This window comes from Aquarana catesbeiana, linkage group LG12 (assembly GCF_042186555.1).
Source record: "Aquarana catesbeiana isolate 2022-GZ linkage group LG12, ASM4218655v1, whole genome shotgun sequence".
Classification (NCBI taxonomy): domain Eukaryota; kingdom Metazoa; phylum Chordata; class Amphibia; order Anura; family Ranidae; genus Aquarana; species Aquarana catesbeiana.
In genome coordinates this window covers 107,793,746-108,052,532 of record NC_133335.1, presented here as the reverse complement: position 1 = coordinate 108,052,532, position 258,787 = coordinate 107,793,746, and the positions used below count along the sequence as shown (strand labels likewise).

The 258,787-nt window shown below is 43.8% G+C and overlaps 1 protein-coding gene across 3 annotated transcripts; it reads right to left on the bottom strand.

Annotated features, from left to right (window-relative positions):
- Positions 1-15,510: 15,510 nt before the first annotated feature.
- MRPL45 (mitochondrial ribosomal protein L45) lies at positions 15,511-232,276 on the bottom strand. 3 transcript variants are annotated; one of them, XM_073608270.1, is made up of 10 exons: positions 232,160-232,268; positions 214,426-214,635; positions 213,724-213,855; positions 198,797-198,998; positions 193,677-193,794; positions 145,512-145,610; positions 123,136-123,184; positions 60,933-61,082; positions 58,072-58,242; positions 15,511-16,201 (listed from the first exon to the last, which is right to left on the bottom strand). In XM_073608270.1, exons 3-10 carry the CDS (start codon positions 213,769-213,771, stop codon positions 16,103-16,105), a joined length of 936 nt encoding a protein of 311 aa, XP_073464371.1. In that variant the 5' UTR covers positions 213,772-213,855; positions 214,426-214,635; positions 232,160-232,268; the 3' UTR covers positions 15,511-16,102. The 3 variants fall into 3 exon arrangements, with proteins under 3 accessions (XP_073464371.1, XP_073464370.1, XP_073464372.1); XM_073608269.1 differs by lacking the exon at positions 214,426-214,635 and having other exon boundaries at positions 232,160-232,263; XM_073608271.1 differs by lacking the exons at positions 213,724-213,855; positions 214,426-214,635 and having other exon boundaries at positions 232,160-232,276.
- Positions 232,277-258,787: the final 26,511 nt, after the last annotated feature.

The following is a 258,787-nucleotide window of genomic DNA, read 5'->3' as shown; positions in this document are numbered from 1 at the left end:
TGCAACTACTCCAGCAATCCTTTTCCTCTCTCTGACCACCACCTTATTAGTTTCTCTCTCTCCCTGTCTTCCACCACCCTTCCCTCCAATCGCCTAACCATCACACGTAGAAACCTTTGCTGCTTCAACCCATCTCTCCTCTATTCTGCTACTGACCACCTCTATGACATAATCTCCCCCCTGTCCTGCCCCAACCAAGCCACTTCCTTTTACAATACATCCCTGTCCTCCACCCTGGACAAGCTCGCTCCCCTCAATACACACAGAATCAGGCCTTGACCCCTACAACCCTGGCAAACAGATGACACCAGAATGCTCAAACTTAGTCATGCTCTTGAGTGTCTGTGGCACAAGTCTAAGTCTCTCAAAGACTTCAACCAACACAAATCTGCCCTCCAACAATACTATTCTTTCCTCCACACTGCCAAGCAGACCTATTTTACCACTCTTATTAACACCTTTTCATCCAGTCCCCATCAACTCTTCTCTAATTTCAACTCTTTACTTCGTCCTGCACCACCTCCACCCACTAACTGCCCAGGAGATTGCTAATCACTTCAAAAACAAAATTGATACAATTTGTGATGAAATCTTCACTCTACAGATATCTCCCCCCAGTTAAGACCCCATGTCAACAGATACAATCGACACTCCCCTTATTCAAACCTGCCACTATAAACGAAGTTGCAAAACTCCTTTCTAATGCCCACCTAACCACCTGTCCCCTATTCCCTCTCAAATACTACGGTCACCCTCTGACCTCTGACTCTATCCTACACTCTCTAACCCACATCTTCAATCTCTCCCTCTCTTCTGGCATCTTCCCGAATGCTCTAAAACATGCATTGGTCACAATATTTAAAAAGCCCTCCTAGGACCCTACCAATCTAAACAATCTACACCCTATCTCACTGCTCCCCTTTTCCTCTAAACTCCTTGAACGTCTGGTTTACAACCAACTGAGAGACCACCTCACTAAAAATAACCTTCTTGATGTCCTTCAATCTGGATTTCGCCTTCAACACTCCACAGAAACTGATCTTTTAAAACTCACAAAAACCAAAACTAACCGCAAAAACCAACAGACTCTATACTCCTACTTCTGAACCTTTCAGCTGCCTTTGATAGATTTGACCACCCCCTCCTCAAAAAAAAAAAAAAAACCTTTACTCCCTCGGTCTCCGTGACTGTGCTCATCAGTAGCTCTCATCCTACCTATCCCAACGCACCTTCAGTGTCACTTACAATTCTACTTCCTCCTCTCCTCTTCTCTGTCGAGGTCCCCCAAGGTTCTGTTCTTGGACCTCTCCTATTCTCAATCTACACCTCTGGGTCAGTTAATTGCCTCCCACAGATTTCAATATAATTTCTATGCTGATGACACACAAATCTATCTCTCCACCCCTCAACTCACTCCATCAGTCTCCTCACGCATCACTAACTTACTAACAGACATATCTGTAACACCACTTCCTCAAACTCAACTTGTCCAAAACCGAGCTCATATTTCCTCCCCCACGTGCCTCTTCCCCTGACTTCTCTGTCAAGAGCAATGGCACAACCATCCACCCATCCCCACATGTCAAGGTGCTGTTATCCTGGATTCTGAACTCTCCTTTTGGCCCCACATCTAATCACTCTCCAAAGCTTGCCGGCTCAACCTCCATAACATCTCTAATCCAAGTCCTTTTCTAACCAATGAAACCGCAAAGCTCCCGATTCACTCCCTGGTTATCTCTCAGCTACTGCAAATCCCTCCTCATTGGCTTACCTTTAAAATAGACTATGCCCCCCTTCAGTCCACCATGAATGCTGCTGCCAGACTCTTCCACCTTACAAACCGCTCAGTGACTGCTACCCCTCTCTGTCAATCCCTTCATTGGCTGACACGCGCCCAACAAGATAGATTCAAAATAGTAATAAGTTACAAAGACATCCACAACTCTGCCCCCAGCTACATTATTGCCTAGTCTCAAAATACCAACCTAGTCACCCACTTCGTTCCTCCCAAGACCTCCTGCTCTCTAGCTCCCTCATCACCTCCTCCCATATTCACCTCCAGGACTTCTCCTGAACCTCTCCCATCCTCTGGATTGCCCTACCCCAATCTATCAGACTGTCTCCAAATCTATCCACTTTTAGGCGATCCCTGAAAACTTCTCTTCAGAGAAGCCTACACTCCCTCCACCTAACAACTGCACTTCTATTTTCTTCATCAGCTCATCCCCCAGAGCTATTACCCTTTTTCTATCACTTGACCCTCCCTCCTAGATTGTAAGCTCTAATCCTCCTGTATTGAATTGTATTGTAATCGTACTGTCTGCCCTAATGTTGTAAAGCGCTGCGCAAACTGTCGGCACTATATAAATCCTGAACAACAACTTCAACTGGCTATAACTTTTTACATTCAGTTTTCACTTAAGATAAAGTATCTGGGGACATTTTTTTTATTGGCAAATAGTAAGACAATTTATAAGCATATTTTCCTCAAATGTTTTGGCAGTGTGGTATGTGTTTATATACCTTTTCACGTGACAACACTGAAGAAATGGCACTTTGCTACAATGTAAAGTAGTGAGTATACAGCTTGTATAAACAGTGTAAATTTGCGGTCCCCTCAAAATAACTCAACACACAGCCATTAATGTCTAAACCGCTGGCAACAAGTGAAAATGTCCAAATTGGGACCAATTAGACATTTTCCCTCCCTGGTGTCATGTGACTCGTTAGTGTTACAAGGTCTGGGGAGCAGGTGTGTTAAATTTGGCGTTATCGCTCTCACTCTCTCATACTGGTCACTGGAAGTTCAACATGGCACCTCATGGCAAAGAACTCAGAGGATTTGAAAAAAAGAAAATTGTTGCTCTACATAAAGATGACATAGCCTATAAAAAGATTGCCAAGACCCCGAACCTGAGCTGCAGCACAGTGGCTAAGACCAAGCAGTGGTTTAACAGGACAAGTTCCGCTCAGAACAGGCCTTGCGATGGTAAGCATCATATCCAAAGCTTGTCTTTCAGAAATAGACGTATGAGTGCTGCCAGCATTGCTGCAGAGGTTGAAGGAGTCGGGGGAGATAGTCAGCCTGTCAGTGCTCATACCATAGGTCGCAGACTGCATCAAATTGGTCTGCGTGGCTGTCGTCCCAGAAGGAAGCCACTTCTAAAGATGATGCACAAGGAAGCCCACAAACAGTTTCTTGAAGACAAGCAGACTAAGGACATGTATTACTAGAACCATGTCCTATGGTCTGATGAGACCAAGATAAAAACGTATTTGGTTCAGATGGTGTCAAGCTTGTGTGGTGGCAACCAGGTGAGGAGTACAAAGACAAGTGTGTCCTGCCTACAGTCAATCATGGTGATGGGAGTGTCATGGTCTGGGGCTGCATGAGTGCTGCCAGCACCTGGGAGCTACAGTTCATTGAGGGAACCATGAATGCCAACATGTACTGTGACATACTGAACCCGAGCATGATCCCCTCCCTTTGGAGACTGGGCCGCAGGGCAGCATTCCAACATAACAACCCTAAACACACCTCCAAGACAACCACTGCCTTGCTAAACAAGCTGAGGGTAAAGGTGATGGACTGGCCAAGCATGTCTCCTTACCTAAACCCTATTGAACATCTGTGTGGCATCCTCAAATGGAAAGTGGCCGAGCGCAAGATCTCTAACATCCACCAGCTCCGTGATGTCGTCATGGAGGAGTGGAAGAGGACTCCAGTGGCAACCTGTGAAGCTCTGGAGAACTCCATGCCCAATAGGGTTAAAGGCAGTGCTGGAAAATAATGGTGGCCACACAATTTTGACACTTTGGACCCAATTTGGACATTTTCACTTAGGGGTGTACTCACTTTTGTTGCCAGCGGTTTAGACATTAATGGCTGTGTGTGGAGTTATTTTGAGGGGACATAAAATTTACATGGTTATACAAGCTGTCTTGTTTAGGGGAGCCACCAGCTTTAGACATATGCTGGCACCTAATGTTCCAGATCCTCCTGTGCGTTTGAGCTTTTTTGGGGATCTTAAAGGATTTTCCCCATGTAGAAGGTGTAAAGTATGTAGGGTTAACACATTGAATGATAGGAGATTGACTGAATTCACCTCAGTTAACACGGGCCAAACATACCCCATTAAATCGCTCATCACATGTACCACCAAATGTGTAGTATACCTTCTAAGGTGCCCTTGCGGGCTTGAATATGTGGGACGCACTACCAGTATGCTGCACGTGAGGTTGGGTGAACACATCACCATCAGGCAAGGCTTTGATAAGCATAGTGTTTCTAAACACTATGATCTTGTTCATAGCCGGGACCCGACAGGTACTACCTTCATTGGCATAGAGAAATATGTCCCCCATTGGCGTGGCAGCAATGGCAAGAGGACTATTTCTAGGTCCGAGACCAATTGGATCTATAAATTAGGCTCTCATGCCCCCAATGGTTTGAATATAGAATGGGACATCAACAGTTGATGTCCCATCGGCAGTATTTTGCTTTTCCTCAGTGAGGAAATTGTTCCCCTAACTGGTTTTTCACCATCTATTGCTTTTTCATTTTTGGTGTCTAAGATTATGCCTATTTAGGACCTCCATTAAATATTATAAGTTTATCAAAAATTATATGAATGAGGGTGTCCCTGTGATAACCCCCCCCCTTTTTTCTATTATGAGGGATGGATACCCTTTATGATGTCCACCCCCATTGGGATGTCATTTTGTGTTAATTAATACACATTTTGGGGTAAAATACACTTTCCCCTTTTCATATATAAATAATTTTTTTTTTATATATATTTTATTATTTTTTTAGATTTTCTAATTTTTGTTTGGTTATTAATGTGCATAGCATTCATTATGGCATGTACTGGGGGGCCATGCCATTGTTCACAAGCCCGCTAGCAATTTTTAAATGATTGTCCTTTTTTTCTTTTGTATTTTTATGTGATTTTGTAAATGTCCACTAGATGGCACTGAGTTGGTTAGTGTGTCTCTATTTTTACATATATTCAGCAAGGGTCCCAGCTGTTTATTATTGGTGCTTAGATTGTTCCCATAATGTCCCCAGATTGGGATTTGCCAATAAACCAACCACGATACTCAGCTCGGACCCAACCAGCCAATGGCGCTGTTCCCTGCAGCGCGGCTTGGCTACTTAATGCGCATGCGTGATCACGTACCCCTGATGATGTCAGTTGTGACGAAACGGCCGTAGGGTCACAACGTGAACTTGCATTGCGCATGCGCGCTTTTAAACTAAACGGCGGTAGTGTCATTTTGCTGTCTAGTGACGGATTTTTATTGCTATTGCTTATTTGCACCTCATATGCGACCTATGCAGTGCTTTTGGATGCATTAGGATTTTTTAAAATAAAACTTTTTTTGGTCCTCTACACTATTGGAGTCCCCTTTTCTTTATGGTTTATTCCTGCTGGAGCACTGGCCATTGGAGTTTTTCCCGGAATCAAGGATTTGCCCCAGAGTGTCTTTTGCTATTGTTGGGAGGCTGACATCGGAGGTGACCAGAGGGACATCAGTTGCGGCTCTATAGGATCTCTTCATTGATCTGCTATGCCCGTTTAGACCCCCCTGAGTAAGGGCGGTCGCAGGCTTTCCGGTAAGCCTTCATTCTCTCCGGTGGTGGGCAGCACTATTGAGTGGTCTACAGGATTTTTTTGCACTTCATATTTTGGACTATTTTTTTCATGTTTTTAATTTTTTATATTTTGTCATTATTGCTTGGACTTTTTATAAGTTTTTGAGCACATAATTTTTTGACGAAAGTTTATTCACTGGTGATATATTGATTGTTTACAATAATTTTTAGTTGTTAATTTTATTATCACTACTGTCAGTTCATTCACTCAGATTCATGTCCAGCGCTACACTGATTTATTTATACTATTGTTGCCTTATATCGGGGTTATAGTGTTTAGCAGAAGGACTCACATCATGTTTTTCACTAATGATTTTTGTATTTCTTCATTGTTTACTTACCTAGCGCAGTTCTTTATTTTTAAGCTGTACACATTACTTTACATTGTAGCAAAGTGTAATTTCTTCATTGTTGTCACATGAAAAGATATAATAAAATAGTTACAAAAATGTGAAGGGTGTGCTCACTTTTGTGAGATACTGTATATACTTTATTTCTGGAAATCATTTCATACCAGCCCAACCACATGTCGTCATTATTCTCTTGTTCATAAAAGGAAAAAAACATGCATTTTAAAGCACATTTGAAGAGTATTATACTCACCACCATCAGCGCAGCCTCAACACTGTCCATCAGCATAGCCTGTTCTGTGCCTATCAGCTCAGCCTTACCTGTGGTCATCAATGCAGTCTGACCAGTGCATAGCAATTAGAGGATTATACAGAGCAGGGATCTCCTGTTAACCTGGCAAAGCCACTGCCCTCAGACAAAGTATTGCCTCTAATGATAGATGTCACCAGTGTGCTGTCCATTATAGGAGCCGGCCCAGGAAGTGGGACTTTGACAGCTGGGTAAGCCAGAGATCCCTGCTCTGTATACTGTGGCGGCCCCCTATCCGAGGGACGCCCTAATAAGCTCAGCAGGACCGGTTCTGGGTGCCCCCCTCTTCTCCAGCTTGCGGTGCACTTGCCCAGAATCAGCCCTGCAAAGCGGGGACAAAGCCTTCAATCCAGGAACTGCCCCAGTAACTGGGAACGGCTGGTCACCCTAACTTAAGTTAACCTCTTTTTATGCCCATGTTCATCATATGCAGAGTTTTTGTATCTTCATGTTCTGTGACACATTTTATTCCATGTAAATAATCTTAGCCAATATGAGGAATGTGTTGAAAAATTCAAGTTAGACCTACCGGTAACTTGTTTTCCAATAGTCTTTCAGGACAGCAACTGAGAGATCATGGCTCCTCCTCCAACAGGAAACACCTCATCATTCCAAGGAGGCCTCCACGCAGCTTCCTTTAGTTGTTTGTAGAGAACCTCCAGCCCTGGCTGCAACACATAAGTGACAGTTATAGTATTACAGCAACAAAAAAAAGGTGGGTTATTGCTGTCCTGAAAGTCGATTGGAAAACAAGCTACAGATAAGTCTAACTTGAATTTTCCTCAAAACGTCTTTCAGGACAGCACCGGAGAGGATAAACTAGACTTAACCCATTTAGGGTGGGACAACAGCCTGCAAGACTTTCCTTCCGAAAGCCTGGTCCCCAGCCATCAGGTCTAACCTATAATGACGGGCAAAGATGGTCAGACTCATCCATGTCCACGTCCATGTACAGATCTGTTTGGGGGTGGCACCAGCTCTTTCTGCCCAATTCTCCACCAAAGCTCTTGTAAAATGGGCCTTAATACCAACTGGACTCTCCTGGCTTGAAACTGAATAGGTCTCTGTAATAGCCATTTTCAACCATCTGGCAATGGTTCCTCTGGTAGCTTGTCTTCCTTTTTTACTACCAGCATATGAAACAAATAATGCATCTGAACGCCTAAAGTCCTTAGTGGCTTCCAGGTAATTTAAGACTACTCTCTTAACATCCAAGGTATGGAATTCTTCTTCCTTTTCCGATGGATTAGAGCAAAAACGTAGGAAGCATCATCTTCTGAGCTCGATTTTGGACCGTAGTGACCTTCGGTAAAAAATTAGGATCCGTCTTCAGAACAATTCGGTCTGAAAAGATAGAAAAAAAATGGCTCCCTGATTGACAAGGCTTGAAGCTGTTATAGCAACTAAAAAAACAAAAACAAAAAAACAAAAACAGTTTTCAAAGTAATCAGTCCCAGGGAGGCTAAATGAATAGGTTCAAATGGTTCCCTGGTCAGGGCCTATAGAACAACCGATAAGTCCCACTTTGGACAGCTTCTGTTCACTACCAGTCTGGACCGGGTGAGGGCCTTGAAGAAACTGATCACTAGGGGTTCTGGCGAGATAGATTTTTCCAAAAAATACCCCCAGTGCAACAACTTGAACTTTGAGGTTACTTACCAAAATAGAAGAAATCGCTTTTAAGGATCTGCCGAATGCAGTGCAACAGGAGCTGAAAACTTTCCAGACTTTGGAATACATTGCTCTGGTAACATTCTTTCTGCTAGATAGGAGGGTAGCAACTAATATATCTGAAAACCCCTTCTTTTTTTAGGAGCTGCTCTTCAGAAACCAAGCTGGTCTTGTCTCAACGGAAGGTGCTAATACGGTTCGAGTTGCATCTCGAGAAGGGATCAAAACCAAGCTCTCTTGGGCCAAAAGGGAGTAATGAGGATTACTGTTATATCCTCCTTTTGTATTTTCCATATGACCTGCAGGGTAAGCTCAAAAAGGGGGAAAGGCGTAACAGGTGAAAAATCCAGCTGTGCGCCAGAGCATCTAACCCCAGGGATGGCTCGGTTCTGTTCAGGAAGAAGAAGAGAGACACCTGTGCATTTTCCTGAGTCACGAAGAGATCCACTTTTGGCTGCCTCCATTTCTTCACGATCATATGGAAGAATTCCTGGGTTCAATCGCCACTGACTCGTATACCTGGTTTCTGCTGAGGAAGTCCGCTACCCTGTTTCGAGTCCCTTTGAGATGGACCACAGACAAGGATAGAATATGGAGCTCTGCCCATCTTCGAACACTTCCTGCCAGGCATTGAAAAGCTCTGCTTCTGGTGCCCCCCCTGTCTATGTAGGCCACTGCTGTGGAATCTGACAGGACCTGTATATGAAGTCCCCGCACTTCTCTGGCAAACTTCAGCAAACCAATGTCTATTGCTTTTAGTTCCCTCCATATTCGAGGATCTTATTGCTTCTCTCGTGGACCACGAGCCATGAGCCCATTGAGCGCTCATATGAGCCCCCCAACCCCAGACCTGATGAAAACCTTGTCTTGTTCTTCTGCCACCCACGACTTCTTTTCACTATAGTGGGGGCCCTCATTAGCGAATCTTGCAGGTGATCCCAGACTTAAGAAACCTTGCAGGGGTCTGAAGTTAAAGTCTTGTCCACTGAATTGCAGGTATGGAAGAGGTCAGGGTTCCCAATGCTGACATGAGTTGACTGGACTGCAACAGAGACACTACTTCCCCTAGCTTCTTCTCCTTTTCTTCTGGAAGAAAGATCTTCTGCTCCAGTGAGTTGATCCAGTACCCCAAATATAACACCTCCTGCGAGGGAATCAGATTCGACTTAAGGTTTAAGATCCATCCTATGGGCTCTAGGTGGGCAGGAACTCTGACCAAGTTTTGCTGAAGATTTTCTCTGGTTGGAGCAAAAAAACAGGTTGTCTAGATAAGGAATCACTGAGATTCCTTATAGACACATAAGGTACCAATGCTTTGGCCATTACCTTTGTGAACACTCTTGGGGACAATGACAGGCCAAATGGGATTGCTCTGAACTGCAGGTGTACCTCCTTTTTCCCTACTTTCAGTGCCAACCTCATATTTTTGGGACCTAGGCAGCGATAGGTATGTGGAGGTAGGCACCCTGTAAGTCTATTGATGCCATGTAGCACCCTTGGTTCAGGAGGTTTTTGACTGAGAAAATGGAATCCATCCGAAATCTTCTGTACGCTACCGATCGATTTAGCATCTTGAGATTTAGGATGAGATGGAACTTTCCTGAGGGTATCTGAACGAGGAATACGTGCGAGTAGAACCCCTTAGGAACTCTTGTAGGGACCGGAACAATGACTCTCTGGGATCTCAGTTCCTGGATTGAGGACTTCATGGAGAGAGCCTTGGCTGGATCTCTTGGGGTGTTTGTCACCAAGAATCTTTTTGGAGGTTCTTCCATGAAAGCGATCACATATCCCTGGGAGAGCATGTTTAGAATAAATTGGTTTGGTGTAATGCTCTCCATGGCGGAAGAAACTCCTAGAGCCTTCCTCCGACCAGGAGGAAGGAGTCACAGTGACTTTCCATAGTCGCAGGAGGATTGAAGAGCACTCCACACCTATTTTTGGGATTCTGGAAAGACCATGGCTTCCTTTTTCCCTACGTTTTACCTTCCAGCTGTCCTGAGGCCGAAAAAAATGCTCACGGGCAGTGGTGGCCCATCCATAGGGGGCACGTGGGCGCCGCCCCCCCTCCAGGCAGTCACAAATAAAACCCAAAAAAACTGGCCCTTTAACCACTTCAATACCGCACACCGCCATATGACGTCCTTGACTTTGTGCGGCGATATCTGAATGATGCCTGCAGCTACAGGCATCATTCAGATATCATTTGTAGGCGGCGATTCTGTGCACGATAAGAATGATCATAGCGGCAGTTCCGCCACTTGTACATTCTTATAGGCGACGGGAGGGGACGCCCCCTCTCCTGCCACCATCCGGTGCTTCTCCGGGCTCTCCCATGCCATCGGGGGCCTGGAGAAAGAATCGGACGCAGCTGGATGACGACCATAGAGATTTCCGGTGACCACCTGGTCACCAGCCATCTCTATGACCATCAGATAGCTATCACGATAGATTCCTATTACAAGGGATGTTTACATTCCTTGTAATAGGAATAAAAGTGATCAATAAAATTAAATGTAAAAAAAGTGTAAAAAAAAAAAATAAAAAAAATAAAGTAAAATAAATAATAGAAAAAAAAAATTTAAAAAAACGCCCGTCCCCGGTAGCGAACACACACGTTAGTCCCGCCCACATATGTAAACGCCGTTCAAATCACACGTGAGGTATCGCCGCGTGCGTTAGAGCGAGAGCAACAATTCTAGTACTAGACCTCCTCTATAAATCTAAACTGGTAAACTGTAAAAAAATTTCAAGCGTCACCTATGGAGATCTTTAAGTACCGAAGTTCGGCGCCATTCCATGAGCGTTCGCAATTTTAAAGCATGACATGTTGGGCATCTATTTACTCGGCATAACATTATCTTTCACAATATACTAAAAAATTGGGCTAACTGTACTCTTATTTTTTAATTCATTAAACTTATTGCGCAAATACCGTGTGAGATAAAAAGTTGCAATGACCGCCATTTTATTCTCTAGGGCAGGGGTCTCAAACTTGTGGCCCTCCAGCTGTTGCGGAACTACAAGTCCCATCATGCCTCTGCCTGAGGGAGTCATGCTTGTAACTGTCAGCCTTGCAATGCCTCATGGGACTTGTAGTTTTGCAACAGCTGGAGGGCAGCCCGTTTGAGACCCCTGGACTGTGTTCGGACGCCGGACGCCAGTGCACTACGGGAAGCGCCACGTCCATGCAATCACGAGATTGCAGATGCAGCGCTTCATTTGTGGGCTTTTGTCCCTCCTTGCGGCGCATTCCGAAGTGCTGAGTAGCTTCTGTCCGGCGCCTGTAGTATCTATTACTACAGCCAGGTGGTTTGCTTGACATCCAAGTTAGATGTCACTTCCGGTTTTCTGTCTCCCATTGCGCCCGCGAAAGAAAACCGGAAGTATGAGGAGCGGACTCCTCCACCGCCGCTGTCAGTGCCCACTGAAGGAGACACTGCAGGAGAGAACACCACAGCAAGGTAAGTGCCGGTCCGGGCCTCCCGCAGAGAAGGGGGGAGGCTGCATTTGATGGGACACAGGGCTGCATTTGATGGGACAGTAAGGCTGCATTCGATGGGACAGTGAGGCTGCATTTTGCATTTGATGGGACACAGCGAGGCTGCATTTGATGGGGCACAGCGAGGCTGCATTTGATGGGGCACAGCGAGGCTGCATTTGATGGGGCACAGCGAGGCTGCATTTGATGGGACACAGCGAGGCTGCATTTGATGGGACACAGGGGCTGCATTTGATGGGACAGTGAGGCTGCTTTTTGCATTTGATGGGACACAGTGAGGCTGCATTTGATGGGACACAGTGAGGCTGCATTTGATGGGACAGTGAGGCTGCATTTTGCATTTGATGGGACAGTGAGGCTGCATTTGGTAGGACAGTGAGGCTGCATTTTGCATTTGATGGGACACAGTGAGGCTGCATTTGATGGGACAGTAAGGCTGCATTTTGCATTTGATGGGACACAGTGAAGCTGCATTTGATGGGACACAGTGAGGCTGCATTTGATGGGACACAGTGAGGCTGCATTTTGCATTTGATGGGATAGTGAGGCCGCATTTGGTGGGACAGTGAGGCTGCATTTTGCATTTGATGGGGCACAGTGAGGCTGCATTTGATGGGGCACAGTGAGGCTGCATTTGATGGGGCACAGTGAGGTTGCATTTGATGGGGCACAGTGAGGCTGCATTTGATGGGACACAGTGAGGCTGCATTTTGCATTTGATGGGGTAGTGAGGCCGCATTTGGTGGGACAGTGAGGCTGCATTTTGCATTTGATGGGGCACAGTGAGGCTGCATTTGATGGGACACAGCGAGGCTGCATTTGATGGGACACAGCGAGGCTGCATTTGATGGGACACAGCGAGGCTGCATTTGATGGGACACAGCGAGGCTGCATTTGATGGGACACAGCGAGGCTGCATTTGATGGGACACAGCGAGGCTGCTTTTTGCAATTGATGGGACACAGTGAGGCTGCATTTGATGGGACACAGTGAGGCTGCATTTTGCATTTGATGGGACAGTGAGGCTGCATTTGGTGGGACAGTGAGGCTGCATTTTGCATTTGATGGGACACAGTGAGGCTGCATTTGATGGGACAGTAAGGCTGCATTTTGCATTTGATGGGACACAGTGAGGCTGCATTTGATGGGACACAGTGAGGCTGCATTTTGCATTTGATGGGATAGTGAGGCCGCATTTGGTGGGACAGTGAGGCTGCATTTTGCATTTGATGGGGCACAGTGAGGCTGCATTTGATGGGGCACAGTGAGGCTGCATTTGATGGGGCACAGTGGCTGCGATTGATGGGTTTTTTTTCAGAACTTGTTTGCGCCCCCCAAAAAATTTTTAGCCCCAGCGCCACTGCTTACGGGTCTGCACCTGCTTCTTCTTGGCCGGAAACCATTTCTTTTTATCTGCCGTTCGGCAAAGAATGGATTCTAGTTCTGAACCAAACAGCAAATCCCCTGCAAAGGGATTGCGAAAACAGCCTGTTTTTTGATGCTGCGTTCCTGGGCCAGGTTTTTAGCCATAAGGCCCTCCTAGCAGAATTTGTTAATACTGTGGACCTAGCCAACATGCGCATGGACTCTGCCGGTGCAGCTGCAATATATGACACTGCTGCAGATAAGGTTGTAAAGGAGTCCAAAATCTCCTGTTTCGGGGAATCCGCAGTAACATGGGCCTTCATCTGGTTAATCCAGTGCTCTAAATTCCTGGCAACACATATTGTTGCCATTGCTGGCTTCAGACTGTTCATAACAGATTGCCAGGCTCTTTTAAGAAGTAGGTCCATCTTTTTATCCATGAGCTCCTTTAGCCTGCCCATATCTTTAAAGGCAAAGTCAGTTGACTTCAAGACCTGCGAGAAAGCGGAATCCAGTTTTGGAACCTTGTTCCGGATAGAGTCAGGATTTTCCTCAAATGGGAATCTTCTCTTGTGGGCCTGAGAAAAAAATGGTTTCTTCTCTGGTTCCAGACATTCTTTTTTTTAATCATGTCTGTGATTATCGAATGGACCAACAAAGTATAGCCTTTTGAGTTTCCCAAACCTGCATACATGCGGTCGTGCAGGGAGAGCTCCTTTTCCTCCTCCATCTATGGATTACTTTCAAGAGTCCACCTACCTCTTCTAGTGACATCTTGTACTTAGAGGCAGCATCTGCTTCATTTTTCTCCTCTTCTAAATCTGTTCCATCTGGAGCGGGGGAAGCAGGTTCTTGGGAAGTATCCTGGGAGACCAGACTATCAGAGAAACCCCTTGGGATTCTGAAGATGGCTGCGGAGCCCTAGGCTCTCCTGAGGGACCTGGCTCTTCTCTCAGGTTTGACCTGAAAGCTTGAAAGGTGGCTCAGAGCTCATCCTTAATGGTTGAAACCAGATCGCCACAAATGGATGGAGACTCCTCCCTGACTAAATCTGCAATACAATCTGCACAAAGATTTTGTCCAAGCTTCGCTTAATTTTTCTTTGCAGACAGGGCACCTTCTCTTGAATGGTTGAACAGAGCTTTTGGCCTGGACAAACAGAAGATAAAAACAAAAAAGGACCACACTAAAATGCTGTCATACAGCACAAGTAAAAAACAATCACCCAAGTGCATTAGGGGAGTTAACACACATAGGAGAAAACAGCCCACAGTAAAGAAGGAACACAATCTCTTACCTTGCTGGTGACTTGGCTTGCCCTCTTGTCTGCTGCATTCTCCATTGCAGAGCGCACTGCATTCGTGTGGCTAAAAGAAAGCCGGTTCTGAGATTCAAAATCGCTGCACTGGCGGAAGTTTAAGAGCACCAGGTGACCCTGCCCTTGCCCCTTGCAGCCAAAAAGGACGCTGCGAGCCCGACCCGGAAGTGCTGCCTCTTCCTGTACACTGCACAGGACGTGGCCGAGGACTCTCCTCAGCCACCAGAACAATGACGGCTGCACAGCTTTGCCCTGCCACTGTCCCGCGATGCAGGCGGCCAGCGGGTGACCACCACAAAAACCCATCTGGTGGAAAAAATGGGCAGCACTCCCAGGCAGTACAGGCTCTCCCCGAGCCCTCCTAAAAAACAAAAAACAAAACCACTAACAGGTGAGAACCTTTTGTCTCCCAGGTAAGCCGAGAGGTCATGGATCCCACCAGAGGTGTTCCTCTGGCTGGAGGAAACAAAAAAAACTGAAGGAAGCTGCGTGGAGGCTTCCTGTTAAAGCTTGGAATGATGAGGAGTTTCCTGTTGGAGGGGGAGCCATGATCTCTTGGGTGCTGTCCTGAGAGACGTTTGGGGAAATCATGTATTTGCAAATAGAGTGTAATTAAATACCGTATTTATCTGCGTAGAACACACGCCGGCGTATAACACGCACCCCAAGTTTAGGAGGGATTTTTAAGGAAAAAAACTTTTGGGAGGGAAGTTTAAGAAAAAAAACTTACATTTAAATGCCCATCAATGCAGCCTCATCAGTGTCCATCTGTAGCCTTGTCCATCATTGCAGCCTTGTCAGTGTCCCTCATTGCAGCCTTGTCCCCCATTGCAGCCTTGTCAGTGTCCATCTGTAGTCCTTCATTGCAGCTGTGTCCCTCATTACAGCCTTGTCAGTGTCCATCTGCCTTGCACTGTGTTTGCAATGCCGTTTAAAAATGGCGCCGCCGTTCTCGGCCGCTTTCGGCCATTCTCGGCGGCTCTCGGCCGTTCTCTGCGGCTTTCGGACGCACTCGGCTTTCGGCGGCTCACGCGGGACTGCGAGAGCCGATGAGAATGGCCGAAAGCTGCCGAGAATGGCCGAGAGCAGCCGAGAATGGCCGAGAGCTGCCAAAAGGCTCACAATCGGCGGGGGGATCGGCGTATAACACGCACCCATGATTTTAAGGGGAAAACAAGTTATACGCCGATAAATACGGTACCTACATCTATATTTGCTCATTACATTTGTAAGCTGTGCTATTGCAAAATGGTTGTGCTTTAGCATCTATCTTTAGAATGCATGTTTATGAGTCAGGTCTAGCTGAAAGAAAATACACACACACACACACACACACACACTCTAGTAGAGACTTTATTCCAGCAAATAATTTCAGGAGGCTTAATGGTTGTAGTAAAATACAAATGACCATTAGAGGAAAAACCTACAGATCAGTGTATATAATACAATACTTGAATATATAGTACAGTACACATGTAAGGGTTGTAAAAGTAAAAAAAACTAAAAAAATGAAATGAAACAAACAAATGAAAGTAGTTGTTCAAATTAACCAAAATTAGTGCTCACTGAAAACACTGTGTATATGCTATTAATTAAATGTTCCAATGGCCTTAGAAACATTATGCACTACAGGGTCATGCTGGCCACTTATGCTGTTGTATAACTTTTTTAAGTTGTCACTTTGCAAGTGGCATGTTTTTAATATGTTTAAAAATTCAATTAAAACAAAAAAAACCAAACAAAAAAACACATGTATTAACCATATAACATTTAAAGTATTTTACAGAAAGGTCTTCTGTCGTGCCTTCCTTAGCCATTTATGTGATTGTTCATCATTTTGTATATTTGATTTTGGTATGGCAACAAAGGACAAGTCCCAAGATTTATAATGAAGTGTCACCAAGTCAGACAATTGGAAAAGTACTTGTTATTTGTACCACTGTACTGATGCAGGCTCTTTCTTCTCTAAATCTAAATCTTCCAGCTCCTGCCACGGTTTTAATTCAGTTCCTGGTAATACCACTGTCTGCAAAAGAACAAATAACCACATCAGTCGAGTTAATCAATAATGCTGGCTGAAATTCATGTATAATGCATACAATACTTAAACTGTCATTAAACCAAGACTAAGAAAAAACCCTCATTACATGCTACTGTATATAACAGTGTCCATATTGACAAAGCCACTAAAGCATTTGTTATGTATAGTGACATATACCTAATTGTTCCAGCCTTCAGCTGTCCCTCCCACCTTCCCTGTCCCCAGTGCAGCCTGAGATTGTGTAAGTCAGCTGTTGTCATCTACTGAGCATGCTCCTACGGTAGTTTGTTTCCTTCTAAGCTCCTAATTTTCTCCATTTTCTTATCTGTGCAGACCACATGACTATAGAGTCACACATGTGGGTGTACAGACAGTGGTAAATGACATTCCTCCTCCATATCCTCCTATTGCTATGGGGGAGGGACATAGTATGCCGATTGATTACTTTCACTAAAATGCACAAAATCTTAGTCTTAATATAAATCAGTATTAAATATATCAAATGTGGTATTATAGATGAGGAGCAGTGGCCGAGATGCATTAGAATTAGGTTAAAAGAAACAATATTCCTAGCTCGCAAGACTATAGCACTTAAATGGATCCAACCCTCACCTCCTTCAGTCTGTAAATGGATGCAATTGGTAAATCAGCTGTTGCCTTATGAAAAACTTGTGTTTGAGCACAGGGGATCACCCACAAAAATATAACAAGGTTTGGAATGTGTGGTGTTTTTACCCTCACTATCAGCAGCTGCAGGCATCATTCAGATATTTTTTTTTTCAGCAGGCGATTCCCTGCAAAGTAAAAGCCATCATGTGCAAGTTTTTTTTCCCCACAAATAGAGCTTTCTTTTGGTGGTATATGATCACCTCTATGGGTTTTATTTTTTGCGCTATAAAACAAAACAAAAAAAAAAAAAAAAAAAATTTTTTTACTTTTTGCTATAATATCCCAAAGTAAAAGAAAAAAAAATCTTTATCAGTTTAGGCCAATATGTATTCTACATTTTTTTTTCAAAAAATATTGCAATACGCGTATATTGATTGGTTTGCGCAAAAGTTACAGCATCTACAAAATAGGGAATAGATTTATGGCATTTTTATTATTATTTTTTTTTTTTACTAGTAATGTTGGTGATCAGCGATTTTCTAGCGGGACATTGCGACGGACAGATCGGACACTTTTTTTTTAGGACCACTGACATTTATACAGCGATCAGTGCTATAAAAATGCACTGATTACTGTATGAATGTCACTGGCAGGGAAGGGATAACACTAGGGGGCGATCAAGGGGTTAAATGTGGGAGGTGTTTCTAACTCTGAGGGGAGGGGACTGACTTGGAGTACAGCGAGTTCGCTGTTTCTAATCATAAGGAACAGAACGGGGATCTGTTTGTTTACATTGTCAGATCTCCATTCTGGCTCTGTGGAGACATCGCTGGGTTTGCGCAACGGCTCCCCAGCCACGCTGCTGTAGCTGTTAAAGGGACTGCCGTACAGCTACGGCGATTTGTGGGAACGAGCCGACCTCCCACCTTATACGGTGGCTGATAAGCAAGTGGTTAAAAAGAGAACCAGTCATGCCCTAGTCCTATTACAAGGGATGTTTACATTCCTTGTAATAGGAATAAGAGTAAACCATTTTTTTTTTTTTTAAAGTGCCTGTGTCCTTGTGCTTGCACGAAAACACATACGTAGGTCTCACCTGCATTCATACCACACATGTGGTATCGCTGTGAATGTTAGAGTGAGAGCAATAATTCTAGCACAAGACCTCCTCTGTAACTCTAAACTGATAACCTTTAAAAAAAATTAAAGCATAACCTATGGAGATGTTTAAGTACTGAAGTTTGCCGCCATTCCACGAGTGTGCGCAATTTTAAAGTGTGACATGCTAGGTATCCATTTACTTTGCGTAACATCATCTTTCACATTATACAAAAAATATTAAGCTAACTTGAGTGGTTTGTTTTAACTCATAAAAATTTTTTTTTTTTTTTTCCCCAAAACAAAATCGTGTCTATATATATATATATATATATATATATATATATATATATATATATATATCTATCTATATCTATATATATCTATATATATCCATATATATCTATCTATATCTATACACACACACACACATATATATATATATATATATATATATATATATATATATATATATATATATATATATATATATATATATATATACATATACACACACACACACACACACATATATACACATACATACACACACACACACACACAGTATCTCACAAAAGTGAGTACACCCCTCACATTTTTGTAAATATTTTATTATATCTTTTCATGTGACAACACTGAAGAAATGGCACTTTGCTACAATGTAAAGTAGTGAGTGTCCAGCTTGTATAACAGTGTCAATTTGCTGTTCCCTCAAAATAACTCAACACACAGCCATTAATGTCTAAACTGCTGGCAACAAAAGTGAGTAAACCCCTAAGTGAAAATGGGCCCAATTAGCCATTTTCCCTCCCCGGTGTCATGTGACTCATTAGGGTTAAAATGTCTCAGGTGTGAATGGGGAGCAGGTGCGTTAAATTTGGTGTTATCGCTCTCACTCTCATACTGGTCACTCGAAGTTCAACATGGCACCTCATGGCAAAGAACTGTCTGAGGATCTGTTGCTCTACATAAAGCCTAGGCTATAAGCAAGAAAGAAAGGGGGGTTCCTCAAAAGGAAACCCCAAGTCGGAGTTTGAAGGCACAGCAAACCAAGGGGATATCAAAAAATATAAACTTTAATTGAAATACAAAAATATACATATACACAATACACAAAAGGACACGCTGTGCCTTAAAAGTCCAACTTGGGGTTTCCTTTTGAGGAACCCCCTTTCTTTCTTTTGTAATTGCTATATGACCTACGGATGAGGCAATCGGAGTGTTCTTTTTTCCTTATGTAGGCTATAAGAAGATTGCCAAGACCCTGAAACTGAGCCGCAGCACGGTGGCAAAGACCATACAGCATTTTAACAGGACAAGTTACACTCAGAACAGGCCTTGTCATGGTTGACCAAAGAAGTTGAGTGCAAGTGCTCAGCATCATATCCAGAGGTTGTCTTTGGAAAATAGACATATGAGTGCTGCCAGCATTGCTGCAGAGGTTGAAGGGGTGGGGGGGTCAGCCTGTCAGTGCTCAGACCATACGCCACACACTGCATCAAATTGGTCTGCATGGCTGTCGTCACAGAAGGAAGCTTCTTCTAAAGACAATACACAAGAAAGCCCGAAAACAGTTTGCTAAAGACAAGCAGATTAAGGACATGGAGGATTTGGATTTTGTGGGAATTTCAGAGACCTGGTTCAACAGCTCTCATGATTGGCTGGCAAACATTCAAGGGTATACCCTATACCGCAAAGATAGAGAGGGTAAAAAAGGGGGAGGGGTATGCCTATATATCAAGAATAAGGTACAAGTGAATGTGAGAGATGACATCACTGAGGGGGCTAGGGAGGAGGTGGAATCTTTATGGGTAGAGCTCCAAAGGGATGAAGCTAAGGGGAAAATAATACTGGGAGTATGCTATAGGCCCCCTAACCTGAGGGAGGAAGTGGAGACGGATATTCTATCATAAATTGGATTAGCAGCAAGGATGGAAAGTGTTATCATAATGGGGGATTTTAATTATCCAGACATAGACTGGGCGGAGGGAACCGCGCATTCATTTAAGGCTCGCCAGTTCCTTAACCACTTGACCACTGGGCACTTAAACCCCCTTCCTAACCAGACCAATTTTCAGCTTTCGGTGCTCTCACACTTTGAATGACAATTACTCAGTCATACAACACTTTACCCATATGAAATTTTTATCCTTTTTTTCACACAAATAGAGCTTTCTTTTGGTGGTATTTAATCACCGTTGGGTTTTTTATTTTTTGCGCTATAAAAGAAAAAAGACTGAAAATTTGGTAAAAAAATGAATTTTTCTTTGTTTCTGTTATAAAATTTAGCAAATTAGTAATTTTTCTTCGTAAATTTTGGCCAAAATTTATACCGCTACATATCTTTGGTAAAAATAAGTACAACTTGGTGTATATTATTTGGTCTTTGTGAATGTTAGAGAGTCCAAAAGCTACGGTGCCAATATCTGAAAATTGATCACACCTGAATTACTGACGGCCTATCTCATTTCTTGAGACCCTAACATGCCAGAAAAGTACAAATACCCCTCAAATGACCCCTTTTTGGAAAGAAGACATTCCAAGGTATTTAGAAAGATGCATGGTGAGTTTTTTTGAAATTGTCATCTTTTCCCACAATTCTTTGCAAAATCAAGATTTTTTTTTTCTTTTTTTTTTTTTTTCACAAAATTGTCATATTAGAAGGGTATTTCTCACACACAGCATATGCATACCACAAATTACACCCCAAAACACATTCTGCTATTACTCCCGAGTATGGCGATACCACATGTGTGAGACTTTTACACAGCATGGCCACATACAGAGGCCCAACATGCAGGGGAGCACCTCCAGGCGTTCTGGAGCGCCCAGGCCAATTCTGACATTTCTCTCCTACATGTAAAAATCATAATTTATTTGCTAGAAAATTACATAGAACCCCAAAACATTATATATATTTTTTTTTAGCAAAGACCCTAGAGAATACAATGGCGGTTGTTGCAACTTTTTATCTCGCACGGTATTTGTGCAGCAATTTTTCGAACGCGTTTTTTTTGGGGAAAGAAACAGTTTTGTGCTTTAAAAAAAAACAAAACAGTAAAGTTAGCCCAATGTTTTTGCATAATATGAAAGATGAAGTTACGCCGAGTAAATAGATACCCAACATGTCACCCTTCAAAATTGCACACTCTCGTGGAATGGTGCCAAACGTCGCTACTTAAAAATCTCCATAGGTGACGCTTTAAAATTTTTTCCTGGTTACATGTTTTGAGTTACAGAGGAGGTCTAGGGCCAAAATTATTGCTCTCGCTCTACCGATCGCAGCGATACCTCACATGTGTGGTTTGAACACCGTTTTCATATGTGGGCGGGACTTACGTATGTGTTTGCTTCTGCATGCGAGCACACGGACATGGGCGCTTTAAATTTTTTTTTTTTTTTTTTTTATTGTTTATTTTACTTTATTTATTTTAGTTTGACACTTTTTCCCCCCCAAAAAATTTTTTGATCACTTTTATTTCTATTACAAGGAATGTAAACATCCTTGTAATAGGAATATGGCATGACAGGTCCTCTTTACAGTGAGATATGGGGTCAATAAGACCCCACATCTCACCTCTAGGCTGGGAAGCCTGAAATAATAATAAAAAAAAAACGATCTTGGCTTCGATCGTAGCGGTGAGTCGGTAGAAGCACCGGAGGGTGGCGGGAAGGGGGGGGGGCGTCCCCTCTCGCCTCCCATAAGAATGATCAAGCAGTGGAACAGCAGCTATGATCATTCCTATGGTGTAGGAAATCGCTGGCTGAAAAAGCTGATATCTGAATGATGCCTGTAGCTGCACCCATCATTCAGATATACCCGCTCAAAGTCAGGGATGTCATATGACCGTGGGCGGGAACTGGTTAAAAATTGCGGAGTATTGCGGGCTATTGCAGAGTATTGCGGGGTATATTGCAGAGTAGTGCCCGCGTATATTGCAGAGTAGTGCCCGCGTATATTGCAGAGTAGTGCCCGCGTATATTGCAGAGTAGTGCCCGCGTATATTGCAGAGTAGTGCCCGCGTATATTGCAGAGTAGTGCCCGCGTATATTGCAGAGTAGTGCCCGCGTATATTGCAGAGTAGTGCCCGCGTATATTGCAGAGTAGTGCCCGCGTATATTGCAGAGTAGTGCCCGCGTATATTGCAGAGTAGTGCCCGCGTATATTGCAGAGTAGTGCCCGGGTACATTGCAGAGTAGTGCCCGGGTACATTGCAGAGTAGTGCCCGGGTACATTGCAGAGTAGTGCCGGGTATAATGCAGAGTAGTGCCGGGTATTATGCAGAGTATTGCAGGGTGTTATGCAGAGTATTGCAGGGTGTTATGCAGAGTATTGCAGGGTGTTATGCAGAGTATTGCAGGGTGTTATGCAGAGTATTGCAGGGTGTTATGCAGAGTATTGCAGGGTGTTATGCAGAGTATTGCAGGGTGTTATGCAGAGTATTGCAGGGTGTTATGCAGAGTATTGCAGGGTGTTATGCAGAGTATTGCAGGGTGTTATGCAGAGTATTGCAGGGTTGGCTGAGCATTGAGGGATGGATGGATGTGACTACAATTGTCACTGAGCACCGCTGTGGGTACTACACATCCAGCCCACAGCGGTGCTGCCATCCGATCCCTCCCCCTCTCCCCTCGCACTGTACCGATCGGTACAGAGAGGGGCGGGAGGAACCGGCGTCATGAGATGACGCCGGTCTGTTGACATGTGATCGCTCCGTCATTTGACGGAGCGATCACATGGTAAACGGCCGCGATCAGCGGCCGTTTACCGTGATCCGTGATGCGCCGGGTCCTCTGGACCCGGCGGTCACGGAAGTTCTCGGGTGCGCGCCCCAGGGGGCGCGTGAGAGCAGTATTCTGGGAGGACGTCCATGGACGTCCACCCAGAACTAGCCGACCGCGCTGTTGCCGTCTTTCGGCTATGGCCCGGTCGGCAAGTGGTTAATGTCTTGCAGGAAAATTTTATGGGTCAGATGGTAGACGCACCAACTAGAAATAAAACATTACTAGATCTACTGATTACCAATACAGACCTGATCACAGATGTGGAAATACGGGGCAATTTAGGTAACAGCGATCACAAAGAACACAAAAGTCAATTAGTTTCAGTATAAATCACACAAATAGGAAACATGAAGGGAACACAAAGACACTGAATTTCAAAAGAGCCAACTTCCCTAAACTACAAACCTTGCTAAAAGGCATAAATTGGGATAAAATATTAGGAACAAAGAATACGGAGGAGAGATGGGTTTGCTTTAAGAGCATATTAAATAAGGGCATTAGCCAATGTATCCCATTGGGTAATAAATTTAAAAGAGCGAACAAACATCCTGGATGGCTTAACTCCAATGTAAAAATGCATATAAAAGCAAAGGAGAAGGCCTTCAAAAAAATACAAGGTTGAGGGATCATCCTCAGCATTCAGAATTTATAAAGAATGCAATAAGAAATGTAAGGGTGCAATTAGGACGGCTAAGATAGAACATGAAAGACACATAGCGGAGGAGAGCAAAAAAAAATCCCAAGAAATTCTTTAAGTATGTAAACAGTAAAAAAGGGAGGACAGACCATATTGGCCCCATAAAGAATGAGGAAGGACATCTGGTTACAAAGGATGGGGAGATGGCAAAGGTATTGAATTTATTCTTCTCCTCAGTCTTCACGAGTGAATCGGGGGACTTCAGTAACCAAAACTGCAGTGTTTATCCTCATGACACAACACAGGAAGCACCTACATGGTTAACAGAGGACGGAATTAAAATTAGACTTGAGAAACTTAACGTTAATAAATCACCGGGACCAGATGGCTTGCATCCGAGGGTACTTGGGGAACTCAGTCAGGTGATTGCCAGACCGTTGTTCCTAATTTTTACAGACAGTCTATTGACTGGAATGGTACCAGCTGATTGGAGAAAAGCCAATGTAGCACCAATATTTAAAAAGGGCCCAAAAAACATCCCTGGGAATTACAGACCAGTTAGCCTAACATCAATAGCATGTAAACTCTTGGATGGGATGATAAGGGACTATATACAAGATTTTAGTAATAAGAATGATATCATTAGCAGTAATCAGCATGGATTCATGAAGAATCGTTCTTGCCAAACCAATCTATTAACCTTCTATGAGGAGGTGAGTTGCCATCTAGATAAAGGAAGGCCCGTAGACGTGGTGTATCTGGATTTTGCAAAAGCATTTGACACCGTTCCCCATAAACGTTTACTGTACAAAATAAGGTGCGTTGGCATGGACCATAGGGTGAGTACATGGATTGAAAACTGGCTACAAGGGCGTGTTCAGAGGGTGGTGATAAATGGGGAGTACTCAGAATGGTCAGGGGTGGGTAGTGGGGTTCCCCAGGGTTCTGTGCTGGGACCAATCCTATTTAATTTGTTCATAAACGACCTGGAGGATGGGATAAACAGTTCAATCTCTGTATTTGCAGACGATACTAAGCTAAGCTGGGCAATAACTTCTCCGCAGGATGTGGAAATCTTGCAAAAAGACCTGAACAAATTAATGGGGTGGGCGACTACATGGCAAATGAGGTTCAATGTAGAAAAATGTAAAATAATGCATTTGGGTGGCAAAAATATGAATGCAATCTATACACTGGGGGGAGAACCTCTGGGGGAATCTAGGATGGAAAAGGACCTGGGGGTCCTAGTAGATGATAGGCTCAGCAATGGCATGCAATGCCAAGCTGCTGCTAATAAAGCAAACAGAATATTGGCATGCATTAAAAGGGGGATCAACTCCAGAGATAAAACGATAATTCTCCCGCTCTACAAGACTCTGGTCCGGCTGCACCTGGAGTATGCTGTCCAGTTCTGGGCACCAGTCCTCAGGGAGGGACGTACTGGAAATGGAGCGAGTACAAAGAAGGGCAACAAAACTAATAAAGGGTGTGGAGGATCTTAGTTATGAGGAAAGGTTGCGAGCACTGAACTTATTCTCTCTGGATGAGAGACGCTTGAGAGGGGATATGATTTCAATTTACAAATACTGTACTGGTGACCCCACAATAGGGATAAAACTTTTTCGCAGAAGAGAGTTTAATAAGACTCGTGGCCACTCATTACAATTAGAAGAAAAGAGGTTTAACCTTAAACTACGTAGAGGGTTCTTTACTGTAAGAGCGGCAAGGATGTGGAATTCCCTTCCACAGGCGGTAGTCTCAGCGGGGAGCATTGATAGCTTCAAGAAACTATTAGATAATCACCTGAATGTAATACTGACACATAATCACACACATAGGTTGGACTTGATGGACTTGTGTCTTTTTTCAACCTCACCTACTATGTAACTATGATTACAGGAACCATGTCCTGTGGTCTGATGAGAACAAAATAAACTTATTTGGTTCAGACGGTGTCAAACATGTGTGGCGGGAAACCAGGTGAGGAGTACAAAGGCAAGTGTTTCTTGCCAACAGTCAAGCATGGTGGTGGGAGTGTCATGGTCTGGGGCTGCATGAGTGCTGCTGACACTGGGGAGCTACAGTTCATTGAGGGAACCATGAATGCCAACATGTACTGTGACATACTGAAGCAGAGCATGATCCCCTTCCTTCTGAGACTGGGCCGCAGGGCTGTATTCCAACATAACGACCCCAAACACACCTCCAAGACAACCACTGCCTTGCTAAAGAAGCTGAGGGTAAAGGTGATGGACTGGCCAAGCATGTCTGCAGACCTAAACCCTATTGAGCATCTGTGGGGCATCCTCAAAGGGAACATGGAGGACCGCAAGGTCTCGAACATCCACCAGCTTCGTGATGTCATCATGGAGGAGTGGAAGAGGACTCCAGTGGCAACCTGTGAAGCTCTGGTGAACTCCATGCCCAAAAGTGTTAAGGCAGTGCTGGAAAATAATGGTGGTCACACAAAATATTGACACTTTGGGCCCAATTTGGACATTTTCACTTAGGGGTGTACTCACTTTTGTTGCCAGTAGTTTAGACAATATTGGCTGTGTGTTGAGTTATTTTGAGGGGACACTGTTATACAAGCTGTACACTCACTACTTTACAATGTAGCAAAGTGTCATTTCTTCAGTGTTGTCACATGAAAAGGTATAATAAAATATTTACAAAAATGTGAGGGATATATATATATAGATATATATAGATATATATATATATATATATATATATATATATATATATATATATATATATATATATATATATATATATATATACATACACACACACACACATATAAATATATACATACACATATATACAGTATCTCACAAAAGTAAGTACACCCCTCACATTTTTGTAAATATTTTATTATACCTTTTCATGTGACAACACTGAAGAAATGACACTTTGCTTCATTGTAAAGTAGTGAGTGTACAGCTTGTATAACAGTGTAAATTTGCTGTCCCCTCAAAATAACTAAAGAAAAATTCCTCAAGTGGGATTTTAATGGACCAGAAACAGTAATGTCACAAAAGTACAAAATTTATGAAGACAGGTAAATACAATATATGATTGAAGAAAAATTAATCACTAAAAACAAACACATGGTATAACAGACAGCATGGATTCAAACCAATGGAATAACCTAGAGATCAACTGTTAAGGATATGACAGAAGAAACCCAACGCGTTTCAACATAAGAGGTGAAATAGTCTTCTCCAGGGACAGTAGGTTATACAATTCCATTTTTTTTTGAAAAATCAATTATAAAATACACATGATTATAAACATGAACAAAAACCTGAAACAAAATTCAATGATGTCTATACAATAATCATATGCAAAAACAAAACGTTATACATAAAGTTAACCATACTGACCCCATGTGTTATTGAATCATCCAATGGAGATCATAGCTCAAAGAACAGAAGAGGATGGACCACCGAGATTGCGGCAGGCAGGCACAGAGGGAGAAAAACACCAAACAAGACCCCCGTGCCAGACCGTGAGCTCCCAACAGGGGCCGGAGCGCCAGAAGACCGATGCATCTAATACTGTGACATCAAAGATCTAGATGGAGTACAGGTATTTGGGCAGATATTTAATAAAGACATGTGTGTTAAAATTAATAAAAAGGAGAGTTGATTTAGGATAGTCCTGAGCATACCTATATTCTATAGAATGTGAGGAATCACTAAGAGATGATGGAATAGCATTTGTCCAAGTGGCAATAATGATTTGAAGTAGTCAGAAAGTTATATCCACATCCATGTAACGCCCATGAAAACAGGAAAGCCCTGATGTATCGATTGGATGCAGGTCTATTGCAATTAAATAGTATGTTCAAACGTATCTATGAAGATAACAGCAGACGTTGGTATTACATAAATGGGGATTACATCCCATCGGTATAAAAAATATATACTGAATACACGTGGGCACTAACAACGCAGTAGTGGAATGGTTCATAATGGCTGTATTTCTGCCATGCTGCTTGACAAGGTATGTCTCCCAAGTGTGGCAGGGAAATGAGCTAGGACTGACAATTTATGTTTGTTCCCAGTTAATCACAGGATGGTCATCAAATGCTCGATGGCTGGTCCCCTAAGCCGATGGCACACTGCACCGTAGAAACAAGGGAGGCCTGTCTCCATCGTCCTGGGAGCCCGGACACCGGGGAGTGGTCACCCAAAGCGCCGGGCAGCCCGCACACATGACGCTGCGAATGTGTCACTCGCCCACAAACGCACGTTGGGTCCCATGGCAACCAGGATCTCCTGTGACGCCAGACCCTGTAGAAGCCGGCGTCGCCGCCCCTAGAGGGGGGTGGTGAGCACGGCCTACATGTGTCGGATGGAAGAGAACAGCCATGCGGGGGGGAAAAGAAAAAAAAAAAAAAATCACGGCAGAAAAGCTCTTCATCAAACAAGCATGCGCAATCAAAGAATGGTGTCACTCATCTGAATCAGACCTTGGAGGACAATATACCAAAAGATTGCCAAAAGTCAAAAAATGTAGGTAATATGGGACCCCTAAAGAGAATCTCCCAGTGGATCAAAACTGAAATCCTTCTGGTTGCCATGGGACCCAACGTGTGTCGGTGGGCGGGTGATGTATTGCGGTGAGTCATGACGTGTTCTGGCTGCCAGACACTCTGGATGACGTCACTCCCAGGTGTCCGGGCTCCTGGGATGATGGAGACAAGCCTTCCTTGTTTGTGATGCCGTGCCATCAGCTCAGGGTGCCGTCCTGTGATGCCACCTCAGCCACGCCCTTTGATTAACTGGAGACAAACATAAAATGTCAGTCCTAGCTCACTTCCCTGCCACACTTGGGAGACATAGCTGTATTTCTGCCATGCTGCTCGACAATGTATTATGAACCATTCCACTACTGCGTTGTTAGTGCCCACGTGTATTCAGTCCTAGCTTCCCTTCCACTTTACTTAGCGATTCCTCGCATTCTACATAATATAGGTATGCTGAGGACTATCCTAAATCAGCTCTCCTTTTCATTAATTTTAAGACATATCTTTATTAAATATCTGACCAAATACCTGAACTCGTCTATATCTTTGATGTCACAGTATTAGATGCATCTGTCTTCTGGCGCTCCGGCCCCTGTTGGGAGCTCACGGTCTGGCACAGTACTCTTTTGCATTTTTCTCCCTCCATGCCTGCCCAGTGCAATTTCAGCGGTCCATCCTCCTCTGTTCTTTGAGCTATAATCCCCATTGGGTGATTCATTAACACATGGGGTCAGTATGGTTAACTTTATGTAGAATTGTTTTTGCATATGATTATCGTAAAGACATCATTGAATTTTGTGCATGTTTATTATCATGTGTATTTTATAATTATAGATAGATTTTTCAAAAAAACTGGAATTGTATAACCTACTGTCCCTGAAGACTTCACCTCTTATGTTGAAGCGCATTGGATTTCTTCTTTTATATTCTTGACAGTTGATCTCTAGGTTATTCCACTGGTTTGACTCCATGCTGTCTATTATACCATGTGTTTGTTTTGATTGATCAATTTTTCTTTGATCATATATTGTATTTACCGGTCTTAAATGTTGTACTTTTACGACATTACTGTTTCTGGTCCATTAAAATCTCACTTCTTGAGGAATTTTCTTTTTCCTGTACGTATCAGGGATGTGGACCTAAAACAGTTATCCAGATAGTTGGCAAAAAATCTTCTACAAATAACTCAACACAACGCCATTAAAGTGATTGTAAAGGTAAAGAGAAAGAGAAAACATATCATACCTCCACTGTGCAGCTCGTTTTGCACAGAGTGGCCCCCGAACCTGCTCTTCTGGGGTCCCCAGGACTGATAACCCCCTCAGTGAAGCGCTTCCCTCCAGCATTTGGCGTCCATAGAGGCCGAATGCGGGACTTGGCCCCACCCCTCGCGTCATTGGATTTGATTGACACAAGCGGGAGCCAATGGCTGTGTTGCTATCAAATCTATCCAATCAAGAGCCGAGAACCCCGGACAGGGAGCCAGCGCATCCCCGCCGGGTCAAGTTTGAGGGCTCAGGTGAGTAAAACAGCGGGGTCTGGGGGGGCGGTCACTGACAGGTGTTTTTTCACCTTAATGCATAGAATGCATTAAGGCGAAAAAACACGAAGGTTTACAACCCCTTTAATGTCTAAACCGCTGACAACAAAATTGAGTACACCCCTAAGTGAAAATGTCCAAATTGGGCCCAGTAAGCCATTTTCCCTCCACAATGTCATGTAACTCATTAGTGTTACAAGGTCTCAGGTGTGAATGGGGAGCGGGTGTGTTAAATTCGGTGTTATCGCTCTCACTCCCTCATACTGGTCACTGGAAGTTCAACATGGCACCTCATGGCAAAGAACTGAGGATCTGAAAAAAAAAAAAATTGTTGCTCTACATAAAGATGGCCTAGGCTATAAGAGGATTGGAACGACCCTGAAACTGAGCTGCAGCACTGTGGCCAAGACCATATAGTAGTTTAACAGGACAGGTTCCACTCAGAACAGGCCTAGACATGGCCGACCAAAAAAGTTGAGTGCACGTGCTCAGCGTCATAGCCAGAGGTTGTCTTTGGAAAATAGACGTATGAGTGCTACCAGCATTGCTGCAAACATTGAAGGGGTGGGGGGTCAGCCTGTCAGTGCTCAAAATATGCACCGCATCAAATTGGTCTGCATGGCTGTCATCCCAGAAGGAAGCCTCTTCTAAACACGATGTACAAGAAAGCCCGCAGTTTGCTGAAGACAAGGAGACTAAGGACAGGGATTACTGGAACCATGTTCTGTGGTCTGACAAGACCAAAATAAACTTAATTTGGTTCAGATGGTGGCTTGCTTACAGTCAAGCATTGTGGTGGGAGTGTCATGGTCTGGGGCTGCATGAGTGCTGCCGGCACTGGGGAGCTACAGTTCATTGAGGGAACCATGAATGCCAACATGTACTGTGACATACTGAAGCAGAGCACGATTCCCCTCCCTTTGGAGACTGGGCCGCAGGGAAGTATTCCAACCATGATAACGATCCCAAACACACCTCTCCAAGACGACCACAGCCTTGCTAAAGAAGCTGAGGGTAAAGGTTATGGACTGGCCAAGCATGTCTCCAGACCTAAACCCTATTGAAAATCTGTGGAGCATCCTCAAAACAGAAGGTGGAGGAGCGCAAGGTCTCTAACATCCACCAGCTCCATGATGTCCTCATGGAGGAGTGGAAAAGGACTCCAGTGGCAACCTGTAAAGCTCTGGTAAACTCCATACCTAAGAGGGTTAAGGCAGTGCTGGAAAATAATGGTGGCCACACAAAATATTGACACTATGGGCCCAATCTGGACTTTTTCACTTAAGGGTGTACTCACTTTTGTTGCCAGCGGAGACATTAATGGCTGTATGTTGAGATATTTTGAGGGGACAGCAAATTTATACTGTTATACAAGCTGTACACACTATTTTACATTGTAGCAAAGTGTCATTTCTTCAGTGTTGTCACATGAAAAGATATAATAAAATATTTACAAAAATGTGAGGTGTGTACTCACTTTTGTATTTGTGTATATATATATATATATATATATATTATATATATATATATACACATACACACACACACACACACACACAGTGGGCAAAAAAGTATATTTAGTCAGCCACCAAATGTGCAAGTTCTCCCACATAAAAAGATTAGAGAGGTCTGTAATTGTCATCATAGGTATACCTCAACTATGAGAGACAAAATGTGGAAACAAATCCAGACAATCACATTGTCTGATTTTTGAAAGAATTTATTTGCAAATTATGGTGGAAAATAAGTATTCGGTCACCTACAAACAAGCAAGATTTCTAGCTCTCACAAACCTGTACCTTCTTTAAGAGGCTCCTCTGTCCTCCACTCATTACCTGTATTAATGGCACCTGTTTGAACTTGTTATCAGTATAAAAGACACCTGTCCACAACCTCTAAGGCTCGGTTCACACATGGGCGGCACGACTTGCAGGTCGCCTCAGCGAGGCGACCTGCAAACGACTGCCGGGGCGACTTGCGAGACGACTTCTGCATAGAAGTCTATGCAAGTCGCCCCAAGTCGCCCCCAAAGTAATACAGGAACCTTTTTCTAAGTCGGAGCGACTTGCGTCGCTCCGATTAGAACGGTTCCATAGCACAGAACGGGAGGCGACTTGTCAGGCGACTAGGTCGCCTGACAAGTCGCCCCAGTGTGAACCGAGCCAAACAGTCACACTCCAAACTTCACTATTGTGAAGACCAAAGAGCTGTCGAAGGACACCAGAAACAAAATTGTAGACCTGCACCAGGCTGGGAAGACTGAATCTGCAATAGGCAAGCAGCTTGGTGTGAAGAAATCAACTGTGGGAGCAATAATTAGAATAAGATCACTGATAATCTCCCTCGATCTGGGGCTCCATGCAAGATCTCACCCCTTGGGGTCAAAATGATCACAAGAACGGTGAGCAAAAATCCCAGAACCACACAGGGGGACCTAGTGAATGACCCGCAGAGAGCTGGGACCAACGTAACAAAGGCTACCATCAGTAACACACTACGCCGCCAGGGACTCAGATCCTGCAGTGCCCCTGCTTAAGCCAGTACATGTCCGGGCCCATCTGAGGTTTGCTAGAGAGCATTTGGATGATCCAGAAGAGGCTTGGGAGAATCTCATATGGTCAGATGAAACCAAAGTAGAACCGTTTGGTAGAAACACAACTTGTGTTTGGAGGAGAAAGAATGCTTGAGTTGCAACCAAAGAACAACATACCTACTGTGAAGCATGGGGGTGGCAACATCATGCTTTGGGGCTGTTTCTCTGCAAAGGGAACAGGACGACTAATCTGTGTACATGAAAGAATGAATGGGCCCATGTATCGTGAGATTTTGAGTGCAAACGTCCTCCCATCAGCAAGGGCATTGAAGATGAAACGTGGCTGGGTCTTTCAGCATGACAATGATCCCAAACACACCGCCCGGGCAACGAAGCAGTGGCTTCGTAAGAAGCATTTCAAGGTCCTGGAGTGGCCTAGCCAGTCTCCAGATCTCAACCCCATAGAAAACCTTTGGAGGGAGTTGAAAGTCCATGTTGCCCAGCAACAGCCCCAAAACATTGCTGCTCTAGAGGAGATCTGCATGGAGGAATGGGCCAACATACCAGCAAGAGCGTGAAGACTTACAGAAAACGTTTGACCTCTGTCATTGCCAACAAAGGATATATAACAAAGTATTGAGATGAACTTTTGATATTGACCAGATTATATATATATATATACACACACACACACACACACACACACACACACACACACATATACACACACATATATATACACATACATACACACACATATTAGGGATGAGCTTTGAGTTCGAGTCGAACCCATGTTCGATTGTTCTTCGAATTGCGAATGTTATGGGCCATTCGCGCCAAATTCGAGGGGCGCGTCACAGCCCATAATTCACTGCGGCATCGCAGTGCATTGCTGGCTGATGATTGGCCAAGCATGCACTATGACCTGCATGCTTGGCCAATCACAGCACCGTCTGTACAGAGAGCCATAATTGGCCAAAGCCAGGGTGGCTTTGGCCAATTATGGCTCAGGGGGTTTAGTACACTCCCCACACTATATAAGGCCCCCTGCGTGGCGGCCTTGTGTAGTGTGTTGCGGCGGAGAGAGATAGACAGAGAGAAAGTGTCATTTGGTTTAAGTTAGATAGAGTAGGCAGGCGAGTCAGTTAGCTGCACTTACAGTGTATTGTGTGTGTATATGTGTATATATATATATATATATATATATATACACACACACACACACACACATACATATATATACATATATATATATATATATATATATATATATATATATATATATATATATATATATATATATATATATATATATATATACACACACACACACATACATATACACATACATACACACATATATATACACACACTGTATTCAGTTTAGCTAGATCCGTTCCTGTTATTCTCTTCCTAATATACTGACAGGCAGGCGTTTTTACAGTATTTACAGTTAGTGTACTGTGTCCTTTGCACAGTGTGTACCTAAAGCTACCTGAAGACAATTGCTGGTGTTCTTCTGATCCTATTAGTACCACAGGCAGGCAGCTGCAGTATTTACAGTTAGCGTACTGTGTCCTCTGCACAGTGTGCACCTAAAGCTACCTGAAGACAATTGCTGGTGTTCTGATCCTATTAATACCACAGGCAGCAGCAATATTTACAGTTAGTGTACCGTGTCCTCTGCACAGTGTGTGTAATTATATATATATATATATATATATATATATATATATATATATATATATATATATATATATATATATATATATATATATATATATATATATATATAGAGAGAGAGAGAGAGTCACTACAACAAAAAATAAATTAAAAATAAAATGAATTAAATGAAAGTGGTATTCCCTGTTCCCTAGACAACGTCAGTTACTAGAAGAAACGGACGTCGGGAAGGTGACGCTCTGACGTCATCGCCTCACAATAGGACGGGCGCTCGCCAGCTGGCCGGCAATTTTTGCTCTCTGTTCACTACTAAATTGTAAGTGTTTTATTTACGTTTTTGATAAATCTTTTTACAGAGTCACACTATGGATACCTCTCTTTCATTCCTATGGTGGTAATTCGGGGATTGGTATTTTCCTAAATCCGCCCGCGGCCACGCCGCTAGAGGGACGTCTTAATGCTAGCTGGGTATCCAGGTCTCCATTCCAGCCAGTCCACCTGCTGTTTGGTACAACACACAGAGTGACGCTGCAGATCCATGTCCATCCGACCTCCGGTTCATTTAATCAAGCTCATTCAGCTTGCTATTTGGTAAGCGTGCATTTCAGGTGGTGGTGGATCACTTTGATGGGTGTTTTCCTACTCTCTCCCTCCACACATCGATCCCTATGAACGGCGATCAGGGGCTTCTTCCCACTACCTAGTGGACTATCGGTTTATTTGATTTATGGACTTGTAATTTTTATTTTTAATTTATTTTTTGTGGTAGTGACTATATGCATTCAGTTTTATACCAGTGTGTTTTTTCACTATTGCACTCAGGCACAGAGTTCATATCATTTGTCACATATATTCACATATATCCTTTTAAGGTATAGCGCAGTTCTTTTCTTTATATTTTTGTGGATATCGCACATGTGAACTGCAGCTTAGTAGTATTTACACTTTTGAGCGCGGTGTCTTTTCCTTTTATACATATATATATATATATATATATATATATATATATATATATATATATATATATATATATATATTAGGGGTGCTGAAATTAATCATTGCATCGCGATTCGGGTGTCCCCGATGCGGCATCGATGCATAAAAACCGGAAAATCAATGTCCGGTGACGTCATTAGTAGCCCCGCCCCTCCCGGGAAAGCGCTCGAGCATGTTTTTAAAATGTCTTTATTTTAAAAAATGTGTTACAATTGATGCTGCGCCCCCGCTGTATGTGCTTTTTAAAAAACAATGTCACTTCATACCGAACTTCGCCGGTATACGATCATGTGACTCCCGGCCCGCCCCGCCCCTCTTCGCTTTCCGCTTCCGTCTCCTGACGACAGCAGGGATTTTTCAGTCCCGCCCGCCTCCCTTCTGATACGATAACTATAGTCAGCGGGCGGGACTGAGAATTCCCCACTGACGTCAGGACTCAGGAGACACGTGAGTGAAGCGGGAAGAGGAGAGCGGAGAGGGGCGGGACGGCCGGGAGTCACATGATCGTATACCGGCGAAATTTGGTATGAAGTGACATCGTTTTTTAAAAGCACATACAGCGGGGGCACAGCATCAATTGTAATATATTTATTAAAAGAAAGTAATTGTGGGGGGTCAGTGATGGCTGCATTTAATGGGCACAGGTGGCTGCATTTGGGCACAGGTGGCTGAGTTTGGCGGGCACAGGTGGCTGAGTTTGGCGGGCACAAGTGGCTGAGTTTGGGCACAGGTGGCTGCGTTTGACGGGCACAGGTGGCTGCGTTTGACGGGCACAGGTGGCTGCGTTTGACGGGCACAGGTGGCTGCGTTTGACGGGCACAGGTGGCTGCGTTTGACGGGCACAGGTGGCTGCGTTTGATGGGGGAGGTGCAGTATTTTTCAGTTTGTTTGCGCCCCCCAAAAAAATTTTGAGCGCCAGCCGCCACTGGTCAGCACAGAGACAGTACAGGGAACTTCACAGGGCTGTTTGTCATCTGTGGATTCTACCCTTTTGACCTCCCAGCAGCCGTGTGTGAATCTCTATACCTTGTAGTGCACCAGATTACTGCACTTTTTAGGGAGTGAGGTTATTTTTAATTCAAAGCGGAGTTCCAGTCTCTCCCCCGTCTGTCCACAGCGCTGGCAATACTACTGTAGGCATCCGGCTGTGACAGCTTGCAGCTTCACAGCCGGGTGCGCATGTCTCGCTGCGCTGTCCTGCATAGCCGGGCAATCTTTTGGGAACTGTGATGTGTCCCAGAAGATTGCAGGGTGGAAGGGCCACCTAGGCGGCCCAAGCGGAAGTGGGAGCTCGTTGGTAATTGTGATGCATCGCGGAATCTAATCGAATCGTTGAACAGATAATCGTAAGCGAATCGAATGACCAGTGAAGATGTGCAGCCCTAATATACACATATATATACACACATATATATACACACATTATATATATATATATATATATATATATATATATATATATATATATATATATATATATATATTTTGTTCCCGTCCACTATGATCAATACAACATTCCTCTTCATATAGACCGCCTTCTCCTTGACGCCACGCAAGCTTAAGCCAGGAATGGTGGTTTGCGACAATGGCACCAACCTCCTCTCCACCCTCTGACAGAGACAACTGACCCATGTGCCCCGTTTGGCTCACGTCCTTAACCTGGTGGTGCAGCGGTTCTTGGGCAGGTAGGAGGGTCAGGAGAGCTTGTTTTTTTCCCCCCACGCCAGTGGGCTATGATCAGGGATGCATGCACTGTCCTGTCACCATTTGAGGAGGCCACGAGGATGGTGAGCAGTGACAGTGCATGCATCAGTGACACTGTCCCCCTTGTCCACCTGTTGGAGCACACGCTGCGTGGATTAATGGACAGGGCACTTGAGGCAGAACAGAGGGAGGAAGAGGAGGACTTCCTTACCTCTCAAGGCCCCCTTTATCCAGACAGTGTTCCTGCGTGCCCGCCGATCACACAGGAAGATGAGGAGGAGGAGGATTGTGTCAGTATGGAGGTGGAGCCTGGCACTCAGCATCAGCCTTCAAGGGTTCATTTACAGTCTGAAGAAACCCATGGACTTGTACGTGGCTGGGAGGAGGTGGCTGTGGATCATGTCGTCCTTAGTGACCCAGAGGACTCTGGACCGAATGCCTCAGCAAACCTACGCTGCATGGCCTCCCTGATCCTGCAAAGCCTGCGGAAGGATCCTCGTATTCGTGGTATCAAGGGGAGGGATCATTACTGGTGGCAACCCTCCTTGATCCACGTTACAAGGGTAAGGTTGCGGACCTTATCTTGCCATCGCAGAGGATGAAACATCTTCGGAAAGGCCTTGCAGAAAGGTTTGTGCAATGTGTTTCCAGAGCCTGGGCGGTTACAATTTCCTGGTCCTCATGGACAACGTGTTGCTGAGGCTTCGGTCAGTCACAGAAGGAGCGGTGGAGAAGGTGGCCGTCTGACCGATGCGTTCAGACAATTTTTTAGTCCGCAGCCCCAAGGTATGATCGGTTCCAGCAACCATCGCCAGCGTCTGATTCACATGGTGCAGGAATACCTAGGGGCAAGATCAGACTTGGACACCTTTCCCCCCGAAAATCCTCTGGGTTACTGGGTCTTGAGGATGGATCAGTGGCCAGCGCTTGCACAGTATGCAATTGAGCTACTGGCCTGTCCTGCATCCAGCATTCTTTCGGAACGCACATTCAGTGCTGCTGGAGGCTTTGTAACCGATTACAGGGTGCGCCTATCCACCGAATCGGTCGATCAGCTGACCTTCATAAAAATGAATCAGTCTTGGATCACCAGCTACCAAGCACCTTCAAGACTGCCTATGCTGATGCTAACTGACTATCCTGTTATGTTGAGTGACAATCCTCTTCCTCCTCAATTTTCATGCTGATAGTTTGTAACAACATTTTTGGTTCTGGGCACCGCCACCAGTGGCTAAGGCTCAATTTTTCTGCCTCTGCGCTCCAACTAGAGTATCTGTGAGGGGTTGCAGTGTTGTGGCACCAGCACCAGCGCCCAAGGCCCAATTTTTCAGCCCGTGTAACAGGGGCGTATAATTACAATTTTTGATGCAATACTTTGCAGCAGGGCTCATTCCTGCGCTCCAACTATAGCATCTGTGAGGGGTTGCAGTGTTGTGGCACCAATGCCTAAGGCCCAATTTTTCTGCCCCTGTTCAACAGGTGCATTTAATTACAATTCTTGATATAATATTTCACAGCAGGCCCGTTCCTACGCCCACCAAGAGTAACTGTGAGGGCTTACAGTGTTGTGGCAACACAAACACCTAAGGCCCCAATTTCTGCAGAGTATATAGGGCAGGCCCCTACTTTCAAACATCCAACTTACAAACGACTCCTACTTGTAAACAGAAGAAGACAACAGGAAGTGAGATGAAATCTACCCCTAGGAAGGGAAATTCCCTCCTGTAAGAGTTAATATGGGAAAAACGTGTCTCCTCTACACTGATGCTTTATCACCAATCCTTGTTTCACTAAAACCCCCAAATTTAAAAAAAAAATTTGTCATTGGGACAGAAAGTGAGGAGAAATCTTCTGAAGAGGTGCACAGACAGCAAAACAAATGTTACAGGGGTGATAACCCTTCCCTGTGTTTTCCAAAAAGCTTAAAATAGATTTTTTTGGCTGGAGCTACACTTTAAAAATGTACCAGTTCAAAATTACAAACAGATTTTAGTTAACAACAAACCTACAGTCCCTGTCTTGTTTGCACCACCTGTATACTGCTGTTCAGAGTATATAGGGCCTGGGGGCCCTATGCCTTTCCTTTTTTTAATTTGGGTGCGGGGTTCCCCTTAATATCCATACAAGACCCAAAGGGCCTGGTAATGGACTGGGGGGGGTACCCATGCCGTTTGTCTCACTGATTTCCATCCATATTGCCGGGACCCGACATTACAATAAAGCCGCAAGCAGTTTTAAATGACTTTTATTCATTTACAAATGTCATTTAGTGCAGGGACTGTTCTAAGCAAGGGAACCACACGCCACTTTACAGGCATACTATAGACACCCCCCAGGTACGATATTTAAAGGAATATTTCACTTTTTTTTGCATATTAGCCTTTAAAATTAGCACTTTTGATTTTGAACGTTCGAGTCCCATAGACTTTAATGGGGTTCTAAAGTTTGCGCAAACTTTCGGTCCGTTCGCAGGTTCTGGTGCGAACCTAACCGGGGGGTGTTCGGGTCATCCCTAATACACACACACACATTGCCTTGAAAAAAAGTATTCAAACCTCTTAATTTGTCATGTTACAACAAAATACGTAAAAATGTATTTTATTGGAATTGTATGTGATAGACCAACACAAATTGGCACAGAACTGTGAAGTGGAAGGAAATGAGAAATGATTTTCAAAAAAAAATCTGAAAAATGTGGGGTGCATTTGTATTAAGCCCCCCTGAGTCAATACTTTGTAGAACCACCTTTTCGCTGCAATTATAGCTGAAAGTTTTTTTGGGTATGCCTCTACCAGTTTTGCACATATAGATAGTGAAATTATTGCCCATTCTTCTTTACAAAATAGCTCAAGCTCTGTTAGATTGGGTGGAGAGCACCTGAACAGCACTTTGCAAGTCTTGCCACAGATTTCCAATTTGATTTAGGTCTTTGACTGGGCCATCCTAACACATGAATATACCTTTATCTAAACCATTCCATTGTAGCTCTGCCTGTACGTTTAGGGTCATTGTCCTGCTGGAAGGTGAACCTCTGCCTCAGTCTTTTGCAGACTTTAACAGGTTTTCTTCTAAGATTACCCTGTATTTGGCTCCATCCATCTTCCCATCAACTCTCACCAGCTTCCCTGTCCCTGCTGAAGAAAAGCATCCCCACAACATGATGTTGCTGACACCATGTTTCATGGTGGGGATGGTGTGTTCAGGGTGATGTGCAGTGTTTATTTTTCTGCCACACATAGCGTTTTGCTTTTAGGCCAAAAGTTCAATTTTGGTCTCATCTGACCATAGCACGTGTGCTGTGTTCCCCCACATGGCTCCTCGCAAACTGCAAATGGGACTTCTTATGGCTTTCTTTTTGCCACTCTTCCATAAAGGCCAGATTTGTGGAGTGCATGACTAATAGTTGACCTGTGGACAGATTCTCCCACCTGAGCTGTGGATCTCTGCAGCTCCCCCAGAGTTACCATGGGCCTCTTTGGCTGCTTCTCTGATAAATGCTACCCTTGCCCGGCCTGTCAGTTTAGGTGGATGGCCATGTCTTGGTAGGTTTGCAATTGTGCCAGACTCTATTTTCGGATGATGAATTGAACAGTGCTCCGTGAGATGTTCAAAGCTTGGGATATTTTTGCTTTAAACTTCTTCACAACTTTATCCCTTGGCCTTCATGATGCTGTTTGTTCACTAAGGTTACCTAACAAACCTCACAGCTTCACAGAACAGCTGTATTTATACTCAGAGTAAATTACACACAGGTGGGCTATATTTACTAATTAGACTATTAGATAACTAATTGATTTCTAAAGGCAACTGGTTCCACTAGATTTTAGTTAGGGGTATCAGAGTAAAGGGGGCTGAGTACAAATGCACGCCACACTTTACAGATATTTATTTTTTTTTTAAAATTGAAAGCCAGTTATTTGCTTTCCACTTCACAATTATGTGCCACTTTATGTTAGTCTATCACATAATACAAAATACATTTACATTTTTAGTTGTAACATGACAAAATGTGGAAAATTTCAAGAGATACGAATACTTTTTCAAGTTTGTGTGTGTATAATATATATATATATATATATATATATATATGGAAGTGGTTAATATGTATAATGTAATTTGAATTTCCCCTCGGAAACTTTTTTTTTTTTTTTTTAGTCATGCGACTGACAACACCAATCAATTGTTCGGGATGCAAAGAAAAACCCACAAAAAACTTCAGGTGAAATACAGGACTCTGAAAACATGTGGTGTGGCCGTTTCAAGATGCACAATAAGGAGGCACTTGAAGAAAGATGGGTTGCAAGGTTCAGGCGCCAGAAGAAAGCCATTACGATGCAAATGCCACAAAGTATCCCGCTTACAATATGCCAAACAGCACAGAGACAAGCCTCAAACCTTCTGTCACAAAGTCATTTGGAGTGATGAGACCAAAACTGATATTTTTGGCCACAACCATAAACGCTTCATTTGGAGAGGAGTCAACAAGGGCCTATGATTAAAGGTACACCATTCCTACTGTGAAACACGTAGGTGGATCGCTGATGTTTTGGGAATGTGAGCTACAAAGGCACAGGAAATTTGGTCAAAAATGATGGCAAGGTGAATGCAATATGTAATCAAACAATACTGGAGGAACATTTGCATTCATCAACCAAGAAGCTGCGCATGGGACGTACTTGGACATTCCAACATGACAACGATCCGAAACACAAGGCCAAGACGACCTGTCATTGGCTACAGCAGAATAAAGTGAAGGTTCTGGAGTGGCTATCTCAGTCTCCTGACCTCAATATCATTGAGCCACTCTGGGGAGATCTCAAAAACGTGCAGTTCATGCAAGACAGCCCAAGAATTTACAGGAATTGGAGGCTTTTTGCTAAGAGGAATGGGCAGGGTTTACCATCTGAGAAGATAAAGAGCCTCAATTCACAAATACAACAAGCGGTCATTGATGTTAAAGGGGGCATTACATGGTATTAAGAACTGGGGAATGTAAACTTGATCAGGGTCATTTGGGTAGTTTCGGTTGTCATTATGATTTAAAAGCAGTAAACAACTGATTAAGTGTTTGGGGTTCCGAGTAATTTTCTAGCAAAAAAATTATGATTTTTAAATGTAGAAGAGGAATGTCAGAACTGGCCCGGCATGAAAGTGATTAATATTTATAATTTAATTTGAATTTCTCTTCTGAAACTTTTAAGTCATGCGACTGACAACACCAATCAGGGCTGTACAGACTCATACTATAGTAACAGAAACCCACCCTCCGCAAAAAAGGAGATCTTCCTCTGCAGATGCCAAAGAACGGGGAAATATCATGTGACTACACCACATCTCTGCAGGAAAAAGGTACTTAAGCCTGGTACACACTGACAGCTTTTTTTTCTTCCATTCAACTCAGGGGGCTGAATAAAAAATAAAGGAGGAGTTTGCTGTACTAACTATGCAATGTTAGTATCACTTTAAAAGTGATACTATACATTGTATATGTCTATGGGGACTTTAAAGTCCCCATAGACGATTTGAAATGATGGCTGATTCCTGCTGAAATGGGCAATATCCAAATTCAAGCCATGGGTGGCCCTATAGGAACCAAGGATGAAAAATTAACAACTGAGCAGTAACTGCATCCTTAGCAGCGGGTGCCTTAATACAATAGCTGGCAATAGGAAACTCCTCCCCATCCATGCTATCATGTAGGCTGAATGGCCTAAATTTCAGCGGTCTATGACCCATTACACAAACATGGTACAGTTTCAGTATCTATGATAAAAATATCAGCTCTCAGACCAGAACCATTGGATCACCCATTTGGTCAGCATTCAGACCTAAGCACATGCACTGTCATCTACACTTGAAAACACCAGTCTAATCTACTTCAATAGGTGAATTGCCTGACCTCAAATATTGTCTGCAATGGCAGTATAGGAAGTCATGTACAGTAGTTCACAAAAATGACAAAACAAAACTGCCACTCAGAATAAGGGTCCCCATCTCAGGCACTGCTGGAAAAACCACACACTATGCCTGCATTTTACACTGTACTTATACAGTAAGAAATGCAGAGAGCAGTGTAGAAACACCAATGTCTGCTTAGTCTGTAGGGAACACTAATTATATGGGGCTTTGCTTCCCAAACTGAAGGCTACAAGGACATGCTCTTATATAACCCCGTACACTCTCAGCTTGGCTTCAACTTTGTAGCAAGCAAGGAGATCAGAAGAACAACAGGATGGAGGGTCCCGTTTCCTGTACAAAACAGATTTTATCGGCAAGTCAAAAGCCCTATTTTCCTGATCGTACAGTACACGACACAAGCTTCTCTAGTCTAAATCATTACGGCTGGGACATCCAAAAGCACTCTTAAGCCTCATACACACGCTTAGATTTTCAGACGACCGAACGTTCTTACGACAGAATACGTCAGAAGTGACGTAATAAGTTGAATAGTTTTGAATGTATTGTTTCGTTTGAGCATGCGCAGTCTTGCTTTTACAATTTTTTTCATACGAAAACCATTCATAATGAAACAAAAATTGGACGTTGACTTCACATCCGACAAAAAATTTATAGTCTGCACATCCAGCTTTTATCTAACGAAAAAGCGAAATCGGCTGTCGAAAGCACCGTACTAAACGATCCGAAAATCGGCAGACAGCTTGTCGTACAAGTTTTTCCATCAGATTTTCCTATCGTGTGTACGAGCCTTTAGGGGTTGTCAACAAAGCAAACAATGCCAACAGGCCCACGTAACAAACAGGTCAAAAAGAACTTGACAGACTGAGAACAGCTTGTAGCACCTTACACCTGAAACCGACATCAGAGGAGGCAAATCTGAGAAAAGGAAGCCTGATGCTGAAAAGCCCAAGAAGAACAAACAGATCTGGCAGAGTGTGCTTTAACAGGAAGGAACACTATCCTTCGAACTATAGGTCTTAATGATACTAGTCTGCTCAATCTAGCAACGGTAGGGCGAAAGGCAGAAAGACCCTTGTGGGAATCATGAACAAAACAACAAAGAGGGAATACATTTTCCTAAAAGTGGTGATAGCCGACAGGTAAACGCTCACAGTGCACCATGTTCACACAGTGGAGATAAATTTCCCTAGGGTGTTTTAGAGTTAGACATAAGGAAGAACAATATCCTGGATTAAAGTGGAAGGCAGATACTAGCTCCAGGGGGAAGGAGGCCTTGGGCCTACTTCTGGTGCAACACTACCAGTATGGTACTGGTGCAACACTAAGAAAAGCTCCTTCCATGGACAGAGACTCTCCTGGCAGAGGTAATAGCCTCCAGAAAGGCTATCTTACGGTTAAGGTCAGGCAAGAATCACAAAATGGCATTGCTGATTACCAAATGCAAAATGCAGATAGCGTTGATGATGCGTAAATAATAATAAACTTTATTTAATATAGTGCCTTTTAAAAGGTGGCTTCTCAAAGCGCTTTACAAGGAAAACACAAGAAATTTACAGGATAAAAAAAAAGAAAAAAAGGAACAATTAGATGAAAGCTTGTCTAAAGAAAAACGTTTTTAGATTCGATTTAACTGAGTTTAGAGAAGATGACTCTCTGCTGTTTTTAGGAAGTGAATTCCAGAGTTTTGGAGTATAGCAGGAAAAGGCTTGGTCTCCCATTGAATGTAGGTAAGTAGTGGAGACACATGGCAAACCAAAATTTGAGGAGTGGAGGTTACAAGGGGGGAGCAAGTTGATAAAAGTTCAGAGAGATAATGGGGTACCAAGCCATGAAGGGCCTTATAGGTGAGCAATAGGATATTAAAAGTCTATGCGAAACCTGACAGGTAGACCATGCAAGGACTCCAGAATTGGGGTAATAGGATCACTTGTACCAGACCTTGTCAGGATACTGGCTGCAGAATTTTGAACATACTGAAGTCGATTAGTAGTGGAAGATGGAAATGTGCAGTTCTGACCATATGTAGGGATGGATCTGGAATTACAGGCCATACACTTGGTCCAGGCAGCAATGGTCTGAGATACTGATATAGACACAACTTTGGGCTCCCAAAGCCAAAATTGCCTTAAAGGATAAGTCCACCTTTGTACATATTATACCCATATTTAGGGTGTAGCATATAGGTTGTTATAGTACAGCACCTGCCTGCACTTCCCTTGCACCCCCCCTGACAGCGGACCTTCATCCTGCACACACTGTCACAATATAAAAACAGTGCAACTATGTGGGGTTCTGACCACATGGTGGCATCATTCATGCAGTTTTAGGTTTATACACTGCTCAAAAAAAAAAAAAAAAAAAAAATTAAAGGAGCACTTTGAAAACACATGAGATCTCAATGGGGAAAAATATCATGCTGGATATCTATGCTGATATGGACTGTGTAATGTGTTAGGAACAAAAGGATGCCACATTGATGGGAATGAAAATTACTAACCTACAGTGTGCTGAACTCAAACACACCCCTAAAAACAACGTGAAAAAAGGATGCAGCAAGCTAGTCCATTTTGCTGAACTTTCATTGCAGAAAATTAAAATAGTACTCAGTTTGTATGGCCCCCTACGTGCTTGTATGCATGCCTGAAACGTCGGGGCATGCTCATAATGAGACGGATGGTGTCCTGGGGTATTTCATCCCAGATCTGGATCAGGGCAGCAATGAACAGAACATCCTGAACAGACTTATGTGCAACCTGGTGGCATCGGATGGACCGAAACATAATGTCCCAGAGGGGTTCTATTAGATTTAGGTCAGGCGAGCATGGGGGGCCATTCAATGGTATCAAATCCTTCATCCTCCAGGAACTGGCTGCATACTCTTGCAACATGAGGGTGGGCATTGTCATGCACCAGGAGGAAACCAGGACCCACTGCACCAGCGTAGGGTCTGACAATGGGTCCAAGGATTTAATCCCAATATCTAGTGGCAGTCAGGATGCCATTGTCTAGCCTGTAGAGGTCTGTGCCTCCCCACATCATCACTGATCCGCCACCAAACTGGTCATGCTGAACGATATTATATAGGATAACATTCTCCATGGCTTCTCCAGGCCCTTTCACGTCTGTCACATGTGCTCAGGGTGAACTTGCTCTCACCTGTGGAAAAAGGACCTGCCAATTCTGCTTAATGGCAAATTAATGCCAACCGAGCTCCACGGTGCCGGGCACTGAGCAAAGGGTCCACAGGTCACCCTCATGAAGTCTGATTGTTTGGTCAGAGACATTCACACCAGAGGCCTGCTGGAGGTCAGTTTGTAGGGCTCTGGCAGTACTCATCTTGTTCCTCCTCACACAAAGGAGCAGATACTGGTCCTGCTGATGGGTTAAGGACCTTCCACGGCCCTGTCCAGCTCTCCTAGAATAACTGCCTGTATCCTGGAATCTCCTCCATGCTCTTGAGACTGTTCTGGGAGACGCATCAAATCTACTAATGAAATATGAGTGGTGTATCCGCGCAACGGAACAGAAAATTAAAAAATTGGAGAAAATGGAAAAAAATGGAAACAATGGAAGAAATCGCATAAAGGACTGCTGCCTCCACAGATGTGATTTCCACCTAGGTGGAAAAAACAGAAGGTAAGTGAAGGGTTAGTGTGTGGGTGTGGCGCTGTCCTAATTTATAGAAATACTTGGTAAAATTGTGTGTAGCCAAATCCCATATGTAAAGTCGCATAAATCAAAATTGCAAATAAAAAATTCAACGAAAATAAAACCAAACATAAAACAGCAAAGTGACCCCCTTTGGAGTGTGTAGGTGTAACGTTGTCCTAGTGGAGAAAAAGGAAAAAAATGGAAACAATGGAAGAAATCGCATAAAGGACTGCTGCCTCCACAAATGTGATTTCCACCAAGGTGGAAAAAACAGAAGGTAAGTGAAGGGTTAGTGTGTGGGTGTGGCGCAGTCCTAATTCATAGAAATACTTGGTAAATCGTGTGTAGCCAAATCCCATATGTAAAGTCGCATATAAAGTATAAACCAAAATTGCAAATAAAAAATTCAACGAAAATAAAACCAAACATAAAACAGCAAAGTGACCCCCTTTGGAGTGTGTAGGTGTAACGTTGTCCTAGTTTAAAAATACTTTGTAAATCGTGTGTGTGGCCAAATCCCACATGTAAAATCGCATGTAAATTATAAACAAAATATAAACAAAATCGCATATAGCAAATTTAACGGCTAGGTTGGCCCCCTTTGAATTGGGGGAGGGGGAAGAGGGGATGAAATAAAAAAATGACTTTAGCCAAAGCTATTCCATCCGCATAAAAACCCCATATAGTGATTGACAAACATAACATTGCTGAATAATTACATAGGTTAAATCGTGACTAGTGCTCAGTGCAATTTAAGTGAAAAACAGGACATCTTTGTAAAACAAGGCAGGTATTTGTATTAATCTTGGAGACCAGGTGCTCGTGTCTTGTGATCATGCGGACACTCACCAGCTTCTTTAACCCCTGCAGGGGTAATGCGCAGTCACAGTGTATGCCACTGTGCGGCAATCCACAGGCTGTTTCTGGGTCATGGTGACGTTTTAGGCATAAGAGAAGAAAGAGGAGATTCCATAGCGTAAAACCATAAAACACTCTTTATTGAACGCAGATGACAGAATGGTACTCACATTTAAGCAGTTTATAATAGGCAACCAAATGTCATCAAAACAGGAGAGCGTCAGATTTAAGTTGGTGATCCTCTGGGAGATGATGCAAAAGCGTCAGAATAGGCCACGCTCAAATCTACTGGCAATGGCACTTATTGATGTGCTATCCTGGTGGAGTTGGACTGCCTGTGCAACCTCTATAGGGTCCAGGTATCGCCTCATGCTACCAGTAAGGACACTGACCCTAGCCAAATGCAAAACTTGTGAAAAAGTCAGAAAAGATGATGAGTAGGGAAAACAAACGTCAGTGGCCTCTATCTTTAAAACCATTCCTGTTTTGGAGGTTGTCTCATTGTTGCTCATCTAGGGCACCTGATAATTTCATTAACACCAAAGCAGCTGAAACCGATTAACAACCCCCTCTGCCACTTAACTGACCAGATCAATATCCCAGGAGTTTAATTGACTTGAGGCTATACTCTGTGTTGCTATGGCCATTTGTATAGTGACTTTATTGCAATAATATAGTTAGGTTTAGTAGCAGCATATGTTTACAGAGGCCCTCCCCCCTCCATTGATATGTAAATAACTGAGACAGGATGTTCTTTGCAGGAAGTTGGTGTATGTAGGAAATGGGTGGGAGGGGCTTGGGGAGAGGTGGAAGAAGAAACGTGTTTGGGAGGACAAAGAGGGAGACATGGATGCGAGGAGACGCTTTTGTGAGTTGGACTCTGAGCAAGGAACTATGAAGGACACCTTGACCCCTAAGTTGAGTAACTGTTTAGTTTACTTAATGTGTACATATTGTACATGCTTATATTTGTAGGCATATTTTGTAAGCTAGAAGTTGTGTTGTGCATCCTACAGTTTGTATGTGCAGATTTTTCCCTGTTTAGTAAAGCATTGATACACTTCAGAAGTCTAAGCTTCCTTGGTTTTACCACAAGAACTTAATAGATAGACGGAAAGCATTACATACTCTGGTTAAAAAGTGTGTGTATGTATATATATATATATATATATATATATATATATATATATATATATATATATATATATATATATATATATATATATATATACACACACACACACACACACACACACACATCGTTTATACTCGAGTATGAGCCGAGTTTTTCAGCTTTTTTTGTGCTGAAAAAGTTCCCTTGGCTTATACTCCAGTCACTGTGCCCATCTGCAGCCTCATGCACCTGATCTCCCGGCGCTGTGACATGCAGTCTAGTCGGCGGCCGTCCAGTGTAACAAAGCCTGGCATTCTCCTCCTCCTCCATGATAGGCAGAACACTGACTCACTGCTGGGAAACTGAATTAGTGTTCCGTCACGGACGAGGACAAGGCGGAGCTTTGTTACACAGGACGGCCGCCGACTAGACTGACTGCATGTCACAGCGCCCGAGATCAGGTACATGAGGCTGCAGATGGACACAGTAGAGGCATGCAGATGGACACTTTTGACCCTCTTTTCCACTTACAGTAGCTGCTGCAGTTCTCACCCTAGGCTTATACTCGAGTCAGTACGTTTTCCCAGTTTTTTGTGGTAAAATTAGGTGCCTCGGCTTATATTCGGGTCGGCCTATACTCGAATATATATTTTACAGTGGGGATGGAAAGTATTCAGACCCTCTTAAATTTTAGATATACAGACACACACACGTATGTATTATGTATGAAGTCTACACACCCCTGTTAAAATGTCAGGTTTCTGCGATGTAAAAAAAAAATGAGACAAAGATAAATAATTTCAGCACTTTTTCCACCTTTAATGTGACCTATAAACTCTTCAACTCAATTGGAAAACAAATCTTTTTTTTTTTGGGGGGGGGGTGGGGTTCAAAATAAAAAACGAAAATAGTGTGGTTGCAAAAGTGTGCACACCCTCTTAGAACTGGGGATGCCATCAGCTTAACTCGCACAATTTCATACCCGCATGTCAGTCCGACTTCAGGGGAGATTTTAGAGACATCTGTGCAGATTCCTGCACAGATGTCGATACAAATCTCTCCCAGTCACCAAAAGTAGTACAGAAACTACTCTTGGGAATCGGACGGTGCCACTGCCGGCAACAGGCGCCGATTTGACATGTCAAATCGCATCAGTGAGAACATAGGTTTTAAAGTGCCTCTGATTAACCCCAAATAAAGTTCAGCTGTTCTAGTAGGTCTTTCCTGATATTTTCTTAGTTGCATCCTACAGCAAAAGCCATTGTCCACAGAGAGCTTCCAAAGCATCAGAGGGAACTCACTGTTAAAAAGTATCAGTCAGGAGAAGGATACAAAAGAATTTCCAAGGCATTAGATATACCGTGGAACAGAGTGAAGATAGTCATCATCAAGTGGAGAAAATATGGCACAACAGTGACATTACCAAGAACTGGATGTCCCTCCAAAATTTATGAAAAGACGAGACGAAAACTGGGCAGGGAGGCTGCCAAGAGGCCTACAGCAACAATAACCACTTCAGCCCCGGAAAAATTTACCCTCTTCCTGACCAAGCCATTTTTTTTTTAAACAGCACTGCGTCGCTTAAACTGACAATTACATGGTCGTGCGACGTTGTACCCAAACAAAATGTATGTACTTTTTTCCCACAAATGGCTTTCTGCGATTTTTATTTTTTGCGCTATAAACAAAAGAAGAGTGACAATTTCGAAAAAAAAACACACATTTTTGTAACTTTTTGCTATAATAAATATCACTAATTTAAAAAACAAGTTTCTTCATCAGTTTAGGCTGTATGTATGTATGTATGTATATATATATATATATATATATATATATATATATATATATATATATATATATATATATATATATATATATATATATATATATATATATATATATATATATATATATAGTTCTACATATTTTTGGTAAAAAAACAGACAAAAAATTGCAATAAGCGTATATTGATTGGTTTGCACAAAAGTTATAGCGTCTACAACATAGGGGATAGATTTAAAGCAGACATATCGGACACTTGACACTTTTCGGGACCACTGGCATTTATACTGCGATTGGTGCTATAAAAATGCACTGATTACTGTATAAATATCACTGGCAGGGAAGAGGTTAACACTAGGGCTGATCAAGGGGTTAAATGTGTTCCCTCACTGTGTGTTCTAACTGTGGGGGGAAGGGACTGACTTGGGGAGACCAATCGTTGTTCCTATATACTAGGAACACACAGTTTCCTCTACCCTGACAGGACATGGATTTGTGTGTTTACACACACAAATCCCCATCCTTGCTCTGTCAGGAGCAGTCGCGGGTGCCCGGCGGACATCGCGGCCGCCGGCGCTCGAGCATCGGCTCCTTAGGTAAAATGATATATGAGTAAATCCGCGCAATGAAAAAAACAAAAAAGATAAAAAAGGGAACTGCTGCCTCTACAAGCGCACCTCAACCTGCGTGGAGTGCAACAAGATGATAATGAGGGAGAATGTAGGTGTGGCGCTGTTCCGTTGATTTAAATGTTTTTATGATGGAAAAAAACAGACAGATAAATTATCTTTTAGTATTCACGTCTAAAAATTACAAAAAAGGGGGAGTGTGTATTCCAGTGGTACCGTTCTTATAATAATACTGAATCCTCTGTATAAAAACCGTATTTAGGGGGTATAGCTAATGCAAAGTAAAATAGATAAAATAAATTGAATTCTGTCTAAATGTGTTATACCCCCTGGCAGTCGGTTGCCGATGCAATCTCAACAACCAAAAAGGGTGATCCAGCTTACCCAACTTACTCCTATATTTAATTGTCAAAATTAGGTTTGAGTGATTGGGGTGAAGTGTCCAAACTGTGTTGCACCCCCTGGGTGTCTTATCAGTAAAAAATATATATGCAAACGGAGACCTTTACTATTCAGCAACAATATGATACAAAGGTCAATATGTTCAAATTGATTAATGATGCGTTCTACACAATCTGTGCAACAATTGAAAGTGAAATGGATAAAATAAATTAAGTTGTGTTATACCCTCTGGCAGCCGGTTGCCAATTTGATCTCAACAATCAAAAAGGGTGGTCCAGCTTACCCAACTTATGCCTCTATTTAATTGAAAGTATGGGTGAATGATTGCTGTCAGAAAGCTGTTTTCGTCTAGCCGGAGGTGTTGCAAGACGTTCGTGACCCCGTCTTACGTCACCTCCGGCTAGACGAAAACAGCTTTCCGATGGCAATCATTCACCCATACTTTCATGCTTATACAATTTATCTTAAATGTGAGTACAACTTTTTAATCAATAAAATAAAGTTTTAATAAACGGTTTTACACTATGGGCATCCCTTCTCTTCTACATGGTGAACATTCAAAACGCTGCTAACAACACTTAAAGCACAGACCAGGACCATCAGGGATTGCTACACATTGGTAGATACTGTGGCTACGCAGTACCCCTGTGGGGGTGAGGCTATTTGGTGAGTGCATGCACAGTAGAAGCACCATCACTAGCAAGCACCTAAACAAAAAGTTTTTTCTACAATATTGTCTTTCAGCAAGCAACAAATATTGCTTTTATTTCAGAGCACTTGTCACTTTGCTAAATAGCTTATTTGTCATCACTGGACACTTTTTAAGCACTTAGCACTTTTTATATGCACTTTTATTAAGACTGTTTAAAGTTAATCGCACAGATTGTGTAGAACGCATTATTAATCAATTTGATCATATTGACATCTATATTTTATTGTTGGTGAATAGGAAAGGTCTCAGTTTGCAGATACATTTTTTACTGATAAGATACCCAGGGGGTGCAACACAGGTTGGACATTTCACCCCAATCACTCAAACCTAATTTTGACAATTAAATAGAGGAGTAAGTTGGGTAAGCTGGATCACCATTTTTGGTTGTTGAGATTGCATCGGCAACCGACTGCCAGAGGGTATAACACATTTAGACAGAATTCAATTTATTTTATCTATTTTACTTTGCATTAGCTATACCCCTAAATACAGTTTTTATACAGAGGATTTTTTATTATTATAAGAAAGGTACCACTGGAATACACACTCCCCCTTTTTTGTAATTCTAGACGTGAATACTATAAGATAATTTATCTGTCTGTTTTTTCCATCATAAAAACATTTCAATCAACGGAACACCGCCACACCTACATTCTCCCTCATTATCATCGGCTCCTTAGGGACACGGCGCATCCCCATTACTCCTTAAAGCGCCCACCGTACAGTTACGGCGATTTGCGCAGGAGTGCCATTCTGCCGCTGTGAATTGACTGTGGGCAGTCGGCAAGTGGTTAAAGGAGCTGCAGAAATATCTGGCAAGTACTGGCTTTGTGGTAAATATGACAACAATCTCCCATATTCTTCATATGTCTGTGCTATGGGGTAGAGTGGCAAGATAGCAGCCTTTTCTTACGAAGAAAAACATCCAAGCCCGGCTAAATTTTGCAAAAACACATCTGAAGTCTGCCAAAAGCATGTGGCCAAATGTGTTATGGTCTGATGAAATCATGTTGAACTTTTTGGCCATAATTCCAAAAGATATGTTTGGCAAAAAAACACTGCACATCACCAAAAGAACACCATACCCATAGTGAAGCATGGTGGTGGTAGCATCATGCTTTGGGGCTCTTTTTCTCCAACTGAAACAGGGGCCTTTGTCAAGGTAGCTGGAATTATGAACAGCGATCAGTGCTTTAAAAAATGCACTGATTACTGTGTAAATGTCACTGGCAGGGAAGGGGTTAACACTAGGGGGCGATCAAGAGGTTAACTGTGTTCCCTATGTGTGTTTCTAACTGTGGGGGGATGGTACTGTCTAGGAGGAGAGAGAGATATCGGTGTTCATACATAGTATGAACACACGATCTGTCTCCTCTCCCCTGAAAGAACCGGGATCTGACATCACACAGATCCCGGTTCTCGCTCTGTCACAAGCGATCGCAGGAGCTGGGCAGTCATCGCGCCCACCAGGTACTCGCATCGGCGCCGGGCACACGCTGCAGGTGCATTCCCCTAGTGGCCAAAAGGCGAAGCGACGTAAGGCAACGCCGTTTCACCAAGCCGTGCCATTCTGCCGCAGTAAAACTGCAGCGGCTGGTCGGCAAGCGGTTAATGGACAAAAACACAATATATTGCCCAATTTATTTGGTAAAATATAAAAGATGATCTCATGCCAAGTACATAGATACCAAACAAGACATGCTTTAAAATTGCGCACACCCGTGCAGCGGCAACAAACTATGTACAGGTTACCACTTTAGATTTAGAGGTGGTCTACTGCTAGAATTACTGCACTCAATCTGATGTTCGCAGTGATACCTCACATGCATAGTGCAATTGCTGTTTACATACAACATGAGACGCTGGCATTCGCCTTTGCGTGTGAGCACCGGGGGACAGGGGGTGCTTTAATTATATATTATTTGCCTTTTATTTTATTTTTAAACTGTCCCTTTCATTTTTATTTTTTTTTCACTTATTATGACAGCAAAAAGGTAGTAATAGGTACTCTTTTTTTTGAAAAATGTGGGGTCTTTTAGACTCTAGATCTCTCTTCTGCCCTTAAAGCATCTGACCACACCAAGATCGGTTCTCAATTTAAATATGGCACTGTTTATATTTGGTGATGAAATGCTCTTAGCTTCCGATTTCTTAGGCCATAGAGATGATTGGAGCGGCTTTGGTTTCCGATCAGCTCTATGGTCAGCTAGAGGAACCACCGGCTACATTCTCGGGCTTCCCGGTCGGACAGGAGAGCCCGAGTAAACCATGGAAGGCGGCGGGAGGGGGACGTCCCGTCCCATTGCTTGTAAAAGCAGTCTAGCTACTAATTAGTCGCTAGGATTTCTTGTACATGAAAGCCGACCGCTGGCTGAAAAAACATTACCAAGATGATGCCTAAACCTGCAGGCAACATCCAGGTAGACCCACTCAAAATGCAGTGACGTACCTCTACGTTGCAGGTCCTTGTTGGGTATATTTTGGAATGTTCTTTTTTTTCATGCAGCCTGTGGGCTGAACGAAAAAAAAAAAAAAAAAAAAAAGATTCCTCCATTCATTCGATCGATATTAGATTTAGATACATTAGAATATACCGCCCTGCATCCACCCACTTCTAATGATGGGCTGAACGAAAAAAAAAAGGAACCTAATGCCGCGTACACACGAGCGGACTTTGACCGGACTGGTCCGACGGACAATCCGACCATGTGTGGACTCCATCGGACCTGCAGCGGACTTTTTCGGTCGAAAGTCTGACGGACTCTAGATTTGGAACATGTTTCAAATATGTCCGACAGACTCGAGACCGGTCGAAAAATCTGTTAGTCTGTATGCTAGTCTGATGGACGAAAACCGACCCTAGGGCAGCTATTGGCTACTGGCTATCAACTTCCTTATTTTAGTCCGGTCGTACGTCATCACGTATGACTCTGTCGGACTTTGGTGTGATCGTGTGTAGGCAAGTCCGTTCTTTAGAAAGTCCGTCGGGAGTCCGTCAAAAGTCTGTCGGAAAGACTGTCGGACCTTTGTTGCCCAAAAGTCTGCCCGTGTGTACAGGGCATAACCGATTCCTCCATTCACATCGATGTGGATGAAGAAATCTCTGCCAAGAAAAATGAAAAAAAAATATGCCGAAACATACGGGCAATCTTTTTTTTTTTTTTTCTTTTTAATTGCTGTGGTGAAATCGACTCCTACAGCAATTTAGTCACTGATTTACTTATGCTGAAAGCAAACCCGGTTGCTGTCAGAACAGATCAGTGCTGCAGCTGAATGGCGTACCTGCAAACAATGGTTAACAATAAAACACAGTGACAAAACATTACAATATAGCAGTACAGTGTAAAGTACAGTAAAACAGTAAGAACAGAATAACTCAATAGAAACAACTATTTTTGGCTTTTTACATTTTTTATGTTTTATTTTTTGTAACTAAAAACTTTAAACGTTCCAGGTTAGGGTCTCCTAGGGTATACTAAAAATCCATTAGTGTGTGGTAGCGACGGAAACAGTCCTGGATGCAGAGACCAGGTTGGCCAGGACAGGAGGGACAAAAATAGCGGGCATCACGAAAATATCCGCTTTTCTACAGTCACATCTTTTTTGGGGTGCTCTTTGGGTAGGGATACCAAGGGAGGACATCTGGAAAATGCCTCTCATGCAGCTGGCTCACTCCATCTGGTTTGGGAAATTGGGCCACAGCACCTTCTGGATACAAAAGGGCAGTTGATGATCGATTCCTGGAATTTTAGGAAGGATCCAAGTCTTCCTGACATTTTGTACAGTACATAAGTGTTGAACAAAGCCATTTGGAATATATATCTTGCCTTATGGGTAACTAAGTATGGCCCCCTCTGGTCATTGAAGTCCACCCCTCCCATTTTAAGGTTGTACTCGTGGACACAGAGGGCCTCCTCAACAACACCATTCACCGTTGTAGTTTGGACTTCCGTAGCTGCGTGAATGGAAGACAGAACAAAAATGTTCTGTTAGTCCTTCCACCTCACTGCAAGCAATTCATTACTTCTCAAGAAGGCTCTCTCCCCCCCCTATTTAATTCTGGAATTTACAAGCTATTTTGCCTCACGGTGCCACATGCGCCAATTCTAAATTCAAAAAGGTGTCTAAAAAGTGGCACGCTTGTGTAATAAATGTCCTCAGACAAGTGGTACCCCTTTCCGAATAAGGATGACACCAATTCCCAAACAATCCTGCCGCTGCTCCCTATGTAGTCTGGGCAGTCACGGGGCTCCATGCTGCTATCTTTTCCCTCAAACTAGGAAACTCCATGTATAGCCTGTTGTCCTGTCACAGAGCTTATACATTTTGACCCTGAATCTGGCATGCTTGCTAGGGAGAAACTGTTTGAAAACAAGGCGGCCAGAAAACGTAATCAGGGATGCTTCTATGCAGACAGCTTGTTGGGGCATATACAAAGCTGCAAATTTTTGGTCCAAGTGGTTTACACAGGGGGGCCAAATTTTGTGGAGCCAATCATACAGATCTTCCACGAAAAACAGCTCAAACAAAACCGAGGGGAGGTAAATCTGCTGTTTCCACCTGAATTCCAGGTTGGCTAGTAAATATGGGGGGGGGGGGATTTGCAAGCGCATCAGTAAGGGCACTATGGGCCTGTGTTGGAATTCTTGGTGGTTGCGGGACACTACTTGCTAGTCACCACATCAGCTTGAATTGCACTTCTAGGACTCGCCATGCCAGCAAGTGTTACTGCAGTGCTGGTTTGTCTGCGGCCAGAATGTACAATGCCACTGGGGCTCACTAGAAGGTAGAGCGGAACTGGTACGGGTCACTCTGCTGCATACGAGAATCATGCGATTTTAGCACCCTTAGCAACCTGGGAACAGGGTCGGTTAACACCTGACCTTAGCAGGAAACTCTACTTCGTCATTAGAGCTATCTGTCAGGGTGCTGCTGCTCTCTACAGGTTAGAATAAAGAGCCCGATTCTGACAGTGAGGTCTCCCCATCGATCTCATCTGTCATGCTCAGTTATCCTGTAGGCCTCTTCACTAGTGTACCTTTCATTTGACATTTTGGACAATAAATTTAAAAGGTACCTAGTGCAACTTACCAGGTAAAAAAGGACCTGGTTGTCGAGGACCGTTTAAACAAAAATATTTAACTGCTAGCGCTAGCAGAGATCAGGCCTGACTCTGCCAATGTGGCAGTTTTGTGTGCTGTGTATCGGAAGTGACAGTGATCTACTGACACTGCACTTGTTTGGGGGGGTTAATCGCAGGTGCTGGGGGTCATTCTGCTAACGCTGCATTTTTGGGAGCACTATACTATTGGGGACGCTAGTATAGTTCTGATCAAAGATATTGATCAGTTCAGACTATACTAGTAACGGAGGTGTATAGTGTGTGTGAGTGTTAGTGTTACTGGCAATTAAAGGCTTAAAATGTATTCGTGAATATTTGGCGGCCAATCTGACGCTGTCTGGGATTGGTGCTAACGCTAACTGGCATCCCTCGTAACATTAATACAGTGATCAGAAAAAATATCTGTACACTGTACTAATGACACTGGGACAGGGCAGTAAAAAGAGTTAACTGGGGAGATCAAGGGGTTAAATAAACTTTATTAAGGACTATATGGCGGGTACCCTGACCCTATCTGGGACTGACGCTAATGCTATCTAGCTTCACCAGTGACACCAATACAGTGATAAGTAAAAAATCTTTACACTGTACCTAGTGACACTGACAGAGGTAAAGAGTTAACGGGGGGGGGGGGGGCTATCAAGGGGTTAAATGTGCCTGTGTGTTCTGGTGTCAGTGTAGTGCTTTTACAGTAGATGCTCTCTGCTCTCACGCTCGAACCAAAAAGGAATCCAGGAGAAAAGATTGCATCATCATGTAAACACAGGCACAGGACGTTTTGCCATTCGTCAAAACCGATCAGCAGACCCAGGCCATAAAGCATCGGTTCTGAATCTAAGCCGATCACCACAGGGTCGGTGGGCTCGAATCATGCACAAGTAAGTGATTTCACGCAGAGAGGCCGCCCTACTGCAGTAAATGTACCTGGGACGGTCCGGAAGAGGTTAAAGAATAAACCTCCAAACCAAATTAAAACGTATTAATGCTTTGTACATGCTTGTTGAAGCGGATGGTCTTAAGAATTGTAAAATATTTGCTAGTCTAATGTGTTTGGAGCCTCAATCAAAAGGACAAAGATGCACAGTGCTTTATAAACAGCAACTATATAGAAATTTAGATTTTATTTTTGGCTGAGCCTGGGTTCACCACTTCCTGTGCAAATGCAAAGTCTGTGCGGTGCAATTTCAGCCATACATTTTGTATGGCTTAAACAAAATCACATCAAAGTGGCGCAGGACCATTTTTCCCTGCAACTGAATCGCATTGCATGGGTGTACGCACCCATGCAATGCGATTCTGGCAATCGCACTGCGTTTTGCGATATGTTTCGGTGTGTCGTTAAGATAACACTGACACCCGCAGCCGTGCGATTGCAATGCAATGTGCGAAATGCAGCAAATCCTGTGTTTCCCACATCGCATAGGTGTGAACCAGAGCTCAGTCATGGTAAACTGAAATCTGTTATTGCACTGCCAGATTGAACTAGCTCAAGAACCATACACTAAACATTACATGGTAGTCTTTTTTACGTTACCTGTACTTACCTTAACAATGGGATCCTTAGGTGGTGCCCAGGCAGGAACTATTTTTCCATGCATTCTCCATGCTCCATATGGGTTTACCAAGTGACGTTCAAAAACAACATACTCCAACACATCCCGTGGCTTATCCTTTCCACATTCAACTCGGCCAAATCGATCATAGATTATTAGGGTCTGTAATCACAGTTAACAGCAGAATGCAAGCAAAGAAGAATGAGTGAAGTAAAACGGATACTTTTTTTCTATTGACTATAATATGTTATAGGCTTTTTAAAGAGAGCAGCTAATTATTTGGCCCCGAATACTTTAAACACAAAAATACATACAATTTGATGGTTGCTTGAAACATGACAGTCCAACAGCCTTTGGGCCTACTCATACTATAGAGGGCCAAACAAAAAAAACATAACCAGATTCCTCTATCTACACTAAACAGCGCAGATGGATGGCTATTCTGCTGGCTCTTGCATTCTGACAGCCAGGACCTGTCAAAAAACCGACGACTAGCTGCAGTTACTCTCTGACCACCCACAGAGAAATTTGATACGTGTATGGCCAGCTTGGCCTCAGAATACCTTACCGTACATTCCTCCCTGCTCATCTTTTCACATCTAGTCTCACCACATGCACCTTTCATTTAATTCATATCCCAGCCTTCTATCCTGATTTATCTGACCCAACCTGTACTAAAGCACTAAAGCCCTGACATCTTTCTTGTGAATTAGCTCATGCCATTCTTAAGGCTGGTTGACACCAAAACAGAGTGCAGGAACGGTGTGTTCCATGTGCATTTTTCAAACCACAGGCGAACGCCCTTGTGATCTGCATCCAGGTGCCAATGAATTGTTAATGGCACCACAAACGCAGATTGCAAATGCAGTCGTACCTGAAGCCACCAAATTGCATGCTACTGCAGTGCTTGCACTACTTTTTCCATGATTCGGTGCAATTTGCAGCCCATTCAAATGAATGGGTAGTCAAAACAGACCTCACAAGAATGGTTGCGTTTCAGTGTGAACTAGTCCTTAAAGCATATTTCCATTTTGCAGTCAAATTTGACAAAACCCACTATATGTTTATTATGTGTTCCCATTAACAAACTTGCCAAAAAAAAAAAAAATTCTACCTCAGGAGGTGGTGTCATGGCTTATTGAAAGGTTTTTAGATAGAGCCTGTCCTAAGTCTGTTCTCATTAAACATACTCTGCATTGAAGTCTCTACACCTTTAACAATTTGTTAGGGCAGACAAGTGTTCAAATCTAGTTACAATTAATAATGAAGATATCTGAGGGGGTAATTATGGCAAAAACAGCTGCCAAGGCTGGAAGGTCCAAAACTGAGCATCTAAAAAAGGCAAGTTGCAAATTGTGTTATTTTTTTTTTCAAGTTATGTTAGGTGAATGGGGATATGTAACAAATATAAAGAAGGTTTTATCCCAATTTGGCTGCAAAAGTGGAAATACAATAGGTTCTAACACCATCTTATGCTCCAGAGTCTCAATTAACCCTTATTGCATTACCCATCATTGTCCAAGGTCCGTTTATCTTCTTTTATATATTTATGTGATATACTGCATATAGATTTTCCCTTTACTGAATGTTAAGTACTAAATAGATTTTTTGAACAGAATAATTCCATATTTTTAAAATATAGGCAAAATATCCATGCTAGAACACACAAAATAATAAATCAGCAGTCAGTACAAATGCGTTGATTCCAAATTATATTGTACGCTAAGATAACATGCAGCGCTAATTAATGCAAAATATAATAAAAGCATGCATACAATGTAGTTGCTGAAAGATGGAAATTGCCGCACCAACTTCAGTGTAATAGACAGATACACTGCACCACTGTGATAAGGCAAATCTCCTTACCAGAGGAAATGGACCCTCAAATTATAGAGAGGTCAATCGCATATTGTTTTTAACAGACACCTCTCCAAGGAGCTATACCGCACAACACATGCAAGATTCTCAATAAGCCTTAAAAGGATAGTTCACCATTACAAAAAAACTGCCTATGCAGGTAAGATAGGTTTGTAGGATTAAAACAAACTGTGCAGCTCTGACTAAAGACAAATATTACCCTTTCTATAGGCACAGGCCATATACATACCTTATGAAACCTGAGTGGAATACTCCCAGGACGTTGCTAAGTACTCTCCCCTGATGCAGTAGCTCTGAGCTCAGCATTTGAGAACTCACCTCTGTGATAGTGGAAGATGACTAGGCCTCACTTAGAAACATCCTGGGAGTATTCCAGTCAGGCTTCATAACGTATATAAATGGGCCTATAGCAAGGGCTTTGATCAACTTTAGTCAGAACTGTACAGTTTGTTTTCTACAGATGCCCCTTATCTGCATAGGTAGTTTTGTGGTAAAGGGTGAACTATCCCTTTAAGAAGCAGAGTGCCTAATGGACAGCCATAGACATCAGTGACCTGCACCTTAGAAGTAATCTTCATCTACTGGTGATCAGATTAACCTCGCAAAGGCCTCTAATTCCAGTGATCAGAGCTGCAAATCTAGAACTGGAATTTTTTTTCTGCTTTGCCCAATAAAGCTAAAAGTCACAATTCCATTGCGCTAGTCTGTCTCTGGGCATCTTTGTTCTGTTTGTTCTGATTCCTCTCATTTAGCTGTACAAAGCAGGTTTCTGTGTCTATTTTTCAATTTTTTTTTTTTTTTTTACATGCATGTTATTGAAGCCCAGAATTGGCTGCTTACCTCTACCATAAATTAAGCTCTGGCAAAGAATATGCATTTTATCTTTGATGCGTTTGATTTAACCTCCACCCACTACAGTTCTTCGCTATCACAAATATACCAGATACCCTACACAAAGGAAGTTTGTCAATCACCTGCTTGCTGTGCATTCGAACAGTCACTTGACCGTAAAGATTTCCCTTCGATACCATTTCAGGGCATCGGACCTGCACGATTCTGGAAGGCTCAAGAGACGCCACAAATGACCAGTGTATTGTGCGATATCTATTGCCGCGCACCATTTCCTAAAAGATGAGAAATAGAAAATAATCTGGAAGATAAGGAGCTGTCAAGTAACAAAATTTATAGGTTAACATTACATGCTGCATTGTTTCGTTTTTTTTCACAATAAAAACTTGTACTTTATAAAAGGAGAAGTTGGTTTTTGTCATTTCAAAAATCAACAAATAATTTTTTAGTACACATCTGCTTGAGCATGCATGGTTCCCTTCCCCGCATGTAACAGTTACATGGGATTATATGCATCTTTGTAGCCTTTGCTGTATCAGGTAGGTTGTGTTAGGTCTGGTCTCTTCAACCAACTCTCCCACGGTTTCATACATCTTTGTGAACGCCTATATAATTGGTAAGCCAGTTTTTTTCTACCAATTATTTCCATAATCGGAATGCTGGTGGGGCAAGCAATATCCCAAACATTTTGGTGTCTTAAATTTTCTTACAAGACAAATAGTGTGGGGCAATTCTGCACCATATGTATTATGGTGCCTGGCTCCATTTCACATCTATCCCATCTATTGGCGTTTCCTTATGCCCCCAAAAGTATAATTTTTGCGGGGTTCAGTATTTTCAATGCAGAATGTAGAGAAGGGCAAGCTTTTGCATAAGAGAAATGGAAACTTTAGTTACTATGGTTTGAACGTCTGATCATTCAGTATCTGTCAATGGTTCTAAGTAGTCTTCATCGCCTCTTCTACAGAGTAGTGTGTAAACAGTTAAAAAGGTATATTGAATTACCTGTAAATTCTTCATTGAGTAAAGCATAGTACATAGGACTTCACAGAATATGGGTTATATGCTCCTACCCTCAGGTGATTGACCACTGGCAAAAACCTTTGCTAGGCCACCCCCAGAGCGTACCCACATAATACCGCCCACTCAGTGAGGCTCCAGTTTTTTGGTAAGCAATTAGAACTCATCATCAAGATCTGGTGGGGGCTTCTCCAAGATAGAAAACTGACAGCAAAAAAAAACTTGTTATCATAATTGTACGTTACAGGACTTTTATTCATAGTCCAATGGAAGTACCCAACAATAATGAGTTTGCAACATCATAACAAAGAACTGCCAATTGGCCCACAAGAAACACAAGGGTTAAATCCTTTCCTGCCTATACTCATATGCGGATGGGTTTTCTTCTGTAACACAAATGTGTGTACCAGTGTTTGTGCTGGGAAAAAGGCCGCACAGTGCGCTCCCAGCAGACTGGGCTTTCACAGATAGCCCTGGGTCTTGTAGTAATGATAGGAAACCAGGACTCCTGGTTCCCGATCACCTGATCGATGTGATAGCCTCTGTGTTAACAGAGGGCCAGATAATGGCCTGGCAAATCTGGAATAAATATGCTTGATGCTGACAAGACCAGGACACATCAACAGCCCTGGTAGAATGGGCTTTGATGGGAAAACTAGGAACCTATTCCTTAACCGCTTCAGCCCCGGAAGATTTTACCCCCTTCCTGACCAGAGCACTTTTTGCAATTCGGCACTGCGTCGCTTTAACTGACAATTACGCGGTCGTGCGACGTTCCCACAAATAGAGCTTTCTTTTGGTGGTATTTGGTCACCTCTGTGGTTTTTATCTTTTGCGCTATAAACAAAAAAAGAGCAACAATTTTGAAAAAAAAAAAACGCAATTTTTTTTTACGTTTTGCTATAATAAATATCCCCCAAAAATATATATATAAAAAAAAAAGTTTTTTTTCCCTCAGTTTAGGCCGATATGTATTCTACATATTTTTATAAATTCACAGCCAAATGCAGAAAGCATTGGTGGGATGGGAAAATGAGAAAATGGGAGATTCTGTATGTCTACTATTTCAAGAAATTCCTCTCATCTGAGGGAAGCAGATCTAGTAGACGCTTTTGGAATTTTGCTGGATGAAGAAATCGGTTTACAGATTTTAAGTCTAGTATGGGCGGATGCCCCACTTTGGTTTTGGGTCTGTAAATAGAACAGAAATCTTGAAACTTTTTTTTTTCTTTTTTTTTTTTTAACCACTTCAATACAGGGCACTTATACACCTTCCTGCCCAGACCAATTTTTAGCTTTCAGCGCTGTCGAAGTTTGAATGACAATTGCGCGGTCATCCATCACTGTACCCAAACTAAAATGTTATCATTTTCCAACAAATAGAGCTTTCATTTGGTGGTATTTGATCACCTCTGCAGTTTTTATTTTTTGCTAAACAAATAAAAAAAAAGGAAAAGTTTTGCTTTTTGTTTCGGTTATAAAATTTTGTAAATAAGTAAGTTTTCTCTTTCACTGATGGGCACTGATAAGGCGGCACCGATGAGGTGGCACCAATGAGCGGGCACTGACATGCAGCACTGATGGGCATTCATGGGTGGCACTGGGAGGCACTGATAGGTGACACTGATGGGCACTGAAAGGCTGCAAAGATGGGTTCTTATGGGTGGCACTGATGGGCAGCACTGCTGGGCACTGATACGTGGCACTAATGGGCACTGATATGAGGCACTGATAGGCATCCCTGGTGGTCCTGGGCGGGATCCAAGGGGGGGCTGTGCTGATAAACAATCAGCACAGACCCCCCCTGTCAGGAGAGCAGCCGATTGGCTCTCCTCTAGTCGCGTCTGCCAGACGCGATTGTGGAAATGCCGATCACCGGCTCTTCCTATTTACATCGTGATCAGCCGTGATTGGACATGGCTGATCACGTGTTAAAGAGTCTCCGTCAGAGACTCTTTACCTAGATCGGAGTTACGGTGTGTCAGACTGACACACCGCAACAACGATTGCCACGATGCGTGCCCCCGGGGGGCACAGCGGCTTAATATCCTGATCACGTCATATAATGTCCTGTCAGAATACTGAAACCATTTTGCCGCTGTCATTCTGCTATATGGCGGGTGGCAAGTGGTTAAACAAAATCTTTATTTTTGGCAACAGTCAGGATGTCCAAAGAACATATACAATAGGCCAAGCAATGAAAAACCTGACTTCTTAAACTTTTATAGATGCTTTTATAGGTGCAGTTACACAACAGCCCTAATCTGTTTTAGTTGACTATATCGTAGAGATGCCGGACGACAATAGAAACAAACAGTACAGTTCTTAGGTGGAGGCCGGGTAGGCTTCCTTGAATAAGTGAGTTTTCAGGGATCGTGTAAAGGAGGACAGGGTGGGAGCTGAACAGACATATTGCGGCAGGGAGTTCTAGAGGATGGGAGAGGCTCTGGAAAAGTCCTGGAGGCGAGCATGGGAGGAGGTAACAAGGGAACTAAAGAGCAGAAGGTCTTGGGAGGAGCGGAGAAGATGATATATATAATTTTCTTTATACAGTTACAGTTGTGCTCATAAGTTTACATACCCCAGCAGAATTTATGATTTCTTGGCCATTTTTCAGAGAATATGAACACAAAAACTTTTTCACTCATGGTTAGTGTTTGGCTGAAGCCATTTATCATCAACTGTGTTTACTCTTTTTAAATCATAATCACAGCAGGAATTACCCAAATGACCCTGATCAAAAGTTTACAAACCCCAGTTCTTAACCACTTGCTGCCCGCCCACCGTCATATGACAGCGGGACGGTACAGCTATTGTTCTGGGCGGACGTCACATGACGTGATCGCCTTCCAGGTCCCCTAGGGGGCGCGCGCGCCAGCCGTGTCACTGGGGACCCGATGCGCGTGTCCAGCGGCCGCAATGTCCGTCGGGCACCCGCGATTGCTCGGTAACAGAGCAGGACTGTGGATCTGTGTATGTAAACACACAGATCCACGTCCTGTCAGAGGAGAGGAGACCGATGGTGTGTTCCTTGTACAGAGGAACACTGATCGGTCCCCTCCCCCTACAGTTAGAATCACTCCCTAGGAACATAATTAACCCTACAGCGCCCCCTCCTGGTTAACCCCTTCATTGCCAGTCACATTTATATAGTAATCAATGCATTTTTATAGCATGGATTGCTGTATAAATGTGAATAGTCCCAAAAATGTGTCAAAAGTGTCCGATATGTCCACCGCAATATCGCAGTCACGATAAAAATCGCAGATCGCCGCCAATACTAGTAAAAAAATAAATAAATAAAAAATGCTATAAATCTATCCCCTATTTTGTAGACGCTATAACTTTTGCGCAAACCATTCAATATACGCTTATTGCGATTTTTTTTTTTTACCAAAAATATGTAGAAGAATACGTATCAGCCTAAACTGAGGAAAAATTTTGTTTAAAAAAAAAACAAATTTGAATATTTATAGCAAAAAGTAAAAAATAGTGTTTTTTTTTTCAAACTTGTCACTTCTTTTGTTTATAGCGCAAGAAATAAAAACCGCAGAGGTGATCAAATACCACCAAAAGAAAGCTCTATTTGTGGGAAAAAAAGGACGTCAATTTTGTTTGGGTACAAGGTCACATGACTGCGCAATTGTCAGCTAAAGCGACGCAGTGCCGAATCGCAAAAGATGCTCTGGTCAGGAAGGGGGTAAAATCTTCCGGGGGTGAAGTGGTTAAAGGACCCAGTGTGCATATTCTCCCAAGTTATAAATCTTGAGAAGTCTTAGTCAAATAAACAAGATAAGGGAACCATGAACTTAGACATATTTTTTTCTTTCTCAGGACTGAGAAACAAAAATAGGGCTTATTCAAAAAGTTGCCTTATAGACCAACCTTACAAATCATAACATGTAACTGTATTAGCGATAATTCTTATTATTATATTGGAGTAATTATATGCATAATTGAACAATGTTACCTATTTTGGTTTATATATTTTTCGAAAATATATTCGTATTTTATATGGATATATTCATAAAAATATATTAGTACATTGTTTTTTCATATAGACATAGCATGTTTGTAATATTATGAAAAAACAAAATGTATGAAGTTTGAGTGTAAGAATTCTCGTGAAATAATACATGAGGTTTTTAGTGCAGTGTTACCTAACTCCCGAAGATATGTGAGAATTAGGTAATTGTGTGGGGTATATTTTCTCAAACACATATCATATGGAGAGCCAGTAAGTCTAGAAAGTTTGACAAATGCCATTAGAGAGACATCCTTATCAAATTGATGTTCTTCTGTTAAACTCAAAAGGTTATGCGGAAATTAAATTTGGTATGTTAAGCGATACAACACACCCCCTATTGGCCACTGTGAATAAAGGTTCGATATTGCCCCTATAAGTTTTGGGCAGGAAATGACATGTGTTTGACGTCACTCATGACGTGAAAGGCATTTCCACACCCACTCCTGGGGGAATATAGAGTGATACACATGGCAGGAGGGGGGATTGAAACGGAAGGAGAAAGCAGGAGGAAAAGATAACGGAAAAATGTAGTAATGGTATCCTTTGAGGATGCTTAGCTGATAGCTCTCAAACAAAAGTTTCTTAGATCTCCGGTAAAGTATTAATTTTCTATTTTATCTTTTGGTATTGAATTAATTAGCATATACATGGCTAAACCATTTAACCTTTGTGACATAGCATTGTAATTGTGTTATTTCTAACTGCAGCATGACATAATTATATTCCAATTATAAGAGAAATACACATCTTTGTATATCTCTTAAAAAGCTAATTCCAAAGTCTGTATCAATGGTTTTGTTATGATATATATGTTTAAACATAAAATTTTGTTAGAGAATTATCTTTACCGTAACTAAGTCTTGATTAAATTATCAAGCTCTGTGCACAGTATAACATTTTGTCCATGCATTTTTAAAGTGTAAGCTTGAAGGTCTATTTGTTTGAGAAGAAATCACACGTGTTGAAGCAACACCTAGTTTGTTTTCATAGTCTGTAAAAACCACAAAAAGCCATTTACAAAGCTGTCACAAAATGTTGATGCTTGATATTTCTTGTGGTAATGTTCTCGGCATCTGTATCACCAACATATTTGATATTTGAGTGCATGTGCTTGGATATTTAGAACTGCATCTATTTTACAATAATCAATTTCCATTTTGCGCTTTTTTCCTGTCTTTGTATTTGATTGGATAATTTGTAATGACGTTCAGGGGGCTGTACTTTCTCACAATACCCCCTTTATATTCACAGAGACAGAATAAACTTTTAGATTTTGCTCAGAGAGACCTTGTCATTTTTTTTTTCATCATTGTCTCAAGGGATTGTAAGGTACACCTTATGCAGAGGTATCGAGGGTCTAAAAATACCCCTAGACAATCCACATTCCTAACAGTTGAGTGCTCGTCCGCGATCGATCATAATAAGTCCGGTGAGTTAGAGTTATATCTATTTTTCTCTTGCCGTGATTTTAATTTAGAGATCGATTCCTTTAAAAGGGACCTGTAATTAATTTTTAGACCTCGATAAGTAACTGCTCTGAGAAGCAGTAATGAAGGCTGTTCTGAGTTAACAGCAAGATAAGCCCTGGGAGGGCTTCAAAGACTGCTCTGAGTAAGCAGCAATTGTTTTGGGTAAACCGTGAGATAAGCTCTGGGAGAGCTTTATGATTTATACAGTACTGCAATTATAAAAAGTCTGATAAGGTGTGTCGGACAAAACCAAAACTCTTTGCTTATCTTCCCTGTAGCGTATAAGTTAAGATAATTTGTAAACTGTCTGTGTGGAATTTGTCAGCGTTGTAAGGTAAGACGACGCCTTCCACTGCACTGTATTATAACGGGACTTAAAGAAAAGGCGACAGACGTGTCTTGCGGTGAACTCCCGGCTCCTTTTTGTGACTGATGTAAGTCCCCCAATCGAAACGTAGAGTGATGCTACAATATCCAGTGATGTATTGATGTTTAATGATTTACATATGAATGCTTTGACTCTAAAGTATAAGCTATAACCTGTATCGTATTGTAGTCGGCAGGATACTCTGAGGCTAACTTTTGATCAAAACATGCTATTTGAATAATTCTTTTTGCTACTGACATTTCTTGCACAGGGGAAGACCGGTGCAAAATTTGGATATTTGGCTTTTTGCCAGCAGGGTTCAAGTGATAATATCTCACTGACTGTAATAGATAGTGGGGAATCATTTGCGCCATTAGTACTACCGCAATTGAAAGTACTGTTTGAACCTGTTGGCACTCTGCCAAAAAATTTGAAATATAAATAAAAATTGTTTGGTTATAAAAATAAGAAAAGTAATAACGTGCAAAGCTTGCTTATGATCAGGGGAACCACTGGCCATGAGTGCTTACTGGCATTTTGCCAAGAAAAAAAAAAAAGACTCAGTATTTACAAGAATCTAGAATGTTTAGAAAGAAAAATAAAGATGAAAATAAAAATGCATGCTGTGGAGATCCCCGGCTGGACCGAGGCTCCCTATAGCATCCTAGCCCAAACATTGTCCACGATGGGTTTAGCAGAGTCATGGGATGGTAAATTTAAGGGTTAAATCAACCTTCTCTATGCCTATACCAAGTGCCCCGCCTCCTCCCCCTTACATTCCACAACCAGATAAGGACCTCATCACATGAGGACATGCAGCAACAAATCTTCCCTACCAGCTTGCAAACAAAAGCCAGCAGAATCTGTTAATTTTGGAAAAGATTTCTAGAAGTTTGGACACAAGAGGCAGGACTTCGTGTTCAGGATAACATGCACAGTCTCTTTTAAAACACCACCCCTTTCAATCATTGACAAGACTGGAACGGGATCACTGTTTCAGAATAATACCTGGCTGTCCGGTGAATCTCTTGGGCAGAGATTTACTAGGAAAACTGGGAATTACAATGAAAGTCACAAAAAAAGGAGGGTTATATGTGGAATCTGATAGGATAAACATCCTCACCCTTTTTCCATCCATTTCCTTGACAGAAGATGTGATTGAGGGAGGAATAGAGGAGGCAGTTTGGGCAGAAAATTCACTGGATGTGGGATTTATCCCTTGTACACCTTACAAAGCCACCTTAAAACCAGGGGCCCAACCTGTATGCCACAGGCAATACCCCATAGCTAGAGACAGAGAGGATGGCTTACAGCCAAATAGTCAAGGATTTCTTCAGGAAAGGAATCCTAAGGGAAATTGTCTCGCCCTACAATACTCCCATTAACCCGGTAAAGAAGGCAAATGGTGACTATAGGTTTGTACAAGACCTAAGGGCCATCAATAGCCTAGTGGTACCGATTGCCTCAATAGTGCCTGATGTGCCATCAATATTTATCGCCATACCATACGATGCAGAGTATTTTACTGTGATTGATTTAAGGAATTTTTTTTTCTCCGTCCTTGTAGACAAGGAGACACGGCCACTGTTTAATTTTACAGTGTCGATTGACCAACGCAATCGCCAGTTTACCTGGTGTAGAATGCCCCAGGGTTACATAGACTCACCTGTGGTCTATTCTATAGTACTCCAAGCCACCCTCAGGCTTTGAACTGCCCCTCATGGTTCTGTACTGTTGCAATATGTTGATGATCTTTTGATTTGTAGTTCTTCAGAGGAGGACTGCCGAGCTGATAGCCTCTCCTTATTGAAATGGTTACATGTATGTGGTCACAAAGTGTCTAAGAAAAAGTTACAATGGTGTAAACAGGAGGTTGAGTACCTAGGGTTTGTGCTGTCTCGGAGTTAAGAAAGTCAGTCATAAAAGAGCTGCTGCTCTAGTGGGTCTGCCCCGCCCACTTACTAAGACATGCTCATCTTTTTTGGAATGATTGGTTACTGCCGCCAATGGATACCTGACTGTTCTTTATATGACAATATACTGAGACAAGCAACCCTCTCTGAAATGTCTGATATTGTAAAATGGTCTGATGAAATGTAAAATGCTTTTTCCATGTTGAAATGTGCAATGGTTACCAGCCCAAGCCTCGGCCTCCCTGAATATGGCAAAATGTTTCACTTGTTTGCCAGGGAAAATTGTAGAACCATGGTGGGAGTACTGGCCCAGGAACATGGTGGGAGACAGCGCCCTGTAGCTTTTTCCTCAAAGGTGGTTCCAGTACAGGTGCAAGGCATGCTTGCACATCTCAGAGCTCTAGCATCATGTGCGATGCTGGTTGAGATGGCCACTTCTTTCACTCTGGGGCACGACACCACACTTCACACCACCCACAATGTGTCAATCCTGTTGAAAAATGTACATACATAGCACATGTCTGCTCAGAGGTTGAGCGGCTATGAGGTGATCTTGCTGTCCAATTCAGAATTGCACATCAAATATGCTTCTCCCACTGCAGGCCCAGCGCCAATCTTAAACGACCTTTTAGGATTAAAAGGAGAGAAGGATGAGGTTGTGTCACAACATGACTGCATAAACCTCATTCACCAAGACACATCACCCAGGTCTGATTTATCTTCCACAGCACGGTCAGATACATAGAATGTTTTTGTAGATGGTTCTTGCTCTAGGCCAAATGATCACACATACCATGCAGGGTATGCAGTTGTGCAGCTTCCAGATGTTATACTTGAGGCCAAGCCTATCCCATATCAATCAGCACAGGCTGATGAATTAATTGCACTCACTAGAGCATGCTAGCTCTTTGAAGGTCAGGATGTAAACAGTTACACTGACTCGAAGTATGGGTACGGCGTGGTACATGACTTTGGTGTGATATGGAGCAGGCATGGCTTCGTGGCAGCAGATGGAAAGAACATATCACATTCTTCTTTGGTAATGTCACTGCTAAAAGCTATCCAGCTACCTAAAACACTGGCTATAGTACACTGCAGAGCACATACAGGCCAACAGACAGCCAGGGGAAATGCTCTGGCTGACCTTGCTGCTAAACAAGCTGCTATCTCACAGACAGCAGATAACCAAATGGCTATGCCGATACCTGACCTATCCCCATTTGAACAATCACTTGCAGATCTTCAGGATTATGCATCATTAAGGGATTGGGATAAAAAGGGTGTGCAGAAAGATCCAAAAACTAGACTTCTCTGCAAAGAGGGGAAACCATGTTTACCAGCAGCAAGTGCATCACTCTTCATCTCACAGTACCACGGAATAGGTCACGCAGGTATACAAGTCACAGCTGATCTTCTGAGTAGAGATTTTTATATCACAGCATGCATTTTGCTGGTAAAGGATTATGTATCAAGATGCATAGAATAGAAATTTCACATTCACTATCTTGAGAGTTTTTACCAGGTCCTGTCAGACCCTGGCCATAAATGCTGGACCATTATATGAGTTTATATGAAGTGGGCATCTCCATCAAGGAATGATTTCCTGAGTGAGGGTCCTCACTACTGTTTGTGCATCTTCTTTTGTAGGAACAATCCAAACATCATCAGGGCCATCAAGGCCAAACATGAACACCTGATATATCCAACATCTCCTTTTACACATTTGCAGATTGAATTCACACACATGCCCAAACTAGGCAAAAGACAGAAATATCTTTTGGTAATTGTGGACATATTCTCAAGATGGGTTGAACTTTTTGTAACTACAAAAGAAGATGCACAAACAGTAGTGAGGACCCTCACTCAGGAAATCATTCCTTGATGGAGATGCCCACTTCATATAAACTCAGATAATGGTCCAGCTTTCATGGCCAGGGTCTGACAAGACCTGGTAAAAACTCTCAAGATAGGGAATGTGAAATTTCCATTCTATCACTCTCAGAGCTCAGGGATAGTAGAAAGAATAAACAGAACAATAAAAGACAAGATAAGAAAGGCTACACGAGGAACCTTTGCCAACTGTAAAAAGGATCTCTCTCAAAAAATCCTGGCAGAAATAAGAATGACCCCTTCCAAAACAACAGGGTATACACCTTTTGAAGTTTTGATGGGTAGACCTTTCCCCATCCCAAGGGCCAGAGCACCTTTAATGATAGAAAAGGGAAATTTAGATTTAATACAGGAAGAATATGTAAGAAAACTGGTTGAAACATTGGATACAGTCGAAACACCTCTCCTTTTTCTTCACAGGAAGCTACTCACCACTTCAAGGTGGGAGACACCGAGGTGGTCCAACAACTGAACAGAAATAAAAAGAAAGAGTATCCCTTTGGACCTCCTACTACAGTGGTTGCAGTGACCAGAACAGCCATCCTAGTGGAAAATTGCCAGTCCTGGATCCATGCCAGCCGAGTGAAAAAGGTTGCCTAAAGCCCCAGGAGCAGGAAGAAGATCTTGGATACAGGAGGCCCTCAAGCAGAAGTCCAAGCAGATGAAGGAGGAGTTCCTGGGAAAGCAGGTCCGGCCAGAGACTATGACCTCGCTTATTTCACCACAGACTTCTGGCAAGGCATTTTGCTTCCTGATCTCTCTGATAGTGTTCCTGCCCACCTGGATCATCACTAACTGTATATACCACCCTGAAGAACTGGGTGCAATTAAAAGTATCTGTGGGAACACACACACACACGAGAACACTACAGTGACACAAGCTAGAACAAAGAGAAATTGGAGTTAGTTTTACTGATAAGATGCTTTTGCTAAAATTTAAGTATGCTTATGCTCAAAAATAAGGGTATGAAGAATGTTGGATATGTAGCAAATTACATCCTAGCACTGCCCGAATTCCCCTTTTGGCTGTACCTTTAAATATTTCCTCCTTCCTCAACGAGACTCCTCCTGTCTTCTTAACTAACATATCCACTCTGTACATAAACAACACTGTTACCTTTCCAATAGCAGGTAAAAGTCATTCCCCTGATTGGCGTTTTAATTTAGGGAATGAGACACAAACTAACCACTCCACTTGCAGCAGGTCAATATTTAACTTCTCCATGTGCAAATCCAGAGGCTCTGCTCCTGCCTGCTCACTGTTTTAAGTATCTGACACAAAGCTAAACTGTACTTTGCATAACTTTTCCTCCTTCTCTGATAATGTAGGTGATATATTCCACCAATTTATAATCGCAACACAGGACAAGTACACTCACGATATTGTTGCTAAGAAGCCATTTGCATTAGGACAAAGTATCTATGTATGTTGTGGGAAAGTGTGTTATCCCTGGGTGCCCCTCCATGTTAAGGGATGGTGTTATCTTGCACCCTTGGTATCTGTCATGAGAGTGGTAGGGGATGATAAAGGGGACATCCCCTAGAGGCCAGTATACACCCCAGATACCCCCTCAAACACCGTTACAAAAGGGAATTGTTCTATAAACAAGATATGGCCTGGGCATGGTTTACTTCTTGGACAGGATGGGGTATAGACATGATGAAAAGGTTGAACAATTATTCAAGTATATTGGATGAGATAATGGAGAGGAATTCAAATGACATTGCCATGTTAAACATAGAAACTAGAGCAATTAGAAAACAGCTAGAATTACATAAGTTAGCTATAGAAAGCATGAGTGCAGCTCTCACAGGTTTATGTGAAATGACTGAGGACTACAAATGCTGTACTTGGTTCTCTAACACAAGTGCCACGTTGCCTGACTACTATATTATTGCACAACACCAAAAAGAAGTAGGCCAGCTCCAGCAGAAAGCTAGGGACATTGCTAAAACATGGAGCCCATTTGACAATGCAGGATTTGGGTTTGGAGGTGTATTTTCATGGTTAAAAAACATTGTCCTTGTCATTGTTATATTTATCCTTGTTCTGATTCTTTACCTCTGTTTTAAGTGTTGTACCTGCATAATTGCACACCTTCAATCTCCTGATAAGGTTCTGTCCTACATGACACACATGAAGAAACATCAGGCAATCTATGCCACAATCCCAAAGAAGTACTAGAACACTGGATAGAATGTAGAGATCATTTTATATGATCCAAGAGGGGATTGAAGGGATATTTAGATTAAGATTAACTGCATCTATTTTACAATAATCAGTTTCCATTTTGTGCTTTTTCCCGTTTTACATTTCACAAACAGCTGTGTGCACGTACTGTTCATTGTTCCTGTTATCTTTCTTTCTAGATTTGTTTCTCATATGGTACTTTCCAATTTCTTGTAAAGCAAGTGATTTCCCAGAAATTACGCTGTATGATTATTTTTGTTGAGTTTAGTTTTTCTCATAAAATGTCTTTGTATTTGATTGGATAATTTATAATGACAATCAGGGGGGTGTAGTTTCTCACAATACCCCCTTTATATTGACAGAGACAGAATAAACTTTTAGATTTTGCTCGGAGAGACCCTGTCATTGTTTTTTTATCATTGTCTCAATGGGCTAATCTCACAGGCCTGTGGGGATTGTAAGGTACACCTTACGCAGAGGTATCGACGGTCTAAAAATATCCCTAGACAATCTACATTCCTAACAGCATGGACAAACAAATTTGAATTATTTGGTTGACTTGTGGAAAGTAAGGATGCACCGAAATTTCGGCCGGCAAAACATATCGGCCGAAAATGGCCTTTTCGGCAAAATGGCAAAAGAATTCTTGCCGATAATGGCGCCAAAAATCATGCATGCGCAGTAGCGGTGGGCGGCGTGCACGTTCCTCGCAGTTAAGACGCCGCACTCGTAAGCACGTTCCCTGCTGAGACGCTGGCACCTTCCCCAGGAACGCTTCTCGTGCTTGAGAGACGCTGCTGGGACCCAAGAGACGCTGCTGGGACCCGAGAGACGGCTTCATAGAGGGCTACACATAGCATACTCAAGTACAAGAGTGGGCACTGTCCCTCCTGCATGGCTACCATTACTACTATTCGCCGGTGAGCATTTTGCCTTATTTAAACTGACAGAAACAAACCAACTAGTAGTATTATTTTATTATAGTACTGAAACTGAAATGATGATCTGTCTATAGCAGTCAAAACAACATGTATTACTTACTACTTGGCCTTTGTTAAACAAAAAGCCAGCACTCTTGCCATGCAATACTAGTATTTAAAATGTCTGTCTGCACTGCAATAGATCTGCCTTGTAGCAAAAAGATTTTATATAATTGAACTGATTAAATATGATTTGATTTGAAATGGAATGAAATGGATTCCAATTGCATGCTATTTATTTTTTGAGCTATTCTGTATCTATAAAATGTATGCGCTTGTTGTCATTGAGTATAGTTATACTACACATGACAGCAAGCGCATGAATTTTTTAAACATGACATGACAGTTTGCAATAAATATAATATAGTTATTTAGTATAACTTATAATACTAGTATACTACGCTGACAAAGTGTCAAATTCAATAACAACAAGCACAAGTTTATAGTATACTACAGAATAGCTCAAAAAAATAAAATAGCATGCAATTGCAAACTGCAAGCGATCCATTCCATTTCAAATCAAATTTAATCAGTTCAATTATCTTTTTGGTACAAGTCAGATGTACTGCAGTGCAGACATAACTACCTTGCATGGCAAGAGCTGCACCATAAAAAAAATAAAAAAATAAAAAAGGATTGGTTAGGTTTTTATTTTTTAAAGCTGCATTCTGGGGTTTAGCTTTTAAATTGATTTTCCTTGTCAAAAGAAGTTTATTGAGTATACAATGTTATAAAGATACATAAAGTAAGTTTACAAGGATCTATAAAGTAAGCTTATTGTTTTACAGTAGGGTTTATATAGGTAAATATCATGAAATTTCAAATATTAAACATTGGGTTCACGTAAACCTAAATTAAAGATATATATCATTTCCTTAGTTACTTTTGTAGGTATTTAAATGATTTATACCTACCCTGTTTCCCCGAAAATAAGACCTAGTGTGATTGTCAGTGATGGCTGCAATATAAGCCCTACCCCCCAAATAATCCCTACCCTGTTTCCCCGAAAATAATCCCTACCCTGAAAATAAGACCTACAAGGACTTTAACTAGGGCTTATTTGGGGGGTAGGGCTTATATTGCAGCCATCACCGACAATCACACTAGGTCTTATTTTCGGGGAAACAGGTTACTATACATATTGTTTACAAGTAGAGTGTATATAGGTCAAATAAATTCTGATAATGAGCTTTAATCGCAAGGTGGAGAAAAGGAAAGCGAAAGAAGAAAAAGGGATGAAAGGTAGAGGTATGGTCCACAAGGTTGTCCCGCTCGTCAGTTTATTATTCTTTTTAGTTCTCTTTGAAGCCTTAGAATGGGTGTCTCTGTAAGTCATTTAATCTGTTACCATGGCAACAGGACAGAGTCATTGAAGTTTGACAGGAACTGTTGTTTTATCCAAGGATGCCAAAGTTTTTCAAATTTTGGAATTTGATTTTGATCGATGGCTACCATCTTAGCATGGGACATTGTATTATTCATTCTGTGAATTGTTCCTGCTAGTACCAATGTAGGAGATTTCCATGCCTTGGCCAATGTTTGTTTTGCAGCCGTTATTAGTTGGATCATAAGTTTGAATTGAGAGAGTGTTAACTATTCCTGTTTTAGATTAAGTAAAGTTAAATATGGATCTGGTTGTATTATTTTTTTAAATATTTTAGATGCAATCACGAAGACTTCCTTCCAGAAGGTTTGGATTACTGGGCACGTCCACCATATGTGTAAATATGTGCCTATTTCTGGGCATCCTCGAAAACAAAGAGCTGAGGTATTAGGTGAATATTTTGCCACTCTAGCGGGTACATGGTACCAGCGAGTTAGGACTTTATAATTTGTCTCCAGTGCTAAGATGTTGGGTGAAGATGACTTAGATGTGAGCCATATGTTAGACCAGTCCGTGTCTTCTAAAGTTCGTCCCAGGTCCTCCTCCCACCTCTGAACGTAAGAGGGTCTATTAAGATTTGCTACTCCATATAATTGATTATAAAGTGATGAAATTGTACCTTTAGCAAATGGATCTTTTGTACAGATTGATTCAAAAATGGATAATTGGGATAATGGTGTATCCCCCTTTAGGAATGGTGTATAGAAATTTTTGATTTGGAGATATCTAAATATCTCAGAGTTTGGTAGATCATATTTTTCTCTAAGCGATGGGAATGAAAGGAATGATTTAGATGCTATGAAATCATTTAGTGTCTGAATGCCTGATGTTGTCCAAGCTTTAAAAGAATTTGGGTAGATCCATGCCGGATAAAAGGCCGGATTTCTGATAAAAGAAAGGAGAGGATTGTGTGGAGATTGTAACTGATATTTGGTTTTTAGTTTATCCCAGAGAGATAAGAAGTGTTTAGTTATGGGATTATGAATTTTAAAGCGGTCTTTAGGATCAAGCCATAATAAATTTGATATTAATAGAGGGTCATTTTCTGAAGCCTATATAAATACCCATAATGGGATTTCCTGTTTTGCATGGTATTTGGACAGACTGGCCAAATGTGCTGCTCTGTAGTAGTTAGTAAAATTAGGGTATCCCAGACCTCCTTTATTTTTGGGAAGATGTAGTGTGTGTATAGGTATACATGGTTTAGAAGAGCCCCATATAAACGAAGTTGCTCTTTTTTGTACTATTCTCAAAAAATAGGGAGGAATTGGAATAGGGAGGACTCTGAATAGATAAAGCAATTTGGGTAGAATAGTCATTTTGATTGCATTAATCTTCCCTATCCAGGATAAAGGAAGTTGCGACCATTGTTTTATTAGATTTGTGATCTGTCTTAATACAGGAGGATAATTGGTTGAGAATAAGTCAGAATGAGATGCTGTTAAATGAATTCCAAGATATGGGATTGATTTTTCTGCCCATGTGAATGGGAGTGCAGCCCTAGCTGGGATCAATTCCATGTTTGTGAGTGAAATATTAAGCACTAGGCATTTCTTAGGATTAATCATAAGGCCGGATAGGGCTGCAAATCCATCAAGAGCTGGTATTAAGTTAGGACCAGAGACCTGTGGTGATGATAGAAAAAGTAATATATCGTCTGCAAATATACATAATTTGTGTGTAATACCTCCTACTTCAATGCCAGTTATAGTTTGGTTTGTTCTGATGTATTGGGCCATGGGTTCGAGTATAAGGGCAAATAAGGGAGATAATGGGCAACCCTGTCGGGTACCTCTTTCGATATTAAAGGCTTCAGATTTGTATCCAGCATATTTTATATAGGCTTTGGGTTTATTATATAATGCTTTGATCCATGTTAAAAAGTGGGGTCCAAAACCCCATTTTTGTAATGAATATTGCATATATTGCCAGGATACTGTGTCAAATGCCCTCTTAATATCGAGAGATAGAAAACATAAAAGAGATTTTCCGTTTTTTAGCAATATGTGCCAATAACACTGCCCTGCGTATATTATCGCCTGCCTGTCTATTTGGCATGAAGCCTACTTGATCTCTATGTATTAATTTTCCTATAATGCTATTGAGGCGTTTTGCTATTATTTTTGCTAATAATTTAATATCAAGGTTTAACAGTGAGATAGGCCGATAATTCACACAGGAAGTATCATCAGAAAGGGGTTTTGGGATCATACAAACAATTGCCATTAGTGTTTCTTGCCGAAAAGAATGTCCATCTAGAAGTTTGTTAAAAGTTTCAGTGAGAATGGGAGAGAGTATTTCTGAGAATGTTTTATAGTATAAAGCCGAGTAGCCGTCTGGGCCTGGTCTTTTGTTAAGTTTTAGGTCTTTTATGGCGTTAGCAACTTCATCTATAGTTATAGGCTCATCCAAACTGCTTTTTTGATTCTGAGATAACTCAGGTAAGGTTATTTTTGAGAAGAAGGATTCAGCCTCTGTAGGATTAAATTCATTGTTTGTCTTGTATAAAGTTGCGAGATGTGAGTGAAATTTATGGACTATTTTAACTGCATTACAAGTGTAAACATTTTTTGATAATTTCAAACGTATTGGTTTGAAAGATTTGTTAGTTGAATTTAATGCCCGAGCCAAATATGTACCTGGTTTGTTTGTATTCATGTAGAAATTGTGTTTGGAGCGTTTGAGGGATTTATCAACTGACTCAGTGAGAAATAGATCGTATTCCAATCTAGATTTTTCCAGATGAGATTTTGTACTCTGAGATGGATTATCTTGAAATGATATGTAGGCTGCATTAAAATTGAGTTCTAGTTTTTTTGCTAGATTTTTGCGTTCCCGTTTAAATAGTGCCATTTGTCTTTGTATTGTACCATGCAAGACAGGCTTATGAGCTTCCCACAGTGTTATTGGGGAGATGTCTGTTGTATTATTAATTGATATGTATTCCTTTAAAGCTTGTTCAATGGCCATCTGATGTAGTGGGTGTTTGAGCATTATGTCCGGTAAGTACCACGTTGGGTCATGCGCTTTTGGTATGGCTGAGGCTATAGTAGTGTATACTGCATTATGGTCAGACCACGGAATCGGAATTATATCTGATGCAATAATTTCTGGTATCATTCCTATTGTTAGAAAAATATGATCTATTCTGGTGAAGGTTTGATGAGGGTGCGAGAAATAAGTGAATTTCTTTTTCATTGGGTTACTTTCTCTCCACGAATCTACCAGATTGTATTTGGAAAGAAGTTGAGAAAAAAGGTAATCTAGAGGTTATTTTGGATGGTGTAAAAGGTGATTTATCTAGAAATGGGAGGAGGACCTGGTTCGAATCCCCACACATTATCACTGTTCCTATTTTGTGTGTATTAATCACTTGTAATATATGTGAGAGGAATGGTGTAGGTTGTTTGTTAGGAGCGTAGTAGGAAATCACAGTGATTGCTGTATCCATTATATAACCCATGAGTATCAGGTATCTACCTTCTGGGTCTTTAATTTCTGATAAGGTGAATGGTGTGGATCGGTGAAATGCAATTAGAGTTCCCCTTTTCTTGGTACAGGCAGAAGCCGTGTAAATTTGTTGATAAAAAGGAGAAATATATTTTGGAGTAGAATCTTTGGTGAAGTGTGTTTCTTGGAGGCATATTATGTGAGCCTTCTTGTTATGGAAAGTACGGAAGGCTTTGGTCCTTTTTTTGAGGGACATTCATTCCCTGAACATTCAGGGAAAGTATATTCAGTGGTGCCATGGCAATAGATCAAATAGTTTTGACTTACTTTTTGTTATGCAGAGCTGACTGCGCAGATCAACCTGTGTGGACTGAAGAGATGAATAGATAGAAAAGAAACCAGTGAATTCTGGAGTAAAGAGTAAACAAAAAACATATGAGAATAGATGATACATTGTATAAATTATTTTTTGCAAGTAATCACAATTTACCCGTGAAAGAGAATAAATATCTCTCTCAGGGGAATAAGTGCCTTCGTCACACTCCCACATAATATGGTTGGGAGAATGAGGAGGGCTAATGGGGGTACACGGATCTTCCGCTTACAGGAGAGAAGTGCTATGTCAAAAGACATCAAAATGATGTTTCATTAATTGGAGTGCAGAATATAGTTTTTGTTGAAATTATTTATTCCAGGGTGGTTGTATATGGTTAGTCTTGCCCTAGGCTAAATAATTCAGTTAGAAAGGTACTGTTAATAACATTGGTATTGATGAAGATAGTTTGAATTATTTTGGGATTTTAACCCTTTTAGAGTAAACAATTATATATTTTATTCATATGTAACTGTTTAGATATGTTAACTCATAAAATTGAGGTTGTATTGCTTCAGATTAGAATAAACAAAAACATAATTCTAGGAACTAGTTAGGTAATAATATATTTGTTTTAAGAAAAGAAAGAAAAAGCTTCCATTACTTCTGGATTATTGAACATATTTGTCCTAAAAAGTAATAAATCTATTGTTATTACCTGATAATATATAACTGAACAAGAATTTCCTTATTTCATTTATATATTCTAAGGCTATATGAATCAGAAGTAATAAGAAATATAACTGGAATGTAACATGATCCCACACAGTGTGTGACTATCAGAATGCAGTTACATTCAGTTATAAATATAGTTTTTTTTATAGAGAACCATCTCTTAGTATAATAAATGAAGAGATATCAGGAATTAGGATGTCAGTCCATTGAATCTTCTTGGTCCATGGATGATGTGGCATAACGGCCTCTTTTGTGAGAATGATGATTCCCATTTTGTTCTGAAATTTTCTGGGTGCTGCCTGAAGGTGAAGATGATGCCATTCTTCTGCGTGTGGGAGTGTTGCTGCTTGTGGGTTCTGTCAGATTTAATTTTAAAAGGGCTTGTTGTAGTTCATCTGCTGATCTGCTTCTGTAAATTGTACCTTGGTATTTAAATCTGACTGAAAAGGGGAAGCCCCATTGATACATAATGTTGTGGCGTTGCAGTTCCATTAGTTGGGGTTTCATGGATCGTCTTTTAGTAATAGTAAGTTGGGATAGGTCAGCAAAAATGTGATAATTGTGTCCTTGAAAATTAAGTTCCTTTTTTTCTCTTGCAGCAATTAGTATTTGTTCTTTCGTTCTGTAATAATGAAATTTTGTGATTATATCACGTGGGGGTCCATCTTTCTTTTTGGCTGTGAGGGCTCTGTGTACTCTGTCCAGTTCTAAACGTTCAATAGGGATATCTGGCTTTAGTTCTTGTAATAGAGCAGTAATAGTAGATTGCAGGTCTGTCACAGTTTCAGGTATTCCCCTTATGCGCAAGTTTGAACGTCTGGCTCTATTTTCGTAATCTTCGAGCTTAGTTTGAAGTATTAAATTCTCTTTTTTTAATTGTTCCAATTCTGTTATATTTTCTTGGGTTGTAATTTCAATTTCATCCATTTTTATTTCTAAGGCTGCGGTGCGGTTTCCCAGCTCTCTTATTTCTTTGGTTAGGCTTTTTGTTATTTGGTCTGAGGTTTGTTTTAAAGCCTTATGAAGCATCTTTTCAAATTGTAATAATATTACTGGGGATACTGGGGAGGCTTGTGGAGAAGTTTGTGAGAGGATTTGTTCTGTATCTGACTCAAATGGAGAGTCTTGCTGTGACATTTTCTGTCTGTGAGAGCGCCCTGATGCTGTATCTTGTGAGGTGACTGGAGCTGCTTCAGCTGCAGTGAGTGCCTGTGAGCTCTTTGTGAGGTGATTTTTATTTCTGCCACGGTTTCCTCCCAGTACCATATTTCCTGCCCAAACTTTCACAGTTTGTTCCCTGGGGCAAAAAGGTTCAAATGGATACCTTTTGAGCCTGCAGGCTCCGCTTTGTCCTTCTCTTCTCTCCTCAGCGGTGTGGAGCTCTAACAATGCATGTCTGCTCCGCTAGGCTCCGCCTCCTGCCTCTTAAATTGATTTTGTCCGTTTTTTCCCCCCTCAGATTTCACTCCCACTATAAGAAATCATTCTATGCTATTATTCTGCAGTACCAGCAAAGGTGAACCATGTCTGCAGTGTAGAAATATTTTAAAGTTTCTGATAAAGACCCTAAATTTGCAATCTGTAGTCTTTGCTCAGCAGAAATTTCAAGAGGGGGTACAGTGCCAAGGCATTTTTCAACAACAGGTTTAAAACACCACCTGAAAACACGTCATCCAGTTCAGCATGCAGATAAGAAAACAGCGCCACTTTCAAAAAGTGCCTCAGGCTTAACACCATCTGTGGCAACAGTCTTTGAAAAAGGTTAAAAAATGTACAAGTGACAGTCCAAAAGCTCGTGCCATTACAGATAAAATTATGGAATTTATTGCATTAGACGACCAGCCATTCTCTGTTGTGGAGGACGTAGGATTCCGTAGGCTCATGCAACATACTGAACCGCGTTACTCACTACCAAGCAGACGCTACTTTGCAGATACCTGTCTACCTGAATTGTTTTGCAGTGTTAGAAAACACGTTCATGAGCTCATGACTACCGACATTTGGAGTTCAGATGTCAGTCCAACGAGCATGCTTAGTCTGACAGCGCAGTGGATAGATGACAAATTTCGATTGAAAAACATACTACTTAACGCACGTGAGTTTGTTAGATCATATACAAGTGAAGAGGAACACACTCCCTCCATATCTGATATGTTTGAAGAAATTTTACACAAATGCACCCCAATCCATAGCGGTGCCACAACAAGTGCAACTACCCAACAGCTTTATTTAGCTGAACAGTCTATTGCCAGAAGCGACAATCCCCTTGAGTACTGGCGCATCAACAAAGAACGTTTTCCCTTGCTTGCACAGATTGCACACAGATATTTATCTGCCCCAGGCACCAGTACAGAGAGTAAGACTATTCAGTCTAGCATCTCATATTCTTGATGAGAAGAGAAACCGTCTCTCCTGTGAGAAAGCTTAACAGCTTTTGTTCTTAAAAGTGCAATCTGCCACTTTTACTGAAATAGATTTAAAAATCCGTAGCATAGACCAATTCATTTACCATGTTGAACATAGTAAATGAATTGTATTGGACTGTGCTATTGGACAATTGGAACATACAACATAGTATGATTGACTACCTAGTATGTTCCAATTGTCTAGTTGTGCCATTTGTTGGTTGTTAATTGTAGTTCTTCTACAGTTTTTTGCACTTCAATTTAAGAGAGAACTCCAGCTTTTTAACTACTGTACCATAGTTTGTTGCAGTTGGGCTAAACTATGTCTCTCCCTAAGCTGTCAGCCTGCTGCATGTGCAAATCTGTATGTTCTGTATCCGTGGCTGTCTACATACTACAGTACTATACCGCACTGTGTTCTGGGTATGGGCGGTGACTTCCATAAACACAGACTAGACTAGTCTACATTGCTTGCTGTGATTGGCTGAGCACCGCTGCTGTAAACTAGTCTGTGTTCCACTTCCAGGATGTCTCCACCCATACCCAGTGGCGGAACACAGTGTGGTCTACTGTATGACTAGTATGTATCTAACCTGCAGCTACATACATACACTTTTTTATATGGTATCGGTTTTCGGGATCAAGGAACATTTTTTTTTCAGTATCGGTTTCGGCACAAAAAAAAAAAAACCCATTCGGTGCATCCCTAGTGGAAAGACGTGAAAATCTCCTAAACCATAGATTTTTGCATATTTCCATAAATATAATACTGTTAATATTTCAGTATAAACATCTGACAATAACGTGTATTGCCCCCCTTAACATCAATGACAGCTTGAAGTCTTTTGTTGTATTTGTGGATGAGGCTCTTTATCTTCTCAGATGGTAAAGCTGCCCATTCCTCTTGGCAAAGGCCTCCAGTTCCTGTAAATTCTTGGGCTGTCTTGCATGAACTGCACGTTTGAGATCTCCCCAGAGTGGCTCAATGATACTGAGGTCAGGAGGCTGAGATAGCCACTTCAGAACCGTCACTTTATTCTGCTGTAGACAATGACAGGTCAAATTGGCCTTGTGGTTTGGATCATTGTCATGTTGGAATGTCCAAGATCGTCCCATGCGCAGCTTCCTGGCTGCTGAATGCAAATGTTCCTCCGGTATTTGATAAACATACTACATTTATCTTGCCATCAATTTTGACCAAATTTCCTGTGCCTTTGCAGCTCACATCTCCAAAACATCAGCAATCCACCTCCGTGTCTCACAGTAGGAATGGTGTACCTTTCATCGTAGGCCTTGTTGATTCCTCTCTAAATAAAGAGTTTATGGTTGTGGCCAAAAAGCTCAATTTTGGTCTCATCACTCCAAATTACTTTGTGCCAGAAGGTTGGAGGCTTGTTTCTGTGCTGTTTGCCGTATTGTAAGAGGGATACTTTGCGTCATTTGTGTAGTAATGGCTTTCTTCTGGCGACTCAACCGTGCAGCCCATCTTTCTTCAAGTGCCTCCTTATTGTACATCTTGAAACAGCCACACTACATGGTTTCAGAGTCTCCTGTATTTCACCTGAAGTTATTTGTAGACTTTTCTTTGCATCCCAAACAATTTTCCTGGCAGTTGTGACTGAAATTTTCGTTGGTCTACCTGACCGTGGTTTGGTTTAAACAGAACCCCTCATTTTCCACTTCTTGAGTTTGAACACTGCTAATTGGCATTCTCAGTTCCTTGGATAGCTCTTTATATCCCTTTCCTGTTTTATACGTTCAACTACATTTTCCCGCAGATCCTTTGACAATTCTTTTGCTTTCCCCATGACTCAGAATCCAGAAACATCAGTGCAGCACTGGATGAAAGATGCAAGGGTCTGTCAGCAGTCCAGAAACTCATTGACCTTTTATACACACACACTAATTACAAGCAAACCGACCACAGGTGAGGATGGTTACCTTTAATAGCCATTCAAACCCCTTTGTGTCAACTTGTGTGCATGTTATCAGGCCCAAATCACCAGGGTATGTAAACTTTTGATCAGGGTCATTTGGGCAGTTTATGTTATGATTTAAAGAGTAAACACAGTTGATTGATAATAAATGGCTTCAGCCAAACACTAACCATGAGTGAAAAAAGTTTTTGTGTCATTCATATTCTCTAAAAAAAAAAAAAAAAAAAAAAAAAGGAATCCAATTCTGCCAGGGTATGTATACTTATGAGCACAACTCTATACATACACAAACATACAGTATCTCAAGAGTGAGTACACCCCTCACATTTTTGTAAATATTTTATCATATCTTTTCATGTGACAATGCTGAAGAAATGACACTGCTACAAATAAAAGTATAAATTTGCTGTCCCCTTAGAACAACTCGCCACACAGCCATTAATGTCTAAACCGCTGGCAACAAAAGTGAGTACACCCTTAAGCGAAAATGTCCAAATTGGGCCCAATTAGCCATTTTCCCTTCCCGGTGGCATATGACTCGATGTTACAAGGTCTCAGGCGTGAATGGGGAGCAGGTGTGTTAAGTTTGGTGTTATCGCTCACTCTCTCATACTGGTCACTGGAATTTTTCTACATTTTTCTTTTGTTTCTTAGATGGTTCTTTACTCGTCAAGCGTCTCTTCTCCAGAAAGAATAAGTTCAGTGCTCACAAACTTTCTTCATAACCAATATCCACCAGAGCCTTTATTAGCTTTGTTGCCCTTCTTTGTACTCGCTTTATTTCCAGTACATCCTTCCTGAGGACTGGTGCCCAGAACTGGAGAGCATACTCCAGGTGAGGCCGGAACAAAATCTTGAAGAGTGGGAGAATTATCGCTTTTATCCCTGGAGTTAATCCCCTTTTTAATGCATGTCAATATTCTGTTTGCTTTGTTAGCAACAGCTTGGCATTGCATCCTATTACTGAGCCTATCTACTAGGACCCCCAGGTCCTTTTCCATCCTAGATTCCCCCAGAGGTGCACCCCCTAGTGAGTAGATTGCATTCATATTTTTGCCACCCAAATGCATTATTTTACATTTTTCTACATCAAACCTCATTTGCCATGTAGTTGCCCACCCCATTAATTTGTTCAGATCTTCTTGCAAGGTTTCCACATCCTGCGGAAAAGTTATTGCCCTGCTTAGCTTAGTGTCATCCGCAAATACAGAGATTGAGCAGTTTACCCCATCCTCCAGGTCGTTTATGAACAAATTAAACAGGATTGGTCCCAGAACAGATCCCTGGGGGACCCCACACCCCACTTCCCACCCCTGACCATTCTGAGTACTCCCCATTTATCACCACCCTCTGAACTCGCCCTTGTAGGCAGCATGCTGATTACTGCTAACGATACCGTTTTCATTACTAAAATCTTGTATATATTCCCTCATCAACCTCTCCAAGTGCTTGCATAATATTGATGTTAGGTTAACTGGTCTGTAATTCCCAGGGATTTATTTTGGCCTTTTTTTAAATATTGGTGCTACAATGACTTTTCTCCATCAGCTGGTACCATTCCAGTCAGTAGATTGTCAGTAAAAATTAGGAACAATGGTCTGGCAATTACTTGACTCAGTTCCCCAAGTACCCTCGGGTGCAACCCATCTGGTCCCGGTGATTTATTCATGTTAAGATTCCAAAGTCCATTTCTAATTCTGTCCTCTGTTAGCCATGAGGGTGCTTCCTGTGATGTGTCATGAGGACAAACACTGCAGTTTTGGTCACTGAAGCCCCCCCGATTCCCTAGTGAAGACTGAGAAGAATTTAAATATCTTTGCCATCTCCCCATCCTTTGTAACCAGATTTCCTTCCTCATTCCTTATGGGGCCAATATGGTCTGTCCTCCCTTTATTACTGTTTATACTGTGTATCGCATGTGTGTTTGTGATCAGGAAGAACGATCTGTTCTCAGAGCGCACAGCTCTGCCCCAGGGAGATGTGACGACGCCCTGTCCTCCAATGACACCGACGCATAACACATGGCCTACTGGCGAAGGGCAGAACACAATGGTCCGACCTCACCAATGCCGTGTAAAAGGGGGAGCCCACGCTGAAACAGTTCATCCTTGGATGAGTGAACCCCAACAACAGAGGTGGAGATTGGAACAGAGTACTGCTCCAGCATGAGACTTTTAGAGTGGGAGAATTATTTTATCTCTAGAGTTGATCCCCTTTTTAATGCATTCCAATATTCTGTTTGGTTTGTTAGCAGCAGTTTTGTATTGCATGCCAGTGCTGAGCCTGTCATCTACTAAGACCCCCAGGTCCTTTCCCATCCTAGATTCCCCCAGAGGTTCTCCTCCCAGTGTATAGATTGCATTCATATTTTTGCCAACCAAATGCATTATTTTACATTTTTCCACATTAAGCCTCATTTGCCATGTAGTTGCCCCACCCCATTAATTTGTACGGATCTTTTTGCAAGTTGCATGTTTCCACATCCTACAGAGAAGTTATTGCCCTGCTTAGCTTAGTATCGTCCACAAATACAGAGATTGAACTGTTTACCCCATCCTCCAGGTGGAACAAAATAAATAGGATTGGTCCCAAAACAGAACCCTGGGGGACCCCACTACCCACCACTGACTATTCCGAGTACTCCCCATTTATCACCACCCTCTGAACTCGCCACCCTTGTAGCCAGTTTTCAATCCATGTATCCATTCAATCCATGTACCCACCCTATGGTCCATGCCAACAGACCTTATTACGTTTATGGGGAACTCTGTCAAATGCTTTTGAAAAATCCAGATACACCACGTCTACGGGCCATCCTTTATCAGTTGGTACCATTCCAGTCAGTAGACTGTCAGTAAAAATTAGGAACAATGGTCTGGCAATTACTTGACTGAGTTCCCTAAGTATCCTTGGGTGCAAGCCATCAGGTCCCGGTGATTTATTAATGTTAAGTTTCCCAAGTCTAATTTTAATTCTGTCCTCTGTTAACCATGGAGATGCTTCCTGTGATGTGTCAGAAGGATAAACTGAGGAGAAGAATACATTCAATACCCTTGCCATCTCCTCATCCTTTGTAACCAGATGTCCTTCCTCATTTTTTAAGGGGCCAATATGGTCTGCCCTCCCTTTTTTACTGTTTACATACTTAAAGAATTTCTTGGGATTTTTTTTGCTCTCCTCCACTATGTGTCTTTTGTGCTCTATATTAGACGCCCTAATTGCACCCTTACATTTCTTGTTGCATTCTTTATAAAGTTTGAATGCTGATGATGATCCCTCAACCTTGTATTTTTTGAAGGCCTTCTCCTTTGCTTTTTTTTCTTCAAATATTTTATTTAAATCTCAACAGGCGATTCCAGGTTATCACATTAACAGTTAGTAGTCCGCAACACAACAGATACATTGAGATGTCAGATCATGCATATCGTATCCAGTATAAAATCTGTGTGAACATAATGCCTGTAGTGTGGCAAACTAAAGGGTAACCTCGTAAAGACTTCTCTGGACCGCCTATTTCAATTTCCATTTTCTCAATTTCAAAGATGAGCATATGGAAAAAGGGGGAGGGGGATATGCTACGAACATGGGTGTCAGATCCCTGCCCTCCTCGCTAACTCACAACGAAGGACCGGCCAACCTCACACCATGCTGTCATTTACGTAACAATGCCACTTTCAGCTGCGCCCAGCACAAAGATTTTCCAGCTTGCGGGACCACAATCTATGTGCCAGCAGCCTGAGAGCTATTGTCACTGGGCTAATTACGCAATTAACCCTTTAACTGCCACCACTGACGTTTGTTTAGGAAGGGTCAGGACTTCCATCAATTTAGCAATACCAATTATAATTTCAGAATAAGCGTCTGCAACACACATACTGCCACCACAGACCAGTCTGTTCAGAGGCCTTACTCTAAAACAGCATTAGGAGCTTTAGAGACAAGGTTAACACTTTTTAACATAAGGGTTTAATAATGAAAAGGTCAAAGTTGATGCAAATAAAATATTTACAGAAAAAGATGTTTCAAAGAGATAAAGACAATATACAGCCCCCAAGAAATAAGGTAGAATCGGGGAAGAATACTTGCAATTAATAACTGAGGGTTGATCAGAGTTCGATCGATGAGCTGGGTAATCGGTTCTCAAACTTGGGAGATGTTCCTGCTTGGATGGTAAAAGGGGAACTGACCATTGTCTTGGCATCCCCTCTTTTCTGTCAGATCGGGTGTTGACAGCGACCAGTGACCAATCGTCTGGTCATCTTGTTTAGGGGTTGGTTGCTGGGAGGTGTCTACACTCATAAATATGTATCACAGAGTGTACCTGGGACATGGTAATATCTCTGCATCTCTACTGTTTACAGACTGTGAATATCCATATTATTGTTCAGCGTGACATTTGCTTCAAAACAAATACACACATGCCAGATCTTCAAAGCCCAGTTTACCTAGGAGGAATAAGGGGTACCAGGGGTTTCCCATATGACCTGACAGAGTCGTCTAGACTTGAAAGGTTACAAATCATCTGCGGAAACTAAATAATATGTCCATATTATGGCTGTGCTATTATTACTTTGGAAGTTATGAAACATGCTGAAATTTCATACTTATTGCACTGTTTAAGCTTTATGTGCACTAAGGTATTTACGACCGGTATGTGCCGGTTCTCTGAATTGAGAGGGTGACAGTTTTACGATAGGCCTGGACATCATGCCAGGCCAACATTAGCTGTTTTTACAGACCTAGCCTGGTTCTGCTTTGTCTATGTTGAGATAACAGCTCTTTTGAAGTATAAACCTATGAATTCCTGGAAAAAAGGGGAGGAGGGAGGGAGTTCTACTGCCATGTTAAACTGTTAACCAAGCTGTCATGGCTGCCCTAAAGCTCTCAAACATGGCCACTAGCTACAGCTTTTCGTGTGTCCATACATGATCTTGTTACGGGGGGTACCTTGGGAGGGATGAGGGAGCCCAGTCTGTGAGCAGCTAGGCTGGATACATCTGCTCAATGATTATGTCCTAAGTAGGTTTAGGCCTTCAACAGAGAGGATAAATATATTCCGTAATCTCCACAATTCGAAGTATTTATCATGCTTATTTTGTGCTGAAAGTGTGAGAGCTTCCAATTTGTTGATCTCTTCCACTTTATGGAGCCAATAGTCAACTGTTGGTGGCGAAGCGTTTTTCCACTTAAGGGGGATACATGCCTTAGCGGCATTTATCAAATGTCATAGCAGTGATTTCTTATATTTTTTAGCTGGAATAGTCAAAATGTGCAGTAAGAATAAGGCCGGGTCATCGGGTATCTTATAGTCAGTGAATTTTTGCATAATGTTTCGTACTTCCCGCCAGTATGTCGTTATCTTCGGAGAAGACCAAAAAATGTGTAGCATCGAACCTCCCTCCTCCTGGCACCTCGGGATAAAATTTATGTAGCATCTGCGGGGTGTGGTACCATCTTGTCAGTATTTTGTAAATGGTTTCTTGGATTTTGGTGCAGATGGATGACTTCAATGAGAACCTAATCATATTTTGTCTTTGATAGTTTTTAGGAGAAGGGTGTGGCGCTGTTCCTCTAAACCCTGTGAGTGTATTATATTCAATACACTTACTAAAACGTGAGGTGGGGGAGTCAAAATTATATTCAGTATGTGGCTATTTAAATCATGAATACCATAGTGTTAATCCTATGTAAAATAACTTCACCCTTGCAGTATCAAAAAGAGGGAAATGAGGGGAGTGGGTGGGGTGGGTGGAGTGGGGTGGTGGGGAGGAAAAGTGAGGGGGGGGGGAGAGGGGGAGAGGAAGGGGTGGTGGAATGCAAAGGTATTTGATCAACCACAATTGCAGATTTCTTCAGTTAAAATGCACACGTGCAACCCAGTGCAAAAATATATAGAAAAACTTATTTCACAAACAGATGCAAAAATATATAAAAGTCCTTATTTTCACATAACAAATAATTTTGTGTGATATTCGTGCTCTTGAATCTTTAGTGGTTAAATCCCGTGCTCTAAATGTGCAGCCACTCACCAGCTAACGTCACCCCTGCTGGGGTATCAGGCAGTCACAGTGTGTGCCACTGTGCAGCAATTCCTGGCAGTCTCAGGCTCGTGGTGTATCATATAAAAAGAGAAGGGGTGCCCATAGTGTAAGATCGTTTTTAAAAGTTTATTTAAACAAGCAGAGCGGTACTCACAATTTAAAACCATGTAATAGGCGAAAAAAAACAAAGTATTCGGTTAACCATCAGCTGTTCAGATGTTGTTTGAGAAGCACAGAATAGGCCACGCCCTACGCGTTTCATCATTGAATGCAGACCGAAGCCTGTTTACCCACAGCATATTCCGCATTCGGTCCGCAGAATCACAGGCAAAATGGATGCCGGTTGTGCAGGTGATGAGGGGACACCTGGATAAACAGGCTCCGGTCTGCATTTTCTTAGAGAAAATTGCAGCGGTCTGTAGGAATACAATACATCAGGGGAAACACAGGGAAAATGGCCACCGACAGCCTTAATGACATCGACATACATATTGTGGGGAAATAGGCTTCGGTCTGCATTATCTCAGCCAAAATGGCCGCGGACAGTCTTCGGTCCGCAGACTCACAGGCAAAATGGATGCCAATTATGCAGGTGATGAGGGGACACCGCACACTATATAAAGATGGGAGGCACAGAAGGGGTCACACCCCCGTAGACGTCCAATGACGAAACGCGTAGGGCATGGCCTATTCTGTGCTTCTCAAACAACATCTGAACAGCTGATGGTTAACCGAATACTTTGTTTTTTTTCGCCTATTACATGGTTTTAAATTGTGAGTACCGCTCTGCTTGTTTAAATAAACTTTTAAAAACGATCTTACACTATGGGCACCCCTTCTCTTTTTATATGATACACCACGAGCCTGAGACTGCCAGGAATTGCTGCACAGTGGCACAGACTGTGACTGCCCGATACCCCAGCAGGGGTGAAGTTAGCTGGTGAGTGGCTGCACATTTAGAGCACGGGATTTAACCACTAAAGATTCAAGAGCACGAATATCACACGAAATTATTTGTTATGTGAAAATAAGGACGTTTATATATTTTTGCATCTGTTTGTGAAAAAAGTTTTTCTATATATTTTTGCACTTGGTTGCACATGTGCATTTTAACTGAAGGAATCTGCAATTGTGGTTGATCAAATACCTTTGCATTCCACCACCCCTTCCTCTCCCCCTCTCCCCCCCCCCCCCCCTCACTTTTCCTCCCTCTCCCCCCCCCACCCCCCCTCATTTCCCTCTTTTTGATACTGCAAGGGTGAAGTTATTTTACATAGGATTAACACTATGGTATTCATGATTTAAATAGCCACATACTGAATATAATTTTGACTCCCCCACCTCACGTTTTAGTAAGTGTATTGAATATAGCACACTCACAGGATATCACAGGGTTTAGAGGAACAGCGCCACACCCTTCTCCTAAAAACTATCTAATTTAGCTGTCTCCATTTTATATGGCGACTGCATGTTGGGAGGCAGCAGTTCCAAACTTGTCTTTTAAACTTTTCACCATACCCATTTCCACTGCGCGGGTTTACTACTACATTTTCCATTCTCTGCTGTTTGTGCTCTTAGAGCTAAACAGAAACCTGCAGCAATTGATATTTTTAAATATCTAAATAGGAATATTAATCTCACAGAAGTTTTCAACCAGGAACAAGTAGTCAACCGTCAAGACATTGATAGCCTCTTCAAACATCTTAAACACAGCATCGAGAAACAAATAAGAGTCTGGTGGGATATAGCAACAATAGAGATGTATATTACAGAGAAAATTACTCCAAGACGTATTAGGTGGGATATCTCACCAAATGATGCGGTTAATGACAAGGGGCTGATGGAGGATTGGTACCGGTTTTTTAATGAAAGTGAAACTGCACTACTAGGAAAAATAGTGGTGCGAAGGCGACACAAACTAAAAAACATAGAATCAGAAATCTTACAAATAAGAGACCAACTAATACCTTTCCTGGAATCAAGGGAATATAAAGATAAGGAGCCTACAGGAAGCTATGACGAAATATGATAAGGAAATACAGCAGAAAAAAAAAAAAAAAAAAAAAGTTCAAAAGAGACGTACTGGACTACAAGAACCAGCAAGTTTACAAGTGGCAAGTAGATGAAAACTATACAGAGGACAACCATAATTTCCATGATAGATGAGTCTAGAGAAAGCTCATTAGTAGAAGAAGCAACAACATGGCAAGAAGCAAGACCGACAGGAATCACAAAGCCACGAGTAAGACCTGAAGAAATACCATCGCCAGTAACCAGAAGGGAGGGGTACAGCCCGGAACGCAGGTACTATAGACAACAACCAAGAGATGAGAGTAGAATACAACAACGTCCCAAACACAGCGAGGACACCAAGATATAGGAATAGGTATGCCCCTTTAAGAAATGAACACCAATACACCCCCTATGAAGAACCACAACATAGATGAAGTTTTTTTCCCAGGGAATACAGGGGAAGGCCCCCAGCTTTCAGGGGCAGACGGTCCCCATACAGGGGAAATCACGGTCCCCAAAGAATACAAAGAGGATGGCAACCCTTCAGGTTCCCCATCAGGAACCGAGGCAACGGAGACCCCCGACGAAGCTGGAATCCAAGAGCCACCAGGGACATATATGGGACCGGGGAACAGAACACAGGAGGAAACTCAATGGGAAGAAAGAACAGATCACACTTACAGACCACAGAGATGGGAAAGAGGAGACGAGCAAGAGGGAAGAGAGGAGGAATCAAAAGAAGAAGAGAATATTAAGGAACACCTTTAATGAGGAAGAAATGAGAGTGCTGGACTTAGGATTGAAATACGCTCCTGATAAAAATCTTGACCCCTTTGAAGCATATATAGATCTCCAAAAATTTGTAAGGAAATTGAACATAAAAAATTTTTTTATAATGAAAGGAAATAACAGTACCCAAACAGAAAGAGACCCCCCGATGTATCAACACTCAGGATTAAGAAATAATTCCGCATTTAACCCTAATGTACAACAAAACGAGAGCCTTGTGGTTTTCAAAAAGATGGTGGAACAGGACCTAAGAAAACTGAAGCCGAAGAAAATAAAAACAAATATATGGAACACCATCAAGGAAATAGAGGGGAAGAAAAATATAGTTATTCGGCCGGCCGACAAAGGGGGAGGCCTGGTCATATTAAATAAAAAAGGATTATGAATTGGAGATTAGGGATGAGCCGAACACCCCCCTGTTCGGTTCGCACCAGAACATGCGAACAGGAAAAAAGTTTGTTCGAACACGCGAACACCGTTAAAGTCTATGGGACACGAACATGAATAATCAAAAGTGCTAATTTTAAAGGCTTATATGCAAGTTATTGTCATAAAAAGTGTTTGGGGACCTGGGTCCTGCCCCAGGGGACATGGATCAATGCAAAAAAAAGTTTTAAAAACGGCCGTTTTTTCAGGAGCAGTGATTTTAATAATGCTTAAAGTCAAACAATAAAAGTGTAATATCCCTTTAAATTTCGTAGCTGGGGGGTGTCTATAGTATGCCTGTAAAGGGGCGCATGTTTCCCGTGTTTAGAACAGTCTGATAGCAAAATGACATTTCGAAGGAAAAAAACCCATTTAAAACTACTCGCGGCTATTGCATTGCCGACAATACACATAGAAGTTCACTGATAAAAACGGCATGGGAATTCCCCACAGGGGAACCCCGAACCAAAATTAAAAAAAAAAAAAATGATGTGGGAGTCCCCCTAAATTCCATACCAGGCCCTTCAGGTCTGGTATGGATTTTAAGGGGAACCCCGCGCAAAAAAAAAAAAAAAAAAAAAAAAAAACGGCGTGGGGTCCCCCCAAAAATCCATACCAGACCCTTATCCGAGCATGCAACCTGGCAGGCCGTAGGAAAAGAGGGGGGGGACGAGAGTGCGCCCCCCCCCTTCTGAACCATACCAGGCCACATGCCCTCAACATTGGGAGGGTGCTTTGGGGTAGCCCCCCAAAACACCTTGTCCCCATGTTGATGAGGACAAGGGCCTCATCCCCACAACCCTGGCCGGTGGTTGTGGGGGTCTGCGGGCGGGGGGGCTTATCGGAATCTGGAAGCCCCCTTTAACAAGGGGACCCCCAGATTCCGCCCCCCCGTGTGAAATGGTAAGGGGGTACTTACCCCTACCATTTCACTAAAAAACTGTAAAAAATGTAAAAAATGACAAGAGACAGTTTTTGACAAATCCTTTATTTAAATGCTTCTTCTTTCTTCTATCTTCCTTCATCTTCTTCTTCTGGTTCTTCTGGCTCTTCTGGTTCTTCCTCCGGCGTTCCCGTCCAGCATCTCCTCCGCGGCGTCTTCTATCTCCTTCTCCTCGGGCCGCTCCGCACCCAAGAACCAGAAGATGAAGGAAGATAGAAGAAAGAAGAAGCATTTAAATAAAGGAATTGTCAAAAACTGTCTCTTGTCATTTTTAACATTTTTGACAGTTTTTTAGTGAAATGGTAGGGGTAAGTACCCCCTTACCATTTCACACAGGGGGGGGGCCGGGATCTGGGGGTCCCCTTGTTAAAGGGGGCTTCCAGATTCCGATAAGCCCCCCACAACCACCGGCCAGGGTTGTGGGGATGAGGCCCTTGTCCTCATCAACATGGGGACAAGGTGTTTTGGGGGGCTACCCCAAAGCACCCTCCCAATGTTGAGGGCATGTGGCCTGGTACGGTTCAGGAGGGGGGGGCCGCACTCTCGTCCCCCCCTCTTTTCCTGCGGCCTGCCAGGTTGCGTGCTCGGATAAGGGTCTGGTATGGATTTTTGGGGGGACCCCACGCCGTGTTTTTTTTGGCGCGGGGTTCCCCTTAAAATCCATACTTTCAGGTCTGGTATGGAATTTAGGGGGAACCCCACATCATTTTTTTTTTTTAATTTTGGCCGGGGTTCCCCTTAATATCCATACCAGACCTGAAGGGCCTGGTATGGAATTTAGGGGGACTCCCACGTCATTTTTTTTAAATTTTGGTTCGGGGTTCCCCTGTGGGGAATTCCCATGCCGTTTTTATCAATGAACTTCTATGTGTATTGTCGGCAATGCAATAGCCGCGGGTAGTTTTAAATGGGTTTTTTCCTTCGAAATGTCATTTTGCTGTCAGACTGTTCTAAACACGGGAAACATGCGCCCCTTTACAGGCATACTATAGACACCCCCCAGCTACGAAATTTAAATGGATATTACACTTTTATTGTTTCACTTTAAGCATTATTAAAATCACTGCTCCTGAAAAAACGGCCGTTTTTAAAACTTTTTTTTGCATTGATCCATGTCCCCTGGGGCAGGACCCGGGTCCCTAAACACTTTTTATGACAATAACTTGCATATAAGCCTTTAAAATTAGCACTTTTGATTTCTCCCATAGACTTGTAAAGGGTGTTCCGCAGCATTCGAATTTGCCGCGAACACCCCAAATTGTTCGCTGTTCGGCGAACTTGCGAACAGCTAATGTTCGAGTCGAACATGAGTTCGACTGGAACTCAAAGCTCATCCCTATTGGAGATGAACAAGTTGTTGAAAACACCAAACACATATAAAAAATTGAAGGGTAACCCAAAAGCCGAGTATGGAAAGAAACTGAAAGCCTATGTCAAGAAAGGAGAAAAAATAGGGATCCTAACTAAAAAAAGAAGCCCAATACCTAACCCTGGAGACAGCAAAAACCCCAATTATCTACTATGTACCCAAGATTCATAAAGACCAACAGAATCCCCCCGGGAGACACATAATCAGTGGCATCGATTCACTGTTCTCTAGGTTGGGAGCATACCTAGATGGCTACCTACAACCTCTGGTAGGGCAGGGGAAGTCCTATTTGAAGGACAGTAAACAACTGATTGGGGAATTAAATAATTTCAAGATAAATGAAAACGATATCTTGGTAACTATAGACATAAACTCCCTGTATACGAACATCTTACAGGAAGATGGCCTAAGGGGGGGTCGAATGGGCCCTACATACGTCAACGAGCTTGAAAGAAATACAAATCAAATACATACTGGAAGGGTTAGAATTGGCCATAAGCCACAATTATTTTTGGCATAAGGGAGACTTCTATTCCCAGACTAAAGGAGTAGCCATGGAGGCTAAATATGCCCCCAGTGTGGCAAATCTGTTCCTTAATAAATGGGAGGAGGAACAGATTTATAGTATTGAAAGAAGAAACCTTAAGCTATATCGGAGGTATATAGATGACATTGTCATAGTGTGGGGCGGCACCGAAGAACTACAGAATTTCTTTGATGAAATTAGTGGTAATGTCTACGGACTCACGTTTTCGGGAAAGTGGAATAAGGAAAGTATTGACTATCTCGACTTGCAAATATATAAAAACAACGGTTATTTGAACACAAGGACATACTTCAAGACCACGGACAGGAATGGGTATATTCCAACCAGCAGTTGCCACCATCCACAATGGATAGGGAATATCCCTAAGGGACAATCCATGCGACTATACAGGAATTGTACCAACAAGCAGGAATATGAAAAACAGACGGATATCCTGATCAACAGGTTCGTGGAAAAAGGATATAAAAGGAAAGATTTACTGGTATTAAAATGGAAAGTCGGAAACATGGACAGGAATATGCTTATAGAAGGAACAAGAAACCAACAAAGGCTAGCAACAAACAAAAAAAATGGATATAGCCTTCCTAACAGGGTATAACAGACAATACAGAAATGTGGAAACCATAATAAAAAAAACACTGGCCTATTTTACAATCGGACAAAGTTTCTTCGGTAATATAGAATTCAGAACTTATCTTCGTCTACAAAAAGGCCCCAACCCTTAGGAATAAGTTGGTACATAACGCACTAGACCCTCCAAGACAGATAAAAATAGGGAACAACCTAAAAGGGTTTTACAAGTGTGGTAATTGCCTACCATGTAAAACCAGTAAAAAAACCAACAGGAAGATAACCAACTTTAGGTCGGCATCCAATGGAAGGGAATTTACCATTAGAGAACTCATCACTTGCAACAACACCCATGTCACTAATGTAGAGTGCCCATGTCGTAAACAGTATGTGGGAAGAACAACCAGGCAGTTACATGTTAGAATTAGGGAGCATATTACAAATATCAAAAATGGGTTCAACAAACACAGTGTCTCTAGGCACTTCAGTTCATCTCAATAGAGACCCAACATGTATGACATTCTAAGCCATTGACAAAATCAAGGGCCACCGGAGGGGTGAAAATAAAAAAATCAAAGTTTCACAAAACGAAACCAAGTGGATATTTCAGTTAGACACCCTCCAACCTATGGGAATGAATATAGACCTCGACCTAAATTGCTTCCTAACCAACTTCTGAGATTGCAAGACAGTACCATCAGGGAATCACAGAAGGATAGGGAGGAGATAACGAGGGGGTCTATTTCAATAATACAGTTGACCCAAAGCGATAACCGTGGCCAATGTAGCACTCTAACATGATATGCAACAATAAGTACATATGCAAGAATGAGATATTCATCATCTCAGGGTATCTCTCTATTCCCTTTCAACAACAAAGCATCTCCGATACAACAAACTTGAGTATGTCACTATAGCAAAATAACCTTAAATATATACCACCACAAATGCACTTCCAATTTGTCGGTTTTTATCTCGGCAGTTCAGGCTTTTTATTAGTACCTTAAATATATACCACCACAAATGTACTTTCAATTTGTTGATTTTTATTTCGGTAGTTCCAGCTTTTTTAGTACCCCTGACAACACATCTAGACACATTAGAATGTATAATACTGAGAACATGAATCTTCATCCCACCAAAATATTTACAGTTAAAAAGGTCTCTCTAAATACATTCGAGACAGGTAGGGAAAAGAAGATACAGGCTTGATTATTTGGACATATATACCCCCCATTTAGACACAGAGATAGATACATATCCCCATGTAGGGGAGCTGCACTTTATTCATAGAAGAAAATAGGCTTTTGACATCTCCCTTTGAAAAAACACAAACGGATTAATCAGCACCAAGTGAATAGTGAATACATGAACAAATAGAGATCGATATAGCATAGACATTAGTCGCATATACATATGATCACGATCTCTAGAGCATAAGAAATGTTGTGGTTAAACATAACGGTATTACAATCACAAATACAAGTAACTACAAATATCTAGGATATGTCGGCAATACAGGGTCCCATGAATCAGCAAGGAGACTCTTTGATAATTCCTGGTCCCTATACCATATACAGTTTTTTTCCATTTAATTCCTCCTTTCCCATATATGTATATATTTTTACATATTTTATACATTTTTTTTATATGTTCTCATAATTTTGGATGCGTATGTCCAATATTTTATTTTATTTGTATACATGTATTGGTATAGTGCTGATTTTTTCATTTTAGAATTTTTTAAAGTTCGCATATATTTTGGATACGTATATCCAATATTTTATCTGTATACATGTATTGGTGTAGTGCTGATCTTCTTTCTAGAAATTTTTTAAAAGTTCACATATACCTTATGCATACAGTTTTTAAGTTTTAAGATTTCTATGAGCGCTCATAATTGTATGTTATGTTTCAATTGTTTAGACTAAGGGGCAGAATACCTGGGTATGGTGTGCAGGATCTCTGACTAGAAGGCACCCAATTAAAATGAAAAAACAACAAAACCTAGACACCAAACGGTGGTGACACTGAAGTGAGAAGTGTTAATACAGGGAAGGTGTCACCCTGAGCAATGGACTACTAGGCATACAGCATTGTATATCCCTATGTCCGTAGAAACACAGGCAAAATGGCCACCAGCGCACCTAGGTCTATTTACAGAAAGCAAAATATGCTGTGGGTAAACAGGCTTCGGTCTGCATTATCTTAGACAAAATGGCCGCGGTCCGTAGGAATACAATATGTCACTAGAAACACAGGGAAAATGGCCGCCGACAGCCTTAATGACATCGACATACATATTGTGGGGGAAATAGGCTTCGGTCTGCATTATCTCAGACAAAATGGCCACGGACGGTCTTCGGTCCGCAGAATCACAGGCAAAATGGATGCTAATTATGCAGGTGATGAGGGGACACCGCACACTATATAAAGGCGATAGGCACAGCAGGGGTCACGCTCCTGTAGACGTCCAATGACGAAACGCGTAGGGCATGGCCTATTCTGTGCTTCTCAAACAACATCTGAACAGCTGATGGTTAACCGAATACTTTGTTTTTTTTTTGCCTATTACATGGTTTTAAATTGTGAGTACCGCTCTGCTTGTTTAAATAAACTTTTAAAAACGATCTTACACTATGGGCACCCCTTCTCTTTTTATATGATACACCACGAGCCTGAGACTGCCAGGAATTGCCCGATACCCCAGCAGGGGTGAAGTTAGCTGGTGAGTGGCTGCACATTTAGAGCACGGGATTTAACCACTAAAGATTCAAGAGCACGAATATCACACGAAATTATTTGTTATGTGAAAATAAGGACTTTTATATATTTTTGCATCTGTTTGTGAAAAAAGTTTTTCTATATATTTTTGCACTTGGTTGCACGTGTGCATTTTAACTGAAGGAATCTGCAATTGTGGTTGATCAAATACCTTTGCATTCCACCACCCCTTCCTCTCCCCCTCTCTCCCCCCCTCACTCCCCCCCCCCCACCCCACTCCCCTCATTTCCCTCTTTTTGATACTGCAAGGGTGAAGTTATTTTAAATAGGATTAATACTATGGTATTCATGATTTAAATAGCCACATACTGAATATAATTTTGACTCCCCCACCTCACGTTTTAGCAAGTGTATTGAATATAGCACACTCACAGAATATCACAGGGTTTAGAGGAACAGCGCCACACCCTAATTTAGCTATCTCCATTTTATATGGTGACTGCATGTTGGGAGGCAGCAGTTCCAAACTTGTCTTTTAAACTTTTCACCGTACCCATTTCCACTGCGCAGGTTTACTACATTTTCCATATTTTGTCTTTGACTTATCGTAAATTTATGGTTCACCTCTTTCTCCCATTTCTCTATCCATGGTAGGTGCAGTTGTTCAGGGGGGGCTATCAGTAAACCATACATTTTCGAGAGTACTTGCGTCAGAGACCCGTTGTCTGAGCAGTACTCTTCAAATGTGGAGATGCCTACCATATCTTCCTGGGGTCTTTAGAGAGTGAAGGAAGTGGTGAAGCTGTAGGGCATTCCAAAATGGCAGACGAAAAGGAGCCTGAGGGTTCCATTAACCCTGAGATAGAAGGCCAGTTTTCTGACCGTACAAAGTGTGATGCTCTAAAACCGTTATTCTGTCACAGGGTTGAGAATTGACTGTCTCTCAGGCCTGAGGGAAATTGCGGATTCCCGAGAATGGGCGTCAGGGGAGAGTCTGGTCGAGAGAGATGTGTTTCCAACTACTTGTGCGCAAATTTTTACTGTAGGGCCTATCAGGGGTGTTCTTTTAAATTAGAGGGAAGATGATCGTAGCACCACGGTGCTCCCGTCAATAAAAGATTTGTTTGGGCCTGTTCAATTTGAATCCAGAGTTTACTGGGGGAGTGATAATTCCAATCTATGAGTCATCCTAGATATACTGCTTGGTAGTATTTGAAGGCATCAGGGAGGGCTATACCTCCACAATGTTTAGGCAAGGACAGACGGAGTGGAGGAGTCCGTGGTCTCTTGTGTGCCCATATAAAATTTGATAAAGAGTGGGTTTGTTTAAAGTACTGAGCAGGTATTTTTATCGGAAGTGTTTGAAAGAGGTATAAGTACTTGGGTAGGATGCACATCTTTAAAACATTGCATCTACCAAACCAGGAATTCAGTCCCCGATTCCGAGACTCTAGGAGGGCGCGTGTTTTGGCCAGAAGAGGAGGGAAGTTTAGTTCGTATATCCAAGATAGAGCAGAGGGGATATATGTTCCCAGATATTTCAGGGCCGTATCTGTCCATTTAAATTTGTAGCTTTGCTACAGAGTTCGAAGTATCTCTGGGGAAGTGCTTATTGCCATAGCTTCTGATTTGTTGAAGTTAATCCATAAGTTGAATAGTCAGCCATATCTTTCAAATTCATGAATGAGGTTGGGAAGCGACACAGCTTGGTTAGCAAGGGAGAAAAGTAGATCAGCATAAGCTGAGATTTTATGGTGACCATCCCCTATTCTAACCCCAGTAATGTCCGGGTTTAGCCGAATAGTGCATAGGAAAGGTTCCAGGGAAAGAGTAAAAAGTAGTGGAGACAGTGGGCAGCCCTGTCTCGTCCCATTTGTGATGGGGAAGGGGCCTGATAAGATCCCATTGGCTTTAATTTGGGCTGTTGGGTAGGAGTATATCTTGGTGATCCAGTGTAGCATATGCTCCCCCAGGCCTATATGGCGTAAGACCACAAACATGAAACGCCAGTTCACTCGGTCAAACGCCCTTTCAGCATCTGTTCGTAGTATGATGCAAGGGGTTTGCGTCACCCGTGCAGCGTGGATAAGGTTCAGTACTTTAAGGATGTCGTCAAGGGCTTCTCTTGTAGGGATAAATCCCACTTGATCGAGATGAATCAGCGTCTGCAGATGTTGTGCGATATGGGTGGCAATGATCTTTGTAAATAGTTTGAGGTCACAGTTCAGGAAGGAGATAGGTCTGTAGCTACCACAGCAAATTGGGTCTTTACCCTCTTTAGAAATTACTGTGACATGAGCTTTTAGGGTATCTCTATGAAAGAGTGTTTCTGAACCCACTTTATTAAACAGTTCCACCAAATGGAGACTTAGTAGTGGGAGGAATTGCCTATAGTACAGAAGAGAGAAACCGTCTGGGCCCGGGGGCTTTACCTGTCTTTGAGATATTGAAAGTGTCTTGAAGTGCTTCTAACTCTTCTCTTATCTCAGGAGATAGTTGAGGTAGTTGAGAGGAGCCAATGTAGTTTGATTTGCGTCTGTCGGGGATTGTTACGATAGGTTGTATAGGGAAGAGTCTTTAAGAGTAAGTCTCTAAAGCCCTGAGCGATCTGTTTAGGTAGCACCGCCTTTTGCCCGTGCTTTAATGGATTAATTTGATGGATGTAAGAGGCCAGCCACTGTTCCGTAATTGAGCGGGCTAGTATTTTTCCACATTTATCTCCCGACTCGTAACTGAGTATTCAGCCCCTTTGTATGGCTGCCTTGGCTTGATATCTTAACAAGTCTGTGACCTGTTTGTGGAGGGAAAAAAGGTCCCGTTCCAGTGTCAGAGTAGGGGCATGTTTATGTTGGGCCTCTAGTTTTTGGATGTCTTGGAGGAGGGATGAAAGCTTCTCCGTACATTTGCGTTTGAGCCGCGAACCATGTTAAACGAAAACACCTCTGATAACTGCTTTGTGGGCCTCCCATAGGATCCCACATCACAGTCGGGCTGTTTGTTGATCTGAAAGTATTGACTCAGTTCCCTTTGGATATCTTCTACCACCTCGGGAGTCTGTAAGAGACTTTCATTCAATTTCCAGAATATGGATCTTGAAGAGGCGAGTTCCGATATTTTGTACGACAATTCGATCGGCGCGTGGTCCGAATATGTGATGATACCAATCACCGAGCTTTGCACCGCCTGCAGGTGTGCGTGTGGAATCAAGAAATAGTCTAAGCGTGTGTAGATTTTGTGAGGGAAGGAGTAAAAGCTGTAGTCTTTCTCCCCTGAGTGTTGTAATCGCCAGATATCGACGAGCTGGGCCTTGTGTAGGGATTGTGCCACACGTTTGTGTATTCCAGGAGTAACGGAAGACGAGCCGGAGGCGGTATCAACGTTGGGAAGTAACGGAACATTGAAGTCTCCACCTAAGATCAATTGACCCGCGGAGAATTCCATAAGCAGGTCTAATGTGCGGGTGAGAAAAAGGTCTTGGCGGTTGTTAGGGGCATAAATAGTGGCAAATATCATTTTAACTCCCCCCAGCAACCCTTTGACAAACAAAGCGTCCTTCTGGGTCCGCCGGGTTGTCTTGGAAAGTCCAGGGAAGACTGTCGGATAGTAGTATGGATACGCCTTTAGATTTGGCCTGAGAATTAGTAGAATGGTAGGTAATTGGGTAGAACTTATTTTTTTAAGATAGGAAGGTTATCGTCACTGAAGTGTGTTTCTTGTATAAATGCCACATCTGCATGCGTGCGTGTCAGATCTTGCAAGAGCATGCGTCTCTTTTCGGGGATGTTTAGGCCCTTGGCATTGAGCAAGATAATCTTAATCATGTCCATCCTAGGGTAGGGAAGCAACCTGGGGAGAGGTAGGGACATAAAAGATAGGGAGCAGGAGATGGGGTTTCAGAAACGAAACCGGCTCAAGCAGAGCAGATGTATAGAGGTGTTCAGAGGCGGAAGAGAAAGAAAGGAATCTAGTGACCAGAATAGTAAATAGGTTCAGAGGGTCCCACAAACCAGCATTCGGCCCTTGAAGCTATTGCAAAGTATTGCCAGCAGTCCACTGCAGCACAAACTAACGCTGGGGAAGTGCACTAACCTAGGTGGGGGAGACAGAAGCTGAATAGGAGTGGCCTCCTTCCAACCCACCTATCCCGGCATTAGGCAACATTAAACAGTGTGTAATATACATATATGCATTGACAAAGCTGAATAATGAGAAGAAAAAAAAAAAAAAAAACTTACCGCATAACAAAATAAACATATCCCCACCCTGACCTCAGTATAGGGGAGTCACCTCAGCTGGCTCAGTGTAGTTTCCTGACCTGCTCCCTGAATATGGGGAGCTTCTCTAGTTCCAGGTAAGTTAGGTATAACTTTTCATGCAGCGAAGTCGCGTGTGGACCCAGGGGGCGGGAAGGGTATGGCACAGACAACTCATGGGATATTGAGTGAAGGGTCCCCTTCCCCCAGGATATCGCATCATGACCACTGCCATTTGTGTCCCCCCCGTGTCCCCGGTGGGGTCCCAGCCAGTCCCCCCCTTCTGTCTTTGGGATTGCATGCCCCCCGGAGGGAAGAAAACCCAGAAGTACATCCCCTGCTAGCCACCACACACCATCAATATTATTACCATTTTTTTTTTTTTTTTGCATCTTAGAGTAGTCCTCACCATTTCCTATTGCAACTATTGCAAGTGTTGTAGATGCATTGTATGTGGATTTAACTTGGTAAATGTATGTCACATATGTATGGATCCAATAGTCGGGTGTTGCACAGTGTCTGCATTTATTCTGGGACATGGTGCATTTTTATGGATCCTATAATGGAGGCAGCTTCCTTTGATGTATATATGCATGCTTATATATGTGGATACACATGCATTTCGTTGTGGATTTTTCATTGGTCCAGTATGGATTAGCAAATGATTTTATATGCATGTCCCTTGTGTACATGTGTGAGGGCACATGGATATGTGCGCCTGCACATGCATACACGTTTATATGGGATGATTGGTTTATTGTAATATACGTGCATGTGTGTAGATCATTGTTTTTCATTAAGTCGATCGTTTTTCACGTTTTATGTATGTATATATTTTTTTTCCTTTTTCAAATGTTTTTCTTGGTTTATAGTATTATCTATAAATGTTTACATACGACTGTTGGTCCATGTTCCTATGTGTATGCAGGATTCTTTGGTGTGCATGGGCACATGGACCTTCAGTTTGAGCTTTTACCCAAGTCTCTAGCTGCATGCATTTTGTGGCTGAGGTTTGGTGGTTGATCGAGCTGTGTTCTCATCACTGATTATCACCGCCCCCGGAACACCTGTAGCTATTGGGGCAGTTTATTTAAGATCTATCAGTTGTCTCAGTCATTGTAATGATTAAGCACAAGATGTACAGTATGTGTGAAACGCATCTACGTGACCACAGTTTTGTGTCCTTTGTGACACAAAATAAAAGGCAATTGGAAGTTCTGGATGTGCAGCCATTTCTTTCTTTCTTTCCAAGTTTCCCACGGAGGGGGGCTGGGGCTAGCACTCTGCAAGATACTCCAATCAGCCTCATCTTTATACACCTGGAGCAGCGGTTCTTTTTCTTGTATACTAGCCACCACCCTCGCATCCTCCTGTCCCCACTCCATATTCCCGCCTCAAGGACTAACTGCAGCATATGTAAGACCACTGCCATTAACCACTTGCCGCCCTCCATATAGCAAAAATTAAAGCGGCAAAGTGGTTTCAATAACCTGACCGGACGTCATATGACGTCTTCAGGATATTAGGCCGCTGCACTCCCCCGGGGGCGCACATTGCGGCGATCGTTGCTGCAGTGTGTCAGACTAGGTAATCACAGGTCAATTGGCTCCGATCTAGGTAAAGAGTCTCTAATGGAGACTCTTTACCACATGATCAGCCGTATCCAATCACAGCTGATCACGATGTAAACAGGAAGAGCCAGTGATCGGCTTTTCCCTCACTCGCGTCTGTCAGACCCGAGTAGAGAAGAGCCGATCCGCTGTTCCTCTGACGGGGGGGTCTGTGCTGATCGATTACCAGCACAGCCCCCCCGAGGATGCCCACACCAGACCACCAGGTATGCCACCCTAGACCACCAGGGATGATAATCAGTGCCCACAATGGATGCCAGTGCCCACAATGGGCAACACTGATTGGCAGGCATTGTTTGGCACTGATTGGCATCCATCAGTATCATATATTACAGTACATCAGTGCCACCTATCAGTGCCCATCCATGCCGCCTATCAGTGCCCATCAGTACCACCTTATCAGTGCCCATCAGGGACGGAGAAAACTTACTTATTTACAAAGTTTTGTAACTGAAATAAAAAAAAAAAAAAAAAACTTTCTTCAAACTTTTTGTGTTTTTTTTTTGTTTGTTTAGCAGAGAATAAAAATCCCAGAGGTGATCAAATACCACCAAAAGAAAGCTCTATTTGTGGGAACAAAATGATAAAAATTTAGTTTGGATACAGTGTAGCATGACCATGCATTTGTCATTCAAAATGCGACAGCACTGAAAGCTGAAAATTGGTCTGGGCAGGAAGGTGTATAAGTGCCTTATATTGAAGTGGTTAACGCTAGTTGTCAGAAAAAAAAATTATGTTACTCTTGTAACATCATATCTGGAGAAATTAGGCAGGAGTAGCAGTATGAGCACCCCTAAGTCAGTGTACAGGAAAACCTAGGCAGGGGACAGCAGGGGGTCTCAGTATGCGTAGACGGTGGGTGCAACGTGTTTCATAAATGAGACCCATCACTGTAGGAGTGGGTAAATCCGAATCTTGTGGGGATGCATCATTCGTTGGAGACATTGGCAAGGGTTCTTTGCAGGGGCGGCCGTGTCAGAATGAGCAACAGCTGTGTGGTTCAGTTGGACTGGGAACGGCAACAACCACAACAAAAAAGAAAAAAAAATATAGGTAGTTACAGTTACCTGGTCTAGGAGCAGTGTAGGTGCTCGATGAGATTTCCATAGTCACTTGCTGGTAGGGGCTGTAACGAACTGTGGGGTGCCTGGAGAGCCTGGAAGTTACTGATTCCAGTGTGTAATCTGGGAGGCAACAGGTAACGAAAGGATTGAGGTAAGGGGGAAGCGTCTCAGGAATGTATCCTCTGGTGATCAGGCCTCACATGGACCCTCTGTCGAGGGCGCCCGGGATCTTCTCTGCGCTCTCTGCTGCCAAGGCTGGGATGACCGCCAGGATGTCGCTGAACCTGCGCGGCCCGTGGGCCGATGTGTTGCGTTTGTTACAATATGATTTTTTTTTTTTTTACTTAATCAGACATAACATTACACAATAGTGGTTGCTCATAGATTACTGTCTTGGCTTGAGTAGACAATAGTTTATATAGATACCATTGTTGTATTCAATTGACAGTTTTCAACAGTCCATTGTTTCTACAGCTACAGTAAATAACTTGTTTGAGATTCTTTCAGCTCTCAAACTGAAAAAATGACTGTTAGTCGGTTGTTATGGAAAAAAGTTTGGAACCATTAACTTTTGGTAACAAACTTGTACAAATAAAAAGGGATGAGTAGAGACTGGGAGACACACACATCATCATGCTTTGAAAATCAGAAGCCAATCATGATACAAGAACGGTGCCTGGTGTCCAGGAGAATCGTTGCCAATGGAGATCACGAACATACAGTAACAGAAGATAAGTAACTTTTAAGTGTATTTGTACCGTTATAGAAGATAGGCTGGTCATTTGCTAGGCATTTTGCTTGTTATAGATATCTGTCAGTCTTGTATTGTATTCCTAATATTGTAATAGTTTTGTATGTACAGCATCTTTGTATAGTAAAAGCGCATTTACACACTGCAGAAATCTCAGCTTCCTTGCTTATACCACAAAGTAACCTTGCTAGATAGACGCAAGCAAAAACAACAGAGGAAGCAACATCAGCCAATTTTGGACTGGGAAAGGGCTCGCGTCCATGAACCGGAAGAGCTCAGGTAATTGCTCCGGTGTACGCAGGGTGAAGGAGCATTGTTCCCTGCGAAAGATGGCTGATAGGGTGTATCCCCATCTGTAGGTAATGTTTGCTCTGCGGGCTATATCCGGGCGGAGCATGGCGCAGTGTTGTAGGGTGGCCCTGGAAAGGTCAGGGAGGATTTTAACTGGGGCCCCGTCAAACTCTAGGTCTCCATAGTTCCAGGCTTTCCTCCGTACGGTTTCTTTGATCGCGTATCTGTGCAGCCTGCACACCACATCTCTGGGTCTGGAGGGCTCAGTAGAGCGGGGACCCAGAGCTCTGAATCCTATCAAATTCCACTTGGTTTGGGAGGTTGGTCTCCGCGACCATCTGGAAAATTGCAGACGCAGACTTAGCAAGGTCCTTCTGGCCAGTCGCTTCAGGGAGACCTCGGATGCGGAGATTATTCCGTCTGCTCCGGTTCTCCATGTCTTTGATGTGGAACTGCAGGGCCACCACGGCCTCAACATGTGCGTCTTGTTGGGCTTCCTAGGCTTTGGGTTAGGGTCGCAATCGATGATTCTCCTGCTGTGAACCTGGCGTTGAGGGACTGGATGTCCTTCTTGACCCCCTGTATCTCCTCCCGGTGTTTCTTCTCTATGTGACCAATAATTGCTTCTATGTCTGTTTTGGTCAGCAGGGCCTGCAACAGGGCTCGGAGCTCAGTGTCCATTTGGAGGGTGCAGGGGTTCACTGACTGGCATGTGGGGTTGTGCGGAGGTCTGGTGGAGTGTCGGAATATGCATTCGACACAGAAGAAACAGCAGGTGAGGTCGGGTGGGCATAGGAGTCTGAGACCCCTGGTAAGTCGCGTGGCTCTGCCATCTTAGGATCCAGGGAGGCCGCCTGGGAGCCCGGGAAGTAACTGTCAATACTGCCCCTTACCTTCGTGTTCTTAGCTGCTTTGCTGCCACCCTTCGTCTTCCGCTTCCTTACCGAGGGCATGCCGTATGTAACTGGGCTGTTTTAGCCGAGACAGGCGGGTGTAGGACAGGAGCTCTAGCTACGTGCGTCCTCCTGAAGCCATGTCCAGACCATGCCTCCTTTCCTTTGCTTTTATATGCATTTTTACATTGGTGTTAAGCCATCCAGGACTTTTGTTCGCTCTTTTAAATTTATTACCCGATGGGGTGCATTGGCTAATGCCCTTATTCAAACCCATCTCTCCTCTGTGTTCTTTGTTCCTAAGATTTTATCCTAATTCATGCCTTATAGCAAGGTTTAGGGAAGTTGACTCTTTTGAAATTCAGTGTCTTTGTATTCCCCTTATGTTTCCCATGTGGGTGATTTATACTGAAGCCAATTGACCTGTGATCACTGTTTTCTAAATTGCCCCGTATTTCCATATCTGTGATCAGGTCTGCATTGTTGGTAATCAGTAGATCCAGTAACAATTCATTTCTAGTTTGTGCAGCTACCATCTGAACCATGAAACTGTCCTGCAAGGCATTTAGGAACTGGCGAGCTTTAGACGAATGTGTGGTTCCCTCCACCCAGTATGTCTGGATAATTAAAATCCCCCATCCTTGCTGCTTATCCAAACTGTGATAGGAGGTCCGTCTGACCCTCCTCCCTCAGGTTAGGGGGCCTATAGCATACTCCCAGTATTATTTTCCTCTTGGCTTCATCCCTTTGGAGCTCTACTCATAATGATTCCACCTCCTCCCTAGCTCCCTTTTTGATGTCATCTCTCACATTCACTTGTACATTATTCTTGATATATAGGCACACCCCTCCCCCTTCTTTACCCTCTCTATCCCTGCGATAAAGGGAATACCCTTGAATGGTTTCCAGCCAATCAAGAGAGCTGTTGAACCAGGTCTCTGAAATTCTCCCAGTACTATTTTGCCCTTAACTTCATCCCTTTGGAGCTCTACCCATAAGGATTACACCTCCTCCCTGGCTCCCTTATAGATGTCATCTCTCACATACACTTGTACAATATTCTTGATATATATAGGCATACCCCTCCCCCTTTTTACCCTCTCTATCCCTGCGATAAAGGGAATACCCTTAAATGGTTGCCAGCCAATTATGAGAGATGTTGAACCAGGTCTCTGAAATTCCCACAAAATCTAAATCCTCCTTGTTCAACAGTATCTCTAGTTCACCCATCTTGTCCGCCAGGCTCCTGGCATTGGTGAACATGCCACATAGTTTAGACCGGTCGCATACTGTCTTCTTATTGGGTATTCCGAGGTTGCAAAGAATTGAGTCCCCTACCACCAGAAACCGTCTATCTTTTCCCTTCGCTTGCCCCCCACCCACTCTCACTGGAGGAGGTCTTCCCCTGGCAGCTAGGAGAGTCCCTCAGCTCCAGCAGTGCTGGTCCCTGACTGGTTTCACCAGTGTCACTCAATGGAGCGTACTTATTGCTCCAGCCCAAGATCAGCCTCCCTGGCACTTCCCCCCTCTATCCTTCCTGACTGTCACCTATCTACTCGTTTCAAGTGCCTGCACCTCTGTCTCCAACCGCCTCTGTGCTGGCCCCTGTCGGGTACGTTCCAGACTCTCCTTTTCTATGGAGGGTCTTCTCAGTGCTGACAGCTGCTTCCCCGAATTCGGAACCTGGGCTTCCGGGGAAACAATGTGCTTACATTTTGCACAGCAGTATTTACATAGTTTGAGCTGAAAAGGTTGAAAATACAGTGTGTGAAACTATTATATTCTAACAATTTCCATAGCCCTGTATATTCTGCTTACTGAAGAAGACATCTTAAGGTTTTTGAAGCGGTCAACACTCATCTAGAACCATCTCCTGGGGGAGAGAATTCCACATTTTTGTTCTAACAGCCAAGAACCCTTTTCTGTAATCTAAGGTTAAATGATTTTTCTTCCAACCTCAAATCATGGCAGCATAACTAGTTACCACCAGCTGTATTGTAGAATGACGGTCAGGTAGGACTGCTCTTGTTCTGGGAGGACCTCATACGACGTCCTCCTTTTCTTGCCATGCATGTACGTCCTCGGGGGCATGTAGTGCGGCGATTGGTGGGAGCTATGTCCCCCGGATCACAGATTGGTTTAAAGAGCCAATGACAGCGGCTCTTCACCACGTGATCGCCCGTGTCTAATCACAGCCAAATCACAAATTATATATGTAAACAAAGACTGGTAACTCGTTACTGGCTTTTTCTCTTCACTCTCAGATCCTGTGTGAGAAGAGAGTCGGGAAGCGTGAGTTAATCTGAAGACTATCGCGTACTGCACAACACACACACACACAGTGTGTGTTGTCGCCCATCAGTGCACCTGTCCCCCATCAGTGCCCATCAGGCCCTGTCGCCCATCAGCAGAGTACCTGTCACACAGCCCCAGAACCCATTATGGTGGCCTTCCAACTCGGGATCAGCAAGCATTCCCCTTTTCACCGCACAGCCAGGTGTGCAGGCCAACACAGAATTTTTTTTCTATTATTTATTTTTACCCGACCGTTTACCTCTCTTTATTGTGGACCATTTTTTTGGATCTTTTTGCCCAATATACTGCTAACAACCCCAGTTCATCCTATGCCCATCCATTTGAATAGAGATGTCTTACATCGGAGGAGTTAAAGTTATTTTTGGGCATCACCATTAACATGGAGCCAAAAAAAAAATGGACATGCTTACTGGTCCACCCACCCAATCCATCGCATGTCCATTTATACTGCTGTAATGCCCAGGTCACGCTATGGGATGCTCATGCACTTCCTTCATTTCAGTGACAATACCCAGTGCCTTCCCCAAGATCAACCCAACTATGACAAATTAAACAAAATTCACCACCTTCTTAATTTTTTTCCCCCAGAGATTTGCTGATCTTTATGTCCCTGACCATAACATGTGGGTGGATGAGTCCCTTGTCCACTTCACTGGCCAGATGGGAATCAAGCAATACATTTCAAGCAAAAGGGTCAGATATGGAGTAAAACTCTACAAGCTTTGTGAAAGCCACTGGATATTTGTATGCTTCCCACATGTACAAAGGCAAAGATTCCCAGCTCCAGTGCCCAACCTACATCGACACAAGTGGAAACATTATCTGGGATCTGGCATTTTTACTTTTCAAAATGTAGTCCCATTTCTGGTATAAAAAAATCTGCAAATTATCTTATTCAGTTAGCCATTTACATTGCGTATGTCACCTACCACCTTCCTCAAATTTATAGATGAAATTGTCACGTCCCTCATCTACCAGCAAGAATCCCCCACAAAACATTTGCAGATTCTGTGAGCAGACTTCATGAGCGCCATTTCCCTGAGAGCATTCCACCAACAGAAGCAGGCCGAAGACACTAAAATAGATGTCGGGTATGCAGCAGAAGGGGAGTAAGAAAAGAGACGAGTTTTAATTTTTCCCTAAAGCGAGTGTATAGTCTTTTTTTTTTTTTTTTTTTTTTATAGGAAAAGAAAAACTATGTTCTTATTTACCGGCTCTGTGCAGTGGTTTTGCACAGAGCAGCCCAGATCCTTCTCTTCTCGGGTCCCTCTTTTGTGCTCCTAGCACCCCCCCTCCCCTCCTGTTGAGTGCCCCCACAGCAAGCAGCTCGCTATGGGGGCACTTGGGCCAAGTCACAGCTTCCTGTGTCGATTCAGACACTGACCTGTGGCCCTGCCCCTCCCCCTCTATCTTCTGAATGGCCAACCGACTTTGATTGACAGCAGCGGGAGTCAATGGCGCCGCTGCTGTCCAAGTCAATCAGGAGGGTGAGTCTTGGACGGCCGAGACACTCCTGGACATCGCTGGAAAGAGATGGGATGGGGCTCAGGTAAGTATTAGGGGGGCTGCTGCACACAGAAGGCTTTTTATCTAAATGCATAAAAGGCATCAAGATAAAAAAACCTTCCGACTTTACAATCACTTTAAAACCTCTTCAGCCCCGGAAGGTTTTACCCCCTTCCTGACCACAGCACTTTTTACAAATTGGCACTGCGTCGCTTTATATGACAATTGCGCGGTCATTCGACGCTGTACCCAAACTAAATTTGTGTCTTTTTCCCCCACAAACCTCTTTCAGTTTTTATTTTTTGAGCTATAAACAAAAAAGTGACAATTTTGAAAAAAACTGTATTTTTTACTTTTTGCTATAATAAATATCCCCAAAAGTTTTTTTAAAAAACAAAATTTCTTCATCAGTTTAGGCCAGTATATAATCCTCTGCATATGTTTGGTTAAAAAAAAATACCCCGCAATAAGCGTATATTGATTGGTTTGCGCAAAAGTGGTGATCTGCGATTTTTAGCGGTACTGCGACAGACAGATTGGAGACTTTTGACACTTTTATGGGTCCATTGGCATTTATACAGCGATCAGTGCTATAAAAATGCACTGATTACTGTGTAAATGTCACTGACGGGGTTAAATGTGTGTTCCCTCAGCATGTTCTAACTGTGTGGGGATGGGAGTGACTAGGAGAGGAGCCATATCGTTTTTCCTACTTAGGATCCCTGTGACAGCACAGGGATTTGTGTTCACCCTCTGGTGCGCCCTCTGGTGGCCAAAAAAGTGTAGGATGTAACTGTATGGGATTTCGCCCAGGAGAGCCATTGTGCCGCAGTACATCTGTGTGACACAGTCGGCAAATGGTTAAGGATACTAGCAAAAACTGGAGCCTCACAGAGTGATCAGGGTGGTCCTAGCAAAGATTATACCAGTGTGCAATCACCTGAAGGTAGTGGCATAGAACTCATGGTCACAAAATCAAGTCCTGTGTACTGTATGAGCTGTAGAGGACATGTCCTACTGCCCACAGATTATGGTCAAATGCATACAGAATCTTGGGCACTCTTTTGCACAAGACGCTCCATATGAATCCTTATGAAGTGCTTCTAAATTGGAGACCCACTGGGATTTCCAAACACCAATTTACACTCAAGACCAACGTCCTGACAGCCATGAAGCAGACAATTGCAAAGGCTTGCTATCAGAAAAGCCATTCCTGTCTGAGGTTAAATCTCAGATACAGTGGACACTGATGGGTCACTTGCTTTTTACTAAGGGACTTTGATCGCCGCCTTACTGAACTATGATGAATGATAACTGCAGATATCGCCAATTAAAGCTGAGAATCCTCTGTTGCCACAACACTTCATTTCCCACTGCCCTACTACACATTGACCTGTCTTCCCTTTCCCTGAATCTTGGAGTCTAATCCTCACACTTCTGTAACACCGCTTTTTCTTTAAACCCCTTATGTTTAGAATGTTTGCATTACACAACATTAACATAATCCGTTGTGACGGTTAGATAACACCACCGTTGCCATGATTCTACGATTTTATGTCCATGTATAACTTATGATATTGAATATATAAATGTTGTACTGCCTTTTACAAGAGACATCTAAGAAATTATACTGGAGTAGCTGGAGCTTTAATCTAGTCAACGGGTGAAAATAAAGAAGAAAAAAAAAAACATGAAAACAAATGCACCAGCCCATCTAAGGATTGGCAAGTTGCAATACCACATTTTTGTTTTAGGGTTTGGAGACACTTTAGGAGTGAGTATGTAATTTTCCCAAAGTTAAATTCTCTTTCCATTTTGTTTTGCTAAATATACCATTGAAACGGTTTTGTTATATATGTTCGATAAGCGCAAAAAAAAAAAAAAAAAATCACATTAGAAATATAGTGAGCTATTCACTTCTTGTAATTACCTCACAATGCTGCACTGAAAATCATCCCTGTCTAATATATTAAGGAAAAGGGGGAGGTGTTCTATAGTCCTAAGGACTTCCTGTCCTAGGGTGAGTACATTGCTATTCCATAGCTAAAATGCAGTGAGACCATTGTCATGCTAGAACAAGACATGTGTAAATGGCAGGATCACCAGGTGATACTGAAGGAAAAGGTAGAAGGGAAAAAAAAAAAAAAAAAACACACTCAATACAACCACCACAAGGAGGACTGGTATGCTGCAATATATTAAAATTTTAGTTCTTGGGTTCAGATACACAAACCACCTGCTGACCACTTAGTAAATATACTGCGTGTGGGTGCTATCTGCGGGCACAATAACATACCTGTATGTCAGCCCTTGCAAGCACCACCACGTGCTGTAAGTTGGACACAGCACAAGTTTGGCAGCTGATTAAAGCCAATAATTTTGGCTGAAGTCAGCTGATCGGCCATCATACACACAGTTCTGTGTTGACAAACACAGAGAAGTCTGTGTGCATAGGAACAGTGTTCTGGTTGTTTCTTCTCCTTGAAAAGCAGAGAGAAAAAACAAAAAAGAAAAAAAAAAAAAAACAGCCAGAGTAAAAGCAGCACACATTGTTAGGCACACAGTTAACCCCTTCATTGCCCCTAGATGTAAACCCCTTCCCAGCCAGTGTCATTAGTACAGTATTATCAACGATAACTGCGTTAGTGTCAATAGCGACATCAGTGTCAGTGACCCTCCAATATAGTGTCTGTTAGTGCCAGATTGCCTGCCATCCTATCAATCCCACTAGAAGTCACTGATCACCGGCATTACAGTATAGCTGCATACATTCCAGTATATATATATATATATATATATATATATATATATATATATATTATATATATACACACACATACACACACACACACACTATAACTTAAGCACATACCAATTTATATACTGTACATCTACTGGCATTTTTTTTTAAACAAAGACATGTAGCAGAAGGTACCACAATTTATGAAGAAATTCAATTTATTTATTTTTTCATTGGATATGTTGTATAAAAGAAATGAGAGAAAAAAAAAAAAAAAAAAAAAAAAAAAACAAACACAGGTTTTATTTTTTTACTAAAATTTCAAAACCCAATGATGATCAAACACCACCAAAGGAGGGGGGCGTGTCCGGATGTAGTGGGAGAAAGACGTGTTGCTCTGGAGCTCTGCCGATCCTGATCTAATCCGTCGCCATCCTGCATGTAATACAACCTGGAGAGCCTCCAAATGCTCCCTAACAGTTACCAGACCTCACCAGCCCCAGCGGAAATTGTGGCCGATTGTGTCTCCATCATGCCGTGGCTGACATTATACCTCAGAGACCTGCCGCCATCTTGAGGCCTACGGAGCCTCCGTCATCCCCGGGCTGGAGTGCCGCGATCCGCGGGGTGAGAGGCAGCTGAATAGCATACATAGCTGGAGGTTGTCCCTGGGAGACAGCTGGACTGTGTGGGGGGCCTGAACGGCCACCTGAGAATCCATACAGGCTGATTCCGGGCGCCTGCGGCCTGCTGATCAAATCCATCGCCATCCTGCATGAAATACAACCTGGAGAGCCTCCAAACTCTCCCTAACAATCACCGGACAGCATCCTCACCAGACCCAGCGTAAACTGTGGCCGATTGTGTCTCCATCGGGCCGTGACCAACATTATACCTCAGAGATCCGCCGCCATCTTATGGCCTACTACAACAGACACATCCTCCACACTCAGGTACTAAAGTGCCCCAGCAATACTGTACTGTCTTCCCTGTGCCATCATCTGTGCCCCAGCAATACTGTACTGTCTTCCCTGTGCCATCATCTGTGCCCCAGCAATACAGCATTGATTTCTCTGTGCCCCAGCAATACAGCACTGCCATCCCTTTGTCATCATCAGTGCCCCAGCAATACAACGCTGCTATACCTGTGCCATCATCTGTGCCCCAGCATTATAGCACTGCCATCCCTGTGCCATCATCTGTGCCCCAGCAAAACAGCGCGGGGCGTGTGAGACAAGCCAGACGTGCTGCTGTGGAGCTCTACACATCCTGACTCAATCTACAGCCATCCTCAGCAGTGAACATTCCGGTGAGACTCCAGATCAGCCCTATAGTTTCCTGGGCACCCCCTGCATCAATCCCAGCCCAAATTGCGGATCCCGGTTGGCCGGTGGTGTTGATACACAGCCCGCGACTGACTCCACACAGCAGTGACCCGCTGCCATCTTGCGGCCTACGAGGCCACATACATCCTCCGCACTCAGGTGCCCCGATCCACGGGACGAGCGGCGGCATAGTCATCCCCCTAGGAACCTCCTTCATCGCGGGGCGGACCTCGGATGGGTCACCCTAGGACCCGCTACACAAAATCTGGTCCGAAGGCCTCTCGTACCCCCCCACCGGTGACCAAATCCTCTACGAGGCGGCCCGCTGCCACTATGGCGGCGAATTCGCAGGCGGAGCCAGGGGCGGCGGTGGCCCCCACGGGGGCGGAAATCCTGGCGGCCATTACAGCATGCAAGGAAACTCTGACAACCAAAATCGACTTCCTGACCATAGATGTCGGTCTCATCCGTTAGGATATGGACAAATTTCGGTCCCGTATCGCAGAGGTGGAGGACAGAGTCTCCACGGTGGAGGATACAGTCCGGGCAGATTCTGGGGAGGTGAGGGCCCTGCAGCTCCAAGTGAAGGCGCTCCAGGAGCGTGCTGTAGACACTGAGAACCGCCTCAGGCGGAATAACATCCACATACTTGGATTACCTGAGAGAGCTGAGGGTCCCAGACCAGCTGAGTTTACTGAACAACTACTGTCCACTCTGTTCAGCCTGGGTGATATGCCTCCCACCTTCGTGGTGGAAAGAGCCCACAGGGTCCCACCGCTCCCTCCAAGACCAGGGGCCCCTCCTCGCCCCTTCCTGCTGCGGCTATTAAATTACCGCGACCGGGATCGCATTCTGGCAGCAGCGCGCGCCATGCCTGAAATTAAATACGAAAATACCAAACTGCTCTTTTTCCCGGACTTCTCTCAGGAAGTACAGCAACGCCGCAAGTCCTTTACGGATGTAAGACGTCGGCTCCGAGAAAGGGGTGTACGCTTTGGTCTATTGTATCCCAGCAGGCTGCTTATCACTGATGGTGACAACACGCGTTTCTTCGACACCCCGGAGGCTGCTGCTGCATGGCTAGATACCCGCTGACAACATACTACCATAGTTGATTACAACATACTGGGAGCAGCTATCACAATCCCCCTGAACAGGACTACCTCCTGTCCCATGTTAACTCACAATATTATGCACCATCCATCCCTAGGTCTTTTCTCACTGCTCTAATTCACCATTACCCCAATTGGTTGTTCAATGCCCTTTGTTACATAGACTACCATCCGCTCCTGTCTGCGGAGCTCCAACGGCAACCACCAATTTTGTTTTTCCTCTTTTCTCTTTTTTTTTTTTTTTTTGACTGTGCTACTGTCCGGAACCTGCTTCCCCTACCTAAGAGCTTCCACAAGTGTTGGAACACAACACTGAACTGTTGCTAATTAAAGTTTAAGGGTTTACTGTTTTTGAGTTTTGGGTATAGGCCAGATCTGATCACTCCCCAAATTTTCTGGGGATGTCATCAGATGAGGGCAGGTTTGACACCTCAGTGTCATCACGGGTATTGTTTATCAGTGTTATATCTATTCATGTTCGTTTGTCTATTTGGTCTTCCATAGGTCATGATTCCACCTGGTACAGGCTCCCTGGGTCCTTGCTGCTCCTGAGCTGTGCACGTGCACCTGCTTCACTCCTCCTTTCTTCCCCCGCCAGACCTCCGCACAATGACAGGACGTGACGCCCCCACCTTCAGTGCGCTGTCCTGGAATGTCCGGGGGCTCAATTCTAAATTTAAGAGAGCGGTACTCTTCAAGTACCTCAAATTGCACTCCCCGCATATAGTAATTTTACAGGAAACGCACCTTATGGGCAGCAAACTACTGGCGCTGAAAAAGCCATGGATCCAGAGAGCCTTCCATGCTTCCTATTCCACATATGCCAGAGGGGTCACAATCCTAATTAGTAAATCCTTCCCATGTGTGATGGAACATGTTCACACTGACCCCCAGGGTAAATATGTACTAATAGTGTTCACTGTCTGGGGTGTCCGGTATATTGTAGTAGGTGTATACATTCCCCCTCCTTTTTCCTCCTCCACCTTATACACCATTCTAGAGAAAATCACTCCATACTGCCCTGCTAGACTGTTATTAATGGGTGATTTCAACGCCATTCTGGCCCCGGACCTGGACAGACCTACCCCCCCCCCAAACAATTCTCTACTGACTTGCTCTCATGGGCAGAGGCACTAGGTGTATCTGAGGTGTGGAGATGGAAACATCCCATGACCAGAGCATACTCCTGTTTCTCCAATACACATAAAACTTCCTCCCGCATCGATCTCGCCTTTGCCAACCCGACTATGCTGACAGATGTACTTGATGCCTCATATTTGCCCAGCGGACTCTCAGATCACTGCCCCCTACTCCTTACCGTTCGTTCCCCGTCCTCCCGTTCCTCCTCCCTTTGGCGCCTGGGGACCCATTGGATCTCTCATGCTGACCTGGCAGACACCATTCCACCACGCTTAGTGGAATACTGGGATCTTAATACGGGATCCTCCTCCACAGCGGTGACCTGGGATGCCTTTAAGGCTTTTACCAGAGGGCAATACATTTCTTCTATTGCTGGGATCCGGAGAGAACAAGCGGCTACCACTACTGCCCTACAGACCACTGCGCAATCCCAATCAGACATCTATGCAGCTGACCCCACTGACGCACACTTTGACTCCCTCAATGCAGCGAAACGTGAGCTACACCTCCACCTCACCGAAGTTACCAGACTTGACCTTTACCACAACAAACAACGGTTCTTTGAACAAGGAGACCGTAACGGTCGCCTTCTGGCGATGCTTGCACAACATGACAGACCGCTGACGGTGATCTCTAGTGTGGTGTCCCCTTCGGGAGGGTCGGCCTCTTCCCTGCCAGACATACTTGAAGCCTTCCGTCAGTACTACAGCTCTCTCTATACTTCAGTGCTACCATCGGACTTCCAGTCGCAGGACCTCGCACCTTGGCTGGACCCCTTGGCACTTGGCTGGTTGTCTGATGGGGAGAGAGAATCCCTAGTGAGGCCGATTACCCCGGAGGAGGTACTGAAAGCGATTAGGTCCTTTCCCGCGGGAAAGTCTCCGGGCCCAGATGGACTACCCATTGAGTTCTACAAAACTCATGGGGACCTATTGGCCCCCAAATTGGCCCAGCTCTATTCCCAATGTTTGACTGATGGTGCCCTCCCAGCTTCCATGGGCCATGCCCATGTCATTCTCATTCATAAAGTGTCTAAAGACCCCACATCCTGTGCCTCCTACAGACCAATCGCCCTACTTAATACAGACTTCAAGATTCTCACCAAATTACTAACCACGAGACTACAGCCCCTACTACCATCTATCATTGAGACTGACCAGACTGGTTTCATGGCCAATAGAGCGACAGACGTTAACTTGAGGCGTCTGTTCACCAACATACACGCACAACATCTCAATGAAGGATCTAGAGTGGTGGCCTCCCTGGACATTGAGAAGGCCTTCGACACGGTCGAGTGGCCTTTTCTCTGGGAGGTCCTCCGCAGGATGGGGTTCCCCCTGATCTTCATTGAATGGATGAAGGTCCTCTACCGTGACCCCACCTCGGCTATTAAGCTGGGAGGGGGCCTGTCACAGTCCTTCCATCTATCCAGGGGCACGCGGCAGGGCTGCCCTCTCTCTCCGGCCTTATTTGCCATCGCGATGGAGCCACTTGCCGAGGCCCTTCGCACCTCTCCTCACATTAGGGGACTGCGGGTTGGCTGGCTGGAGGAGAGGGTCGCCCTGTATGCGGATGACCTCCTACTCTTCCTTAATGATGCGGGTCCATCACTCGAGGGAGCCCTGCAGGTCCTCAACTCCTTCTCCTCTGTCACGGGCCTCAGGGTTAACTGGACAAAATCTCTCCTATTCCCCGTGGATCTTGCAGCCCGTGACACAGCTCCCACGGACATCCCTCTACAATGGGTCGAGAATTTTAAATACTTAGGGGTGGTGGTCTCCAGGCAGGCTTCTGAGTTCTTACCCCTCAACTTGTCCCCGGTGGTTCAGGAGACTCGGCAACGGCTGAAGGCGTGGGAATCGTTGCCTCTTTCACTGTTGGGACGCATTAATTTGTTTAAAATGAAAATACTCCCCAAATTTACATACTTATTCCGCCACTCTCCACAGTGGATTCCTAAATCCTTTTTCAAACAACTACATCGCCTCCTCGCCTCTTTCCTATGGGGGTCCCAATCCCCCAGATACAGCTGGTCAACGCTGATACGCCCGAACTCCCAAGGTGGCTTGGCGTGTCCGGATCTATACAAGTACTATCTGGCCGCCCAGCTAGTAACAGCTGCTTGGTGGCTCAATCCGGACACCTCCAACCCAGCTACCATGGTCGAGACAGCAGTGTTGGGATCCCTAGAGGCACTCAAATTTTTGCTTTTTCGAGGCCCTCGAGCCCCTTATCCACTGACACCCTCCATGCGCACTACACTGCGTGCATGGGGGGCAGGTCTCAAATTAGAAAAATACCCTCAACAGGCAATCTCACCCAATGCTCCCCTTTGGATAAACCCAACCCTGGAGCACATCTATAAACTTCCTGAGCCTCATGCCTGGACCAAATTTAACATTAAAACGGTGGCACAGATTATCTCCAATCAATCCCTAGTCCCGCTCTCCAAACTAAACTCCGATTTTAATATACCCCAGTCCTATTTTTTCCGATTCCTTCAACTCTCCCATGCCTTCAGTCACCAATTCTCCAACTCCCCTCCTCAACTAGTCCAATCTTCACTGGAGGACCTTCTTAGATCAGATTGTGCGAAAAAACCCACTTCTCAATTATATTCACACCTGACTGTCACCTCCCTCCCGACTATGGAAAAGCTAAGATCTAAATGGTCCCATGACATCCCCAATTTTGACAACGATGACTGGGATGACATATGGGATTTCCCATTTAGCTCCCTGGTCTCTGAGAGATCGCCTGATCCAATTCAAGATAGTCCATCGGGCATATTTTACCCCTCACAGACTACACAAAATGAACCCCGACTCCCCTCCCGGGTGTTGGAGATGTGGTGGGACTCCTGGGGACTTCACCCACATCTTCTGGACCTGTCCGGCAATTGTCGGATACTGGAGGGTGATATTGGACTTTATCACACAAATCACCTCTGTGCCACTACAACCATCAATGTCAATCTGCATACTAGGCCTGGTAGAACAACTAATTCCTACGGTGGTGGGACGCACACTGGTGGGATTGCTCCTGTTCTATGCCCGTAAAGCTATAGCCCTTAGTTGGCGCAAACCAACCCCACCTCCTCTCTCCCTGTGGAAACAATTAATTAACAATAGCTTACCTCTGTATAAAGACACATATGACAACAGAGGCTGCCCCAACAAATATAGCAAAGTCTGGTCTAAGTGGCTGGCAGATCCCTCCACCGCTTCAGAGGCCTCTCAGTAGACCCCAATCACAAAGTAGCTCCCAAGCGGGTGCCAGGTGTACACAATAATCTACAATATGCTATTTTACCATGTACAACTGCACATAGCACCACCATGACCCAGTAAACTGTACCGCTATGACTGATGTCATAATATATTCTTGAAATTATGAATAAGGTGACAGCGTGATTTTTGCAAGGATCACATAGACATCATATTAGACCAATGTATGTTTAACTGTTTGTTCTCTTTATCTGTTTTTGTTTCTCTTTTTAAAAACCAATAAAAAGATTTTGGAAAAAAAAAAAAAAAACACCACCAAAGGAAAGCTCTATTTCTGTGAAAAACAAAATGATACAAAATGTAATTTTGGTACAGTGTTGCATGACCGTGCAATTGCCAGTTAAAGTAGCACAGTGCTGCATAGCAAAAAATGGTCTGATTTAGAAGGGGGTAAAACCTTCTGGTGGTCAAGTTGTAAGATTACACACAAACTTGTTTACATCTTAATACTGTCCCACATCAGGATATACAGCAGTAAATAGGTTGGGAAAAAAGTTCCACTTTAAGTTTACTTACAGGGTAGCAACGCTCTGTAACCAGAGAATGTAACTTGTGACGATCAAACCTAGAATGGTAGAGGAAAAAAAAAAAGAAAAAAAGTTTATCACAAATTTGAGTTTTTTTTTCTTTTAAACGGTTATTACACCATAAACTAACCAAAATCTCTTAAAACCTTACACTATTTATCCTCTATTCTGTCATATCCAGGATAGAAAGTATTGGGGACAAGAAAGTAAAATTGCATCCAAGCAATTACGTATTCCTAACCAGCAGTAAGTAAACTTTAGGGCCACTGTCAGCACTACATAAACTGCATGCAGCATCAACCACAAACAGTACAATGCTGTGTACCAGCAGCAGTATCAGGACAAAAGATTGTTTTTTTTTTTTGGTTTTGTTTTTTACGGAAAGTCTTTTTTTTTTTTTATCAATGAATACTAGGCTTCCACTGATTGGCAAGAAGTGGGGATCATGTAATTTGCCCACCTCTCCAGTTATTCAGAGGAAGCCAAAATACAAGGCTGCAGCACTCAGCCCAACTCAATTTTGTTCCAACACCACAAAAAATCCCCATACTGCTGCCAAAACACAGCACTGTATCGTGTATATAGCTGATGCTATATAACGTTTATATAGCGCTGACAGTAGCTGCATCAATTAGTAAAGCAAATTGTGGGCAGCTTGCCTAAACAAACTATTTAAAGTGAAGGTAAACCGGGAGCTTGACTTCTAGGCTCCACTCACATTTAGCATTTTGGGATCTCAGGCAGAATCGCTGCGATTCTGCCTGCGATCTCAAACCGCACTGCAATCGCAAAACGCATGTTCAGGTGGCATTCATTTTCCATGGCACCTAAAACGTGGTGCAGTTTTGCCGCAATTATCGCACAAGCAGAAGCTTTTTGGCCAACAAGCTTTGTGCATTGTGGTTTGACCCCCCCCAATAAATCAGAACAAAATTGCATGGCATTTTAGGTGCCATCGAAAATAAATGGCATCTGAACATGCATTTTGCCATTTGGAGCCTAAAGTCCACTTTCAGTGTGGACAGGAAAATTCAGCCTCTAGGAGTAGTGAAAAAAAGCTATGATGCATTACACATCATTTAGGATCTGCCCAACACCACACAAAACAAGGCGATAAAGAGGACCAGTGACATCATAGGGTGGAGTCAAGTCACGTAGAAAAGATATCTAGGGTTTTTTTTTGGGGGGGGGGGGGGGTTAAAGAGGGGAGTGGTGGGAGATACAGAGCCTGGACTTGGCCTTTAAAGTATTCTACAGCCACAGCTGTAGAATACCTTAATAATTGTAATAGCAATAAAAACTGTAGTTATTATTGCCAATCCAATTTAAGCTTATTGAAAAATCTCCTTTTATATTGAGAGAGAGTGTTGTCTGTCTGCTGGCCATCTCTCTTTCCGCAGCTTCCTGGATTCCCTGCATGCAACTTCTCCTCTGCTGGGATTCCTATACTGACTGTGCCTTCTGAAACTCCTTCTCAGCACCTCAGTAGTTCAGAAGGCAGGCAAGGCATAGTTAACACGTCACAGAATTCAAGGAAGTAAATATGACTATTTTTTAAGTTCACAAAACTTTAAGATCATTCAGATTAGCATGAGTAGACCAAAACCATTAAATCACAATGTGGAAATGAATATCATGATGATTTTACTTTTTGACCATAGATAAGCTTTAACCACTTGCCGACTGCCGCACACAGATGTACGTCGGTAGAATGGCACAGGCAGGCAAATGGGCGTACCTGTACGTCCCTTTAAATTTGTCGCCGCCATTTGTCGGGCGCGCCACCGCCGCACAGTGCAGAAGCGTGCCCGTGGATCCCCCGTGGATCCTGGGAACTCTATGTTCACCGGCAGTCCACAATTTTGGTGAGGATAAGCATGACAGGTGCTCTTTACAGTGAGATGTGGGGTCAATAAGACCCCACATCTCACCTCTAGGCTTAGAAGCATGAAATAAAAAAAAAAAAAAAAAAAGGATCACCGCTTCCCAGCCGAAGCGGCGCCGTTTTTTTTTAATACAGAGGCCGGGCGTGATGTCATAACATCGTGCCCGGCCTCCGAACGATCATAGAGACTCCGGCAACCATCTGGTCCGCCGGAAATCTCTATGCTAAACATCCGGGGCTGGCAGATCCTGTGACCGACTCACCGATCGTAGCGTTGGGTCAGTACAAGCACCGGAGGGTGGCAGGAGGGGGGCGTCCCCTCTCGCCTCCTGTAAGAACGATCAAGCGGCGGAACAGCCACTATGATCGTTCTTATGGTGCGCAGATTCGCCGGCTCTAAAAAACACGATATCTGGATGATGTCTGTAGCTACAGGCATCACTCAGATATCCCCGCTCAAAGCCGAGGATGTCATTTGGCGTACGGCGGGCGGGAAGCGGTTAAACAAGGCAGACCGTCGTTCTGTGAGGGAGGACGATGGAGGAGATTTTGTGTTTCTGCTAAGAAAAAACAGGGATCTCTGTGTTCCTCCAGTCACAACATTCTCCCCCCCCCCCCCCCAGTTAGAATGCACCCCCTAGGAACACACTTAACCCTTTGATCACCCCTGTTAACCCCTTCCCTGCCCGTGTCAGTACAGTTACAGCGCATATTATTTAGCACTGATCACTATTAGAGTCACTGGTCCCCAAAAAGTGCCCAATGTGTCTGACACTTTTCGCAGTCGCAGTCCTGCTAAACAAAAAAAACCCCCACACCCTGATTACCGCCATTACTAGTAAAAAAAATTCCATAAAAACATCCCCTAGTTTGTAGATGCTATAACTTTTGCTCAAACCAATCAATATACGCTTATTGGGATTTTTTTTTTACCAAAAATATGTAGCAGAACACATATTGGCCTAAGCTGATAAAAGAAATTAGATTTTTTACATTTTTTGGATAAGCTGTATAGCAGAAAGTAAAAAATAGTTTTTTTTTTTTTTTTTTTAAAATTGTCTTTTTGTTAATAGCGCAAAAAATAAAAATAAAAACCGCAGGGGTGAGCAAATACCACCAAAATAAATCTCAATTTTTTTTGGGGGGGGGGGGGGATTTTGTGTACAGCATCGCACGACTGCGTAATTGTCAGTTAAAGTAACAGTGCCGTATCGCAAAAAATTGGATTTTTACTTACCGTAAAATCCATTTCTCTGAGTTCGACGGACATAGTGCCTCCTTAATCTTGACCAGTGGGTTATATCGCCTCTGTAGGAATAGGATTAGGCAGAACAAAAAAAAACACCTGTCTACGCCCATGGGCTGTCCTCAGTCAGTATATAACCCCCTCCTTGCTTTAGGTATTCAGTTTAGGAGAAAGCAGTATTAGAAGTATCAAAAACTCCATAGAAGGGTGGGCGCTGTGTCCGTCAATGAACACAGAGAAATGGATTTTACGGTGAGTACAAAAATCCCATTTTCTCTTTCGTTCATCGACGGACACAGCGCCTCCTTAATCTTGACCACTGGGACGTCCAAAAGCAGCGCAAAAAAAAAAAGGAAGGAAATAACCCAAGGCTAAACCACAAGAGCCTCAACCAGGACACAAGAGCCTTAACCGGGGTCACAGGAACCCCATCTGAAAAAAAAAATATTTAAAGAAAAAACACCCCTTATGAGGGGACCCCCCACCCAAACAGCAGCCTGCAAAACCTTGCGGCCAAAAGAAGCATCTGCAGATGCCAAAATATCTACTTTATAGAATTTAGTGAATGTATGCACTGATGACCAAGTGGCCGCCTTGCAAACCTGTGATATTGATGCTTGATGACAGAAGGCCCAAGAAGTACTAAGCGCCCGAGTAGAATGAGCCGTGACAGAGAAAGGAGGAACCCGACCCTTTATAGAATAGGCCTGAGTAACAGTGTCTGATCCATCTGGAGATGGTAGCTGAAGAAGCGGCCAGCCCTTTCCTTGGTCCTTGTGTAACCAAAAAAAAGGTTGTCTGACCTCCGGAAGGACTCAGTGGATTCCAGATACACCCGAATCGCACAAACCACATCCAAGGTATGCAAAGCAAATTCCTTGGGATGAGCTGGCTTGGGACACAAGGACAGCAACACAATGTCCTCATTCAAATGGAAGTCAGAGATAACCTTGGGCAAAAATGACAGACAGGGAACAAGCACCACTTTAACCCTATGGAGTACTAAATAGGGACTAAGACAGGATAATGCCAACTTTGAAACCCTGCGGGCCGAGGTAATATCCACCAGGAATGCCACCTTCTGGGACAACGTAGGTAAGGGAATCTCCCGAATATTCTCGAATGGAGGCTTCTGGAGAACCAATAGCACCAAGTTTAAATACCATGGAGGCAAAAGACCGTACAGGCGGAGCCACATGCCGGACTCCTTGAATGAAGGTACGAACTAAAGAGTGAGTGGCTAGGGGTCGCTGAAAGAAGAATGCTAAGGCAGACACCTGGCCCCTAAAGGTGCTCAAAGCCAACTTTGAGCACCTATGAACGCCAATCGACTCACACCAAGAAATGTACGCTTTCCACGTACGATGGTATATCTTACTAGAAGTCGACTTCCTCGCCTACACCATAGTAGGGATCACGGAGCCCGACAGACCTCTCTCTCAGTACCTGGCTTTCAATGGCTAGGCCATTAAAACCAGTTACTGTAAAGCAGTATGGAAGCTCAGCCCTCGGTACAACTGGTCCTCTTTTAGAGGTTGCTTCCAAGGGACGTTTACGGCCACCGGAAGACTTTTGCCCTTGGTCCTTCGCAAGCACCGCAGAAGAGGTAGGCGTTGGCCCCGCAGTGACACTAGGACGACTGCGGCATCTACCAGAGGAACTGCCACGAGCCTCAGTTACTTCCCGTTGAACTGAACCTGCTGAAGGGGCTGACGTTTGAGAAAAAAAAACTACTAACCTGGTCAGCATTCACTCCAGAGTCAGACCCAGGTAGCCCAATATCCTGGACAGGGCTAGAGGGGACCTTGGGTAGTTTGCACATAACCCGAACCTTTACAGGAATTATACCCTCACAAAGAGACACAGGGCCCCCGAAGTGGACAAATTCTGTCCCCCTTCTTCGGTACCGTCAAAAGGTTCAGTTCGTGAACCCCCTTGACGATCATGAAGGAGGAGGTCCATTAATTTGGAAACCAGCGAAGATGTCCCCCCACCCCAGCAATGGGTGAGGGCAGACCTTCATGAGGAAGGAGTCTTGTCAGTGGATCCAGAGAAGCCTGCTCTAGGCTTACCAAACCAAGATTGCTTGGAACTTACCGGGGAAGACTTGAGAGATCTGTTTCCTTTATCTGCCGTCCTGGGAGCCCGGAAGAATTTCTTATGGGCTGAAAAGGAAGGCAGGAACGTACTCTTTCCCCGTGACACCCTTAATGATGTCATCCAGGGTAGCCCCAAACAGGCAGTCGCCTTGAAAGGGCAAATCAATGAGCTTTTTTTTTTGTTTTTCAAAAGCTTGGTCTGCTGACCAATTCTTAAGCCACAGCACACATCTAATCACCACCGCTGAAACAGAAAGCTTGGATAGCACAGGAGCTGCATCCAAGGCTGCATCACAAATATACTGTAGCCCATGGACCAACTGGTCCGCTAAATCAACATAAGCAGGGGGAACCTGCTCACTACCCATACCCTGGCGCAAAAGCTGGGCCCATACAGTTAAGGTCTGTGGTACCAGGACCAAGGCCAAGACTGGACGCAATGCCGATCCAGCCATAGTAAACATGCTGCGTACCACAGCCTCCGCTTTCCTGTCAGCCAGGTCCTTAAAGGACGGGGATTACTCTACTGGGATTATGGTTGCTTTATTCAACTTGGAAACAGGAGGGTCCACCACTGGTGGGGGAACTCCACTTTTTTAAAAGTGGTTCGTCAAAGGGGTAGCGTATTGAGAAACGTTTGGGGACCACAAAGGGTGATTTTGGTTGTTCCCATTCCTTATAGGATAGGTAAACCTATCAAAATAAGGCAGATAAGGAAACACCGTTAGTGTGCGAGGTGACTTTTGCGTACCAAAGGCCACATCTGTAGCCCTTGTCAGCCGCATCCCCCATCTTTAGAGCCTCCCGCGCCGCAGTATCAAGTGCGTCCACCAGCGCTTTTTCACTTGCTGCTGAGACCGCAGAGGACTCATTCTCACTATCGGAGAGGTCGGGGGGCGAGATATTAAACCCCCCTGGACGGGCCACGCCTCCCGGCGGCATCAGGCTCAGAATCAGATGAGACAGACTGAGCAGGGGAAGGGGGGGGGGGCGCTTCCTCCAGGGCCTTTGCCCACACGCTACTTGCATCCAGAATACTAATGACTCAAGGACCACCGTCAGTGCAACCATGGGAAGCTGAGGTTCCAAGGGACCTGCCACCTCCATGAGGGGATCAGTGGGTGAGATGTGACCCTGAGGCTCCATAAGGAAGAAGACCCTGTAGTACAAAGGAATTTTGGCACCACTAAAGGACACCCCAATGGCCAGGGTACCTATCAGCAGAGAGGGAGATACACAAGGACCCCCAAAGACTCACCCCACCAAACGGAGCGCCGTAATTAGGACCAAGCAACACCAATGTCAGTGTTCATGTCATATATCCTGGGACAGGAAGAGAAGCATAGTGGAGGAAGAATGGCCACCGTGACATCATCGGCTACACAAACATGGCCACCAGCTGGAGACCAGCCAGACCAACAGAAAATGGCCCCTGTGGCCTCATCGGCTACACAAACATGGACGCCAGCTGGAGACCAGCTAGACCAAGAGCCGTGATGTCATCAGACCACCCAAAAAATGGCTGCTGGCCTCTCGACATGCTGAAGCGTGCTGCCAGGATCCTCCCTGTGCCTTGCACATTGCTGCACCCCTGCAAGGGGACCCTCTTCCAAAAAGGTACTGTACCACCAGGCAGGGTGAACATTTAGGGGGACACCGCTGTGCCCTCTGCACTGGGACCCCCAAACTGCACACTACCTCACACTGCAGGGCATGCACCTAGGGGTCTTCCCTGCACCCACTGCACTGGAAACCCCCCCCATACTGCCAGGGCAGGACACACACTACCCAGAAGGGAAATGGCAGGGGAGACCCCCAGGGGTCTCTGTTGCCTGCCCTGGGACTCCCACCAATCCGTGGGGGGAGGGGGAAGCCCAGTTTAACCAGGGGACTTTTGGATGGGAGGAGGGATCTTGCAGGCAGGTCCGACCATCCCTGGAGGGTACCCACGTTCACCCCAAACCGCACAAAGGGGGTAAGGGGGAAACTGTACTTACCAATCCATGGTGCAGGTGACCCTCCAGACAGAACTCCTCACTACCAAAGTGGGGGCTGTCGGCCAAGAACCCGTTCGTATGCGACCCTGCGAGACGTTTAACTCGCGGGCCAGCCTCCGTCCGTTGAGGCCAACCTAGTGCGTAGCTACGGTCTGCACGCGCTTGCTGGCTGGACTGGAGAGACCACTGGATCTACATTATCCAGACTGTCGCCCAGCCCGGCATTTGATTGCAGATCTCCCAGGAGAAAAATGCATGGAAGAAAAAAAAAAAAAAAAAAAGACAAAAAGTAAAATTTGCTAGGACCAAAAGATCCCAGCAAGGAGCTAGGTCCTTATTTCTGACTAGACAGAAAAAAAACTGAATACCTAGAGCAGTGAGGGGGTTAAATACTGACTGAGGACAGCCCATGGGCAAAGCCAGATGTTTGTTTGTTCTGCCTAGTCCTACTCCTGCAGGAGGCGATATAACCCAATGGTCAAGATTAAGGAAGCGCTGTGTCTGTCGATGAACGAAAGAGAAAATAGCCTGGCCATGAAGGGGGGAGGGGGGGTGAACCTTCCGGGACTGAAGTGGTTAACGTTATTTACTGCTTGTTAAGAATATGTAACTGTTCGATTGCTCATAGCCAGTCCACAGTTCTACTTAAATTTAAACATTGTGCAATTACAAAGGCTGTTCCAGCACAACAGTACAAGTCGTGTAAGAGCACCTGACCAGAGCTGACATCTGACAGAGCCTGAGCTATTTTGCAAAGAAGAATGGGCAAAAATTTAACTCTAGATGTGCAAAGCTGGTAGAGACATACCCAAAAAGACTTGTAGATGTAACTGCAGCAAAAGGTGGTTCTACAAAGTATTGACTCGGGGGGGTGAATACAAATGCACGCCACACTTTTCACATTTGTAAAAAAAAAAAAATTTGAATACCATTTATCATTTTCCCTTTCACTTCAATAATATGTGGCACTTTGTGTTTCTCTATCACATAAAATCCCAATAAAACACATTAACGTTTTGGCTGTAACATGACAAAATGTGGAAAATTTCAAAGGGTATGAAAAGCACTGTATGCTTGTGAATCACACCCAGTGTCCTTCCCAGGACAGAACAACAGAAACCATAGGAACATAAGTTACCTTTAAAGGGGTTGTAAAGGTAAAAATTTTTTCACCTTAATGCATTCTATGCATTAAGGTGAAAAAACTTTTGACAGTACCGCCGCCCCCAGGCCCCGTTTTACTTACCTGACGCCTCGAATCTTCGCTCCTCGTCCTCGTCAGCTTCATTGCAGCTCAGCCTGGTCGGTGATTGGCTGCAGTGGATGGATTGAAAGCAGCGCAGCCATTGGCTCGCGCTGCTGTCAATCACATCCGATGACGCAGCGCGCCGGGGGGCGGGGCCGAGTGATACAGCAAGCGGCTATAGCCGCCGGCTGTATCACGGGAGCGCGCCCGCAAGCACTCACCTCCGTGTGAGGGAGCTCGCATGAAGGTGGTAAATGCTTGCGGGGAGGAGCTGAAACAGCCGCCGAGGGACCCCAGAAGACAAGGTTCGGGGCCACTCTGTGCAGAACGAGCTGCACAGTGAAGGTAAGTATAACATGTTTGTTATTTTTAAAAAAAAAAAAAAAAAATAACTTTACAACCCCTTTAACCCTTTCATGACTAAGCCTATTTTTGAAATTTGGTGTTTACAATTTAAAATCCATATTTTTTGCTAGAAAATTACTTAGAACCCCCAAACATTATATATATATATATTTTTTAGCAGAGAATCTAGAGAATAAAATGGAGATTGTTGCAATATTTTATATCACACGGTATTTGTGCAGCGGTGTTTTAAACGCAAATTTTTGGAAAAGGGACACTTCCACGAATTTTAAAAAATCCAAACAGTAAAGTTACCTCAATTTTTTTGTATAATGTGAAAGATGATGTTACGCTGAGTAAATAGATACCAAACATGTCAGGCTTTATAATTGCACGCACTCTTGGAATGGCGACAAACTATGGTAGCTATGAATTTCCATAGGCAACGCTTTAAATTTTTTTTTACGGTTACCAGGTTAGAGTTACAGAGGAGGTCTAGTGCTAGAATTATTGCTCTCGCTCTGACGATCGTGGCGATACCTCACATGTGTTATTTGAACAGTTTACATATGCATGCGCGACTTCCGTATGCGTTTTCTTCGCTGCGCGTGCTCGTGGGGACGGGGCGCTTTAAAATTTTTTTTTTTTTTAATATTTATTTTATTTATTTTTATACTTAAAAATTGTGTTTAAAAAAAAAATGTAAACATTACTTGTGAAAGTAATAGGTGGTGACAGGTACTCTTTATGGAGGAATGGGGGGTCTAAAAGACCCCCCATCCCTCCTTTACACTTCAAAGTATTCAGATCGCCGGAAACGGCGATTCTGAATACTGTGTATTTTTTTTTAATTCGGCGCCATTGGCAGCCGAGTAAACGGGAAGTGACATCATGACGTCGCTTCCGCGTTTACATTGAGAAGGCTGGAACGAAGCCGCCCACGGCTTCGTTCCAGCCCGCCCACAGCCGCCGGAGGCAGACGATTGGACACCGGGCCTCCCGATCACACGGGAGGCCCGGTAAGAGCGGCGGGAGGGGTGGGATCTCCCCTCCCGCTCCTCCGGTATAACAGCCGAGCGGCTTTTAGCCGCATCGGTTGTTATATACGGGTAGCCGATCGCCCGCTCGAAACAACGGTACCGGGATGATGCCTGCAGCTGCGGGCATCATCCCGGTATAACCCCCGAAAGCCGAGTACGCAGATGTGCGTACGGTCGGCGGGAAGGGGATTTTAAACAGAAATACACTACATTCCGGTACCCCTCAATTTAGATTACATTAGGCCCATGTGAATAATTAGTAGGACTCGTGGTACAATCAGTCTGGAGGCTGAAATTGTGGATCAATGTAATTAAATTGCACACTTTATGTATAGGTTTTAACATTACAAATATGATCTCGTTCCCTCAGAAGGCGGGAACAAAGAAAAAAATAAAAACAGGCCCGGAGAGTCAAGGCCCCGAAGATAAATGAAAACACAGAACAGCTGTGTCAAGATTGGGGAGGTGGAAAAATATAATACAAAAATGGGGGGGGGGGGGGCGCGGGGGATGCGGGGTGAATGGAAGTAATCCAAGGGGGTGGATAGGGCAGAGAAGAAAAAACATTCCTCCACGCCATCTTCTCCCTCAAGAAAGACCAGCAAAAAAAGTTCATAACAGAAGTAGCAACCAAGTAACAGAACATAGTAACAGAAGACAGCCAAGTATCCCCTAATGTATCTTCCCTATTATAAGGCATACCTGTTAGGCTTTCCATGGATCCAATATCATTCAGCCTAGAAAACCAATCACTCAAGGTTGGTGCTGACGTTTGTATGCATAAATCGGGAAGGCAGGCAAAGCAGTCTTCAGTAAATGATCAGTGAGTGTTTGTAGCGATGTAAAGGCATTGAATTGAGGTTTAAACGAATAGACCAGGGGGTCTGTACCCAGGTCCACAGGGGTCAATTGAAAGACTGGATTCTTGACTCCTATGCAAAACTGACACAACAGTGGGCATTGGCAAAAAAGATGGAGAGTTGTGCCTGGCTCATCGTGACATCGCCAACACAACTTGGAGACTTGAGGATAGCATTTAGTAGCACTAGGACCCTGTACCACCCAGACTGTTTGTATCCCCGTTCATAAAAATGGTTTGGGATTGAAGATTTGTATGCCAGTTGGATAATCATGCTATTTGTTCTTTGGTGAGGGAATTCGGCTAACCATTTTTATATGTAAGGAGGCACAAAATCTCCCTTAGGCGTGTTCCATATCATGTATAGAATGGAAAGAAGATGGGGTGCGAATTCATTTTTAAACTACATAAATGTTTTGAAGGGAGTCAGTGGTCGAACATGAGGGCCAGAGTCTGGGATTGTTTGCGGAAAATGTAGCAAATGACAGGCTGACCATGAGCCCTCCCTGTCAGGTTGCGTAGTGCATGCAACTCGTCTGGCCCGTCTCTACCAGACATTGGATCGGTTCATTTTCAGTGCCTGGTAAGAATACACGATTGTTTTTTGCTGGAGTTAGTGGGGAGGGATAAGGGTATAAAAAAATTTAAAAAAAAGTTTGCTGCATATCTGCTATAGTAGCTCCAATGGTAGGGTGACTTTTTCTTAGATCGGTAGTGTTTGACTGGTATCCAAGAGAGTGCCAGTAAAGACACTGGGGAGGAGTGTTGTTCAATCCAGGCCCACAATTTAAATTATGGTGAGGTGCACCACATCACGACCCTGGACAGATGTAAGGCTTTGTAGTATAGTGCCAGATCAGGTAGGCCAACACTCCTCCCCAGTGTCTTTATTGGCACTCTCTTGGATACCAGTCAAACACTACCGATTTAGGAAGGGTAAAGAGAGCCAGTCTTGTCCGGGGCTACTTTAACTAGATAAACTTAAGTAACATGGTGCACAGAGAGACAAATAAAGTTTCAGGAATGTGCATGGGTAACGCTTGAATTAGATATAGAACCCGGAGCAACAGTGTCCTTTTGGAAGCATTATAGCGTCTGAACCAGGTGAGGGTTGAGCCCTTTTTGAAATGTCAAACTAATTTTAGTTAGCAAAGGGCTGAAATTGGCCTCATATTGTGTAGATGGATTCAAAGTAACATCATAGCAGACAAAGTCCAATGAAACAGATAAGATTACTGTAAGCGGGTCATTTTACCACTTTACTGGGTGAGTGTCATATTCGAGGCCACAGATTTGATAAATCTGAAAGTGCCCCATACTGTGAAAACAAGTTAAGCAAGGTGGGTAGAGAGGTTACATAGTAGGGGAGGTTGAAAAAAGACAAGTCCATCAAGTCCAACCTATGTGTGTGATTATATGTCAGTATTACATTGTATATCCCTGTATGTTGCGGTCATTCAGGTGCTTATCTAACAGTTTCTTGAAACTATCGATGCCCCCCCCCCCCCGCTGAGACCACTGCCTGTGGAAGGGAATTCCACATCCTTGCCGCTCTTACAGTAAAGAGCCCTCCACGTAGTTTAAGGTTAAACCTCTTTTCTTCTAATTTTAATGAGTGGCCCACAAGTCTTGTTAGACTCCCTTCTGCAAAAGAGTTTTATCCCTATTGTGGGGTCACCAGTATGGTATTTGTATATTGAAATCATATCCCCTCTCAAGTGTCTCTTCTCCAGAGAGAATAAGTTCAGTGCTCACAACCTTTCCTCATAATTAATATCCTCCAGACCCTTTATTAGCTTTGTTGCCCTTCTTTGTACTCGCTCCATTTCCAGTACAACCTTCCTGAGGACTGATGCCCAGAACTGGACAGCATACTCTAGGTGCAGCCAGACCAGAGTCTTGTAGAGCAGGAGAATTATCAATTTATCTCTGGAATGAATCCCCTTTTTAATGCATGCCAATATTCTGTTTGCTTTGCAATACAGCACCTTGGCATTGCATGTAATTGCTGAGCCTATCATCTACTAGGACCCCCAGGTCTTTTTCCATCCTAGATTCCCCCAAAGGTTCTCCCCCCTGTGTATAGATTGCATTCATATTTTTGCCACCCAAATGCATTATTTTACATTTTTCTACATTGAACCTCATTTGCCATATAGTTGCCCAACCCATTAATTTGTTCAGATCTTTTTGCAAGGTTTCCACATCCTGCGGAGAAGTTATTGCCCTGCTTAGCTTAGTATCATCCACAAATAGAGAGATTGAACTGTTTACCCAATCCTCCAGGTCGTTTATGAACAAATTAAACAAGACTGGTCCCAGCACAGAACCCTGGGGGACCCCACTACCCACCCCTGACCATTCCGAGTACTACCCATTTATCACCACCCTCTGAACTCTTGTAGCCAGTTTTCAATCTTTCAATTTTCATGTGCTCACCCTATGGTCCATGCCAACGGACCTTATTCTGTACAGTAAAGATTTATGGGGAACTGTGTCAAATGCTTTTGCAAAATCCAGATACACCACGTCTATGGGCCTTCCTTTATCTAGATGGCAACTCACCACCTCATAGAAGGTTAATAGATTGGTTTGGCAAGAACGATTCTTCATGAATCCATGCTGATTACTGCTAATGATACCATTCTCATTACTAAAATCTTGTATATAGTCCCTTATCATCCCCTCCAAGAGTTTACATACTATTGATGTTAGGCTAACTGGTCTGTAATTCCCAGGGATGTATTTTGGGCCCCTTTTAAATACTGGTGCTACGTTGGCTTTTCTCCGATCAGCTGGTACCATTCGAGTCAGTAGAAATTAGGAACAACGGTCTGGCAATTACTTGACCGAGTTCCGTAAGTACCCTCGGGTGCAAGCCATCTGGTCCCGGTGATTTATTAATGTTAAGTTTCCCAAGTCTAATTTTAATTCTGTCTTGTTAACCATGGAGGTGCTTCCTGTGATGTGTCATGAGGATAAACACTGCAGTTTTGGTTACTGAAGCCCCCCCGATTCCCTTGTGAAGACTGAGAAGAATAAATTCAATACCATCGCCATCTCCCCATCCTTTGTAACCAGATGTCCTTCCTAAGGCCCCATTCACACTAGCGCGTTTTTTGATGCATTTTGCATTTTGCAGAAATGCACGGGAATTTTTTAACATGGGTTCCTATGGAACATGTTCACATCAATGCTTTTTTGTATCTCAGCGTTTTTGGAAAGGGTCGGGGACTTTTTTTCATGCAAAAAGCAGCGTTTTGCATGTAATGGTTTTCAATGGACAAGCATCAAAAACGCAAGTGCTGCGTTTTTGCAGCGTTTTTGATGCGTTTTTGCCGTTTTTTTTTTTTTTGTAATTTTTTTTTAAGACTGTAAAAAAAAAAATGAAAAAAAAAAAAAAAAACGCAAAACGCAAATCGCGGCAAAAACGCGGCAAAAACGCGGCTCAAAAACGTGGCAAGCATGAAAAAAAAACCTCCAAAAACGCTCAAAAGCAACATGCATAGGTGTGAATCGAGCCTTATTCTTTATGGGGCCAATATGGTCTGTCCTCCCTTTTTTTACTGTTTACATAAAGAATTTCTTGGGATTTTTTTTTGCTCTCCTCCGCTATGTGTCTTTCATGTTCTGTCTTAGCCGTTCTTATTGCACCCTTACATTTCTTGTTGCATTCTTTATAAAGTCTGAATGCGGATGATGATCCCTCAACCCTGTATTTTTTGAAGGCCTTCTTCTTTGCTTTTTTATGCATTTTTACATTGGAGTTAAGCCATCCAGGACTTTTGTTCGCTCTTTTAAATTCATTACTCAATGGGATGCATTGGCTAATGCCCTTATTTAATATGCTCTTAAATCAAACCCATCTCTCCTCCGTGTTCTTTGTTCCTAAGATTTTATCCCAATTTATGCCTTCTAGCAAGGTTTGTAGTTTAGGGAAGTTGGCTCTTTTGAAATTCTGTGTCTTTGTATTCCCCTTATGTTTCCTATTTGTGTGATTTATACTGAAGCCAACTGACCTGTGATCGCTGTTACCTACTATAAATTGCCCCGTATTTCCACATCCTTGATCAGGTCTGTATTAATGGTAATCAGTAAATCCAGTAACGCATTATTTCTAGTTGGTGCGTCTACCATCTGACCCATAAAATTGGCCTGCAAGACATTTAGGAACTGGCGAACCTTAGAGGATGTGCGGTTCCCTCTGCCCAGTCTATGTCTGGATAATTAAAATCCCCCATTATGATAACACTTCCCATCTTTGCTGCTAATCCAAATTGTGATAGTAGATCTGCCTCCCCTTCCTCCCTCAGGTTAGGGAGCTTATAGCATACTCCCAGTATTATTTTCCCCTTAGCTTCATCCCTTTGGAGCTCTACCCATAAGGATTCCACCTCCTCCCTAGCTCCCTTAGTGATGTCATCTCTCACATTCACTTGTACATTATTCTTGATATATAGGCATACCCCTCCCCTTTTTTACCCTCTCTATCTTTGCGATAAAGGGTATACCCTTGAATGTTTGCCAGCCAATCATGAGAGCTGACAAATGGGGATGGTGCTGCGCTAATCCTGCAATAATCTATAGGTGTCCTGGATATCCTAGGGAAGGGGGCTCACCTCTTTCCTCCCCTGGGGCATACGGAGGTGATCTAGACCGCAATGAGGAATTTAGCACTATGTGAACGTGCAAGCAGTATGTGCATACAAAATAATAAATAAGGGGGGGGAGCCCACCAAAAAAACTATATATATATATATATATATATATATATATATATATATATATATATATATATATATATATATATATATATATATATCAGCTAGAGTTAAAAAAGTCAAACCAGAGTGAAGTTACAATAAAAGAATAAAAAATAAAAACAAAATATTTTTACACTAAGGTAAAGATTGCCGCTATGATATTTAGTGTCAATAAAATGTTCTGTAAGTTAATAACCGGAAATTATTATAGTCCAATCAACCGCGATATATATATATATATATATATATATATATATATATATATATATATATATATATATATATATATATATATATATATATATATATAAATATATAAATATATATATAAATAAATGGAAAGCTAATAACTAAATACCAAGAAAGCAAAAAAAAAAAAAAAAGACAAATCATACAATATTACAATGAATGTCCAAAGTGATCTTAATAATTGTGTATTGTGCAGTTCAGTGTCCAGCACCAGCAGAGGGTGCTCAAACTTAAAAAGACAATAATAAAGTTCAATAAAGGTGACTTAGTGCAGCAACAAAAGCAGCTTGAATGCTTCAATGGTGATGACAAACAATTAGGTCGTGCAGATGGCGGCTGGGTTTAAATATCAATCGTTCAGGAAGAGTGGTGAATGTGAGGTGTATACCAAAATCTTCTCCATGCAACAATCCTCTAGTGGTGAAGATTTTGGTATACACCTCACATTCACCACTCTTCCTGAACGAGTGGTCTCCAGCTAAGTAAGGCAGAACAAAAGTTTGTCAGCATACACTGATCTTGTGCTCCATGTGCAAGGGGTGGAGGCCTGTAATTGATAGGTCCAATCTCTCCTTACACAGAAACTGTTCAAAAGTCAGTGAAAATTAAAGGGGAAAGTGCACAGCCCTGCCAGGTTCTTTTTGACAGAGGAAGATAGTCAGAATGGGTTTTGTTGATCTTCACTGCTGCCAGAATTTACACAACCGTCAATGAGCTAGTCATTAACCACTTCAGCCCCGGACCATTATGCTGCCTAAGGACTAGAGGACTTTTTCCAATTTGGCACTGCGTCGCTTTAACTGCTAATTGCGCGGTCATGCAATGCTGTACCCAAACGAAATTTGCGTCCTTTTCTTCCCACAAATAGAGCTTTCTTTTGATGGTATTTGATCACCTCTGCCGTTTTTATTTTTTTGCGCTATAAACGGAAAAAGACCGAAAATTTTGAAAAAAAAATGATATTTTCTACTTTTTGTTATAAAAAGAAAAATCCAATAAACTCAATTTTAGTCATACATTTAGGCCAAAATGTATTCACCACATGTCTTTAGTAAAAAAAATGTCAATAAGCGTATATTTATTGGTTTGCGCAAAAGTTATAGCGTCTACAAACTAGGGTACATTTTCTGGAATTTACACAGCTTTTAGTTTATGACTGCCTATGTCATTTCTTGAGGTGCTAAAATGGCAGGGCGGTACAAACCCCCCCCCCCCAAATGACCCCATTTTGGGAAGTAGACACCCCAAGGAAATTGCTGAAAGACATGTTGAGCCCATTGAATATTAATTTTTTTTGTGATTGAATAATGACAAAAAAAAAATTACAAAAAGTTGTCACTAAATGATATATTGCTCACACAGGCCATGGGCATATGTGGAATTGCACCCCAAAATATATTCAACTGCTTCTCCTGAGTACGGGGATACCACATGTGTGGGACTTTTTGGGAGCCTAGCCGCGTACGGGGCCCCGAAAACCAATCACCGCCTTCAGGATTTCTAAGGGCGTAAATTTTTGATTTTACTCCTCACTACCTATCACAGTTTTGAAGGCCATAAAATGCCCAGATGGCACAAACCCCCCCCCCAAATGACCCCATTTTGGAAAGTAGACACCCCAAGCTATTTGCTTTAAGGCATGTTGAGTCCATGGAATATTTTATATTTTGACACAAGTTGCGGGAAATTGACAATTTTTTTTTTTTTTTTTGCACAAAGTTGTCACTAAATGATATATTGCTCACACAGGCAATGGGCATATGTGGAATTGCACCCAAAAATAAGTTTAGCTGCTTCTCCTGAGTATGGGGATACCACATTTGTGGGACTTTTTGGGAGCCTAGCCGCGTACGGGGCCCCGAAAACCAATCACCGCCTTCAGGATTTCTAAGGGTGTCAATTTTTGATTTCACTCTTCACTGCCTATCACAGTTTCAGAGGCCATGGAATGCCCAGATGGCACAAAACCCCCCCCAAATGATCCCATTTTGGAAAGTAGACACCCCAAGCTATTTGCTGAGAGGCATGGTGAGTATTTTGCAGCTCTCATTTGTTTTTGAAAATGAAGAAAGACAAGAAAAAAAAAATGTTTTTTTTCAATTTTCAAAACTTTGTGACAAAAAGTGGGGTCTGCACTACTCACTATACCTCTCAGCAAATAGCTTGGAGTGTCTACTTTCCAAAATGGGGTCATTTGGGGGGGTTTTGTGCCACCTGGGCATTCCATGGCCTCCGAAACTGTGATAGGCAGTGAAGAGTGAAATCAAAAATTTACGCACTTAGAAAGCCTGAAGGCGGTGCTTGGTTTTTGGGGTCCCGTACGCAGCTAGGTTCCCAAAAAGTCTCACACATGTGGTATCCCCGTACTCAGGAGAAGCAACAGAATGCATTTTGGGGTGTAATTTCACATATTCCCATGGCATGTTTGAGCAATATATCATTTAGTGACAACTTTGTGCAAAAAAAAAAAAAAAAATTGTCTCTTTCCTGCAACTTGTGTCACAATATAAAATATGCCATGGACTCGACATGCCTCTCAGCAAATAGCTTGGGGTGTCTACTTTCCAAAATGGGGTCATTTGGGGGGGTTTGAACTGTCCTGGCATTTTATGCACAACATTTAGAAGCTTATGTCACACATCACCCACTCTTCTAACCACTTGAAGACAAAGCCCTTTCTGACACTTTGTTTACATGAAAAAATTATTTTTTTTTGCAAGAAAATTACTTTGAACCCCCAAACATTATATATTTTTTTAAAGCAAATGCCCTACAGATTAAAATGGTGGGTGTTTCGTTTTTTTTTTTTTTTTCACACAGTATTTGAGCAGCGATTTTTCAAACGCATTTTTTGGGGGAAAAAAAACACACTTTTTTATATTTTAATGCACTAAAACACACTATATTGCCCAAATGTTTGATGAATTAAAAAAGATGATCTTAGGCCAAGTACATGGATACCAAACGTGACATGCTTTAAAAACTGCGCACAAACGTGCAGTGGCAACAAAATAAATACATTTTTAAAAGCCTTTAAAAGCCTTTACAGGTTACCACTTTAGATTTACAGAGGAGGTCTACTGCTAAACTTACTGCCCTCGATCTGACCTTCGCGGTGATACCTCACATGCACGGTGCAATTGCTGTTTACATTTGACGCCAGACCGACTTAGCGCGAGAACAGGGGGGAACAGGGGTGCTTTCATTTTTTTTTTATCATTTTTATTGTTATCTCAGGGATTGTAAATATCACCTATGATAGCAATAGGTAGTGACAGGTACTCTTTTTTGAAAAAATTGGGGTCTATTAGACCCTAGATCTCTCTTCTGCCCTCAAAGCATCTGACCACACCAAGATCGGTGTGATAAAATGCTTTCCCAATGGCGCGGTTTACATCCGGCGAAATCTAAGTCATAAAATGCTCGTAGCTTCCGGTTTCTTAGGCCATAGAGATGTTTGGAGCCACTCTGGTCTCTGATCAGCTCTATGGTCAGCTGGCTGAATCACGGCTGCATTCTCAGGTTCCCTGTTGAGACAGGAGAGCCAGAAAAAAAACACGGAATACGGTGGGGGGGGGGATACCTAAACCTGCAGGCATCTGGTATAACCACTCAAAGTCGTGAATGGCGTACCTGAAGACAAAAAAATGGTTAACAACAATAAAGCACAGTAAACAGTAAAGTATAAAAAAATTGCATACCTGAAAAGCAAACATGATAAAACATAATAACAATAAAACATTGTAGAATAGAATACAGTAAAAAAGAGCAGAACAATAGAGAGAGAATAGAGAGCGAGAGAAAGAACAATAAAACGACAACTATTTTTTTTTATTTTATATTTTTTTTTGTGTTTTTTTTTTACACTGTTTTTGTAACTAACTTTTATAACGGTAACCGGTTCCAGGTTCGGGTCTCTCAAAATGCGATGGCATCTTGGGAGACCCTGTGAAAGTGTGCCTAGTCTGTGCAATGCTGTACCCTACGCTAATACTCAACTAGTGTATGGTAGCGTTCAAAACATTCACCAATGCAAAGACCAGGATTCTCAGGACAGGAGGGACAATAATAGCGGGTGTCACGCCTATATCTGTGCTTGCTGCAGACACAACATCGTTTTTGGGGGGTTCTTGGGTAGGGGTACTCGGGAGGACATAAAGAAAATGCCTCTCATGCAGCCGACTGCATTTGGTTGGGGATGTGAATTGGGGAAGTACGGCGCTGCAGAAGTGGTGGGTTCCCAATTAGGATTGGCAAATGCAGCAGGAAGGGCACTATGGGCACCACGGGCCTGTGTTTGTCTTCTTGGTGGCAGCGGGACACTACTTGTGCTTACCACCTCACCAGCTTGAACTGCACTTATGGGACTCGCCACGTCACCAAGTGTTACTGCAGTGCTGGTTTGACTACGACCGGGGTGTACTAGGCCGCTGGTGCTTGCCAGTTCACCAAAATGCTACCAAAAAAACTTAGCGATCGCAGGGATCAGGCCTGACTCTGCGAACGCTGCAGTTATGCGTTTAGTGTTTTGTAAGTGACAGTGATCGATCGATACTGCACTTGGGTGGGCTAGGCTGGGCCGGGCGGAGGAGCAAAACGCAGGTGCTAGCAGGTATCTGGGCTGATCCCGCTAACGCTGCGTTTTTGGGAAGCCTAAACTGCTGGGGACGCTAGTACAGATCTAATCGGATCAGATATTGATGCGTTCAGATACTATACCACTAAGGGAGGCGTATGCTGCGTGCGTGGGTGTTAGCGGTACTGGCGCTAATCTGACGCTGCCTGGGGCGACGCATATCACCGCCGGGCGATCAGGGGGCTAAACCTTTATTAGGTAATAAACGGCGGGTGCCCTGACACTATAAAAAATAAACGAACTAACCAGCGTCACCCGTAACGGTTATACGGTGATCAGTGGTGAAAGCTTTAACTAGGGGGCAATCAAGGGGTTAAAACATTTATTAGGTAGTATATGGGGGTCCCTGTCGCTATAAAACGCTGACGGCGAACCTAAATATTTACGTCCCTAACTAGCGTCACCAGCGACACTAATACAGCGATCAGAAAAATGATCCCTTAGTGATACTGGTGACGGGGGGTGATCAAGGGGTTAAAACTTTATTAGGGGGTGTTAGGGGGGTACCCTAGACCTAAAGGGGGCTAATACTAACCGCCCTAATACAGTAACTGTCACAAACTGACACCATGCAGTAATCAGAAAAAAAAAAAAACTGCTTTTTGTCAGTGTGACGGGGGGGGGGGGGGGATCGGGGGTGTAAAGTGTGCCTGGCATGTTCTACTGTGTGTGTGTGTGTGTGTGTGTGTGTACTTCTCTACAGTCTTCTCTCCTCGGCGCCGGAACGGAAACTGCCGAGCCGAGGAGAAATGACATCACATCCTCTGCCTGTGTGTACTACACAGGCAGGGGAGGATTCTCATTGGCTGGGAGTGATCGCGAGGGGGGGGGGGGGGGGGGGGCCCACGATCGGATGGCCTCCCCCTCATCACTGATCGCTGCCAGACCAACGGCGACCGCCTCAGGCACCGGGGGGAGGTCCGACCGGACCCCCCACCCGCGGGAAGGCAATCGCGTACCAGGTACGTGATTTTGCCTGCCCGTGCCATTCTGCTGACGTACATCAGCGTGAGGCGGTCGTCAAGTGGTTAATAACTATTTGGATGCTCTAAAATCCATTACCCAGATATGCCTTACCCCAGGCTATATAACAGGGAATTATAAAATGCCTGTATGGTATGTAATTCCACAATACAGATTAGTCTTAGCCTAGAAGAAGACAAGCAGACTCAAACTGCCAAAAACGAAATCTACAAACCATTCATAAACCTGTTATAATATATGTTAATATCAGGTATCTACTGGAATTTACACTTAATTGTCAAAAGTATTGGGATGTCTGCCTTTACATGAACTTTAATGGCGCCTTAGTCTGTAGAGTTCAATATTGAATTGATCCACCCTTTGCAGCTATAAACAGCTTCAACCTCTTCTGGGGAGGCTGTCCACAAAGTTTAGGAGTGTGTCTATGGGAATGTTTGACCATTCTTCCAGGCGAGCATTTGTGAGGTCAGGCACTGATGTTCTGCGAGACGGCTGGCTCGCAGTCTCCACTCCAATTCATCCCAAAAGGTATAATAATCTCCCCTCCAAATGGTTTGGACCAGTGCACAAAGTAAGGTCCTGACCTCAACCAGATAGAACACCTTTGGGATTAACTCGAGCAGAGACTGCTGAAAATATACAGTTTAGCCCTCTTACCCCCACCCCTTGGACACTTTGATTGGCTAGGTCACTTCTGTACACAGCCTCTAGAGCAGTGATGGTGAACTTGGTCACCCCAGATGTTTTGGAACAACATTTCCCATAATGCTCATGCACGCTGCAGTGTAGTTGAGCATCATGGGAAATATAGTTCCAAAACATCTGGGGTGCCAAGGTTCGCTATCACTGCTCTAGAGGCTCCACAAATGCTGAAATCTACAGCGCTGGAGCTCTCAATTTTCAATCAAAACAATGTTCGCATACCGAATCGTTCTGAGGTCAAATTATGCTAAAAAAATAGGAACAGAGCACACAAACATCAAAATGCATTAATACTAAAGAAAACAACTTCTTACAGAGTCAGGTGATTGTGCGCAGCAATGAAGATTTCCTGAGCTTTCTCTGGAAAGGTCTTGGTACTGAAATCCTCATCATAATCTTTTACTTTCCGAATCCTGCAAATAAAGCATAGAATAGTCAAAGAAATAAACAGTACATCATGACTGCCAGCATAGGGCCATTGAATTTGTTTACACATCTGTGCTTTTGTCAGCTTGCATTAAGATGGATATAATGGATTAATGGATATAATGATATCTGCATCATTAATGGATATAATGATATCTGCATCGGAGTAAAAAAAAAAAAAAAAAAAAAACAACCCCACATACAATAACATTCTACCAACATAAAGTGTTTAGAATCATCACAGAGCACTTACATAACCCTGTCTTTTGTGGTTGGATCAGGGAATATAGAGGTTTGTAAGCTTCCTCAAAGATGAAAAACTCAAATTAGGGCCAAGTGCAGGGCAGGAACCAGAATTTTTTGGCATTGGCAGAACACACTGTCCAAATGTAGGTGAAGTCACCTCTTTCCCTCCCTTAGGTTCAAAACAGGATCAACTACATTACTTAAATCCCCTAAATCCCCACTTTGGTAGAACATATCATCCAGCCTACTAAGGCAGAAGGTCATTTGCAAGCCAACAGATGTCATTTATTTTGACAGCAAAACACACAATGTCAAATACAGTGCACACTGGTCAAGAGACAGAGTGTCTGCTTATGCAGCATTCACAAATTTCAAGTTTAAGGTTGAATATATTTTTATGATGATTTATAAGAGTAACAGAAGAAAGGTTCACAGTACAACAAAAACAAGCATGTAACAAAGTTACAAGGGAGATCGGTTCATATATACAATTCTGCATCATTCAAAGCAGAGAATGAAAATAATAACATAACCAACTAAAATATGGTGTAACTTGTAAAAACTGTATGATATGACATCTTAAGAAATGCTTAAGGGGCTCTCTTTATAAAGGAGATCAAAAAATAATAAGAAGAAAGAAGCAAGAACAGTTGTCCCTGGTATGGACATAAGAAAATGTGAACCATGCAGGGAAGAAACCGAGCAGAGTAGAGGGAAAAGTAGAAGGAAAGGAAGGGTAGGAAAGGATAAGATACAGGTCAGGACAGGACCAGAGCTGTCACAATTGTTGGAAAAGGAGGAAAATGGCTCAGGGTTGCAAGGGAAGACTGATGTAACACAGAGTTATGATGGGGAGTTGCTTAGTCCGATTTTGAAAGAGATAGAAGAAGAAGAATATATAACCCATATTGTCCACAGTGAGAACACTTTTCCCAAAGAATCATTTTCTTGGGCTAGGAGCTTTTCCATTCTCATGATATAGCTTACTATATGTACCCAATTTAAGAGGGAGGGCAGTTGTGTGAATCTCCAAAGAGACGGGATAAGCTGCCTACCTGCAGATAAGTAAAAACCGAGGAGACAGGATATTTGTTTGTGTACGATGCCGGGCAGGATGGACAGGAGGGCAATGGTAGGGGAGTGAGATAATGACTCACCACAGATGTCATTGTATAGATCAAAAATCATCAGCCATAAAAAGGTGGGATCTTATAACATTCCCATAAAATATGGAGATAGGAGCCTTTAGCACGACCACATCTCCAACAATCATCTGAGACCTGAGGAAAAATATGGTGGAGACTAAAACTGGGTCTCTGTACCATCTATTAAGTATTTTGTAATTTTCCCTTGGGAGTAACAGGAAGTAGTAGATTTTTAAATGAAGATGAAAGCTTTGTCCCAGTCTGCAGGATCAACCTTTCGGCCCAAATCTCAATTCCACAACTGCCATAAAGGGAGGAGGAGAGGTCGTGAATGAAGTAATCGGTAGATTGAAGAAAGCATGTGTCTGGGTTGTTCTGAGAGTGAGCACAGCTGCTTGAATTCTGTGAGAGGGCGGTTAGTAGATTCCGCAAGTTGCAATATCTTACAGAAAGTGGTGAATTGATGAAAGGATAGCCGGGGGCGCATTCGCGAAGCTGACCTCGAAACGCCAAGTCACACGCGCATACTGCATCCCCACGGTGACCCGCCTGGAACTCCTGGGCACAAACTGTACCATGTACAGTGGGAGAAAATCTAAGCTGAAGCCAGTAAAGTGCCAAAAAGCACTGACGAGAGCCGCATCTAAAATGGCGTCAGCGCCATCTTCCCGCTCTACACTGCCACATATGCAGAAACAGACCTAGAATTCACCTTGCTCTTAGCGCAATGAGCTAGACTTCGATTTTGGGATGACTCCTATTACCCTACAGAATACCCCTCCCGGCTCTGACCTCCTTAGTCAATTTGAACAGGTTTTACAAAAGGCACGTCAAAACACCTCAGACTATCACTGAGAAGCTCACGCAGGAAATTCGTGAGGTGGACCGCCGCACGTCTGTTCTAGAACAGAGGATGGATGAGCTGGATGGCATCACCACTAACCACAACAACGATATGGAAGCACTTAGGGAGGAAAACTCTTCCCTCTATACCCACCTTGAAGATTTTGAGAATAGAGCCAGTAGATCTCATCTTCGTGTCCGTGGCATACCTGAGGCTATAGAGCAGTGATGGCGAACCTTGGCACCCCAGATGTTGTGGAACTACATCTCCAATGATGCTCATGCACTCTGCAGCGTAGTTGAGCATCATGGGAAATGTAGTTCCAAAACATCTGGGGTGCCAAGGTTCGCCATCACTGCTATAGAGGATCTCCAATCTACCATAACCAGGAACTCCTTCCAGGAACTCTCCCCATCGATTCCCATAGAACGCCTAGAGATGAACAGGATCCACAAAACATTGGCTCCCCGAAAAGAAGATGGCCCCCCCCCCGCCCCACAGCGACATCGTTATTAAACTACACTATTTCTGCACCAAGGAGCAATTAATGGAAGCGGCCCGCAATAAGGATTCATTGATCTTCCAGGGACACCACTATCAAATTTTTCAAGACCTCTCACAACAAACCCTCATCAAGCGAAAAGCAATGAAACCACACCTACAGATCCTCCAACACCACCACATTTCCTCATTGGTGTTTCCCCTTCGCCATCCCTTTTTCTTACAAAAGGTACTCTTATACCTGCAAATTCGTTAATGATCTCCTTAACCGCAATCTCCACCTGTCAATGGCAGAAAATGCTGCTGAAGGTTCAAAACACCGAGCAACATCAAGCTCCCCCAAGAACCAAAAAGACAATCCTGAACATCAAGCCCACTGCAGCACCCACAAAAGGAGCCGCTTTGCCTCACCACCACCAGCTCCAGAAGACCAAAATGGACTGAAGTATCTCCTATGGATGATGATATACCTTAACCAGTTACCGACCTCCGCATGCCGATGTACGTCGACAGAATGGCACTGACAGGCATATGGGCGTACCTGTACGTCTCTGCCTCCAATCGGGCCCCCCCCCCCTCCGGTGCCTGCGGCGGTCGGAATCGTTGCAGGAGCAATCCGTGCTGAGGGGGAGGCCACCAATTCATGGCCACCCCCTCGCGATCGCTCCTGGCGAATGAGTAGCTTCCTCTGCTTCTGTAATGTAAACAGAAGCAGAGGAAGTGATGTCGTCTCGCCTCGTGCAGCCTTTTCGTTCCGGCGCCCGAGGAGAGAAGACATCCAAGTCTGCACCAACACTACACTAACAGTAGAACACATAGGCACACAAATCACCCCTGATCACCCCCTGTCACAGTGACTCCAATAGCAGTTTGGTTTTTTTTACTGATTACTGCATTGGTGTCATTTGTGACTGTTATAAGTGTGAGCCCCGGTTCACCCAGGGGCGGCACGACTTGCAGGTCGCCTCACCGAGGCGACCTGCACACGACATCCACGGCGACTTGCAAAACGACTTCTGTATAGAAGTCTATGCAAGTCGCCTCAAGTCGCCCCAAAAGAAGTACAGGAACCTTTTTCTAAGTCGGAGCGACTTGCGTCGATCCTATTAGAACGGTTCCATTGTACAGAACGGGAGGCGTAGTCGCCTGACAAGTCGCTCCTGTGTGAACCGGCATTTAGGGCAGTTAGTGGTAGGCCCCTTTAGGTCTAGGGTACCCCCCTAACCCCCCCAGTAAAGGTTTAACCCCTTGATCACCCCCCAGTTAACCTCTTCTTCACTTGTCGCCAGTGTCACTAAGCGATCTTTTTTCCGATCGCCGTATTAGTGTCACAGGTGATGCTAGTTAGCCAGGTAAGTATTTAGGTTCATCGTCAGCTTTTTTATAGCGTCAGGTGCCCCCATATACTAACTAATAAAGCTTTTAACCCCCTGATTGCCCCCTAGTTAAACCTTTCACCAGTGATCACCGTATAAGTGTTATGGGTGACGCTGGTTAGTTTGTTTTTTATACCCGCCGTTTATTACCCAATAAAGGTTTAACCCCCTGATCGCCTGGTGGGTGATATCAGTTAGGTTTTAGTGTCAGGCAGCGTCAGATTAGTGCCAGTACTGCTAACAACCAAGCAGCATACACCTCCCTTAGTGGTATAGTATCTGAACGGATCAATATCTGATCTGATCTATACTAGTGTCCCCAGCAGTTTAGGGTTCCCAAAAATGCAGTGTTAGCAGGATCAGCCCAGATACCTGCTAGCACCTGCATTTTGCCCCTCCGCCAGCACAGCCCACCCAAGAGCAGTATCGATTGATCACTGTCACAAAACACTAAACACACATAACTGCAGCATTCGCAGAGTCAGGCCTGATCCCTGCGATTGCGAACAGTTTTTTGGTAGCGTTTTATACAGTTGCTGACGGCCTAGGAGATTTTTTACCTGTGAGTCTCACTACTGTACCAGTAAATTTAGAGCCCAAAATGGCAAAATTGAAGGTACAGTAGCGAAGAGGCCTACACGTTTCTGAGCATGACAGATAGTAAAGAGGAAGTCACTCATCTGTCAGATTCAGGCTCAGAATACGATCCTGTAGACGACAGCGGCTCCATGACAGATAGCTCTGACGACGGAGTTGTGGTCCCTGCCAAGGTCAGGCGTACCAGACCCTGATCATCTTCTGCTGTTGAGGTGCAAGAACCGCAGGGCTCTCGTATGGAGCGCCGCCATTCCTTCTGGTGAACTGGCAAGCACCAGCGACCTAGTACACCATGGTCGTAGTCAAACCAGCATTGCAATAACACGTGGTGGCGTGGCGAGTCCCATAAGTGCAGTTCAAGCTGGCAAGGTGGAAAGCACAAGTAGTGTCCCGCTGCCACCAGGAAGACAAAGACAAGCCCGTCTTGCCCATAGTGTCCTTCCTGCAGAATTCGCCAATCCTAATTGGGAGCCCACCACTTCTGCAGCACCCGTACTTCCCCCATTCACTGGCCAACCCGGCATTCAGGTGGAAAAAGTTGATTTTACATCACTTGATTTTTATTCGCTGTTTTTCACCGAAGATCTTTATAGATCTATTGTGGACCAAAGCAATTTGTATGCAGTCCTCTCTTGCCAGAGATTGGAAACCAATTACGGTTTCCGAAGTTAAGACCTTTCTGGGCCTATCCCTCGACATGGGCATAACTAAAAAAAAAAAAAAAAAAAGTGAGTTGCGGTCATATTGGTCCACTGACCCAATTCACCATATGCCCGTGTTCTTTGCTTCCATGGTCAGGGCACGATAAGAGCAAATTTTGCGGTTCATGCACTTCACTAACAATGAACTCTGTCCTCTGTCCTTGTGGAGACCCTGGATACGATTGGCTCTACAAAATTAGGCCCTTCGCAAACCACTTCAACCAACATTTTGCAGACTTGTTTTTCTCCCCATCAAGTTGTCTGCGTTGATGAGTCCCTAATTAAGTTTTCTGGCTGCTTGTCATTCAAACAGTATCTTCCCAGCAAACGTGCCAGATACGGGGTCAAGATGTATAAGCTCTGTGACAGGGCCACAGGCTATACATGTAGTTTTATGGTTTACGAGGGAAGAGATAGTCATGTAGAGCCGACAAACTGCCCTGACTACATAGGGAGCGCTGGCAAGATTGTGTGGGACTTGGTGTCACTTATTCGGAAAGGGGTACCATTTGTATGTGGACAATTATTACACAAGCGTGCCACTTTTTAGTCACTTGTTTGATCAGATTGGAGCATGTGGCACCATGCGATCTAATCAGCAGGGCTTTCCCCAGCAGCTTGTAGATTCCCATCTTAGGCTGGGGGAGAGAGCCTGCTTGAAGTGTAATAACTTGCTTGCTGTGAAGTGGAGGGATAATAAGAATGGTTTTGTTCTTTCCTCCCTTCATGCAGACACGACGGTCCAAATTCCTACGGTGACTGGTGTTGTGGAGAAACCCCTCTGTGTCCACGAATATAACCTCAATATGGGAGGGGTGGACCTTAACGACCAGTTGTTGGCGCCACACCTAATTGCCCGTAAGGCCAGATGCTGGTACAAGAAAGTGTCTGTATACTTATTTCAATTGGCTTTGCTGAACTCTCATGTGCTATACAGAGCTTCAGGATGGACTGAATCCTTCCTTAAATTCCAGGAAGAGCTCTCAGAGCCCTTCTGTTTCCAGACGGTGCTCCACCTCACCTTCCCCATCCAAATGCAGTAAGCCGGCTGCATGTGAGGCATTTTCCGTATGTCCTCCCGAGTACCCCTACCCAACGAGCCCCCCCAAAGAAAACGTTGTGTCTGTAGAAAGCGCAGATATAGGCGTGACACCGGCTATTTCTGTCCCTCCTGTCCGACAATCCTGGTCTTTGCATTGGTGAATTTTTGAACCCTACTATACACTAGTTGATTATTAGCGTAGGGTACAGCACTGCACAGACTAGGACACACTTTCACAGGGTCTCCCAAGATGCCATCGCATTTTGAGAGACCCGAACCTGGAACTGAACCGTTACAAGTAAAAGTGTAAAAAAAAAAAAAAAAAAAAAAAAATGAAATAAAAAAGAAAAAAAACTAGCTGTCGTTTTATTGTTCTCTCTCTCTCTATTGTTCTGCTCTTTTTTACTGTATTCTATTCTGCAATGTTTTATTGTGTTTTATAGTTAACCTTTTTTTTTGTTTTCAGGTACGTCATTCAGCTGCAGCGCGGATTTATTTATCTTGACAGCAAAAGCGTTTGCTGCCACGACACATAAAGCCGTGACTCCAGCGCTGTAGGAGGTGATTTCACCACCACAGTTAAAAACAAAATTGTGCATGTATTCCCATCATTAGAAGTGGGTGGAGGAAGTGAGGTATTCTAAAGGCTTTTAAAAATGTATGTAGTTTGTCGCCGCTGCATGTTTGTGCGCAATTTTAAAGCATGTCGTGTTTGGTAGCCATGTACTCGGCCTAAGATAATTTTTTTTATTCCATCAAACATTTGGGCAATATAGTGTGTTTTAGTGCATTAAAAGTAAAAAAAGTGTTTTTTTCCAAAAAAAAAAAAGAAAAAAAAAAAAAAAAAAAAAAAAAAGCGTTTAAAAATTCACTGCGCAAATACTGTGTGAAAAAAAAAAAATTAAACACCCACCATTTTAATCTGTAGGGCCTTTGCTTTAAAAAAATATATAATGTTTGGGGGTTCAAAGTAATTTTCTTGCAAAAAAAAAAAAAAAAAAAAAAATGTATTTTTTCATGTAAACAAAAAGTGTCAGAAAGGGCTTTGTCTTCAAGTGGTTAGAAGAGTGGGTGATGTGTGACATAAGCTTTTAAATGTTGTGTATAAAATGCCAGGACAGTTCAACCCCCCCCCCCCCCCAAATGAGCCCATTTTGGAAAGTAGACACCCCAAGCTATTTGCTGAGAGGCATGTCAAGTCCATGGAATATTTTATATTTTGACACAAGTTGCGGGAAAAAAAGACAAATTTTTGTTGTCACTAAATGATATATTGCTCAAACATGCCATGGGCATATGTGAAATTACACCCCAAAATACATTCTGTTGCTTCTCCTGATTACGGGGATACCACGTGTGGGACTTTTTGGGAGCCTAGCCGTGTACGGGACCCCGAAATCCAAGCACCGCCTTCAGGCTTTCTAAGGGTGTAAATTTTAGATTTCACTCCTCACTGCCTATCACAGTTCCGGAGGCCATGGAATGCCCAGATGGCACAACCCCCCTCAAATAACCCCATTTTGGAAAGTAGACACCCCAAGCTATTTGCTGAGAGGTATGGTGAGTATTTTACAGATCTCGCTTTTTGTCAAATTTTTGAAAATTGAAAAAATAAAAAAAATAAATACATTTTTTCTTTCTTCATTTTCAAAAACAAATGAGAGCTGCAAAATACTCAACATGCCTCTCAGCAAATAGCTTGGGGTGTCTACTTTACAAAATGGGGTAATTTTGGGGGGGGGGGGGGGGTTGTGCCATCTTGGCATTTTATGGCCTTCAAAACTGTGATAGGTAGTGAGGAGTGAAATCAAAAATTTACGCCCTTAGAAATCCTGAAGGCGGCAATTGGTTTTCGGGGCCCAGTATGCAGCTAGGCTCCCAAAAAGTCCAACACATGTGGTATCCCCGTTCTCAGGAGAAGCAGAAGAATGTATTTTGGGGTGTAATTCCACATATACCCAATGTTTGAGCAATATATCATTTAGTGACAACTTTGTGCAAAAAAAAAAAAAAAAAAAAAAAAAAGGTTTGTCATTTTCCTGCAACTTGTGGCAAAATATAAAATATTCCATGGACTCAACATGCCTCCCAGCAAATAGCTTGGGGTGTCTACTTTCCAAAATGGGGTCATTTGGGGGGTTTTGTGCCATCTTGGCATTTTATGGCCTTCAAAATTGTGATACGTAGTGAGGAGTGAAATCAAAAATTTACGCCCTTAGAAATCCTGAAGGCGGTGCTTGGTTTTCGGGGCCCCGTACGCAGCTAGGCTCCCAAAAAGTCCCACACATGTGGTATCCTCGTAATCAGGAGAAGCAGCAAAATTTATTTTGGGGTGTAATTCCACATATGCCTATGGCATGTGTGAGCAATATATCATTTAGTGACAACTTTGTGCAAAAAAAAATTTTTTTTTTTTTGTCATTATTCAATCACTTGGGACAAAAAATAAAATATTCAATGGGCTCAACATGCCTCTTAGCAATTTCCTTAGGGTGTCTGCTTTCCAAAATGGGGTCATTTGGGGGGGTTTGTACTGCCCTGCCATTTTAGCACCTCAAGAAATGAGTCATAAACTAAAAGCTGTGTAAATTCCAGAAAATGTACCTTAGTTTGTAGACACTATAACTTTTGCACAAACCAATAAATATACGCTTGACATTTTTTTTACCAAAGACATGTGTGGCTGAATACATTTTGGCCTAAATGTATGACTAAAATTTAGTTTATTGGATTTTTCTTATAACAAAAAGTAGAAATAATTTTTTTCAAAATTTTTGATCTTTTTCCGTTTATATCGCAAAAAATAAAAATCGCAGACGCAATCAAATACCATCAAAAGAAATCTCTATTTGTGTGAGCAAAAGAATGCAGATTTCGTTTGGGTACAACATTACATGACTGCGCAATTACCAGTTAAAGCAGCACAGTGCCAAATTGTAAAAAGTCCTCCGGTCATTGAGCTGCCAAATGGTCCGGGGCTGAAGTAGTTAAGGACTTATACTTTTTTTTTTTTGTCACGACACACACAAGACCTGAGAGATGCAGCCCCCTGGGACAGACCTTATACTCTGTCTCACGATGGGTTCTCCATCGTAAGGTCACCACAAACATAGTATTTAAAATGTGTCAATCTCTCTAACCCAATAGGTTTAGAATACCCCACTACCTTCCCTTGGGCCTTTTCGAGTGGGGTACTGATTCCCCTATTCGATGTGCACAGGGAAAAGGATCCACAGAAATGCACACCCGCTAACTCATCCCAAAATTTGAATTAAGACCTGGACTGTTCTTCCCTCTCAGCAAGCTAGGTGACCTTTCTCCTTTAACTATAATCACCTCCGCCTACCTTACACCACCAGCTCATCTGCAGGATGTCAGTTTCACTACCCTAACTCAACAACACCTTGTTTTTCACTTTTTATCACACCTTATCAGTTTTTTTTTAACTGTTTTACTAGTGGCTCATTTAGTTCTATAGATTTTAAGACGTATAGCTTTTATAGTGGCTGTCGTTGTCCCAGGGACAGCTTGCTGCACCTACCATTTGATCCTCAAGTGACAGGCATTGCTGACTGGACATTCTTTGGACCAACTGTACCCACTAGTTGGTGACATTTCACCACCCCCTGGATATTAGCTCCACATAGGAGCCACCCTCCCTTTTCTTCAACAAAACCTTCTCTCTCTCTCTCCTCTCTATTATCAGGAACTATTTACTCTGCCCAGTCCACACCTGATACCACCCGCAGTCCTCTTCCCTCCCTTTCTCCTAGCCTCCCCATCCCCCTCTTCTCCAGAGTACAATCACAAAAGCCAACAACTAGCCACAGTATCCCCTGATCCCATCTACACTATAATGTCTTTAAATATACGAACACTCAATGTACAGGGCCTCAACTCCAAAACGAACAAAGGCTTTCCACTCCTCCTCCTCGCTTTCAGCACATGTGGTTTGCTTACAAGAAAACGCACACTTCTCCTCACAGTCCTCCCCTAAAATTTTTAAGCTGCCAATACCCCCAGGTTTATAAGGCTTCGGCCTCCACTAAACAAAGAGGGGTCTTGATTGCATTCCACCACACTACACCTTTTACCCTCCATACGAAGATCAAGGATCCAGAAGGACATTATCCACCACTTACTGGTCTCAGTGAAATGACCATGGTTTCATACTACGCCCCCAATAAAAATCCACCATCATTCCTCTCCCACTTGTTCTCTGTAGTGGAATCAATTAAACAGGGTACCCTCATGATGAGTGGGGACTCGAATCAAGTACATACCCAATTTTAGATAAATCTGACTCCTTTAACGGTTCATCGCCTCGCCTACCAACAGCTTCTTTTTTTTTTTTTTTAATTCTTTTTATTGATTTTCAAACACAAACATACATATGCCCCGGAAGGTAACATGCCTTGCCGGAGTCGGCCACGCAGGGCCTAAAACAGCAACTTAACTCTCATCCTTCCCTCCCCCCACCCACCATCCTGACCAGTCACCATACAAAAAATTCACAGAAAATAATAATAACACTATGCACCTTATGATTGAATTCATATCCTTATGATTATATCCCTCTGATATCTAATATCTTATGGCAAAGGAACACACTTAATTTATCAACAGAGACTTTGACTATTAATCAGGATTGTCAGAATAGTAAATTTCCCAACTCTATTAACCACCTAAGTAGACATTTGTTCTCTTGATTATCCCACTGTAGCCGTAGAATCCAGCCAGGCCTGCCATACCTTATTGAACTTCTTTTCCCAACCTCTAGATCTATAGGTTGCTTTATATAAATGAATGACTGAGTTAACCAGTTTTTTCCAGTAAGACAATGTGGGAGCAACAGTTTTTTTCCAATTTAATAGTATAGCTTTTCTACCATAGAATAACCCAATATTTAATAAAGTGCGGTGAGCTCGAGATGGAACTACCTCCTCCACCAACCCAATTAAGCAGACTCTAGGTGTCATTGGAACTGGGGTGCTGAGTATCTCCGCCGGACATTCTGTAATACCGGACCAGAATATTTGAATTTCTGTGCAACTCCAGAAGATATGCTCTGCATCAGCTGGGGCGTGAGAGCATCTCCAACACCGGTTGTTAGCTGTTGGATATATGCGTGACAACCTAGCGGGTGTAAAATATATGCGGAGAAGGAACTTAAAATGGATTAGATGGTCTCTTGCTGAGACTAGATATTTAAAAGGATGGTCCCACATATCATCCCAGTCCTCTCCTGAATGTCAGTAATTTCTTTCTCCCACCGTTCTCTACATTTGACGATTCCCAAAGGCGTTTTTTTAAAGAGAGATTTGTACTAGAGGTCGACCGATATATCGGCCGGCCGATATATCGGCCGATATTTGGCTTTTTTTACTTAATCGGCAATCGGCAGATTGTGCTGATAAAAAAAGCCGATAACTTCAGTGGGACTTGCAAATGACTTCTGTAATAGAAGTCAATGCAAGTTTCCTGTAGTTATCTGTGGAGAGGATTCTCTCCTCCCTGGGCAGCCTGCCAAGTCTGATAAGAAGATACATTGTATCTTTTCAGGTTGTTTTATCAATGAGCTGAACTCCATATGTAGAAGTTCTCAGTTTAACCATTTAAAGACTAAATCTTTTCTGACACTTGTTGCTTACAAGTAAAAATCCTGTACTTTCTGCTAGAAAATCACTTAGAACCCCCAAACATTATATATATTTTTTTTAGCAGAGACCCTAGGGAATAAAATAGCGGTTGTTGCAATATTTTATGTCACACGGTATTTGCGCAGCGGTCTTTAAAACGCAATTTTTTAAAAAAAAATACACTAATGAAATAAAAAAAAAAAAAAAAAAAAGCAGTAAAGTTAGCCCATTTTTTTCGTCCAAAAGTTTTGATTACCTGTTTTTGTGTATTTAATATTTAAGACATCGTTATTTTTTTTTTAAATCTAAATTCTACATACAAGTGAATTGACTGGAGTTTTGTTTTGTTTAATAAATGTTTAAATGTAAAAAATGTTCTGTATTACTTAAGGCTGCTTTCACACTGGAGCGGGCATGCGTTGACGGTAAAACGCTGTTAGTTTTAGCGGCGCTTTACCGTCATTTTTGCGGCGCTATTCGGCTGCTAGCGGGGCGCTTATAACCCAGCTAGCGGCTGAGGAAGGGGTTAAATGCGCCCCTGAATCGTTGTTGCCGAAACGCTTTGCAGGCCCTTCGGCAGCGGTGCGCATTCATTTCAATGGGCAGGAGTGGTGGAGGAGCAGTATACACCGCTCCAAAGATGCCGCTTGCAGGACTTTTTTTAAACATCCTGCCAGCGCATCGCCTCAGTGTGAAAGCACTCGAGCTTTCACACAGACTGCAGGGGAGCCGTTTTGCAGGCACTTTACAGGCGCTATTTTTAGCCCAAAAGCGCCTGAAAAACGCCCCAGTGTGAAAGGGGTCTAACTGTTAGATTTTATGAGATGAAGGGAAAAAAAAAGAAAAAAAAAAAAAAAAAAAAAATATCGGCATCTTATATCGGCCATCGGCCACCACGATTTCTAAATATCAGCATCGGCCAGAGAAAAACCCATATCGGTCGACCTCTAATTTGTACACTGATGACAGAGGCTTGACCAATTCCTCTTCTGTTAAGAGGTTTTCTAGTGTTGATGGTAAATATTCAATCCTCTGGCCATTAAACTGCTCCTGAAAAGCATGGCGCAACTGTAAATAGCAGAAGAAAAAGCAGTTCGGTAGATTATGTCTGGCCTTTATCTGATCAAATGTACAAAGCTCCCCCTCTCTAGTAATGTCATTCAATACCTTAACACCCTTGCATGCCCAGATCATGGGATCAGGAAGGGAGAAAAAAAATGTGGGAGTTTCGGATTCATCCATATTGGGGCCGAAGGAGTAACTCCCGTGTAGCTAGGGGACATCAAGGTGGTAGTAGTTTCCCATGTCTTAATCGTTGCCTTCATCAACGAGTCCATCAGGGGCAAACAAGATTTCGGGCCCCTATATAGGGCCATCTTTAAACATTCGTATGACCCCAGATGAGCTGCCTCTACAACCGTAGCGGAATCACCAACATCCGCTGTCAGCCATCTTCTGGCGAACACCATCTGACCAGCCAGATAATATTTCTGCCAGTCAGTTAATGCTAGTCCTCCCTGACCCCATGGCTCTTGTAATATTTTGATGCTTATACGTGGCGACTGTGGTGACCATAGGAAGGACCCTATTATGCTATTTAGGGATTTAAAAAAGGATTTTGAAATCCACAATGGGGAATGACGTAGAAAATACAAAATTACCGAGAGGAATTTCATTTTAATAAGGCTTACTCTACCTAATAGTGAGAGGGGTAAATTCTTCTATGCTGTTGTCTTTTGCTTAAGTCTATTTACTAATGGCAGGAGGTTTAGGGACATATAGTCATGAATATTGGCTGTTATTTTAACCCCAAGATAAGTTATTGAGGAGACCCATTGAAGTGGTAATGTATCATCTAGTAGTTCCTTAGCTGCCGTGCCCAGTGATAGAATTGATGACTTGCTCCAGTTTGCCCTCAGACTCGAGAAGGTAGGAAATTTGTCTAAAAATCGATAGGGCAGCCCTGAGAGACGGTCCAGGATCCTTGAGAAACAAGAGCATGTCATCAGCATATAATGCAATGCATTCTTTTATAGTCCCCACCTGAATTGCTCCCACATTCTCAGACTGCCTAAGTGCCCTGGCCATAGGTTCCATCATTAAGGCAAAGAGAAAAGGGGAAAGCGGACACCCTTGTCTGGTGCCTCTTCCTATTTGGAAAAACTCAGAGACCAGGGTACCAAGCCTAACTGCCGTCTTTGGCGCACCATAAAGCAGTGTGACCCAACGACAAAAACCAGGACGGAACCCCATTGCCCTCAACACTGCATGCATATATTGCCAGTCTACAGAGTCAAAGGCTTTTTTAATGTCGATGGAGAAAATAACTGTGGCCGGAAACTCTATTATCCATCTGTAAATGTGTGAACAATCTCCTTATATTTGTATCTGTTGACATGCCAGGCATAAAACCTGTTTGATCAATATCCACCAGGGTCGGAATAACCTTGGCCAATCTTGTAGCCAGCACTTTAGCTAAAATCTTGAGATCCATGTTAAGCAACGCTATAGGATGATATGAGGAGCATACCTGAGGGTCCTTGCCAGGCTTCAGAAGAAGCACCATATATGCTTCCATCATTGAGGCTGGCGATGCTCCATGTTCCCAACAGAGTGCATATAGTAAGTTTAATATGTGAGCCAGTTGTGACATATAGTGCTTATAAAAATCGGAGGGGAAGCCGCCTGGACCTGGAGCGTTCCGAGGAGGGAAGGCAAGTATAGCTGCCTCAATTTCTAACACAGAGATATTTTCATCTAGCTGAGCAACTTCTGCGTCCGTCAGTTTTGGCAGTGAAAGACTCTGTAGTAGCTCTTCCAACTCTGCCAAATCATAGGGGGGATAGGAGAGTATAGGGATTTGTAGAAGTTTACAAATTCACCCAGAATTCCCACTGGATCTGAAACTAGGGCCCCTAGACTATTTTTAAATTACTGGGATGTTAACCGGTATCCTTTGGTCAGCTGCCAGATTGGCCAACAGCTTGCCATTTGTCACCCTCTGCGAAAAAACACTCTGCCCGTTTCCTCGCCTCCGTATGAGCTAGGTCTGTGAAGTGTAGTTCCACTGACCTTCTACAACCCAATAAGGATGCGTAATTAGCCTCCGAGGGAGAGTCTGCCTGAATTTTTGCACACTCTGGCTCCTTGGCCAAAAGAATTTCACATTCCTCATTATGTTCCTTCTTGGCTGCTTTTATGGCTGATATGAATTCACCTCTCGACACTGCTTTAAAAGTATCCCAGACTATAGATGGGTCAGCTGTGTTTACATTGGTTGCCCAGAACGTATCCATTGCAGCTTGAATCTGAGTATTAACCTGTTCTTCCTGCAACCAACCCAGAGCCAATCTCCAACCCCTCTTCCGTCCCCCGGAGGGGAAGGCCAGAGTAACCAACAGTGGGTTATGATAAGAGGGCCCACCAGCCAGGTACTCTGCTTCATATAGATTGTTCAGGATGGACACATTCCCAAACGCTAAATCTATTCTGGCAGAAGATTTGTGCGTGGAAGACAGATGGGAATATGACGCTGCTTCCGGATGCTTCCACCTCCACATTTCAGTTAACCCTGCTACAGATGCCCAGGAACACAGTTCCACCGAAGCTGGCCTATTTGCATTAGACAAATCCAATGTTGGATGCAAGATGGCATTAAAGTCACCCATAATTAACATAGGTAAATTCATGTGTGGAGCCAGAGTCACCAATAGATCATATAACAATTGTACTTGAAAAGGTAGGGGTAAGTAAACGTTCACCAATAATATTTTTACCAACAGCTTCTTAACCAACACTCGCTTCTTGACTCATGGCGGGAACAAAAGCCTAAAAGATGACAATATACACACATTATTCCCATCCCCACAAGCAATTCTCCTGTATAGACCACCTATTTGTAAACATCAGTACCTCACCACTTATACTAAACTCGTTATTTATCCCATGTGCTTGGTCAGACCACAATGCAGTCATGACTAAATCCCAAGACTTAACCTCCGAACCTGGTATATAAAAGGACAGTCTACTAGCCAATCCAACGTATCGACAAGACATAGAAAAAGCTATTCAGGATTATATAAAACAAATACATCAACGGATACAAACCCCGACGCTATGGGAAGCTCTTAAACCATCAGAGGGGTTTGCATCAGCCAAGCATCCTACCAACGTAAACTAAAACATCTTCATAAGCAATTAGATGAAGCTTTCTACAAAGCATCTGAGAATTTTCAAAACATGCCCTCTCCGTCGAATAAACTAGCCTATGATAATGCAAAAATTAGAACTTGACCTCTTCCTGACAGACTCAGCACAAAAGATTCTCCACAAATCTAAACATACTTTCTACATGAAAGCAAACAAGCCGACCACATTCTTAGCCTTAACACTACGTAGGACTGACTACATCCCGAAACCAATCCGGCTTCAAATAACTAAAGATACCTACTCTAGTAACCCACAAAAAATCCTAAACGAGTTCCACAGAAAACTCACTGACTTATATCGAGATACACATAAAATTCGACCAAACACACTTCGATACCCTATTATCCTTTATTCAACTCCCCTCCCTCTCGATGGCTTAACAAGAAACCCTAGGCAAACCCATCACAGATTTAGAAGTCCAAACCGCAATAAAAACATTGAAACCACACAAATGCCCAGGCCCTGATGGCTTTTTCAGCTACCTACTATAAAAACTTTGACACCTTGCTATCCCCCCTTATGGTTGAAGCCTTTAATTCTCTCCTTGTAGGACATTCCTTTTCGCACAGAATCCCATTTAGCATCCATTTTCCATGATCCCTAAACCAAACTCTGACAACACATCCTGGTCCAATTACTGACCAATTTCTATACTCAACCTAGATATTAAAATACTAGCCAAGATTCTCTCTAACCGACTTAACCCTATTATAGGAACCCTGATTCACAAAGATCAGACTGGGTTTATTCCTTCCAGACAAACAGGTGACAATATTCGTTGTGCTACCCTCTTAGCCCACATGGCACGAACCTGTCGAATCCCAGCCTGCTTCCCCTCCATTGACATACAGAAGGCATTCGATTCATTATCTTGGCCTTATCTTAACTCTATCCTATGCCGATGGGGAATCAGAGCGCATTTCCTAAAATGGATCTCTTCTCTGTATCAAAACCTGAAGGCATATGTATCCTATTCAGGATTCTGCTCGTTATTGAAAGAGGAATAAATCTAAATCCTCATACATCTAAAGCCCTAAATATTTCACTATCGTCAGACTTATGCCACGTACACACGATCGTAAATTCGGCCAGCAAAAGACCGATGAGAGCTTTTGGTCGGAAAATGCGACAGTGTGTATGCTCCATCGGACTTTTGCTAGCCGAATTCCAGCCAGCAAAAGATTGAGACCTATCGATCCTATGACCTATCGATCCTCCAATACATAAGAACCCAAATCGGTAAAGGTCACCCACCCATAATTTAACAATAAACCTACGATGGGTACACTTGAAACAGTTGGGACTATTGACCCTATCTCCAGGACAAGCCAAGCCACATAGCCGGATCTTGGCCCTGGTTAAATGAACCAATAGGTTACTTTGTCCTCATCAGTCCCATGTTTTAAGATATATTATAATATTTTTAGTTCTAACTCAACTCTTTTAGTTATTTGTGACAGACTGAAGATATACCTAGTAGAATATCGACTGTTTTGCATAACTTAATGGAAAACAACAAACAACATTTGTCTTAATTGATCACCGAGAAGCCTTTCTACTTACAACTGTTTATCTTGTTTTCTTTCAAAAATCTGTACTAATCACATGTACTGTGTAATTCTCAATAAAATAATTGAGAAAAGGAAAGGATAGCCAGTCCACTCTAGAAGGGGGGGTGTGAGTTGATGGGGAAGGACTGTGGAGAGGAGGCATCTTGCTTGGGGCCAAGTTGAGCGGTGGAGATGCCCTACTGATTGGAAATGAAGCCCTCCTTGAAAATACAGGTGATCAAATATAGGGGAGAGGGGACTAGGGTCAATGGACAAGGAGTGGGAGAGTCTGCATTTATACCAAATTCACAGCGTAGAGACAGTGAGTGGAGAGACACCAGGTAGCAATGAGAAAAAAAGAGTGGCTGCATTCAGAGTAATGCTCGGAGATCAAAAGGGAGCCATAAACTTTCTCAAGAGTAGATGCGGCTTTAGAGTATGGAAAGGCCAACCATTCAGGAATACAAGCTAAAATTGAGAGAGGGAGGAAGAGTTTGAAAGTATAAGAGTTTAGGTAAAACATCTATTTTTAAAGTAATTATCCTACCAAACCATGTGATTAGACTGCCATGACTCCAAGTCTCTACGAATGCGTACTAGTAAGGGTTCAAAGTTCAGCGAGTAAATGTCAGAGACACAAACCTGAATAGCAGTATCTAAATATTGATAGATTTTTGGGACCAGCAGAATAAATAGTTGGTTAGTAGAAGTTGAAGGGTAGACAACAGGAGAAAGACATCGGTGCCTCAGTTTTCGATATATGAAGTTTAAAAAGTCTCAAGTATAAAATGCTTAAAAACCCTGGTCACTCCTCTTCTGGGGTCTCCTGTCAGCACTCCAGTGTCCTCTTTTCAGTGTGACACCATAGGAATCCGCTCACAGGATTTGACTGACAGCCAATAGCTCCTGCTGCTGCCTCTGTGAGCAGAGAGAGGAAAGAGCCACTGCAGATGTGCACAGTACTGAATCAAAAACAGGACTGAAGGGGGTTGAAGAGGCAATACAAACAAAGATATATTTTTCACCTTAATTCAGGGAATGCATTAAAAAAGGTAAAAAATGTTGAGGCTTTAGCTATGTAAAAAAAAATAAGTGCCTCTACAGTTCAAAATCCATTAATACACGGTCTTGCCCTGTTCTGCACATGCTTAGTTGCTCTATATTTTTAAGCACTGTGTTGAATTTGTATAGGCCGATTTGCTGACAGCCTAGGTTTACTGCTGCTGAGGGGCTCTGGGCTTCAGCAAAATGGCAGCATCAAGCAAGAAGAAGCAAGAACAATGCTGGGGGCAATTTACATCACACACTCATTTTCGTAGCACAATTACTAATGTCGAATGCATGTTTTTTGCTAAAGAACATTATTTTTATAAAGTTAAGGGTAAAATGCCACTTTAAGGTTCATAGACACAGCAGAACATGTGACTCATTCAGTCGTTTTGGCCCAAGTAATTTTACTGGCAGATTGCTGTTCTGCCTTGAGACAAATACCGGAATAATGCACCCCCCTTCCCATTTCATAGGGACAAATGTGCATGCTCATCCATTGCAAACATGCATGTACGTACAAGGCTAATTTCTGAGAACAAACATTTGCCAGCCAGAGTGCATTCACAACTGAACAGCCCAATATTTGTAGTTATATCCTAGGAATCAAGGAAAATATGTTTTCTGTAATCAGCAGCTGCTTGTTTTTGCTGGAGTACCCACGAACAACCACAGGAAGTGCACTGAGGTTAATATAGGGAAGTCTGGAGGAATCTGTAGTGCAGAAGGGAGATTAAGTGACAGCTCAAGATAAGCAAACAGAAGCTGGCACTGTGGTGCAGTTAAACAGAAGATCAGGTAAGTATCCCCAGTAACTGTGTCAGGGCTGGGCTCAGCCCTTCCTTCCTCTGAGCCGGCCGCTCAGCTTTCGGCTAATTGCCAGCTCCTATCTCTCCACAGTGACTCACCTGTTGATATCCTGCTCGTCAGTCCTGCCTACTTAAGCCATCCCAGTCCAGATGATTTCTGCCTTTGCCTTGGTCAATATCACAGAAACTATCTTCTGCGTTCCTGTTAAAGACTTGTTTGGCTGACATTCCTTCTGGCTCCCGATCCTGCTTGCTGTTCCACTACATCGATCTCTGGCTTCCTGACTTTCTGGCTTGTCTGACTATTCATTCTGGTTTCCGAACTTTGGTTATGTTTTGACTAGGTTTGTTATATATACACTTTTATTATTAAACAAGTGCGATTTAACTGTACTTCTGTCTCGGTCTGATTCATGGTTTGACAGTAGGCGAAGGCCATGAATTCAGAAGATGAGTCAATCCACTTGTTGGTAATGTTTTTTCCAGATTGGATGAGCAGGATCACAGCATGGATCAGTTTGCCATGGCGTTACAAACTCACACGCATGGCTCACCTGGAACCTCCCACTGTGGCTGCTCCAGTACAACCTGTGTTGCAGGCTGTCCCTGCTGCTGCTCCAGTCTCTGTGCAGGCACCTGCCTCGAGTATTACCTCTATAAGAGGTATTTCTGGTTCCGCTACGCTTCCCCAGCGATTTGAGGGTGATCCAGTCCAATGCAGAGGGTTTCTCAACCAGGTTGAGATATACTTTGAGATGCTGCCCCAGGCGTTTCCCACGGACAGAAGCAAAGTAGGTTTCATGATATCTGTTCTGAGAGAGCCTTGGCAAATCCTCTATGGGAGACGCAAAAACCTGTTGCCTTGAGTTACCCTGAGTTTGTGGCTTCTTTTAAAAAAGGTATTTGACGATCCTGCACGCTCCGCTTCTGCTGCCAATTGCCTCATGTCCATCAGAGTACGAGAACAGTTGCCGATTACGCCATTGAATTCCATACTCTTGCAGCAGAAGTTGCTTGGAACAATGAGGCCCTCGTGGCTGCTTTTTCTCATGGTCTCTCGGATACCATCAGGGTTGAGATAGCATCCCGAGATATACCCACTGAGCTAGAGAAGTTGATCATGTTTGCGATTTGTGTTTGTGGTACTGCAGTCATGTGCCGCGGGAGCTCGCCTGCGGATCCCGCGGGGAGAGAGAGAGAAAAAGAGAAAGATCAGCTGTTCCTAGTGATCAGGAACAGCGATCTCTCTCTACTGCCAGTCAGTTCATCCCCCTGACAGTTAGAAAACCCTTGATCGCCCCCTAGTGTTAAACCCTTCCTTGCCTGTGCCATTTATACAGTGAGCAGTGCATTTTTATAGCACTGATCACTGTACTGGTGTCACTGGTCACCAAAAAGTGTCACTTAGGGTCAGATTTGTCCGCCGTAATGTCACAGTCCCACAATTTTTTTTTCTAAAAAACGCTGATCCCCATTACTAGTAAAAACAAAAAAAAAAAAAAATTTAAAAAAGTCCCTAAATTTTTCCCCATTTTGTAGACGCTATAACTTTTGTGCAAACCAATCAACATATGCTTATTGCGATTTTTTTTTACCAAAAATATGTAGCAGATTACATATTGGCCTAAACTGATACATTTGTTCATTTATATTTTTTGGGGGGGATATGTATTATAGCAGAAAGTAAAATATTGTTTTTTTTTCCAAAATGGTCAGCAGCAGAGGTGATCAAATACCACCAAAAAAAAGCCATTTCTAGGGAAAAATGTGTTTGGGTACACCGTTGCATGACCGCGCAATTGCCAGTTAAAGTGATGCAGTGCCGTATCACAAAAAATGGCCTGGTCATTAAGGGGGTAAATCATTCCAGGCCTGAAGCGGTTAAAGGATAAGTTCACCTTTTGTAACATGTTACACACATATTCTTCAGGGTGTAACATGTTACAAGTCCACCGGCCCCCGCACCTCCCAATGTCACAGGCGGAGGGGACCCCCCCCCCCCCCGCTCTCTGCCAGAATCTGCAGAGAACTTGACTGTGGGGGGCTCTGCCCGCCCGGCTACATCACTCAAACACAGAGTTGTGTGAATTGAAAAATATGAGTTATCCGTTAACTCACTTTCCAGGATGACTTACAGAGAGATAGGCTCCTACCACCGAGCACAGGAAACACATGATCCACATCATAAAAGACAGACCACATCCGTATTTATATACAGATTTTCTAGTTAGCTAACTAGATCTGAAGAAGCAATGGAAACTGAAACGCTATATCTGATTGGCTGCCCAAAAACGTCACTTCCGGTCCTCGTAGCTTGCGTAACACGCGAACACGCACTTACGGTTTCCTGGTTGCCGTTTTTCTATAGAGAAGCCTCCCGGACATCTACAGAGGCCTCATCGCCATTACATCTTCCAGCAGCATACCACCCACAATATTGTGACCAAGCCAGCCATTTACTACACGGAGAGCGGCTCGGACCACAGAGTGATCTCAACCCCCGGACCCTTTATGTGCTTGAGACTACTTTCTTGCTGTGAGTGGCCATTTGGCTTGTAATGTCCTATTAAATGAATATCTTAATACTGCACTGAGTCTGGCTCACCTTGTTTTTGTTTTATTTTGTTCTACATGTACAAATGAGGGCTAAAATTCAAGCAGGTCATTAGTGCGATTAGTTAAATTTCTACTAGAGCGACACTCCATGCGACCCTGGACACAAAGTCGCATGACAAGTCACAGCACATTGATTTCAATGGCACCCGTTCCAATCCATGTGACTCAGTCACAGCACTACCCCGATGCGACCTCTGATGCAATCCCGATCCAGAGTGTTGGATCAAAGCTGCACTCAGAGGAAGTCGCAACAGAGGAAACGCAGCCTCAGAGTCCATACATCAGATCACATATGAGGCATGAACCACAAATGGTACCAAAAGAATATAACCCAAGCATAAGCTCCAGTGTTGTGTATTTAAATACACATTTATAACATACTTGGAGAAGTGAGAGGATGGAGACATAGTGTACTTGTCTAATACCCCTCACAGCAATTCATATGCAATTTAATGCCAATGCCACAAAACCAACCATTTGTATAATCACATCATAGATATAGCCTATTCTCTGGCTACCAATCTATTATACATCTATTAAGTGGTGGAACCCAGGAAGCTCCAGGTGATAGAAAAGTCTAGGCACACAAACTGGAGTGCATAGCAGATACTGTTCCCCTATAATAATAGGTACAGTATCAGCTTCTAGACATATTTTTTTTGGAATAGAAGTAAAAGTGGGTCTCCTTAAACTACATTATTTAAACAATGTCCGTTAACAGAGAATGCTGTAAACTTAACTTTATATAGCTCACACTAAGGTAGGAGACAGACAAAGCCTCCCAGCTTTATAACATGTCCAAATCTAATGATAAATGAAAGCTTTCCACACCTTTGGATAAGCCCTGAGGCTGCATTCACACCTGAGCGTTTCAGAGTTGCGTGTTTTTACTGCGATTTTTGCCACGATTTTGTACAGTTCACCAATATAAAAAGCAGAAAAACACCTGTAATCTGCCCAAAAGAAGCTCATGTTCTTTTTTGAGCTTAAGGCTGGGTTCACACTGGTGCGACACGACAGCCGTCCTACTTTGGATCCGACTTTGCCCTGCGACATGAAGCCGGCATGTGTCCGACTTTCAATGAACGAGGATCCGACTTGGATCCCCGCCAATGCCGGCACTGTGTTTGGTATGAATCTTTAGGGGGGAACTCCGCGCCAAATTTTAAATAAAAAACCGGCATGGGTTCCCCCTCCAGAGGCATACCAGGCCCTTGGGTCTGGTATGGACCTTGAAGGGAACCCCCTACGCCGAAAAAACGGCGTGGGGGGGTCGCCCCCAATCCATACCAGACCCTTATCCGAGCACGCAGCCCGGCCGGACAGGAATGGGGGTGGGGACGAGCGAGCGCCCCCCCCCCTCCTGAACCGTACCAGGCCGCATGCCCTCAACATGGGGGGTGGTGCCTTGGGGGAGGGGGGCGCGCTGCGGCCCCCCCACCCCAAAGCACCTTGTCCCCATGTCGATGAGGACAAGGGCCTCTTCCCGACAACCCTGGCCGTTGGTTGTCAGGGTCTGCGGGCGGGGGGCTTATCGGAATCCGGGAGCCCCCTTTAATAAGGGAGCCCCCAGATCCCGGCCCCCCACCCTATGTGAATGAGTATGGGGTACAGCGTACCCCTACCCATTCACCTAGGAAAAAAGTGTCAATTTAAAAAAAAAAACACTACACAGATTTTTAAAGCATTTTATTAGACAGCTCCGGGGGTCTTCTTCCGACTTCGGGGGTCTCTCCGGTTCTTCTCCACGCTCTCCGGATCTTCTGCCGGGCTCCTCCGCTCTCTTCTGCTCTTTTGCCGCTCTTTTGCTAAAGCGGAGGAGCCCGGTCTTCTGCCTTCTGCCTTCTGCCTTCTGCTTCTCCTGATGTTGACACGACGCTCTCTGGGGCTAGAATGCTCTCTGTGCGCTCTGCTCTGACTTATATAGGCGGTGACCCCGCCCCCTTATGCCGTCACAGTCCCTGGGCATGCTGGGACTGTGACGTTTTAGGGGGCGTGGTCATCGGGTGATGACCACGCCCCCTAAAACGTCACAGTCCCAGCATGCCCAGGGACTGTGACGGCATAAGGGGGCGGGGTCACCGCCTATATAAGTCAGAGCAGAGCGCACAGAGAGCATTCTAGCCCCAGAGAGCGTCGTGTCAACATCAGGAGAAGAGGGCAGAAGGCAGAAGGCAGAAGGCAGAAGGCAGAAGGCAGAAGACCGGGCTCCTCCGCTTTAGCAAAAGAGCGGCAAAAGAGCAGAAGAGAGCGGAGGAGCCCGGCAGAAGATCCGGAGAGCGTGGAGAAGAACCGGAGAGACCCCCGAAGTCGGAAGAAGACCCCCGGAGCTGTCTAATAAAATGCTTTAAAAATCTGTGTAGTGTTTTTTTTTAAATTGACACTTTTTTCCTAGGTGAATGGGTAGGGGTACGCTGTACCCCATACTCATTCACATAGGGTGGGGGGCCGGGATCTGGGGGCTCCCTTATTAAAGGGGGCTCCCGGATTCCGATAAGCCCCCCGCCCGCAGACCCCGACAACCAACGGCCAGGGTTGTCGGGAAGAGGCCCTTGTCCTCATCGACATGGGGACAAGGTGCTTTGGGGTGGGGGGGCCGCAGCGCGCCCCCCTCCCCCAAGGCACCACCCCCCATGTTGAGGGCATGCGGCCTGGTACGGTTCAGGAGGGGGGGGGGCGCTCGCTCGTCCCCACCCCCATTCCTGTCCGGCCGGGCTGCATGCTCGGATAAGGGTCTGGTATGGATTGGGGGGACCCCCACGCCGCTTTTTCGGCGTAGGGGGTTCCCCTCAAGTTCCATACCAGACCCAAGGGCCTGGTATGCTCTTGGAGGGGGAACCCATGCCGGATTTTTATCTAAAATTTGGCGCGGAGTTCCCCCTCAAGATCATCTGAGCACAAGTCGCGTGCCGAAGTCGGATCATGCGAGACGGCAATCCGACTTTGATCCGACTTCAATGATAGTCAATAGGCTGAAGTAGGATCAAAGTCGGACCAAAGTAGTACAGGGAGCATTTCTAAAGTCGGAACGACTTGTGTCGGACCAGTTAGGACGGCTCCCATAGGGAAACATTAAATTTCACACGTCATGCGACATGAGCTCCCAATGTCGGAGCGTTTGTCGGACCAATGTGAACCCAGCCTAAGGCGTTTTGCTTCAGGTGATAAAATGCTCAGATGTGAACAGGTGCCATTGAAATTAATAGGATTTTGCTTGTTGGGCATTTTTCAGGTGTTTTTTCTGGTGTTTTATGAGCTGAAAACAATCAAGTGTGAATGCAGCCTTAAGTGTGCAACACCTGCAGGTATTAATGAGCAATCATTAAACACGGGTTTGCCCATGCAATCCTTGCATGGAGGTTACGCGCAGGAGCTTGTCAATTGAATGTTGCAGGGTCAATAATTTATGATTCTAGTTCAGCCTAGGGATGGGCTATTGCCCAAATCCCAGTAAAAAAAGTCCTGATTAAACCACAGCAGACCCCACCAGCTGTGGTTTAATTTCTGAAAGCAAAGAGTGTAATTGATGGTAAACATGGAGTAGGAAGGAGTTAACGGGTTGCAGCTTCTGCTGAACTCCGAGATTGCCAGCCCCAGCTCTGCAGATTGTAGGAGTTAGGGCCTCTGCCTCCAAATGACCACAAAGCACATTCACCATGTGTTTGTAGGAGGTATGCAAACACCCACAGAAACCAGTACCCAAAGAGGACATCCTCCTAAGGGTAACCACCATGTGGCAATCTACCAAAGGTTAAAAACAGGTGTCATAGTGGAACCAGAGAACATGGTGTAGCTTTGCAAAATTAGATGAAGTCTGCTGTAATACTCCTAGAAAGTTTGAGGTCTACCTACTGCTTCCCTGATCTCGCTCCCTCCCTGGTGTCAGTTGATGGCACCAGGGAATACTCACAAAACCACACTATAGCTGTGCATTCAGGGGGAGCTGCAGCATAGTAGGCTGCATGCTGTCCTTGCTTAACAGCTCACCTGCCTCTGCAGACGTGCACCCCTCCCCCCATCCGGAGGTAGTCAGGGACTCTGTATGCCTCTGCTCCAGCCATGCAGTACTCCCTTTAAAAGATTTGGGGAAGCCAGCGGCCATGATCCATCCATATTAATCAGCAAACATCAGGATTTCAGCCAGCAACAGAGGATGCCAAATGTGAGTAGAACCTCAGCGCCCACGAAGATAGCTGCTTCTTCTCCGGCGAAGGAGCCTTCATGAAAAAAAGAAAAAGAAAAAAAAAAAAAAAATGTAATTTTTTTTTCCAATGCTCTTTAGGAATCCCTTAATCTGGACTCCATTTCAAAGAGTGTTGCAGCACTGGAGCTTGTATTCAGGCAGTAGATAACTTGCAGGCTGTGCATCTGTCCCTTAGGTGGTTCCCCTGTTGCTCCCATCCTCTGTCCTAGAGGGAGGACACAGGGCAGAATGAGCTATTTACAAAGAGAGAAAAGGTGCAGACGAACACCCTATGACCAGCACCCATCCACCTAGGGAGACCCAAATATAGCCCCACCACTAGTAGGGGAAAAAAATAAAAATAAAAAGGGACACAGCCAGACTCCCCAGACCAGCCCTGCCGGTCTGTGGATAGTACAGAGAATCATCTCAAAACCCCTGGTGCCCCTTCACCAGGGAGCAAGAAAAGAGGAACCCCCATTTGCTTCTTACCTTAGGGCCAAGACCTGCTTCCCTGCTCATAGTCTCCTCCCTGGTGACTTACCAGCACAGGACAAAATGGCTTCCACCATCTTCTCTGTAGCCCTGAAAGGTCGAGCAGTGAGGATCCCGGTCTGTGGATCGGATGCCTATCCTGGAACAGTGCATTGAGCTTGTAGCCCCAACCACCAGGTCAGTATTTGCTACCAACAACATGGCTGCTAAACCACTTCCTTCACTCTGCTTTCAAAAGGTAGGTACGCAGACCACTACGCTATTGAGCTGAGCACCAAGCATCAGGACACCATAAGTCCGCACTGTCCCCTGAAAGACTCACCCAAGTCAAAATCACACACTGCCAGTGTACCTGAATCTACAGGCATGCTGCCGACCAGACTCCTGTGGAGAGAGGGGGTCCCCTAAAATAAAAATTCAAGACTCCCTTTCCAGGGCAGCCTGAGAAAGCCTGAGCTACCTGCCTCCCCATGTTCACTGTCCCTGTTCTGGGATGCTGTAGCTGGGATGAACTCATCCTTTAAAAAGAGAAGCAACATGGAGGCACAAACCGGAAACAATAAAAAAAGTCATCAGTTGTCAAAAAAGGAAAAAAGTGAGCGCTGTGCACTTGTTTAGCAGCTAGCACATAAAGGTGAACATACAACCTTCCAAACATCATAAAAAAAAAACAAAAAAAAAAAAAAACACAAGATTAGAGCCGAAACAACTATTCGATTTTTCATAATCTATTATGAAAATAGTTGACCACCTGATTAATCTGCCCGCATACAGAATTCATTATTTGTTTACATATCAGGAAATACAGTGCAGCACACATACAGCTCAGTACACCATCCATACATGTCAGTAAGTGCCTGAGAACTTGTGAATGTGTGAGGAGCAATGAAAATCAAACGAACGTTCTTAAAATGACATTTTGTAGGAAGACATTGTTTTTGTATGGCCAGCATATTATATATATTTATTACAGTTCTGTCTGAAAACTGGCAAAGCAATCTTTCATTTTTATTTTCTTTAAATAAAAAAAATTTGATCAGAGTCTGATGATATTTACCAGATTCAACCTCTAATGGTATATACAGTTTATCTCTTGTCTATTATTCTCAGAGTGGATTAGAAATTTTGCTCCCTAACCATATAGTTGGTTATTTATATTTACCACTGCATATACAGTCAGGTCCATAAATATTGGGACAGCGACACAATTCTAATCTTTTTGGCTCTATACACCACCACAATGGATTTGAAATGAAACAAGATGTGCTTTAAATGCAGACTTTCAGATTTAATTTGAGGGTATTTACATCCAAATTAGGTTAAAGGGGTAGGAATTACAACAGTTTGTATATGTGCCTCCCGCTTTTTAAGGGAACAAAAGTAATGGGACAATTGGCTGCTCAGCTGTTCCATGGCCAGGTGTGTTTTATTTCCTCATTATCCAATTTACAAGGAGCAGATAAAAGGTCCAGAGTTAATTTCAAGTGTGCCATTTGCATTTGGAATCTGTTGCTGTCAACTCTCAATATGAGATCCAAAGAGCTGTCACTATCAGTGAAGCAAGCCATCATTAGGCTGAAAAAAACAAAACAAACGCATCAGCGAGATAGCAAAAACATTAGGTGTGGCCAAATCAACTGTTTGGAACATCCTTAAAAAGAAAGAACGGGGGGGGGGGGGGGGCGTGGGTCTGGCCTGGACATGGTTGGGTGAGGACGCTTTTACCTCGAGCTCCCTGCCTTCCCCTGCCTAACCAAGCCTATTATGATCTAAAATCCATCATCTGAACGAGGCATGTACTCTAAGAAAAGGAGAATAAAGGGGAGAACTAAACAAGCGAGACCGAGAGACTCTGGAGGGTCTATTGAACACATTTCAACACAACCCCAGCTCACCCCTTCTGCTCCTAAGATGGCGGACCCACGTGGAGAGAGGAGCGTGGCTCAGAGGAGCCGGCCTGCATCTCCTGCTGCTTCGCTGGAATCTGACTCATACTCAGATATCCCTCCCGCTTTACAATCGGGATCGGAGACCCCTCTACTGTGCTCCGTAGGTACCGGAGGTAATGCAGAGATGTGGGCGCTTCTAAAAGCCCTCCCAACCAAGACGCATATAGAGAGTCTCATCGGCTGTCTGGAGGCACAACACCGCAAAGACATACAGGAGGTGAGGGGAGAGCTGAACTCCGTGACTGCTAGGCTGACTGCAGGAGAGACCTCAGTAACTGACCTGGAAAAAGAGTCTCTGCATTGGAGCATATACAAGATGCCCATACTGACGCCGCGACAATGTTACAGCTGCACCAGGAAGAAATGGAAGACAGAAGCAGACGTAATAATCTCCATCTGCGCGGCCTCCCGGAGGCAACGGGACCAGCAGATCTAGCCGCCACTGCCATCTTTCGCAGACTCCCAGGAGACCTGCTCCCACAAAACCTGGAGTACGATCACATCCACCGAGCGTTAGGACCGAGATCGCAAGACCCCAATAAACCAAGGGACGTTATCTGTCACCTCCACCATTACTCCCATAAAGAATCGATCGCCCGCACGGCCTGGGAAGCGGGAGACAGACTTTGACGGAGCGAGCATTAAAATCTTGCCTGATGTCTCCCGCACTACCTTACAGAGGAGAGCCATGCTCCGCCCGGTGTTAGAGACGGCCCGCCGGCAGGGAGCCACCTATCGCTGGGGATATCCGCTTTCGGTAATCTTCAAGAGGGACCAGCGATCGTTTCACCTCCGCTCTCTGAGAGACCTACCGGCTCTATTCACATTCCTGGACACGGCCCCCATCAGAATGCAGAGCTGGTGGATGTTCCTTCCGCAGTCGGGAGGACGTTCTGGCCCACAGCCCTCGCAGGGGAACATCCAGCCGAGACCGCAGAGGCAGCGCCGCAGATCAAGCGCGCCTTCTCCAGAAGGAACACGTGAGTTGTGAGTGAGTCTCTCTCTCTGTCCGACATTAGACTTCCATCGTCTATGCTTACCCTTGTCCCGTTGAATCTCCCTCTCTGGCTCCTTACATATCTGCCCTGAGTCGACTTCTTTTTAGGTATCCCACCGCTGCGGCTTTACCGCATATGATACCCACCATGCAATCTTGGGACACGGGGAAAAACGATCCCCCTCTACCCCTCCCTTGGAAAACACAGTCCTCGGTGAGCAACTTTTAACTGGTGACGGAATGCCACTCCCCACCCCCTGGACTTGTGTAAGCTGCCACTGAAGGGACAACTTTGGACGAGCCATATAACCGAAATGGCTGTACACACATGGCAATTGTTCAGGAAGATCAAAAATCTTTGGGGCGACAGTGTTGGGGCCTGAGGGAGGGAGAGGGACGAGAAGCCTTCCCATCTTCCCCCTCCCTACTCGGTTCACCCTGCACCTAGATACCAGCTATATGATTTAGATTTGTTCATTGTTCTTTTTGTAATACAGTTGAGTTTACCCGTAATTTGTTTTAACACCTAAGGTTATATATTATATGTGCTTGATTATATACAGAGGGTCGTTACTATGCAGAATACCACTCTACGTTTGGTAATATGGGTTGCAGTATGTCAGGAAAGTTCAATATCTGACCTGTGACTAACTTCATTCTGCAATGAGTTGCACACATAGCCCTATACTATGTAATTTGATTACGGGACCGAACTAGGGTGTTAAAGAATATAAGAATTTATACCCGGCAGGTTCCTGTTAAAAACACTAGCCCGTTTGGCTCATTGGAATTCCTGCTGGCTTTAATCAACTTACAGGATTTCAGCCTGCAAAGACCCTAATTGGCCCACTATAATTTATTATAATATACTATTATACATGCTGTTATCCAGATTGTAGATACCTGGATGGGGCTATGTGTATTTAAAGGCAGAGATGCACGTGGAGAGCCTGAACGCGAGACTGGCACCTCCTCCTTCCTCTCTCCCCCATGCCCGACTTTGTGGGATGGGGGGGGGGGCGAGGTGAGCATGCAGAGGAGATGGATCCCATGTTTTCTGCTCCTAAGGCGTAGAGTGGGCGGGATAGGTCGGGAGCATCCCTCCGCAGCACACTCCAGTCACTCCCCCACATAGGCCAACACGTCCCTCGACTGTTGTAGGTTGAGACATGCACATGCAAGCATACTGCTTGCCATTAGTAGCTAACCCTTTCCCCCCTGACTTGAATCTTACTTATTTGATTCCCACCCCAGATTTAGCTGCACTCCTCCTATTACAATATTTGGATTGGGCGATCTCTTAGTAGAGGCCTTCTGTAACTCCTGTACAGCTAAATCCTTCCCCAGACCAGTTAACCCCCCCCTCCCCCCTCTTCCCCTCTTCCCCTCTTCCCACCCCCCCCTTTTTTTTTTCTTCTTCTGGTTGAGGATGGACAGCCTGAAAATATATTCCATTAATGCGAAGGGCCTCAACATCCCGGAAAAATGACGTATGTTGATGGATGATTTAAAACGAGCTTGGGTTGACATAGCCCTAATTCAAGAAACTCATTTTAAAGAGGACCGTTTGCCGGTCCTCAAAAACAGATTCTTCCCCCTAGCATTTCATTCTACCAATAAAACTAAATCTAGAGGGACCTCCATTCTCCTATCCAACAAAATACACTGGACCCATCGTGATTCCAAGATAGATACTGAGGGACGATTTGTGTTTATTAAGGGTCTTATTGGAGATGTACAATTGACAATAGCGACCATATATGCCCCGAATGACGGCCAGGATATTTTTATGCAACGCACTCTCTAAACTGGCTGATTTTCAGGAAGGCCAGCTAATTCTGGGGAGTGATTGTAACGTTCCTTTAACACCTAATGTGGACACCTCCTCGGGATCATCCTCCATACCAATAAGGGCCCGTAAGCGAATCGGCAAAACTTTACACGAAACACAACTGATTGACGTGTGGCGTCTTCAGCACCCCAGTGAAAGAGATTACATGTTCTATTCCCCTACCCATAAATTATATACAAGGATAGACTATTTCCTTATACCCCACGGCCAGCTCCATGCTGTCAAAGACTCCACTATAGGCCAGAGGACATGGTCTGATCATGCTCCCAAAACCAGTGACCCCTCCCACAGGACACGCTTTTGGCGTTTAAACGAAAGCCTCTTACAGAAACCTGAAATTCTAGAGGAACTGAACAGAGAACTGAAATTTTATTTCCAGACTGACACAACAGCAGACTGCTCCCCAAGAGCAGTGTGGGAGGTACACAAGGTGGTTATCAGGGGTGTCTTTATAAAACATGGCGCACGTATAAAAAAAGAAACCGGAAAACAACTAGACTCACTTCTTGCCAAACTTCATATTACCGAGTCACAACACACATCTCCCCTGACCCCCTGGTGGAGGCTGACCTTTCCTCCCTTCGCAGCCAAATCAACGACCTCCTAGGATATAGAGCTAAAGCAGCACTGCAGAAATGTCAGCTCATAGCCTATGAATCAGGTGACAAGTGCGGGCGTATTCTCGCTAGAGCGGTCAAAGACATTAAGATGCAAACCTACATCCCACATATTAAAATGGAGACGGATACGAAGGTCAGCCTACCACACCATATAGCCAACACATTTAGGGAATATTATTAAACCTTGTACAATCTACCGGCCTCATCGGGAGCACAACCCCTGATGAAAGCCTATTTATCTTCTAGCCAGATCCCTACATTATCTTAAGAAAGTGTAGCTGAGTTAGAGACCCCGATAACGCCGGAAGAACTAGAATTAGCACTTAACTCGACTAAGCCAGGGAAAGCTCCTGAGCCTGATGGCCTTACCCTTCAATATTATAAAACATTACTATCATCCCTCAGCCCCCACATGATAACTTTCTTTAATGAAGTAGGAAAGACGGCAAACTTCTCGAGTGATACCATGCGGGCACATATCACGGTCATTCCCAAGGCTGGCAAGGATCCTTTAATTTGCAGCAGCTACAGGCCGATTTCACTGTTAAACACAGATCTTATGCTTTTTACCAAAATTTTTGCGACCCGACTAGCCCGCCATCTACAATCCTTGGTCCACTTGGACCAAGTGGGCTTTATCTCCACAAGGAAATCTAGAGACAGTACAACTAAAGTGCTGAATCTAATACATGTAGCCAACCAGACCCATACACCCTCAATCTTCCTAAATACAGATGCAGAAAAAGCGTTTGACAGGGTTCATTTGGAATATATGTTCACAGTCCTTCGACATATAGGGCTAGGAGAAACGCTGATTAGATGGATCGCCCAAATATATACTACCCCTATATAACCTTATTAAGATGTGCATTTTACCTAAATTCCTCTACTTATTACAGGCACTTCCAATTACGATCCCCACATCATTCTTCAAACAAGTACACAGTCAGTTTAATAGATTCATCTGGGCAAATAGTAAATCGAGACTATCCCGAACCCTACTTTCCTTCCCTAAGATTAATGGGGGTTTAGCTGTCCCGGATGTGAAGAAATACTACCAAGCTGTGCATCTAGGTAGAATTATAGACTGGTGCCGTCATCAAGATCTAAAACTGTGGACGCACCTGGAACAAGCCCAAGCACAGGTACCTTTGCAAGGAGCAGTCTGGTGCTATGAACACCTTACAACAGAAGTTAAGAGACACCCACTGATAGGAACGACGCTTCGGGTGGGGTCACAAACCTGTTTCGCGCAGTCACTATCCACACCTAATTCTCCGTTATTCCCCATTATAGGAAACCCTCAATTCCCTCCAGGACTAGACCCCCCAAGTTAAGAACGCATTAACATAAATTGCACGCAAGCACAACACTTCCTAATAAACGACTCTTGGCCCTCCATAGAGACACTAAGTAATAATACGGGCCCCTTTAAACTACTTTTCTGGTCTGCCGTTCAGGTAAGACATTTCTTTACGTCTATACCTAATCCGCGAGAGTTTACCAGACCCTTAACTAGTTTTGAAAACTACTGCTCTGAAAACGGGGCACTCCTGAGAATGCTGTCCACAATGTATAACCTCCTTATTGCCCGGTCAGATAACACACACCTGACCTTCCTGAAAAAGTGGGAGAGGGATTAGAATTGTACATTTAATTCGAACTAGACTCAACGTATTCTAACGTTTGCCCTAAAATCCTCTCTGTACGAAAGTACAAGAAACCAATTATAAGCTCCTAACAAGGTGGTATTTAACTCCTCAAGCCTTGCATACTTATTACCCGAACGCCTCACCACTTTGCTGGAGATGTCAGACAGAAAGGGGCACACTGTTGCATATATATTGGTCTTGTTCGAAGCTATCCTATTACTGGTCTACGGTCAGGACAATTATCCAGAAGTTCACGGAATACAATATCCCAGACGACCCAGCCTTCTTCCTCCTACACGTAAACACAATGTCCACAAAAAGATACAAAAAGTCTGTTATACACCACATGGTGAATGCTGCTAGATCCTGTATCCCACTCCAATGGAAAAGCCAAACCCCACCATCGGTGGCGTCTTGGATCCGGAGAGTAGAGGAAATTAGTAAAATGGAAGATCTGGTGCTCTCTGCGAGACACCAACAGGAAAAATATAATAAGCTGTGGGCACTTTGGCACCAGTTTATTTTTTCTTCGGAAGGTACCTCCCTTGGAACCTCTTGATGAGGCCAATGTTCCAGCGAACGCAGAAGCCAGGGCTGCCCTGAATCAACCAGAACCCTTTTATTACCCTTTCATCCATGTACCACATCCCCCCCCCTTCTTTCTTCCCTTTTCCCTCTGACACCCCCCTTCTTATCCCTTATTGGTTCCTCTGTCTCCTCTGGAAGCCCTCTAGCCTCGGGCAATCCGGTTTGGCCTGGGTGGATGGGGGTGAGCGAGGAATGGAGGTGGGAGGTAGAGGATAACTGAGGCTTTTATGTACCTGCTGCATCCTATTAGAGGATTTCTGTTCCAGAGGGCTTCGGCCTCTCAATAAGTAGTCACGAAATATTTGCCACCTGACGCATCCATGTGATGAAGTAAATGTGTGGCGTTTTTTTTTTTTTTCCCCTCTTCCCCCTCCCTCCCCTGATGTTTCTAACATATGTATGTACTACTGTATTGCCTAAACCCATGTTAGGCATTTCTAAAATAAATAAAATTTATATTTTAAAAAAACAAAAGCTGCTGGAAATAAACCTCTAACAGGAGAGGAGGATTGATATGTGATTGTGTCTGCATCTACAGCTGAGGGATAAGGATCTCCCCATCACTCGGCCTTAGTCATAGATGTAGGCACGGTCGCATGTCGTTTTTTTTTCTCCTGTTGGTAGTTCTTTTCCAGCAGTTTTTGTTTTGAGTCCAATAGACAGCTTTTTGCTACAGTATCCAGGCCTTGATGAAGGGGGATTTTGGCCCCTGAAACTCGTTGGATGTCTTGCCTTCCTGTTACATGTGATAATACCAATAAAGTATCTGGGACTCCTGGAGGAAAAAAAACAAAAACAAAAAACAAAAAACAAAAAACAAAAAAAAAAAAAACACACGAATGCACTGGTGAGCTCAGCAACACCAAAAGACATTGAAGACCACGGAAAACAGCTTTGGTAGATGACCGAAGAATTCTTTCCCTGGTGAAGAAAACACCCTTCACAACAGTTGGCCAGATCAAGAACACTCTCCAGGAGGTAGGTGTATGTGTGTCAAAGTCAACAATCAAGAGAAGACTTCACCAGAGTGAATATAGAGGGTTCACCACAAGATGTAAACCATTGATGAGCCTCAAAAACAGGAAGGCCAGATTAGAGTTTGGCAAACAAAATCTAAAGAAGCCTTCACAGTTCTGGAACATCAACAGATGAGACCAAGATCAGCTTGTACCAGAGTGATGGGAAGAGAAGAGTATGGAGAAGATACCCCTTTCCCTGATAGGCAGACTATGCCTTATAAAAATGAAAAATTTTACCGGTAATCCTGTATTTTCTCAGACACGCCCCGGTTTGGATACCAAAGGCTTACTTCAAGCGCATAGATAGTCTGATAGTCTCATTTTTGTGGACACCTAAGCTTCCCCGGGTGGGCCTCAAAGTTCTACAGGAGCCTAGTGCACAGGGAGGACTAGCGTTACCAGACTGGCATAAGTACTATCTGGCGGGACAAATGGTTTTTGCCCGCAGATGGCTACTGTCAGACGATGGGGACGCAGCTACGGTTTTGGAGGCGGCTCATCTCGGTTCATATGAAAGCCTACGACTGGCCCTATTTAGGGGTATTAAAACAGACTTACATCTCACAGAGACAATGATAGCCACAATTAAAGCCTGGGGATTGGCAGTAAAATTAGCATCTCCTAGCTACCTAGGTTTCTCCCCGTCCTCACCATTATGGATGAATCCTTTACTTCCGCAGTTTTATAGTCTCCCGGACCCAATGATATGGGCAGTAAAGGGTATTAAAACACTAAAAGGACATCACATCTTTTGGTGAACTTCTGACTTTTTCACAGCTCAAGACCAGACATGATTTACCAAACTCATACCTCTTTCGTTTCTTTCAAATTAGGCACGCATTCCAAAAACAATTTGGGGAGTTGAGGGTGGAGTCCCTTCCTTCGGCTCTAGAATCTCTGTTAACAGACGAGGAACTGCCTAAAGTTCTCTCAGTAACATACAAGGAATTTTTTAAAACTACCCCTAAGGCGGTTCTCAAATGTAGAACTGGGAGCCCAAGGTTCCGGAGCTACAGGGGGAGGACTGGGATGATCTATGGACACAACCTTTTAATTACTTAGTGGCAGCAAGAGATAGACTAATTCAATTTAAGTTTCTACATAGAAGCTATTATACCCCGGCTAGACTTGCAAAAATGTATGGTGGAGATACAGCAAAGTGCTGGAGATGTTCTTTCTCTCCAGCCAATGTGGAACACATATTTTGGTCATGCCCACTTATTCAAATATATTGGAAGGAAATCACGCAGTGCATCTCAGACCTGATCTCAGTTCCCATCCCAGTGACAATGAGGGTTTGCTTGTTAGGGCTAGTAGAGGACCTGGTTCCAACCAGGGCCCTAAGAACACTGATAACCATTCTCTTATTCTATGGGAAAAAAGCGATCCTCCTTAAGTGGAAGAACAAGAATGCTCCAGAGGGTAGGTTTTGGAAACAGTTAGTTAACAATATGCTTCCGTTTTACAAGACAACATATAGAGCAAGGGGTTGTGAGAAAAAATTCGACAAAATATGGAAGGTATGGTGGGAATCTAACACTACGGTGGGATAGAGATTTATTCCATGGTGTATACAATTGAATGGTATGAAACTCAAATGATAAATATGAAGACTCAGAGTACTATACGTACACGAGGGGTTGGAAAACTGAATCAAAGGAAACAGATTAGTAGGCGGAAGCTACTGTGATACCGCAAATGTACAAATGTGAAGTATAAGACTAAACCACTATCTTGCTAAAGAATTGTCCCTGAGCTGTGACAAGTTTCTGGGAGGGGGGGGGGTGAAGGGGAAGGGGGTATGGGGTAGGCTTAGACTGTATCTGGTAGGGTTTAGTTATAAGGCCCTGCGAGGCCAAGTTTCACTGGGAAGGTGTCACGTTGACGCACCCAGTTGTACACTACTCTATTGCAAAACTCAATAAAAAGAAATTAAAAAAAAAAAAAAAAAAAAAAGGAGTATGGAGAAGGAAAGGAACTGCTCATGATCCAAAGCATACCACCTCATCAGTGAAGCATGGTGGTGGTAGTGTCATGGCGTAGGCATGTATGGCTGCCAATGGAACTGGTTCTCTTGTATTTATTGATGATGTGACTGTGACTGATGTGATGTGACTGTGACAAAATCAGCAGGATGAATTCTGAAGCGTTTCGGGCAATATTATCTGCTCATATTCAGAAAAATGCTTCAGAACTCATTGGACGGCGCTTCACAGTGCAGATGGACAATGACCCAAAGCATACTGCAAAAGCAACCAAAGAATTTTTTAAAGGGAAAGAAGTGGAATGTTATGCAATGGGCAAGTTAATCACCTGACCTGAATCCGATTGAGCATGCATTTCACTTGCTGAAGACAAAACTGCCCCAAGAACAAGCAGGAACTAAAGATAGTTGCAGTAGAGGCCTGGCAGAGCATCACCAGGGATGAAACCCAGCGTCTGGTGATGTCTATGCATTCCAGACTTCAGGCCGTAACTGACTGCAAAGGATTTGCAACCAAGTAATAAAAAGTGAAAGTTTGATGGATGATTGTTAATCTGTCCCATTACTTTAGGTCCCTTAAAAAGTGGGAGGCACATATACAAACTTTTGTAATTCCTACACCGTTCACCTGATTTGGATGTAAATACTCTCAAATTAAAGCTGAAAGTCTGCAGTTAAAGCACATTGTTTCATTTCAAATCCATTGTGGTGGTATATAGAGCCAAAAAGATCAGAATTGTGTCGATGTCCCAATATTTATGGACCTGACTGTAGATTTTTTAACAAATTGCCTTTGTTTTTATACTTTACATATTAACTAAATTATACACCACACTTTAAGGTTATTATCCGATGAATCAACAATATTCGGCCAACTAATCGATTAATTGTGAATAAAGTCCCATTATATGAATCCGTGACTTGACCTAATCTTCAGTGACTAAATTCCAGCAATAAACTTGATAAGTCTAAAAGCTTACCAGAAAGTGAAAAAAATACACCATGACAAACAACCGATGTGTCTGAAAACAATTCATCACATACGTGCACCTCCAACAATTTATGCACTCACCAGATAGTCAATGGTAATAAGCCTAATGCCGTGTACACACGGTTGGACTTTTCAGCAACAAAAGTCTGATGGCCTGTCCGACAGACTTTCGACGGACTTTTGGCTGCTTCGATGGACTTTCTAACGAACGGACTTGCCTACAAACGATCACACAAAAGTCCGACGGATTCATACGTGATGACGTACACCGGACTAAAATAAGGAAGTTGACAGCTAGTAGCCAATAGCTGCCCTAGCATCGGTTTTTGTCCGTCGGACTAGCATACAGACAAACGGATTTCTGGGTCCGGCGGAGTTACGACGTAAAGATTTGAAGCATGTTCCAAATCTAAAGTCTGTCAGATTTGCGACTGGAAAAGCCCGCTGAAGGTCTGATGAAGCCCACACACAATCAGATTGTCCATCGGACCAGTCTGGTCGAAAAGTCCGACCGTGTGTATGCTGCATTAGGTTGTTATTCTGAAGCAGAGAGATATCACATCCCGGTGTAATGGTAGAATGGTGGTCCACAATAGGATTAGGTACCGTGTCCTGGAGACGTGTCACTGCTCTTCCAGCACCGCTGTGTGCAGGTGGCCTGAACTGCCTCATCTGGAATTATTCACTGAAGATTTGGTCAAGTCACAGATACATACAATGGAACTTTATTCACTTCATATGACTGTTTTATATTGATTCATTTTCACAGGAAGTTATTATAAAAGAAAGAGCAATCACTAATGTAAAAAGCAAACCTGAAAATCAAACTGGAGTTCTTACATACACAAACATAATAAGGTAGCTAAACACAGTGATTTCACCTCACCCATAAATTGACTACACTTTTAATGCATACCAACGTCCCACAAATTAGAAAATCAAAGTCCAACATTTCATCATGACACAGACCACTAGTGAGAAGAAGCTATGACCACTCAAATAATCTTAATCCGTATAACACCAAATGAAGAAAAGTGCACTCCACCGTGTGATAATCCCAATATGCTCACCCCCACTTCTGACTCCTATAATAAATAAGGTCGCACAGCGCTTTAACGCCAAAATGCCCAAAATCACTCACTCGGATCCTTCTTATTTGCTTTCATATGCAGTTCAAATGTGGCATAACATGTATAATATATTTAAAATAAATAAATAAATAAAAAGGGGGGGGGGGACTAATAATGCTCACTGTATTTATTAAGAAATACAATTAAAAACACTCAAAAGGCTAAAATTAAGATAGCATCTGTGCATAATCTGCATGTACCGGTCTCTCCCCGCTCAGCAGTCCAGAAATCAGCAATCCAAAGAACCCCCAGGTCCTTTTCCATCCTTGATTCCCCCAGAGGTTCTCCCCCTAGCGAGTAAATTGCATTCATATTTTTGCCACCCAAATGCATTATTTTACATTTTTCTACATTAAACCTAATTTGCCATGTAGTTGCCCAGCCCATTAATTTGTCAAGATCTTCTTGCAAGGTTTCCACATCCTGCAGAGAAGTTATTGCCCCGCTTAGCTTTGTCCACAAATTAAGAGATTGAACTGTTTACCCCCATTCTCCAGGTCGTTTATAAACAAATTAAATAGGATTGGTCCCCACACTGAACCCTGGGGTACCCCACTACCCACCTCTGACCATTCCGAGTACTCCCCATTTATCACCACCCTCTGAACTCGCCCTTGTAGCCAGTTTTCAATCCATGTACTCACCCTATGGTCCACGCCAATGGACCTTACTTTGTACAGTAAACGTTTATGGGGAACTGTGTCAAATGCTTTTGCAAAATCTAGATACACCACATCTACGGGCCTTCCTTTATCTAGGTGGCAGCTCACCTCCTCATAGAAGGTTAATAGATTGGTTTGGCAAGAACGATTCTTCATGAATCCATGCTGATTACTGCTAATGATACCGTTTATATTACTAAAATCCTGTATAAAGTCCCTTATCATCCCCTCCAAGAGCTTGCATACTATTGATGTTAGGCTAACTGGTCTGTAATTCCTAGGGATGTATTTTGGTTCTTTTGTAATTATCGGTGCTGTTCTCCAATCAGCTGGTACCATTCCAGTCAGTAGACTCTCAGAAAAAATTAGGAACAATGCTCTGGCAATTACGTGACTGAATTCCCCAAGTACCCTTGGGTGCAAGCCATCTGGTCCCGGTTAAAGAGGAAGTAAACCCATCCATAAAACAGTTTAATTTCCGGCACATGCCGGAAATGTAGCACTCCCATTTGTTGCTCTCTCAACCAAACTTTCAAACCATCCAAAGGCTGGTGTCATAACTGATCACATGTGCAGCATCATGGCAGTTGTAGATTAAACAGAGGCAAAGATAGTAGCTTCCTTGGCCGAAAACGATAGGAGGGTCTACTTACACTTTAATGTTACGTTTCTCAAGTCTATTTCTAATTCTGTCCTCTGTTAGCCATGAGGGTGCTTCCTGTGATGTGTCATGAGGATAAACACTGCAGTTTTGGTTACTGAGGCCCCCCGATTCCTTTGTAAAGACTGAGGAGAAGAATAAATTCAATACCTTCGCCATCTCCCCGTCCTTTGTAACCAGATATCCTTCCTCATTCTTTATAGGGCCAATATGGTCTGTCCTCCCTTTTTTACGGTTTATGTTTAAAGAATTTCTTAGGATTTTTTTTGCTCTCCTCCGCTATATGTCTTTGTGTTCTATCTTAGCCGCCCTAATTGCACCCTTACATTTCTTGTTGCATTCTTCATAAAGTCTGAATGCTGATGATGATCCCTCACCCTTGTATTTTTTGAAGGCCTTCTCCTTTGCTTTTATATGCATTTTTACATTGGAGTTAAGCCATCCAGCAATTTTGTTCTCTCTTTTAAATTTATTTCCCAATGGGATGCACTGGCTAATGCCCTTATTTAATATGCTCTTAAAGCAAACCCATCTCTCCTCCGTGTTCTTTGTTCCTAAGATTTTATCCCAAAATGTTCCCTAATGCCGCGTACACACGACCGGCCTTTCCGGCAGAAAAGGTCAGACGGAATCATTCTGGATATTACGATCGTGTGGGGGCTTCATTGGACTTTTTTCTTCAAAAATTCCGATGGACCTAGAAATAGAACATGTTTCAAATCTGTCCAATGGAATCAATTTCTATCGGGAAAACCGTTCGTCTGTATGCTGGTCCGACGGACCAAATACGTCGCAAGGGCAGCTATTGGCTACTGGCTATTGAACCTCCTTTTCTAGTCCCGTCGTACGTCATCACGTTCAAAACGAACGGACTTTGAACTGTTCATGTGTGGGCAAGTCCGTTCAGTCGGAAGTCTGTTGGAACTCCATTGGACCTTTTCTGCCGGAAAGTCCGGTCGGGTGTACGTGGCATAAGGCATACCTGAATCTGCCTAGAAGTGCGGCCCAGCACAGGAACTACAGCCTATACACCACTCCCTCTGTGGTGCAAGTTATAAAATCATGTGCGTTATATTTTTTATCAGTGACAGAAGACGCAAATTCCTTCTTCCTCCTCATATTAACTTTAGAGGTCCTATAAACCCTACATTTGCCACAAGAATAAAACTGACAAAAATCAAAACAAGCTGATATAAAAGGATTTTATAGGACATTTCTTTAAACCAGCGATCAGATAGAAAGGGTGGGCCCTATCCTGGAAAAGGCCTTTAAGCCCTTTGCTTTGACCACTGAACAGAACTAGAAAGTGGCTGCGTCTTCTTATACCTTTTGTAAATTCAAGATACCCTTTTAATTTAAGACATCTTTTAACATAAAGAAAACAGAATAGTCTCGGGAACTGCAGGAGGGTCCAGCTTAAAGCGGATCTTCTGTCACTTTTTTTTAACTTTCCATCTATTAAATCTTCTGCCCTTGTTGTTTTAACTTGATAGTAAAACATTTTTTTTCCTGCCAGTAAATACCTTATACAGCCCACTTCCTATTTGGCTGGTAAAAAGCCTAGGCTTATGAAATAATGCACAGCTCTCACTCTCGTGAGAGTTTGCCAGGGAGGGGGGGGAAGAGTCATAAGAGGGCCAATGAGAGCTGCAGAGCTGGAGGTGTGCCTCTGTACATCCAGGAAGTGAACAGGCAGCAGCTTCAGCTGCCCACAGTTAAAATGGTTGCAGCCAAACTCAGTGGAGGGAGATTTCTGCAGCATTTTTGGCAAGTACAGAATCACGGTATATACACAACATAATATGCAAAGTCCCCACACAAAGTCACTTGCTTCCTCTATGCGCCATGAACTCCTTGGCCTTACAGGGGTGAATTGGTTACTGTTCTACGATCTTAAGCTGAAACTTGTGAAGATATATAGAGAGCCTTCTGTGAGTTTTCAGATAAACAGGGGTCCACAACTTAGGACATATATACCTCTTATTTCCTCCTCCTCCAGAATAAACATATCACATCCAGATAAATAGCTAGGGAAATTCAATCTGGTTATAAATTATATTATCTGTCCCCACAATCCTTGACTTTGGGAAGAGGCAATCCTCCACAGACTCATTTCTTCAGGCCTTGTTCCTACTACTGTCAACGCTGCCTGTGGAGGTCAGCAAAACCCTTGTAGTTCTTATTTCAGAAGAGGAATTTCACATGACTGTCTTATCAACCAAATCGGGTAAAGCCCCTGGAGCTGATGGCCTATCAATACCATACTATAAAACTTATAAAGACCGCCTCACGCCCTATTACCTTCACGTTTAACACCATTGTGGATGGAACCTCAATTCCAACAGATTCCCTCAGGGCACACATACAATGGCTAATTGGGCCCAATTTGGACATTTTCACTTAGGGATGTACTCACTTTTTTGCCAGCGGTTTAGACATTAATGGCTGTGTGTTGAGATATTTTGAGGGGACAGCAAATTTACACTGTTATACAAGCTGTACACTCACTACTTTACATTGTAGCAAACTGTCATTTCTTCAGTGTTCTCACATGAAAAGATATAATAAAATATTTACAAAAATGTGAAGGCTGTACTCACTTTTGTGAGATACTGTATATATACACACACACACACACACATATACACAGTATCTCACAAAAGTGAGTACACCCCTCACATTTTTGTAAATATTTTATTGTATCTTTTCATGTTACAACACTGAAGAAATGACAGTTTGCTACAATGTAAAGTAGTGAGTGTACAGCTTGTATAACAGTGTAAATTTGCTGTCCCCTCAAAATAACTCAACACGCAGCCATTAATGTCTAAACCGCTGGCAACAAAAGTGAGTACACCCCTAAGTGAAAATGTACAAATTGGGCCTGATTAGCCATTTTCCCTCCCCGATATCATGTTACTGTTACAAGGTCTCAGGTGTGAATGGGGAGCAGATGTGTTAAATTTGGTGTTAATCGCTCTCACTCTCTCATACTGGTCCACAGGGAGTTCAACATGGCACCTCATGGCAAAGAACTCTGAGGATCTGAAAAAAAGAATTGTTGCTCTGCATAAAGATGGCCTAGGCTATAAGAAGATTGCCAAACCCTGAAACTGAGCTTCAGCACAGTGGCCAAGAACATACAGCATTTTAATGGGATAGGTTCCACTCAGAACAGGCCTCGCCATGGTCACCAAAGAAATTTAGTGCACATGCTCAGCATCATATCCAGAGGTTGTCTTTGGGAATTGTGAGTGCTGCCAGCATTGCTGCAGAGGTTGAAGGTGTGGGGATCAGCCTGTCAGTGCTCAGATCATACGCCGCACACTACATCAAATTGGTCTGCATGGCTGTCGTCCCAGAAGGAAGCCTCTTCTAAAAGATGATACACAAGAAAGCCTGCAAACAGTTTGCTGAAGACAAGCAGACTAAGGACATGGATGACTGGAACCATGTCCTGTGGTCTGATGAGAACAAGATAAACTTATTTGGTTCAGATGGTGTGAAGCGTGTGTGGCGGCAATCAGGTGAGGAATACAAAGACAAGTGTGTCTTGCCTACAGTCAAGCATGGTGGTGGAAGTGTCATGGTCTGGGGCTGCATGAGTGCTGCCGGCATTGGGGAGCTACAGTTCATTGAAGGAACCATGAATGCCAACATGTACTGTGACATACTGAAGCAGAGAATGATCCCCTCCCTTCAGAGACTGTTCCTCAGGGCATTATTCCAACATGATAATGACCCCAAAACACCTCCAAGACGACCACTGCCTTGCTAAAGAAGCTGTGGGTAAAGGTAATGGACTGCCAAGCATGTCTCCAGACCTAAACCCTATTAAGCATCTGTGGGGCATCCTCAAACGGAAGGTGGAGGAGTGCAAGGTCTCTAACATCCACCAGCTCCGTTACGTCATCATGAAGGAGTGGAAGAGGACTCCAGTGGTCACCTGTGAAGCTCTGGTGAACTTCATGCCCAAGAGGGTTAAGGCAGTGCTGGAAAATAATGGTGGCCACACAAAATATTGACACTTTGGGCCCAATTTGGACATTTTCACTTAGGGGTGTACTCACTTTTGTTGCAAGCGGTTTAAACATTAATGGCTGTGTGTTGAGTTATTTTGAGGGGACAGCAAATTTACACTGTTATACAAGCTGTACAATCAGCAAATGTAGCAAAGTGTCATTTCTTCAGTGTTACATGAAAAGATAGAACAAAATATTTACAAAAATGTGAGGGGTGTACTCACTTTTGTGAGATACTAACAAAATGTAAAAAATATATATATATATATATATATATATATATTATATATATATATTCTCTATCTCTATATCTCTACTATCCATACACACACACATATACACACACATACCGCCCCTTGTATAGGTATCGCTCCCCTTTAACTTACCAAGCAGAGCTAAAAACACTTTGGCTAACTTTTTGAATTGTCTGTAAAAATTTGGTTCAGTCAGGAGAAAAAAAAAAAAAAAAAGACTTGGTCAGTCAATTTCATTTCAGGTGGCTGGCCCTCTATAATAGGTCTTGATTAGGCATCTGCTGCTCTCAGACCTCCCCCCCCAAGCGTATTCCCTCTCTTCTCCATTCCTTAGTTTTTCTTTTTCCTCTTTCCCCGACTCTTGTTTCAATCCATTTTAAAAATTTGAAGGCATCAGGAAACAAGCTCTGGTTGACAGCAGGTCTTGAAGGTCTAATGCACATATTTGGTTGCAAGCCTTTTTATTAATTGATTTCCTTGCATTGTTCTCTGCACATACAAGAGTATCATAAAAGTCAGCGACCTCTTGTAACAACCGATTGGGTTTATTTATGATTATTTCACTCAGCTGCATCTGAAGTGTCCTGATCCTAGTTTAGTTTGTTGACCTCTGCCTTTAAAAAGGGGGGGGGGGGGGGACGACACACCATCTTGCAAAAATAATCAAGCATGGCTCTTTACAGGGTAAATTGGCATACGCCAATCCTCTTAGCTGAGGTAATTGCCAGCAGGAACGACTTTTAGCATAAGATGCTTAGGGCCACAGTCGCCAATGTGTTCAAGTTGTTCCTTGGTGTAGGCATGCAGTACTATAGACAGATCCCAAGGAGTCATAGTCCTAACCATTCTAGGCATGCAACACTCCATGGTTACTAGGAATCTCTTAACTAAGCAGTCCTCTGCAGGTCTAGTTTCTGAATAATCACCTTCTAACTAAGGAGAAGGTATTTATCACTCTTTCAGGCCATCAAGTGGAAGAAGATTTGAGGGCGTGGGTGCAATACCAGACCCAGATATAGAAGATCTGGTTGGACTGGTAGAGAAAAAAAAAAAAATTTTGACAGAAACGCGAGTCTTAAATAACCAACTTCTTTTCGGCCACCATGGAGCTATCAAAATTACCTGTACCCTGTCCCAAATGATTTTCCTGACCACCAAGGACAGCAAGCAAATGGGGGAAAACGCATACCTCAGTCTGAACCCCCAATGGTAAGAAACGGGGTCTGTTCCCAGTGCTAAGACAAAGAAAGAAGGGTGACAGACCATGTTCTCTTCCTGTTGGTGTATGCCATACCATTGTCTGGAAAAATCAAACGTCTTTATCTGCAACAGTTTCTTTGAAAGCAAGCAAAACCTTTTCTACAGCTATAAGCTCTCTGTAATTGAGGATCGCACCATCAAATCTGACTCCCAGACTCCTTGCACTTGCAGGCTGTCTGAATGAGCCACACATCTATGAACTAGCATCCATATTTATCTTGCATGGAGAAGACTGCACCCAAGTCCGAACCTGCCAGAGATTTCTCCTGTCCTGCGTCCTGTCACATCTAGCTTACAGTTCCAGCCACCTCAGCAGAAAACTCTGGAGCCTTCTATAAATGTATCAGAGCCCAAATTACTCCCAGCATTTCTGCAGTCTGTATTGTGTCTATTCTGCCCATATTACAAACTAGAATGGTATCAAATCTGACTTGTCACAATTCATTCTCCAGCCTAACTGGAAGGTGTGAAGAGCCCTCTGAAGGTCTGGAGGTCAATTTATCCATATCCTTGGAGATAAGAAAATCATCTACATTAGGAATAATCTTCTGTGGATGAAAAAAAAAAAAAAAAAAAAGTCAGGAGTTCTGACAGAATCTTTGTAAAGATATGAGGAGCAGTTGAGGGATCGAAGAGAAGAGCCCTGAACTGCCAATGCTGCAAGCCCTCCTTGATCTGAATAGCAAATTTTGTAAACAGAAGGGTAAGCATCCTGGGCAGCGATAATACAGAGGCCCCTGAAAGAGAAGTTTCCATACAGAATAAATACTTTCCATCCAGAACCACTAGTAAAGAACAAACTTGTTTAGCCTCTTTAGGTTTCTAATCATTTTGTTCTTACCAGGTTTCAGAATTAGAAATCCATGGGGATAGAACACTTGAAAACAGCTGGTTCTATAGGATCGGCAAAATTATATGCTCTTCCTTCAGATGTGTAACAAGGTATTTAGTGCTCAGGTCTCACGGCAGATTTGTAATGAAAAACCTAGGGGTGGGGGACCTGCAAACTCAACTGTAGTCCTCTTATAATATTACGAGCCGAACGGCTGTCTGTTAATCTTTCCACTTCTCCAAAAAGAGAGGCATTCCCTTTCCCCCGCCATCACTTGTTCTGTTTGGGGGGCCAGCATTGTTCTTTAGTTCTTGTGAAACTTGTGTGCTCTGGACATCCGGAAACAAATGAAACTGAGGACAAAAGTGTGGGAGGGGCTTAATTGCTTTCTGATTTGTGTTTCCTGAAGGCAGAGCCAATCATCTCTCAAATAGCTGTCCTATAAGAGGATTTTGGAAATAGAGAATGCTTAATGAGACATTTGTGTATACATACAAGACCATACGATGGAGAAAATTTAAAAAAAAAACAAAACAAAAAAACAAAAAACAAACACAAATCACTGAAGGGAAGAACATACGCCAAATGAGAGGCTGCTGTCTGCTTTAGCTGTTGCGTTCTCTGTTTCAAACCCTCCTTGGAAAGTGTTGACAGGCGGGCATCACCTTCTGGGGGTACATATGGGTCAAAAATCCCAGCTAGAAATAAATAGAATAGCATTAAGCGGGCATGCAGTCTGTGACTGGACAGTGAAAGAGAAACACAGCATTGCTGCTGTGGAAGAGTACATGTCAGTAGTCAAACAGTTTCAGGTATTTATGCTAGTTCATTAGAAAATCATTTTTTTAACAAAGGTGCTTTATTGTTGTCATATAGGTTGAATAAAAAAAAAAAAGCATATCCATAGGTACAGTACATATCACATGGAATACATTTGTGTACATACAGGTCCAGAAAATACAGTGAACAAGTACAACATGCAGCAACAGCTCGCATACAGGGTAGCATGTAGACTAGGTTAATACAATCCGCGTATATGTCCAGCAGTATACCTTTTACAGTTACCTATCTTAGGATGTGAGGTCCTCACCCGTACGCTAGTTAGGAGGTCCATAGGGCCTAAACTTTTTCATATTTCCACTTACAGCCTCTGTTCAAATATGTAATCCTATACATGGGTAGTACAGCTTTGATCAATGCCTTCCAGGAGGAGATAGAGGGGGGGGGGGGGGGTCTGGTAGGATCCATTTGAGGAGGATTTCTTTTTTGGCATAAAAGAATAGGTATGCAATTAGTAGTTTTAAATGGTGTGGTCTTTGCTCGTCATCGTGAACTCCCAGTAATGCTAACTCAGGTGACATTGGGAGTGCCAGTTGCAGTCTGGAGTTAACTTCCCTAAAGACCTTCGTCCAGTAAGTGGAAATGACAGGACAGTCCGAGAACATGTGGAAGAAGGTTCCTATATGTGTGTTTTACATCTGGGACACTCGGGGTCTTTGTCTGGGCACATCCTGTGAAGTCTTTGGGGCGTATAGTATATCCTATGCAAACATTTTACCTGTATTAGCTTATCTATAGAGGAGATAACTAATTTGAGGCCATACTCCAGGCAGCCCTCCCATCCCTCCCTGTCTAGCGAGGGTATGTCGCTGTGCCATGTTTCCCATAAATGTTCTATTTTGGAGGACTCATTGCCCAATAACGCACTATACAGAGTAGAAAGAGGCTTGGTTAGATCTCCTGGAGCCAATAGTTCCTCTATAGGATCAGCTTTGAGTGTGATCGGGCGGGGGAATTGGGCACTAGTGGCATGTTTAAGCTGTATCTGAATGCCATCCAGGTTGGTAAATTATATTTAACCTTCAGATCCGCAAACTGCAGTAGGGTACCCTGGGGCATGATGTGGTCCAGTGTCGTGATGCCAAACCTGGCCCACAACTGTGGATCTGGAATGGAACGAAGTAGTGACAGGGTGGGGTTACCCGACAAAGGCTGTGCTGGAGACCACTGATCCGGCCGCAAAAAAACGCCGCCGAGCAGTGGTCCACACCCGCCACGTCACCCTAGTTGGTCCCGGTGTCGTCTCATATGCCCCGGGACCCCTGTATGGGAAGCTGCGGAGCCCAGCGAGGGAGCCCAAGCAGTTTGCCTCCAGGCATACCGCCGCATTGGATCTGGCCCCTTGGTACCACCACTGGACTGTCACTAACACTGCCGCCCAGTAATAAACTTGAAAATTGGGTAGGGCTAACCCGCCCAGATGGGCAGGTAGCCAGAGCGTGGATCTGGCCAACCGCTGTATCGCCCCATTCCATATAAAGGAACCTATGCATTTGTTTATCTCTTTGAAGAAGCTGACTGGAATCCATATTGGGCAGTTTCTGAATAAATAATTAAATTTGGGTAGTATGATCATTTTTAGTAGGTTAAATGCAGCCTATTAAATTTAGTGGAAAATTTTACCATGTTGAGCACTTGGATCTAAGAGTCGACAAGACAGGCATCAGATTTTTCCCCAAGAAGTCTGAGTGATGCATTGTCACCTGGACCCCCAAATAACGAAATTCCTCAACCCAGCGGAGGCCGCCCCAAGGATGGCTCCTTCATCTAGGGGGAAAAGGATTGACTTGGCCCAGTTAATCCTTATACCCGAGTACCCTCCAAACGTGTCAAAAATACGTAGGGCAGCCAAGAGCGAGGGGCCCGCATCGTTAAGGTAAAGTAATGCGTCGTCCGCGTACAGGGACAGCCGCTCTTCCAGCTTACCCAGCTGCAAGCCCAGCACATCTGGAGCACTCCTGACCAAAATGGCCAGGGGCTCCAGGACCAAGACAAAGAGGCCGGGGGAGAGCGGGCAACCCTGTCTCGTGCCACGGAAAAGGGCGAATGGTTGTTAGTGCGAACCCGTGCCCTCGGCGCCCGATATAGGAGCTGGATACCATGTATAAATTTTGGACCGAAGCCAAATCGACGCAAGACCTCCCACAGATAGGTCCATTCAACAGAGTCGAATGCCTTTTCAGCATCTATTGAGGCGATTACCCTGGTGCCTTGATTATCATGTGTTATCGATGTGATAAGAAAGCCTTCTAATATTGATGTCAGTCCCCTTCCCAGGCATGAACCCTGTCTGATCAATATCCACCACATCCTCTATCACTTGAGAAAGCCTATTAGCAAGGATTTTTGCAAAAATCTTTGCATCCACGTTTAAGAGGGAGATAGGCCTATATGACGAGCAGTCTAGAGGATCCTTACCCGGCTTAGGGACTAGAATAGGGCTGAAACAACTAATCGATTAATTTCATAATTGATTAGTTGACAATTAATCGATTACTATTTTTTCATTAATCGGCTAGTAACATAATGGGGTTAAAAAAAAATAAAATGAGTCCTTTATAGTACAAAAAGAGCAAATAATTGCTAATGTAAATATTACTTTCACAGTTCTACAGAAAAAAAAAAAAAAAAATTAACCCCTTACAGTAGTGATTATCTGCTTTTTTTTGTACTATAAAGGCCTAATTTTAGTTTTTTTTAACCCTATGTTACTAAACGTCTTAGACCTGGTTCACATCTATGTGTTTTTTGCAGAAACACACTATAGTTCATTTACATGGTTTCCTACGGGACACGTTCACATCTATGCTTTTTTAGCCGCTGCGTATTTGGAAAGGGTCAAGGACTTTTAACGCAAAACAGCTTTTTTGGTTCAATATACTTCATTGGAGAAGCTGCAGAAAAGCATGTAATGCGTTTTTACAGCAATTTGTGTTTTTTAATCTGCCCAACAACAAATTGGCCAAAAAAAAAAATGCAAAACCGCAAATCGCAGCAAAATCACGTGCGCAAAAATCAAAACGCACAGCAAAAAGCACTGCAGAAACAGATCAAAAGCAAACTGCATAGGTGTGTACCGAGCCTTATGCTGGCCACACGGATCAATATAGTCAGTATATCTCCTCTAATAGTATGTACAGTATATCTCTTCTGTCTGTTATTCTCAGAGTGGATTCGATATTTTGCTCCCCAACCATATAGTTGGTTATTTATATTTACCACTGCATAGAGATATTTAAGAATAAATTGCCTTTTTTTTTTTAAAAACTTTACATATTAACTAAATTATACACCACGCTTTTTTCTAAGGTTATTAACCGATTAATCGAAACAATAATCGGCAAACTAATCAATTATGAAAATAATAGTTAGTTGCAGCCCTAGACTAGAACTATGACAGCCTCGTTCATTGAGTCTGACAAGGCCTCAAGAGAATCAATGTTGGAGAATAATGTCTAATTTGGGAGCCAGGAGCTCCGCAAAGCTAGAATAGAACTCAGAGGGCAACCCGTCTGCCCCCGGAGCCTTCCCACTCCGCAGACCTCCCATGGCCATTTGGACCTCTATTAGAAAATCATTAATTGTACTTTACATAGAACTTTTTTTTTTTTTTTTTTTAATAGATCTGTCAGTTCAGCTTTAGTACTGGGGAACATTTGTGACCAATGCCAAATTACTCAGGACAGTTCCAAGAATTCAGAATACTGCATATATAGCCAGAATTAGCTATGCCCAGGTTTATAAAAGTAGATAGATTTTTTTAGTACCACTATTTAAACCCCAACTCTGGGCAAAAACTCTCCTCCCCATCATCCCCCCTCTAACCCTTCCTGTCCTGTGCCCCCCTCCCTCATCTAGGTCCTTCACTGATGCAGTTTTCTCCTGCAAAGTGTGCTAATCCAGCACCGTAGATTAACCCACTCTGTTGAACAGCCAATGGGAAGTGCCCATGTCATGCAGACAGTGACAAAGGACACCCAGAAGGACCCCACAATGAAGTAACAGAGAAAGACCAAGCACTGGATGATCACAACTCAATGCTGAAGTTTAGGGGAAAATAAATTAATCAGCATCAGGACCCCCAGCAATGAAGTGTGTCCCATGTCACCCCCTGCATCGGTGATCTTCTGGTGCTGCGCCTGTGACAGGCGCTCATAAAAAGTGACGGCTATACCCATCTTGTGCTTCACTCATAGCACCCTTACCATAGTTTCCTAAGACATTGCTAAGGCACTCCCAGCCGGTACTGCTCACCCCCATAATCACAGGAGTAAGCTCTCAAACTGTCACATGTGTGATTCACCATCTCCTTCATCGCAGCATTGATAAGCTTAGAGCTATTTCTAGAGGAGAGACCCAGCGCATGCTAGTGGGGTTGAATCTTAGCAATGTGCTAGAAACAAGGCAAGCTAAGATGATGCAGCCTCCGGGGCTGGGCTTTAAGGAAATGCCTGGAGTTCATCTTGTACCCAAATGGTACCATATTTAATAGCAACAAGACCAGCCATGCAACTTCTAATACCTGTCCAATTCACAATTTTCTGTTACTAAAACCAGGAACATCAACCCAATACAATCTGTAGCCAAAGTAAGCCAACCCAGCACTGTCAACAACGGATAAGGACCTTGCATACAGCTGTGCACTACTTTGACGTGGAGGGGGTGGCCAATGAACATTAGGCCTGTACAGCACTGAGCAGTTTGTAGTAGTAAAAGTGTTGAAAAAAAGCGAGTTGAACTTTTACAGGCAGCAACATACATGAATCGCTTCTGTGCTCTGCAAAGAACTATCGTAGTTTGTCATTAATGAGTTAATATATTAGAATATACATCTCCTCAATATATCAAGGATTTCACTACCTGTGCAGGAAACATTAATCGGACGTTCCATGATTTCTTCTGGAACAATAATTCCAGCAGCCTTTGCTTTCTTTGCCATTTCCTCAGTAGTGTTATACTTGGCTCCCACTGATTTTGGAAGAGAGAATCTTTTCTTGGTCCTTACTGGATGAAGCAGGATTGGAACTATCAAACGGCTTGGGTTCAGCAGAGAAGCTAGACCCTAAAAGGAGAAAATTCTTATAAAAAGGTATCCCAACAAAAAGGTGTCACAGGATGATTAAAAGACTATCTATATTATGTACTTTATATTGATAATCAATGCATTGTCATATATGACTAGACAGAAGTAATTTATACCACTAGGATGTCACAGCGTTAAACAAATGGGAAACTTTTGCTAGTTATGATCAAGAGACTGTAAAGAAGTGCAAGTATGATGTATAATGTGGCAGTAACATTTAAAAATGACTTATTGCTGCTTGTCATGAGTTTCTGTACTCTACAAGCCAAATGGTAATAAAATAGTGCTAAAATGTACGCATCATTAAAAAGGTGTGAACAAGCCAACAATGTATACATTCGGATAGAGTTACACTTACCCTACATGAAAAAAAAAAATGTAAATAGACTTACTAAAAGTGGGGGAGAGGGAGAGAGAGAGACACACATTTTGTGGCCCCTTCCTTTCCTGAATGAACACAGTGAGTGATCGGTACCAATCACTCCTGTGTCCAGTCATCTCTGAAGCATAGTAAACTATTTACTATACTTCAGTTTGTGAATGAGCATGAAGCCTCAGAGCGCTTCCTATTCATTAATCTGTGCAGCTGAGGGTGCAGAGAAAGGGACTGATAAATCTATGTCGTTAGTCACTTAAGCTGTATGGGGCCCCCCGTGATTTTTAACAGCAGCCGTATCCAGAGGAGATCATACATAGGCTGTAGGCAAATTTAACATGGCATGTTGAGTTCGACAGGTGGAATCTCCTGTTAAACTCACCTGTTGAAGTCAAAGGAACCATACTAGAACTGTGAGCCACATGTCTGGCTTGCGGTTGGAGCGCGGTAGTTCAATCCATAATCCCCATTCAAACATGCGCTCAGGCGGTGGAAGCATCACCCCCTGAATGTCTGAAAGGCTCTAATTTTACCATCCTCTGAAAATGGATGGTAAAGATTGCCACCAATGTAATCCTAGCTAAAGGGTGGACTAATTTTATTTTTTATTTGTGCTCTTAACGCAAAGTTCCACCCAAAAGTGAAAGCTCCGCTTATCTGTCTCCTCCTCCCTACCTCCGGAGCCACATTTGGCACCTTTGGTGAGGGGGGGTTGGGAGCGTTCGTACGTCAGAAGTTTGACCCCCCTCAAACTTTCAGTTTCACTTACAGGCTTTGGTGGTGGCAGCACTCGAAAGCCGATGGAAACATCGGCTGGGGTGCTGACATCGCTGAATTCCAGGACAGGTAAGTGTCCCAAGATTAAAAGTCAGCAACTAATAGTATGTGTAGCTGCTGACTTAATTTTTCCATGGGGGGGGGCTGGAGCACTGCTTTAAGGCTACTTTCACACTGCTCCACTACAAACGTGCGGTAAAATGCAAAAGCGTTTTTGGGTTCTGGTGCCTTTCCAAGGCATTTTGCACCTGGGGAGAAAAAAAAAAAAAAAAAAAAAAAAGGGAAGAAGGACATGCGACTCCAAAAAAAGTACCGGAAATGCAACTGCTTTCTTTGCCACATTTTTGATGTGGTTTCCATTCATTTCAATGGGGAGGTGCTTTTTTTTTTTTTTTTTTTTTTACCGCACCAAACATACAGCAAGCAGGACTTTACTAATGCAGCAGACCCACAACTGATCAGTGTGAAGAGTTCCATAAGCTTTCACGGTCACGCATTTTTCTTTTGCTTTTTTTCTCTTAAAATGATAAGTTCACCTTCTGTAAACATGTTCCACCCATATTTAGAGTAATATTCTTACATATGCACCGGCCCACACTCTCCCCTGAACCCTCGTTCTGACAGCTATTGGGGGGGGATAAGATTTCCTTTGATTTACTAAAATATAAAAAAAAAACAAAAATGAGATTTGTGCTAGGTGCATATACAATACGTGAAAAAGTGTTAATATGAATAAATATCAACTAAAAACCGTGAAAGGAATCCTGCTGCTGAACACTACCGATATGAGGGCACAGAAAGTAGATATAGAAAGAACAGTGCAGCGCTGGATATATATCCCAAATGAGAAATGTGTTGAATCAATATATCAATACAAAAATTGGTAATAACAATGAGAAACAACCAATAAAATTATATCAACCAGTATACGGTTAATCAGCCGTGGTAGATTATACAAAAGTGAAAAACAATAAATATAAAAAGGTGAAGGAAAAAAAATGTTTTGAAGGATTTTTTAAAGCCTCCAATACCATTCACTAGGTGGTGGGCAGCACCTGCGGTGGAACATAGATCCAGGATTCCATATTTGAACACCAATACTTGTTGGGACTTTAAAAAAAAAAATTTTACCTTCACCTTTTTATATTTATTGTTTTTCACTTTTATATAATCTACCACGGCTGATTAACCGTATACTGGTTGATATAATTTTATTGGTTGTCACTCATCGTTACCAATTTTTGTATTGATATATTCATCCAGCGCTGCACTGTTCTTTCTATATCAACTTTCTGTGCCCTCATATCGGGGTTATAGTGTTCAGTAGCAGGATTCCTTTCACGGTTTTTAGTTGATATTTATTTATATTAACACTTTTTCACATATTGTATATGCACCTAGTGCAAATCTCTTTTTTTATACTATGTTTATTTTTAATATATAGTTTTTGCAGCTGGTGTTTCTGTAATGCCTCTTGTCCCCCCCAAAAGTCAGCACATAGGAGAAAACCGTTATAGTTGGGATTTTCAGCTGGTCAGCAGGGGACGAAACAAGTGAAATGGCGACGCAAGAGAGGGTGCAGAGGGGGGAGGAAACTTCACCCCAAAAAGGAGGAGAATCTAGATGTTGATGGCATTATAAACTTAAGCACTAAAGAACTTTCAAAGGAAGAACTCTCTACTCTTAACAAAGGTTTGAAGTTTTTCCCACCTCAGAATCTTAATAGATTTCAGACGATTATAGATGTGCAAAAATAGACAAACTTAACATTAAAAGGTATATTTTAAAGTAATCCCTCCAGACAACTAACCAGGGAGGCATCCGTGGTCGTCTACTCTGGGTTATCTAATGCCTCGCTCTTTAATCCTCCAGGCAACTTAGCACCCAACATCACCATCTTTCGAGATTTGGTGTTAAATGATTTGGCGAATCTAAGAATGAGATCGGTGCAACCTCAACATGACATCAGAGTTGGAATAGAGACCTTATGCAATAGAAATGACATTATCATACGCCCTGCTGACAAGGGCGGTGCTATCGTCATTTTGGATAAAGATTCGTATAATAATTAAATGTCAAGGATCCTTTCCGACACCGACACCTATTCCCTTTTGCCGTCTGATCCAACACTCGGTTACAAAAGGGAACTGAATGATCTGATTGACAAGGGATTTAATATGAGGATTCTAAATAAAAAAAGAGAAGGAACACCTGGTCCCTCTAGCCCCCAGATTACCGGTCATGTATATTTTGCCAACAATACAGAAAAATTTGATTAACCCTCCGGGTAGGCCCATCATCAGTGGTATAGACTCCATTACTTCACGTGTAGGTAAATACATTGATTTTTTCCTACAACCACTGGTGATGGGCACCCCCTCTTTTCTGAAGGACACTAAACATGTTCTTAATACATTGAGCGGAATTGAGTGGAAGGCTACTTACATGCTAGTGACGGTCGAAGTCGCATCACTCTATATGTCAATATCCCACAGGTTAGGGCATGAAGCAGTGCAACATTTTCTCTATCGAGACTCCAGTATCCCCACCACACAATGTAATTTCGTGATGGAGCTACTGGACTTCTCGATGGAACACAATTTCTGGCATAATGGTGCACATTACTTACAAATAAAGGGAGTGGCCATGGGAGCTAAATTCGCTCAGAGCATGGCCAATCTCTTCATGGCCAAAAGGGAGGAAGATGTGGTTCTGCGTGATAAACCACGCCAGCTTGTCATGTTGAGATTTATAGATGACGTCCTGTTCATATGGGACGGCGACTCTGAATCTGTGGCCACCTTCCTATCTCTTCTTAATAATAATGATGATGATAGGGGGATAGTGCTCACATATGAAGCCAGCCCGATTCAAATTCATTTTTTGGATTTAGTCATCACAGTTGTTGATGGAGTGATTACCACTTCCACCTTTTTTAAAACAACCGACAGGAATAGCTTTATTCCACTAGATTCCTGTCACCACCGTTCTTGGCTATCCGCTGTCCCTAAGGGCCAATTTCTACGCCTAAGGCGGTATTGTTCCGACCTGAATGAGTTCTATAGGGAGACTTCAGCTTTGAAATCTAGATTTTTAAGTAAAGGTTATGATAATGCAACTCTGGAATCCTTGATCACAGGAGGTGGGTAATAAGAATCGTAGGGTCCTACTGGATGATAAACCCCCACAGGTCAAAAACAGAGGACTTTGGATTAGCCTTCCTCACAACCTATTCCAGTCAGCATTGGGCGATCAAAAGAATTATTAAAAAACATTGGCCGGTCATTAAAAATGACTGGATCCTTGGACCTTTGCTGTCCGATAAACCTCGAGTCCTATTTAGGGGAGTCACTAACTTCAGACATATACTGGCACCTAATGTCCCAGACCCGCCCACACGCTTAACTTTTTTTTTTTGGTTTTTTTTCCCTGCAGGAGGTGCGGTGTCTGCAGGATAAATGTGTTACAGGAGAGGAGATTGACTGAGTTTACATCAAGTGGTACAGGTGTCACATATTCCATCAAGTCCCTTATCATATGTATCACAAAATGTGTTGTGTACCTCCTTAGGTGCCCATGCGGGTTGGAATATGTGGGATGAACCATTAGGAAGTTGCATGTCAGGTTGGGTGAGCATATCACCAATATAAGACAAGGCTTTGACAAGCAGTGTCTCCAGACACTATGATCTTGTGCACAATAGGGACCCTAAGGGCACCATTTTTATAGGCATAGAAAAATATGTTCCCCATTGTAACTGTTTTATTAATAACAGTTGATGTCCCCCTCAGTTAAGGCATATATTGTTCATTCTAATAAATACATTTCTCTGGGGAATGGTTCTACTATAATTTGTCTTAGCCATTCCATGATTTTTTCCTTGCACATATTATATATATATATATATATATTTTTTTTTTTTTTAAGGATTGTTTGTGCTTATACTTACTACATTTAGGTACGTGTGCAGCATATGCACAGTACTTTCATAATCTCCCCTTTGGGAGTAAGGGGTTTTGGTTACTAACCTTTTTCCTGTTTATATCTATTGCAAGGTTTTATATGCCAACTATTATACTATCTAAAGAATTTTCTTTCTGGTTAATACTTATTTTAAATGCTGTGTATTTAGTGTATTTTTTTGACTGGCCACTAGACGGCATCGTTCCTATTGATATCGCTGTAGCTCTATAAGCACATTGCCTTGTTTGCGCTAGTAAGGAAACGCACTATGTATATAAACAGGCCCCTGCTCCATGTGATAACCATGAAGTATTTTGTTGACCAATTAGCTTTTCAGCTTAGCTTCTCTTTAGCCAATTGTGGGGTCCCTAGGCGCACCGTTGAGCTTTATAAGGCACATGTGCGGTTGCGTACCCCTGATGACGTCAGTTGTGATGAAACCGGGTCACAACGTAAGCACCCATCGCGCATACGCAATTTCATTTTAAAATGGCGGTGGAGTCTTTTTCTGTCTTCCCTGCCAGGAATTTTATATTTGTTTTGTACTATATTTTTTAAATAAACCAACCTAGTCTCCCTACACTATTGGAGTCTTTTTTCCTTTTTGGTACTTATGGATAACCCTTGCTGGATTCCGCTGGAGACAAAAACCTTGACTGCTATATGAGGAACGCTCCCGGGATAGCTTCCTTTGGATAGTACCTTGGTGTCGCTGGCTGGCCTTCCTGTAAGGAGGCTGGAGGAACGTCCACAGAGCTCCCTGCGGGACACATTCTGAGGTCTGCATATCTCTACTGAGCCTGTTTTGACACCACTGAATAAGGGCGGTCGCAGGCTGTCTGGTAAGCCTCCAATACTATTCCCTAGGTGGTGGGCAGCACCTGCAGTGGAACATAGATCCAGGATTCCATATTTGAACACCAATGCTTGTTGGGACTTTAAAAATAGGATTTTTATAACAGCTTACCTGTAAAATCCTTTTCTTTTGAGGTACATCACGAGACACAGAGCCTTAGTAATTACTGATGGGTTATAGGGTATCATTAGGTGATTGGACACTGGTCACACCCTAGACAGGAAGTTCAACCCCCTATATAACCCCTCCCCTTCCTGGGGATACCTCAGTTTTGTAGCAAAGCAACATAAGTGTATTAGAAGAGGGGCGGGACCTGTGTGTCCCGTGATGTATTTTAAAGGTAAGCTGTTATAAAAATCCTATTTTCTTTCTCGTACATCACGGGACACAGAGACTCAGTAATTACTGATGGGATGTCCCAGAGCAATGCTATTTAAGGGGAGGAGACCACACAAAGTAGGGTGTAATCAGACCTGAGGACCTCGTACCGCTTCCTGCAGCACACTACGCCCAAAGGCGATATCCTCATGCCTTCCCACATCCACCTGATAAAATCTGGAGAATGTATGGACTGAAGACCAGGTTGCGGCCTTGCAGATTTGAGCCATAGAGGCCCGGTGATGCACCGCCCAAGAAGTACTAATAGCCCTTGTGGAGTGTGCCTTGATTTGAAAAGGTGGAATTTTCTGTTTCAAACCGTAAGCTAAAATAATCATTTGTCGAATCCATCTTGAAATGGTAGACTTTGTCGCTGCCTGTCCTCTATTGGGACCTTCTGGCAGTACGAACAAAACATCCGTTTTGCGAATTTGAGCAGTTGGTTCCAGATATGCCTTGACTGCTCTTACTACATCCAAAGAATATAGTGACCTTTCCTCCATAGAACAGGGATCTGGAAAAAAGGTAGAACAATATCTTGGTTTAGATGAAAATCTGAAACCACTTTCGGTAGAAAGATAGGATGAGGGCGCAATACCACTCTATCCTTGTGTATGATTAAATAAGCCTCTTTACAGAAAAGAGCTGCTAATTCTGATACTCTTCTAGTAGAAGAAATGGCTACCAGAAAAAATTAACTTTCTTGTCAACAAGACCAAGGGAATTTGAAGTATTGGTTCAAAAGGCTGTTTTTGTAAAACTGACAGAACCAAATTCAAGTCCCAGGAGTTTAGGGGCGCCCTAACCGGAGGATTAAGACGCGTTACCCCCTGTATAAAGCTTCAGACTAAAGAATGCAAAGCAAGTGGCCATTGAAATAATACTGACAAGGCCGAGACCTGGCCCTTGATGGTACTCAAGGCCAGCTTCATTTCTAATCCCATTAGAAAGTCAAGAATTCTACTTATGACATATTTTCTGGGATGCCAAGCCCTGGATACACACCAGGAGATCTAAGCTTTCCAGACTTATGATAAATCATTCTGGAAGCTGGCTTTCTTGCATTAAGGTACAAATCACAGGACCTGAAACCCCACGACTCTTCAGAACGTGGGTTTCAATAGCCATACCCTCAAATTTAGCATTTGTAAGGCAGGATGGAACACTGGACCTTGGGATAGCAGGTCTGGACGTGACGGTAGGGTCCACGGGGGACCTACTGCCATTTTTACTATTTCTGCATACTAAGCTCTTCTGGGCCATGCTGGGCCACCAGAAGTACCAACTTCCTTTCCTGCCTGATTCTGCGAAGAAGTCGTGGCAGTAGCAGAATAAGAGGAAATGTATAAATCAGGGAGAATTGATGCCATGGAGTCACCAACGCATCTGTCCCGCATACAAGAGGATCCCTTGTTCTTGACACAAAGTTATCAATCTTGTTGTTGAACCTGGATGCAAAGAGGTCTACATGCGGACCCCCCCCCCCCCCCCCATCTTTGGCATATGGCCAAGAAGACGTCGGGGTGAAGAGACCATTCCCCTGGGAATAATTGCCGGCGACTCAAGTAGTCCGCCTGCCAGTTCTCTACTCCCGGAATGAAGATTGCCGATATGCACGGCACATGCTTCTGCCCAGATTAAGATCTGGTTTACTTCTCCTTGGGCTGCACGACTCCTGGTGCCTCCCTGGTGATTGATATAAGGCACTGCTGTGGTATTGTCGGACTGGATCCTGACAGGGCAACCCTGTAACCTGAGTGTCCAGGCCTTTAGGGCTAGATACCTTGCACGGATCTCTAGAATGTTGATGGGTAAGGTCCTCTCTGTCTTGGACCATTTCCCTTGGACAGTCGACTTTTCCAGAACTGCTCCCCAACCCGAAAGACTGGCATTTGTTGTTATCACTGTCCAGGCAACTGGAAAAAAGGGTTTTCCCTTTTGCAGATTTTCGGGTACCAACCAACTGAGGCTCTGACGCACTGTAGGAGACAGACGCATTGGGAAATCCAATGCCTGAACCTCCTTGTTCCAGGCAGACAGGATACTGTTTTGCAGCAGTCTCGAATGAAACTGAGCATAGGGAACTGCTTCGAATGAAGCCACCATCTTCCCCAGTAGCCTCATACAAAGGCGAATAGGAGGATCTTTCTTTGCCCTGACTACCTGAATCAGTTATTTTATGGTACTGATCTTTGCCTGGGTTAAAATACCCTCTTCTGGGCTGTATCTATGACCAGACCGAAATACTCTAGTCTTCTTACTGGTTTCAAAGAAGACTTTTCTGAGTTGAGGAGCCAACCTAGGTATTCCAGGTAGTTGACTGTGGTGACCAAGTTTTGGTCCAAGCGGGCTACTGAGCGGTCTATCAAGAGCAGGTCGTCTAGGTATGCTATTACAGTTATATCTTGGGCCCTTAATATGGCCAGCGGAGGTGCCAAGATTTTTGTAAACACCCGAGGGGCAGTAGCTAGCCTGAAAGGCAGACTATAAACTGAAAGTGGCGTTTTTCTATTTTGATGAGCAGGGAAAATAGGTACATGCAGGTATGCGTCCTTGATATCTATTGACGCCAGAAATTCTCCTTCTTGTAGGATGGAGACTACCGATCAGATCGATTCCATGCGAAAGGATCGTATCCTTAGGAATCGGTTTAGATCCTTAACCACTTCCCTACCCAGACATAGTAATATGACGTCCACAGATGGGATCTCCCATCCTGGGTGGACGTCATATGACGGCCTGGGATTCCCGGCGTCTAGGGGGCACGCACGCCCGCCGCGTTGCTCGGGACCCGGTGCGTGTGCCCGGCGGCCACGATGTCCGCCGGGCACCCGCGATTGCCCGTTAACCGGGCCGGACCGTGGATCTGTGTGTGTAAACACACAGATCCACGTCCTGTCAGTTGTGAGGAGAGCAATCTGTGTTCCTAGTACAGCGGAACACTGATCAGTCTCCTCCCCTTGTATGTGCCCGCCCCCTACAGTTAGAAACACTCCCTTAGGAAACATATTTAAAGCGGAACTCCACCCTATTTTATAACATAAAAACAGACTTTTTTTTTTTCAACAGTACCTGTGTTTTTCAGATGTTCCTCTCTGCTTCCAGTCTGTCTATTCTGCAGATATGGGCGGGTATTGTGCGGCAATTTCATAATTTCCTTTCAGCCGCACTGGCTCCTGGGAGCTTGTGTCATTGTTCCCAGGAGTCATTGTGGAGCCAAAGAATGCAGAGCAAAGAATGCTGGTAGCTCAGCATCAAGGGAGCAAGGAAGTAAATGCTTGTGGGCTTCACATGCCCACAAGCAAGATGAAAACGGCCGTACAGATTTTATATAAAGTTGATCTTTACAGTGAAAGCAGACATCGGGCAAGATCAATCTCAAAAACAGTGAGTTTGCAAGTGTCAATGTTTGATTGTGTTAATGTTTGCAAAAAAAAAAAAATCCAGAATCCAGTGGAACTCTGCTTTAACCCCTTGTGTCCCCCTAGTGTTAACCCCTTCACTGCCTGTCACATTTACACAGTAATCAATGAAATTTTATAGCATTGATCGCTGTATAAATGTGAATGGTCCCAAAAATATGTCAAAAGTGTCCGATGTGTCCGCCATAATGTCGCAGTCACGAAAAAAAAAAAAAAAAAAAAAAAAAAAATCGCGATCGCCGCTAAAAACAATACTTTTTTTTTTTTTTTTTTAAATGCCATAAATCTATCCCGTATTTTGTAGACGCTACAACTTTTGCGCAAACCAATCAATATACGCTTATTGCGATTTTTTTTACCAAAAATATGTAGAAGAATACGTATCGGCTGAAACTGAGGAAAAATTTTTTTTTTTTTTTTTAAATTTGGATATTTATTATAGCAAAAAAGTAAAAAATAGTGTTTTTTTCAAAATTGTCGCTCTTCTTTTGTCTATAGCGCAAAAAATAAAAACCGCAGAGGTGATCAAATACCACCAAAAGAAAGCTCTATTTGTGGGGAAAAAAGGACGTCAATTTTTTTTTTGGGTACGTCGCACGACCGCGCAATTGTCGTTTAAAGTGCGACAGCTCTGAAAACTAAAAATTGGCCTGGGAAGGAAGGGGGTGAAAATGCCCTGTATTGAACCGGTTAAAATCTAAAATGGGTCTGACATCTCCATTTGGTTTTGGAACCGTGAAAAGGTTTGAATAAAACCCCAATACCTGCTCTTGCGTGGGAACAACCACGATAACTTTTTGCGACAATAGTCGCTTCAATGCTAGAAGAGAGACTTCTTTTTCTCTGGGTCTCTGTGAACATTTGATCTGAGGAAACGAGGAGAGGGGAATTCTCGGAACTCTAGTTTGTAACCTAGAGTTAATGTGGACATCACCCATCTGTCCTGGAAATCCTCCTACCAGAGCCTTGAGAACTGTAGCAGTCTTCCTCCCACCCGAGCGAGCGGGGGCACTCCTTCATAAAGAGGCTTTAGCGTCTTGTCTAGTAGGCTTCCTCCCACAGGACCTCTTTTGTCCCTGGGTCGAGATTTATTTCTTGAGCCTGACGGAGGAGGCCGTCGCGACTGCCTGGAGGCTGATGCTCCTGGCACTGGGGACAGAGCCTGTTTAAAAGAGGGACGTATACCAAATCCTCTCCGAACAGCCTTGCACCATGAATGGGAAACCCAACCAGAAGCTTCTTACATGGTGACTCGGCTGAAATTTTCAACCATAAGATTCTATGCATATGTACCAACCCAAGCGCAAGGCGAAAGGTTTGGATGATAGAATCTCTAATTGCGTCAACAGCAAACACAAAGCCGCTGGTAGATTGGCAAACCCCCGGGCTTGCTGTTCAGGTAAAACTTTGAGGACCTGTTTAACATGGTCTCTCAAGTATTGACAGACTGATTGCTGCCACTGCAGGTTGAGCTATTAGGACCTTCTGCCACTGAACCTGCCAAGAAGAAAACACTTTTCAACAGGAATTCCAATTTCTTATCAGTTGGATCCCTATTTATCTGAGCGTTGTTGACAAGACAAGCGAGACTTATATACGGAGGAATGGTGGCGTCATCTGCCGGTATACCCCCATCTTAGTAAATTTTTCCTCCATAGGATAAAGTGTTGCAACTTTTTTAGGCGGAAAAAAAAAATATGTTTATCTGGGTGATCCCACTCAGAATAAATAAACTTTTTTAGTAACCATAAACAGAAAAGCATGCATAGTTTGAGGAGGCTTCAGTGAACCCAAACCAAAAGAGGGTTTCTTTAACGGACTCAGATACGGGCAACCTGAATGTGGAGCGGACCAATCCAGCCAAAATTTGCACTAACACCTTCTCATCCCGAGAAGCTGAAGAGGGCCCTTCTCCACTTGATTCCTCAGAAGAGGAGTCATAAATCTCATCCCGATCCTCAGAGGGATTCCTCTCCTTTTTCCCCCAGAGTTCCTCTGTTTGAGGGTCCTGGGTGGCAGAGGGGGACCTAGTGCGTTTTCTTTCACAGAGTGAAGAGCGATTAAGGCCACCAATCTTTTCTCTAATCCATTAATGGTTGAGGAAAGACCCTCCAGTGTAATATATACAGGGGCTGAAGTGCCAGAAGCAGCTGCAGCCCCTGACCCCGACGGTTCACCCTGGCCAGCTTCCCCCGGTCCTTCAGGGGGGAAGGTGCTGCAGAAGGGGGGGGTCCTCAGAGCCTGAGGAAGTCCCTTAGAGCCACTATTTTTCGGGGTATATGTACCTCTTTTGCCCCTAGTGCAAAACACAAAAAGCAGAGACACTACCAGAATGCACTGACAAGTCTCAGTCTGGTGCTCAAGCAAATGTTTGCCTGGGAATGCCTGTGTCTCCCACCTCACATGTGCCCGTCTGCTCTGTGTCGCTCCATAGGCCGTGTGCATCTGAAAAGAGTGCACCTTATAGCCTGTATGCAGCCTGCAATGTGAGCGTTTCACCACGCCGACGTTGCGTTAACACTCCAACCACCCCCCCCCCCGCCACCCCCTCGTCCTTTTAAAAAAAAAACTGTTTCCAACGGGAGCCGAGGCTCTAGATCCTCAGATAGCATGGAGGGGGGGGCCGGGGTGGAGGAGAGAGGAGGGCCGGTGGATGGAAAGCCGCTGTAATGGCGGCGGCCTGGCATACTATCGCTTCCCTGTGCCTTTACCTAAGCCGTGGGGGGAGAATCCCTGTAGGAAAAAAACCTCCCTACCCACATCCTACCTGGAGCATGGCTTGAAGGAACGTACAGCGTGGACACCAAGACAAGACAGATCAAGCATGAAAAGGTATGTGCTCTTGGCAGCCCCCAGTGGCGACTATAGACATAGCATACATTTACTTAAAGGAGAAACCTTATAAGAACTGGAAAAATTCTTAAGGAGTCTCCCTTACCTTATCCTGCAGGGTACTGTTGCAACAGACCCAATCTTCACCTCTCACTTTGGGCTCCGTTTAGAGAAAAAAACCTTCAGAGACTGGGGCCCCCTAATGAATAGGGGGATCCACAGTTCTGGCCCCGTAAAGCACCCCCCAGGGATATGGCTGAAAAAAACAAATACTGGATCACGGGGTCCAGCGCTCTAAAAAGAGAAGCGTTACAGGTAAAACCTCGTTTCTTCGGACACGAGGCCCGGGTACCATCCAATTCGGCCTGGAAAAGACACTTTGAATGGATCCGGCTGCATGGCTTGCCCCAGGATAGGATATTCCTTTGGAGCTCAGCACAGCACATCTTATTCATGACCAACACCTAAGACACTGGCGAAAAAACTGAGGTATCCCCAGGAAGGGGAGGGGTTATATAGGGGGTTGAACTTCCTGTCTAGGGTGTGACCAGTGTCCAATCGCCTAATGATACCCTATAACCCATCAGTAATTACTGAGGCTCTGTGTCCCGTGATGTACGAGAAAGAAAAAAATTTTTTCCTTCACCTTTTTAGAATTCTTGTTTTTCACTTTTATATTATCTACCACTGCTGATTAACCGTATACTGGTTGATATAATTTTATTGATTGTCACTCATTGTTATTACCAATTTTTGTATTGATATATTGATTCAACACATTTCTCATTTGGGATATATATCCAGCGCTGCACTGTTCTTTCTAGATTTCCTTTGATTTACTGCCTGGGTATCTTTTAGCTGTCTCCTAGGTTCTCCAATGGGCTTTTCTTTTTGGATATTTTCTTCAATAGTGCAAATGTAATTTATTGGATACATGAGGTAACAATCTCTTCTTCAGCGAACTATTATTATGTTGTGGGTCTGCTACAGACACCTTGTTTTTGTTATGTATGTAATGCATTACTGACAAAAATATTCATCATTTTCAGCACCACGAATGAATTTTGTGGAGTCATAAAAATAGCATGATTGAGGCAAATTAGAAAGCACTGTGGGTGTTATTTACAGAAGTAAAATCCACTTTGCACTCCAAGTGCACTTAAAACTGCACTGAAACTGCACTTGTAGTGCAAAGTGGATTTGCCTTTAGTAAATAACCCCCATTGTCACTGTAAACACCAACTTTTACTCAAAAACTGCTTTTGATCATTAAAATAAGAAGCCACACATTGTAGAGTAGAAATCTTTTTACTCAAAGCACATTCACATGTACGTATAGAAAAGTGTTTTTGAACAAACATCTTTGGTGCATAACATTATTTTTTGTCACATTAATTAGAAATAGCCTTTTTTGGTTAAACAGACATGTTTCAAACATAACATACAGAATTTAGGAACTTACAAAGTTCAACTTTGACAAAGTGAAGGCAATATCAGACATTAGTATGTCCAAAATGTGTTAATATTGCCTTCATCAAATGGGGTGATGTCACCCCTTTAAAAGCCAAATTTTGAAGATGCACACAAATTGGGATTCAAAATGGGTATTTCCCTCCTGATCCCATGCCTAATGTCAACATGTGCTAGCTCCCATCATGGGGGATCAATAGACGTGTTTTGGGAGTGCAACCCCTTCCTCTCAGCTACTTTAGTAGTGAGGAAGGGGTTGCACCCACAAAACGCATACATTGATATCCCCTGACGACAGATAGCACATGTTGACACACTGTGCGCATCTTCAAAATTTGGCTTTTAAAATACTTTAAAACTTCCTTTTTTTTTTTTTTTCTTGTGTATTGTGGGTTTTAAAAAAAAAAAAAAAAAAAAAGTGTAAAATTTTTGTGTCTTTTATATTCTGCCTAAAACATCGATGTTTTGCTTTATATTTTCAAAATCGCGATTGCACCCCATTCTCTCCCCGCTGAGGATCTGGGCACTTTCACTGGTGAAATGAGATTCTTCTTCCACAACACACACACCGTGTATTATAAATATGCAGGAACAGATCTCTTACCTGAAGCTATGGTCTCAGACACTCACCTGTTGTGGTGACAATTTCGCCGACTTCCAAAACCTCTCCCTCCTCATCCTCTGCTTGTGTTTTGGTGACTTCCCCTCCTTTTGGAGGTGGGGGATCCCTGGTGTCCTCAGATGTCCTGAGTTTTTTCTCCCCTATGTGAATAAAAATAAAAGGTATACTTAGCACACGGATATTGGCAGAAATAGGAATATGAAACATTGCTTGGAAGTGTCGTACAATTGTCTGTTTTGGCAGAGTTCCAAGCTGAAGATATTTTTATTTCATTTCCAAAGCTGGAATATTTACCTTTTTTTGTTCAATTTTCACACATGGTGACACCCCCTATAGTATCCACTAGAGAACCTGTGTTGGACACCCTAAAAAGTTGGATTCTGGTGTCCCACACTAGTGCTCCTGCGTCCAGATGTGTAAACAGCTGCTAAGTGTCCTCTCCTCACACTGAAGCAAGTTTCCATTTCATTCTAGTTACAAACCCATCTAGACAAACAAACTTATTTTAAGACAAATAGGCATGAACAAATGTAGTTAACCTGTATCTGCCTAAAACATCTTATAAGTGGGCGAACAAACAATGTTTCCTACGACCGATTACTGTGCCCATGAACATGAAAGTTGCCATTTTAAAATGTACAACAGTAAAGAAAAGCACATGGAGCAGCACGAACGTTGAATAGAATAGGAACACATGACAAAATACTTACTTTTTTTGCAGCACTCGATTCTCCTGTACTGATCCTGCTCCCTCAATTTGAGGTCTGACCAGGGTTTCCTCTCCTTGGATCGCTGTACCCCAAAATTCCTGTGCAGACTCTTCACAACTTTAAACATGATCTTGGCCTCTCTCACATTTGGGTTTGGGTAAGGTCCATGCTTCCCATCATAGTCGGCCCTCTTCAAGATTTCCACCATCTCTATAAAAAAGGACATAACTGAGGCCTTCAATCTCTTCCGGGATCATGAGGTTCGGGGCTCCGGCCTTTTGTCTTTGCTGCTCTCCACTGCATGCACATGTTGTCTATCTGCCATGTTCTCTCCCACTGCGTCGAAAGACAAGGGGCAGGGAATACACTAGAAAGAACGTCAGGGGCGGCCGGGGTTTCATGCATGCGCAGTGTATACAAAGCGGAACACGCGTGCGTCGTACATATGATCTGTGAGCGGGGGACGACGTAACAGAAGTGACGATCGTTATAACGAAGGTACAATTTTAAGTTGGTGCATCAGTGGCCTATACTGCTTCTAGATTGAGGCCTATATTGGGTCAAGATTAGGAGTTTCGCCTGACATTAGGGTTTGTCTTGTGTTGTGTCTTACAGAGAAAATAGATCTATTCAACAATGAGGACTTTATCCCCATATTCATTGATAAGTACAGGGAGCTGCCCTGTCTGTGGCAGGTAAACCACCCCTTTTATAACAATAAACCAAAGAGGAAGGCAGCGCTGGATCAGTTGCTGGAATTTGTGAAGCCAGTGATCCCCACGGCAGACATCACCTATTTGAAGGCCCTAATTGGTGGCATGAGGAGCACTTATAATAGGGAGCGCAAGAAGTTCCAGGATTCCCCGAGATCAGGAGCTGCAGCAGATGACATTTATGTACCCAGTCTGTGGTACTATGACAGACTGCATTTTCTGGCAGGCCAGGCCAAACCCAGGCCAGCACTCTCCAGTCTTCCTTCAAGGCTTCCTTCCCCCCCCAGCTGAGGCTTCCGATGAAAACCTGGGCCTTCCAGGCAGCCACATGTGGAGGAGCCCAGCTTGAGTCAGGTATAGCATTCTTCAAAATATTTCTGGTTGTCAAATTAATGATGTTAAATATATGTTAGTTTTGATAACTAAATTTCTGATTTCCCAAAGTTTTACATATCAATAGACAGTAGTGGCCACAAATGATTGGGACAGGAATGAAAAATGCTGGGGTCAGAATTATAGTCTTTTCTATTTATTTAATTTGCAAGTCATGAGCTGAAAATTGTGTGTGATTTATGAACAAAAAACTAAAACTATGTCCCTTTTTCATACACAGGAAAGTTTCAGCCAGGAGGAGACCGTGGAAAGTGGCAGCCAGGAGGTGGCGGGGGTAAGTGGCAGCCAGGAGGTGGCCGGGCCCAGTAGCCTGCCCCAATCCCAGGTCCCTCCCCTCAGCCTTCCACAGAAAAGTGCCAGGAAAATGAGTAACCTGAAGGAGGCAGCAATTGGCCTATTTCTGAAGGCTACTGCGGCCCTCAGAACCCCCCCAGTGTTCAAGAAGACTATGCCTACATGACAGCCCACAAAATACTGGAAATGGAGGAGGGCCAACGCCTCTTATGCGAGGAAGTGATCTTGCAAGCCCTAAATAAGGGGTTGAGGGAAAAACTCACAAGCCAAAGCAACATTTGCGAGTTGAACCATGGTCCTCCTCCTCCTGCCACACCAGAGCCACAGCCTGGAAGGAAGCTTGTAAGGAAGACCAGAGAGTGATGGCCTGGGTTCAGTCTGGTCTGACAAAAGACGCAGGCTGTGGTCAGACCACAGCCTGGGGACAGATATGTCATCTGCTGCTGTTCCTGATCTCTTGTAGTCCTGGACCGGATTGTGCTCACTATTATATGGACTCCTCAGGCCACCAAATTTGACTGTAAAATTATTTATGTCTGCCCTGGGGTACAAAGGCTTTGCAAATTTCAGCAGCTTCTCTGGCGTTGCCTTCCTCTTTATTTTGTTATGACCCATGACCCAAATTTTGTTTATTTTTCAGAAATACTTGCCTATGTGTTTTACTTCAAAAAGGACAGTTTGTTTGCGAGTAGGCAGGTACATTTCAAAAATACAAGGTCAAACAAGGGACCCCAACCTCCTTGAGGTAAAAAAAATACAAGATAATAACGGTGTTGTGGTAACTTGACACACAAAACGAGAAATATTATGGAGCACTAGAAAAAAAAAAAAAAAAAAATGCAGATCTTGATTAAAAAAAATAAATAAAGTATTATGGAGATCTGACGAAAAAAAAAAAAACACGAAGTTACTTAGCGGTAACGTTTTTTCCAGGAGTCTTTCAGGACAGCACACGAGAGACCTCAGCTCCTCCCCTCTTAGGAAACACCGCCTCCACCAGACTTTTACGTCGCCCCTTCCCTTTAGCCCGTCAGTTTTTACACGAGAACCTCCGGCCAGTCTAGGGAGACATAAGAATACATCATAACAACATTTATATTCCTGATGCTCTCACGTCCTAGTGGCAAAACAATATCTGGGTGGGTACCGGTGCTGTCCTGAAAGACTCCTGGAAAAAACGTTACCGGTAAGTAACTTCGATTTTCCCTCTTTCGTCTTTCAGGACAGCACACTTGAAAGGATAAGCGAGCACTTACACTAGGGTGGGACTACTGCATGCAGAACCTTTCGCCCAAAAGCCTGGTCCTGGGCAGACAATAGGTCCAGTCTGTAATGCTTAACGAAAGTCTTAAAACTTGACCACATTGCTGCTCTGCAGATCTTATCGGGTGTAGCACCAGCCCACTCTGCTTGTGATGTTGCCATAGCCCTAGTGGAATAAGCCCTAATACCTTCTGGGACTTCCACCTCCTTTGCTATATAGGCCTGACCAATAGCGAATCTTAGCCATCTGGCTATAGTGTGTCTAGAGGCTTTGGAACCCACCCTTGCCCCTGAAAAAGGAACAAAAAAAGGAGTCAGATTTCTTAAACTGCTCCGTAACCTCCAGGTACCTTAATGCACATCTTCTGACATCTAACTTGTGGAAGACTTGCTCCTGTTCCCTCACAGGATTTGAACAAAAGGTGGGTAAACAAATTTCCTGGCTTCTATGAAACTCCGAAACCACCTTTGGAAAAAAGGCCGGATCGGTTTTAAAAATAATCCTATCCGGAAAAACTTGAAAGAAAGGTGCCTTCCTAGAGAGGGCTTGTAGCTCACTAACCCTCCTTGCAGTAGTGATGGCTACTAAGAAAACCGTCTTGAGGGTTAAAAACTTCACCGTACAAGACTCAATAGGTTCAAAAGGACCCTCTGTATGGGCCTGTAGTACTAAGGATAAGTCCCATACCGGAAAAGGGCGAGAGCCGACTGGTCTCTGCCTTCTTAAAGCTCTAAAGAATCTGGATATCCAGGGATTCACTGCTAGCTGTTGTTCAAGGAATACACTTAAAGCCGACACCTGACTCTTAAGGGTAATGAGTGCCAATCCCTTATCTGCCCCACTCTGTAGGAACTCTAGCACTGCTACTGGACTGCGAACATTAAAGGAGCTCTCTGCGCACCAGGAACTGAATTTCTTCCAGACCTTCAAATAGATTCTGCGCGTCTCCTCTTTTCTGGAATTCAGAACAGTTGTTATCAGTCCTTCGGAAAACCCCTTACTTCTCAGCAAGTCCTCTTCAGTAGCCAAGCAGCCAGATTCCACCTCTCCACCTGAGGGCAGCAGACTGGACCTTGATAGAGCAGATCCTCCCTGACTGGAAGAATCCAGGGTGGTTCCACCGCCAGTTTCCTTAGGACCGAGAACCATGGCCTCCTGGGCCAGTGTGGAGCTATCTGGATCAGGGTTGTGTCCTCTAACTGGAATTTTCTCAAGACAGCAGGCAACAGAACCGGAGGGGGGGGGAAGGCATAGCATTTGGTAAAATGCTAGCTCTGAGACAGAGCATCCACCCCTATCGCCCCGTCCCAGCGGTTTAGGGAGAAAAATAGAGGGGCCTTCGTGTTTTCCCCTGAAGTGAAAAGGTCCACACATGGGATCCCCCACTTTTCGATAATCATCTTGTAAATGATCTGATTTAGGACCCAATCGCCTTCCTTCAACTTCCTCCGGCTGAGGAAGTCTGCTCTCTGGTTTAACTCCACTTTCAGGTGAACCGCCGATAATGAGAGTAGCGTGACCTCGGCCCAACTGAAAATTATCTCCGCCAGACCCCAAAGGGAACTGCTCCTGGTGCCCCCCTGTCGGTTTACATAAGCAACCGCTGAGGAATTGTCTGAACGGATCTGTACATGATGTCCCCGGAGATCCTGTTGGAAAGCTCTGAGAGCCAGAAAAATGGCCCTTAGTTCTCTCCAGTTCGAGGACTGTACTGCGTCCTCGACCCCCCAGGAACCTTGTGCCAGACTCGTCCCCAGGTGTGCGCCCCAACCGGTGCCACTTGCATCCGGTGTCACAATTTTGGACACAGGCAGAACCCACTCCAGGCCCTGCGATAGGTTTGCTGCCTTTCTCCACTACCACAGGGACCTCTTCACTTGTACAGGAATGAAGACTGCCGAGTCCAAGGACTTCTGAGTGTGGTCCCAAACTTTCAGAATGAACCACTGTAAAGGGCAGAAGTGCACTCCTGCCCACCTTACTGCTGGGAGAACAGCTGTCAGCAACCCCAAGGCTGACATGGCCCTTCTTATGGTGATTTGGTGATTGCCCTGCAGAACTGCCAAGGCTCTATCTATTTTGGCAATTTTCTCTTCAGGAAGAAAAATTCTCCGTTGGATTGAGTCCAAGATGTAACCTAGGAATGTAATCCTCTGGGATGGAACCAGGCTGGACTTCTCCAAGTTCAGGAGCCATCCCAGATGTTCCAGTATACCTCTCGCTACTTGCAGATCCTGGACCAGCTGCTCTGGGGAGGGAGAAAAAAAAGGAGCAGGTCTTCCAGGTATGCGACTACCGAAATTCCCCGAAGGCACATAAACACCATAACTTCCGCCAAAACTTTGGTGAATATTCAGGGCGAAGAGGAGAGCCCAAAGGGGAGGGCCTGGAACTGAAGATGCACTACTCCCTCCCCGGACCTTACCGCCAGCCTGAGGAACTTCTGACTGTCCTCTGCAATCGGAATGTGCAGATAGGCGTCCCTTAGATCTATGGACGCCATATGTAGCAATTCGGAGGGAGTAGTGTTTTTACAGAGAAAATTTAATCCATCCGAAACCTCTTGTAGGAGATTGATAGGTTCAGGGGCTTTAAGTTCAGGATGAGCCTGAATTTCCCTGAAGGCTTCCGAACCACAAAGATGTGGGAGTAGCAACCCCTGCCAATTTCTCCGGATGGGACACGTGATATCACATCCTGCCGCTCTAGATCCTCCAGTGAGGCTATTAGTGCCGCTGCCTTCTCCGCACACTTTGGCAAGTTCATAACCAGCCGCCTGTGTGGGGGGGGGGACTTGAGAATTCTAGTCTGTAACCCCTCCTTACGATCCCCAGAATAAACCGATTGGAGGTAACTGACTCCCACTGTGGGAGGAAGGCCCCCAGTCTTCCTCCCACTGGGGTTAGCCTGTCACTGGGACTTTCGGGGCTGTTCAGGAGGGCGAAAAATCGCTCCCCCGCGCCCTCTACCCTTGTTGGTCCAGACTCTTTTCTGAGACTCTGCTCTAGGAAAATTAAACTTCCTTTGCGAGCGAGTCTTCTTTCTAGGCTGTTCCCCCAACTTTCTCTTCAAAGGGAAGGCCTTCTTTTTATCGGCCATTCGATCAAGAACCGCTTCCAGATCCGGACCGAACAGCAAGTCCCCAGTGAAAGGGACCCCGCAAAGTTTTATTTTTGAAGCGTTGTCCCCCTGCCAGGTCTTTAACCAAAGGGCTCTCCTGGCTGAGTTGGCCAAGGCAGAAGATCTAGCAGACATGCGGACCGACTCCGCCGAGGCGTCAGCAATGTATGCGATTCCCTTCAAGAGCATTGGGAAGGAGGAGTTGTCTCCTTAGCAGTTCCGGCTTCAATATGAGCTTTTATATGTGTTAGCCAGTGCTCCATGTTACGTGCCACCACTGTGACGGCCATGGCCGGCTTAAGGTTGCCTAAAGAGGAATCCCAGGATTTTCTAAGTAGAGAATCCATCCGTTTGTCAATGGGATCTGTTAACACCCCCATATCTTCAAACGCCAAGTCTGTCTTTCTGGATACCTGAGAGAAGGCTGCATCCAGTTTAGGTGACTTGTTCCATACAGCAGCTTCATCCTCTGAAAAAGGGAATCTGCGTTTTAATGCTCTGGAAAAGAAAGGTTTCCTTTCTGGGTCTCGCCATTCTCTTTTAATGGTATCTACTAGGACCTCATGCACCGGAAAATTGCAAGTTAGACTTACCGGTAACTTGTTTTCCAATAGGCTTTCAGGACAGCACCCGAGAGATCATGGCTCCTCCTCCCACAGGAAACACCTCATCAATTAAGTCTTTAAATTGGAATCCTCCACGTTGCCTCATCAGTTGTTTGTAGAGAACTCCAGCCCCAGCTGCAACACATAAGCGACAGTTATATCATAGTATTACAGCATTAGCATAAAAAAAGGGCGGGTTACTGCTGTCCTGAAAGCCTATTGGAAAACAAGTTACCGGTAAGTCTAACTTGCAATTTTCCAAAACGTCTTTCAGGACAGCACCCGAGAGGATAATCGAGACTTACTCCATTTAGGGTGGGACAACAGCCTGTAAGACTTTCCTTCCAAAAGCCTGGTCCCCAGCCGTCATGAGATCTAACCTATAATGACGGGCAAAGGTTGTCAGACTTGTCCAAGTAGCTGCCTTACAGATTTGTTCGGGGGTGGCGCCAGCTTTTTCTGCCCAACTCACCGCCGAAGCTCTTGTAGAATGAGCCCGGACATTTAATGGACTCTCTTGACCTGTAAGGGAATAGGCTTCTGAGATAGCCATTCTCAACCATCTGGCAATGGTTCCTCTAGAAGCTTGTCTTCCTTTTTTATTACCGGAAAATAAAACAAACAGAGCATCTGAACATCTAAAGTCTTTAGTGTTTTCCAAGTAACTCAAGACTGCTCTTTTAACATCCAGGGTATGGAATTCTTCTTCCTTCTTACCCGATGGATTAGAACAAAAGGTAGGAAGTATTATTTCCTGAGTTCGATTCTGGATCTAAGCGACCTTCGGCAAAAAATTAGAATCCGTCTTCAGAACAATTCGGTCTGAAAAAATGGAAAAGAAAGGCTCCCTGATTGATAAGGCTTGCAGCTCACTAACTCTTCGAGCTGTTGTAACAGCCACTAAAAACACTGTTTTCAAAGTAATCAATTTCAGGGAGGCTAAATTAATGGGTTCAAAAGGTTCCTTGGTCAGGGCCTGTAGAACAAACGATAAGTCCCATGCTGGACAGCTTTTGATTACCACTGGTCTAGACCGGTAAGAGCTTTGAAGAATCTTATTACTAAAGGTTCTGATGAAATGGATTTTTCCAGGAATACCCCCAGCGCAGCAACTTGAACTTTGAGGGTGCTGACCGCTAAGCCCTTGTCCGCCCCTTCTTGCAGAAACTCAAGCACAGAAGAAATTTGTTTCGGAGATCTGTCAGATGCTGTGCACCAGGAGTTGAAGATTTTCCAGACTTTGGAATAGATTGCTCTTGTAACCTTCTTTCTACTGGATAGGAGGGTAGCTACCAACCTATTCGAGAAACCTTTCCTCTTCAAGAGCTGCTCCTCAGTAGCCAGGCCGTGAGCTTTAGTTTTGCTACTTCCTGGTAAAACAGAGGACCTTGTAACAGAAGGTCTTTTCTTAACGGAAGGTGCCAGTAAGGTTCTTGTTGCATCTGAAGAAGGGATGAAAACCAAGGCCTTTTTGGCCAGAAAGGAGTGATGAGGATCACTGTTGTCTCCTCCTTCCTGATTTTTGCTATGACCCGAGGGATAAGCTGAAACGGGGGGAATGCGTAACAGAGGTGAAACTTCCAATCTTGAGCCAGAGCATCCACTCCCAGTGATGCCTCGTTCTTGTTCAGGGAGAAGAAGCGAGACATTTGCGAGTTTTCCTGGGTGGCAAAGAGATCCACTCTTGGGCGCCCCCATTTTTGCACTATTAACTGGAAGACTTCTGGATTCAATTGCCACTCTGCCTCTAAAATCTGGTTCCTGCTTAGGAAGTCCGCTACTCTGTTTAGGGTCCCTTTTAAATGGACCGCGGATAAGGATAGAGTATGGAGCTCTGCCCAACTCAGAATGCCTTTTGCCAAGCTCTGCAGAACTTTGCTTCTGGTTCCCCCCTGTCTGTTTATGTAAGCCACCGCCGTGGCGTTGTCTGACAGGATCTGAGTATGTTGCCCCTGGACTTCCTTCGTAAAGGCCATTTCTATAGCTTTTAGTTCCCTCCAATTTGAGGACCTCAGCGCATCTCTTGTGTCCCACAAGCCCTGAGCCCACCGGCCGCTCATATGAGCCCCCCAACCCCAGGAACTGGCATCCGTTGTCAACCTCACCTGAGTTGGGTAGGACCATAACAGCCCCTCTGAGTACCTTGTCTGGTTCTTCCACCACCACAGACTTCTTTTCACTGAAGTAGGGATCCTCACTAATGAATCTAGTGAATCCTGCTGGTGATTCCAGGTTTTTAACAGGAAACTTTGCAGAGGTCTGAAATGGAGCTTTGCCCACTGGATGGCCGGAATGGAAGAGGTCAGGGTTCCCAATGCTGACATAACCTTCCTGATGGACAGAACTTGATTGGACTGTAGCAATGACACCACTTGTACCAATTTTTCCTGTTTTTCCTCTGGAAGAAAAATTTTTTGTTCTAAAGAGTTGATACGGAAACCCAGGAACAACACTTCCTGTGAGGGAATCAGATTTGATTTTTGAAGGTTTAAAATCCACCCCATGGATTCTAGATGAACCCGGGCTCTGAGCAAGTTCTCTTGAAGACCTTCTCTGGTCTGGGCAAAAAACAGCAGGTCGTCCAGATAAGGAATAACTGAGATCCCCTCTAGACGCAGAGGCGCCAGAGCTTCGGCCATTATTTTCGTGAAGACCCTTGGGGATGATGACAGACCAAACGGGAGTGCTCTGAATTGCAGATGTACCACCTTCTTCCCTTCTTTCAGTGCTAACCTCAGATATTTCTGCGACCTGGCGGCAATAGGAATGTGGAGGTAGGCATCTTGTAAATCTATAGATGTCATATAGCACCCTTGATACAGGAGGTTTCTTACTGAAAATATTGAATCCATCCGAAACCTTCTGTATTCTACCGATTTGTTCAGCATTTTGAGATTCAGGATAAGACGGAACTTTCCTGAAGGTTTCTGAACCAGAAAGACATGTGAGTAGAACCCCTGGAAGAACTCCCCCGCTGAGACCGGAACAATGACTCTCTGATTTTTCAGTTCCTGAATTAGGGACTTCATAGCGAGAGCCTTGACTGCGTCCCTTGGGACGTTTGTCACCAGGAATCTTCTTGGAGGTTCTTCCGTAAATTCTATCACATACCCCTGGGAGAGCATCTTTACAACGAATTGATTTGAGGAAATGGCTCTCCACTGAGGAAGAAACTCCTGGAGTCTTCCCCCGACCTTGACGGAGTCATTGTGGTTTTGCGGAGGCCGCAGGAGGATTGAAGAGCACTCCACCCCTACCTTTGGGCTTCTGAGAAGACCATGACTTCCTCTTGCCCTGCATTTTTCCTTCCTGCTGACTCTTTTGGGGCCGAAAGAAACGCTTACGGGTTTGCACCTGTTTCTTCTTAACCGGAAACGACTTTTTCTTATCTGCCGTGCGGTCAAGAATGGACTCTAGCTCTGAACCGAATAGCAGATCACCTGCAAACGGAATACCACACAATCTATTTTTAGATGCCGGATCCCCTGGCCACGTCTTCAGCCATAAGGCCCTTCTGGCAGAATTTGTTAAAGCTGCTGACCTTGCTGACATGCGGATAGATTCCGCAGACGCATCCGCAATATATGATATTGCTGCCGACAGGGTTGAAAAAGAGTCTAGAATCTCCTGTTTTGAGGAATCTGCTATGACATGGGCTTTCAACTGGTTAACCCAGTGATCCAAGTTCCTTGCAACACAGGTTGTTGCCATTGCTGGTTTCAGATTGTGCATTACTGACTGCCAGGTTCTTTTAAGAAGCAGGTCCATCCTTTTGTCCATGGGCTCCTTCAGAGTGCCCATATCCTCAAAGGCGAGGTCCGTAGACTTAGAGACCTGAGAAAAGGCCGAGTCCAGTTTTGGAACCTTATTCCATATAGAATCTGGATTTTCTTCAAATGGAAATCTTTTCTTGTGAGCCCGGGAAAAGAAAGGCTTTTTCTCAGGTTCCAGCCACTCTTTTTTAATCATATCAGTGATAACCGAATGGACTGGAAAAGAACGGCCTTTTGAATCTCCTAAACCAGCATACATGCGGTCATGCAGGGAGAGTTCCTTCTTTTCCTCTTCTATCCCCAAAGTGGCATGGATTACTTTCAGGAGTCCTCCCACCTCTTTTAGTGACAATTTATATTTAGAAGCGGTATCTGATTCATTTTCCTCCTCCTCAGAATCTGTATCATCTGGAGCGAGGGAAACGGACCCTTGAGAAGCGTCCTGGGATATCGGACCCCCAAAAATTATTTGAGAACCACTCTGGGGTTCTGAAGATGGCTGCGGAACCAGAGGATCCCTAGAGGGACCTGGCTCCTCTCTTAGGTTTGACCTAAAAGCTTGAAAGGTGGCCCGGAGCTCATCCTTTATTGTTGACACTAAGTCGCCACAAACGGATGGAGTCTCCTCTCTGACCAATTTTGTAATGCACTCTGCACAAAGCGTTTTGGTCCAAGCATCGCTTAATTTTTCTTTGCAGACAGGGCAACTTTTCTTAACTGGTTGGGCAGAACCTTTGGCCTGGACAAACAGAAAAGAGACATAGAACCACGCTTAAAAGGCTGTAAAACAGCGCAAATAATACACCCAGGTGCACTAAGGAAGAAATATCTCGTTTTCCATGTGCCCAGCAAGCCACCACCACCTAATCCCCTGTTGTAGGGCAGATATACTAAATCTAGCCACTGCAACATACCTTCTGAAGAGGGGGTAAGATCCTGTGCTGACATGCGGATAGGTGGGGGAGGGTGGGTGGTGGGGGAAGGGGGGGAAAAGGTGAGTAACCCCCCCACAGGAGAAAACAGCCCAGGGTAATAGAGGACACAGTCCCTTACCTTAGCCTTGCTGGCGCCTTGGCTTGCCCCCTTATCCGCTGCATCGCTATCCATAGCTGTCTGCGGGGCGTGGTGAAACGACCGGTTCCAGATTCGAAAACGCCGCTGCGCTGACCTGGAACCGGAAATAAAGGCGCCAGGTGACCCTGCCCTCTCCCACTGCGCTTTGCGCCCGGAAATGACGCACGCGCCGACCCGGAAGTGCTGCCTCCTCCCTTACAGGACGTGGCTGAAGCGCTCTTCTGCCACCAGCAACATGGCGGCCACCACCGCTCATCCCTCATGTAGAAGGGAACATAGGACGGCCGCCCGTCAGGCTTAAAAATTTTGGAGGCAGCACCCCCAGACGTACAGGCTCTCCCCGAGCACGGGAGAGGGAGCCCACGGGACCGTCCATGTAAGAGGCAAGTGGGAGGCTCACTCTCCTAGCCTAAAAAAAACTTAACAGGTGAGAACCTGTCTCCCCCAGGATAAACCTGAGAGATCATGGCTCCCACCAGAGGTGTTCCTCCAGCTGGAGGAAACAAAAAACTGATGAGGCAACGTGGAGGATTCCAATTTAAAGACTTAATTGATGAGGTGTTTCCTGTGGGAGGAGGAGCCATGATCTCTCGGGTGCTGTCCTGAAAGACGTTTTGGAAAGACCCTTTTCTTCTGCTCTCCAAGACCCACGTACATTCGGTCATGTAGAGACAGAGATTTTCTCTCCTCCTGGATACCTAGGGTGGTGTGGATTGCTCCCAAGAGCTCCTCCACCTCCTCCAAGGAGAGTTTATATCGGGAGGTTCTGGAGGACTCGCCATCCACCTTCTCTCCATCTGATTCGCTTGAGGAATGTGAGGATGCACCCACCAATTCATCCTCTAAAGCCTCTCTGGAAACCCCCGGTAACTCCTCACTGACTGAGGGACCTGAAGGACCAGGTGCGACATCTTGCTGTGCTGGCAGAGGACCTGCTGGGGGCTGTATAGGCTGAAAATTTTCAAACAATGTTTTGAAAGATTGAAAAGTGCTGGAAAGCTCTTTAACAGAAGCTGCCAGGTCAGAGCTCTGTTCCATAGAGTGTTCCTTAACTAAGTCTTCAATGCATTTTTTGCACAAGACCTTCCCCCAGGACTCTCCCAAAGTACTTCTACATGATGGGCACTTTCTTTTGGACACATGTAAGGGCTTGGTCTTTTCCGCAGGTTTGTCCTGTAATGACAAAAACAGGCGTCGGCATCAGCAACAGTCTTTTAAAAACAAAGAACCAAGTGACCAACACCAGGAGTGCACCCCCCCAGGACCAACCACCACCAGGGTCCCTGACGTGCCTCTCCTCCCCTCTGACCACTAAGAGGGGGGTTTATCCCGTGGAGCTAAGTGGGAATAAGGTAAGGGAACACCACCACAGGGTTCCACTTACCTTAGTGTGGCTGGTGCTGGCGTCACCCGGCACAGAACGGGAACCATCCGTCTCTGACATCCCTCTGGCCAGGGGAGTGGCCTGCCTCAGAATGCTCCTCTGTCTGACACTTCAGCTTTAATGGAGCCCGCACCAGCCCTTGCGTCGTTCGTTTATCCGTCCCGCGGCCGGAACCGGAAGCCGCGGCCCGAACGGAAGTGCCCTTCCCGTCGGAAATGACGTCGCCTGTCATCCGACTCAGCGTTTGCACCATGCTGACTCTCAAGATGAGGGGAATCTGGACACCTTCGCATAGCCTTCCACAGGAAGGGGAAAAAACAAACTCCCAGGCCTTCGCATTCCCCAAGGGAGGACAGGGAGCGCAATGCCACAGCAGGTAACCAGACTCCCCATCCGAACTGCTGTGAATGAGAGACCTCTGTCTCTCCGTTCTAACGATCGTACCGGCCTCAGCCTCCCCAGCTGATATGGCCCAGGTTCCTAGCGATGTCTCCCTTCTGGAGGAAACACCAAAACTGACGGGCTAAAGGGAAGGGGCGACTTAAAAGTCTGGTGGAGGCGGTGTTTCCTAAGAGGGGAGGAGCCGAGGTCTCTCAAGTGTGCTGTCCTGAAAGACGAAAGAGGGAAAAATTTATATTATTCATGAGATCACGAGAAATTATAAAGAAAGAAGTTTGTGAGAACTCTGTGTGAATATGAGCAGCAAAACAACTTCATTATTCTAGCATTCTAAAGATGAGAATGCGCTGCATTAAAAGATTTCAAAATTTGCAGCGTGATGAATGTGCTATGTCCTTTACGAACGCTAGTTTTACCAGACCGATCGCTTCTGTCTCGTAATTTATTCTGAGCATGCGTGGCACTTTGTGCGTCAGAATTGTGAACACACGATTGGAATTTACGCAAACGGATTTTGTTGTCGGAAAATTTGAGAACCATATCTCAAATTTTGTTCCACGGAAATTCCAATGGAAACTGTCCGATGGAGCCTACACACTGTCGAAATTTCCGACAACAAGCTCCGATCGCACACTTTACAACGGAAAGTCCGACCATGTGTATGGGGCATTACTGTGGCTGTGCATTTTGTGAATGGAGCAGTTGGAGTGTCAGTGTCTACCTGATGGGGAGTAGGAACGTGTACAGATGAGATTTCACTTTCACAATAAGTTGAAGTAAGGCAGCAGCCTACTGCGAAAGTAAATAACTCTTTAACCCCCTTAAGGGCTAGTTTACACTTGCTTCAAAACAAGACTTCAGGCATACTTTGTTAAAGCTCTCTGAATACCAGTCAAAGCCCCCGTTACTAAATAAAATGGTTAGCTTACAGGCCTGTTTACACCTTGCGTTTGCTTTGCTTAAAAAATTATACCCAATGTCGCTTTAGTGGTGCTTCAAAGCCTCCATTAAAACTATGACAAAGCTTGCTTGAAGCACCTGCGGCTTTCGAGAGGCTTTAACTCAGCTTTAGCTTCGCTTTGTTTTGAAGAAATTGCAGGTATGAGATATACACACACACAGGGCATCTGTCAAGCTTAAAGGGGTTGTAAAGGTAAAAGTTTTTTCACCTTGCATTAAGGTGAAAAAACATCCGACAATAACAGCCCCCCCAACCCCCCCGTTTTACTTACCTGACCCCTCGAAAGTCCCGCGCTCCCCCCCGACATCCTCTTCGCCGCTCAGACTGGCCGTTGATTGGTTACAGTGGATGGATTGAAAGCAGCGCAGCCATTGGCTCACGCTGCTGTCAATCAAATCCAATTACGCGGCACGCTGTGGGGCGGGGCCGAGTGATACAGTGAGCAGCTATGGCCGTCGGCTGTATCACGGGAGTGCGCCCGCAAGCACTCAACACCATGCAAGGGAGCTCGCTTGAAGGTGTTGAGTCCTTGCGGGGGGAACCGAGACAGCCGCTGAGGGACCCCAGAAGACCAGGCTCGGGGCCACTCTGTGCAAAACGAGCTGCACAGTGGAGGGAAGTATAACATGTTTGTTATTTAAAAAAAAAAAAAAAAAAATTATCTTTAGTGATCCTTTAAACAAAGCTTCAAAAGAGCATCACGGAAGCATCACCGACGCATCACTAAAGCTCCACCGAAGCATCAAAAACAGATCACAAAAGCATGTTAAAGCTTTAGGGTCCTTTCATACGGGCTTTCTGCCCTACTGACTCCGCTTTGTTCAGTGGGGGATCAATCCGCTGAGCAGGAGAATGACAGGTCCTTCTCCGTTTACTGTGCGGAGATGGACCCATCAGAGTCCCGCTCTCCTCTATGGGAGAATGGATGAAAAAGGACCGCATAAGCGTTTTCATCAGATCCTCTAGACGGATGGAAAATAGGGTTTACATCCGTCTGGATTTCATGGACAGGATTGGATACTGGCGGATGTCAGCGGAATCCGCCGCTCCATAGGAGGTGCATGGAGTGCACGATCAGGTTTGCCTGAAAAACTGACAGGTGGCCCTAATCGGAGCACCCATGTGAAAGGTGCCATAGGCACTTTAATGTGTGTTGAAGCAAGTAAATGAGCCCTAAGAGTTGTTCACATTTGTGTTGCCCTATGAAGCGCAACTGCACTTCAGAGGACATTTGACAGGCTGTGAGGAAGCACCAATATGCACATGGTATGGCCCCATTTGGGTGAATGGGTCGTGTCCGTGCCACGTGCAATGCATGCAATGGTGCAGCATTTTGAGTGCTAAAACAAACGGTGAGGAGGTAACATATCACCTCCCACCGCCTCTCAAATTCCCTCTAAAAAGCGATCCACCACAGATTACATTTTAGAGCATTAGCAAAGTAAGCCACACATGCTAAGGTGCCATATCACAACCCATCAGATCCATGTTTACCTGGAATTTTATGGACCATCTTGGGCCAAAAACTGTTCTACACTGATCTTATCAAGTTTTAAAATAGAACCCCCCTCAACTACTCTTTAGACTGTCCCCTCCACCTCATAAGACCTTTCTTACACAAGTTGTAAACATTGATGGCGAACCTTGGCACCCCAGATGTTTTGGAACTACATTTTCCATGATGCTACACTACACTGCAGAGTGCATGAGCATCATTGGAAATGTAGTTCTAAAACATCTGGGGTGCCAAGGTTCGCCATCACTGTTGTATAGGCTTATCTAGTTTCAGGCAGCTCCAAATCACAATATCCCCTGTATCAGCCAGCGGCAGCTGCAGGGGAGAGTAGAGAGCGCTCCGACAATGGCTTATGAAGCCTGGAGTGCTAAAAAGTCACCCATTGGCTCTAATGGCCCATCTGTTTGCAGCGTTCCTTCCTCTCTCCTGCAGCTACCACTGGCAGACACAGGAGAGTCAGATCATGTGACTGGGCTGGCTGACAATAAGTACCGTATTTATCGGCGTATAACACGCGCCGGCGTATAACACGCACCCCAAGTTTAGGAGGGAATTTTAAGGAAAAAAAAAACTTACATTTAAATGCCCATCAATGCAGCCTCATCAGTGTTCATCTGCAGCCTTTCCCCAGTGTTCAGTGCAGCTTTGCCCCAGTGCAGCCTTGGCCCCAGTGGTCCGTGCAGCCTTGTCGCCGCCGACATACAAACGCTTAGTTTGTATTTTTAAACATGGCGCCGCGGAGTTCGGAGGGACTCGGGGGCGCTCGTTCAGCTGAACGAGCGCCGCCGAGGACATAGTGACTGGGCGGAGCCGAGATACACATATCCGAGGGTTCTCGGCTATTCTCTGCGCCGTTCACAGTCACGCCCAGTCCCTATGATTGACATAACACAGGTCCAATGGCGGGACTGGGCGTGACTGTGAACGGCGCCGAGAAAAGCCGAGAACCCTCGGCTATGTGTATCTCGGCTCTGCCCAGTCACTGTGTCCTCGGCGGCGCTCGTTCAGCTGAACGAGCGCCCCCGAGTCCCTCCGAACTCCGCGGCGCCATCTTTAAAAATACAAGCTATGTGAATGTCGGCGGCGATCGCGACGATCGCTCCGACACATCACAAAATAGCGGGGATCGGCGTATAACACGCACCCACGATTTTCCCCTTATTTCAAGGGGAAAAAAGTGCGTGTTATACGCCGATAAATACGATTTTTCCTGCACAGGTTAGCAAGCATAGGTGCTAGGAATGGTCAGTTTTAGGGTTAGGCCCAGAATTCCACTTCAGTTAAGAAGGGACCAAAGTTACATAGTTACATAGTAGGTGAGGTTGAAAAAAGACACAAGTCCATCAAGTCCAACCTATGTGTGTGATTATGTGTCAGTATTACATTACATTACATATCCCTGTATGTTGCGGTCATTCAGGTGATTAATAGTTTCTTGAAGCTATCAATGCTCCCTGCTGAGACCACCGCCTGTGGAAGGGAATTCCACATCCTTGCCGCTCTTACAGTAAAGAACCCTCTACGTAGTTTAAGGTTAAACCTCTTTTCTTCTAATTGTAATGAGTGGCCACGAGTCTTATTAAACTCTCTTCTGCGAAAAAGTTATCCCTATTGTGGGGCCACCAGTACAGTATTTGTAAATTGAAATCATATCCCCTCTCAAGCGTCTCTTCTCCAGAGAGAATAAGTTCAGTGCTCGCAACCTTTCCTCATAACTAAGATCCTCCAGACCCTTTATTAGCTTTGTTGCCCTTCTTTGTACTCGCTCCATTTCCAGTACATCCTTCCTGAGGACTGGTGCCCAGAACTGGACAGCATACTCCAGGTGCGGCCAGACAAGAGTCTTGTAAAGTGGGAGAAGTTCTATGTCAAACCAGGGAAAATACCAGTAAGAGGCACATTATCCTACCCCAAAAGAAATCATTTTACAGATATTTATCGGCCTTGACATCGACGCAGTTCTATTCTGTGGAACTACAAGTCCCAGCTAACAACCCCCTATCTTCACACACACTCCATGCCTGTATAAAATCTAGCTATTCTAGACCTATTGTCTAACTCACTCACTATGGCCATCTCACAAATAGGTCATCACACGCTGTCAGAAAGCACTCAACAAGCATGCCATCAACCGAAAGGCTGCAGTCAGCGCAAGACTCCAACTGGCCCACCAACAACCGTCTTATTTATACTTTGCTTTTTTTTTTTTTGATAACCTTCAACTACCGCTTCACCCACCGTTCTACACACGCTCCCGGATGCCGCCATGTTGAAGACGCCTCAAACGCGTATCCCCGCCCCCAAATCCGTCCCAGTACGTATCATAGGCGTCAGTTTAAAGCTTCCCCGCCCACTTGCTGATTGACACACAGCCCTGATTGGCAGCTTTTCCCTGGCTCTCAGATACATGCTTTTTTTGCGTTGAACTCACACTAGTCTGTAAGCACCCTTATGTTTTACATCTCTGTTGTGTTCTAATGTAAGCTCTACATCCACTTACTCCATTTCAAATCCACCCTCTTCTCCCATGACTGTTCCTCAGAGAAGTCAACCAGTGATGAGAGAGGAGCACAGGATACAGCAAATGCTCAGATCCCTCATTCCCTCTCACTTGTCCCGATGTATAGACCTCAGAGTGCAGTGCATGCACTGTGATGTCATTATATGTTTGCCATTTTCAGTGTCCCTGCACATGGAAGTGTGATTGGTAGCTCCTGGGCACAATACAGACATATTGGGGTGTGTACAGAAGGCAACGGGGTGCTTTTATTTAACCACTTCTCATAGTTGCCAACATTGCAAAAAAAATGTGGGACACTTTTTTGGCTGTAGGCGGGGTCGTATAATAATTAGGGGCGGGGCATGTGTTTGTAGGCGTGACTTAGCAATAACAAATAAAACTGCGTGCCGCAGCGAAAAATGGGCGTGGTTTACGTGAAATAGTGAGCGTGGCTCAAAGGGGGTGTGGTTAGAGTCTGAGATGAATGAGGGATGGAGAGGGAAAGGGGGAGAGAGGAATGAAGAGACAGCAGCCCCAGATCCTACACAACAATGAAAATATCTGTATTCTAGAAAGTTTAACAATCAGCAGATAAAGATACTCCAAACACCTGGTGTTAGCGTTTCAATCATCCCGGCACCATGATTGTTATTGTTATGCATCAGGTTCCCCCAGCAGAGTCTGTCCTCGTATCAGGTGTCCCCAGCAGAGTCTGTCCTCGTATCAGGTGCCCCCGGCAGAGTCCCTCCGTGCATCAGGTGCCCCCAGCAGAGTCCGTCCTCGCATCAGGTGCCCCCAGCAGAGTCATCCTTGCATCAGGTGCCCCCAGCAGTCAGTATAGACCCCCTCAGTGCAGACCTCCCTCAGTGCAGACCCCCCTCCATCAGTGCAGACCCCCCCAGTGCAGACCCCCCTCCATCAGTGCAGACCCCCTCCATCAGTGCAGACCCCCCTCCATCAATCCAGACCCCCTCAGTGCAGACCCCCCTCCATCAATGCAGACCACCCCCGGTGCAGACCCCCCTCCATCAGTGCAGACCCCCTACATCAATGCAGACCTCCTCAGTGCAGACCCCCCTCCATCAATGCAGACCCCCACAGTGCAGACCCCCCTCCATCAATGCAGACCCCCTCATTGCAGACCCCCCTCCATCAATGCAGACCCCCTCAGTGCAGACCCCCCTCCATCAGTGCAGACACCCTCAGCAGACCCCCCCTCCCATAACGCCCCCCAGGCCCCAGCACATGTCCATTACAGCGGCCGCCAGCGCCGTGTGTTCAGTGGAGAGGGGTGGGGCCGATCTGTGCGAGAGGAGAAGCCGATTCATTAGCTGCACGGATCGAGCCCCCTTCCCCTCTCTACTGAACACAATGGGGAGCTTTCTAGCGGCGACGGCGGGACCAGCCGCCATTTTACTGAAGCCTGCTTGACAAAAACATGTAAAATGCAAACATTCCCGATTTCCCTGGGCAAATCCCGATTCGGGACAGCCTCCGATCGGGACGAGGGTCCCAAAATCGGGATTGTCCCGGGAAAATCGGGACTGTTGGCAACTATGACTTCTATACAGGGCACTTTCCCCCCTTCCTGCCCAAGCCAATTTTCAGCTTTCAGTGCTGTCGCTGTTTAAATGACAATTGCGCAGTCATGCTACACTGTACCCAAACAAGGTTTTTATCATTTTGTTACCACAAATAGAGCTTTCTTTTGGTGATATTTAATCACCTCTGCGGTTTTTATTTTTATTGTTGCCAAACGAATAAAAAAAAAAAGTTTTTCTTCGTTTCTGTTATAAATTTTTTTTTAAAAGTACATTTTCTCCTTCGCTGATGGGCACTGATGAGGCTGCACTGACGGGCACTGATAAGGTGGCACTGATGAGCGCGGATGAGGTGGCACTGATGATGGGCACTGATAGGTGGCACTGATATCCAGCACTGATGGGCACTCATGGGCAGCACAGATGGGCACTCTTAGGTGGCACTCATGGGCACTAAAAGGCTGCACTGATGGGTACTTATGGGTGGCACTGATAGGCGGCACTGATATGCAGCACTGATGGGCACTCACAGGCGGCACAGATGGGCACTCATAGGTGGCACAGATGGGCACTCATAGGTGGCACTAATAGGCGACATGAAAGGCTGCACTGATGGGTACTGTTAGGCGGCACTGATGGGCATGAATGGACACTGATGAGTGCCACTAATTGACACTGATTTATTGCACTGATTGGTATCACTGATTAGGAGGCACAGGCAGGTATTGCTGGTGGGCACTGATTGGCATCATGTGTGGGCACACATTGCCACCCATGGCCACCAGGGATGCCAAACCTGGTGGTCATCAGTGGTGGCCATCTCTGGTGGTCCTGGGTGGGCATCTGCTGGGGGGGGGGGAGGGCTGTGCTGAGAAACAATCAGCACAGATCCCCCCTGTCAGGAGAGCAGCCGATCAGCTCTCCTCTACTCGCCTCTGTCAGACGCGGCTCTTCCTGTTTACATCGTAATCAGCCATGATTGGACATGGCTGATCACATGGTAAAGAGTCTCTGTCAGAGACTCTTTACCTAGAACAGAGTTGCACGCCGCAACGACAATCACCACGATGCACGCCCCCGGGGGGTGTGTAACGGCTTGTTATCCCGATCACGTCATATGACCTCTAGGCAGGATAACACAACCACTTTGCCACCATCATTTTGCTATATTGCGGGCGGCAAATGGTTAATTTAATTATAATTTTTAAACACTTTATTTTTCATCTAAAACGGAGTTCCAAATTGAAGATTAATTCATTTGTACCTAAGGTAAACTTAGAATAAGACTTACCTATAGGCAGGGGCATCCCGTCCATTAAGGGCACACGGGTGCCACCACCCCCCTATATGGTTAATGGATAGATTCATGCATAGCATGAATCTATCTGCGGCCACCCCCTATTCATGCGTCCCGTCCCTTTCAGGACGCCAGGCACATGAATTACAGTGGCAGGGGTGTTTTTAAGCACCTGATTAGAGCCATAGGCTCTAATAGGCTTCAAAATAGGGTGGACTCGGAGTGCAGAGCATTGCGTTCGGAGCCAAGCAAGGTGTGTTAGAAAAGCAAATGAATATTTGCTTTTCTAACACTGAATCGCCTCTCCACCAATCAGGAAGCGCGGGTCTGATACCCGTTTCCTGAATGGCTGAAAGGTCAGGTGATCCTATTGGACGCCTAGGAGGAGGGGAGGAGAAGCACGGTGAAAGCTGCCATGATCTCAAAAGAGAAGAGGACACAGGAGACGCTGCCAGATGCCTGCCGCAGCCTGATCCTCTGCCCTATGTGCCCGCTGATCACCGCCGCCGTGGGGGTAAGTGCCGGTGGACCGGCAGACAGTGGGGGGATTTGTTTGCCACCGCCACCCCAAACAAAAACCACCAACCGCCACTGCCTATAAGCAGTGGCGGAACTACCGCCATAGCGACCCACTTGGGCGCTATTGGGCCTGCAGCCGAGTGGGGCCCGGTAAGTTGGTGTGCAAGTGACTGTGGTGCGGTGGGTGAGCCGCCGAGCTGCCCGTCTGCTCGACACTCGCACAGTCACACTGACTGTGCGAGCGGACGCAGCTGGGCGGCTCGGCGGGCAGGTGAGAGAGTGGGCAGGAAGCTGCCAGCTGGGAGGCTCGGTGGTGGACTGGCCAATCAGCTGGTGGCGGAGCAGAGAGATGGCATCATCTCTCACCGCCCGGCGGTTCACTCACTGTGCAGGCAGCAGAGACATTACATCATCTCTCTGCTGCCTGACTCAGACTGGGACACAAGAAGTGACAATCCCCATTCCCCACCTTAGCAGGAAAATGACAATCCGCAACTTGTGGCAGGTGACAATCCGCAACTTGTGGCAGGTGACGTGGCGAGTGGACAATCCGCAACTTGTGGCAAGTGACAATCCGCAACTTGTGGCAGGTGACCTGGCAAGTGGACAATCCACAATCCGCAACTTGTGGCAGGTGACGTGGCGAGTGGACAATCCGCAACTTGTGGCAAGTGACAATCCGCAACTTGTGGCAGGTGACCTGGCAAGTGGACAATCCACAATTTGCAATGTGTGGCAGGTGACATGGCAAGTGACAATCCGCAACTTGTGGCAAGTGACAATCTGCAACTTGTGGCAGGTGACGTGGCGAGTGGACAATCCCCAACTTGTGGCAAGTGACAATCCGCAACTTGTGGCAGGTGACCTGGCAAGTGGACAATCCACAATGTGTGGTAGGTGACGTGGCAAGTGGACAATCCGCAATGTGTGGCAGGTGACGTGGCAAGTGGACAATCCGCAATGTGTGGCAAGTGGACAATCTGCAACTTGTGGCAGGTGACGTGGCCAGTGGACAATTTGCAACGTGTGGCAGGTGACGTGGCAAGTGACAATCTGCAACTTGTGGCAAGTGACAATCTGCAACTCGTGGCAAGTGGACAATCTGCAACTTGTGGCAAGTGACAAGCTGCATCTTGTGGCAAGTGACAATCTGCAACTTGTGGCAGGTGACGTGGCAAGTGCACAATCTGCAATGTGTGGCAGGTGACACGGCAAGTGGACAATCCGCAACTTGTGGCAAGTGACAATCCACAACTTGTGGCAGGTGACGTGGCGAGTGACAATCTGCAATGTGTGACGAGTGGACAATCCGCAACGTGTGGCAGGTGATGTGGCAAGTGACAATCTGCATCTGATAACAGGTGACATGCATGTGACACGCTCAGGGCTCCCACTGATTTTGCATTATGGTGAGTTGAACTATTTCACTTTTTATAACAATGTAATAAAAGAAATAATGCCCTACAATCATCCTGACACATAACAACAATGGTGCCAGGATGATTGAAGTGTTAACGCCAGCCATTTCCCAAATAAATTGCCACCAAAAAAAGTATTTTCTGGCAGTGCCCCTCCCGAGACTAGACTCTTAATCCGCCCCTGCAGTGAGGAGGAGGAATGTAAGTTTACTGTTAAGCCTCCCAGGCCCTGCGAGTCCGGCCCTGTCCCGACACACGCAGCCTCATACAGCAGGAGGCAGGAGCAGAGAGCAGAGTGGACGGGCCAGAACGCTCGAGCGCGCCTGTGAAGGGACAAAGTTTTCGTCACTGGGTCACTGTTCATCATTGCTGTCTTATTTCTCCCCTATTTGTCTTTTATTTACACATAAGTTTCATCAGAACAGAAATTGGTTAGAAGGCATGGAGGTCAGCAATGTGTGTCCTTCAGGGGCTGCATACAGTATACTGCATACTTTATTGTTCTAAATTAATATAAGCTGTTGCCTGGGTACTGTGCCACTTGGGTGTGGTAATCTGTTGTTCAATGGTATTAGTTCATTTTTTTTTGTGTGTGTGGGGGGGGGGGGGCACTTCTAGTTACGCCCCTGCCTATAAGTATTGTAAATATCTCCTAAACGTGCGCCGTTTAGGAGATATTTACCGTATACTGCGCTGATGATGTCATTGGCGCATGCACTCTGAAGGAATGGTCGTCCGTGCCCTTTCTTCAGGACGTCACGCGGCTCCAGCCAATCACAGAGCCCGAGTCCGCGGCCCCAGAAGGAAGACCGGCAAAGATGGATGCAGCCTGCAGCGGGGGTAAGTGTCACATAATGTGCTAGTATGCGATGCATACTAGCACATTATGTCTTTACTTTGCAGGGAAGAAAAAAAAAGTTTACTTCCTCTTTAGCCCTAACTACTCCTAAAAATGTCCCCCCCTCCTCCGCCTAACACCTATGCTGACTACCAGTCTAAGAAAGAAGTATATACTTACAGCCTGGTCCAGTCACATGATCCCCTGTGTCAGCCAGTGGCTAGTAAACAATGGCTAGTAAAGCCTGGAGCGGTGACATTACCCACAGGCTTTGATGGTTCATCCATTGTCAGTGTGGTCCTTCCTGTCCAGTGAAGCTATGCTGGCTGACACAGAGGGGTTGACTGAAGAGGGTGAAAATAGGTAAGTATACACACCTTTCCTACACAAGGTAGTAAGCACCGCTGACAGGGCTTCCATCTTCCCCCAGTCTTTGCTCCGGGTTTGCAGGCTCTGGCTGTATGAGTGGCCAGAATCGTGATGACATCATTCCAATGCATACGTGCGGGAGGCCTCGGCTTCAGCATGGTGTGCCGGACCTTCAGAGCGCATGCGCCGGTGACATCGCCAGCTGCATCCAGTGTGAATATTTCCTAAACTGTGCCTGCTTAGGAGATGTTCATTTTACCTACAGGTAAGCCTTATTATAGGCTTACCTGTAGGTAAAAAAAAAAAAAATCACGCAGTAAACTTTACTACCGCTTTAAGCTGGATTTCAGCTTTAACTTTTTTTTTTGCTGTAACAAAGGGGCTAACAAGCCCCTAACTTGCAAGTATGGACAGGTCCTCTTCATTGAGATATCAGGCCCCTGCAGCTAATAAAGCACACATTATAGCTCTGAACCCAGAATATCTTCTAATCGTTCATTTTTTTGCAGAGGAGATCAAGAAAATAGATGTACCATGAGCCTCCTCCCACTGTTAAAGCGAAAGTCCAGGCTAAAACTATAGTAACTAGTCCTGAAAAAGTCCCCTTCTAATACCCATACGAACCTGTGTAAGAAACATGTATACTGTATACTTATTTATTTTCAGCCTGCTCCAGTCCAGGAACATGATCCCCTGTGTCAGCAGTGGCTGGAGGAGAGAGCAGAGAGTGCTCAACAACATCTGGGAATGCTTGGGCAATCCATTATTGGTGCTTCCTCCTGTCCCCTTCCACTGTCATTTACTGACACAGGGCAGCTGGATAACGTGACCAGAGCAGGTCAAGGCAAGAATATGTGCATCTCATAAATTAGAATATCATCAAAAAGTTAATTCATTTCAGTAATTCAATTCAAAAAGTTAAACTCATATGTTATATAGATTCACTTACATTGTTAGTCAGGTTGAAAAAAGACACAAGTCCATCTAGTTCAACCATAAAAATAAATAAATAAATAAAAAATAATATCATACAATCCCATATACCCAATTCTATACCCACAGTTGATCCAGAGGAAGGTGAAAAACCCCAGCAAAGCCAAGATCTAAGCCAAAAGATCCAATTTGCTACAGCAGGGGAAAAAATTCCTTCCTGATCCCCCGAGAGGCAATCGGATTTTCCCTGGATCACAGAGTGATATATTTCAAACATTTCTTTCATTTAATTTTAATGATTATGGCTTACAGCTAGTGAAAACCCAAAATTCAGTATTTCAGAAAATTTGAATATTGTGAAAAAGTTCAATATTGTAGACTCATGGGGGGTTATTTACGAAAGGCAAATCCACTTTGCACTACAAGTGCAAAGTGCACTTGAAATTGCACTGAAAGTGCACTTGGAAGTGGAGGCGCTGTAGATCCGAGGGGGACATGCGAGGAAAATAAAAAAACAGCATTTCAGCTTGCACATGATTGGATGATAAAATCAGCAGAGTTTCCCCTCATTTCAGATCTACCCCTCAGATTTACAGCGACTGCACTTCCAAGTGCACTTTCAGTGCAATTTCAAGTGCAGTTTACTCTTGTAGTTTGCACTTGTGGTGCAAAGTGGATTTTCCTTTTGTAAATAACCCCCCAGGTGTCACACTATAATCAGCTTATTAACTCAAAACACCTGTAAAGGTTTTCTGAACCTTTAAATGGTCTCTCAGTTTGGTTCAGTAGGTTACCCAATCATGGGGAAGACTGCTGACTTGACAGTTGTCCAGAAGACGGTCATTGACACTCTCCACAAGGAGAAGGAGGGTAAGTCACAAAAGGTCATTGCTAAATTAGCTGGCTGTTTAGTGCTGTATCCAAGTATTAGTGGAAAATTAAGTGGAAGGAAACAGTGTGGTAGAAAAAGGTGCACATGCAACAGGGATAACCACAGCCTTGAGAGGATCGTGAAGCAAAGGCCATTCAAGAATTTGGGGGAGATTCACAAGGAGTGGACTACGGCGGGTGTCAGTGCTTCAAGAGCTACCATACATAGATATATCCAGGACATGGGCTAAAACTGTCGCATTCCTTGTGTCAAGTTACTCCGAAACCAGAGACACCGTCAGAAGCGTCTTACCTGGGCTAAGGAGAAGAAGGACTGGTTAAGGAGATATTTTCCTAAAAACTGTCACCGATGTCTATGGCGCTTGCAGGCCGTAGACAACGGCGCAGGCGCACTGAGCGTGCCGTTAGTGAAGGCGATCATGCCGTCACTGACGGCTCCCGTGCGCATGCAATGAGACAAGAAGAAATCCTGGATAGCCACACTCCGGGATAAGGACATCTTTATTAAAGTAAAATCCAACAATACAGGCAAATGCAGAGAAGTACAGGGTGGTAAACCGCTAACGCGTTTCACATCATTTGGATGCTTATTCGTAGATGTCCCGGAGTGCGGCTATCCAGGATTTCTTCTTGTCTCATTGCAACCCAGCAAAGCCAGCACCTGGAACCAGTTCTCACTAGGGCGGTGTCATTCCAGAACAAGAGTGTTTGAGTGTTTGTGAGCTGCATCTCTCTCTTTTCCTGTCTACTAACCTGGATTTTTGCTCCCGCGCGCATGCGCCGGAGTGACGTCATCGCTGCTCCAGCCAGTCACAGTGCCGATGCAGCGATACCCGGAAGTCACTCCGGGTATCATGACGGCGATGGAGGAGGTGAACGAGGGTTGCTTCGGGGGCTTCGATCTCAGGTAAGTAATTCATAATGATCTATGCATACTAGCTCATTATGCCTTTGTCCTGCAGGGTGTTTTTTTTTTTTTTTTAGAAAGAGAGGGATTACTTCCTCTTTAATCAGTGAAAAAAATATGAATATATATTTAAAAAGTCCAAAGTGTAAAAAATTTAAAAAGACATTATATTATTATTATTAATATTATTAATGTTATTATTATTATGATGTGGTGTAGGTAGAACTCTTCTACTGTGAATACAATCACAACCAAAATCCGTGAAACAAATGGTCAAATACGTTGAAAAAGTGACGATTCCTCCACTGCACCAAAATGTGAACACCACATAAAATGCGCGCTTACCATATGGCAAGCTAGATAAGCTTGTGACCAATTACCCAGTCAGGGCCTTTATCCAATTATATGAACCAGTGTCTCCAAATGATCCAAGGAACGTGGCCAGCAAAACAGTATGGATCCTCTGTTCAGGAAAGTTCCCACAAGATGGTCAGATGTTGCCAGGAATGAAAAAGGAATTCACCATAGCATGATTCCGATGAGACATTATTTATTAAAATAATAAAAGTTATACTTACAATGTGAAGGTTAAAAAGTAGCAAAATAGCCAGCCGGCTGTGCAATACGCCCGTCCGCCAAGACACCTGCACGCGATGACGTCAGCATGTCAGCTCCTCCCGATGTACGTTTCGTCAAATAATGGCATCGTCTGGGGCACAGGCGACGCACTGACGCATCGCGTTATATACAAAGCCAAATAAGACCAAGCCTCAATGTGAGTCAGACCGGGACATCAAGCGCAATTCATGTAGAACCAGCAAGCCACCATGTCCGCCATGCAAAGTATTGGCAAAATTTTTTATTTTTTTTTTAAATCGCCTAAAATAATTATAAAGGAGGATGAGAGAAAATCAAAAACAAAAATCATAATAAAAATACCTATGTCCAGACATATATCTCAATAAAATGTGAATCCCCACAAATGCCGCACTGCCCCAAACTGACTCAGGACTGTGGGCATGATGGAGATACAGATGTAGGGGGATGTATAACCAACATCCCTCCCAAACAAAAAATGTATTAAGAAAAGAGAATAATAAATAATAGATAATTAAAACAATAGATAGGGATATTTCACACATAGCCATTATATAAATAGTAAAGCCTATTGGCCAATCAAAAGTGTGATGTGAAAAAAACATCAAAATGAATTTAAAACAAAAAAAACTGGTAAACCAGGACATAGGATACTCCTAGGGATCTGAATATACCAAAAAATAAATAGCATAACCAGAAAAACTGACAATAAAGACTATCAAGCTGATGATGTTTGCCCCTGTCTCACATGGAGTTAATAATGCCAACCCAAAGTTTGCAACAAACCCGAACCTTGACAAACAACCATCTGAAAATGTTACCTCAAGAGTTATCTATAAAGGCATTTGCGTCTACATCCACATTTAAGCCATATGGGGTGTAACATCTGATTTTATGGACCCAAGACATTTCCAACCTGGAAATGCTCCTGACCAAAGAACTCCCTCTCCATTGGGGCGATATTTATCAATCCCCAAGAACACAGTCTTAGAGGGGTCTTTATTGTGTACTAGAGAGTAATGTTTAGAGACCGAATGCTTAAGAAAGCCATTTTTAATATTGGTAATATGCTCATTCAATCTGATGGAGAGGGGTCGTTTGGTCCTGCCCACATATTGCAGCCTGCAAGGGCACTGGAGCAGGTATACGACCCTCTCCGTCGAGCATGTAATAAAGGGTTCAATCTCATGCACTTGTTGCGTACTGGATGACGTAAACTTTTAGGTACGTCTTCATGGGCACCCATTTATAGAGCACACACGACACCGTCTACATTGATAGAAGCCAGTAAGGTTTTCAAAAAAAAAACTTTTTAATGGCAGGGGGAAAGTTGCTATTAGACTGACTTGCCTCAAAATTCAGATGGATGCCCCTAGTATTATCATTGAGGTGTTCCATGAAACATTCAAGTTCGTCTCGGTACCATCCCATAGGAGGAGGATGTCATTGATGCACCTAGCCCACAGCCTCAGCTGGGGTCTCTGGCAAACATAGACGAAATCCTCCTCCCACAGGGCCATAAAAGGTTAGCTAAACTCGTGGCATATTTAGCCCCCATAGCCACCCCACGATCTTGACGATAAAATTGCTTTTCGAACCAAAAATAATTGTGGGATGCTGCATATTCTAAAAGTTCCATAATAAAACAAATTTGCTCATCATGTAACCCAGAATCGTGTTTAAGATAATACTCCACGGCGAAGAGACCCAAGTCATGAGGTATGATCGTATAGAGTGAAGTTACATCTGCCGTAACCATCCACATATTGGTGGTAGGAGTGTGACCAGACAAAAGATTGATTACATGTCCAGAGTCCTTGATAAGAGATGGCATCTTAGCCACCAAGGGTTGAAGGAAAAAATCAATATACCTGCCCACCCGGGTCGTGATGGAATCAATCCCACTAACAATGGGACGTCCCGGGGGGCAGGTAAGGTGTTTATGAATTTATAGAACACAGACTAATTGAAGAGGTGGACTACCACCTACCTATTATCCGCCTCCTTCCCAACGCTCACAGAAGCCAAACCAGGGCACTAGGGGTGGTCAAGGTCGAAGTATACCATATTGTAACCCTAATCAAAATCAGAGACGTGCTTTTCAAACACGGTTACAAGGGGCCATACCCCCTTCTTTAATCGGTAATTGCATGGTTCGTAATCCAATCCTAGATTGGCCCTTCCTCCAAATTAGTTCCCTAAAAAGGGATTCTATTCCCTTGAACCACTTCTGACCTATCCAAATGGGAGAGTTATGGAACAAGTATAGAATCTGCAGTAGCCATATCATCTTTATTAAATTACAACGCCCTGCTACAGTTAGAGGATGTCGGATCCAAATATCTCTCCTTTATTTTAATTTAAGTAATAGTGGGTGTGCTGCCCCAACAGGGCATAGAATTTATATATATTGCTTTCTTAACCATTTTCTATGGGCTCTGTTTAGTTTACATGCTGCCATCTAGTGACCCTTTGTGGTAATACACTTGTCTCTCAAGTTTATTTTTGCCTTATGTTATGACACGCTTCCTTTGAATGTAATGTTCCACCCTTCTTCCTGTGTTTTATACTTCTGTGCCATGGATGCAGTAGGAAGCCACATGTAGCAGGACACATGTATTCTGCATAAGTAAGCTACAGACAGTATCATCTTTTGACCGCATAAATACTACAACCTATTCATCTGTATCCTGTCATCTGCTGTAACCTGATGTTCAGAATAAAAGCATCTTGTGGATGGAATTGGTGTTTGGTGAGTTCGAACTATCTGATGAGGATTGTCTTCAGTGACTATATCTTATACAGGCCAGGCATAGAGGTCTCACAAGAGATAGTCGCTTCACAACAATCGGAGTCAGAATAGTCAAAAGATGTATAGAATTCCTACAGCCTGCTGTGTATATGTGTGTGCCTGATCTGCAATCAAGCTCAGTGCCATCCGCCATCTTGTGAAAGCACATGGTCGCACAAGCTTACTGCACCTCATGTGAATGTTAAAAACTGTTTCTCTACATTGAACTGTGTTACCCCACCTGTCTAAGCTGCTGTTCGTCTTCTTAAAGAGACAGTACTATTTTTCGCAAACACGTGAAAAATGTTTACACAAGACTCTGAGCACCCTTATGTGGCTGAACCAACACAGATTCATCATGTCTCTGAACCCACAGATGTACAGGGAGCAGATTCTGCAGATATTGCCGAACAGAGTGTAAGACCCAAATGTACAATAAAACTGACACAGAAACTCAGAGAAAACTATAGCACTAGAGATGAGTTCTCCAGCAATCTGTCAGACTTATGGGACAGAACTTGACACTGCATGTCAGTTTTGTCACACTTTAATGATCAACCAAATGAACTAAGAGACTCTATAGATCGCTTATCTGCCACGTACGAATGCTACCAGCGGCTGTTTGCAAAATACACAGCTTTCTTGCAGGACTGTAATACGGAGGACTCTTCAGCAAAACTGACCAGGGCTGATGCACTAAACCAACAAAGGGATCTCTTAGTGCAAAATGCCCAGTGTAAGGCAGAACTCCGCATTGCTCAACTGCAGGAGACCAGATCTCACAGATCCACATCAACCAAGCACACTGCACGTTCTTCTAGATCCTCTCGCTCCAGAAGTTCAACATTAAGCAAAAAGGTAATACAGGCCCGTGCAAGTCTGAAAGCAAAAAAAGTGCAAAGCTCCTTTACCAGAAGGCAAGCAGAAACAGAAGCAAAGATAAAAGCTCAACAAGCAGAGGCAGTTTCCCAAATAAAGATTCTGCAAATGGAAAAGGAGGAAGCAGCCACCTTAGCAAGGCTGAGAGTCCTTGAACAAGCGATGGCAGAAAGTGTTAACTCAGACTGTTCTATCCCAGCGAACCTGCAAAACCCAGTTGAATGCACCAGTGAATATCTACTAAAACATAGTGTTTGCAATGATACAGAGTCATCTCCTACCTACTAACAACACTGTTCTGACTCTCAACACAGAGACCTCTCAGCTCCAAATGCCTGAGCCTCTTCAAGTCTACAACACAAGTGCATCTATGCAGCAAACCGCATCACCTCTTGCTGACAACAAGGTGACTTCCAGTGACAAGCCGCAGCTCAAGCCACAGCCAGTACAAGCCTTAGGGACTACACCACAGTTAAATGCTCTTGCAACATCATTTCATCCTGGCAAACCTCACCCTACTTCACTGGAGAACTTTTACACCCGAGGGGTTCCATAAGTTACTTTGGCACTGAAGAGTGAGAGACCAGACTTGAATGACTTCGCCAGATATATGGTACGCCGTGAGCTCATTAACACTACCCTCTCAAGGTTTGATGACTGTCTGGAGAGCTACAGGGCCTGGAGATCAACCGTCAAAGCTGCCATTGCTGATTTCAATCTTACTACCAAGGAGGATTTTGATTTGCTCATGAAGTCCCTGGGGCCAGAATCTGCGGATTGTGTTATGAACAGTGCATGTTGACCACCAGATGCAGGTCTTGTTGCTGCATGGGCAAGACTTGAGCAAGCCTATGGTAGCTCTGAAGCCATATAAATCGCTCTATTCAAGAGACTGCAAAACTTCCCAAAAATAGGGAACAAAGACTACCGCAAGCTCCAAGATCTGAGTGATCTTCTCATGGAGCTGGAGTTGGCAAAGACAGACCCACGTCTACCTGGATTAAGCTTCCTGGACACTGCTCATGGTGTCAATCCAGTGGTGTCTAAACTGCCATATGGCCTGTAAGAGAAATGGGCATAACAGGGCTCAAGGTACAAAAGAGACTATAACGTATCTTTTCCTCCATTCGCATATTTTTGCAGGTTCATCAGTGATCAAGCCTGGACAAGAAACGATCCCAACTTCAGCTTCAGTGAACCCAACTTGCCTGCTTCATCATCATCATCTTCATCAAGGTATGATAACATTGCAGCTAAACGTAGAGACTTTAATAGAGCAATATCTGTTAAAAGGACAGACATCTCACCACTCGTATCCTCTCCTGCTCACCAGAGCAATTCGGGTGACAGAGATAAAGACCCTAATCGTCAGTGCCCTATTCACAAGAAGCCTCACCCCCTAAAGAAATGTCGGGTGCTTAGGGCAAAGACGCTACAAGAGTGCAGGGAGATTCTTCAGAAACTTGGAATATGCTACAGGTGCTGTGCTTGTTATGGACATTTTGCTAAAGACTGTAAAGTTGTCATCAAATGCACAGAATACAGTAGCGACAGACATGTTACAGCTATGCATCCGGGCCCACCCTCAGACAGTTCACAGCAGCCTCCTACCTCCAGCCCTGTCTCAAGTCATGGCAGGGAGCAACAAGGTCATGCTCCAGCCACAGCTAACGTTTCTTCTTCATGCACAGTGGAGAAGGCTTAGATTACAAATGCTGTGCTAAGATATGCCTAGTCAAGATATACCCAAAGGGTCAACCTGAGGAAGCTATTAGGATGTATGCCATAATAGATGAAAAGAGCAACAGATCCCTGGTTAAGCCTAAATTCTTTGAGATCTTTGGCATAGAGGGACACGCATCACCGTATACTCTCAGAATCTGCTCTGGTCGTGAAGAGACCTTCGGCAGAAGGGCCGATGGGTTCATGGTATCTCATATCAATAAGGGAGTGGGCATACCCCTACCAACATTAGTGGAGTGTGACCAGATACCAGATGAAAGGGAAGAAATTCCTACTCCAGAGGCTGCATATCACCATCCTCACTTGAGGCACCTTGTTAATAAAATTCCTGCAATGGACATGAATGCTGAAATCTTGATCTTGCTAGGAAGAGACATTCTCAGAGTACATAAAGTACGCAAGCAGTGCAATGGACCTGATAGTGCACAAAAACTTGACCTAGGCTGGGTAATCGTGGGCAATGTATGCTTGGATAGTATGCGTACGTCATCCAAGATCCACTTCTTCAAAACTTACTTGTTAGGAAACGGACGTGCATCCCACTTCAAACAGTGCCCTCGCCATTACGAAGTAAAAGAGAAGCCTCTTGACATCATCCAAGTACCTGATGTCACCCCTAAGCTTTGTAATGACAACCTAGGTGCCACAGTGTTTTGTACAACAAGCCATGATAACAAAATAGCCTTGTCAGTCGAAGACAGAGAGTTCATCAAAATAATGGACAAAGAGTTTTTCCAGGATGAGTCTAACAGCTGGGTTGCACCATTACCTCTTCATGCTGCAAGGGTTAACCTCCCAACCAATCGTGAACAGGCTCTATTCAGATTCAACTCACTTCAACGAGCACTAAAGAACAGGCCTGGAATGAAGGACCATTTCATCGCCTTTATGAAAAGTATCTTTGACAATGATCACGCCGAACCAGCTCCACCACTTCAAAGACTCGATGAGTGCCGGTACCTGCCTTTCTTCGGATGTGTATCATCCACATAAGCCAAAGAAAATCAGGGTAGTATTTGATTCCAGTGCCAAGCATCAAGGCGTATCCCTGAACGATGTTCTTCTCACTGATCCAAACCTAACCAACAACCTTGTAGGTGTACTTATGAGGTTTAGAAGAGAGCCAGTTGCCATAACTGCTGACACTGAACAAATGTTTAATTGCTTCACTGTGCGTGAAGATCATAGGAACCTTCTAAGATTTTTGTGGCACTGTGACAACAACATGGACAATGAGATGATTGAATACCGCATGAAGGTACATGTTTTTGGAAATAGTCCCTCACCCGCTGTTACAACATATGGTTTACAAAGGACTGCCCTTGAAGGGGAAAAGGAGTATGGCGAAGATGCTCAACACTTCGTTGAGAGAGACTTCTATGTGGACGACAGACTTAAATCTTTACTTACAGACGAAGAAGCCATAGACCTGCTACAAACGACACAAGGTATGCTTTGTGAGGCTAACCTCAGACTACACAAGATTGCCTCAAATAGTGTTGCTATTATGAAAGCCTTTCAACCTGGCAATCATGCCACAGGGTTTAAAGACTTGAATCTGGGAATGGACATACCACTTGTATAGAGAAGTCTGGGCCTACGGTGGGACTTATTAAAAGATCCCTTCGGCTTTCAAGTCAGCTCTGCAGACAAGCCATTTACCAAACGTGGTGTTCTGTCAGTGGTAAACAGTCTATACGATCCATTGGGATTCGTGGCTCCCATCACCATACAAGGTAAATCCTTACTTAGACAGTTCTCAGAGACTAATAAAGATTGGGATGCTCCACTACCAATAGACCAGCTTTCAAAGTGGGAGTCCTGGAAACAATCTCTACATGCCTTAGATGGTATCCATATACCACGCGGCTACACTTCTGCCTCCCTTGCCACAAGTCAGAAGAAAGAGCTTCACATATTCTCAGATGCATCTACTGAGGCTATAGCAGCTGTCGCTTACCTCAAGGTAAGAGATTCTTCTAATCAAGCCCACATAGGGTTTCTGTTTGGAAAAGATAAGTTAGCACCTAAGCCTGAACACACGATTCCCAGGCTTGAACTTTGTGGGACTGTGCTAGCCGTAGAAATAGCAGATTTCATACTGCGTGAGCTAGACATTCAAATAGATGACGTCAGATTCTACACGGACAGCAAAGTTGTTCTGGGCTACATATAGAACCAGACTTAACGTTTCTATGTCAGCAACCGTGTAGAGAGAATCAGGAAATCATCTAAACCTGAACAATCGCATTATGTTCCATCTGAAATTAACCCTGCAGATCATGCCACCAGGCCAGTATCTGCAAGTGTCTTTGCAAATTCTCCTTGGATAACAGGTCCTGAATTCCTGCTGGGTCATCCAGAGGAAACAGCTGATGTCTTCAGTCTTCTAGAACCTGACAAAGATCCAGAGATTCGTCCTGAAGTCAAGACCTTTGTCACTGATCTGAACCCTGACCTCCAAGTTGGAGACCTTGTTTTGCTCAAGGACCAGCAAGCTGAAAGAATTGAATGGTCCATGGGACTCATTGTAAAGAGCATTCCTAGTGATGACGGTAAGGTAAGCAAGGTGGTGGTGAAGGTTTCAAGACAATCAGACCTATCACGGAACTTATTCTGCTCTTACCCTTTGGAGAATGAACTTGTTTGCCTACGCTTCTGGATCCTACCTGCGACTTCAAGAAGAAAGTGTCTTGGACTTAAGTTGACATATCTTGAAGTCTTGAATTAATAGTTGTTGTTTTTGCATTATATGCATGTTCTTTATGTCTTTCAGGTCTTCAAGACATCCAGCAAATTACACTTTTGTTATTTGCAGTTGTATCGCTACCGTTCTGATATATATAGTGACATTTACCTAAGCCAGACTGGGAGTGTGCTGCCCCAACAGGGCATAGAATTTATATATATTGTTTTCCTAACCATTTTCTATGGACTCTTATGTTTAGTTTACATGCTATCATCTAGTGGCCCTTTGTGGTAATGCACTTGTCTCTCAAGTTTATTTTTGCCTTATGTTATGACACACTTCCTTTGAATGTAATGCTCCACCCTTCTTCCTGTGTTTTATACTTCCTGTGTCATGGATGCAGCAGCAAGCCACATGTAGCAGGACACATGTATTCTGCATAAGTAAGCTACAGACAGTATCAATAAAATAAAAGCATCTTGTGGATGGAATTGGTATTTGGGGAGTTCAAACTCAGTGATTATATCTTATACAGGCCAGGCATAGAGGTCTCACAAGGGATAGTCGCTTCACAACAATCTAAGTCAGAATAGTGGGACTAAATTATCATTAATGTACTTGTTTATATATCGCTCGTGATCCAAACCCCAAGATATTTCAGTTTGGTCACTACCTCCAAGTGGGGAACTCCAGGCAATATCTGGTTACCAAGTGGGTCAATCAGTAACAAAGCCGATTTCTCCCAGTTGATAACCAGTCCTGAGAATCGCCCAAATTCATCAAAGCCTACTTGATCCGCTTTGATTAGGTGAGGGGTTACTTCCGTTAGGCGGTTAGCTAAGATTTTTGAATATATTTTGAAATCTGTATTGAGTAGGGATATGGGTCTAAAGTTTTGTGGGGCATCTGGTTTTTTTCCTGGTTTGGGAAGGGCTATTATGACGGCTTGGAGCATTTCTTCCGGAAATAAGCTGTCAGTAGTAGCTTTTTGAAAAAGCTTGTTCATATATGGCACTAAAATATTGGAGAAGGCTTTATAATACTCTGCCGAGAAGCCGTCGGCACCTGGTGATTTGTTGTGGGGTAGGGAAGTAACAGCTTGAGCAATTTCATTATCTGATATTGCAGAATTTAAACAACTTAATTGGTCGCTATTTAGGGTAGGATGATTAACTGATTGGAGAAAAGTATTAATCCCTATATCGGTGGGTTGTGTCGTTGAGGGGTCTTCTTTCAAATTGTATAGTTGTTTATAGTAACTACAGAATGCATTTGCTATATCCTTGGGGTGGTATACTGTTTGTGACGTAATAGGATCTGTAATGTGGGAAAGTTTAGATTTCTACTGTTTTTTGCGAATATAGGCCGCTAAAAATTTGCCAGCCTTGTTTCCTTGGGTATAGTGTGTAGCTTTAAATTTTTGCAAATGTAGCTGATGTTCTAAAATTAAATAAGCTCTAACCTCTTGTCTAATTTGATTTAACTCTGCGTTTATCTGGGAGGAAGGGTTTGCTTTGTGCTGTTGTTCGAGAGACGTGAGTTTAGCCATTAGTGTGGTAAATGATTTTAATTTCCTCTTTTTTTCCCATGATGCTGTTTGTAAGAGTAGGCCTCTACTAAATGCTTTGTGCGTACACCACAGTGTGAAAATATTCGTGTCTGGAGTATCATTAAATTGAATGAACTCTTTGATCCGATCACGCAAATCATCCCTATGTTTAGGATTCTTCAAAATTGATATGTTGTTACGCCGCAAATGTATAGGTGACGCTGCATTATTTTCTTTAATAGAAAGGGAAACGGGAGCGTGATCAGACCAAGTAATTGGATGGATTTTAGCTGATAGTGCATTGTTAAGACAAGGTAGATCAGCTACAAATAAGTCGATTCTTGAATAAGACTTATGGGGAGCTGAGTAGTAAGTAAAATCTCTTTCTCCAGAGTTGACGCAACGCCATACATCATACAGATTAGAAGAGTGTAAAAAGGATTGGAGTTCAATTTGCGTAGTTTTAGATTTATGTGGGGATGAACAATCTAGTTGTTAGGAACACAATTGAAATCCCCACAGTACAGTACTAAGCCTTTTTTGATGCTCCCAACCTTTTTTTTGAGGGCACCCAAAAAGGACAATTGTCTGCAATTCGGAGCATATATATTAACGATAGTAAACATGGTATTGTTTAATTCACAAACTATTATAATATATCTTCCTGCGTTATCACATATTATATCTTGCAATTTAAATGCTACATTCTGGTTTATAGCGATCATCACTCCTCCTTTTTTCTTTGGGCCTGAGGCCATGAAAATATGAGGAAATTGTTTGCCTTTGCATATGGGGTGCTTCTGCTGAATAAAATGAGTTTCTTGGATGCATAACACATCGCTCTTTAGGGATTTTGCTTGCTGCCACATTGCCCTTCTTTTTCTTTAAGGGGCTGTTGAGACCATGAGCATTTATAGTCACAAAATTAAGAACCATTGGTCTGTTGAGCAAGATTCTTATGTGTAGATGCGTTCAAAACTTGAGTTGTGAAGTAGTATATGAAGGTACCTGTGATTAAAGTTGTCGTGATCTTGAGTAAATGGTGCTTGTTCAAAAGAGGTGGTTGCACAGAAGAAGTAGACTCCAGATTGTTGTCGTCATCAAATTTGCCATAGATGGTTGTCGGTGGTAGAATAAAAAAGAAAAAATAAAGAACGTCAACATTCAAACGAAAAACAAAACTTAAAAAAGTGAGGAAATTTTCCTCGAAGTGCGAATAAAATCGCATAGGAACACTTGGGGGTACAAGCTCCTAATAGCCAGCTTCGACCCTTGATCTAAGTGAGCAAACATCAAGTATGTTGTTGCTTTCTGATGTATGAGAGAACAGTCAAGTGTCGTTGCCTGATTTCCATTCTGGGGATATACCTCCAGGGGTTTTGGTAGTGAGGGTGTCCTCCTCTTCCGTTGGGAGAAGCCCCCATTTTCTTGTAAGTTGGAGGCCTTCTTCCAGAGATCTAATGGCATATGTACGACCATCTTTAGTTACAAGGAGTTTTGTGGGGAAGCCCCAAGAGTATGGAAGTTTGTTATTGCGCAGTAGCTTTGTTAGCGTTATTAACTTTTTTCTTGCCAGCATTGTGTGCTGGGAGAGATCAGCATATATAGCGATACCTGAGTAAGGGTTGGGTAATGGGGAGTTTTGTCTTGCAAAACGCATTAAATCGTCTTTGACGTGGAAAAAGTGTATGCGAGCTATGACGTCGCAGGGTACTTTTTCTGGTAGATATTGCGGCTTAGGTAGTCTATGAGCTCGATCTACAGTAATTTCCCCATTTGGCGTGTCAGGAAGTAGGTCTTTAATTAGTTGCTGAACATAATTCCGGAGTTCAGAGGGGGGTACAGACTCCGCTACCCCTCGCAGTTTTATATTATTTCTGCGGGACCTATCCTCTAAATCCGCCATTTTGTTTTTTAGGGCTTCCAACTCCTCATCTTTTTCATTATGTGCGTCCACTAATTCGTTATGTGCCGTTGTAAATTCTGCCATCTTGTCCTCCACGTGGCTAACTCTCTCCCCAATTTCAGTGATATCGGTTTTTAATTGTGATATGCAGTCCATGAGATCTCTATGCATGGACCCCCGCAATGAGACCAGCATCTCTTTCATTGTAGTGTCACTTAGGGGCTGTCCGGATGTTGGGAACTTTTGAATCTGTTCAATAAACTCAGTAGTGCTGTTGTGGGATGTGTAATCCTCCTCATTTCTTTCCCCTGCATATGTATGGGCAGAAGAGCGCTTAGGGGCCGCTTTCTGTGGGCTCTGAGATGGAGTATTGCAGGTGGATGAGCGGCTACTGTGACCTGAAGAGAAGGACGGGGTCTGCTATTGTCTCTCCTATTCCCTCTGCTATCAGTCTGCCTGGCGCGGTGCTGCATGTGAGCGGCGGCGCCATCTTGGATCTCCGGCGTGCTTGCCGAGGGATAAAAGTCCGTCAATTTACGGGGTCCCCCTTGGGGTTTTCTCTTACCCATCGCTGGTTTTGTACTGCGGGGTTCTCTGACGCTTACGATGTGTGTTTGCCGGCTTTAATAATCGCTGTGTACGGGCCGGTACAGCTGGTTAACATGGAGCTCTCTCCTTATGCGGCCATCTCCTTCCGCTACTGGCCACGCCCCCCCCTCGCCCAAATTCATCAACCATTTGTATCACTGTATTCAACGAGGTATTAACATCTCCAAGAAAAAAACAGAACATCGTCTGCATACAGTGCTATCTTGTCCTCCTCCATTTGCTGCGGGAACCCATGTATATCTAACCGTGATCTAGTCATAATTGCTAGTGGTTCCATTGCAAGAGCGAACAATAGAGGGGACAAAGGACAGCCCTGTCTCGTCCCTCTCTCCAGCTGAAATAATTCTGAGTGTTCATTATTAACCACTTAACAACCGGCCCATAGCCGAATGACGGCTGCAGGGCGGTTGCTTAACTCTGGGAGGGCGTACTATGACGTCCTCCCAGAATTCCCCTCTCGCGCGCCCCCTGGGGCGCGCACCCGAACACATCCGTGACACTGATCGCGGCCATTTACCATGTGATCGCTCCGTCAAATGACGGAGCGATCACATGTAAACAAACCGGCGTCATCTCATGACGCAGGTTCCTCTCCTCCCCTCCTGTGTACCGATCGGTACACTGTGAGCGGAGAGGGGGATGGATGGATGGCTGCAGCGCTGTGGGCTGGATGTGTAGTGCCCACAGCGCTGCACAGTGACATCCAGCCATCCATCCACCCTCTGCAATGCCCAGCAATACTCTGCAGTGCCCCCACAATACTCTGCAATACCCCACAATACTCTGCAATACCCCCACAATACTCTGCAATACCCCACAATACCCCGCAATACTCTGCAATACCCTGCTATACCCCACAATACTCTGCAATACCCCGCTGTACTCTGCAATACCCCGCAATACTCTGCAATACCCCGCAGTACACTGCAATACCCCGTAATACTCTGCAATACCCCACAATACTCTGCAATACCCTGCAATACTCTGCAATACTCTGCAATACCCTGCAATACCCTGCAGTACTCTGCAAAACCCCACAATACTCTGCCATACCCAGCCATACTCTGCAATACTCGGTGATACCCAGCCATACCGTCATACTCGGCGATACCCTGCCATGCTCTGCAATACCCCCCATACTCTGCAATACCCCGCCATACCCTGCAATACTCAGCCATACCCAGCCATACCCAGCCATACCCTGCCATGCTGAGCCATACTCAGCCATACACAGCCATGCTCAGCCATACTCAGCTGTACTCGGCCTCTGTATGTGGCCAGGCTGTGGAAGTCTCACACGTGGTATCGCCATACTCAGGAGTAGTAGGAGAATCTATTTTGGGTGTCATTTTTGGTATGTACATGTTATGTTTTAGAAATATTGTATAAATGGACAACTTTGTGTTAAAAAAAAAAATGCGTTTTAAACACTTCCCGCCCGCCGGCTGTCATACAACGTCCTTGACTTTATGCGGGGATATCTGAATGATGGGTGCAGCTACAGGCATCATTCAGATATCAGCATTTTCAGCCGGCGATTCCCTACACTATAAGAATGATCATAGCGGCTGTTCCACTGCTTGATCATTCTTATGGGAGGTGAGAGGGAATGTCCCCCTCTCCCGCCGCCCTCTGGTGCTTCTACCGACTCACCGCTACGATTGAAACCGGGATCTTTTTTTTTTTTTTTTTTTTTTTAATTTCAGGCTTCCCAGCCTAGAGGTGAGATATGGGGTCTTATTGACCCCATATTTCACTGTAAAGAGGACCTGTCATGCCATATTCCTATTACAAGGGATGTTTACATTCCTTATAATAGGAATAAAAGTGGTCAAAATTTATTTTTTTTGGAAAAAAGCATCAAACTAAAATGAATAAAGTAAAATGAACAATAAAAAAAAAAATTTTTTAAAGCGCCCCTGTCCCTGTGTGCTCACATGCAGAAGCCCACCCACATATGAAAACGTTGTTTAAACCACACATTTGAGGTATCGCTGCGATCGGTAGAGCGAGAGCAATGATATGGCCCTAGACCTCCTCTGTAACTCAAAACATGTAACCAGTAAAAAATTTTAAAGCGTCGCCTATGGGGATTTTTGAGTAGCAAAGTTTGGCGCCATTCCACAAGCGCGCGCAATTTTGAAAGGTGACATGTTGGGTATCTATTTACTTGGCGTAACTTCATCTTTCACATTATGCAAAAACATTGGGCTAACTTTACTGTTTTAGTTTTTTTAAAGAACAAAACTGTTTTTTTTCCAAAAAAAAGCGTTGAAAAAATTGCTGCACAAATACCGTGCGAGATAAAAAGTTGCAATGACCACCATTGTATTCTCTAGGGTCTTTGCTAAAAAAACATATATAATGTTTTGGGGTTCTATGTAATTTTCTAGCTAATAAATGATGATTTTTACATGTAGGAGAGAAATGTCAGAATTGGCCTGGGCACTCCAGAACACCTGAAGGTGCTCCCCTGCATGTTGGCCCTCTGTATGTGGCCACGCTGTGTAAAAGTCTCACACATGTGGTATCGCCATACTCTGGAGTAATAGCAGAATGTGTTTTGGGGTGTAATTTGTGGTATGCATATGCGGTGTGTGAGAAATAACCTGCTAATATGACATTTTGTGTAAAAAAAAAAAAGTTAAAAAAAAAAACTTGATTTTGCAAAGAATTGTGGGAAAAAATGACAACTTCAAAAAACTCACCATGCATCTTTCTAAATACCTTGGAATGTCTTCTTTCCAAAAAGGGGTAATTTGGGGGGTATTTGTACTTTTATGGCATGTTACGGTCTCAAGAAATTAGATAGGCCGTCAGTACTTCAGGTGTGATCAATTTTCAGATATTGACACCATAGCTTTTGGACTCTATAACTTTCACAAAGACCAAATAATATCCACCGATTTGGGTTATTTTTACCAAAGATATGTAGCGGTATAAATTTTGGCCAAAATATATGAAGAAAAATTACTCATTTGCAAAATTTTATAACAGAAATGAAGAAAAATGCATTTTTTTACAGATTTTTCGGTCTTTTTTCTTTTATAGCGCAAAAAATAAAGAACCCAGCGGTGATTCAATACCACCAAAAGAAAGCTCTATTTGTGTGAAAAAAAGGACAAAAAATTCATATAGATACAGTGTTGCATGACTGAGTAATTGGCATTCAAAATGTGAGAGCACCAAAAGCTGAAAATTGGTCTGGATATTAAGGGGGTTTAAGTGCCCAATGGTCAAGTGGTTAATTTTTATTTTAGCTCTTGGTTCGCTATAGAGTATTTTCACCCACTTAACAAAGGAGGGGCAAAACTCAAATCTCTCTAACACCCTCCATAAATAGTTCTATTCTAGGCTATCAAATGCCTTAGCAGCATCCAAGGCCATAATGGCCCTAGAGTCAGTTGGAATCTGCATGTTTAGAAAGACTCTTCTAATGTTGGTACTAGTTGATCTGTTGGGAATAAAACCTGACTGGTCAGGGTGTATCAACTTTTGAATACATCCATTTAGACGGGTTGCTAGGACTTTAGCCAAAATTTTTACATCGGTACATAGTAGTGAGATTGGGCGATAAGAGGATACATCCAATTGATCTTTCCCCTCCTTGTGTATTACGATGATAGCGGCTTCCAACATTGAAATGGGGAGTCTCCCATTGGCTAATGCCCATTCTAATGTTTTCAACAATTCTGGGAGTAGTACCTCACCATATCGTTTGTATATTTCTACTGGGAGCCCATCTGGGCCTGGTGATTTTTGGCTGGACATCCAGCCACTGCTCGTTTTAGCTCCTCAAGGGTCACTGGTGCTTCTATATCTGTTCTATCCTCCTCTGATAAGCAATTTTATCGCCAAGATCGTGGGATGGCTATGGGGGCTAAATATGCCCCGAGTTTAGCTAACCTTTTTATGGCCCTGTGGGAGGAGGATGTTGTCTATGTTTGCCAGAGACCCCAGCAGAGGCTATGGGCTAGGTACATCGACGACATCCTCCTCCTATGGGATGGTACCCGAGACGAACTTGAATGTTTCATAGAACACCTCAATGATAATACTAGGGGCATCCATCTGAATTTTGAGGCAAGTCAGTCTAATATCAACTTTCTGGACCCTAACATAACAATATGTCGAGATCAATTTACTACTTCCACTTTTTTTAAAAGCACGGATGGTAATTCTTATTTACCAGTAGACAGTTGTCATCATGAGCCCTGGCTTCGATCCGTCCCCAAAAGTTAATTTTTGCGCATTAAGCGCAATTGTACTGATAGTGACCAATTCTTGGAACAGGCTGATGTTCTAATAAAGAGGTTCGTAGATAAGGGTTACTCTATCGACTCTCTAAGGCACACTTTGGAGGAAATTAAAACCTTGGATAGAAATGATCTACTGAGAGAGAGACCGCCATGTGAGAATAATACTTCTTTTGTCCCGTTTATCACAACTTATTCTATACAGTATAGAAATATTAAGAAATTGCTAAATAAACATTGGCACCTTCTGGGGAATGACCCACTGTTGGGTTCAGTTCTACCAGAAAGACTGCAGGTCATCTATAGGGGTGCCCCCTGATTAAGGGACAGGCTGGCTCCCAATGTCTTGGATCCCCCTGCCATTAAAAAGGTTTTTTTGAAAACCTTACTCGCTTCTATCAATGTAGACGGTGTTGTGTGTGCTCTATAAATGGGTGCACACGAAGACATACCCAAAAGTTTACCTCATCCAGTATGCAACAAGAGCATGAGATTGAACCTTTTATTACATGCTCGATGTAGGGGGTCGTATACCTGCTCCAGTGCCCTTGCAGGCTGCAATATGTGGGCAGGACCAAACAACCTCTTCGGTCTCTAAACATTACTCTCTAGTGCACAATAAAGACCCCTCTAA

Bases quoted from the DNA above. Each gene is read 5' to 3' on its own strand.
- MRPL45 (XM_073608269.1), bottom strand. From the start codon at position 232,189: ATGGCGGCATCCGGGAGCGTGTGTAGAACG. The intron at 145,611-193,676 runs GTATGTTCTTCC...CTTTATTTGCAG, and splicing joins ACAGCAGCCTCTCATTTGGC to GATTCGGAAAGTAAAAGATT. The intron at 16,202-58,071 runs GTAAGTACAGGT...GTTCTTTTGCAG, and splicing joins CTAAGGATCCCATTGTTAAG to ACAGTGGTATTACCAGGAAC.